General features: G+C 32.3%; 16 protein-coding genes across 24 annotated transcripts; 7 read left to right on the top strand and 9 right to left on the bottom strand.

Annotated features, from left to right (window-relative positions):
* Nucleotides 1-6193: 6193 nt before the first annotated feature.
* Nucleotides 6194-7516, bottom strand: LOC115874694 (26S proteasome non-ATPase regulatory subunit 8-like). The gene is made up of 5 exons (XM_030889929.1): nucleotides 7291-7516; nucleotides 7100-7236; nucleotides 6811-7042; nucleotides 6571-6756; nucleotides 6194-6478 (listed from the first exon to the last, which is right to left on the bottom strand). Exons 1-5 carry the CDS (start codon nucleotides 7396-7398, stop codon nucleotides 6344-6346), a joined length of 798 nt encoding a protein of 265 aa, XP_030745789.1. The 5' UTR covers nucleotides 7399-7516; the 3' UTR covers nucleotides 6194-6343.
* Nucleotides 7517-8022: 506 nt separating this feature from the next.
* LOC115874696 lies at nucleotides 8023-9440 on the top strand. Its single transcript, XM_030889932.1, has 2 exons — nucleotides 8023-8480; nucleotides 8538-9440. The coding sequence occupies exons 1-2, from the start codon at nucleotides 8293-8295 to the stop codon at nucleotides 8713-8715; spliced, it is 366 nt and encodes a 121-aa protein (XP_030745792.1). The 5' UTR covers nucleotides 8023-8292; the 3' UTR covers nucleotides 8716-9440.
* LOC115874695 (Golgi resident protein GCP60) lies at nucleotides 8909-12191 on the bottom strand. The gene is made up of 7 exons (XM_030889930.1): nucleotides 11993-12191; nucleotides 11159-11306; nucleotides 10965-11105; nucleotides 10600-10915; nucleotides 10255-10379; nucleotides 9896-10167; nucleotides 8909-9835 (listed from the first exon to the last, which is right to left on the bottom strand). The coding sequence occupies exons 1-7, from the start codon at nucleotides 12147-12149 to the stop codon at nucleotides 9642-9644; spliced, it is 1353 nt and encodes a 450-aa protein (XP_030745790.1). The 5' UTR covers nucleotides 12150-12191; the 3' UTR covers nucleotides 8909-9641.
* Nucleotides 12192-12520: 329 nt separating this feature from the next.
* On the top strand, nucleotides 12521-14611 carry LOC115874697 (periodic tryptophan protein 1 homolog). Its single transcript, XM_030889933.1, has 11 exons — nucleotides 12521-12685; nucleotides 12739-12797; nucleotides 12869-12963; nucleotides 13031-13210; nucleotides 13270-13415; nucleotides 13468-13582; nucleotides 13639-13803; nucleotides 13858-14025; nucleotides 14091-14229; nucleotides 14286-14425; nucleotides 14480-14611. Exons 1-11 carry the CDS (start codon nucleotides 12593-12595, stop codon nucleotides 14545-14547), a joined length of 1368 nt encoding a protein of 455 aa, XP_030745793.1. The 5' UTR covers nucleotides 12521-12592; the 3' UTR covers nucleotides 14548-14611.
* LOC115874698 (thioredoxin-like protein 4A) lies at nucleotides 14525-15898 on the bottom strand. Its single transcript, XM_030889934.1, has 3 exons — nucleotides 15695-15898; nucleotides 15005-15141; nucleotides 14525-14833 (listed from the first exon to the last, which is right to left on the bottom strand). Exons 1-3 carry the CDS (start codon nucleotides 15770-15772, stop codon nucleotides 14620-14622), a joined length of 429 nt encoding a protein of 142 aa, XP_030745794.1. The 5' UTR covers nucleotides 15773-15898; the 3' UTR covers nucleotides 14525-14619.
* A 2714-nt stretch (nucleotides 15899-18612) lies between these two features.
* Nucleotides 18613-19657, top strand: LOC115874700 (alpha- and gamma-adaptin-binding protein p34-like). The gene is made up of 5 exons (XM_030889936.1): nucleotides 18613-18780; nucleotides 18848-19023; nucleotides 19073-19252; nucleotides 19307-19415; nucleotides 19466-19657. The coding sequence occupies exons 1-5, from the start codon at nucleotides 18651-18653 to the stop codon at nucleotides 19633-19635; spliced, it is 765 nt and encodes a 254-aa protein (XP_030745796.1). The 5' UTR covers nucleotides 18613-18650; the 3' UTR covers nucleotides 19636-19657.
* LOC115874699 (CWF19-like protein 2 homolog) lies at nucleotides 19648-21872 on the bottom strand. Its single transcript, XM_030889935.1, has 2 exons — nucleotides 21602-21872; nucleotides 19648-21538 (listed from the first exon to the last, which is right to left on the bottom strand). The coding sequence occupies exons 1-2, from the start codon at nucleotides 21602-21604 to the stop codon at nucleotides 19676-19678; spliced, it is 1866 nt and encodes a 621-aa protein (XP_030745795.1). The 5' UTR covers nucleotides 21605-21872; the 3' UTR covers nucleotides 19648-19675.
* A 301-nt stretch (nucleotides 21873-22173) lies between these two features.
* Nucleotides 22174-45029, top strand: LOC115874701 (histone-lysine N-methyltransferase E(z)). Its single transcript, XM_030889937.1, has 15 exons — nucleotides 22174-22372; nucleotides 22449-22687; nucleotides 22740-22831; nucleotides 22897-23052; nucleotides 27299-27466; nucleotides 27528-27651; nucleotides 29423-29583; nucleotides 29846-29946; nucleotides 33294-33525; nucleotides 33584-33765; nucleotides 38603-38864; nucleotides 38919-39089; nucleotides 44104-44286; nucleotides 44678-44843; nucleotides 44906-45029. The coding sequence occupies exons 2-15, from the start codon at nucleotides 22524-22526 to the stop codon at nucleotides 44964-44966; spliced, it is 2223 nt and encodes a 740-aa protein (XP_030745797.1). The 5' UTR covers nucleotides 22174-22372; nucleotides 22449-22523; the 3' UTR covers nucleotides 44967-45029.
* A 504-nt stretch (nucleotides 45030-45533) lies between these two features.
* LOC115874702 (calcium-transporting ATPase type 2C member 1) lies at nucleotides 45534-102035 on the top strand. Of its 3 annotated transcripts, none has more exons than XM_030889939.1 (18): nucleotides 45534-45683; nucleotides 74491-74630; nucleotides 77077-77322; nucleotides 80160-80324; nucleotides 80379-80475; nucleotides 80532-80769; nucleotides 80931-81029; nucleotides 81858-82051; nucleotides 83196-83320; nucleotides 85227-85372; nucleotides 85428-85526; nucleotides 85590-85742; nucleotides 88059-88218; nucleotides 89430-89585; nucleotides 89646-89787; nucleotides 90439-90630; nucleotides 91010-91247; nucleotides 95545-102035. In XM_030889939.1, exons 1-18 carry the CDS (start codon nucleotides 45615-45617, stop codon nucleotides 95664-95666), a joined length of 2781 nt encoding a protein of 926 aa, XP_030745799.1. In that variant the 5' UTR covers nucleotides 45534-45614; the 3' UTR covers nucleotides 95667-102035. The 3 variants fall into 3 exon arrangements, with proteins under 3 accessions (XP_030745799.1, XP_030745798.1, XP_030745800.1); XM_030889938.1 differs by lacking the exon at nucleotides 45534-45683 and adding an exon at nucleotides 46044-46258; XM_030889940.1 differs by lacking the exon at nucleotides 45534-45683 and adding an exon at nucleotides 65348-65689.
* Nucleotides 102036-102860: 825 nt separating this feature from the next.
* On the bottom strand, nucleotides 102861-110899 carry LOC115874705 (probable phospholipid hydroperoxide glutathione peroxidase). 3 transcript variants are annotated; one of them, XM_030889941.1, is made up of 5 exons: nucleotides 110815-110899; nucleotides 108746-108829; nucleotides 104472-104749; nucleotides 103853-104082; nucleotides 102861-103012 (listed from the first exon to the last, which is right to left on the bottom strand). In XM_030889941.1, the coding sequence occupies exons 3-5, from the start codon at nucleotides 104737-104739 to the stop codon at nucleotides 102944-102946; spliced, it is 567 nt and encodes a 188-aa protein (XP_030745801.1). In that variant the 5' UTR covers nucleotides 104740-104749; nucleotides 108746-108829; nucleotides 110815-110899; the 3' UTR covers nucleotides 102861-102943. The 3 variants fall into 3 exon arrangements, with proteins under 3 accessions (XP_030745801.1, XP_030745804.1, XP_030745802.1); XM_030889944.1 differs by lacking the exon at nucleotides 110815-110899 and having other exon boundaries at nucleotides 108746-108970; XM_030889942.1 differs by lacking the exons at nucleotides 108746-108829; nucleotides 110815-110899 and adding an exon at nucleotides 104948-105096.
* A 3543-nt stretch (nucleotides 110900-114442) lies between these two features.
* LOC115874706 (phospholipid hydroperoxide glutathione peroxidase-like) lies at nucleotides 114443-120980 on the bottom strand. Its single transcript, XM_030889945.1, has 4 exons — nucleotides 120800-120980; nucleotides 118402-118680; nucleotides 118088-118317; nucleotides 114443-114577 (listed from the first exon to the last, which is right to left on the bottom strand). Exons 2-4 carry the CDS (start codon nucleotides 118661-118663, stop codon nucleotides 114509-114511), a joined length of 561 nt encoding a protein of 186 aa, XP_030745805.1. The 5' UTR covers nucleotides 118664-118680; nucleotides 120800-120980; the 3' UTR covers nucleotides 114443-114508.
* Nucleotides 120981-123551: 2571 nt separating this feature from the next.
* On the bottom strand, nucleotides 123552-136210 carry LOC115874707 (glycerol-3-phosphate acyltransferase 3-like). Its single transcript, XM_030889946.1, has 9 exons — nucleotides 135923-136210; nucleotides 132375-132514; nucleotides 131722-131800; nucleotides 130883-131134; nucleotides 129648-129884; nucleotides 129472-129587; nucleotides 127253-127405; nucleotides 126997-127194; nucleotides 123552-123736 (listed from the first exon to the last, which is right to left on the bottom strand). Exons 1-9 carry the CDS (start codon nucleotides 136061-136063, stop codon nucleotides 123649-123651), a joined length of 1404 nt encoding a protein of 467 aa, XP_030745806.1. The 5' UTR covers nucleotides 136064-136210; the 3' UTR covers nucleotides 123552-123648.
* A 1051-nt stretch (nucleotides 136211-137261) lies between these two features.
* Nucleotides 137262-138243, top strand: LOC115874708 (translation initiation factor IF-3). The gene is made up of 2 exons (XM_030889947.1): nucleotides 137262-137910; nucleotides 137973-138243. Exons 1-2 carry the CDS (start codon nucleotides 137356-137358, stop codon nucleotides 138138-138140), a joined length of 723 nt encoding a protein of 240 aa, XP_030745807.1. The 5' UTR covers nucleotides 137262-137355; the 3' UTR covers nucleotides 138141-138243.
* A 2970-nt stretch (nucleotides 138244-141213) lies between these two features.
* LOC115874709 (spondin-1-like) lies at nucleotides 141214-155059 on the bottom strand. Of its 2 annotated transcripts, none has more exons than XM_030889948.1 (8): nucleotides 154925-155059; nucleotides 154528-154812; nucleotides 154262-154467; nucleotides 148455-148710; nucleotides 148235-148393; nucleotides 146772-146924; nucleotides 146436-146712; nucleotides 141214-141830 (listed from the first exon to the last, which is right to left on the bottom strand). In XM_030889948.1, the coding sequence occupies exons 2-8, from the start codon at nucleotides 154724-154726 to the stop codon at nucleotides 141425-141427; spliced, it is 1656 nt and encodes a 551-aa protein (XP_030745808.1). In that variant the 5' UTR covers nucleotides 154727-154812; nucleotides 154925-155059; the 3' UTR covers nucleotides 141214-141424. The 2 variants fall into 2 exon arrangements, with proteins under 2 accessions (XP_030745808.1, XP_030745809.1); XM_030889949.1 differs by having other exon boundaries at nucleotides 148455-148729.
* A 114-nt stretch (nucleotides 155060-155173) lies between these two features.
* LOC115874710 (spondin-1) lies at nucleotides 155174-230563 on the bottom strand. Its single transcript, XM_030889950.1, is given in 14 exon segments — nucleotides 155174-155524; nucleotides 157945-158078; nucleotides 162726-162821; nucleotides 162877-163050; nucleotides 169975-170082; nucleotides 170137-170284; nucleotides 170596-170777; nucleotides 174562-174753; nucleotides 174807-175020; nucleotides 177391-177906; nucleotides 180009-180200; nucleotides 180257-180465; nucleotides 228904-229081; nucleotides 230420-230563. Coding segments are annotated over 14 exon segments (2475 nt in total). The 5' UTR covers nucleotides 230471-230563; the 3' UTR covers nucleotides 155174-155443.
* Nucleotides 230564-234321: 3758 nt separating this feature from the next.
* LOC115874711 (myosin-10-like) lies at nucleotides 234322-272428 on the top strand. Of its 4 annotated transcripts, XM_030889955.1 has the most exons (15): nucleotides 234878-235061; nucleotides 235224-235279; nucleotides 237658-237935; nucleotides 239235-239481; nucleotides 239539-239733; nucleotides 239832-240125; nucleotides 252017-252183; nucleotides 254935-255066; nucleotides 263267-263496; nucleotides 264365-264504; nucleotides 266237-266349; nucleotides 266400-266564; nucleotides 267991-268189; nucleotides 268248-268477; nucleotides 272272-272428. In XM_030889955.1, the coding sequence occupies exons 1-15, from the start codon at nucleotides 235031-235033 to the stop codon at nucleotides 272303-272305; spliced, it is 2511 nt and encodes an 836-aa protein (XP_030745815.1). In that variant the 5' UTR covers nucleotides 234878-235030; the 3' UTR covers nucleotides 272306-272428. The 4 variants fall into 4 exon arrangements, with proteins under 4 accessions (XP_030745813.1, XP_030745815.1, XP_030745812.1 ...); XM_030889953.1 differs by lacking the exons at nucleotides 234878-235061; nucleotides 272272-272428 and adding an exon at nucleotides 234322-234459 and having other exon boundaries at nucleotides 268248-268970; XM_030889952.1 differs by lacking the exon at nucleotides 272272-272428 and having other exon boundaries at nucleotides 268248-268970.
* Nucleotides 272429-280144: the final 7716 nt, after the last annotated feature.

A 280144-nucleotide genomic window follows, 5' to 3' on the forward strand; every position in this document is an offset into this window, starting at 1 on the left:
TTAAATTGTAGCTCCAATAGTCCTTCAACGAACCCAAAACTTACAATTTGTAAAAATCTAATCGTTTAGCTACAATACTCCGTGTTGTATGTGGTGAACAACCCTGTATATGCTCGGAAGTTATTTCTCGAGATTTCGACACGCAATCTCTCAATTATTCTAGATACCATCTTAAAATACTAGAATATTCGGCCGCATATTAACGCATATGTCCGTCACCTATCAACTTCTTCATCGACTATATGTATAGAGGGCTTGTTTCTCTCTACAATTTCCTCTCTCACAATGTACCGTTTGTGTCCAGGAAGGGTTCATAGTGTCATAGATGTCGATTTTAGAAAGAAATCAGTACATGTATATATTATTTCGTATATTTTTCATTTTATTGATTTTATGGAAAGCACTGTTCATTAAAATGTTGTATCCTATGTTATAGGGCTTGTTTCTCATTACAATTTCCTGTCTCACAATGTACCGTTTGTGTCCAGGAAAGGTTCATAGTTTCATAGATGTCGATTTTCGAAAGAAATCAGTACATGTATATTATTTAGTATAATTTTCATTTTAGTGATTATATGGAAAGCACTGTTCATTAAAATGTTGTATCCTATGTTATAGGGCTTGTTTCTCTCTACAATTTCCTGTCTCACAATGTACCGTTTGTGTCCAGGAAGGGTTCATAGTTTCATAGATATCGATTTTCGAAAGAAGCATGTAATCATGTAAATAAGCAAGTACATGTATATTATTCCGTATATTTTTCATTTTATTGATTTTATGGAAAGCACTGTTCATTAAAATGTTGTATCCTATGTTATAGGTCTTGTTTCTCTCTACAATTTCCTGTCTCACAATGTACCGTTTGTGTCCAGGAAGGGTTCATAGTGTCATAGATGTCGATTTTAGAAAGAAATCAGTACATGTATATTATTTCGTATATATTTCATTTTATTGATTTTATGGAAAGCACTATTCATTAAAATGTTGTATCCTATGTTATAGGGCTTGTTTCTCTTTACAATTTCCTATCTCACAATGTACCGTTTGTGTCCAAGAAGGGTTCATAGTTTCATAGTTGTCGATTTTCGAAGGAAATCTGTACATGTATATTATTTCGTATAAGTATTTTTCATTTTAGTGATTATATGGAAAGCACTGTTCATTAAAATGTTGTATCCTATGTTATAGGGCTTGTTTCTCTCTACAATTTCCTGTCTCACAATGTACCGTTTGTGTCCAGGAAGGGTTCATAGTTTCATAGATATCGATTTTCGAAAGAAGCATGTAATCATGTAAATAAGCAAGTACATGTATATTATTCCGTATATTTTTCATTTTATTGATTTTATGGAAAGCACTGTTCATTAAAATGTTGTATCCTATGTTATATAGGGCTTGTTTCTCTCTACAATTTCCTGTCTCACAATGTACCGTTTGTGTCCAGGAAGGGTTCATAGTGTCATAGATGTCGATTTTAGAAAGAAATCAGTACATGTATATTATTTCGTATATTTTTCATTTTATTGATTTTATGGAAAGCACTGTTCATTAAAATGTTGTATCCTATGTTATAGGGCTTGTTTCTCTTTACAATTTCCTATCTCACAATGTACCGTTTGTGTCCAAGAAGGGTTCATAGTTTCATAGTTGTCGATTTTCGAAAGAAATCTGCACATGTATATTATTTCGTATATTTTTCATTTTATTGATTTTATGGAAAGCACTGTTCGTTAAAATGTTGTATCCTATGTTATAGGGCTTGTTTCTCTCTACAATTTCCTGTCTCACAATGTACCGTTTGTGTCGGGGAAGGGATCATAGTTTCATAGTTGTCGATTTTCGAAAGAAATCAGTACATTTATATTATTTCGTATATTTTTCATTTTATTGATTTTATGGAAAGCACTGCTCGTTAAAATGTTGTATCCTATGTTATAGGGCTTGTTTCCCTCTACAATTTCCTGTCTCACAATGTACCGTTTGTATCGGGGAAGGGATCATAGTTTCATACTGGTCAATTTTCGAAAAAAATCAGTACATTTATATTATTTCGTATATTTTTCATTTTATTAATTTTATGGAAAGCACTGTTCGTTAAAATCTTGTATCCTATGTTATAGGGCTTGTTTCTCTCTACAATTTCCTGTCTCATAATGTACCGTTTGTGTCGGGGAAGGGATCATAGTTTCATAGATGTCGATTTTCGAAAGAAATCTGTACATGTATATTATTTCGTATATTTTTCATTTTATTGATTTTATGGAAAGCACTGTTCGTTAAAATGTTGTATTCTATGTTATAGGGCTTGTTTCTCTCTAGAATTTCCTATCTCACAATGTACCGTTTGTGTCGGGGAAGGGATCATAGTTTCGTACATGTCGATTTTCGAAAAAAATCAGTACATGTATATTATTTTGTATAATTTTCATTTTATTGATTATATGGAAAGCACTGTTCATTAAAATGTTGTTTTCTATATTATAGGCAGCGTTACGTGGGTTAGGGGCGCCCGGGGCGGAAAGCCTCTAGGAGAGAGGTTTGCCGCCCCTACAGAATCTGTCCGCCGCCCTTTATAACAATTTTTTCTCGCCCCGTAGATACTTGGAGGGTCGTCGACAGGGGCGGCCCGCCCCCTCAGCCCCCGCCTTGCTACGCCACTGACTATATTTTTCTTATGAAATCTGCCAATACATATAGTGCTCACAATAAGAACCCCTTTTTCGTTAGGGTTGGTCTATGGAGTGTAGAGATGTAAATACCTCTAGCTAGACAAGCGATTCTTGACAGCAAAATTAATTAAGTTAGTTCCTTATCTACAGGCTTATTGGTGCATTCTTCGCCGGTGCTGCCACCATCGGAGAATATCGTAAACAATCGGTATATACAAATACACAGGTTTAAATAGTGAGTATATGAAAAAATGTTTATATAATTATTTTAAAAGTTGAGGAAGTATAATTTGTGAACATTCTAAAAAAATAAAAAAAGTAAATATTTTGCAAAGATATTTTGATATATTCTTGGCTTGGGGCTTGTTTCTCTCTACAATTTCCTGTCTCATAATGTACCGTTTGTGTCGGGGAAGGGATCATAGTTTCATAGATGTCGATTTTCGAAAGAAATATGTACATGTATATTATTTCGTATATTTTTCATTTTAGTGATTATATGGAAAGCACTGTTCATTAAAATGTTGTATCCTATGTTATAGGGCTTGTTTCTCTCTACAATTTCCTGTCTCACAATGTACCGTTTGTGTCCAGGAAGGGTTCATAGTTTCATAGATATCGATTTTCGAAAGAAGCATGTAATCATGTAAATAAGCAAGTAGGTACATGTATATTATTCCGTATATTTTTCATTTTATTGATTTTATGGAAAGCACTGTTCATTAAAATGTTGTATCCTATGTTATATAGGGCTTGTTTCTCTCTGCAATTTCCTGTCTCACAATGTACCGTTTGTGTCCAGGAAGGGTTCATAGTGTCATAGATGTCGATTTTAGAAAGAAATCAGTACATGTATATTATTTCGTATATTTTTCATTTTATTGATTTTATGGAAAGCACTGTTCATTAAAATGTTGTATCCTATGTTATAGGGCTTGTTTCTCTTTACAATTTCCTATCTCACAATGTACCGTTTGTGTCCAAGAAGGGTTCATAGTTTCATAGTTGTCGATTTTCGAAAGAAATCTGTACATGTATATTATTTCGTATATTTTTCATTTTATTGATTTTATGGAAAGCACTGTTCGTTAAAATGTTGTATCCTGTGTTATAGGGCTTGTTTCTCTCTACAATTTCCTGTCTCACAATGTACCGTTTGTGTCGGGGAAGGGATCATAGTTTCATAGTTGTCGATTTTCGAAAGAAATCAGTACATTTATATTATTTCGTATATTTTTCATTTTATTGATTTTATGGAAAGCACTGCTCGTTAAAATGTTGTATCCTATGTTATAGGGCTTGTTTCCCTCTACAATTTCCTGTCTCACAATGTACCGTTTGTATCGGGGAAGGGATCATAGTTTCATACTGGTCAATTTTCGAAAAAAATCAGTACATTTATATTATTTCGTATATTTTTCATTTTATTAATTTTATGGAAAGCACTGTTCGTTAAAATCTTGTATCCTATGTTATAGGGCTTGTTTCTCTCTACAATTTCCTGTCTCATAATGTACCGTTTGTGTCGGGGAAGGGATCATAGTTTCATAGATGTCGATTTTCGAAAGAAATCTGTACATGTATATTATTTCGTATATTTTTCATTTTATTGATTTTATGGAAAGCACTGTTCGTTAAAATGTTGTATTCTATGTTATAGGGCTTGTTTCTCTCTAGAATTTCCTATCTCACAATGTACCGTTTGTGTCGGGGAAGGGATCATAGTTTCGTACATGTCGATTTTCGAAAAAAATCAGTACATGTATATTATTTTGTATAATTTTCATTTTATTGATTATATGGAAAGCACTGTTCATTAAAATGTTGTTTTCTATATTATAGGCAGCGTTACGTGGGTTAGGGGCGCCCGGGGCGGAAAGCCTCTAGGAGAGAGGTTTTGCCGCCCCTACAGAATCTGTCCGCCGCCCTTTAACAACAATTTTTCTCGCCCCGTAGATACTTGGAGGGTCGTCGACAGGGGCGGCCCGCCCCTCAGCCCCCGCCTTGCTACGCCACTGACTATATTTTTCTTATGAAATCTGCCAATACATATAGTGCTCACAATAAGAACCCCTTTTTCGTTAGGGTTGGTCTATGGAGTGTAGAGATGTAAATACCTCTAGCTAGACAAGCGATTCTTGACAGCAAAATTAATTAAGTTAGTTCCTTATCTACAGGCTTATTGGTGCATTCTTCGCCGGTGCTGCCACCATCGGAGAATATCGTAAACAATCGGTATATACAAATACACGGGTTTAAATAGTGAGTATACGAAAAAATGTTTATATAATTATTTTAAAAGTTGAGGAAGTATAATTTGTGAACATTCTAAAAAAATAAAAAAAGTAAATATTTTGCAAAGATATTTTGATATATTCAGAGGGTTTAACTTGTATTATAATTTATTATTTACGCATCCGTTTTGCTAGTGGGGTCACAACGAAATTTTTTGAAGCTACATCATTATAATTTTAGAAGATATTCATAAAAAAATTAAGGACTAGTTGATAAAAAAGGCTATAGTAAAAAAGGGTATAGGTACCATTAATTAAATTATATTTTATCACATACGGTATGTCTATTTAATTTTTTGATGATATAATGGACACACTCGCACTTGTTTCCGCGAACTACATGAATTCATTTTTGCTTTTGATCAAATTCGTTTGAGAAGCTGTGAAGCTATAAAATGTTGATTCGGAAGAGTTGAATATTCCGGAAAGTTGAGTTATTGAATGATATTGTACCAAACAACCACGTAATTACGCTCTCCTTTACGCGTTAACTTTTTTTCGGCAATTTTATTAACATTTGAAATTGTCAGAACACAACGCGACGCCCAGTTGAGTTTTTCACTTAATTTTTACTACCACAAACAACGTTACACCACACAAACCTCGTACCTGATAGTTTTATAGTTTCAATAACTGCACTAACAAAAAACTAAAATACTTAAATATTATTTAAAGGCCACGATTTCAATATTATTTTAATGCGATAAACATGAACTGTAACAGGGACGGCGTGAAATCCATAGCGAACATTTCTGATTTCTGCCGCAGAGAGCGCTGCGGTAGGAATATTTTGAAATCAACTGAAATGCACCAAGCCTATAGCAGTCTATAGGTCCCAACCTTTATTATTTGATGATCCCATCTATAGTTAGTCCATTTTTAAATGGTTTTTACTTAACACTATATTCTGTGTTTAATGGTATTTAATACGTTTTTCATATTTTATGCGTTCCTCTTTTCCTTACTTTTTGACAAAAAAATACAGTAGAAATAATCCAAATTCTTATTATTTCAATCTATATTTCAATTTCTACTCAATATAAAAATAAATATAATGAAGAAATATAATAAAATGAATGATTTTTTGAAAAAAAAAAACATTAAAAAAGATTCTTAACTACTTGTTATATAAGACATAAAAGAGTTTTGCTATCCTCAAAAAAAGCGGTGGGCCCAATTTTATACACAAACATAACAATCGGACAATGTAAAAAAAAAATTTTATCTTACTGTTTTTTAAATACTCTGATTTTATTCTGTTGAAATTCTTGCCAATACAAGAAATTTAGAGATATGACAGCATAGGGTATTATTTTATTTACATATTTGGTAAAAAAATAATAAAGAATTAAAATATTTATTAATTGAAATTAAATAAACTTATACTATCATCTCTAGCTCTCTAGCATATTCAATGGCTTGCTCTGCCAATTCTACTGAAGGAATAGGTTCGTGAGTCTTTTTCACCTCAGGTGTAAAGTAAAAAAATCTATCTACACCAAGTTTCCAATTTTTCTGAAACAACACAAGTTTTAATAATTAGAATTTTCAAAATATCATTAACAGTGACTTATTTTACAAGAATTTTGAAAATTGCAGTTAAATACCTTGGCAGCTAAGTTTTTTAGAGATTCTTCACTCTGCAAATATAACATGCGAGCCGCATCTTTGGCCGAAATTTTTTCAAAAGCACTTTCTAAACATGCTGCGATCTCTCCACGTATTGTATCCAACAAAATATCCATAAATAGGTTGTAACTTTTAGCTGGTACATTTCCTTTCGCTAAGAATATCTAAAATACCAAATAATTAAAGACATAAAGAACTTAAGAGAATATAGCTTTTACCTTATTGTAACTTCCTTCCATCAGATATTGCTCAATGCTTAGCGGATGTCTAATGTAAACATCATTTTGAATATGTTCTGTAGGTAACAGTTCTAATTCAGTGTGAAATTCAGCCACGCGGTTTTGTGATAACAAAAATAGAAGATTTAGACCCAAAAGTTGATATTTATACGTAGATTCTTCAAGCTGATTTTGGTAATCAAAATAATAACACTTTAGTTGTGCCATATACCTTCAAAAGACCAGATCAATTCAATACAAATACTTATTAAAAACTCATATTTTGAACCTCTCAAATGCAGGTATATTATTGGCTTCTATTGCCCACTGTACACCAATCTCTAGCACATCTCTTGCCAACAGTAACTCTTGCTTAGAGGCAGTTATATTTGATGTTGGTAAAAATATGAGATTTGTAAGTTGAAGCTAGAAAAATGATAAAATAGTTTTTACAGCTTTTAAAAAAGTATAAAAAAATACCTTTAAATCTGTCAACAATTTCTCACATTTACTCAAATTCCTGTGAGACGAATTCCATTCGGACTTTAACTGTTTACTAAGAGCAGCTACCTCACTTATTTTAGACATCTTCGGTTGGCTTTTTATTACTGAAAAACTGTTAGAAACCTTTAATAGAAAACTTTTGTGTAGCCCTAAGGATGATTTGTGTTTTTAATACAACTGTCAAAAATTAATTAGCATAACCTTATTAATTCTTCTTCTTTAAAATCTGATTTTTTTATTGATTTAAAGGCCTAAGCTACTAGGACTATCCGGCTTTTAAAATCTGGTATTGTGCGCGTTCAGAGACGACCAGTGGCTGAGTAAGCGATTTCCCAAAACGGTCTCTTTTTATTGCTTTTTACACACAAAAACAGTAAGCCGCTGAGGAAAATTCTCAGTGGTCGGTCAGCCGTTGTGTTCCCTAATGCGCACATTGTTTAAATAAAGGTTTGAATTCAAGTCTTCAAGTCATAGATTTAAGGGTATAATATATTATTCTGCTCAATGGCTACAATTTATCTACAGACAGACAAATCTGTCCACCTCGTTGGCATTAAAAGAAATTATATTTTTTATTTCGCTTTAATTCCCCTTCAATTAAAGGACAGACTCGTCATTTCACCATCTGTTGCGTGCACTTCGCCCTATATCTATGCTCTACAGGTCTCTTGCTATCTCTGTCTGTGTCTCTTCCGGTCTCTTCCCTCTCTACCAAAATCCAAAATACTACATTTAAATATGATGTAAACAAACTGCCATAGGTTGCCAAAAGTTCTTTTCTGATTATAAAAATAGCGGGAAAACGTTACCTAGTTTCATTACCAATTTCTGCATTATAGTGTATGATTATTAACGAAAATTTCCAAATAACTAACTTCGATACTTCGAAATTATCCTAGTGAATCGAGACCCTAAGATCTTCAACCCTTCTAACGGATTTTAAGGGTTGAACGTTCTTCATGTGAAGCCATTATTATTATGGAGGAGGAAGTTGAAAACGATCAAAATCTACCTCGTAGATCTTTAAGACTGGCTTTAAGTGAAATAAACGAGACTTCTCCAGATCAAAATACTCCAAATAAAAACAGCAATGTTGAAGAATTATTGGTGATACAGAGAGGTCCAAGAAAGAAACCTATAACTTGGTCCCCTGTTGAATATGATAGGTATTTATAAAAATAATATTATTTGCCATAAAGATTTTTGTAAAATAATTCCTATAGGTTGAAGTTATTGGGTCCACCAAGAGAAAAGACTCCGGAACCAGTTGTGGTTCGAAAATCTGATATAAATCCAAGACTTAGAAGAAGACTGATTATGACTCCAGAAAAGAATCCATCTCAGGAATTAGGATATTTTATTGCCAAGAAACTGAAGTCTTTAAGCCAGCCAAAATATTAAAGGTTATTAATTAGGTCTTTTATATTATTATTTTCGAAATTATAATGATAAGTTTTACTTTTATTTATAACTAAGAATTCATATACAAGTGTTTTTTAGTAATTCTCTATATTAGTTGAAATGTCAGAGAGTTTATGTCAATTATATTTTATCAGTAAATATTTTTATGAGGCTCGAGAAAGAAAATATTAAATTTCAACTACTTAAATATTTATTGAAATGCAGAGGTGTAATAATACAAATTAAAATACTAATTGTTTTCGTTAGATAATTTTACTTAGACTTTTTTCTTCTGGAGTAGTTGTAACTGGTATATTAAGCATTTGCCTGAACAGTTCTAAATATTTATGCCATAAATGTTATTTACATATTAAAAAGAAATGTTTAATGTATATTTTATGAAGTGATAAAATGTTTTTATTCAATATGTATATCCGAATGTGCCTTTTAGAATATCAAATTATACAAATAATAAATACAAATTGCTTCATTATAAATCTATTTTATTTATTATATATTTATTATTGCACAAACAGAAAAAAAAACAATGTCACAAAATTTATCACTGAGACAAATTTATGGATACAGTAACATTACCATTTAGGGTTGTTTTTTTTATTATGTACTGTAATCAGCAACAAGTTACATTTATTTTAACTGATGGGAAAATATTAATTTACTTCCATCTAGTAATATGGCTTGGCCAATAAATAAAATTTATAGGGTAATAAGCTTTTCTTCAGTCTTAAAGAAAACATGACTGCCCAAAATTTAGATTCTTCAAAGAAGTTCCTACTGAATTTTTGAATATTGAACTTTTTCTAAATCATTCTTTGATAATAAATAATCCAAATATATTAAGTAAATAGTTTTTAAGCAGGAATTTGTGGATAACCTAACAATAATTTAAAATAATTAATAATAATTTAATGTGTATAATATACCCTATAATAAAGAGTTTTGGATCTCCACAACGAATAAGAATTATCAAACTTAAGTAAATAGACACCTCTTCCAGGATAGCAGTGCGAACCAGCATACACTTCTGTCTGACAGTCGCGTCTATACACTGGTATTATTTCAACAACAGTTGGCTTTGCAATCGATGGCAAGTCTAATCCTAAAAATACAAATAATTTGCAATTTTTTTATAATCCACACAAAAGGAAAAGTCTATTACCTCCTGCTTCAAGATCGCGTCTTAGGGTTTCATCTGCATAAAGCTCTTCTTCGTCAATTTCAGCATCTTCATCGTCGCTTTCAGAAACATGAACAGATACCTCTTCTGTCATAGGGGTGCCAAATTCAAAATATACGCCAAATCCAATGTCGTAGTGATCTGTGGCAAATTCCCAGAATAGCCGCGACCCTTCTGGATGTGTAGGAACTCTGACAGTAATTGTCTCACCATGGCCCACCCTGACAACACCGTCACCTTCAGTTTGAGAAACCCTAAAAAATTATTAGTTATAAGATATTTTGTTTGATCAAAAATCTTCATTTGTATAGTATATTAAAAATAAACAGACTATTTCTTACTTCTGTTTAAATGTGTCAATATCTGGAAGGGTCCACATACTGGCAGCTGATATAGGACATTCTTCTTCATCATCATCTTCATGTAAACTTTCATTTGTTTCAGTCTCTTCTTTAGTTTTTGTATTCTGATAAAATATATAATTAATACAGTATAATTTTACAAAGCAAATTTTTACAAGGTGTTCATTTTTCAACTGATTTTCTTTCACAGTAGATAACAAAAATTTTATCTACTATTGCCCACATTTTATAAGAATTATTGTATTGAGAATCTCAAATAGGCTCAAATAGGAAACCCATCTGTTTTGAAACTCTGAATCACCTACTATATAAAGTGACACTTACATCACCATCATTACTGGCTACTTCACTCTTCTCGTTTATCTGATCAGCTCTTTGTGAGAGTTCTAACTGCTGTATATATTGAATGTAATGTTGTTCCTGCAACTGCCTTATTAGTGTCCCTTGTTTTTCTGGATCTCCTGGATATTGTTGTTCGGCATATTTTCTGAACTGATCATAAGTTTGTTCATTCAAAGCTTGTTGAATTTGTCGTTTAATCGCTTCTTGTTGCTGCATTTGTTCCAAAGCCAATTGGTGTTCTTCCTCTTTTCTCTTTCGAATTGCCTCTTCTTCACTTCTTTTAGACATATCTTCTTTTCTAAAAAAGTGCTCATAACTATAGTTAACTTTAGACTTTAATGACTTACTGCTTTCGTTTCTGTTCATCGCGCTCTCTCCTGTGAGCTTCAACAAATGTAGAAAAAAGGGGACATCTCCTACTTAACAATTCAACAAAACCGGTCCTAGCTTGATCTTTTGATAGTTGACCAAGCTTTAACCAAGCCTCACTGTAACAATATATTTTAGTAAATTATAAGTAGTGTCTCAGCATATGTATTACCGCCTATCCTTGCCAACTACATCCAAAGTACCTAAAGGAGGTAGTTTATTTATTACATCTGTCAATGGACCATGAACAACTTGTTGAGAAAAAGCAACTAATTGCAAATTATCTTCATAAGTGAAATGACAAGCTTTACCACTTTTTTCTAAAAATAGAATTATATTGTATACCAGTAGTAAGCAAAAGCTAAATATTGATATAATTTAGTTAAAATGGCCAATAATGGCCAATCTACAAACACCTAACTGTAAAATAATTAAAGAAAATAATATTTAAAGATTATTTGATCAGTAATTTATTTAAATGTACATCTCTGAATATGTTATGACGCCTTTAAAGATTACTAATTAGATGGATGGTACCAAAATGTTTTTAGATACATGGAAATTGATTAATTTTATATTTCACTCCACTTCTTAACATTTTGGAAATACACCCTTACGAACAATAGATAGGTTGTACCCTTGATTAATAGACAATGGTTGTACATAAGTGCTTATGTGTCACAGAAATTTGTTAGATAGGTGTTAATTATAACTAGGATTTTTATTATTTATTTAAGTTAATTATAACTAGATTTTGTGGCACTTTTTTAGAAAAATAAACTATAAATATGCTGTAAAAAAATAATTGCTAAATTTTTTTATATATATCTATAAGTATTTTAGATTATAATAGATTTAAGAATATTTAAATACTTAATAAAGGTACACTTATGTGATTATTAAAACTGTATTCACTTATAGTACATTGATTTTTTACAAATAGTTATTAAATTATCGTAAATTTATCCTAAAAACTGATATTCAAGGCTGTAAGACAAAATTTTACCTTTATAAAAACTAAGCGCTAATCTATAAACATCATCAAGGGGTAAACCTGATTCGATAATATCACTTGATTGAGTACCATTTAAATCAAAGCCGTTTTTGTCACTTATACTAAGATTTTCTAATTTTATCGTAGTTTCCGAGTTTTCCCCGGCCATTTCGATGACGTTTTGTTTACCTTTAAAAACTCGTCAACGTTGTCAACGTCAGACCAAGACGTCACATTTGACATTTTCATCTTTTGCGTTTAATGGCCATTAGCTGCCACAAGCGGATAACAAAAAATGGACAAGGGTTGGCTGGCTCGTGGCCGGAGGAGATCGACTATCTTGTGAGTAGAGTCGATTTTTAAACATTCTCCAAATCGGTAGTATTGACCACTTTACCATAATATGGCCGAGGACCGCTGTTCGGATTCCGCATAAACAAAGTCGACCCTGTCCAGAGCTTTAGCACGGCTTTAGCAGCAAAATACAGAGAGTTTTTTGAACCTAACTCAGACCTAACTTTACCAAAGATGAAGAATTATACTTAACCTGTATTTGTCACCAGAGTTTGTCACGTTGCGCTGCACGTTAAAAAAATAAAATCTAGTATAAATATGGAAATGGAAAATAATTCCGAAACAAACATTAATTTTGTTCCCTGTTTAAAATGGATAAAAAAAGGAGCTGCTAATACACATCCTGTTAATGTAAAAGATATTGTTAAGCAAGATATATACCAAATTAACTTGTTTTATTTTAGATTCAATTATCAAAAAATGAGTTGGTGCAGATAATAAATGATGCAAAAGAGAAACTGAGGTAAAAAAATTACTTATTGCAAGCTTTTTTAGTTTTTTTTTTATAAAAAGGATGCATTGATTTTGTTATAGCAATGTTGATAATCAAGGAAATCAGAATGGAGATGTTGAAATGAAAAGTGAAAACAGTTTAGATGAATTTAATTTAGAGGGGTATGATCAAGATGGTAGGTAAAGTTATTTAAATAAGTATATTTTACAATATATACATACCTATACCTAATATATTTCTAGATGAAACTCAAACTGCCCAAGCGCTAGGAATTCATTCACTTGCTGAATTGCCTACAGAAGCTGAAGACCATTTTTCAGAATCTGATGATTCTGAAAAGGAAGACGATCTTATCAAAGAAACGGATAATCTTATTTTAGTTGGACATGTCGAGGGAGATGCTAGTATGCTGGAGGTATATGGTGAGTTTATATATACTACGTAGAAAAAAATAATATTAAGCAAATGATCTTAAATACAGTGTACAATGAAGAGGAGGAATCATTCTATGTACATCATGATATTTTGTTGCCTGCGTTTCCTTTATGTATAGAATGGCTAAATTATGAACCGCAACAGCCAAAAGGCAATTATTGTGCTATAGGGACAATGTCTCCAATAATTGGGGTGAAGTCTATTTATCAAAATTTAATCTATATATCATCTAGTATGTTTATAGATTTGGGATATAGATATTATGAACTGTATTGAACCTGCATTTAAATTGGGAAAATCAGCAAGTGTTAGAAAAAGAAAAGATGCTATAGGCCATAAGGATGCTGTTTTAGCTTTGGGTAAAATTTATTAAGCTATTAATTTATTTACAATTTTAAATCTTTCATTTTTGTAGCTTGGAATAAGGTCTATGAACACGTAATAGCCAGTGGATCTGTAGATCAGACAATTTTATTGTGGGATATGGAGACACAGACACCAAGTACCACAATTAATGCATTTGAGGAAAAAGTGCAGTGTTTAGAGTGGCATAAGTTTGAAGGACAAACACTGTTGGCAGGTGAAATCATTTTATTTAAAGCCAATTAAGTGGTTTTAAAGATTTAATTTTCAGGTGGTTGTGATAGTACAGCGCGAGTATTTGACTGCAGAACTCCTGAAAATCATCAAACTTGGTCATTAAGTGGAGAAGCGGAAAGGCTATTATGGAACCCTCTACAGCCCTTTATGTTTCTGGCAGGTACAAGTACTGGTCAGGTGGAGTGTTTCGATTGTAGAAAAGGTAAATAAGTGATGGAATATACTAATATGTAATTGTGTTTTCTAACAAATATACTATTTTATTAGGTAAATTGTGGTCTCTAGAGGCTCATCAAAATGAAGTTACTGGTTTGGCAATTAGCTCTCAATGTCCTGGACTATTAGTAACAGCATCTCCCGATGAAACAGTAAAAACATGGGATTTTAATGATGATAACATTCCTAGGTAATATATTCCTTCTTTAAGTTTACCTATTAATAAAAATATAACATATAATTCAGGTTAATTAATGAAAAGGAATTTGGAATTGGCAGTATACACTGTTTAGAACTTTGCCCTGATTCACCTTTTGTAATTAGCATGGGTGGTGACAAAAAGTCTAACAATTTCACAGTATTTGATTTGCAGAATATTGATCCTGGTAAATAAAGTTTAATTTATATACTAGTATACTAAAAACACTATTTTGTTTTAGTTAAACATACTTTTGGTTCGAAAGATTTAATTCAGCTAGTTCCTGAAGAATCTACAAATGACATGTAAATTTTATGTACAAATTTTTTAAATATATCATTTTAATGTTAATAAATAAAATTTAGTAGAAAAATATACACTTTAATATCGGTATTTTGTCGAATAGTCCTTTGGTGAAACCACTAAACCTCTTCCTTTTCTTGCTCCTCTGTAAACAGTCTCTATAATATCTATCATTTCCTGTTTATCTTCGAGAGGCCAATTTATTTTGTTGTTATTACCAGTACCCAAATCAATCATTATATGTTTGTTTCTAAAGAAAAACATTACTGTGCATGGATCGTATAATTCATACCTAAAATTTATTTAAAACTAGAATATTTGAAATCTATGTCTTATGCATAATTTTAAATTACATCAAAGTTAAGTATTTTTTAGTCTGTGGTATTTCTTTTAATTATACAGGTCACAGTTTGTAAACATACGCAATACATAGTAACATATCAATATATTTATATTTACTTACATTTTGTTGAAGTCTGGTACTTCTGTGATATCAACTAAATAAATAACAGCAAAATTTTTTACTTTTTCGGCTATGCTGTATAAGACTTCATCCATTTTCATACAAGAAGGATCCCAATCATGCCCAAAACGAATTACCTACATTAGGAAAGAACACTCAGAATTCAATATAATCAACATTATAATATTTAGTTTAAAGCATATGCAATAGTAGCATTACAAAATTTAGAACTAAAAAAATAATGTAGTAGATATTTTTATAAGAAAAATAGAACAAAATAGTTTATGTAATCGACTGCATAAGTATTTTATATAACTTTTATCAGTGGGCGCGTTCAGAGGCTACAGCAGCTAACTTCCAGCAAATATTCTCCCTGTCTTTGCTTTATGAAATCTCAGGGTATTTGCTAAAATTTCACAGATGGTAAATATTAGTTTAAAAAAATATTACGATAGCTGATTATTTTTCTGATGGAAAATAATCATTTATTCTACATACAGTTGACTACAGTATAAACATAGAAAAGTAGAAAAATAAACATTGCTGCTTTGTCCAGCTTAAATATTTACTCCTGAGAATTTCGCTCAGCAGCTAACTATGGCTGTATATCAGAAAAGACAGTTCAGGAAAGTAGCTTTTTTAGCTACTCAGCCGCTGACCATCCCTGAACGTACTCAGTAATACAATTACCACAACTCGATCTTCCTCAGATAATATTGCTTGATCTACTTGCCACCCATTGTGCAAATGTGCTAACATATAAGACATTTTCGTATAGTATGAGTCAACCTTATTACAGAATTATTATTTCTTATAATTATAGAACAGAAGATGTAATGTGTAAAGCAGTGTAAAGCTTAAGGAACTTATGTTTTAATTTCTCAAAGCAACCTTGACTTTTACCCAGAGAAATAGAAGGGATAGAGAATGAGCGTCAACATGCGCAGAAGGTCTAATCAAGTTGGGCGCCATATTCCAGGTCTTCCTGTCATTTTGTATATAGGTGGTAATCTATAAGTAATCAAATATCAATTTGCTGTTTTCAACCATACGGGGGGCAATTTCAATTTAGTGAAATTCTATCATTTATTATGGTTAGTTAACATTAATATGATTTATTTAATTATCAGTTTCAAAACTGCGTACAATATTGGTATATAATACACTAAATATACGAATATTCTGACAAAAGACGCTACGGACAGATGACCTTTTCGTCGTAAAACACTCGAAATGATATTAAATAAGTATTTACAATATTTCATGTTTACTTGTACTGAATTACGCGTTTCAATTTAAAATTTTTGCAAATTTGGTAAAAATTGTTCTAAACAACTTTTTGTTCAAGTTGTATATTCATAAAAAACATTTGGTTCATAATTATTTTTGATGATTATCTACCTTGTATTTTTAATATAAACCTAGAAAAAATATGTTTTTGTTTTATTTTTTTTATTCGTCCCTTCAAATTATGTTTCAAAAACTGTTACATAACATGTCCTCTAACAAATATTTTCATAATACATAAACATCATTGATTTTATTAAGGGTATTATTATTAGTATTTATCCTGGTTTTTGTCGACAATAAAAACTCAATCTTGTAATAGAACATCAATTTTATATTTCGTAAAATTATTTTGATACAAATTCGATTTGTCAAAATTCAAGTCATTAATATATTGATAAACAACCCAAATTATTCCTAAATATTTTATTATAAACAAAAACTGTTACCGGTAAGTTTGTAAAACACATTATGGTTTGTCGTAATACTAGAAAAAATCATTTATTTTTTGCACAAAAGAAGCTTGTCGATCCTTATTTGTCCATAACAAAATTCTGTATGTACATATACCTAATTTATTATTAAGAAAATTAGATTATATGATCTCAGAATTTTAAGAAATTTTTTTTTAAGATAAAATAGTTTCTTCTCAACTGTAATATTGTCAACTTTGGCCTGTATTTTATCTATTTAAAAACATGGGATTGACAATCCCCTTACTAAAATACATACTGGAAGGTACCGATTAAGTTTCATTGCATCAAATACCTTTACTATAAATCCTGGCTCACAACTCACAATTTAAGGCCATTGCAAAATGCTTTTGAACTTCATCATAGATTTTACAAGAATAAAAGTGTAATATTGAAACAAAGTAACACTGTAAGCTTCATGACTAATAGTCTCATTTTTAACACTCTTTAAATATCATCTCGTTAACAATTATGAATATTATATGATTTTTCTCAGTGATTTGTGGCACAGATACAAATTAATATATGCCCCATAACAGTTTTTAAATAAGAAACTTCTGCCTACAGATTTAATTTTCTTATTGGCATAATACCCTTCTTCCTATATAAATCTTGCCATTTTTTCAGTCCAATGTTCCTTGTTTTTACAGTTGTAGGAATACTAAAAATGTTGACTATAGAACTTGATACTATGCATAAATCTAATTAACTGAATTCTCCTCCTCTTGACACTCTGAACACTGCTGCTGCTAATGTTAGAAATATTTAGCACAAAACTACAACTACCTACAACAAACTTTACAATAAAAATGTTAAATTTTCGCTGTTCAATTAAAATACCCTATCTTATGTTTTTTCCTCCAAATAATCTTCTTGTCAAGTAAGGACCAATCTTATTTGACATATTTCTGGTACACTTGAACTTGTGCTTTCATGGACACTATAAGAGTGCACTGTTTTACAGAAGCACGAACATTGATTCCAAGTATCTTCTTCCTCCACACGTAATAAAAACATCCTCTTTAAATGGCCACATCATACACTTATTTTTGACCATTCCCAATTACAATCACGATTTTTACAAATCGCCTTTAGGAAAACTAAAAATAAACAGTTTTGGATCATCTGTAAACACGATTATGTTGTATAAACTTACACATGAAAACTAATCATTTTTCCCGGCGTATTAGCTTTCTTAGAATGACTATGACAATATACAATAAGCCTGTTTGAATTAGTGTTTAGAATAATTGAGACTCTGATTGATATAATAATAAATTTTAACTAGATAACAACACGAACGAAAAAAAAAAACAAAACAAACAGATGTCAATTAAAGAGGGGAAGTGACAGCGAGACCTGGAAGATGTCTGCCATCTTGCCTTCGACAAAAATTTGGATGCGCATTCGTCGAAGCTCATTCTCCCACTTCCATATCTCTGCTTTTACCACTTTCAAAAATATTTACAATTATAAAGAAGACAATTACAATAAAATGACAAATGACATATAAACAAAATGCATATGACCACAGATTATTAATTATTATTTTATTATTAAAATTATATTAAAATAAAGATTAAAATAGTTCGGGCCGTATAGTCCAGGCAGCTAAAGGCCGTTAAACTGAAGGAAAAAAAAAATAGTTGATTCTTCTTCTTTTTAAGTTCAAAGTTTTTTTTTTCTAGGGAATAACCACTTCTTGCTTTAAATGCTGTAACTCTATTAACAGGCCGGATAGTTATAGTAGCCTACATCTCAGAGTTAATTAAAAAGGGGAAGAATTAATAAACTTAACCATCTTAGATTGTGATTTGTGATTATCTTTCAATTTTTAAGATGTATAAATAATTGATTTAGGATTTTCATTTGTCTGTTTCTTGAAAATGGATAAATTACCAAGTATTGTCATAGTAAGTAGTAGTAGCACAAAACCCAAATCTATAATACGTTTAATTACTAAAGAGAACCCAGAAGAACATTCAAATGGTATTGTTATTCAACCTTGGAAATTAGGTAAATACCTACTTTTATGATTAAAAATATGATTTAAAATATATCGCAATCAATTTTTAAATTATAGATACAAAGTATTACGCTGCAACAGTGAACATAATTGGTTTGAATGATTGTTATGAGAGAGATGAAGAATTTAATAATAATGTTGAAGCATTAATAATTCATTTAGATACTAATAAATCTTCAGGTTTAGAAGATTTAAAGAAGTTTGAAAGTTTACAAAATGAATGTGGACCAGAGGTAAAAATTGAGAACATGTATATGTTTAATAAAGCTATTAATTTTTAAGATTAAACTATTAATATCTAACTATTGTAACAATGAAACAAAAATTACTAAAGCTGATGCTATATCATGGTGCTTACAAAAGGGTTATGAGTTTATAGAACTGTATCCTTCAGATCCACAAAATTCAGGAGACATTATTCCAGAAAAATTTGGAGTACAGAGAGTCATAGAAGCATTGCAGGTAAATTTTAAAAATATTTACTATACCTAAGTATATATGATATTTTGTGTTTAGACACATACATGGCCCAACTTAATAATGAAAAATACAAGAAACGTTGGAACAAACAAACTTGAAAGCACCAAACAAGAATCAAGTAGGTTGACAGCGAGTTCTTTGCCAGGTAACATTTTGTTTTCGAGTAGGTAACCAATTTTATATACTCAATTGTAGATGAACTTATAAGTGAAGATGATTTTACTGAATTATTCTCTAAGCTGCATATGATGAAAGATAGTTTACAGTCAGTTCCAATGAACCAGAGAAAGCAGTATGCTGAGCAAATGGTTACTGCTTTTTGGAATGCAATAGGTGGTGATGAAGAGGAGTTATTAGATTTATAAGATTATATATAATTATATAATATAATAGTTTTAAATATATTTATTCTTTAATTGTACAGTCAAAAGATTTCCATTCTTTTGTAAATGACAACACCCTTTTGCTTTGATCACTAAATGACTGTTTTATTGGTTTTCTCCACTTACTGTGATGTAAATCCAACATTCCTCCAATAATTTCTTGTGCAAAATTTCTTGGAAACAACTGTTCATCTTCAACAACGTGGGCATATCCCTCCTCCATACCGAAACTGACTGAAAAATAGGGTAATCCTTTTGGTACTGCCTTTCTGACATTTCTTCCTTTTAATGAAACTAATTTTTTGTTTTGGGCCCACTCCATTTCAGATTCATCAATAGCCTTTTTAAAATAAATTGGCGCCATATCACCCTCTTCTTTCGGTAAAGGTATACATTCTAACAATGTGTGAGGATATTTATGAAATCCAAGAGCAGATTCAAAGAAGATTACATCTTGGTCTTTAGAGCAGAATAGTCTTACTAGTGCTTTCCTAAAATCTAAAATTTCACTCCACTCATTTTCATCTAAATGAGTTATTGAACACACATGTCTAATAGGTACTATTAAGCAGTGGCCATCAGTTAAAGGTTCATGTTCAGGTAATCCCAAATAGACATACTCACCCATTGATATTATCAAATTTTTTGGCATGTTTTTACTCTGGATACACCTAGAACAATTATCTAAACTATCTGATACTCTCTTATGTTCAATAATAGCTTTGTTTCTGTTATTTTCATCTAATGTAGAATCAGACTTTTTGCGCCTAACATTATCAGTAAAGAAATCATCCATATCATCGTTTTTATTAATTTTTGATGCAACTTTCAGGAACTCCTTATCCTGCTCATCAGCATTGTTGAATTTCTCATTTTCAAACATTTGTTGTAAAGAATATTTGTCATCGTCGGGGAAGTATCTACTCCTTTGTTTATCCTGATGAGTATCAACTGCTTTTTTTCGTTGTTTTTTGCCTGAACCACTTGCTCCATCATTAAGCATTATTACAGGTTTAGTTCTGCCCTGGCTATCTGTTTGAGTGAGTAATACTTCTTCCCTACTTGACAGTGCTTCTTTGGAGGACTTTCTAGCTATTTCAAGTCGTTTTTTAAGTTCTTCAACTAAGGTTTCATTACCCATTATTTCAGCTTTCAGAATTTTTCCAGCAAGTACATTTAAATCTTCAGTTTCTGAATTATAGGATGCTTTATTTTCAACAGATTTGCCAGTATCCTCTTTTCTTGGTTCATTATAGCTTTTGTTGTCAGTAGATGTACTGGCAACAGGAACTGTTTGATTTGTTTCTTTTCTCCAACTAGATTTATGTTGTTTATGTACTTTGGTTTTATAACTTCTTTCATCATCTGAAACACTGTCTTTAGGCATTAAAAATTTTGGAAGGCCATCTCCTCCATCTTTCCAATATGGATTTAATTCTCTTGAGCAACTTCTTGGGTCATATTGCTCTAATTTTTTTTGAAGCTTCTTGTCTTGTTCTCTTTTATTTCTACGATCTTCATTAGAAAGACTAGAGAAAGTGGTTGATAAACTCATCCACTCATCTCTTACCACTGATTTTTCATTTGTATCTGTATCATTATTTTGTTGTTTTACTTTTTTTTCACTCGTTCTTCCTTGATTGTACTCTTCATCACTACTGGTGCTACTATCATTTCTACTTTTTTTATAATCAGATTCAACAGAAGATTCACTTGAACTATGATATCTTTTCTTTTTCTTGGAAGATTTCTTCTTTGCTTTACAGTTTTTTACATTGTTAACTAGTTCTGCTTCTACCCATTCGTCTGAAGAAGATGTATCGCATTTCCTTTTGTGTTTTTTGTCTTTCTTATGTGATTTTGAACTTTTCTTCTTGTGCTTGCCCTAAAAAGCCCAATACATAAAGATAATTGCATTATACATAATAAAAATAAATAAAAAAGTTACCATCGCTAGTAATCGATTTTTGTCAGTTTGTCTTATCTATTTATAAATATTTTAGGCTTTAGGCGAAGAAATTCACCCATTTAGTACAAAGTAACCATCTGAAGTAACTGAACCAAATTTAGAATACTGTAAATGTCTGTAAACTATGGGCAACAATCATAGCAACAATATAAAACAAATACTATAAACAATGCTCGGTACAAGGCTCGGTAATCAAAAAATAAAAAGCAATTTACTTGTCATCGCAAAACTAGGTTAGTTGCACAAATGAATAGAGTAGTATTGGTCTCAGTTGTCAGGACTATCCGGCCGAAAGATACAAACCAGAGAAATACAAACACCAGCTTCTTTTAAATTTGTGGTAATTTGCTTTTTTTTTAATAAAAAAAGCCTAAGCTACTAGGACTATCCTGCCTAGTAATAGCGCTATCAAGTTACCAAAAGGTTGGTTGCAGCAACCTTTGAATAAGAAGACTAAGGAAGAAAAGGATAGATATTCTATCACCCGGCCGGATAGTCCTGGCAGAGAAGAACTGTTCTTCTCTGGTCCTGGAGCTGTTGCGGCTGTGGCCGTAGAACTAAATTGAAATGATCCAAGGCATCCAAGGATCCAAGCCAAAAGCTTTCTTTGATTTTTGATCATATTTTTGATTCCAAGATGATTCCAAGAAATAAATAATGTGTGTTCTGTAATCATAAAATACAAATTATGTGATACAAAATACATTGCAAAATACGAATGCGAAAGTGATTTGTCGTGTTTTCCACCCAGTAAGTTTGGATTTGCATTGTTTTTTAATACTTTCTGATACTTTATGTTGTCCTATAACCAGTGTGTTATTTCTAGTTTTGAAAATCAATTTTATAAATCTTGTGTTTAATAAATATATGTCTTTAAAATTGTTTGAATTAAGAAGCAAACATGTCGAAAAACAATAAGAACTTGCTAGATTGGAAGAAACGTGTAAAACAAGAATATTTGCGTTTAAGACAACAAAAAAGATATAAAAGAGCCGACGATGTAAAAGTAGCATGGAATAAGAACAGGGATAAAATGTCTGAAACCTTAATTTCTGAACAGAAAAGGTATTTCTTTCTATTTTTAACTTTTCCCGATAAAAAACAGAAATATTTATAGGTGGTCTGAAAGTAGAGCGTTTTGGGTTCCAAGTCCCGATCTACCTGCCCATGCAACTTGCATGAAGAAGGCTGAAGTAATTGGAAATGAGGGTAATAATGTAGAATATAATAAGTTATTTTTTTAAGGATTTATATTAAAATCGGTCTGTTTATAGGAGAAATTCAAGTAACAGCAATAAAAATAATTAATGCTGTTACACCAATACCTACCATGTATACGTGGGCACCTATCCAGCAAAATTTTATGGTTGAAGATGAAACAGTACTTCATAATATTCCTTATATGGGAGATGAAATTTTGGATCAAGATGGTATATATACTTAGTGTTAGAAAATATTTAGTAATTTATTTTTGGAGAACAATCCCTGAAAATAAAAGTTGACAATTTATAATTTGCACAAAGAAGGTTGAAAATTTTTTTGCAAAAAGAAGGTTTCTCAATTTTTCTTGTTATTAAATGAGAATGTTTAGAACAAAAAAAATGAAGCAATTGAGAAAAAAAGTTATTCAGAACATGTTATCTTTCTTTATGAGCATATTTATGTTGGTTATCAAGATTACATACTGCAATTTGCAAATTAAAACAGCAAAACAGATAGATAAATTAATATAATAGTAGCATAATAATATTCCTCCAATTTTTAATATTGGCGACAAAGATGGGACTAAGTTTTCCTGTATTGTCACTTTGTTGCTTACTAAGGGTGTATTCCGTTGCTTACCTTGGTTATTGTTTTATGTTCCATTTCAATCGGTTTTCTGAAAGTTTTCTTATTACGGAACACGGTTCCTGAAAAATTCGGTTATAACTGTCACCAAACTAACCAGCGCACAGTGGTTCCCAGATAGGTCATTACTTAGAAATATTAATCTTAAAATTTTTGCATGAAACTGTTGCTAATACTTTTCTTATATTCCCCTGTAAACGATACATAATAAATAACAAAAACAACTAAGCCTAGTGTAGCGCTTTTTTTAATTAGAAATGTCACATTTTTGCTAGTGGTATCAAGCTGACATAAACAGTTTTCAGATAACGCCAATTAATTACTTATTTTATTAAAATTGATAAAAACTGTTGCCTTTTCTGTAATGGACGTTCGAAAAGAAGGTAAAAAGAACTGCTTTTTCTTTTTTGCACTTAATTAAAACTAAGTAATATTAGTTTATGGCAATTTATTTGAAGGTAACAAAATAGTATTTTTACATTTTTGCTTGTCACTCTTTAAGACTTTTAACTGCTTTCCCTTTCAAATTCTCTTAAACGGATGAAAATACTTGTTGCTTAAAGTATATTGCATATAAATTAATTGCCACTGGCTGCCGCGAATTGCCGCCGGATCTTATACCGGGTGGTTAAAGATTGAGTTTTTGCCTTAAAATAAAATAACTTATTTTTTCCTCTTCGTGTCAACTTATTTCGTGGACACACTGTATATCAATTGACAATAAAATTGTATTTATAAAATGAAACAACTGTCTCTTTTTCCACGTTTAAAATAAATTTGACCTCTTCAATATGAAAAAACATGTACATATACAGGGTGGTTCGAACTGTATTCTGGAAACTTCGGCAGCATATTTTGCAGATAAAAATAAGTAAAAAAGTTCGTATAAATGTATGTCCTAAAATGCTTAGTTTGAGAGATACAGGGTGTAGAAATTTCAATTTTATTTCGATTTTTTCCAAATAATTTCTGAAGTAACGTTAAGGATGAAAATTGGTGTCTGAGAGTTTTTTACATGAGAAATTTGATTTTGATGTCAATATGACTCCTATTTGTAGGGGGCGCCACGTACATGTGTTTTAGCTGTTTTGAAGAGTAATAACTTTTCGTCCGTACTTGTATATAGCTACTGAGTTAAAAAAATATACATTTTCGTGACTTTTTACGTAAAAAATGTCTCTTGGTAAAAATCGCTACGTGGAACCGTTCTCAAGATATTTCGAATGAAAATAGTCAATACATGTCATTATTGACAAAAAATTAAACACTTTGAGTAGATAGTTATTTGACTGAAATAATAAATTTGGGAAATTTTTTTCTTTTTAAATTAAATCATAATTTTTTCTGCGAAAACAGTTTCTGTTGAACTTTTGAACAAAAACATTTCAAATTTATGATTTCAGTCGAATAACTATTTAGTCAACATGTTTAATAATTTATGTCAATGATCACAGGAATTGATAATTTTGATTCCAAATATCTCGAGAACTATTACTCTCTCTGTTTTACGTCAAAAACTTCGTAAATGTATATTTTTTTACTCAGTAGTTTTATACAGGTACGGACGAAAAGTTATTACTCCTCAAAACAGTTAAGACACATATAGTTGGCGCCCCCTACAAATAGGAGTCATATTGACATCAAAATCAAATTTCTCATATCAAAAAACTCGCAGATACTAATTTTCACCCAAATATTGACGTTACTTCGGAAATTATTTCTACACCCTGTATCTCCGAAACTACGCATTTTAGGACATACATTTATACAAACTTTTTTACTTATTTTTATATGCAGAACATGCTGCCGAAGTTTCCGGAATACAGTTCGGACCACCCTGTGTATGTGCAAACATAATCTGTATACATTTCCGAATAGTTAGAACTTAAAATGCACATCACACGAACTGGGCCCAATTTTTTCAATACATATTACCACAGATTATACAGATTATAATCTTTGTTTTTTCTTTATTGTTTTTCGTGGTTCCAATTTTCGGAATCGGGTAATAGTTAGGTGATTAGTTTGCGCACATAGCACGCCCACTTTATGGCCTCTAAAATTGTGCACAGCGCCTGACCGGCACAGTTATTAGAGAGATATCGGAAAACCGAATAGCGTCATCCAGTATTTACGCGTACCATATCATGGTTACGATATGCGCGAGTCAACGCAACACCCGCTAATAACGTTACCGCCTGACGTAATTTGCGGATCAATTACACCAAGCGCTCTTTCTAAATAACCTCTGATAACGTTTAAAAATTGCTTAAATGGGCATGTGCGGGTATTTGACAACCGGACCCGGCCGGCGAGATCTTTTATTTTAGGTTATGTTTGAATTGTTTTGAATTATTGCATTAGTTTTATTAGGTAATTTGATATTTAATTAGCTGGGATTAGTTTTAATTAAATAAATATGGCCCAAAATATGGATTCCACCTCTTCCAATACTAAAGAACCTATAAAGAGTCTTAGGTTTACAGCAGATGACGACTTAGCCCTTCTAAGAAAATTTGTTGCTTGTTGCCCTAAACCCATTGGCAGACGTTGAACAATAAAGCACTGGAAATAAGCACTTTAGCCCTTTAGTTTTAAAATACCTAGTAAACAAAACAATTTCAAAGTTTTAAATTCAAAGTTAGGTTAAGTTTAAATAGCGGACGCAACGCGATCAGAATTCTTTGAAATTTGATAACTATAAATGAAGAGAGTTAATACCACCTCACGTATAGGAAATAACACATGGCCTTATAACGTCCATGCACGCTATTCGGTTTAGCGATATCTCTCTATTACGCTGTTTATTGTTATTTTACGCGAGTTTATTTTTGCGCACAGGAAATTTGACTCGTTTGCACATCGTCATAAAAAACAATTTTCGTACCACGAATTAGGGACAAGATTTTTATCTGTATACTTATAGGATACCTAATCTGTGGTATTACATTAAGTTTTTTATATACATTTATTTACCATTTGTTATCAATTTCTATTAAAGTCAAGCTATATCTTGATATATAACAGTTATGAGCGTGCAGCTAATTAAGGGGAACCACTGTGCAGCGCGAGAAGGCTGGTTTTTCTGGTTTTGTAAAGGGTTTTGTTTGTCAATCAATGTCATTTATGTGACAGAAAGCAAGCAAATATTGGAAGTTCAAGCGAAATTCTCATTTAATTTCTAAAATTTGTAATAATATTTTTATCCAAAAGCAATGGAGGTAGGCAGTAGAGGTAAAGAAATTTCATTAAATAAATAGAATGAATTTTTAGGACCATTTTTTTTTATCATGCAGCCATTGTTTCTTAAAGTCAGGAACATTTAAAGAAAACATGAAAAACAAGACAAGTAATCGTGAATGTTTTGTAAGCTATAAAAATATAAATATTGTTTAAATTTGTTTATTTATTATTGATCTGTTTTAATATTAGACCTACAAATCTTCTACTTAAGCTGTCTAACGAGTTTAACAGTTTATTAAAAAAGTGCTTTTCAATATTAAACCCCATTGAAAAGAAGAAGCAAACGTAAAAGCAGAGAATAGGTACATTAAAAATGCATAAAAGATAAATTTTATAATAGAGGTATTGAAATTTAGAAAACGTCAACATTTGACGTTTCCAGTATTTTACCAAACCGTTCCATATCAAACCGATGTTTTTCAGGAACCGCTCTTTACCGTAATTTACTGGTCTGTTTCGCCTGGTTTTGCAACGGAATACAGCCTTGTCTGTATGTATAATGTGGTGCATTATTAATACTATAGAAAAAATACTATTTTTCTAAAAAGCTTTATTCATTTTAATGCAAAGTGTGTTTTATTTTAGGAACATTTATTGAAGAACTGATTAAAAACTATGATGGAAAAGTACACGGCGATCAAGAATCAGGCTTTATTGATGATGAACTCTTTGTGGAATTAGTACACGCTTTAATGCAGTTTCAAGATAAATCTGATAAAATAGAAGACAAAAAACCAGATAAGAAGAAAGACGGTGTGTTTTACCAAGTGAGCAAATATGTTTTATATAAAATAATGATTTTATTGTATTTTAGATACAGAAAAGAAGGAATCGGATTGGGATAATAAAGAGGAATTGGAATTTCCATCCTTTGTGATTTTTCAAACCATTTCAGCACAATTTCCAGATAAAGGTGGTCCGGAGGAGCTTAGAGATAAGTTAGTCATACATAACAATACAGGGTGGCGCCGCTATGTAGGTTAACTGAAAGCATTTTATAAAAATATATAGAATTATACAGGGTGTCCTCAAAAAAAGTTACACATCAAAGTTTTGTTTTTTCTAATGGAATACCCCGTATATTAATTGATTTTCGGATTCTAGGAAAAAAATAAAGGTGAGTTTTATTAAAGAAGCATATACCTAAAATCTAAGGATTTTGACATATTTCATATTTTGTGAAAATGAAGAGTAAATTTTAAATTTCGATAATGGCTACCTAAATTTTAGTTTACCTTGTATAGCCTGATATTTAATTACAGTAACCATTGTATGTTAAATCAAATTGAAATTTGACCCGTAAAGTTATACAGGGTGAGACAAAATTAAAATGGAACATTAATCACTTTTAAAAGCAACTTACTCATTTATTTTAAATGGAACACCCAGTATATTTCTCCCGTGTTCAATGGGGAATTAATATATCTTCAACATATTGTTAAGGTTGTCTACCCCTCAGACAAAGATTTTTCTAGATATTTTAATTTTTATGATTTTGCATCAGTATACATATCTTTATTATTTGAAAAAATCTAGGTGGCTGTGTGTTATACCTTTTGTTAATTTAACAAAAATTAAAAATTATAGAGTAAAATACTCAATGGTAATAAAAAGAAACACGTTTAAAACATATTTTAATTATTACATAATTAAAACTAGATATAAACCTACAATAATGTGACAAAAATTAGCTAGATTAAATCAAATGCTCAAAATGCTTCCTTTCCTGTTAACTGCATAAAATGATTGTCTTTTCAAAAGGATCTTTTCATTTTAAAAGGCATATGTGGAGTTTTACCTCGAAAAGCAGCTACAATAATTTCTCTCATGTTGCTGACAATAGTTGGTCGATTTTTTAAACACTGTCTTTGACATATCCTTATAAAGAAACAGACTAGATAAAATCAGGAGTATTTAAGTATTCTACTAATTGGTGAATGCACACTGCATTCACCAACTAATAGAATCATATCAATTCTCTCTGATGTAGAATAAGTTTGCATTTTCGCCAAATTTCGAGATTTTTTTTGTTTTGACACAAAATGATAACTAGTTGTTAAAATTGGACTGGAAATGTAAATGAAAATATCGAGAAAAATCTTTGTTGAGGGGTAGGCAACCCTAATAGTATTTTTAAGAGACATTAATTCTCCATTGAATATCAGAAAAATAAACTGGGTGTTCCATTTAAAATAAAAGAGTAATATGCTTTTAAAGGTGACCCATGTTCAATATTAATTTTGTCTCACCCTGTATAACTTTTTGGATCAAGTTTTAATTTGATTTAAAGTACAATAGTTAATTTAACTACATATTAGGCTATACCGGGTAAATTCCAATTTAGGTAGCTTTTATTGTAATTTAAAAATTGTTCTTTATTTCTAGAAAATGTTAAATATGTCAAAAACCTCACATTTTAGTCATATACTTCTCTTATAAAACTCACCTTTATTTTTCTCCCAGAATCCGAAAATCAATTAATATATAGGGTGTTCCATTACAAAAAGCACCACTTCGATATGTAACTTTTTTTGGGGACACCCTGTAGAACTGTCTATATTTTTAAAAAGTGCTCTGAATTAACCTACATACGCATACAAAATTTCTTTTCAATACAAATTGTCGTTCTCCTTGGAGCCTCCGCGGCGTATGAGAGGCCCCACCCTGTATGCTTCTATTTCTAAATGTATCACAATTTTTTTTTGTTAGATATATTGAATTAACTGAGAGAACTGATCCAAACGCTCCTCCTGAATGTACTCCAAATATAGATGGACCAAATGCTGCATCAGTTCCTAGGGAACAGACTATGCACTCCTTTCATACTCTGTTTTGTAGAAGGTGTTTTAAATACGATTGTTTTTTACACAGTAAGTTTCTATATAGTTTCTCTAATATAAGTCTTAAGACATTTTTTATAACAATACTGAACAATATCAATTCTGATATTTTTAAATATTAATTTGCTATACTGTCATATTTTATATGTGTTAAATGTCTGCACATCTTTTAAGGACAACAAGGTAAATTCTGTTGCATTTTTTTTTAAATATGTAATTAAGATAAAATTCTGCTAATTGCACTAAATTTGCAATAAAAGACTTTATTTATTCTTAATTTTATTACAAACAGGGTTGCAGGCATGTCATCCAGGACCAAATCTACAAAAACGACGTGGTCCAGATTTAAAGCCTTTTAGTGAACCTTGTGGTGCTGAGTGTTACATGCTGTTGGTGAGTTTACTCAAAAGGGTATTTTATAATAAACTTGTATAAAACATAAGAACCCTGTTAAGAACCAGGGTTGTTATGTTTTATATGAGTTTTATACATTTTATTATCGTTATAAATATCATATTACATATTATTATCATTATAACTTCTTAATTTTGAATGCCATCTACACTACTACTATGTAGTTTAAAACAGAGTTTATATATAAGACAGCAAAATAAAGCTCACCCCTATAACTTTTTATTTTTTTAGATAAAAAAAATTGGTATGTTAGTATGTGACATAACTTAGGATTGATTGACGCACTCAATTGTTTTTGGTCACCTCTTGTTTCACCGGAAATGACTACAATTTTTATTTTTTAAATGACACCTTCACTATTTTTTTACTTTATTATTAATTTATTTTTTTATGTCAACTTTTGACATTTTCACATATGATTTATTTGAAATTGCGGTTCATAATGACAATTTGACTCGAAATACCAAGTGTGTGGTACCAAATTATTAATAAAAAATGCTTTTTTAGAAATATGTTAATGAGCCACCCTTGTTCCATTTGAAAAAATTGAGATAAGATTAAAAATACAATTTGGATATCTTTTAACTGGCTAAGACAAGACAAAAACATTAAACTATCATATCTATTTTTCCAAGGCTCCTTGATTAAAAATTAGTGTTTTTAATACGGTCATGGCACTCTAGATTGAAATTTAAAATACGTTTTTTAAGCGAAAATCTCAAAAGTTGATATATGATATGTCATTCTATTCAGAGTGTCATTTTCTATAAAAAAAATACCGAGGGTGTCATTTAAAAATCAAGAGTTTTAGTCATTTTCGATGAAACAGGAAGTGACCAATAGCAATTGAATACGTCAATCAATTCTAATTTATGTCATATACTAACATTCGAAATATTGTTTTTTAAGGGAAAAAATAAAAAATTAAAAAGGGGTAAGCCACTTTTAAGACACACCCGGTATAAAACAAGTATTTTAAAGAAGTTTTAAACTTGAACATAAGTTAAAATATTGTGTTTGACAATCATAATCAAAACTGTTTAAACCATAAAAATATATGTTTTGTTTAAATATTAAAATATATTTTTTAACCCTGTTTTCACTATACAAGATGATCCAATCATAGTTTGTTTAGGTTTTTATCTTGATAAATAATTCTATATCCAAAATTGAAATTTACTCAGTAATTGTCTATCTTACACAATAAAAACTTTCTTAATTTGCCTGGTAAAAATTCATTATAAAATTAAGACGTCTTCAAATAATCTCCAATTTAAAAAAGGAAAGACAAAAATGTCAAGTGCGTGTTTTATTTTCAAAAAATTGAAAATGTAATATTGTTAATTTTGGGTATAGGCTTGGTGTATTCTCCGCCGGTGCTGCCACCGCCCGAGAATATCGTAAATAGCGAACACATACAAATACACGGGTTTAAATGGCGAGTAAACGAAAAAAATGGTATATAATTATTCTAAAAGTGTTAGAAAGACTAATTTGTGGAAATTCTAAACAAAAAAAAAATAAAAAGGTAAATATTTTGATATCTTCAGAAGGTCTAACTTGCATTATAATTTATTATTCCAGTTAAACATTTTTTTTAGATGAGTTTAAATACGGTAGCGAGCATAGTTTTATTACCGGTTTTGCTAGTGGGGCATAATTGGAGCTATTTCGGCTATAACGACATTTAAGGTACATAGTTATAATTTTAGATGTTCATAAAACATTTAATAACTAGTTGATTAAAAAAGTATACCATTAATATTGCACACACACACACAAATTATGTTTCATCCTCTCATAGTATATGTCTATTTATTTTTTTGATTAAGTAACGAGCGCTTTGTTTACTCACTTGTTTCGTCGAACTGCTTGAATCCATTTTTGCTATTGATTATTGATCAAATCGGTATAAGAAATTATGAAGCTATAAAATGTTGTTTCAGGAGAGTCGAATATCCGGGAAAGTTGAGTTATTGAATGTTATTGCACCCAACAACACCCTAATTACGCTCTCCTTTACGTGTTAACATTTTGTTGGCCAATTTTATTAACATTTGAAATTGTCACAACACAAGAAGACGCCTAGTTCGAATTCTTTTTCACTTATTTTTTACTACCCGAAACAGCGTTACAGCACACAAATCTCGTACCTGAATGTTTTATAGTCTCAATAACTGCACTAGCAAAAAACTAAAATACTTAAATATTACGACAAAACCCCGATTTCAATATAATTTTAATGCGATTGACATGGCGGCGGCGGCGGCGTGAACTGTTTATTGATAATTTCTGATTTCTGCCGTAGAGTGCGCTACGGTCGGAATTTGTTGAAATCAACTGAAATGCACCAAGCCTATAGAAAGTCCTTAACAATAGGTTGATTAGTAATATAAAATACAGGATGTTTTATTTGAAACAGTGAAGAAAATTATATTTGAAGGCTCCAGGGGAAAACATGATAAGCGCCATTTTACTAATTTTATAGGAGAGCACTGGACGGCTGGTGGTTATCAGGTTGTCTCCGTGTATTCTAGATTTTTACTACTTATTACCATAGATTAGATTGGAATGCCCGTCAAAATTTTAGGTCGCGAAATTGTTTTGGGTCGCGACCGTTGTACGCGATCTTATAGCGGTTGCTCAGAACAACCGCAAACAAAAACAGAAATAATTTTCTCTAGTCAAAGTCAGAATCTTAAAAAAATTATAAAATCTTAAAATCTAAACCGCTCTCATTGGACAAATTCTGAAAAGTGTTTAAAGCGTCCATATTCTCTGGCGTCCATTTTCAAAGTAATTATTGCTATCTTGTGAGTTTAATTTAAGTTTTATTTACTCAAACCCGTGATAGTTGTGAAAAAGTGGCATTAAAAACTTAAAAAGCTGTGCTGTGAACTGCAAAAACCATCGTGGAACGTGGCATAACGTCAGTTTCCAATGTTTCATAGGTATTTTATACATGTCCTTATATAAAATAAAGTTTCTTGTATACAACACACTGTATTTTATTTATAAAATTAAAAGAAAATAATAATAAATTTGAATAAACAATATTTGGCGATATAATTCCGGAAAATGCCAAACCGCTCCGAAATTTTTAAAAGCTTTGGGTCGCGACCGTTGCAAGAATAGCTCCAAATAGTGTTTACATTGTCCTTTTGGGCACTTTCCAATCTAAACTTGTTTCATTTATCTATGCTTATTACTACTTATTGCCCTGCCGAGTTTATACATTTTGTAGGGACCTTATAGACCTACTATTTGGCGCTTAACAAGTTTTTCCCCTGGTCCCTTCATTTATCATATTTTTAAATACCAATAAGGAAGCTGTAAAAGAGAAAATGGCGGCGAAAGCCAAGCAGGAAGAGGATTTCGAAAAGGCAGAAAAGGAAAAGGAACAAGAGAGAGACAAGAAAAGAAAATCGTTAGGCGAGGGAAGCGACACGCGAAATAGTTCCGGGTCCAGTAGCTTAAATCCCAGAAAAATTTGCAAACAAACTAGTTTAGATTCGGGCAACGAGGCTAGTTCTGAAGACAGCAACGATAGCAATAAGGGTGAGAAAGACATATTAAAATACATATAGATTGTTTTAAATTGAAATTAAATATGCAGACTGCGAGAACGGAGATCCAGTGTCGACCACCACGTCCTTTAGCTTACTAGGTTTGATGGGGTCCAATGATCATAATGAATGGACTGGTGCAGACGAGAGTTTATTTAGAGCATTGCATAAAGTGTTTGTCAATAATTATTGTGCCATTGCACAAATAATGTTGACGAAGACATGTCAGCAGGTAAGATTTTTCTTATTTATTTTTAGTTCTTCATTATAGAAAGTAAAGTACCGATTTCAGTTAACGTCTCCTTTTTGCTGCCAGGGCTAATCTGGACGGGGCCTACTTTGTTTACGCGCCTGTAAGTTTTCGTGGAAAATGTCCTTGTACCTTTTGAGTTGTCCACCCGGCCTCCTCTTACCGTCTACAAGCGCACCGTAAACCCGAGATTTTGTATGCGGTTTCTTGCATTCTGCATACGTGACCAGCCCATCTTAAGCGGGACTTTGTAATCATGACTTCAATACTCTCGCAGTTAGCTTTTTCAATGACCGATACGTTTGAGACATGATGGAACCATTTTATTCTTAAGAGTTGTCTAAGATGTCTCTGTTGCAACTTGTTTAATGCGTTCATGTGTCGGCGGTACGGCACCCCCAGGTTTCGCTTCCATATAACATGGTGGGAATTATTATCGTTCGTGCACCGCAAGTTTCGTTTTTGTGCTCAAGTCATGATTGTAGAAAACCCTGTCTTTTAATTTCCAGAATGCTCTTGAGGCGCTGCTAATCCTGTGCTGAATTTTAGAGTCGATATTGGCCTTTTCCGAAATCAAACTGCCGAGGTAATTGAATTCCGCTACATATTCCAACAGCTCATCTCCGATTTATATAGCATTGTTGTGATCTTCCGGGGGAGTGCACATGATTTTAGTTTTATCGATGTTCAGCTTAAGTCCCGAGGCCTCGTATGCCCATGTATATGTGTTCAACATTTCTTGCAACTGCTGTAACGTATTTGCAACTAGAGCACAGTCATCAGCGTATTGAAGTTCTGTGATGAATTTTGTACGTGTTTTTGCCCTGAGTCTTTTTATGTTGAACAGACCGCCGTCGCATCTGAATCTAATGCCCAAACCTCTCTCCTGCAGTTTGCTGTCCACTATAATTGAGAGCGCTGCCATGTATATATTGAATAGGAGAGGCGCCAAGACACATCCTTGCCTAACGCCTGTGTTTGTTAGGAAGGGATCGCTCAGTGATCCATGATATGACACTCTTGATTTGTTGTTGTTATGGAGGCTTTTACACACTGTAAGAAATTTGATGGGTACTCCGAACTTTTTTATAATTACCCAAAGTGCATCTCTGTTCACAGAGTCGAAGGCTTTTGTTAGATCGATGAATGCAACGTAAAGTTTAGACTGCTGCTCTTTCCGCGGAATCCGAACCGCGGTCCTCGGCCATATCATGGTCAGTGGCCTACCGATTTAGGGAGTGTCTAAATTAACTCTTACTCACTAGATATCCGATCTCATCCGGCCTCGAACCGGCGTGAATGAGCAGTGTGTATCAATTGATTTTACACTTTTCCCTTGGACAACAGCACGATACAGAGTTTCGAACCGGTCACCCGTCCATCCACCAGTATCGCCTTACGTCGCTTAACTTCGGTGTTCTAATGGGAACCGGTGTTTCAACGTAGCTAGGCCGTTGCCCTCTTCATTATAGAAATATGTTTATTATTTTATATTGATTGGCAGTGCTAAGCAGTTTAGAGAAATAAGTTAACTTATAGAAGTTCAAGAATATATAATGATATACAATTATTTTTTTTTTGTGCGCACTATATTAATATTTTGCGATGTTATATTTAACTGGAATATCAATAGAAATGTTCACAAAAAAATTAAAACGAGCCTACTTCTCATAAAATCGTTCATTATGACATTAAAACTCAGTATGCAAAGTTTCATAACATTCCGTAAAAGGCTTATGCCTCAAAAATCCGTGCGAAATTATGGTAATCGTTTGAATCCGCTAAACGCTCACCTACGTCACTGCTTCGATCGGTATTTCCGCGCCAGTAAACGGTGCTGTCTGCACACTGTGGAATTTCTAACAGAACAAGCTAGAGTACGACATATATCGCGTTGTGCTCGGATGTAGTTTGTATATTAAATTTGTGATTAATATTTGGAGTTTATTACTAGTTTGAAAACAAAGCTACTTAGTGAGATGGAGGACGGGTTTACTTGAAAGCTATAACAAACAACACTTGGTTTTTAACAATACAAAATTATTGAGTTTTTGAGCTGTCAGAGGCCGTATTTAGGAGGAGGGGGCCAAATTTGAAATTTTAATTATCATATTAAACTCAAAATTTGCATGCGTATATAGAAGCTAAGACAATGTAAAATTATCGTATTGTTGATCTGATACAGGGCCGAATTAAGAAGAAGGAGCCAACTCTTAAATTTTAATTGTATTGACCTGAAAATTCGCACACGTATACAGGGTGTCCACTTAAAATGAGGTACCTACATGGGGAATAATGGAGATCTTGAATACCGTTAAAGTTACAATATCGGTTAAATAGAAGAAAAGTTGCGTTTTTGTGTGTCCAAAAATAATCTAGGTCTATTTTATTTAATATTCATATACCGTTACGTAAATACAGGGATAAAAAGAAAAATGTGCATTTTCTAAACACCACCATATTTTCTTTATTATTGGAGCTAAGGTCATCAAAATTTTAACATAGGGGTAAGGCAATATGGAAATTTTAAAAATGATGTCCAAAAAAGTCTATGCGTACTACGTTGCGCATGGCCGAAGTGCACTTTTGCTCTTCCTATGGTCGCCATATTGAAATACATGGTAGAAAACATTTTTAATAAGGATTTTTAAAATGCCAAATTTAAATATGGCTCTCATAAGAAAAATAAAAGCTGACCTCGGCCGTGCGCAACATAGAAGGCCTAGGTTTTTTTTGATATAATTTTTAAAATTGCCATGTTGCCTTGCCCATATATTGAAATTTGGATTACCTTAGCTCCAATAATAAAGAAAATATGGTGGTTTTTCGAAAATGTTCATTTTTTCTTTTTCACCTTGTATCGACGTAACGGTATGGATTTAAAATAAAATAGACGTAGATTATTTTTGGGCACACAAATACGCAATTTTGCTTCCATTTAACCGACTTTGTATCTTCAACGGTTTCCAAGATCCCCATGTACCTCATTTTAAATTGGACACCCTATAGGACCCATATTAAGCGAAAAATTTACAAGTGAAAAAATTGATAAAAAAAACTTTTTAAAAACAAGCTAAACAATGCACTTAAAAGTAGAAAATAAGAATTAAAAGCAAGGGGCGCAAAGTAACGACTTAAACTTCTGTAGATTATCTTTTGAAGTATTAATACACGTAGGGACAAAACACCACTTATTTGAACTCATTTTACTTCTTCAAAACACCAAAACAATGAAAATAAACAATACACCTTCGCGAACGTCTGCAAAAACAATGCGGCAATTGCACGATCGTACGGACGCCATCGATCGATCAAAGCAGTGACGTCAAAAACAGGTAGCCTCGAGCCGAGTACGTTTTCTAGCCTTGCTGCATTTCTCAATTTTGTTTTACGTTTATGTGAGAAAATTATAATTTTTAAGAAAAATTTTGAGTGCCATGTTTTTTTACTCATATGTAGCTATCGAAATTCATTGAAATTAGAAATTAGTGAACATGTCTATTGATCATAAATTTCACAATAATTTAAGATCAAACTTTTTATTCACAATCTACAGAAATATAATACCAGGAACATAATACAAGATAATACATACACTTAACTATTATAATAAGCTACTAAAAACTACAATAAAGGGTGTCTCAATATTCCGTGGACATAGAAGTACTACATCTGTATGAAATCAAAATAAGTTCATTGGACATAATTTACCTCTATACAAAAGTGCTTCGTTTGTCCGCTAGAAGGCATCAAACTTAAAAAAAAATCACCTTTTTTTCAGATATTTTAAGAATCGTTATTCCTATTTGAATGAGATTTTGGATGTCTATGTTTTGCTATTTGCTTTAACATTTGACTTTCACAAAAATCAAGAAAAAGCACGGTAACCTCTACATAAATTTTAGTATAAATATTTTCCAACTCCACCTACGACAGATTTTCTTTCCGGAAAATAGTCCCTCTAGTAGTTACTACATTTTTTGTCTCTCATAAAAAAACGCCATATCGCATAGTTTTTGAGAAAAAAATTTTTGGAGAATTATTTTTTTCAAAGCAGACCTTCAGAATGTACAGGAAGTTCTAATGTTCCTTGGACATAATACAATTACGTATTTTTTGAATCAAAATGAGTTAATTGCACATAATTTACCTTTATACAAAAGTGCTTCGTTTGCCCGTTAGAGGGCATCAATCAAAAATAAACCCGAACATTAATTAATTTAAAATCTATTAATTTTTTTAAGTTTTTTTTGAAGCTTACTGTCAAATATAATTTATGATACTAACATAAAATGCCATATTTTCGCCAGCTTTATTATTAAAGGATAATAGATTTTATGCGCCTTATGTGACTAAAAACATTTTCAGTCTAAAACAAGTGAGCTTTGGAAAAATAATGTTTTTCCTGAAAGAGTATGCGCGAAGGCGTTTTTTTTTACAACAGACAAAAAATGTAATAAATACAAGATGTTCTTCTTCATCATCAACTATCATCCACTTATAAAAATCTTCTCTTAGTAAATGGGTCGTTTTGTACGTGATCGAGAGATGTCACTAGCTATTTTGTTAAAAAAAAGTATTGGTGGCGCCCCCTACAAGCAGGAGTCACTCATATCGAAACCGAATTTCTCGTGTCAAAAACACCAAAACAAATAATTTTCATCTACATATCGACGTTAGTTCAGAAATTATGTGGAAAAAATCGTATTTTAAGACATACATTTATACAAACTTTTTTACTTATTTTTATCTACAATTCGAACCACCCTGTATAGTATAGCGACTATTTTGTTGTCACTCAGTATGTCTTTTACTCCAGATATACGATTTCGCACAGAAGGAAGCTGCCGACATTCCGGCCGAAGAAGCCATGCGAGATTACACGCCACCTCGCAAGAAGAAGAAGAAGCACCGTTTGTGGTCGATGCATTGCCGCAAAATTCAACTGAAGAAAGACTCCAGCAGCAACCACGTGTACAACTTCACCCCCTGCGACCATCCCGGTCAGAACTGCGATAACAATTGCCCCTGCATCGGAGCACAGAATTTCTGTGAGAAGTTCTGCCAGTGTAGTTCTGATTGTATATTAATTCCTTTTTTTATTGGTATGTTAAATAACCCAAAGAATTTTCCAGGTCAGAATAGGTTTCCCGGGTGCCGATGCAAGGCCCAGTGCAACACTAAACAGTGTCCCTGTTATCTGGCCGTCAGGGAATGTGACCCGGACCTGTGTCAGACTTGTGGCGCTGACCAATTTGATGCCACCAAAATCACCTGCAAAAATGTTAGCGTACAGAGGGGCCTACGTAAGTTATCAGTAAATCAATGGGAATCATTTAAAAAAATAGAATGTTCAACCATCGTTCACCGTTACGTCATCATTATTTGTCAAAATGGGTTTTAGGGTTTGTCTGAGATCATTTCATATTGTTTAGAAAATTTTAAGTACGTTCCTATATAGAAACGTACAGTCATATGATTGATTGAGCGAGTTTCGTTTTTTTCGACTTTTATTCATTTTTACTTGAACTCTTCATTGTATTGTATTGACTAAGAGTGGGTCCCATGGGGGGACCCTCCACTGAGGCCGCGAGGGCCTATTGTGGCTCAGTTTCTACACGCTCTAATTTACAAGAGCGTCAAAGTTCACCCTCAAGACCCAGCCTCCTAATATAGGCCGTTATGTCTGAGGGCGATATGTCTCCTAGGTCTGATAGGTCTAGCATGGGTTTGCCAAACATCTCAAACCTGGTCCTGCTCCCAGCGGGGCAGGTACACATAACGTGCTTCATTCTTTCGTCATCTTCCATACAGAGTCGGCATTCGGCGTCTTCCACCAGTCCTGTCCTCTGTAGGTGAGATCTCAGCCGGCAGTGGCCCGTGTACACTGCAGTGAGCACACGCGTTCCATTCCTACCGGCCTTTAGGAGTTCTCCTGTTCTATGTTTGGATGGCCCTGCTAGGATTTTCTTGGCATGTTCCATTCCGGGACTGTCATTCCAGTCCCGGAACGTCGCACTCCTAACCCATTCACAGAGCCTGTCTCTTGCGAGATTTTAAGGAACGCGTGTCGGTTCTCGAATCAGCACGTTCATTTCCCTCTAGGCCGACATGTCCCGGTATCCATATTAGCGACACTTTGTTCCTATCTCCCAGTATATTGAGTAGTTTCTTACATTGAAGAATCGTCATAGACGTGCTTTTCGTTGCCTCAAGTGCTTTCAGCGCGGCTTGACTATCCGAAAATATGCATATTGTTTTCCCGGTGTATTGCTGTTCTACCAGCAGTTGCAAACAGGTTTCAATAGCATATAGCTCAGCTTGGAAGATCGTGGTGTGTTTTCCAAGACTGTAGTTGGTCTAGTAAATTCCTGCTCCAGATCCTTTTTCGTTTTTGGATCCGTCCGTGTACCAACACATTTCCGCATGTAGTAAACCGTTTCCCGGCTTATCCCACTCGTCCCTATTCGGAAACAGGACGTTGTAGGTGCGCGTCAGGAGTTGGACTGGTGGTGTAAGATCCGAGATCATTCCCAGAATCTCATCCGACTGTAGTTCTTCTACTAGCCAGTTTTGTATGAACATAATTGTTCCTTGGCTTCCTCGTGCTATATTTAGAAACCTATATGTAGCCCATCTCGCCTCTCTTTCCAAAAGAATTTGAAGAGGATGTAGGTCGAGTAGGGTTTCCATAGCTTTTGACGGCGTGGAATGGAAGGCACCAGTCACCGCTAAGCATGCTTGTCGTTGTAGTTTCGACAATTTATTCTTTGCCGTTGTTTGGTTGGCTTTCTGCCACCAGGCAACTGCACCATACGTGATAATAGGTCTGATGGCCGTCACGTATAGCCAGTACATATTTTTGGGGTTTAATCCCCAGTTTCTACCACAAATTCGGCGGCATGCAACTCTTCATTAGTTACTATTAGTGATGGGATAACTCGAGCGAAAATTCGCTCGAGTACTCGATTATTGAAATAACCGACATCGCTCGATTATGAACGTCCGATGCAAGGGACGAGTTATGAGCGACGAACGCAAACGATCCTAGAATGAAATAAATTGAAATCCGATTTTAATATGACATACTTAATAAAAAGCCAAGCGAATTTTCTACATACATTGGTAGCAAATTTATATGACGTTATCCGTTGCGTATCTGAGTGATAACATTTTACGACCTACATCGACAATGCCTTGAAATAAATTAAATCAAGCAAGCGATCAAACGAATCGGTCTTCACTTGCTACTTGGCATTCATGACCGAAAGAATATGTGCTCTGCGCACGCAACTTACTGCTTGGCGTTACGAGTACAACAAGCGACGGGCGAAAAACCGTATTTTTAAATACGAGCGATGTTTCGCTCGATTCAATAATCGAGTACTCGATTATTGAAATTAATCGGTTTTTCCCATCACTAGTTACGATCCTTTTAATTCCAATCCTTTGGACTGTTGAAATTATTATTTCTAAAGCATCAGTATCAATTTGTCTTTTACATAGGAATATTACACCTTTGCATTGTACTTATTTTATATACGACCTCCATGGGCAAGAGTGTTCTACCAGCGTCTCTTTCTCGAGAAAAATAATTTATAAACTTAGCAATGAACTCTTGTTTGAAATCTTTGAGGCATTTTTGCAAAAAAAAATGATGGGAAGTGATTGAGCGAGCTCGACAATGTATGACGTAACATTGAACGATGGCTGTACGTTCTATATTTTCCGATACACAAAATAACAATATAACAACACCAAAATACTTTTTTGATACCCTGGTCTGATTTTTTTCCTATCCATATTAATATAGGGCTTCAGTGTTAAGTATTATTCGGGTAAGAGAGTACCTAAACAGTTGATACATACATGGTCGGCCATAGCTGGTTTTGTGTGCCGATTTTCATTCGTAACAAGTGTTGAACAAAGAGAGAAGAGCAAGTATTTTCCCAAGCAACACTTTACGTTTTGCTCTCTCGCAGCTTACTAGATTACCATAGCGATTTACTCCTAAACATGTGAATTCCTTTGAATAAGAAGACTAAGGAAGGAGCTTAATGCTATCCATGTATTCATGCATGGTGGGCGGAAAAGGCACCATAAAAGCTCTCTAGGGTGGGGATCCTTGACAGTTCTGTTTGACGATTCATTTGACACATTTGAATTTGATTTGAAATTTTGTGGATTTGTCAGTCTTTACGGAGCTTATTTTATGTTACTTATTATTTATTCTACTACTGATAGTTGTATAAAGGTAGTAAATGTAGATGGAAATTGTGGCAGAACTTAAATTAACAGTGACATTATCGCGATTTATCGAAAAAAACTCTAAAATAGTTGGTTGTGTAGCGTGCGGTAGATCTCGGAAAAAATTGAGTGAAATAATGGAACAACTTTTCGCTAGTAAGTGACTATATAATATACATACATGTAGTAAACCGATCATTTATGAAATTCACTTAAATTAACTAAATTATATATTTTCTTGCATTTTAGCTTTTATTCACTACTTGTCAAAGATCAGATGTCAAAGAATTTTGATACGTTAATTTGACTTACCTGCTTCAGTAGCGTATCGGATGTTTGTGTTAATAAATACTTATTATAACTTATCTATTTTATTAGAATTATATATTTTTATAACAATTTTAATAACTACCAACATTTATTCACAATGTAAAATAAAACAACAAATTATTGAGTCTACCCCACGTCTACCCTACATCATAGTTTTACATTTTTTAAATAAAATTAGAACGACACTGATAAACCGGAATTTAAGTCGGCCATATTTGAGGCCCATCGCGGTGTACCTAAGATTTTTGATATGCTCCTTCCTTAGTCTTCTTATTCAAAGGTGAATTCCAACCCAAGACTTTCTGTGGCCGAGAGATCTGTGCTAGACGCTGCTTTACAATCTGTATGAAAAATACTCTTTTAAGTAGCATCAATATTATATTACTTGCTCTATTTTATACTTTAACTTTTTCTGTAAATCTAGGACTCTTTTTAAAGTTATTTTAGCAGCATTAAAAAAAACAGGACAAATAAATTGTGCAAATAATTAAAATATTCATATGAATTTGGTGTGTCTCGGTCTTTATTAAAATTTATTAAAAAAAAACAATTTTGAATGTTTTGATGTATTACATATTATTTTCCACCAAATACACACTATACAGGGTGGTCCTAACTGTATTCCGGAAACTTCGGCAGCATATTCTGCAGATAAAAATAAGCAAAAAAGTTCGTATAAATGTATGTTCTAAAATGCTTAGTTTCGGAGATACAGGGTGTAGAAATTTCACTTTTATTTCGATTTTTTCCAAATAATTTGGAGGAACGTCAATATTTGGATGTATATTGGTGTCTGGGAGTTTTTTGACATGAGAAATTTGATTTTGACTAATAAAAATAATAAAAAGACTAATACCTTTTCGTTCGTACCTGTATAAAACTACCGAGTAAAAAAAAATTCATTTACGACATTTTTTACGTAAAAAAAAGTCTCTTGGTAAAAATCGTTACGAATAATGGTTCTCGAGATATTTGGAATCTAAATTATCAATACCTACGATAATTGACATAATTAAACATGTTGACTAAATAGTTATTAGACTGAAATCATAAATTTGAAATATTTTTGTGCCAAAAGTTCAAGAGAAACTGTTTTATCAACATTTTTTTGCAGAAAAATTTATGAATATTTTAAATAAACAAAAATTTCCCAAATTTATTATTTCAGTGAAATAACTATCTATTCAACGTGTTTATTTTTTGTCAATAATGACATGTATTGACTATTTCCATTCAGAATATCTTGAGAACGGTTGCTTGTAGCTATTTTTACCAAAAGATATTTTTTACGTAAAAAGTCACGAAAATGTATATTTTTCCAGTCAGTAGTTTACTATAGACGAAAAGTTATTACTCTTCAAAACAGTTAAAACACATATAGGTGGCGCCCCCTACAAATAGGGGTCATATTGACATGAAAATCAAATTTATAATGTCAAAAAACTCCCAGACACCAATTTTCTTCTAAATATTGGCGTTACTTCAGAAATTATTTGAAAAAAATCGAAATAAAAATGAAAATTCTACACCCTGTATCTCTGAAACTATGCATTTTAAGACATACATTTATACGAACTTTTTTAATTATTTCTATCTGCAGAATATGCTACCGAAGTTTCCGGAATACAGTTCAGACCATCCTGTATACACAATTACATACATTTTTCACCAAATCGTAAAAAAGGGAATAGTCACAGACAGGGCTTAGATTATAATAAACAAGCGATATTTTTTCGATTTCAGACAAACATTTGTTAATGGCACCCTCCGATGTTGCCGGCTGGGGCATTTTTCTGAAGGACAGCGCACAGAAAAACGAGTTTATCTCTGAATATTGCGGCGAGATCATATCTCAGGACGAGGCAGACCGCAGGGGAAAGGTTTATGATAAATATATGTGCAGTTTCCTGTTTAATTTAAATAATGGTGAGTCTTCATTTGCTGTCCTCCATTCGCGAAATTCAAGTTCCACAGCTTTACGCCCTGGGCTACTCAGAACGGTTCTGAAAGGAGCTGTGCGCGATAGCCCGATGTCTCCATATGGCGCGGAACAGTTCTGAACTTTATAACTCAATTGAATGGATTGAGAGTATGAGTATCGCGTTCTTGAACAGTTCAGAGCTGCACAACTGTGAATGGAGGACAGTAATAGTTGGGCGGAAATCTGATATATTGTGTAGTAGTTTTGTTAAAACAATTAATTTTAGTAAAGTAATTAAAATTGTACAATTTAAGTTTAAGGCGAAATAAAGCCACAAAAAATTTTTCTATAGACTTTTCTCATTTTAGATATTTTTTACCTCTCATTGCTTTTTAGATTTTGTGGTGGACGCTACCAGAAAAGGAAACAAGATTCGTTTCGCCAATCATTCCATTAATCCGAATTGTTACGCAAAAGTGATGATGGTGAACGGTGACCACAGAATCGGAATTTTTGCCAAACGAGCTATCCAGCCTGGAGAGGAACTCTTTTTCGACTACAGGTGAGTAAAATTGTAGAATTTTGATCAATAAGAATTGTTTAACGCTTTTTTCCTTGTTATAGATATGGACCTACCGAGCAACTAAAATTTGTCGGTATTGAGCGAGAAATGGAGTTTTTGTAGATATTGTAGGATTTAATTTAGTTTTATATGGATTTTTAAAATATATACTCTTATAAATAAAACGTATTTCATTGAAAAACTATTCCTAAGTCAATGTGCGCGGGTGCGCGTTCAGGGAACACAGCAGCTGACCGACCGCTGAGTATTTTGCTTAGCGGCTGAATGTTTTTGCCTGTAAAAAGAGACCGTTTAAGGAAACCGCTTACTCAGCCGCTGACCGTCCCTGAACGCGTCCAATATGAGCGTATTCTTCTGAGCAGTTTCCTGCTTCACAATGATACAAAACATTTTTTGTATTTAACCTGCACAGATTTTGCAAACATAGTAACTTTTGGATTATTCTTTGTATATCAGTACGCGACTGAATCTTTCAGGCCGTTTATCAAACCTTCAAGAAATGTGCTAACAAATTGCACAGATTTAGTAGCACGAATATTGCCGTAAACATGGTGAGATGGGAGAGTTTTCATACTCTCCCTGTATATGAGGACGCTCAGAGTTTATGGCTCAGAGGACGCTACTGTGTTTAACAGACAGTATATTGTCAATTGTCAAACGAAAACATCAAAATCAGTATTTCTGTCAGAATGGCATATTCAAAATTAATTGTTTTATTCTCCTTTTCAAAATCTTATTAAAAGTGTGTTGATGACGAACGCATATTTTAGTTCTGGAAAATTACCGTCTATTTCCAATAATCAAAGAAAAACTATTGGAGTAAGTAATATTTTAAATCGTTATACTAAAACCCAGCGTTTTTTTGCGCAAAATTATTATATTTATCTAAAATTCGCATGCGTTTTGGTTTAGATCCTAAAGCCATTTTTAAAACGTTAGTATTTCGACATCAGATTCAAAATGTTTTATGAATTTGAGACGGGAATATTTTAGTTGCTTCCTATTGAAATTAAATATTTTCTTTTAGAAATTAATTATTGTAGTTTTTAACTAGCTAAAAGTCGATATCCAGCAGAAAAATTTTAAAACGTTTTGCATAAATTAAGATTTCGTTCAAATAAACCGTTTTATGGATCGTCGCCATATCGTCGCTAACTTCATGTTGAACTGTCAAAAACAGCTGTACGATGCCGTCACTTGACAAGTCGACAACTAGCGCGTTGATAGGTAAATGTTTTTTCGAAAATATGTAAAAAAAATTACACAGAACTACTCGCTGTTCATCTTCAAAATTTCTGGCAACGATGAAGAAAACATTCTCCAACGCAAAGTACCAAAAATTGCCTCTCTATTCATACAAGGATGTGCATCACTTGACCATTCATCGGAATTCGGTATGAAAATTGTTACTTTTTCTTTTGCTACTATTTTGGAAACAAACATTTCTCTAATGTTTGTTTTCGAAAATAGATCGCCGTTGTGCTTGAAGCATGCAACTATATATTTAATAGTTAGTTTTACAGACAGTTCCTTTGTTGATAAATTGGTCAGGCAGAAATCAATTAAATTGTTCTGATCAATAATTATTGAATGTTACGTGTGTATTTGTTTTATATTGTATACTATTATTTTAGGTATTTGCAACTAAATAATGGTCATACTCTATTATTTGTATATTAAAAGATCTGTACGTATTAACATTCCTAGTAATATGTAATAATTATAATCCTATTATTTTCTTAATTACAAATACTTAATAGTAAATCCTTTTATATTACATTAAACACTTTTATGTTTCTTAGATTCGCGTTGTTAGAGATAACATAATGTAAATATTAGAAATTTGAGTGCTTTAATACTTTTAATTTAACTACTACCTATACCTACTTAATTTATAATTTAAATAGTTAATTTTTTCCGTGTTTAACTTGAATTTATTTTATTTAGCGATATCCACGAACAAAACATTATTTTTTTTGAATATTATTATTTTAATAGACCAACCTACCTCTACTTATACAATTCTTAATTTATAATCAGGTTCTTTTGCATACCTACCTGCTGTTCCGTTTTATAAATAAGTTCTATCAAGGTCACAGAACAGCTTTTGTAAATTCGCGTTATTAGAACTTGCTTCAAATATTATACTACCCTTGATGGTTAATTTGTTAATAAGCGTTAAAACATCTTTATATTTATTGTGTTTTCTGTGCAGAGTTAAGCATAGACTTAATTAGAATATTTTATTTTTTTAATGTAGATACATACATAGGTAATATATATATTTTAGACAGTTTAACAATTACAATTATTAAAAAAATTAATTACAATTATTAAAAAAATTAATTACAATTATTAAAAAAAATTGTGTGTGCACTATGTGCGCATATTTGAAGTGAATCATCTTACTAACAGCTATTAAATTGAAGGATTTGAAGGACATGTTTGAAAAACTGTAGTTTGAAATGTTGAAAAAGTATTAAAAATTAATAAATAATTCACTTTCACAAAATTCGTATTAAAATGACCGTCTGTTCGTTTGAGGGCTCCATGCGGGTACCTCTACCGAGTTTAGTTCCAATCGACGCAAAATTAAGAAAAATCCTGATTATTTCGTCTCTTTAGAGAACCCCACCCCTAATAAAGATGTAAACGAAACGTCGTATCCAACTTTGCAGGGTGGGATCGTGTGCTCCGTCGCTCACATAGTCTACCCACCAAATTTGGTCGCGATCGGACGACATCAACTTTTGACGTTTCTTACGTCAAAGCTAACTGTCACAGTGACACGTGTCGTACACGGTCAAGTTGGCCTTAGTCCAATCTATCGACATACCAATATCATGAAAAGATCTACATTCCCAAAGTTCAGACCCCTAGCTCACATATGGCCCTGGTTATGAGTTCCTCATTGGCGTACCACTTTTTCGACCGTTACCACTAGCTCGTGTGTCAGGGCCTTGATTTTTAGGGTTCCGTACCCAAAGGGTAAAAACGGGAACCCTATTACTAAGACTTCGCTGTCCGTTCATCCGTCTGTCACAAAGGTCTATCTTATGAACCGTTATAGCTAGACAGTTGACATTTTTACAGCTAATGTATCTATGTTGCCGCTATAAGAACAAATACTATGTTTATAAATAAAAAAGTATTTTCACTAAACATTATCTTTTAAGTAAGAATTTTACATAGAATCTTTCAAGTCCTCGGTGGCCGCGTGGTTTAAAGCTTGATTTTTATGCATCCGTTGTCCGACGATACGATATTAATTTAATTGGTTGAATTTAAAAACTTCGATTGGTTAACCGTTTCTAACCAATCGAAGTCTTTAAATTCAGCCAATAAAATTAATATCGTATCAACGTATCGTCGGATAACGGATGCATGAAAATCAAGCTTAAAGCGTTAGGACTTTACGCTGCTATGACGTTGGAGTCGTATACAAAGAATGTCGTATAGTAAACGCCACGAATGTTTGGGAGTGATTTATTGGTCGCTACAAGGTCGCTACCATATGAGTACGTTCCACTAAGCACTCATAACGTTCACGCTCAAGATCGCGATTTTTCCCGTTCCACCTGCTTGCGAGCGTTACAATCATAAACTCAAGAGGAATGGGTTATGGGGCGTTTTAAGCGTCAATCCTGTCAATGTATCCCCCCCATGTATGTGTCCCATAAATAGTAAATAATAGTCAAAATCACAGAAGAGAATTCAAAAAATCTGTCTAAAAAAAAGAAATCAAAATGTCTTTGGCGACAGTTGGATATTTGGTGCATCGGAATGTGTCTGAAACTTCTTCATCTAGTTCAGTTCAGACGAATTAATAGTGGAATGCAATTTTACAAAATCGCGACGTAAAAAGCGAACACTTAGGCCACGTATTATTGGCTATGAGAATCTATGAAAATTTTTATCCTAAGTCGATAATCTTTTGTCTAAGTTTTAAAAATTGCGCCAAAATTCCTCAACGTCCACTTCGATCCTAATATTCAGATGGGTCGTTGTGAGCTCGACGTGAGCGAAAATAATGACGTCATTAGTGACGTTTACGCCGCGACCACAACGTCCGCGATCGTCATGTGGAACGACCGAAGGCATATTTTTAGCATTATGAGCGCTTAGTGGAACGCACACCATGTGAACTAATCTGTTCAAGGTCACATAAAACTTAATTCCAGTGCCGTGGTGTTTCAAGTCATATAATAATCAATATATAATCTGTTGTAATTTGTTGTTTTAACTGTCAAAGTCTTGTCAAAACATATATTTGGTTTATGGAGTCTAAAAGGAGGAGGCGAATCGAACGCAAAAATTTTGGGCCCAGATTTCATGATCTAAATGAAGTTAGAAAATCGCCTTTAGGGGCGCATGTGATCAAAGAGATTGAAAAATATACAGCTTCTTGTGGCAAGAATTACTATTTTGTTATAAATTATAGAGTTCAGTTAATATTTGGGCATATTAGGGAGTTTCGTTGCTTACAAATTGGAATTCCGGTTAACGCTAATTGACAATTTTGACATTTAAATTTCGATTATCGTATATCGTAACCGCTAACTGCCGATATTTTACGGATGTTAGCCAAAGCCGTTAACATAGCGGTACGCATGCGCACTAGCGCAGTAGAACACAACATTGAAAAATACAGATCTAACCTAACCTCGTTCTATTTTGTTTATGTTTTGATTACTTATTTTATCTGTGTTAAACTCGTTGGGAATTTTTATTGCTTCAACTAATCGAGGAATGTCTTTTTTTTCAAAGCGGAAATTAGCTTTGCACTCTTGGTCAGATAATATTTCTAGGTTAAACTCTGCTCGATATTCGATGTTGTTTTCAAATCCTTCCAACAACATAGCATCCTCCAAATCCGATTCATCACTAGAGCCCAATAAAATTAAATTGTCCATCCTATATAGCGATACCCAATAAAGTCATATAAAGCACTTTCAAATCAAAAAACAATACAAAAACCAAAAATCAAAACACTACGCTACGGGCTGTGCTCTCAGTCAGCTCTCAGTTTTCGGTTATCGTATCGTATGTCGGCTCCGAACCGATGAACCGAAAGTCCGAAAACTGTTTTTTATCTGTCAAAATAGCGGTTATGGTTACGTATCCGTTAACCGTACCGTTGAATTTTTTTAAAGCAACGAAAACTCCCTATTTTTACCAGATTTAGCTTTTAGAAACGTGTTTTTTTTCTAATTGAACAATGTGCGTGGCTAAAATTGTGAATACAAAACCTTAAATTTGAGTTTGAAAAGTAAGTTAGAAGTTAGGTTATATCAGATGCCGGTTTTAGATATTCTTTTTCTAAGTGGTTATTATAAAATTGTTTCATTATATGGTTCTTTTTAGTGCACACACGGCCGAAGAAAAATATAAGCTGCTAAAATAAATCTTCCCAAGAACTGTTGTACAAAAAAGATAGAAGTTCCAGCAACAAATATCACCAGTTCAACCTTTGATTTGATGTAAACAGTAATTGTTTCCAGAGTTGTTTCTTGATGACAAATGCGAATTAAATAGTTTATGGTGTGTTTGTGTTAGTGATTTATTAATAGTTTTTCATAAAAACATTTAAAATTGATATGTTTACATGCAGTTCAGTGTGATACCATTTTAAAAACATTAAAAACTTTCGTAACAAACTAGTAGTGGTTTTACGGCAATTGACAGAAACTGAATCACGAAAATTAAAAGTATTTTATCAGGAATAACTTCAATGTAAATTGAAGATGAACACTACTGTTGCACCCTTTGATCAGTGTTATCTATCCCATAACTTTTTATAGCTGAAACCAGAGAATATGCACATTAAGCTGAAATGTTTCCTGTGTCCAATAGTGTTTTTTCTTTAGATTTTCTGAATTTAAGTTTTAATGTCATTAGCAAAGTTTTGCAAATTGTCACTGTTTCGTAGACAATTAAATTCAAGATGTATTATATTCAATGTCATCTAATAATTGTAGAGGTAACTTTTCGTAAATAAAATATTAATGAATAAATAGTGAACTCAATTTATTTCAAAAGAGTTAAGTTAAAATTAATCTGTGCACTGACAGTATACAGGGTTGTTCACCACATACGACACGGAGTATTGTAGCTACACGATTAGATTTTTACAAATTGTAAGTTTTGAGTTCGTTGAAGGACTATTAGAGCTACAATTTAAAAATATTTTTACAAGATACAGAGTGTCCCAAATAAATAAAAAATATCAAAGTTGTATTTTTTTAAATGGAACACCCTGTATATTATTACATTTTTAGTTTCTACGATTAAAATAAAGGTAAATTTAATTAAGGTTTATTGCACTTAAACCTTACCGTTTTTGAAATATTTGCAATTTTGTGAAATTGCAGTATAAATTTTAAGGCTTCATTTCTCCGAGGGTATCAAAGTTTATAATACTAAATATTTACTGAAGTTTATTTATTGATCAGTTATTGTGTTGCATTAATAAAAATTATACTACCTTATACAGAGTGTCTAAAAATTTATTTTAAATAATTACTAGCTTTAAACGGCAATAACTTGTTTAATCTAAATGGAACACCTTGTATATTTTATGAGAATCAGATGCACAATTTAATGGTCTATCAAATTGCATTATACCATTTTTTACCTATCCCTTCAAGTTTTCATAGAAAATGCATTTTCTTATAATTTAGAACTCATTTATCAATATACCCATGGAATATTGACATTTTAGATTGTTTTTAAAACAACAAATCTACAAAATGTACAGGCTAGTCATATTATCGTTTTTAGTAAAACGATAATATTACTAGCCCATTTGTATGCAAAAAGAAAACTATTTAAACTTTATAAAAGTGTATACCTTTAATTAAATATACCACCAGTATTTCTGCCCAAATACTAATTAATTACATACTTAATTGTGTTCGTTAATAAATTATTCTAAATAAATGTGGATTTGAATCAGAAATCAATATAATAATAAGTTATGAAAATGAACGTCTCTGTTGTTATAAATAAGCATTTGTCAAAAAGTGAAATAACATTTTTAAGATGTTAGTTTTTTTACCACACTATCTAATACACATACATAATTCAGTTTTTTAGTATTTGAAGCAATTATTATTAATCAACGCAAACAGTCAATTAATGTAGTTTGAATACTGGAAACATATTAATTGGTCCTCTTTAATAAACATTTAAACAGTTTTTTTTATTTTTTAATGAAATAAACGAACTATATCCACAATATCAGTATCTGTACTCTTTAAAAATTAGGTACATCTTTAAAAATAATTTAAAATGTCAGTATTCCATGGGTATATTGATAAATACGTTCTAAATTACAATAAAATGTATTTTCTACGGAAACTTGAAGAGAAGGTAAAAATGGTATAATACAATTTGATAGTCAGTTAAATTGTGCATCTGATTCTTATAAAATATACAGGGTGTTCCATTTAAATTAAACAAGTTATTGCCGTTTAAAGCTAATAATTATTTAAAATAAATATTTAGACACTCTGTATAAGGTAGTAAAATTTTTATTATTGCAACACAATAACTGATCAATAAATAAACTTCAGTAAATATTTAGTATTATAAACTTTGATACCCTCGGAGAAATGAAGCCTTAAAATTTATACTGCAATTTCACAAAATTGCAAATATTTCAAAAACGGTAAGGTTTAAGTGCAATAAACCTTAATTAAATTTACCTTTATTTTAATCGTAGAAACTAAAAATGTAATAATATACAGGGTGTTCCATTTAAAAAAATACAACTTTGATATTTTTTATATATTTGGGACACTCTGTATCTTGTAAAAATATTTTTAAATTGTAGCTCTAGTAGTCCTTCAACGAACCCAAAACTTACAATTTGTAAAAATCTAATCGTTTAGCTACAATATTCCGTGTCGTATGTGGTGAACAACCCTGTATAATTTGAATGTTTTTCTTAACATCTATCCATATTTTTTTAATTAATTACGTATACCACTTACATTAGGACCTTTGAAAAGGCTTGGGTTTCTTTCACCCCGTTCTTTATTTGTCTTTTTTCCACTGTAAGTTCCACTTATACAGCCAGGTACGAAGCAAGATCTATCGTTTAGGATTTTTTTAATAATACTCATTGGTACATTGCTAATAGTTCAATAAATTAACTCTAAATTAAAAAAAAATAGTAAAAACACAGAAAATGATCAATCTCACACGCTTACAGTGCCTCTGGTGTCAAACCGAGAAACTTGCTTTAAGGTAGGGACAGAAATTTCAAATATGCCCCTTGTCGATAAATCTCCTTTTTAAAACCCTCCATAATTTGGTTATAAATATAAAATGGAATGCCCCATTGGTCGCATTGCAAACACACCAATGGACTGACGTACAAAAACGAATCAATCAAAGAAACGCGATATAATATCGTCTTTGTCAATCACGCTAACATTTTAGAATAAGTAGGAGGAGCGTAGGCAGATGATTAGACCGGGCTTTTAAAAACCTACGTCTGCGGTAAACATTTACATTTTTAATGTAAAAATGATAGCGCGCGTGTCGATTCTAACTTCATCAAGCGATGAATCACTCCCAAACATTCGTGGCGTTTACTATAGTAAGGCAGGTTCGAATCCTAGTCAAGGCGACTTTTTTTTAATCGTTTTTTTAAAATTTTTACATATTTATTTTTACTTTTTACATATTTATTATTGATTAATACAATTTTTAATAATGTGTTTCTTATAATAATATAGTTGTCTAATGTTGCATAGATAATGACCGGAACTCTTCGTGCGCGAGTCCGACTCGCACTTGACCAATTCTCTACTCCCGCAGCGCGCGTAGAGAAATTTCACTTCAAAAAACTGTATTGGAAGGCAACTAATTTATGTATTAAAACCCTATAACCTTGTTTTGTTATATTATTATTTGTATAAGTACGTTGATAGATAAAATGTTGTATGCATATACATACATACCTAAACCTAAAAAATTATTTATTTTATTTCATTACTATAAAGTTAAGTACCTTTTTAATGATTAGTTTATCTATACCCGTGTAACAAGCACGTTACCAAGTTCATGGTTTTATTTACAGTAATTATTGTACACCACAAAAACATTTAAACACAAAACATAGTAATACATTTAAGAATAAATGAAGGCGACACTATAAATATAATAACTTTTATTAACAGAAACAAGAATAATTGGTTAATTTTTGTAATATTTCCGGAATTTTTTCTATCTGATTCAGATAATCGAAAGAGAAATTACGATCATCAAAAATACCGTTGACATTTTTTAATTATTTACTAAACTATTACATTAGTAGAAAAGTTTTTGCAAGGCTTTTCATATTTCCATCCTTTTTTCTTCAAGGAAATACCAAAAAGTTTACGTTTAGTAGCGTTAGAATTTAATTATTACTCTTTTTTGTGCAGGGTAAAATTTTGAAAAATTGTATTCGTGAATAATTTTTTTCGAGGTGAAATAAACTGTAAAAGAAACGCAAAAAAGAGCGCAGAAATTATAAATAATTAGGAATATAATTATGAGGACAGTAGATTACTAAATGGAAGAGTTTTTTTAAATAAGAAATGGGTTTGGGTTTACTGCATGGCTGAACACAAACTAACTGTCCATGTCGAATTTACTAGACTATCAATAGAATTGTTTTTTGCAAAGAAATTGTTAATTATATGTATAGGAGGTATTTTTGTTTCTGCAAATTTCGAAAAATATTTCCACTGTACCAAAAAACTTAAATCATAATATTTGTTTTAGATTATGATGTTTAAATCCATTGTTTTAATGTTTTTAGAGTCAAATAAAATATTTCGTTTATTCGTATTTTCGGTATTCGGATTGGTTTAAAAATATAATTATCTATCCAACAAATTTTAGTTTCTACTGTTCTCAAAAAGGGAGGTCTAAATCAAAGTTTTCTCACTTGCGTCTGCACTGGTAACTAAATAATATTTTAAATTCTAGGTTCAGTTTTTCGCAAATATCTGGCAAAATATGCAATTTACAAACTTTTTCTCGAAATAAAAAATGAAACTTGGTCATTGTCTACAAAAAAGGTCCTGACACTTTTTTTCGTAAAGTCCCAGAAAAACGGTTAAAAACGGCCCTAAAGGGTCAAATAACGTGTTTTCCGCCAATATTTACCAAAATATATCATGTAGATGATTTTCATGATCGCCAAATGGAAGATTGGATGGCTTAGCTAAAAATATGATTCTGGCACTTTTTTTCGCAAACTTATTCGTAAAAAGACACAATTCGACTACTCGTAATAATGCAATTTTCTGTTGTTTACGACACTTTCCGGAAATACCAAAAAAGCGGAAAAAGTCACTCACAAATAATTGTTTTTTTTTATTAAAATGTGATTAAAGAAATACTTCAAAATTTCTGAGTAGCTTAACGATACTCTAGGAACAAGTACTGTTAAAAAAATATTGACAAATAAGCTATTATTAGTGAAAATATGAATAAGTTAACAATAAAATCTGAAAATTTTTTGGCCAAGGAATGTGCCCGGTTTTTTTATTATTATCATAAAATATGACAAAGTTCCAAAACGTGGTAGCTGTTGATTCTACCTTTTAAATGAACTTTGAATCATCAAAAAAATATTAAATTTTAATCGAGTTATTAAGCAATTTGTCTTATCAGTCAATGATACGCTTATGAAATCTTCTCTCTACAATTTCCTGTTTCACACTGTACCGTTTGTGTCGAGGAAGGGATCATAGTTTCATAGTTGTCGATTTTCGAAAGAAATCTGTGCATTTATATTATTTCGTATATTTTTCATTTTATTGATTTTAAGGAAAGCACTGTTCGTTATAATGTTGTATCCTATGTTATAAGGCTTGTTTCTCTCTACAATTTTCTGTCTCACAATGTACCGTTTGTGTCGGGGAAGGGATCATAGTTTCATAGTTGTCGATTTTCGAAAGAAATCTGTACATGTATATTATTTCGTATATTTTTCATTTTATTGATTTTATGGGAAGCACTGTTCGTTAAAATGTTGGATCCTATGTTATAGGGCTTGTTTCTCTTTACGATTTCCTGTCTCACAATGTACCGTTTGTGTCGGGGAAGGGATCATAGTTTCATAGTTGTCGATTTTCGAAAGAAATCAGTCCATTTATATTATTTCGTATATGTTTCCTTTTATTGATTTTATGGAAAGGACTGTTTGTTAAACAGTTGTATCCTATGTTATAGGGCTTGTTTCTCTTTACAATTTCCTATCTCACAATGTACCGTTTGTGTCCAAGAAGGGTTCATAGTTTCATAGTTGTCGATTTTCGAAAGAAATCTGTGCATTTATATTATTTCGTATATTTTTCATTTTATTGATTTTATGGAAAGCACTGTTCGTTATAATGTTGTATCCTATGTTATAAGGCTTGTTTCTCTCTACAATTTTCTGTCTCACAATGTACCGTTTGTGTCGGGGAAGGGATCATAGTTTCATAGTTGTCGATTTTCGAAAGAAATCTGTACATGTATATTATTTCGTATATTTTTCATTTTATTGATTTTATGGGAAGCACTGTTCGTTAAAATGTTGTATCCTATGTTATAGGGCTTGTTTCTCTCTACGATTTCCTGTCTCACAATGTACCGTTTGTGTCGGGGAAGGGATCATAGTTTCATAGTTGTCGATTTTCGAAAGAAATCAGTCCATTTATATTATTTCGTATATGTTTCCTTTTATTGATTTTATGGAAAGGACTGTTTGTTAAACAGTTGTATCCTATGTTATAGGGCTTGTTTCTCTCTACAATTTCCTGTCTCACAATGTACCGTTTGTGTCGGGGAAGGGACTTGTGTCGCGGGTTCTACAAGGAATGTGCTCAGTTCTTTTATTATCATAAAATATGACAAAGTTCCAACACGTGGTAGCTGTTGATTCTACTTTTTAAATGAACTTTGAATCATCAAAAGAATATTAAATTTTAACCGAGTTGTTAAGCAATTTGTCCTATCAGTCTATATTGTTATATTGTTACGCTTATGAAATCTATCTTCGGAGCTTTAAGACTTTAAGAGAAAATTTAGGGATCTTCGAGGCGAAATATCTCGAAAACTACTAATTCTGCGTAAAAAAGGACTATTTTTGTAGAAAATTAAGTACCTAAGCATTATTTTTTATTTACTTTGTAAATAATAAATAAAAATTTTGTAAATTGCATATTTTGGCAGATATTTGCAAAAAAACAAAAATTAGTTTTTTTGGTGTTATTTGGGGCCATTTTTTCGGTCAAAGCTGCCCGAGCACGGTGTTACAATTTTTTCTCCTAAAACTACTCCCCAAAAGGTACGCAATCCGCCTGAATAGTCCCAGTCGACGAATTTAGGCGTGGTTTCAACCTTCGTTTACTGGAGTATTCGTATAAAAAATCTTATCGATATGTAATTACTACTTGAAATACAATTTATCGATTACTTACATCTACAGATAATCTTATAAGTTTTGATGTAACACCAGATTTTGTTTTTAATAGTATTTTTTTAATGCAGAAAAAGGTAGTTAAATAGCATTTGGGTACTAAAAAACAGAGAGTTAAAAAAAATAAATATAAAAATTTTAAAGAACTTGAAATAATTTTAAAGATAATAAAGCCCGCGATGCAGCGTCTACAACAGAACACAGTTATTAATATCAAAGCGTTGGACAAGTAACGTGAGAAGAACTATGTCAAGTATCTACCTATAGTTCATATCAAATAAACTTTTAGTCAGGTGATTAAGCTTGACCGGCAGAGTTTTACATATATTTTTTTAATCAAAATATTTTAGGAAACAAAAATAAATTAATTATAAATATATAAACAGTTATTATTTACATCAACAAAACTAACCTTCTTAACAGCACTTACGGAACATAAAGGGCCATTACTACCACTTTCCCGTTCAAAATATTCTGATAAAGTTGCGATGAGTTTTTACGGCTATTAAGCTATCTTGGTGCACTTCGCCCTAAAAGAAGTTCTAAAAAGAACAATGTTCAACTGCAAGGTCTAGGCCTGTTCCAAACACCGGAACACCGTTATAACACCGGTGTTGGGCTGACACCGGTGGCCAAATATAGGCTATCCGGTGTTCCGGTGTCGACACCGACACATTATTAGTACGTTATTTTTAATTAGACATTCAAAAAAGTCTAATGTTGATAAAAAAAATATTTTCGTATTTTTACGAAGAAATTTATATTTTTTCTTAGTTTTCACGCATTACCAATCGAGCTAGAGTGGTTGCAAATGTGTTATTTTGGAAGATGTCAATTTATGTCTTAATATTTTATTATCTATTGTGTTCTCTAATCTTCCTTGCAATGTTGATCTGCACGTACATTGACAATGTCAAATCTGCCATAAATATAGAATAGAATATACACAACGTTCTTTTTTTTTTTAAATGAGGCATAGTTCCTTCGCAAACTTATCAATCTGTGCGCAAAATGATTCAAAAGTCAGTGTGCAACATATTTACATATTTTTCTGCTTTTGAGTACTTTTCACACGTTTCTGTTTAATTATTAATGATATTAATAATTATTATTACACATGCCATCTACGTCAATAATTTTCGTATAAACGATAGCTTGGTACAATAGAGGAATAAGGTCCAATTAAATACAGGGTGAGTTTCCTACGATGTTCTCTATGGGTATCTCGGAAACTACTGGAGATTGAGAGTCGGTTAAAAGGGGAAAGAATTGCAGTTTTGTGGGGTCATAATTATGCGCCTTTGAGATTTTTGAAAAAGTTACAATCAAACAATACATATATATATATATATATAACAAATTTTGGCTGTTAAAAATTGCCCCTAATTCCATTATAATCTATTTTAGACAAAAAGTTTTCAGATAAAAGTTGTAGATAATCATACCCCTAATGAGTTTGTGTTCTCCGTTTTTTTCTAAAGCTTTTAATTTTTGACATATGACACAAACTAGGCCATCTAAATAGAAACTATAGGTGGCCATGACTTCATAAAAAGCGCCATTTTTTAAGCTTACCAGCGATTTAAACTATACTATGTTTTTTTTTTCACAAAATTACTGAAGCTTTTACAAAATTACTTAGCCAATTCTTATATTTCTTGACTAATTTCACTTAGTTGGCATGGTGTTCTTATTTTGTTATGATTTATAACTTATAAAAAGTCAAAATATATTATTAAACGGCTCTTTACAATTTACATTACTGTGAATTATTAATACATTGAAAATGTTTAAAAAATCAACCATTGTTTTGAGTAGGTACATAAATGCATCTTTTTAAATTTCATTTGATAATTCATATTTACAATTTTTGTTTATTTTAATTTACAAAGTTTGGATGTGACAGTTTTATATTTCTGAGAGCAACGACGAACGATTGAACTTACTTGTTTCCATGGCTAACTAAGTAAGGTAAGAATTGATTATAACTCAGTAATTTTGTAAAAAAATCATATTAGAGCTTATATCGCTGAAAAGCTTAAAAAATGGCGCTTTTTATGAAGGCATGGCCAACTACGGTTTCCATTTAGAAAAACATATGTTTGTGTCATATGTCAAAAATGACAGGCTTTAGAAAAAATCGGAGAACACAAACTCGTTAGGGATGTGATTATCTACAACTTTTATCTGAAAACTTTTTGTCTAAAATAGATTATAATGGAGTTTGGACAATTTTTAAAATAATCAAAATTTGTTTTTCTTTCGAAATATTTAATAAGCCATGAACTTTTTCAAAAATCTGAAAGGCGCATATTTATGACTCCACAAAACTGCAATTCTTTCGCCATTTAACCGACTCTCTATCTCCAGTAACTACTCCGAGATACCCATAGAGAACATCGTAGGAAACTCATCCTGTATACTCATACTTGATTTGTTGAAATAACTTTGCAAGCATTTGATACAAAAAATTTATTAAATTTTTAGGAGTTTCCTAATTTTTTGCATGTTTCTTGGGTACTATTACGGTTTCCAAATCGGGATGCCGGTGTATATTTTATTCCCGAAATTCCGATATTAAATCCCGTGATTCCGAAAATCCCGAAAAATTTAAATACCCAATCTAAGATAATTCGACTTTATACAGGGTCCGGCAATAATGCGTCGGACATCTGTAGCTCCTAGAATAAAAAACTTGGAAATTTTGTTTAAGTGCAAATCTAAAGTATGTTCTAGAATGTATTTAAGGAAAATATTTTAACTTCTATAGGGCGGCTCAAAAAAGTAGTAGATCGGGATGATTTTTTTTACTGGAACACTCTGTATATTATTGCGTTTTGGGCTTCTTTTCAGATCACTTTACATAATCCTAAGATATGACTAAATATATTTTGATAGTTTCAGAGATATTGATAAATAAATAAAAAATATATTTTTTTCATCCTTCCTCAAAAAAATATAAATATACAAGCACTGTCCTGAAATCAAAACTATATTAGATATTTACTTTAGATCGTCTATACTTATTTTCTATATATATACAGGATGTTCAAAATTTTACGCCAAACTTTCTAAAATTAAAAATAATTTTTCTTCGTTTTTTTAAAAGGAACACTTTGTATATTATTTTTTCAACAGATGGAGAATTAAAAAATGAACATTTTTTGTATTTAGAGTATTTGAAAATTTCTAACGGTTTCGCAGATATTCGCGGTTTTATATTTCATATGGCATTTTCCATAGTAAATTTTTATCAAAGCCACCAAATGATTTTTCTTTCGTATTTTACCGTTGAGAGAGCCATATGAAATAATACTGCGCGTATCTGCTAAACCATTAAAAATTTTGAAATACTTTAAATACAAAAATCTTTATTTTTTAATTCTCCATCTAATAAAAAATAATTTACAAAGTGTTCCATTAAAAAAAAACAAAGAAAAATTATTTTATATTTTAGAAAGTTTTGTGTAAAATTTTGAACATCCTCTATGATTTAAGATTACGATATTTATAAAGTTATAGACCATCTAAAGTAAATACCTAATATAGTTTCGATTTCAGGACAGTTCTTGTATTTCTAATATTTTTTTTAAGGCAGCTTGAAAAAAAATATATTTTTTATTTATTTATTAATATCTTTGAAATTACTACTTTGAATAAATACATTTTTGAGCCACCCTGTAAAAGTTAAAATATTTTACTGAAATAGATCCTAGTATACACTTTTTTCCTTTGTTTGCACAACAAAATTCCCAAGTTTTTTATTCTCGGAGTGACAGGTGTTCGACGCACATTTGCCGGACCCTGTACACTTTCTTACTAGAACTACTTTCTTCTTTTTTAACTAGTCTTTCAAAGATCGTACTTTATTTATACTAAGCAGAACATCAATATTTAAAAGTTATATTTACGTGTTAGCTGTATTTAATTTTTTTTTGCAACAAGAATAATTGTATTTTTTTTCCTCCCGTCTTTTGATATGTATTTTTCCAATATCTATTGTGAACATCCAATAAATACACATTTTTATTTTTTTTCGCCAAACGTTTTTTAATTACTGTCGATAGCGATTAAAACATATGTTTTTCACAGTTAAGCGAATATTTAAAAAATATGTAATGCGTGTATTATGTATTTTTTGTTGATTGTCCAATGAACGCTACTGAATTTTGCAACAATTGCCTTTTGTATTTCAACTAACGCGTTCCATAGTCGCCAACACAATGATGGCCATATTTATTATTTAATTGAGAAAATTGTAACATAATTGATAGACCGCAATTTAGCTTTGACCGACTACGTATAGTGGTACTGAAGATATCGTGTCTGCGAATGGTACCTATATCATGTTGGAATTTAAAATTTTATTTTTTTTTTCTTAGTTACAACTATTTAAATTTAAAAGTATTTCTTCTATAAAAGGCATTTGATGGTAACGAAATTATTTTAAAGGTAAAATATATCAAAAGTCGTCATCATCATTTTCAGTTTATTCAACCATTTCCAGTTATGGTATGTATAGTCTCCCTCACATACTCTCTTTGTGTTTGGGCCCATTGTTGTCTATTGTTGGCTGTGCAGGTCCAAGTTATCTCTGCTAATTTCTTAATATTATAGTCCGATCTCAGGTTTGGTCTTCTTCTAGGTCTCTTAATTCCTCGTGGGTATCATGCTGTAATTTTTGTGGTCCATCTGAGGCGCGATTGTGTATTTTTAAATAATTAATATCATTATAGGCGGCTTTGCTATAAACGTCACAAATGTCGCAAACTGTTTACTTCAGCATTGACAGCTTGTAAGTGACTCGATACTTTGAGTAGTGAGATTTACTGTAAGTAATTTTAATTTTTTTAATTTTCAATTTTGTTAATTATTTAATTCAAAGTAATGGTCCGTGGAAAAGCTACAAATCAAAAACTACGGGAAATTATCATTCGTCAATACAGTACGGGAAAAACAATTCGAAAAATTTCTGATGATTTAAGTATTCCAAAAACCACGGTCTTTAATATAATAAAAAAATACGGCGAATCTGCCAATGTAGACGTTAGAGGTAAAAGTTCGGGAAGGCCAAAAGTTTGTATCTCAAAGAGATTTACGAAACTTAGTAAAAATTTGCAAGTCTGCGAGAAGAAGTACTCTTCGCAAAGTAACAGTTAAATGGAATACTGTAACTGGTTTAAATATATCAAGAGAATGTTGCCGAAAATATATCCATAAATGCGGTCTGGGGTTTTACAAGGTAAACTTTATTTTGTGTGGATAATCAATTACCTGAAGATTATTGGTACAAATTTTTATTTAGACCAAAGAAAAACCGCTACTGACAGAAATGCAAAAGAAAAATCGCTACAATTGAGCAAAATCTAAATTATCGTGGACACACAATGATTGGAAAAAGGTCATATTTAGCGATGAGTCTAAATTTGATGTTTGCGTTGGAGATCATCGAAAACGAATAATACGAAATAAAGCAGAAGCCTTTCATAAAGATTGCTTAAAGAGGGTTGTTAAATTTCCTAAGGGGATTATGGTTTGGGGTTGCATGTCAGTAAGAGGTTTGGGCAAATTAAATTTTATACATGGCACTGTTAACGCCCAAAAACATCAACATATACTTGGGACCTCACTTTTGCCTAGTGCTCAAGAATTGTTTCCAAACGAAAACTATATTTTCCAACAAGATGGAGCATTGTGCCATTCAGCAAAATCAACTAAAGATTGGTTCAGTAATAATAATATAAAAGTTCTATCCCATCCTGCAAGTAGTCCGGACCTCAATGTTATAGAAACCGAGTGGCATAAAATGAAGCAATATTTAAGAAACCACCCTCAACGAACAATTTTTGATTCGTGGGCAAAACTGCAGGAAATTTGGGATAATTTTTCTCCTCAAATGTGCCAATCTGTGGTAAATACAATGCCATTAAGAGTTCAGGCAGTTGTTAAGGCGAAAGGTGACGTAACTCCGTATTAAACAAATTTCTTGTTGTGCTGTCCCAATATATAGTTGTCAGCAAATTTGGGTTGATTTTGGAAAAATAAGCTATTATCAAAAGTGATTTGTTTGCAAAGTTATAAAAATGTAGTAAAATTGTCTAGATCATATTGTAATGTTTGAATTTAGAATAATAAACAAAATAAATTGAGTTGTTTTAACAAATTACTATTTTCATTGCAAAAAAGACCTTGTCCCAACATATAGTTGTTAGGGCTCGTAGTACAAATGATTAGGACAACGGCCCAGTTACGTCGAAATACCGGTTCCCATTAGAACACCGAAGTTAAGCGACGTAAGGCGATACTAGTGGATGGACGCGTGACCGGTTCGAAACTCTGTATCGGGCTGTTGTACAAAAAAGGCAAAAGGGTAAAATCTATTGACACACACTGCTCATTCTCGCCGGTTCGAGGCCGGATGAGAATGAGATCGGATATCTCGTGAGTAAAAGTCGATTTAGACACTTGCCAAGTCGGTAGGCCATTGACCATGCTATGGCCGAGGACCGCGGTTCGGATTCCGCAAACAAAGTAGTCCCCGTCCAAGATTAGCCCTGGCAGCAAAAAGGAGACGTTAACTTCAAATCTTTACTTTCTTTACTTTACAAATGATTAGAAGATTAGGTTACACCACTTACGACCTATCTTATAAGTTGTTCAAAATGGTGTCCATTTTCCTGTAAACAATTAACCGGCATTCTGCTGTAATTCGCCTTTTAAGATTACCTACCAATAGGTTGTGTTTTATAAACAATGGATTTAAGATGTCCCCAAACGAAGAAGTTTAAGAGAGTTATATCCGGTGAACTTGGAGGCTATTCAATTGATCCCCTTCTGCCAATTCATGTACCCAGAAATCTCTGGTTTAGCCACTGGCGGACCGGAAGAAAATAATGAGGTGGAGGAACTACCGTCCTTCTGGAATGTTAACAAATCCTTCTGTAAAACTGTATTACCCTCTGCATCAATTTGAGTTTCTAGCTCTTGAGAGATAAAAAGGAACAATAGTATCTTGAAGCATATTAAGATATAGATCACCTGTAAGGTTTCCTTCAATAAATTAAGGACCAGTAATGGAATTTCCAAGAACACCTGCCCAAACATTAACTTTTTGGGGCTTTTAACATTAACATATTGTGTATGTCCTTCTCGAAAAATATGCGCGTTTTCGTCACTCCAATAATCGAATTTGAGAAAAGAAACGTTAATGTTTATGATGTTTTCTGTTTATTAATATTTCGACCCCCCTAGAAAAATGTAATGGCTACGTCCATGTTGCCATCTAATCTTCTAATCATTTGTACCACAAGGAGACGCATTGCAATAATTTTTGTGTAAACACTAGCCTGAAAACCAAAATCTCAATGCAGGCATGTTTAATTGTTTCTGCAACTTTGAAACGCGATTATTCGGAAACTTCTGGACTAAAAACAAGAAAGTAGGATACCACTGAAAAGAAAATTAAACGCCCTTTAAAACGATGTGCCACTTGTCCCCCATTGCCATTTAAGATGGTAAGGGTGACATCTACCCCTCCTAGGGGATTCAAAAAAAGGATAAAACTATTCATTTCAAGTGTCCCCCTTACAAATAAAATTGACGTGTCTTTCCGATTTCTCATATTTTTAACTGCAAGAAAGATATTAAGGGTGGGAAGTTTTAAAATTGACACAATGTATGTAATACTGTTGTACTACTATTGTAACAAATTAAAAAATAGGTAAATTAATTCAACCGTTGCGTTGTAAAGTTATGCGCTAACCAACAAACAATATTTAATTTTTGTATTGTTGCATGAAAAAACAGTTCAACATTGAACATTTTAAAGTGAATGAATTATTTTCTTCTGAAATTACATTGCTACTGTAAAGCTACCTATACATTCGGCGACACTATACTATACCACCCCCACCCAAAAAAAAAACAGGAGGCTGTAGTCACAGCATCAGTGGTTTTTGTTTAATTATCTTAAACCATTCTCAAACAAATTGTTAAGGCGATATGATCGCGAAGAACCGCCAGATATAAATAAATGTCGCCCGAAAAGCGAATTTTATTAGTTTAGAGTTTTTATTGTAACAAAATCATCTGTTTTACAACGACAAACAAGGAATGTGCCTTTCCGTTTTTACTACTAGCCTATCGCACTACTTAAATTAATCGATTTTTGGTCAATTTGTAAAACGGCACGTTTTCTGCAGTCGATTGAAGTCAAAGCCGGTTGTTTCATTTATTCAAGAGAGTTTTCCTTAAGTTTTTTTTCGAAAATATCGTTTAGTGTAGTTTTTTTAAGTCTTTTGTGGCTTTTTGGTGATTCGATATGGGGAAATGTTGGCCATTTTTCAAAAACAACAAAAAGGTGAGAAATATTTAAATCTTATTTTTTAAGCCGATTTATATTTGTTTATTTTTTTTTAACACTGACTGTGATGACATTATATTTTCAGAATATAAACAAATTTTACTGCGTGATTTATTTTGTTTTTTAATTTGATTTAAGTTTGATGCATTGATTATGATCACACAGATCACAGCTTCACAATGTAAACAAATTATATTGTACGATCACAATGTTTTTTGATCAATAGGACTTTCACAGTTACAAATATTCTAATGTCATTTCCTATAATTTGAATTATTTTGTTTCTTATCATTAAAACGCAGGTTTAGTTATAAAAGAAATAAATTTGACTAAAAAGTAGTCTTATGTGAAGTCGTATTTAATTCATGAGTTATAAGTACGATGTTATTAGACTTATCTTTGTCTGATGACGGTAAACAGTTGAGGAGCAGACTTACTAAATGCAATTTGTCATTAATATACCGGGTGTGTCTCAAAAGTGGCTCACTCCTATAACTTTTTTATTTTTTTAGTTAAAAAAAACGAGATTTGGTATGTTAGTATATGACATAAATTAGAATTGATTGACGTATTCAATTGTTTTTAGTCACTTCCTCTTTCACCGGAAATGACTACAACTTTTGATTTTTAAATGGTACCCTCGGTATTTCTTTTCTTTATTCGATAGAAAATGTCACTCTGAATAGAATGACATATCATATGTCAACTTTTGACATTTTCGCGTATGGTTTATTTGAAAGTATAACTTGCGGTTCGTAACGAAAATTTTACTTGAAATACCAAGTGTGTGGTATCAAATTATTCGTAAAAAAATGCTTTTTCTAAATATGCTAATGAGCCACCCTCGTTCCATTTGAAAAAATTGAGATATGATTAAAAATACGATTTGAGCATTTTCTAACTGGCCAGGACAAGGCACTAAAAACATTAGACCTTTCCAAGGCTCCTTGATGAAGAGTTAGTGTTTTTAACATAGCCATGGCACTCTAGATTGAATTTTAAAATACAATTTTTTATTAAGCGAGAATGTCAAAAGTTGACATATGATATGACATTCTATTCAGAATGTCATTTTCTATCGAATAAAAAAAAGAAATACCGAGGGTACCTTTTAAAAATCAAAAGTTGTAGTCATCTCTGGTTAAACAGGAAGTGACTACAAACAATTGAATACACCAATCAGTCCTAATTTATGTCATATACTAACATACCAAATCTCGTTTTTTTATCTGAAAAAATAAACAAGTTATAGGGGTGAGCCACTTTTGAGACGCACCCGGTATTGTACTTTTGTGCTTAGACGTGAAAGTGCTTTATTTTTATGCTTAGGCGTTAACATGACTTTTTTATATAGCAATCACGTTGCAGAAATTAATACTCTTGTGATGTTTGAAAAAAAACACTTAGTTCTAAGTTTTATACCATGTCTAATTAAATTTGGATGAAAGGAATATTTCTTGTTGCTGTAGATAATTTTCTCAGGAAAAATACGTAAATAAAAAGGACTTAAGCGAAAAAAAGTCAAAAGGACAATTTGTTCCAAAAAAAGGACTCCTTTTCAAAAAAGGACAAGTAGCAACCCTACATCTAAAGGACAATCAACAGTTTTTTTCAATTTTTTCAGATGTAATCAAAACTAGATTTTTCACATGTATGTGTACTATTTTTATGATTTTTTTTCCATTTTTCAAGTATACTAGTTTTTCGGTAAGTTTCTTTCAAACTAGATATAATCAAAACTAGATTTTTCACATGTCTGTGTACTATTTTTATGATTTTTCATCCATTTTTCAAGTATACTAGTTTTTCGGTAAGTTCCTTGCAAAATGCGTGGCAGTTTTTTTTTGTTTCCAGAATTCGAAAAAATGGACAAAATTCATCTAGATAGTCTGCTCCTCAGTTGTTATGGGGAATTACTGAATTAAATACGTATAATATAATTTTTTCACAATTTTCATAATTTTTTGAAAAAAAAATGAACTGATAATTTTTACTCTTTTGTTTCCAGACCATAAATTAAAGTAGTTAATTGAATTTAGATTTAATTGTTTTATTTTTTTTTGAGAGTTTTTTTGACAGTAATAAGGACAAAACGGTATAGATTAATAAAAATAAAATAATAGCATCAGTGCTAAAAGCCTTAAGAAGAAAATAACACCTAATAATAACAACAGCAACGTCGAATTAAGCTGAATTGAAGCAAGTTACATAAATTTGAAGCCGCATTTCCTGCTATAATAAGAGGTATCATTATCTCTAATAGGTGTAATATTATTTTCTTGTTAAGATGGAATTAAACGTTCAGTCTCATGGAACAGAATATTTATACAAGGCGACTCTGTGAATCTTGCGAAACATTCTAAAAACAGATTTTTAGTTATAAATAAACAAATTAACCGGGTGGTGCATTGTAGCTAACATGTATTTATACCGTACGCAAACCCTTAAAAAATATATTAAGAACTCAAGTAGTAAAATCAACAGGGTAGCCAATATTTGGACAGTTGAAAATTCGTATGAATTATTTTTTTTTCAACAATGCACCACCCGGTATCTATAAACGTTTTGTTACCGATATATCGAATGTTGGTTTTTATTTATTTAGTTAATAATAGGTAATATATATACAGGGTGGCCCATCGAAAAGGTAATTTTTTTTTCAGAAAATTCAAAATCACGTCAATTTTGTTTATGAGGGGGACAACGTTTGCCCCAAAAATGATTGCAAAATCTTCAACCCTCTAAGCGGGGGGTGTCATCCCCCAATTTTTTTGAAATGGGAAGGGGGGTCAAGTGGTACCGCAATGAAAAGGGCTTTCTATTCTCTATACTTTCCGGCTTCGTTTTTGAAAATCGGTCAAGTCATTGAGAAAATATGAAAGATTGAAATTTGAAAAGTTTATTTAAACATTTATCAGAGTAAATGATAAGGATAAATTCCTTCGACCAATTTGCTGTTTTTTCCTTATTATTTCTAGATGTTTACGCATTTTTTCACGTGCCACAAGGTTGAACGATCAGGTGCGGTAGTTGCTAGATAGCTGTTCAGTGACTTATGCGTTGAAGTTCTTCTCAATATCGTTAAACTTTTTAATAATTATGGTGTACTCACTTGTAGAAACAGTGGAAATAATCGAACTTTATTTTAAAAATAATGAATGTGGCAATCGGGTTGCGCAGATATTCAACGAACGCCATCCTGACAAACACTTTATGGCAAAATTGTTCGCGAGTTAGCAAAATTTAGCGAAACTGGTTCCGTTATGAATAAAAAGAGGCAGAGGGAAAATCCTGTAATAAATGAAGCTATGGAGGTATTCGTATTGCAAATTGCCATGGATCCATGGCAATTTTGTGAAACTATGAGTGAACGAGTGGCGAATGATAATAATTTCCTATTTAATGTGTGTATTTCAGATGAGTGTATTTTCTTTTTGAACGGTGTAGTTAATCAGCACAACCGTCGGTACTCGGCTGAGGACAACTCCAGGGGTTTTCACGAGGTGCACACACAAAACCCTCAGAAATTGAACGTGTGGGCTGTTATTTTTGAAAATTCTATTGTGGGTGAGTTTAACGATATTGAGAAGAACTTCAACGCACAAGTCACAGAACAGCTATCTAGCAACTACCGCACCTGATCGTTCAACCTTGTGGCAAGTGAAAAAATGCGTAAACACCTAGAAATAATAAGAAAAAACCTCAAATTAGTCGAAGGAATTTATCCTTATCATTTACTCTGATAAATGTTTAAATAAACTTTTCAAATTTCAATCCTTACTATTTTCTCAATGACTCGACCGATTTTCAAAAACGAGGCGGAGAAATATAGAGAATAGAAAGCTCTTTTCATTGCGGCGCCACTTGACCCCTCTTCCCATTTGAAAAAGTTGGGGGATGACACCCCCGCTTAGAGGGTTGATGATTTTGCAATCATTTTTGGGGCAAAAGTTGTCCCCCTTATAAACAAAATTGACGTGTTTTTGAATTTTTTGAAAAAAAGAATACCTTAGCCGTTATGCCTTGTGGAACGTTTTCGATGGGCCACCCTGTATGTATTGTTTTATTAGGAGTAAAAATGATACTTTTCGTGGCGGCGAGGCTTTCGGTTTGACGTTACAGGCGAGACAAAAAGTACAAAAAGTAAAGATTTCAGTTAACGTCTCCTTTTTGCCGCCAGGGCTAATCTGGACAGATACAACAAAAAGTACATTTTTACTCCGAATAGTGTGTTCTTTTTTTTCAAACGTCTCGCGACCTAAATAATACATACAGTGTGTCAAAAAATAGTGTATTTATTACATAAAAAAAGTCCTGGCTTTAATTTTCATTTATTGAAATTACTGTATCTACAAGGACAAAAGAAGTACCATCAGTAGTACTCTCTACCCTAAAGGAAAGTACCCTTTCGAGGCTGTTACTTCATAATCGCCATTCGCTTTGGGATTAAAATGTGTGTAAAGCTTCATTCAGAACCTCCCAATTAGTGGAATAAATTAGTCGTTTCAATTACACTTTATACTTTTTAGTTTACGATCATTCACAATGTCTAAAAAACACAATTAAAATTAATAAAATATCCTAACAACAGCTTGCGGTATCCATAGAGAAAGCATAATATTTAGCTTATAAAACAATAAACTTTTGATTTCTAACCAAAATTTTTCTTGACGGGTGATAATCAAAGGCCAAAATGACATTCCTCACAAATTTTGAAATTATAATTAGTGGAAAAGTCAAAAGTTTGTTAACTTCTTCCACTAATTGAAAATGACTACCACTAATTATGACGTTCTGAATGCTTACATTAAAATTAGGCGAACAAACTTCTATATACGACTAATTGAAACTACTAATTTATTCCACTGATTTCGAGGTTCTGAATGAAGCTCCAGAGTACCAAATTTCAGGATAAAACGGTTTACCAATGTTCTTAAAAGTAAACAAAATATATTATTTTTATTTAACCTTTTGAGGGCTGTAATTTCTTCAGGAACTTTTTGTTTTATTTTGATCTGTAGAATCACCCACCAAAATTAGATAAAAACTATTTTTTGACACCCTGTATACAGAGGGATTCATTTAACCATTTGGTTCTAGCGATATAGAGAAATATATAGCAGCGAAAAATACTGACACTTCGCATCCATCCATATGTATAGTATATAGTTATCGATAATTTAAATAATTTGCTTTTATTGAAACCGGAAGTGCTGTAATTCAAATGAGCTTTTCCAAGGATTTTTATTTTTTTAGATTACGCATTCATGCTAAACGATTTAATGACACGTGCAGTTTTTAGACTATATTAAAAATAAATTTATCAAACTTAACTAATTAAGTAATTATTTATTAGGTTAAAATCTGGATAAATAACTTTTTAGTCGATTCTCGTTTTATCTAGAAACCATTTTAAATGACACACGGATTACTTACTTTCGAATTTTAATATACCCGGTGCGTCTCAAAAGCTCATCCCTATAACTTTTTTATTTTTTCGGATAAAAAACGAGATTTGGTGTGTTAATATATAACAGAAATTAGGATTGATTGACGTATTCAATTGTTTTTGGTCACTTTCTGTTTCACCGGAAATGACTACAACTTTTGATTTTTAAATGACACCCTCCATATTTTTTACTTTATTGAATAGCAAATGATACTCCGAATAGAATGACATATCATATGTCAACTTTTGACATTTTGCTTATAAAAAATTCATATTTTAAATTTCTTGTTGTTTGGCAAATCCATGCTAGACCTATCAGACCTAGGAGACATATTACCCTCGGACATAACGGCCTACATAGGCCGTTATGTCCACCAGCCCTTTAACAATAAAAGACAAAGCCTTTTAACATTAACCAGCCTTTTAACGTTAACCACCAGCCTTTTAGCATTAAAAGGCTGGGTCTTGAGGGTGAACTTTAACGCTTTTTTATATTAAAGAGCTTAAACTGAGCCACAATAGGCCCTCGCGGCCGCAGTGGAGGGTCCCATGGGACCCACTCTTAGTCAATACAATACAATACATTTAAAGAACAAGTTGTGGTTATTTTCGGTGAAACAGGGAGTAACCAAAAACAATAATTTTTGCTGATTGATGAAGAGCAACCTCTAAAATGGCTACAGGATATCTAGCCAAAATCAGTTACAGTAACTGACTCCTTGATTGACAACCAGAACTGGGCAGTTTTAAAGATATTTTAAATCAGAAATGTTAATAAATTGTCAGATCGAATAATTGTGATTTTTGAAAATAAACAATTATTTTTATGATAAATAATACATATACAAGGGTGCTTTTATGTGTAAGTACTTTCTTAAAGGACTGTGTGAGATAAAGCAGTTTTCGTGCTAGTATAAATTTAAATTTGGAATAGAAAACAAATTTATTGCAGTATAGGTATATAATAAAATTATATAAGGATTCTTGCCACTTAACTGCTTATATAGAAATTTAATTCTACGCTGTGTTTGTCATAATGTGGATCAACCTGCTCTCACTACCGGTTTCGGAGCCCTACTCCATCATCAGGTGAGCTTGGGCAGATCCACAAAATGACAACCACAGCGCAGAGATAGTTAATTCCGACTTGTTGGAAACTGTCGGTTAGATATAAGTCCCGAGCGGAAGATAGCGGCCTGCGTGCAATGGTAGTACTTTCGTACCACCGGGGCGCAACTATCGATAGTAAAAGGATGGTAAAAGGCTTTTTTTCAGGCAAGTCAAATTATAAAATATTTACATTTTGTGGATCTGCTCAAGCTCACCTGATGATGGAGTAGGGCTCCGAAACCGGTAGTCAGAGCAGGTTGATCCACATTATGACAAACACAGCGTAGAATTAAATTTCTATATAAGCAGTTACGTGGCAAGAATCCTTATATAATTTTATTATATACCTATACTGCAAGAAATTTGTTTTCTATTTTATAATTTGGCTTGCCTGAAAAAAAGCCTTTTACCGTCCTTTCACTATCGATAGTTGCGCCCCGGTGGTACGAAAGTACTACCATTGCACGCAGGCCGCTATCTTCCGTTCGGGACTTAATATCTAACCGACACTTTCCGACAAGTCGGAATTAACTATCTCTGCGCTGTGGTTGTCATTTTGTGGATCTGCCCAAGCTCCTGATGATGGAGTAGGGCTCCGAAACCGGTAGTGAGAGCAGGTTGATCCACATTATAACAAACACAGCGTAGAATTAAATTTCTATATAAGCAGTTAAGTGGCAAGAATCCTTATATAATTTTATTTAAATTTGGAGTAACATGTGTATCAACATATCATCCAATCGGCCTTGGTCTATACATTTAAGCTTACGTGCTAAAAATAATAGAACTAATAGACCTATTATTCTATAATCCTGCCCAATCACCATTTCTTTCCACCATATAAATGTATAGTAAATATAATCCATGTTTGGTGAAATAATCAAATACACACGATTTACAAAAAGGATTAAAATTGATAAATTCTTGCGAATAAGATAAGAAACAAATAAACGTGATAACTCTGAAACTCAAATTTTTGTAGTAATATTAATAGTTAAAAACTATTTTATTACATGCTATTACAGCCTCTTCATCTCTGCCTGCCATAATTTGTATGAAAATCTTACCAAGTGTACGAAAACAGTTGTAGAATAGGCGCAGCAGATGAAATACAGAAAAACAAGCGAAGTTGACGAGCTGGTAGTGAATAAACTGTGATACTACTATACATATAATACACATATTTCCACTATACATGCTGATATATCAGTAAAATTGGGCAGATTTTCTACATAATTTGGAGAGAAATAGTTATGCATAAACTTTAGTCTGTCCAACGACAAAATCATTCACAGTGATAGATGTGTCTGTCATTATAATTTCAAAGTAGTTTATTTTATTTTGCTAATAAATAAGTTGGTACGGTTGGAACGCATAGTAGGAAATTAATATATCTAAAATTTTAGGGACAAGTGGTTAACTTCAAAATATTATGCACAAAATGTACAAAATAAATTAAATAAATAACACAAAACATAAATAAAACAAAATAATTTATTAAAAATAACACTTACTTAATTTTAGACCTTACAAGTTAATCAATTAACTTTAATCTTAATTTGTTAAATGCTGTAGTACCTGTAAATACCTGCAGGACCTACTAAAATATATTATTTACCTATCGTGTGATGTTATTTTACTCCTACTCTTTTAGGTATACAAACTTTATTGGTGGCTAATATAACTTTCTAAATATATCTCTGGCAAACTGTGTTTCTGGCCACCGAATATTAATTATAAACTGTGTTCTGGGTCTACACTTAGTTTTCCCTTAATTTTTCCTCCATTTAACTTTAAAACCACAAAACATATGTAATAACACAGTCTAAAATTCAAAATATTTATCATTTCTGTTTGATATAATTTGATTTGAAATTTAACCTATAATTTGGCAAGAGCTTGACAAGTCTCAAAAGTCTTAAGTCGAATTCATACGCATCTGTGTTCGTGCGTCGTTCATCGTTCCGTCACTCCAATAATATTGAAATATAATGTGGTCATTTTTGAAATAAACCAATAAAATTGGTTAAAATCAACAAGAGGCGACGCATAACGGATTTATATAAACTCATTTATAGTTAACTTAAAAATATTAGAAACGTTTTTTAGTGAAATAAATGGATTGGTATGGGCGGATAACTATTTTTTATATACTAACATATTAAGAGAGTACCAAACATTATTTGAACTTTGTATTCTTCTTATAGTCTTCTTTATACTTATATGTGCATTTTTTCAGGACGATAATCAATCGCCGAATTGGTTGACTGCCAGCGAGGCGAGTAGTTTGGAATTCAAAGCAGTCGCCGAAAGGTTAGAGGTAGATGTCAGCAAAGGAATTAGCTGGCAAGATGCCACACAAAGAAGAGTGTTGTGCGGGTAAGATTTGTACATTAAAATTATATATTATTGAAATCACAAAGAACCCCAAATATTTTTAGTAAGTAAAATAAGATCCTATTGTGGCTCAGTTCTATAAACTTTAAAATTCACCCTCAAGACCCAACCTACTAAGACTACTTGCATTAGTGTATTTAAAATTGGTCAAACTGACAAAAATCGCATGCGTTTTTCAATCTCAATTTTTCAGTTTTTCCATTCCAATCTCAGATTTTTCTCAGTCTGCTAGTCATCATCACCTTATTTATCAAGACCTTATACGAGATTAATTATTTGCCAGATAAAAATTAAATTTTAATAGCGTTGTTATGATTGTAATTAAAACATATTTTTTGTTTTCATTATTAAACAGTGTGTGAATGTCTCTTATAATAATAATAATAATTACATACGTATAAATATATAAGTATGTATACCGGGTGCATCTCAAAATTGGATCAAACCTATAACTTTTTTATTTTTTCAGATAAAAAAACGAGATTTGGTGTGTTAGTATATGACATAAATTAGGATTGATTGACGTATTGAATTGTTTTTGATCACTTCATGTTTCACCGGAAATTTTCACTCGGTATATTTTTACTTTATTTGATAGAAAATGGTACTCTGAATAGAATGACATATCATATGTCAACTTTTGATCTCGCTTACAAAAATTGTTTTTTAACGTTAGCAACAGATGGTTTTGTTAATAAAGTTCCTATAAGTATATGTATAAAACCACAGGAAACTGTAGGCAATAAATTGAAAAGTATTAAAAAAATATGAGCATTATCTTTTCTAATTTTTTATTAGTGTCCGAAAACTCTGTTACTTGGCAAACTATTAAATTTAGTAGTTTTTATTTCAAAATAAGCTAAAAATTGGTCCTGGCAGGGTGCCGTTACATATTTACTTCTTTCTAAAAGTTTATGAACATCACACGCTATGGTAACATAACATTATATGTGTATAATTATAATATTTCAAGGATGTCAGAATATATTTCGTGTTAAAAGTTATTATATACAGATACGAAATACAAAAGTTTATTTTTACTTACGATTGCTTGTTGTTTAATAAATTTGATGTCAAGTAACTAAAGTATTATTAAATAAATATTTTAGTTACCTTTATACTCACATTAAATCGATGTCTCCTAAACTTGCTTATTATATATTATTTTGTTACCTGTGTTAAAAATATATTCCAAACCAAATCACTAGTACAGATAAGTGTTTATATGGCACTGACGTACCAGCAAATCGGCCTTAAAGCGTTGCGGCGATGAATTGTTGTGGCTATTGACAGTTTATTCTTAAGTTATCTGTGAGTTGCTACTTTGATTTCACTGTTAAAATATCACAGTATCTGGCAGCACTACATGACTAAAGAATATTTTATATACAGGGTGGTCCGAACTGTATTCCGGAAACTTCGGCAGCATATTCTGCAGATAAAAATAAATAAAAAAGTTCGTATTAATGTATGTCCTAAAATGCTTAGTTTCGGAGATACACGGTGTAGAAGTTTCATTTTTATTTCCATTTTTTCTAAATAATTTCTGAAGTAACGTCAATATTTTGATGAAAAGTGGTGTCTGGGAGTTTTATGACATGAGAAATTTGATTTTGATGTCAATATGACTCCTATTTCTAGGGGGCGCCACCTACATGCGTTTTGACTGTTTTGAAGAGTAATAACTTTTCGACGGTACCTGTATAAAAGTTCTAATCGTAAATTTTTCTTCAAAAAATGATGATAAAACATTGTCTGTTGAACTTTTGGCACAAAAAAGTTTCAAATTTATGATTTCAGTCTAAAAACTATCTAGTCAACATGTTTAATTTATGTCAATGACAGGTATTAATAATTTCAGTTCCAAATATCACGAGAATCATTACTCATAGTGATTTTTACTAAGAGACATTTTTTATGTAAAAAACTTCGTAAATGTATATTTTTTTACCCAGTAGTTTTATACAGGTACGGACGAAAAGTTATTTCCCTTCAAACCAATTAAAAATATGTAGGTGGCCCACTCTACAAGTAGGAGTCATATTGACATCTAAATCAAATTTTTCGTGGCAAAAAAACTTCCAGAGAACAATTTGCATTCAAATATTGACGTTACTCCAGAAATTATTTGAAAAAATCGAAACTTCTACACCCTGTAACTCCGAAACTAAGCATTTTAGGACATACATTATACAAACTTTTTTACATATTTTCATATGCAGAATATGTTGCCGAAGTTTCCGGAATACAGTTCGGACCACCCTGTAGATAACAATGAAAATCTGTCATTGTTCCGTAATTCTCCATAAAAGTAAAATCTGTAATATTGGTATATTTTTGGCCCTGTATCTAAACGAGTATTATTTTATTGAAACTGTCTCTTTTATTTATGTGTACTTAATCGAATATATGTTTTTTGATTTCCTAGATACAACGAATTCACCGTATCGGTGGAGGATCCTCCATGGAAGAAGTACTTGGAGCAGTTCAAAAATCCCCTCATCCTGCTACTGTTGGCTTCGGCAGTCGTGTCGGGAGCCATGCAGCAGCTGGACGACGCCATCAGTATTACGGTCGCCATTATTATTGTCGTCACCGTAGCTTTCGTGCAGGAATACCGATCGGAGAAGAGCTTGCAGGAGCTGACGAAGCTGGTGCCGCCATCTTGCCATTGGTAGGTATCATCCCTAGGTAGCTTTGGTATCTACAGATGTGTAAGTGGAACCTGGATGCAGGTCCATAAAGCTTGATGTAACTCCCGATTCGACTCTTAAAATACCAGATCTACCTTAGATTTAGCCTTAGATTGACGATTTGATAGCCCAAAAAGAGTCATTTTTGAGGGTGGTCAAGGTTGTGTATCCCCAAATTTACATATACCTTAAAAAATGTCTATACCTATGTGGCGGATTTATCTCTCCAAAAAATCCTATATGGGTATTTCGCCACTGCAAGAAAATCATAAAATAAAATAGTTATTTTATGTAAACACTTCTGCGTTAATCCCAAACGGAAACTACTTGTCAGAAGTTAGGTTTAAAGATATACGAACAAAAAAATACTTAACGTTTCGGAAAGTTTATCTTTTTCCGTCGTCGGAAGCAAAAAATATAAAAAATAAAGAAAAAAACTATTTAAAATATTTAAATTCAACTATTCGAGAACACTTTAGTTTTTTTTAAAACAGATACGTCTACAAAAACCGACGTTCTGTTTGTGATGAGTGAAATGACATTATATCGTTGAGTGAAATGACATTATATCAAGTTAAACTTCAAAATTAACAATTACTACCTGATAACAATTACTTAATAAGGTAAAACCAAAAAGGCCCAAACTTTCTGTATGATTATTTTTAATTTTTACTTATGTTATGTTTTTTAAAATCAAAAAATCGATTGCCATACATTACTAACATCTACAGTTGCATGAGCAATACATTTATTTTTATTAGATTGTATTAAAAAAACCTCTTTTATTTTTCTTTTAGAGGCTATCGCTTCTTTCATTATAATTTTGGCGTTATTAAAATGTGTTCTGTGCCCTGTGTCCCATGAATGCTGACAAATCTTAGATTTGTGAAAATCTCCCTTTCTTAAATAATCTTTATGTTCTTTAATTCGAACATTTAAGGGTCTAGATGTTTCATCAATGTAAAATTTACCGCATTCACATGGTTTTTGGTACATTACATTTTTTGTTTGTCGTTCTGTATTCATTGGTTTAGTATTTGATAAAATGGAGCTAAGTGTATTAAACTAATTTCTGACAAGTAGTTTCCGTTTGGGATTAACGCAGAAGTGTTTGTTTCGCATAAAATAACTATTTTATATTGTAGATTTTCTTGCAGTGGCGAAATACCCATATAGGATTTTTTGGACACATATACCTTACAATCTCGATTGCTTGTTCCACGTAGTTTGCGCAGATTAATCTAATGTGAATAAGGCTATTGCGGCGTAGTTTGTGAAAAATATTTTATTGTTTTTTATTAAATAAATCTCTCTTTAATATCGTCTAAAAGCATTATTTAATATCGTCTAATATTTTTCGTGCTTTATTATATTATGCCTTATCAATATTAACTGAAAATACTTTTTGTATATTTATATTGTAATGGCAATAAACAAATACGGCCAATACGTTTAACCGTGTGCTGTATAATTTTAACATAATATATATAATTATTCTTTTTCAAACGTCACAAAAGTATTCATGTTTGCGACAAGAATGACAATATAAAAACGTCATTTTAATACGTAGGCATAAAAGTAAAGCACTTTTACGCCTAAGCAGAAAAGTGCGAAAGTATATTATTAACCTGGCATTAAGTGTCAAATACAACGAGCTTAACCAAAAAGGTGAGTTTATATGCATTCGTAATGCGTCGTCCGTCGTCCCGTTAGTCCAATCATATTCAAGTATGAGCTGTCATTTTTGAAAAATACCAATAAAATTACATAAAATCAACTGATGACGCATTACGGATGCATGTAAACCCACACTAAGCCAATTTCAAGCGAATAACCGTTGGTTATGGTTAACAGATTAACAAAGTTTTAAACGTCAGTTGTCTAGCAGTTGATTGACAACTGACGTTTAAAGCTTTGTTTATCTGTCAACTTTAACCAACGGTTATTCGCTTGAAATTTGACACTTGATGTCAGTTTATTTATTTATTTATTAAAATCACAGCATCAACAGCCTAAGCCAATTACTGACACCGATTAACCTATATTAATATACGAAAATCTTAAAACTGTTTAATAATACTTTTTCGCACTTTTGAAATAGAAACTTTAAACGTCAGCTGTCAGCTGTGTAGCAACTGATTGACAATTGACGTTTAAAGCATTGTTTATCTGTCAACCATAACCAACGATTATTCGTTTGAAATCAGCTATAGTTTCTCGATATACAGATTTGGTCATCGAAAGTGTGCGGTCTGGATTCTAACATGTAAGACAGTGATGTAGACAGATTAATGGAAAATCAAATGTTGTAAAAAGATAAAAATTGGGTCGACATATTTCTTGTAAGCGGTATTGCCGGATTTTGCATCAAAATTTCAAACCACACAAGTAGATGTTTACGAAAAATGTTGTATCTAGGGTTGAAACTTTATTTTTCGCTATTAGTTACTCATTTTACAACAGCTGTAATATATTATATTTAGTTTAGACATATTATCATTATTTCAGTAGTATACATGAAAGTTTTTAAAATAGCTTATATTAAGGTTTTGATTTTGTTTCTCTGTCTGTCAACCGGCCATTTATATTATTCTCTGTCACAGGCATTAAAATCCAGACCACATAAATTGGATGACCAGCAGGGTATAATTACTTACAAGGTATTAATTTTAAATATTCTTATATTATTTGCAATGTTTGCAATCGTTTAATGAATTATTTGTCATCATATTATCATTGTTATTATCATCAAAACGGAAGTTATATTATCAAAACGAGTGCATTGTAGACAATCTAATTTTATATTTGTTCTTTTTAGTTTACGCGAAGGAACCCCTGACACGTTTTTGGCTCGGGAATTGGTTCCTGGAGACATTGTTCTCCTAAATGTAGGTGACCGTGTCCCTGCAGATCTCAGATTGTTTGACGCAGTCGATTTACTTATCGACGAAAGTAGTTTCACCGGTGAAACAGAGCCCTCTAGGTTGGTATTACAACCATTTTTAATTACTTTATATTAAGTTTGTCATCGTTTCAGGAAAAATACTAACTCCGTTTTGAGACCAAACGGAGCACACGCATCCAACACCAATATAGCTTTTATGGGTACTTTGGTTAGAGCAGGAAATGGAAAGGTAGTGTTATTCATAGCTTTGTAGGACTATGTTCTAGCTTAAATTCATTTACGTAGGGTATCGTGGTTAGTACTGGAACAAACAGCGAGTTCGGTACGGTTTTCAAGATGATGATGGAAGAAAAGGCGCCTAAAACTCCACTTCAAAAGTCGATGGATTCGCTTGGAACGCAGTTGTCGCTATACTCATTCGCTATCATTGCTGTCATTATGCTTATCGGCTGGTGGCAGGGCAAGGTGCTTTTGGAAATGTTCCAAATAGGAGTCAGTTTAGCTGTAGCTGCCATACCTGAAGGTAAGCTGTAGATATTAAGGCTCCAAAAAAGATCATTCTTTTTTGTCGGATTTATCTGTTGTAAATGATTATATGACACAAAGAAATAAAACTACAAAAAAGAAACATCTGTGGTTCTTTATTATAAAGACTACTATTATATATTTTTTTTCTTCAAATAGGTTTACCTATCGTTGTAACGGTAACGTTAGCGTTGGGCGTGATGAGAATGGCTAAACGGAAAGCTATAGTAAAGAAACTGCCAACAGTTGAAACACTCGGTAAGTACGGTATTTTCTTAAATCTTATAAACTTCGTGGATAAGTAAATTTGTTTCATTTTTGTTGAAGATACATTAGCGAAATTCGACTATATGATTGTCTTTGACTGAACCAATCGTCTGTCTTTCTTTTGTATATATATCATTTTTACGAAATTACTTATCATTACACCGATTTTTTCTCATTTCACCGAATAAAAGTTGGTTTAAGAACGGAACATAGTTTAGATGTTTTCATACTTTTCGTGTTGTGGAGTTCTTTTAAGGATAAGACTGTTTTCCTATTGTGGTCAGCTTCACATATAACACATTTTATAATAATGTCTAGCCATTCACTAAATTAAACACAATAAGAAACTTTCAAAAAGAACATAAATTTAAAATCTAAAATATACATGGAAATCGAAATGATATCTTTTAATACCACGATTTAATACTACCAAGTGACATTATTTAAAATTGACTGTTACTCTGACTTTTGTCTGCCTCTGATGTTTGCCTTGGTTCCTTATTCTGTGGGTTTAAGATACCATTATATGATTTTGTTTTCATTTTAAAATTATATAAAAGTATGTTCAAACTAGCTTAAAACTACTATACCATATGTTCAAATATACCTTTATACTTTGAAAATCATATAATTTCCAAATTATAATTTTAATATTTCTTAAATACACAATCAGTTTTGTTACTGTCATTATCAAAGAACTTTACTGATACAATAAATTGTTATTTCAACGCCTACTATGACTTTTTCTTTCCACCACGTGATATAATTCTTCAGTTTAATTAACAAAATCTAAACAAATGAAACGCGTTTTTATTACAGGTTGCGTAAATGTTATTTGTAGCGACAAAACAGGAACGATTACTAGAAATGAAATGACCGCTACTGTTTTGGTTACTTCGGATGGATACATCGCAGAATTGACAGGTGCTGGATATAACGATCATGGTCAGATACTACTGCACAAGTGTGACTATCCGGAGAAGGCTAGAGAAAGCGTCGCCAGCTTGCTCGAGGTATTTATTTTTTACTTTAAGTTTTACAGTTTTTGGAGAACAACTTTTTCTCAAATAAAATATATTTGAGGACATTACTAAATAATAATAATTTTTAAAAGACTTTTTTTTGAAAACATAACTAGATAAAATCATTAGATATGTTTCGGAGCATCTGAAATGGAATTATAAGGATATTATTAGGGTGTCCTTTTTTTATAACGAGAAAACGTCAGTAATCGGGATAATATAAAAACTCAACTTTTTAACACATAACACGCTATAACTTAAGAACCGCTTAAACTAATATTGAAACTTTTTTTTTATTTTGAAGATCGGATCTTTTACAATACGTTTAAATAAGAAAAATTCCCCCCAAAAGGTTGTTTTTTTCCATTCAAAAATTCTAAACAACCCATCCATTTACTTTTAGTGCATAGCAATTTTCAGCATTCGTGTAAATTTTTAAGTTATTTTTATGATTTTCACATACTGTCTGCGAAGAAAATATAGCAGAAATGTTAAGAAAGTTTTTGAAGAAACTACAATCAATAATTATTTCTAATAGATTTCGAGATATCGATTTTTGAATTCAGAGTTCTAATAGCGCAACCACTGTCGAACACCAACTCAATTTACACTTACATTTAATTCCACTTATTTTTACCAAAAATGTAAGTGTTTCTAACTTGCACTTAAAATTTTTCAAGCTATAGAGAAAATTACAACGACTCTTTAATAAATGAACAAATAAAGTATCACGAGACGTAATTAAATCATGAAGCTGAACGTATGATGTACACCTTTCCCTAGAACTTTAAGTACTGACAGAGGTACTGATTGGGTCGACGGGTCGACCAAAGCTGCTATATTCCCTTCCACGTTTCTTAAGCGATGTGCACAGATTCTCGGTTTATTTCATAAGTTTGGCAACATGTTTACTGTTCTCTCTTTGTTCAGTACATTATAAACGCATTGTACTCTTACATACGGAAATCTCGACCCAAGGCTAATCTTTGCCAGCCCTAAGTATAGCAATTTAATTAACTGTTTCTTCCTTAGTTGCCTTCTCAATGCACGCTTAAAATAATTAAGTTTAATATAGTAAAATACTGTATTTGTGTTGTAGCAAATTTGCGTTAGTGTATAAAGAAACTATTTTCAGGTAGGGGCTGTAGCTAATAACGCAATAATAAACAACGAGGTTTTGATGGGACAACCTACTGAAGGTGCTCTGCTAGCCGCTGCAATGAAACACGGCATGTATAACGTGGCAGATAGATATATTAGGTAAACAAAACAAAATCATTATGTATAGTTCATACCAATTAAACTTTTAATCACATGATTAAGCTTGGCTGGCACAGCGTTGTCCACTTTTACATATTTTCTTTTAATCAAAGTATTTTAGGTAACAAAAGTAAATTAATTATAAATATGTATTTAAACAGTTATTATTTACATCAAGGTGACTTTTCCTTCTTAACAACACTTAAGGGAGATAAAAGGCCATTACTGCTTTTCCGTTCAAAATATTCTAATAAAGTTGCGATTAATTTTTTGCTATAAAGCTATCTTGTACACTTCGTACTAAAATAGGTTCGAAAAAAGAACAATATTCGACTGCAAGGTCTGCTAGTAAACTTTTCACCTTTTGCGGTTTAAGCTTAAAGTATCACAACACAAGCAGAATGTCCATTGGAGAAACAGACAGGGGCACAGGCACAGCAAGGCTTTTATCCAAGGACCTAGCTGTAAAACCGCAAAAGAACTGCTAATGCTTAGTAGGAATAAATTGCGGATTACAACAGGCCTCTTGACAGGACACATGGCTGCCAAGTGTTACCTGAACAAGCTCAACCTGTGTCAAGGAAGTATTTGCTGCAGACTCTGCGATAAAGATTCTGAAACAGTGGAGCACATAATATGTCACTGCGAGGCTCTGAATCTCAAGCGACACTTTTTATTTGGGAAAGCTAGGCTAGAACCGGAGGAACTATGCTCCCATCCTATTAAGGACCTGCATAAGTTAATGCAGGGCACAGGGATAGGAGAATGGGTGCAGATATAGAAAGGAGACAAACACAATAGGTCCACAGGTCGCAGTGTTTCCGGCAGAGGACGACCCCTTGTGAAAAAAAAATCACAACACAATTCATTTAAAGCAAAAACTCGTAATATAAATCTAAAGTATCAAAATCAAATGGCAATGTCAGGAAATAAATAAATAAATGTGACAGATTAGTCAGCTCGGCGCCGAATATGTCCATGGTTGGCAATATTGAATGTAAAAATCGCGCCCTCGATTATGTAACTAAAAGTTTAATTGGTATTGAATATACCCTGCTGGTCATCGAAACTGTGTACTCTGGATTTTACTGCGTGTAACAAAGAATAATATAAATGACTAGAAAAATATAAGCTAGAAAAATATAAGCAATTTTAAAAACATTCATGTATACTACTGAAATGAAGGTAATTTGGTAATATAATCTACTACCAGCTGTAGTAAAATGAGTAACTAATAGTGAAGAATAAAGTTCCAACTCTAGATGCAAGATTTTTCGTAAACGCCTACTTGTGCGGTTTGAAATTTTGGTGCAAAATTCGGCAATACAGCATAGAAGAAATGTATTGACCCATTTTTTATCTCTTTTTAATACATTTGATTTTCCATTAAGTTGTCTACATCACTCTCTTAAGCTTGATTTTCATGCATCTGTTGTCCGACGATACGTTGATACGATATTAATTTTATTGGTAGAATTTAAAGACTTTCATTGGTTAGAAAATAACGCAGTTTTTAAATTTATTGCATTTTCATGCCTCCGTTTATCGGATATAAGTTGGTATCATTTTATAGTTTCCATAACGATTTTGCTATTTTACTTATATTTTTATTAAGGTTAAATTAAGTTTATCAAAAAAGTGTCAAAACGTCAGTTATCGTATGAACGGGTCCGTTGACGGGCTGAAGTAAAACATTTACGGATGAAAAGTGGCGCGAAAACGATATGACCAATCAGAGCACCGTCGGACGAACGTATCAACGTATAACGGATGCATGAAAATCAAGCTTTACACGTTAAAATCCGGACCGTTCAGTTTTGATGACCAAATCGGTATATACTATATTTAAAAATATTACACAGTGTTTTTGACGATAGAGGTGTAACTTTTACTTATCCATTTTTAGGCTGCAGGAATATCCATTTTCATCCGAACAGAAAATGATGGCGGTTCAGTGTGTGGGCAAGTACGATGCCGACAAAAAAGATATATTTTTCGCTAAAGGCGCACTGGAGAAAATTTTACCGAAATGTACTGGATATAGCGTGAACGGTAAAGCCCTAATTTATATTTCCTGAAGATTTTTTTAGTTTAATTCTGTTAACAGGGGCAATTCAACCAATGACTGAAAAGAAAAAGGCGGACTTTCAAGCCGAATGTCACGAAATTGGAAAGAAAGGACTAAGAGTGATAGCTTTAGCAAAAGGTGAAAAATTATATAAGAAATCAACTCTACTTGGTTTTAATCCACGATGATATTTTTGTATAGGTAATACATTAAATGAAATGATTTACATGGGAATTGTGGGTATCTGTGACCCTCCAAGACCGATGGTTAGGGAAGCTATTAACCTACTCAGTGAGGCAGGTGTTCAGGTTAAAATGGTGACGGGTGATGCTATGGATACCGCTGTAGCCATCGGTAAGTTATTTTTATATCTTTATAGTATGTCCATCCGTGGCTTGTATATAATGTAGGCAAAAAGGCAATGCCTACCCCTGACAATATCATAAAATCTTTTTTTTATATAATCGTCCTTTTAAAAACATAAACTCTTTTTTTATATCATTACACTTTACACAATAATTTATTAATATAATAATAATAATAGCTCCCGTAGAGAATAATATAGAAATATAGCAAGCTGTACCAGAGTACGTAGATCGCCGAGTAGCGACAGAAACCGTCGGCTCTTTTGATGTGGTGGGACCAAATTTTCTTTCTCTCTCTTTTGACGTGTTTGACAGATAGACTACATATTGAACTGCTCAACTTATGAAGTGGTCCTATAAACATGGTATACACTGCTCACAATTTGAAGTGGAATTAATTATAAAGTTTTATACATATCTTTTTTGTTTTGTTTTATCCTTATTTCTAAATTTGAATGTATAAAATATCTTACTGCTAATAAATAATTAAAAAAACGATTCGTTGCCTGAGGTATACTTGAAATAAAGTATATAGAGATATTTGATAAATGGCAACAGTGGCAACTTCGTTTCTTCGTATGACAGATAACCTACTTATTTCGCGCAGCCGCAAAGAAAATTGAAAACGGGACTGTCGCTACTCGTCGGTTTAGGTACTCTGGCTGTACCTTGCTACTCCCAAGGCGTTAAACGCTATATAACGCCTTGTGAGTAGCAAGGTACAGCTTGCTATACTAGAGCCGTTGGGTATACAAGGAAGGTAATGTGGCTAGCACTACGCTTCAACCGCCTATTATTACCTCAGGATTGTGAATCCCAAGTACTCATTTAAGGCTGAGTCGACCTAGGTACCCAAACTATTTTTATTTTAATAAAAATAGTCGGGTGATGAAATGCCGGGTGTGGGATTCGAACCCACACCTTGAGATTGGTAGACGAGAGCCTGTACCTCTACGCCACCGGGCACCATAATCTATTAATAATCTAACAAATATTCGCATTAACTATTTTGTATCTTATTTTTTATTCAAGACATTACTTAAACATATGATTTATGCGAAGGCAGTTTGATTTTTTTATATTGTCTCTAATGGAATGATAAAGGTTGCGCTTTTGCGAATCTTCCGCGTACTCTACAGACCGCAATGACTGGAAGGCCATTGTGTAAGAATGAGATAGAATAAGAAAGTAACGCGTCTTTTGGTTTGGTGTTCTCTTTAAATAAAAAGATTAAGGAAGGAGCTTATAAAAAATCTTAGATCGACCGCTACGGGCTCCTAAAATGGCCGACTTAAATTCCTATTCTTCAGTGCCGTTCTAATTTTATTCAAAACGTGTAAAAATATGATGTAGGGTAGACAATTGTTTTATTTTACGCTGTGAATAAATGTTAGTAGTTATTAAAATTGTTATAAAAATATACAATTCTAATAAAAATACATAAGTTATAATAATTATTTATTAACACAAACATCCGATACGCTACTGAAGCAGGTAAGTCAAATTGATGTAGCTAAATTCTTTAACCTACTATTTACCTAATATTATTCCTTTATTATTATTTATTACTCTCTTTGACAAGTAGTAAATAAAAGCAAAAATGCAAGAAAAAATATATAATTAGTTAATTTTAAGTGAATTTCATAAATGATTGGTTTACTACACGTATGGTATAATATAGTCACTTACTAGCGAAAAGTTATTCCATTATTTCCTTCGATTTTTGACGTAGATCTACCGCACGCTACACAACCAACTATTTTACAGTCTTTTTCTATAAATCGCAATAGTGTCACTGTTAATTTAAGTTCTGCTACAAAAAGTTTCTTCTAGATTTATTACCTTTAAACAACTGTCAGCAGTAGAGTATATAATAAATAACATAAAATAAGCTCATTCAAGACTGGCAAATCCACAAAACTTCAAATCAAATTCAAATGTGTCAAATGAATCGTCAAACAGAACTGTCGGTCCCACCCTAGGGCCCTTTGTCCGTCTACCTGCATGAATACATGGATAGCATTATACTCCTTCCATCCATCTTTTTATTAAAAGTGTGTCCTGTGCAGTGAGGTCAAGCCTGAAAAAATTTTCCGTAATTTATGTAAAAAAAAATATTTTGATTACTTAATTACTTATGCTATTCTTATTTTGTCCATTTTGCCTACCCGGCTTTGATTTGCACTGCAATGCCACTAATGTCCAGCGAGATAATTAATATGTTATGTAATACAACTGTATTTATCATATGTTTATGGATAGCCTGTACATTACTAACAATGTATTTTTTCCATTTATTTGATAGCACAATCTATTGGTCTTCAAACACTTTCCGGCAACATTTTGTCCGGCGAACAACTAGATAGCTTTACAGAAACAGAACTTGATGCTGCCGTTCCGGCAGCTACAGTTTTCTACAGGGTGTCCCCCAAGAACAAATTATCTATTGTCAAGTCACTTCAGCGGTACGTATATCATTTATTTAGTTAAACATTTTCATGGGGATTCAGATTTTACTTTAACAGTAGATAAAATTAGTTCATATGTCTTTATTAAGTATAATGGACAATAAATTTCTTGCAGTTTTTAGGTATATAATAAAATTATATAAGAGTTTCTTGCCTTGAACTGCTAATATAGAAATTAATTCCACGCTGTGCTCGTCATAATGTGGATCAACCTGCTCTCACTACCGGTTTCGGGGCCCTACCCCATCATCAGGTGAGCTTGGGTATTTCCACAAAACGACGAGCACAGCGCAAATATATATATACGACTTGTCGTAAAGTAGCGGTAAGATATTAAGTCCCGCATCGCGAGATAGCGGCCTGTGTGCAATGGTAGTACTTTCGTACCACCGAGGCACAACTATCGATAGTAAATAGAGGCTTTTTTCGGCTAGCCCAAAATATATAATGGAAAATAAATTTCTTGCAGTTTTTAGGTATATAATAAAATTATAGAGGTTTATTTAGGTATAAGAGTTTCTTGCCTTGAACTGCTAATATAGAAATTAATTCCACGCTGTGCTCCACATTATGACGAGCACAGCGTGGAATTAATTTCTATATTAGCAGTTCAAGGCAAGAAACTCTTATATAATTTTATTCTAAAAACTGCAAGAAATTTATTTTCCATTATATATTTTGGGCTAGCCGAAAAAAGCCTTTATTTACTATCGATAGTTGTGCCTCGGTGGTACGAAAGTACTACCATTGCACACAGGCCGCTATCTCGCGATGCGGGACTTAATATCTTACCGCTACTTTACGACAAGTCGTATATATATATACTCTGCGCTGTGCTCGTCGTTTTGTGGAAATACCCAAGCTCACCTGATGATGGGGTAGGGCCCCGAAACCGGTAGTGAGAGCAGGTTGATCCACATTATGTGGGGCACAGCGTGGAATTAATTTCTATATTAGCAGTTCAAGGCAAGAAACTCTTATATAATTTTATTTTATTAAGTATGTGTCTCAATTTTTTTGAGTTTGAAGTAATATCACATATTTTTCCAATTAAACTTATTTGTATACGAAAAATTCGCCCATGTCTCTTCTATATGGTTAGGTAATTCTGTGACGTGTTAGGTAATTCTATAAAAACCTGTATAAGTTTGGGGCTATAAATAAAATTATAAGTTACTTAGTTATATTAAAAATACTTTTTTTTGCAGATCCGGATTTATAGTAGGAATGACTGGCGATGGTGTGAATGATGGTGTAGCTTTGAAGAAAGCCGACATTGGTATTGCCATGGGTAAAAATGGCACTGATGTGTGTAAAGAAGCTGCCGATATGATATTAGTCGACGACGATTTTTACACGATTATGTAGGTTTTATAACTGTTCTTCTAAAAAGAACTGATCCCTAAATTCTTTTTACTCTTCAGTGCTGCCATTGAGGAAGGAAAAAGCATTTTCCACAACATTAGAAACTTCGTAGGTTTCCAGTTGTCTACTTCAATAGCAGCTCTTGCCCTGGTAGCGTTGGCTACTATTATGGACATTCCAAATCCTCTTAATGCCATGCAGGTAAGGCTTTTTAAGATTTATTTTACTATTTTTGACCATTTCTGCGAACTTGATTCTGTATGTCTGAAATATAACTTTGTTAAATAAGTATTTTTGAGTGTTAAGAGCTATCCATGGTGTATGGTGTCTCTTAAATGATTGCAAGTATTTTAACTGACACTGAAACACGTCCATAAGAAGTATTTTTGCCAAAAAAATTGACTAAGTTTTTTCTTTTTTTGCGTTTTCTATGAAATTAAGCACATTAAAATCCTGCACATTCGTTCTCATGATCGAGAAAACCATTTTAAATTAATATACAATTTTTATAATACACACTACTATATTTTTACAATATTTTCAACTAAATGGTCAGAATAAATCTTAAGAATTTACAAACAAGTTAAGTATATACTCTTTTGTCCATGTGGCAACGCAGAGTGACAAATAAGCTGAGGTTGACAAACAGCAGGCTGGTTGCCGGTTGATGTCAGTTTTTCTTGAATTATTAGTATCATTATTTTAAATGTTCAAATGTAAATAACTCGGTTATTCTTAATTTATTTTAAAAATGGCAAATAGTAAAAATGTTTCTCTTATCCTTACACTCATTTAAGGTATATTTTTGTGTAATCGGATTTTATAGTAAAATTGTATTATCACTTTTCTAAGATATTATGGATCAATATTATTATGGATGGTCCACCAGCTCAGAGTTTGGGAGTAGAGCCTGTTACCGATGACGTAGTCAAGCAGAAATCCAGAGACACCAAAGAGCCGATGATCACTAAAAAGCTGATCGTTAACGTTCTGTTGTCGGCCATTTTTATTGTGGCAGGTACCTTGTGGGTCTTTAACAAAGAGGTAAGTTTATGCTATCAAAATCTAACTGACCTAACTGAGTGAATTTGTGATTTTATGAATTGAAATCTAACTGAGTGAATTCTTAGTTTTTCAGTTTTCAAGATATTTGTTGCACAGTATTATAAATTTGTAATTATAAATAAATACTATATGAAGGGTCCAAGGGAAAAACATGATAAGCCCTTATCTCTGCAGAGTTTATACATTTTGTAGGAACCAGTTAGACCTACTATAATATTGTAAAATCCTAAAATTAAGAAATTGGCGCGTATCAAGTTTTTCTTCTGAACCCTTCATTTCCTAATGTAAGATTTTAAAAATAGGATTTGACCTTTTTTTGATTCAATGAACTTCTTTACAATTGACACTTTTATTTCAGATGACAGAAGACGGAGTAACAGCCAGAGACACAACAATGACCTTTACCTGTTTTGTGCTGTTCGATATGTGGAACGCGTTGTCATATCGTTCCCAAACCAAGAGCGTTTTTCAGATTGGACTGTTCTCCAACACCTTTTTCCTCGTAGCCGTTGGTCTGTCGGTGCTTGGTCAACTGTTGGTCGTTTACGTTCCGCCTTTACAGGGAATTTTCCAGACGGAGGCACTTACAGCTTGGGGTAAGTCTTGGGATTTGTCTTATCCATGTAATTATTTTGGTTTAATAATTAAAATAACGCTTTGTCTGATTAAATAAAAAAACTTTAAATACCGAAAGATTAAAACGTACAAATATTAATAAATCATCCTCCTAGTTTATTAATTGTCATATAGTGTATAATTCAAGAACATAAATATCTTATGATAACAAAAACGGCGTCCACCAGGTGGCTTGGAAATGAGATCCATGACATTTCCCATATAATTTTACATATAAAATGGCAGCAATCTTCATTTCATAGCCATCGTTGACGCCATTTTTTTATCAAATTGTATATATACCATGCTGGCAACTCTTACTTTTGGGTCGGTATTTACATGTGTGGAAGTAAATCGCATAGGGATCTTATTAACTCGGAGTGAGAGGAATGTGCTATTGCGGTATTGCCACAGCTTTTCGGTACGCCTTTCCCTATTAAGTTAAGTAAAATCACGATCGCAAACCGCTTATTTTTAAAAGACTTTTTTTCGATAAGATAACTAGATAAAATGATTAGATATGTTTTTGATCTTCTGAAATGGAATTATAAGGATATCGTTAGGGAGCCTATTTTTTTATAACGAGAAAACGTCAGTAATCGCGATAATTTAAAAACTCAACTTTTTAACACATAACACGCGATAACTCAAGAACCATTTTAGATATTGAAACATTTTTATTTTGAAGTTCGGATGTTTTACAAGATGTTTAAATAAGAAAAATTCTTGTAAATAAATATAGGCTTGTTTTTTTATTCAAAAATTTTAAAAAGGCCATCCATTTACTTTTAGTGCATAGCAATTTTCAGCAATCGTGTAATTTTTTTATTTATAAAGATTTTCACATACTGTCTGCGAAAAAATATATCAGAAATATTAAGAAAGCTTTGACAAAAACTACAATCAATTATTTCTAATGGATATCGAGATATCGATTTTTCAATTCAGAGTTCTAATAGCGCGACTACTGTCGAACACCAACTCAATTCCGCTTATTTTTACTTCAAATGGTGTAAGTGTTTCTAACTTGCACTTAAAAATTTAGAAACTATAGGGAAAATTACAACGCCTTGTTAATAAATAAACAAATAAAGTATCACGAGATGTAATTAAATCGTGAAGCTGATATACACCCTTTCCTAGAATGTTAAGTACTGATTGGGTCGACCGGGTCGACCGCGACGAATTTGCTATATCCCCTTCCACGTCTCTTTGCAATGTGCACAGTTTCTCGGTTTATTTCATACGTTTGGCAACGTTTTTACTGTTCTCTCTTTGTTTAGTACATTATAAACGCATTGTACTCTTTTTACATACGGAAATCTCGACCCAAAACTAATCTTTGCCAGCCCTTAGTATATTCAATATATCCGGAATTCCATGTTGGCTAAGAGATTATTCAATTTATTTTAAAAATGACAAATAGAAATTTTTTACATCTTTTGTGAAGATCTCAATCTAAAATATTTTCACTTATTTAAGAAACACCAAGATACAACTGAAATGCACCTGTAGGCTTGGTGCATTTCAGTTGATTTCAACAAATTCCGACCGTAGCGCACTCAGAAATTATCAATAAACAGTTCACACCGCCCGCCGTCATGTCGATCGCATTAAAATAATATTGAAATCGGGGTTTTGTAATCGTGATATTTAAGTATTTTAGTTTTTTGCTAGTACAGTTATTGAGACTATAAAACATTCAGGTACGAGATTTGTGTGATGTAACGCAGTTTCGGGTAGTAAAAAATAAGTGAAAAAGAATTCGAAGTAGGCGTCTTGTTGTGTTGTGACAATTTCAAATGTTAATAACATTGTCCAAAAAAATGTTAACGCGTAAAGGAGAGCGTAATTAGGGCTTATTGGGTACAATAACATTCAATAACTCAACTTTCCCGGATATTCAACTCTCCCGAAACAACATTTTATAGCTTCATAATTTCTTACACCGATTTGATCAATAGTCAATAGCAAAAATTGATTCAAGCAGTTCGACAAAACAAGTGAATAAACAAAGTGCTCGTTACATAATCAAAAAATTAAATAGACATATACTTTGAGAGGATGAAATATAATTTGCAATATTAATGGTATACTTTTTTAATCAACTAGTGATCTTTTTTAATCATCTAGTGATTAAATGTTTTATGAACATCTAAAATTATAATTATATACCTTTAAAAAATGTTGTTATAGCCGAAATGCTCCAATTATGTCCCACTAGCAAAACCGGTGATAAAACTATGCTCGCTACCGTAGTTGAACTCATCTAAAAACATTTTTAACTGGAATAATAAATTATACTTTCTAAAACATTTAGAAAATTATATACTAATTTTTTCGTTTACTTGCCATTTAAACCCGTGTATTTGTATTTGTTCGTTACTTACGATATTCTCGGGCGGTGGCAGCACCGGCGCACAGTGATGCAGAAGTTTCCAAAAGCGGCAGAAAATCAAAATATCAAAAGTATTTTTTTTTAATTATAATTTCACTCGTATAGTTCCTAATAGACCATATTTTCAGAATCGTGAAGATTTTTGAATGAAAACGGGCCCATTATTAATCCCTGATAAGAAATGTTCGAGCTTATAAAATTATTAGCTGAAGCTAAAATATTTTGATTAAATTTTGATTAAATAAAATTAGTGCTTTAACGTTGGTGATAAATTAGTTAAAACTGATGGTACTCTGAGAAAGTACAATGTTTTCAACTGTTTTTCCTCATGGCAATTCTAGTTTTAACTTCCCTGGTACCATAAAAAATCAATAAAGACCTTGATGTAATTAAGAACTGCTTAATCTAAAATCACATTTTATGTAAGCTAATACAAAATGCTCCAAATTGCTCCAAAAAATATGATGTAGGTTACAATTATTAGCCTTTTTTCTTCATAACTACGAAGTTTCATGACCAACATTAGCCCACAAATACCCTTTAGGTTGCCTAACTCTCCCGAAAACCATGGTTTAGTTTCCCAAAATAAATTACGTATGACAGTATATTACTGGGTGTTTCTTAGGTGCTGTAAAATATTGTTGTTGGTTATTTTTAATTAGTTTTAGAAAGGAAACTGTAATATATTTTCTCTTATTCAATTTAATTTTCGACATACAAAGTATTCAAATTTAAAAATACTTTTTAATGTGTAATTTTAACTAGCTTTTCCCTGTTAAGCCTAAGTTTTTATTCGTTTTGTGCTTATATGACATTAAATTTAATATTATTAGAAATCTCATATAATTTTGAATAATTATTGTTAATATAAACTAAAAAGACGTATCAATGTGTCTATCATGCGTCAATATTCATTCAACAACTTTTATCAAGAATGTCATGCACCTTCTAGATACTAATTTTTTCGGATATAGTAAGAGATCACCAAGACTTCTCCTGTCAAGTAAAATAGAACAGCATCCTGAGGCTCCAAAACTTATTATAGATTAAATTATTCAATTTTTTATCCATTTGCTAAATCCATCTTAAATATATTATCCATCTTATCTAGAAGCTTTAGAATAATTTTTAGTTTCTTTTTCTTGCGTATTAAATTCTTGTAACTAAGTTCTAATTATCATCTAAGTATAATATTTTTACCACAGGTAATTACAGATATTTCTAAATTATGGAACATTTAAAAAATATAACTAAAATTAAAATTAATTTAGATGTTTTGGTGTTACCCCTAATCAAGGGTGTTACTTTCATTAATATCTAACTACATGAAATATACAGATGTATTTACTTTCTTTTTTTTTTCTTTTTTTTCTCATGGAAATGAATGTCAATATCTTGAATTTAAGTAATACTTATTGGTAACTAGTTCTGAAAAAAGGATTAATTATAGTAAAAACGAAATGCTAATTCTTTTGTAAGGGGCTGAAAATAAAACCCTGTATATTTATTAATTTGTTTACACAAACTTTTTTTGATTTTTTAAACTTTACAAAGAATAGAGTATTAAATTAATATGCTATTGAAGACAAAATAATATAATTACATTTTTACAACCCATTTTTTATTTTTTAAAGCCAATTTAAGTACACACTGTATACATAATTCAATTTTCTGAATTCCAAACATCACTTATACACTTAAAAACCACATTTAACAAAAATAATTTAAAAAAATGTAGCAGTAATTTGAGAAATTATTTTTTGCCACTTTGCGTTTTCGGCATCACTGTGCGGCGCGGCGAAGAATGCACCAAGCCTATAGTTGTTTTATAAATATTTTATTGGTTTTTTAGTTATATTTGCGTCATTTTATTTTCACAGATATGGCTTTCCTTACCGGTTTGACGTCAACGGTTTGGATATTTTCCGAGATCAAAAAACTAGTCGAACGATTTCTGGAGAACAAATGCCGGGGGAAAAAGTCGCCCCTGGAGTACGTATGACAGCGCAAAAAGCCTAAAAGGGGCTCCAAAACCAGGTATTGTTAAACCACTTCGTTACCTTCCATTCTTGGATCGCGAAACAAAAGTAACAAAATGTATTTTTAAGCTGAAACTGTTCTTTTTATACAAAACTCATTAAAAAATCTAATTTATATTTTTATATTTGTTGTTTGTTTATTATTTATTATGTAGCGTTCACGGCCACTAAGGTTTTTGTTGTGACGACAAGTATGCCGCTTTGAAGTTGTTTGTGTGTCGGGTGGTTTAGTGTGAATGCAGATTGTTTAGTTTGTGTTTCGGTATTACGTACATTAATATTACTTTATCTTTGAACGAAACTGTCTCACGCAGGGCATTTATTATATATATATTATTTCTACATATAAGGATTCTGATAAAACGTTGGTATGTACAGTTTTTACCATTTTCTTTTTAGTCGGCGTGTTCAGAACGGATAATAAAATATAGAGGTTATAAAAGAGTTATTACCGTAGCTTTTTATTACTTTAATTAATTTTTTCAATTGTTTCTATTTTTTCTTTTTCGTCAATCCCCTGGCAGGCCTCATCATCATACGTGGTCTGGGTTTTAACGTTTAAAAAAAAACAATAGTATATTGTTTTATTAGGAGTAAAAATGACACTTTTTGTGGTGAGGCTCTACGTTTCACATACAGGCGAACCACAAAAAGTAATTTTTACTCCGAATAGAACATGCTATTTTTTTTTCAAATGCCACAAATATTTTTTAAACAATTTCAAACGTTCAATTTGAATTTGACTTCTTGAAATGTCAGTTTAATAATATATTTTCGTTCTTTTGTGCTTAGGCATAAAAGTGCTTTACTTATACGCCTAGGCGTTAAAATGACGTTATCTACGACTAGTCTAGAAAATGCAGTTTGACACACGGAAAACTCGATCTGAAATTGGCGTTTTGCAAACTGTTGTGCGCTAAGGATTTAGCGTACGACATGTGTCATTTTGCACACGACCGACATGTGCCAATTTTAACGTTTTTAACCTCCAATGTTTAGCTGAAACGCCAAACCCAACGCAGCCGTCAGAAAAGTATCATTACATCGCAAATTATTTCACAAAACTGGTAAAAACTGAGTGAGACTGCTGCTAATTTCTAATCGTAGAAAAAATAGCGTAAAAAACTCGTTCGAAAACTTCTTTGTACACTCGTTCCACTTGTGGCTCTTGCCTGCGGCTCGAGCCAACAAACTGTCGAACTCGTGTGCAAAACGTCGTTTTTGAAACTCGTTGTTTAATATACTATTTTTATATTGTCAGTCACGTCGCACAGTGATAGAAAATGAAATTCTGAATCTCTGAAGTTCCAAAATTCAAATTTCTTGTTGACTTCAATCTTTTACAAAATGATATATTATCCTTCAAAGAAAGCTAATAAACAGTGCTACACAAATCCCAGTCGCCCTGGCTAAGAAACAATTGCTCCACGTTGACAACAAGTCGAAACAGTTAATACGCCGTTTAGAGAAATTCTGATCTCGGTTTCGATTGCAGTCTTAATCGTTTCGTTAAATTAATGTTCGTGTGTTTTGATTTCTCAAACACATGCTGCATATTTCTGGAGATATGTAATTTGTGTTTTACATAGAATTATGATCTTTAGTATGAAAGATACTTTAGGACGCTCAATTAAAGTGTACATTGTAAATTAACGAATAATGCGAAAACGTTGTTGCATAACAAGGTAGAACTTCTTTGTGCCTTGTTACGACTTCCAAATACTAACATCATTTTGTTCTCTACATTTTTTCCTTCTAAAAAAACAAAAAACTTATGCCACCAGGCGCCCCTTCTCATTTAATATACAGTGTCCACCATAATGTTGGCTACATATGGGAAATATTTTTATTTATGGGATTTCCAAAAATTTTGTTTGGTGGATCGCTCCTACATGTTTAATAACCTAAAAAGTCATTATGACATCAGTGACGTGATCACTATCATGGCGGCAAATTAAAAAAAACCGCTATGAAAACGCGAAAAGTGGGGTTAGATGGCAAAATATCGAAAAAAGTTATTTGAAAAAAATGTTTAGAATGATATTTTAAGGCTACCTGCAAAATTTGGAGCGGGAATAAGAAAAAGTAGAAAAAGGCATATTTTGAGTCCTGGCTCTTCTATAAAATATTTTTATACGGATTTTATTGCTGGATCAGCTCAAGTAACTTGATACTTAATGTGTAAAAGTAAAACAATTCAAAATTTCACATTGAAGTCATTTCCAGAGGATAAAGTCAGAAAAGTCGATTTCGAAACGGTAATTTTTTGTAGCCGTGCCGTGTTTCTTGACAGTTTGTCAGGTTTCCAATAATTCAGTGGTGCATGCTATACTTTGAATATCAAGTTACTTGGGCTAATCCAGTAATAAATTCCATATAAAAAATGTTCATATAAGAACCAGACTTGGAGCCAGGGCTAAAAATATGATTTTTCCACTTTTTATAATTGTCGCAAATTTTGTAGATAGCCTTAATTTTAAACACTTTTTTCGAATAACTTTTTTCGATATTTTGCCATCTAACCCCACTTTTCGGGTTTTCATAGCGGTTTTTTAATTTGCCGCCATGACAGTGATTACGTGACTGATGTCATAATGACTTTTAAAGTTACTAAACATGCAGAAGCGATCCCCCATACAAAATTTTTGCATATCCTATAAATTAAAAAAAAACATATTTAGCCAACATTATGGTAGACACTGTATAGGTAGACAAACAGGGTGAAATGTCGATTTTCGGTTATTTGCAGCTTAAAAACAGTTGAAGATAGGTATAAAACATAAAATATGTCTAGAATTTGACATAAAATCCACAAAAAAAATAACAAATATAGGTGTTTCCTTTAAAACCAAGAAGTTATCTGGCATAACTCAATTTTTGGGAAACCCTGTACACATTAAAATATCATCAAAAAATGGCTTCATGGCATCATTCAAAAATGGCATCAACAAAATCAATAATCGACGTGTCCGAGCGTTTTTTCGAAAAAAAGAACATTGATTTTTCTTAGATTCTCACTGAAAATAAATAAACAATAAAGGCACTCGTATCTATAGTTATTATTAAAAAAAACTTTTGCAACATCATTTGTAAGAGTTTATTAGCTTATACCTTGATTTATAAAGCCGAAAAAACACTTATATAACATAAATATTTTTTGAACCGTAGAATTGCATTTTCAATCACTGTGCGTCGCCAAAATTAATACTTTTGTGACGTTTGAAAAAACAAAATGTTTTTTGTTTTTTCAAACGTCAACTACACCTTGAACAGGATTTATGCCAGGAAATCGCCCATAAGGCTGCGCATTCTCTTGATTCTTTAATCAACGATAATACTATTATTATTGATGTTAACTTAAAATGTTTCTTATATAACCTCTTTATTTTAGACTGTATATTATTATTACTTTATTAGTTTTTTTATAAATATAAACCATTCTAAGGTACAGGCACAGCATAAGTACATATTAATTATTATTACTTTTTCTGAATATGTTTTCAGTATTGCTTGACTCTGTATATTTTATGGTAAATACTGTATATAACTTTTATATATTATGTAGTTAATTTATTGTATTTTTAAGTGTTGATTATAAAATATTTACCAAGTTCGTTCAAAACAAAACCTAATTACTAGGTATATAGGTAGCTAGATTATTGATTTTTTATATCCTATGTAGCTTTTAAATATATCTATAACATAAAGTCATTTTACAGGTTATGTTTTTTATAGTACTTACGTAAGGACATAATCATTGTTCACCCAGACGAGAGTTGTAGTCAGTCGTACTCGAAATATATTTAAACAAACCAGTGAAATGAATTTGTTTCAGTATAGTTCGTAGTTGTTTAATAATCGACGCTCAGATTATTTAATATTAGTCTTTTTTTATAAACATTTAAGTAGGTTAAGATCACTGAATCATGGCTGTTACATTATTGTAAACTTAGTTCTTGTATGTTTGCCATTTTATCTCTTCTCGTCATTAAAATAAAAAAACCATATCATAACAGTGGTTAAGAAAAACACCCTTAATGTTAAGGTAATATATTTAAAATACATACTAACACGTAGATGTCAGGTCTTACTCAATATAAACGTCAAGCTTTGTCTACTAGCTTGTAAGAAATAAATAACAAAATATTTTCTTCTGTAAATACTCACCTTTAAACGTATTGCCCAGGAGTTTACTAAGATTTTTTATTAATCATTTTTGTGAAAACGAGATATAAACAATTTGCTGAACGATTGAACTAACATTGAACTAAGTTCAATTAATAATGGTTTAAAATTACTGCACTATAGAGTGCTAAAATTATTTTAAAAGCTTTTTGTCAATTTATAGTGTAAAGATTGTTTATAGATTCTTTAAGTTATTTAAATAAATAAACAAATGTGGCAACTTGATATTTTCAACACCAAAGCTACCACCTGAATTATTGGCGGGAAATTTAAATTCTAGTTAGTCAGACCTGCGCCGAATTTGTCCATGGTTGGAAACAATGAATTTAAAAATCGCGCTCTGGATTACGTAATATATATGGTATTACGAGTAGAATCCTTCCTTTGTTCTTCTATGTTCACTGATTGTCATCTAACCTCACTATTTACATATTTTTGTAGAACATTTTTTAATTTGTTAGTTCATCCTACATTAGTTGTCACATGATACACGTAATTTTTTAATCTTACATAATTTTTCTTAATAATTAAATATCTTCCTATTTATTACTACTTTTTGTTGGCCACTGTAATCCAACATAATTCTCTCTTCTCAACAACTATATATTCTAATTAGTAAACAACTTGTTTTACCTTTCTTGTATTAATACATTTCCAGGTGTTACATTACTTCTTAATTTTCCGATTTATAAATGTATATAAAGTAATCGCAAAACAATTTCCGATGCACGCGATCAACTTTGAGTGACAAGCGCCAGTGCTGCCTGATTGTGATGGATTCATGAGCAGAAACATAATGTAAAATTGGGAAACAATATATTTATTGTATATCATTTTTTAAAGATTTTTACGTTCTTTTTATTTTAATAATTAATTTATTTATTAACAGTAGTCACTAACACTCACAGTAGAAATATTTAAATTTAAGGCAGCAGCTACTCGCTACCAATCGAAATAAGCAGAAATATCTTTGAAAGTGGTATAATGTGCTTACCAATCAACCTTACTTCTCTGACTGCAGTCAAGGGTAATTAAGGACCTTTATTGTCACATTCTCGTTCAAAATATTTTATCAGGAAATCTACAAGCGCTTTGCTTCGACTGTTTAAAGGTTTCGGCATATTTTCGACACACAATTTCAAGAAATGCATTACAAAAACTCGAAAATTTAGTTCTTAAAAGAACTGTTTGTGCTTAAAAGTACAATTTTTAAAAAAAGAATATGAAAATCTGCAAAAAACGAGAATTACTCCCAAAGATTCAACAACTACACGATATTATACAAAATAATGACTGACATTGTGACAATTGTCAAATAATAAACGACAACGTTGCTGGTCTCGGCGTAATGTGACCAACAAGGCGATAATAAAAATCGCTTTAAACTAATTTTTGCAGATTTAATCTAAATAAAATAATGTTACAATCTTTGATCTATGAAGTAAAATGAAATGCTGCTCGGTATTTTAAATTATACAACAAATTTAAACATTTTTGCCAAAATTTCATTTAGTCAGGTTTATAGGCTTTAGCACCAATTTCGATATGATTGATGACGTGCATCCGAAAACGTTTTACGATTACCGTATTTTTATTTCGTAGTAATTCATCACCATCTAGTAAATTCCTGTGGGCAACGCGGTAGAATACGAATTTAAAACCCAATAAGATGGTTGTTATTGAACGTATTTGTGAGCTTTTCTCTGTGATAGCTTTTGCCACTGCATCACGATCCCTCTTGTTAGACCGGCTCCCAGCTGTCCAATATATTCTTGCAATTATTTGTACCTCACAAATAATATATATACTGGGTGGTCAAGTCCAGAAGTCAGGGCTGCGTCCAGTTATTGAGGATAGTCGCACTCCGGACATAATATTTACGTCATTCAACTTTTAAAATAAAGGATATTCTTATAGAGGGAAGCATCCTAATCTAATGTTAATATAGTAAAATAAGAACAAAACACTCTAGGTTATTACGTCACGTCCAAACATTGTTGTCCTCAATACCTGAACGCAGCCCAGTAGTTAATTGAAACAAGGTAAAATATCGGAAGTACGCCACCCTCTAGTGCCCATTTCTGTATCTGTGTCACACCAAATCTGTTTGATATTGACTTTGTAATAAAATTAGTTTCTTCTATGTATTTATTGTTTTATTTATATTATTTTTCAACTATCGATCAAATTATCATTGACTTAAGTATTCTTATAAATGACTTTAAAGACCAAATTTTTATATATTTTTTTGAAAATTGAAATTGAAATTTTTTTTTTAACAGCGGCATTTGTTTTTAAATTAAAACTTCTAGGTGGCAAAATTGTTTTTTTTAATCACCAGAAGCCAATGACTAAAGAATAAAGGACATGTAACGCCCCTATACGGGCTGCAGCAGAATTTGTGACCGTAGACGCCTTTTCTTTTGGTGGCAAACAATGAGTCATCAGTTGGTCACCAGCGACAATTTTAGCAATTTTTAATAGTTCGTGTGTAGTGAACTTTGTATAAACTTTATTACAATGCTGATTAGTTGTTCAGCTTTCAAATGTAAAAGCAGCAGTGACAAGAAAGAGCCAGGAGTTACGTTTCATAGGTAAATGAACAGTCCGCTCCACCTTTTTAGCGTTTTCTTATGTTTTCTTATTGAATTCGATAATTATTTTTCTGATATTATATGTACTTGATGTGTGCTATACGTCGATACTAGTTTTGTACCTTTTGTTAACATTTTAATACGTTTTTTTCGTAATTAATTAGTATGATGCCACCGCCTACACCATAGGCGTAGTCAAAACATTTATCAAAAATATAAATATCCCTTCAACTAGCTAAGTTAAGAAAAAAATATGGCCACGGCACTGTTTGGTGCCATGGTAATAATTTGCTCTCGGGTGTTATCTGTCCTTGAATTCTTTAGTCATTGCCAGAAGCAGTAAGTTTAGTCAGCAGTAGATATTAGGAAAATAAAATATAAAGGATTCAGATATATTAAAACATATTTTATCAATTAATATAACTTACAATTAACTTTAATTTGATTTCAGCTGATAATACTTAAAAGTATTTTTCCAAAGATGGTATGAGGTCCAGTGGGTCTTTCTTGGGTATATGCCTTTCAACAACCTGAAAATATAAATATTTTTTTTTTGCATAAGCTACTCGTATGTCGTATTAACTGCATTCTCTGTTAAAGTTGTGTTTGATACAATTAGTGAAGTGAAACTTCTTTACGCGCGCTGGAAGTAAAAATTCAAGCCCGTGACACGACACGCGACACAACAGGCGAGAGGAAAAGTGGTAAGAACCTACGGCCTAGAAAAAATCGTCCGATTTAAATGAAATTTGGTATGTCGGTAGGTTGGACCAAGGCCATCTTGACCGTGTACGACACGTGTCACTGTGACAGTTAGTTTTGACGTAAGAAACGTCAAAAGTTTATGTTGTCCGATCGCGACCAAATTTGGTGGGTAGGCTATGTGAGGGACGGTGCACACGGCTCCCCCCCCCCCCTACAAAGTTGGATACGACGTTTCGTTTACATCTTCATCAGGGTGGGACTAAAGATTTGACATTGATGGAAAATGTGGGTCGATTTCGGCATAATTGGGGACGGGCTACAGGATGACGCCCTCGACGTTTCGAACTGATACCTCTAAATGGACGAAATCATCAGGATTTTTCTTAATTATGGATCGATTGGAACCAAACTCGGCACGTGGATAGAGGTACCCAAATGTCTTCAGACGGACAGACGGTCATTTTAATAAATTTTTGTGAACCAAATTATTTATTAATGTTTAATTTATTCCTTTTTCAACATTTCAAACTACACTTCTTCAAACATGTCCTTCAAATCCTTCAATTTAATAGTTGTTAGTAAGAAGTTTCACTTCAAATATGCGGACATAGTGCACACACAATTTTTTAATAGATATATAAAATTTAGGATAATTGTGTACTTACTTGTCCATCTTTGTCAACGATAAATTTAGCGAAGTTCCATTCAATGGAGTCATCATTTTCCACGTTACCAGGCTGTTTATATTTCAGATATTTGTAGAAAGGATCAGCATTTTCTCCGTTTACTTCGATTTTGGAGAACATATCGAACTTGACGTTGTGTTTTTTGGCAAATTCGGCAATTTCTTCATTAGTTCCTGGTTCTTGGTGGTTGAACTGGTCACTTGGGAAAGCTAGAAGTAATATGAAATATTTTAAATAATGTCTATACAGGGTGTGTTTCAAAAGTAGCTCACGCCTATAACTTTTTGAATTTTTCATACAAAAAAAAAACGATTTGGTATGTTAGTATATGACATAAATTAGGATTAATTGACGTATTCAATTGTTTGTGGTCACTTCCTGTTTCACCGAAAATGACTACAACTTTCGATTTTTAAATGATACCCTCGGTATTTTTTACTTTATTCGGTAGAAAATGGCACTCTAAATGGAACGACATATCACATGTCATCTTCTGACATTTTCGCATATAGTTTAATTGAAATGGTAACATGCAGTTCATAACGACAATTTGACTCGAAAGTTAGGTAATTTAAATCAGGTGTATTTCCATATTTACCTAAAATTCTTAATCCTTGACTTTCTCCATACTTTTCATAGAGCTGATTCAACTGTTCGTAGTTCTTCTCGGTCAAACCGCAGTTAGAGGCAACGTTGACAATCAGTAAGACATGTCCTTTGTACTTCGACAATGGTACTGAGTTTCCCTGGATGTCTTTTACGGTAAAATCATATACAGATTCACCTTTTCTATAATCTGCTACGTCATCAGCTAAACCAACCGTCACAATAGCCAGGAATACGCATATAGCTCTTACGGATATCATTTTGATTGTTCTGAAATAAAATATTTAATATATATTTTTTATTATAGGGTTTTGACAAGATATCTGTTAAATAAGTGTAATAATTTAAGAAATCGTAATTTTAATATTTATAAGATCCCTGTATTTGAGGTTTATATATTAAATTTGAGTGAAAGTATATTTTGCAGTACAATTTGCATTAAATGAGATATAAATATGAATATTTTACCAGTAATTTCCAAAGAGTTAAAAAATAAGCAAAAAATATAGCAACAATTACAACATTCAATGGTGAGAATAATATAGATTAATTTTTTTGTTGGTGACTTTTATATTTATTTAGGTGTACTAAATTCGTAACGTGTATGTTTTTGAATGTTTTATGTTAGTAATGAGAAGTAGAGAAAATGATTTGAAAAGTACAGAATTGTTTTTGCTTATGTGAAATCTAAAGCTGGGTCCTCACTGGTAAAAATTCGCGTCGAACAAACTATCGTCGCAAATATTGCGTGTTCGAAGTTAACATTTTGAACGCAAACAACATAGAGGTTCATGACCGAGAAAAATCAAAGAATTTCCTTGATTTAAGTAAGAACAATCTTCGTATTATCGCTGGGTTTTTAACAGGACACTGTCTCCTCAATAAACGCCTCAGTAGATTGAAGCTAAGAAACAAAGGCGAATGCAGATTCTGTGGGGAAAACAGGGAAACACCAGAACACCTCACCACTGAGTGCATCGAGACGAGTAACCTCTATAAAACCGTCTCAGATACTTGCTTCTGTCAAAGCCCTGAGACTGATGCGTTATAACTCAAGAAAGGGGGACCAAATAGACCTGTAAGGTCGCAGTAAGTAAGTAAGTAAGTAAGCAGTATAGACACTATCAGTTCAACAAATATGGAAAACCTAATTAATCAGACGAGTACAACGACTGTGCAAATGTTTGGTGGTCGAACAGTTACAAATTTGTGGCGATAATTCTTGCGACGAACGATTAAGAGTCCATTTCACTAGTCTGAAAAAGAGCAAAATAAGCCTTCGGCATTTAAGGTTTTATGTAAAACTGGCTAGGTATTTTTACATAAATAAAGAAGGATATTAAGGATAAAGGATTATACTCTATCCGTATTGTAGCACATTTTTAGACAAGTTCTTTATTTTTAAGAGTTTGATGGTCAAACATTAACAAAATATTCCTTATGTTTGGACTAAATATTCTCGAAAATAAAGACATAATTTAAAATTCCTTTACAACACGGAAATTGATTGAAGTTTTGTGATTACAGTGATATATAATTTATATGGTTTTGTAACAAATTGCTCACTATTTTATGGCAAATGCTGCAGCTCTACAAACCTTAATTAAAGCATGTGTGTTTGGAATTTTAGGTGTGGCTTAACACGACAAGATCGGGTTTAGCCTTAGGCAGATTTCTGAAATATAATATATATTTAAAAAATGTGTATACCTATGTGGCGGATTCATCTCTCCAAAAAAATCCTATATGGTTTTTTTGTCACTTTGTTGTTTTCAGTGGCTAAAAACCCATATATCAGATTTTTTTGGAGAGATAATATATATTTCCTCCGCCCACATACCCACTTCGACCCCTGAGAGCGACCCGAAAGTACAGCGTAATAGACTCTAAATGTTGTATTTCGTGCTGTTTCAGGGAGCCGTTTATGTATTTTTAAGGTTCGACGGGGTACTTTCACCTATGCTGTTAATCTGCGCATGCGAAACAATGTTTTTAATCATATAGCACGTCCGCGCGCAGATGATCCGTCGAAAATATTCATATGAACTTCTGATATATTATGTCCAACCAAGGCATTGACCGCGCCATGTGAAACAGCACTAATTCAAAACGCTATAGAAAATTTAACATTGATATCTTGGCTGAGCTTACTATTGTTAAAGGTGAGATCACTATTGTTACATTTTTTAATAAACATTAATGCTTTGTTAGAATAAATGAATGGGTATGTAAATTATTTGATACAAAGATTCATAAAAAAATAAACTGTGAAATAAAAATAGTGGCGTAATTTTTAATTTTAGAACACGTATTATTACTCAAACATTGATTTATTGACAGCCAGATTAGAATAATTCCACAGTACACAGTCTCAAAAATATTAGTGCAGATTTATTTTACAGTTGTGTGGGGTTGCCAACCGTCCTCTATTTCAGAGGATGATAGTCCTCTATTTGATCGTACTGTCCTCTTTTTCTCTCACGTATTGAAAAAGTCCTTTTTTTTACACACCAAACTCAAAATATAAAAAATATTTATCTATCGTCAAAATGCATAATAAAATTGTTAATTTGGAAGCAATGTGTTCTTCGCTACTCCCACTCGTTCGTGCAGAAAAAAATTGGTACCGGGAGAAAAAAAACGGACTACGGAAACACGGAATATCTCAAAAACTGCGACTTTGACTTATTTTGATGTTATTACAAATTTTGGTGCAAATATTATTCCTAATATTAAATTGAAAACCGCGTTTCGCTAGCTACTGTAATTTTGGAGTTACGATTTTTTAAAATGTTTAAGCCCCTCTCCTACCTCCTTACCAACCCCACCAAAAAGTAATGCCCAGATTCTCGGGTGCAATAATTTTTTTAAAATTAATAATTTAAGAGTTATCAACAGAAAAATTGATTTTTTATTTGGGACGCCCTGTATATTTTTAACTAAATGAAATGAATTTAAAATTACCTTTCCAAAAATATAGCACACTTGATATTTTGTTATAATCATCTTTGAAATACAGTTTGCCACTGTTAACTATAGTAGGCTTTGTGATAATCTGCCCCTAATGGAACTCGAAAACATATTTTTCCAGCAAGACGAGGCACCCCCTCAGAACGCTGAAGTTATCAGCTAACTTTTGCGACCAATTTCGAGAATAATTGATTAGTTAATCAAGATCCCAGCCGTTGGCCGTCGAAGCCACCGGACTTAGTGCCTATGGATTTTTATCTTTGTGAAAGAATACAGGTTCTTATTTTTAAATTGCCTATATAATCTAGACAAGAGTTATAACTACTTAGCGGTTATGCGATGCTATCTTTCACCCCCATTGAGTTAATGAGTTAATAAATTCTGCAAGAAATGTTCAAAAACGATCCCGTCTATCCATAACAGAAGACGGTCAACATGTTGAACACATGTAGCAAAATATCATGTCTTGGTTTGCTATTAATGTTTATTGTTATTAGATACCTATAGTTTAAACGTGTTGATGTTGTTAAATATAGTTTAAATTGTTATAAAATTTTAAATCTCTTATTGCAAATATTATTTTCATTTTAATTGCTGCTCACAGGTACAACTTTTTGCATTACAGCTGCGCGGTTCAAAGCCTACTTATTCAAAGTGGGCGAATTTTTAAAAACTCTATATCTCGAAGAGGAATCGAGCAAAATATCAAGTATGTTATATTTTTGAAAAGGTAATTTTAAATTCTTTTCAATGAATTAAAAATATACAGGGTGTCCCATATAAAAAATCAAATTTTCTGTTGATAATTCTTAAATTATTAATTTTAAAAAAATTATACTTAAACCATTAAATTCTACGTAAAAAGGTGCTTTGGAAATGTTTTCATAAAAATACAAAATTTTCCATAGCAAAAAAGTTACAGCGATTTGTTAAAAATGCACATTTTTTAAAAACACCCCGTAACTCATAAACGGTAAGGACGTGCGGTTTTCCATAATGTTTTTGATAAAAATTGAGCTCCAGACACCGATATTAGTTTTCGTCTATCTCCTGTAGAAAAGGGTGTTCCCTTTAAAAGCATCCAATTTGACCCACCCTGTACATATTAGTTGTTACTTGGTAACAACTGAGCTGTTGTCAATTCATTATCAGTTTTTTTCTAATAATCAAATGTTAGTAACAACTATAGCAATAGATTTCAAGAAATTCGCAAGTAATATTTAATAATGCTATTAGCCTTTATTAGTAAACAATATAATATAAAAATATATTTACGATTTGGAAACGATTACTGACCTGTAGTAAAAGGCTTCACTTCGGCTGACAGCTTCTTCAGCACTGATGGGATGCTCCTCACCTCCCAGGTAATATAGGGGGGACCTTGCCGGTGGAAAAATAAAACTAATGAGATAATCTTCGACAACGTTCGTCGGACAAACCGGTCTCGCATGAAAATGAGACAAACAGCATCGAATAATCACAAGCACATGATAGCCAAGCAACAAATTATACCACGCGGCGTTTCATTAATAAACAGACTCCTTAATGGTGTTTACACTATTAGCGCTAAAGAGGCATTTCCTCAGATAGAGCTTTTCGAGATTGTTTTTGTAGTGACGCACCTAGCTACCATGTATAGGTGGTACCACGTTTTTTTTGTAGTTCTGGTTATTAATGTCACTTAAATAAAATATCTACTAAAAATACAACAAAAATTGCTGCTGGACCTTAGTCATTCTTTATTGTTAAACAAATTGGTCTAACAAACAGAATCCCTTGGGGTTTCTAAAGGGGTGGGGAAATATATACAGGCGGTGGTCCGAATTCTATTCGGGAAACTTCGGTAGCTTAATCTTGAGATAAAAATAAGTAAATAAGTTCGTATAAACTATGTCCTAAAATGCTTCCTTCCGATATACAGGGTGTAGAAGTTTATTTTTTTTATTTCCGTTTTTTCCAAATAATCTCTAAAACTATAGCTGATATTTGGATAAAAAATTGGTGGATCTGTTTATAGGTGTGTTTTGACATGAGAAATTTGATTTTGATGCCAATATTAGTTCTACTTGTGGGGAGCGCCATCTACATGTTTTTTAACCGTTTTGAAGAGTAATACTTTTCGTCCGTACCTGTATAAACTATCAGGTAAAAAATATACATTTCCGTAATTTTTTATGTAAAATATGTTTCTTGGTAAAAATCGCTACAAGCAACAATTTTCAAGATATTTGGAATGGAAATAGCCAATACATGTTATTGACTAAAAATAACATGTTGACTAGATAGTTATTTGACTGAAATGATATATTTCGAAAATTTTTATTTTTTAAATTAACCATTAATTTTTCATTGGAAAAAACATGATAAAACAGCACCTATGGAACAAAAAATTTCAAATTTATTGGTTCAGTCTAATAACTATATCCAATCAACATGTTTAATTTATGTCAATGAGATTGCATGTATTGAATTTATTCGATTCCAAATATCCAAGAGATGTTTTTTTACGTAGAAAATGGCGGATATGTATATTTTTTACTCAGAAGTTTTTTTACACAGGAACGAACGAAAAGCTATTACTGTTCAAACCAGTTAAAAATATGTGGATGGCACCCTCTACACAATGAGAAGTCATATTGACATTAAAATAAAATTTCTCATGTCAAAGAACTGCCAGGCACCAACTTTCATCAAAATATCCACGATAGTTCAGAAATTATTTCGAAAAAATCGAAATAAAAATAAAATCTCTACACCCTGTATCTCCGAAACTAAGCATTTTAGGACATACTGTAATTATACGGACAGCCAGCCAGAGACAAAGAACCAAAAATTGATATGTATAACTATAAGTTATATCGAGAACACTAGATTTTCTAAACAGACAATGTGTACGTATTTTAAATCAATATAACTAAAAACGAATTATTTTCTAAAATATGAACTTTATTTTTTAATAGGTTCCTATTTCAGACTTCAATTGTAGGCCTTAATTGTGTAGCAAAATAAAACACTAAATCACCACAATACACCAAAACACTTTTACACTGGACGCGCGTTTCGCTAACCATGATCATCAGCAGATGATTACAACTTAGTGTTTTATTTTGCTGTGTAACACCAAAGGTTCCAACCCACAAATGTAATATTCTTATTTGAATTTTTATTAAATTAATAATAATTTACGGTGTTTTTAACTTGCCCATTTTTCTGTTTTTTACTGGTTCTAATCCTACAATATCGATATCTAAAACTCTTAGGGTGATGATACTATGCTTCGAAATTTTAATTTTAGGAATTGCTAGAAATACGTAACCCATATTTTTTCCAGATAATTTTATGTTTAATAAACTTTTAAAACTTACCAATATAAGGTACAGTTCTACTACTATTCACCACCAAATTTCTGTAGTTTCCCGATAAAGTTCTTAAGTTAGTCTATGGTTCTTATATTTGGCATTCAAAATGTCAATTATAAACTCTGATATGACATGGATATGACACAAACACCTGTTTATTGTCGCTATTAGAAATAGGTTTGGGTTTATCTTTGGTTTTATTATACCGTATGATCGAAAAAAAACAGCGTCCAGTTAGCTTGAAAGTGACGATCGATGACATTTCCCATATAAGATGCGCAACCTGCATCCTTATGGGTGATTTCGTGGCACCAAACATGTTCGAGATATAGCTGGCGTTACCGTCAGCCTGTCCGAGATTTAGTGCAACGCGCGTTGATAAAGAATACTGTACCGTAGTTCTGCATTTCGTCTACAGAGTGAGTGGTTGCGGGAGACAGTGATGCCAGAACTACTACGGATTAACATATACGTATTACTTTTTACAAATATACTCAGGGTTCCCTATTTAACCCCGTGTGCAATTTCTGTGCCGTAAGAAAAAGACAACATAACCCAGCTCCATATTAAAACTGCATAAGTCTATTTCACCCGGATATGGATTGAACTGCGATTGCGCCAAACTCCGATTGATTGTTGTTTTGTTCTGTTTGGATTACTTTTTATTTGTGCGCGTAAAAGAGTGATTTTGTTTAGTTTATTGTTTCCAACTATTTTTTGATATTTTTCCAACTCCATGATAATGTGTTATAAATAATAAAAATATAAATAAAATTGAAGGTTAGGGGAAATGTCAGTCAACCACTTCCCTTTAAAAACATCGACCAATGAAAACTTCTTCAGGTGAGGCATGCTCAGTTAAATGAATATCCGGGTGAAATAGACTTATGCAGAATTCCATATTGTTCTTTCACTGTTTGAGCTTCACTTTTTGGAGATTAGGCTGAGTATATTTGTAAAAAGTAATACGTATATGCGGATTAATCCGTAGATTTTCGGATATTGGCAAATACGTTTAAAATAAAGTATACGCAGGGTACCGCTTAAATTCCTGTCCCGATATTGAAGGATAGCTATAGAATTTCAATGCATCTCCTACATAAGTCTATCCTTGTGTTGTAGGAGGTTTGACTAAACAAGGATGAACCTATGTCTTGAAACCATTCGACTCGATTTTCTGTCCTCCTTCAATACTGGGACGTAAATCCTCTCATTGCTCTTATGGGGAGGCTGTCGTATATTTTATTTAAACGTATTTGGATATTGGGTATAGTACGTTAATAATACGGATTTTCTGTCATTAAACAATTTAATATAATATTATATGATTAAAGAAAAAAGGGCGTCAGTGTTGGCTTGGAAATGAAGATCGTTGTTATTTCATATGTAAAATATTATGGTAAATGTCAATAATCGTTATTTGCAAGCCAACTAAACGACTTTTTTCCATCATAAAGTATTAAAATTAGATATATTTTAAATAAAAATCGACCATTAAAAAATGTTTTATCATTAATAGGTACTTTGGCTTTTAGGTATGACTTTGACAAACGGACACTTGATTTGTTATTTATTTGCTTTAATTTAAAAATGTAAATTTACTTAAACAATTACCTATTATTTGCTTTTATATATGTTTATTTTCAAAGACTATTTATGTTGAACTGAACAGTTTAAACTCTTTTGAATAGGGCGTTTGCATGGGTAAAAACATCTCCATTAAAAATCTGGTTATTTTCCTTTTTTTTTCTTAAATTGAAATTCACGGTTGATATGCGATTTTTACCACGCACTTTATTACTTTTTTTATTTAGGGAAACAGCATAATGGTGTATAATGATTATTGATGTTTTGAAATAATCTGTGGAAAATTTTATTTGTCACAAAAGGATAGGTATTATTGGACTGTCCAGTCCAATACTATATAAAAAATGATCTTATTATAAAGAACTTAATAGCTTTTTTTCATTATGATAAAAAAGAATTTGATTCTGGTGTTTTGATTTTTAGTTATTCAAAAATTATATTTTTGGATTAGGTATTGGGCTATGTTTATAATATATACAGGATGGCCCATCGAAAACGTTCCGCAAGGCCTAACGGTCAGGGTATTTTTTTTTTTCAAAAAATCCAAAAACACGTCAATTTTGTTTGAGTGGGACAACTTTTGTCCCAAAAATGATTGCAAAATCTTCAACCCTCTAAGCGGGGGTGTCATCCCCAAGCGGGGGTGTCATCCCCAAGCGGGGGTGTCATCCCCCAATTTTTTTCAAATGGGAAGGAGGGTCAAGTGGTATTGTAATGAAAAGGGATTTCTTTTCTCTATACTTTCCCGCTTCGTTTTTGAAAATCGGTCGCGTCATTGATAAAATATGAAGGTTTGAAATTTGAAAAGTTTATTTAAACATTTCTCAGAGTAAATGATAAGGATAAATTCCTTCGACCAATTTGCTGTTTTTTCTTATTATTTCTAGATGCTTACGCATTTTTTCACTTGCCACAAGGTTGAAGATCAGGTGCGGTAGTTGCTAGATAGCTGTTCTGTGACTTGTGAGTTGAAGTTCTTCTCAATATCGTTAAACTTTTTAACAATTATGGTGTACTTACTTGCAGAAAAAGTGGAAATAATCGGACTTTATTTTAAAAATAAACTTTATTTTACTTTATTTTAAAACGTCTTCGTTGAGTTCTTATACCAACTGAATTTTGTACGGGTGGAACTTGTGTTTTTTTAATATCCTTTGGACGCTTGTATCATTGGCTAATTTTCTTGTACTCAGCGTACTATCATCCATGGCAACTTGGCCCAATACGAATACCTCCATAGCTTCATTTACTACAGGATTTTCCCTCTGCCTCTTTTTATTCATAACGGAACCAGTTTCGCGAAATTTAGCTACTAACTGGCAAACAATTTTGCCATAAAGGTGTTTGTCAGGATGGAGTCACATTCATTATTTTTAAAATAAAGTTCGATTATTTCCACTTTTTCTGCAAGTGAGTACACCATAATTGTTAAAAAGTTTAACGATACTGAGAAGAACTTCAACGCACAAGTCACAGAACAGCAACCAACCTTGTGGCAAGTGAAAAAATGCGTTAACATCTAGAAATAATAAGAAAAAGCAGCAAATTGGTCGAAGGAATTTATCCTTATTATTTACTCTGATAAATGTTTAAATAAACTTTTCAAACTTCAATCCTTCATATTTTCTCAATGACTCGACCGATTTTCAAAAACGAAGAGGGAAAATATAGAGAATAGAAAGCCCTTTTCATTGCGGTACCACTTGACCCCCCTTCCCATTTGAAAAAAATTGGGGGATGACACTCACGCTTAGAGGGTTGAAAATTTTGCAATCATTTTTGAGGCAAAAGTTGTCCCCTTGACAAACAAAATTGACGTGTTTTTGAATTTTCTGAAAAAAAAAAATACCCTGGCCGTTATGCCTTGCGGAATGTTTCCGATGGGCCACCCTGTATGTTCATGTTTTTAAACTTTAGCAGTTGGAACATCAAATGCCTACAACCGACAGATATTTTTCACGTTCCTTTATAATAATTACCTATAATTATTGTTGATACTAATTTCTAGTTATGCAGTTTACAGTAAATTATTTTAAAATTGCTTATCGTATATAAAACATTTATTTTTGACAAATATTTAAACAAGATATCTATTATTGAAAAATTACAATATTTAAAAATATTTTTCTAAAGATGGGATGAGATCCAATGGATTATCTTGAGGCACGTGTCTTTCCACAACCTTAAAAAATAAGAAGTAATTATTATATTTCAGATTAAGGCAACTACAAATATTTAAAAGTAACTATTTAATTCACTCATACATAGTCTGATTACGTATAGTTCAGCCAAAGAATGTCATTACTCTGTCATATTTAAAAAGTTGTAATTTTTCGGATGTGCTCCGTCGTAATCAAATATATTTACGCTGGATAAACTATACCTATTAATTGTCTCCTTAGTTGGAAGACAAGGTCAAGAGTATTTTATATAACAAGACGAGTTTAAAGACCTTTTTTGTGATTTTCTTAAGTCAATCATAGTGTTATTAATTTATTTCTTAATTAGCGTTTTTATGTTTCTTCTAAATATCCTCGGGCCATTTTTTAAAGTCAACTGCTTACACATACAGTGATTTAAATAAAGCGATACACTTATTAACTGTTTTTATATGGTTGTCTTCAAATAAAAAAGGTAACTAACTAGATTTTACGATCTTTATCGAATGTTAGAACAAGATTTAAAATTCGCGAAGATTTAAGATCGTTTTGAAAAAATAAAAGCTTAAACTGTTTTTTTTTCGATAGGTCGTTGAACTGGTAGTCATTGAAGAGCCAGAGAAAAATTCCGGTAGACAGATAACAGGCAAAAGCATCAAAACCTTGAAAGATAACAGGCAATAGGTTATTATAGCCTTACTAATGTTCTAAATAACTACTGGATGTGAAAGGACTTATTATTAGTATTACTTTGAATGTGGTAGACTGGTAGACTATACTCAGTATTCTGTTGTGGTAGACAATGTTCAGTATTGAAATTAAAATAATTTCGGACCTTCATTGTCTTTATTTATTTTGCTTATACAACGTTTCGGTCAGAAGTATCACTGACCGTTATCAAGTGTGAACTGATCAAAATCCTAAAACTAGTAGAGCCTAGCCGCTATTCACCCGTGAGGGTTCAAAACCGCGAAATCCCGGTACTTTTGGTACTTACTACTAATTAATAATACTCGAAATTATTAGTTCCCGGTTCTTTCAGTACTTTCGGGACTCGGTATTAAGAATTAAAAACAATTTTTGTTACTTGCGAAAGACTTTTGATACTTTCTAGCGGTCGAAATCAAACTCTTCTAAATAAGTAATGATGCTATCTCGTACTGTTCTTACTTCTGAAGTTATTTTGAAGTTTCTATAATGTTTATTAACAATTATTCAAGTTTAAATATGTTATTATATTATTTAGTATAATATTGCTGAATGTATTAGTTATATTTTTTTATGTTATGTTTTCATAGGCATGTGCATCTTTAATTGAAAATGTTAAGTTTTTTTTTCTAATTTAGTTGGTTGATGTTGTTTAATGTAATTTTTAAGCTACCTATGTGTTATCTTTTTTTTCGCTTGTGTTCATTATTTGTGTTCGTGTTTACTTTCTCATGACATTTGACACTCAATATTTTATCCAAATTTTATCGCTTTTACTTTTGAAAACCACCCCTTGCTTGCTAAATTCTAATTGACGAACTAAAACAATCGATAATTGAACGAAAATATTTTAGTATACGGTTTTGGAAACTCTAATTTAATACTACCAATTAAGGTTCAGATCTTTTTGGCCCTCATAGAACCGGGCCTCGGTAACAATAATTTAAAAAATATTTTTTTTTGTGAGAAAACCTTTGATACTTTCTAGGGGTCTTCTGAATAAGTAATGATGCTATTTCTTATTGTTCTTGCTTCTTTTCTCTTTTGAAGTTCCTATAATATTTATTATGTTACGTTTTAATAAATATTTGCATTTTTAATTAATAATTTAGGGCTTTTGTCTCAAATTCAGTTAAGTTGGTTTATGTCAGGTTTGTTCCAACCCGCCGCAGAACCGTGACCGAACGATCACGCTCGTGCGCAGTAATTCAAATGTGTTCCAACCGAGATTTGACGGTTATCGGACGATCCTATTTGCGGACCAACCTACCTTGGGATCGTTTAGTTACGATTTCAGAACGGTAATTTCAATTAAATTGAGAACTGTTTGGGTTGACTTGCGCATTAAAGCATATTGGCAGGGACTATCGATTTTTAACAGCTGATTCTAGTCCGGCGTCCGGCTGATGCTTCTGTCTACTTGTGTCTAGCCCCAACAGGCAACTATTAAGCACGACCAATCACGTTAGAATTTTTAACCAATCACAAATGAATGAACACCCTCCAAGCTTAATAGTTGCCTGCTGGGGCTAGACATTTCTCTTCTGTCTTTGTTATTTTTTACGAATTGTGCATTATACTTTTGCTTGTGATTTTTTGTGGAGTAAATGGTTCGGAAATTTGAATTAATTTTTTATTTATAAAATAATGTTCAAAAATTTTACCACTGCAATGAAATAACAGGAAACTGCGCATAACAGGATCTTAAAAGAGAGGATATTTAAGTGAGTTAGTGAGTATACAGTTGAAACAACACTTACCAACAATTACTGGATTCTGATTCTCCATTTCAAGAATAATAATTATTATTATTGCAAATTGCAAACAAAAATAATAAGGTTATGTTATGAAATTCTAAACAAAAACAAAAAATCGATCGATACACGCACGCTTGACACTTTTGACAGTCCCGAAAACAATCCACAAAGCGTTCCAACGCTGATACTTTTTGCACCGTCACAAAACTATTCGAAGTCCGCGCATGCTAACAAAGTGCATGAAAACCGATTCGAGTACGATTTCGAAACGATCCCGAAATGCTGGTTGGAACAAACCTGTTGTTCGATGTGAAATTTAAGTTACCTATACATTTTTCTTTACTTGTGTTCATGTTAATTTTTTCATGACTGATTACTTAATAATTTGATATTATTTTATTTATTACCATCCCTTGCTTTCTGATTGATGAACTGCACCACCATTGAACAAAAATTAGTCAGTACCGAAAAAACCAGGAAGAGGCGCGGTACCGAAATTCCCGATTCCGAAAAACATTATATTATTTCTATACATGAATACGGTCTCTTTAAATTTGCATTTATAATCTAGTTTATAAAAAAGCTCCTAGTCAGGTGCTAGGGGGAATCTCATCAGGCACTTTAGCTTGGTCTAAGGAGTATCTTATTGTCTTGTCCCTGGCTGTAGTGTCGTGGCCAGGGACAAGACAATGAGTTATTAAAAATATAAATGCGGTACGGAATACCGCTAAGCACCCGGTCGTTTGATTCTAAAGTACGCGCCTGCCCGAGGGTTAATAAAAAGGTCAAAATTAACTTTAAAAACTCTACATATTTTATTACAGTTGAGGGTTGGAACCTTTGGTGTTACACAGCAAAATAAAACACTAAATCACCACAATACACCAAAACACTTTTACTTTTACACTGGACGGGCGTTCGTTATAATCATCAGCAGCGTCCAGTGTAAAAGTAAAATTGTTTTGGTGTATTGTGGTGATTTAGTGTTTTATTCTACATATTTTAACTAATTTATAATTATTGAATATTTTCCCAATAATCAATACCTATAAAATTTTATTAACTAACCTGTCCATTTTTATCAATAATAAACTTAGCAAAATTCCATTCGATAGAGTCATCATTTTCCTTGGTACCAGGCTGTTTGAACTTTAGATATTTGTACAGAGGATGAGCTCCATCTCCGTTAACTTCAATTTTGGAAAACATGTCGAATTTAACGTTCATACTTTTTGCAAACGCGGCAATTTCTGCGTTGGTGCCTGGTTCTTGATTCATAAATTGATTGCAGGGAAATGCTGCAATCAATTAAAAAAATAATAAAAAAATGTATCTTTTAGTGCAAAACTTATGGAAATCACAGTGTTAAGTTCTTTGTTTACCTAAAATTCTTAACCCTTTGCTTTGTCCAAATTTGTCATAGATTTCATTAAGTTGTTTATAGTTTCTTTCGGTCATGGTGCAGTTAGTAGCCACGTTGATGATGACCAGGACATGTCCCTTGTACTTATCCAGAGATACTTCGTTTCCACTAATGTCCGTTGCGGTGAAGTCATACACTGACTCGGCTTTCTTGTAATCGTCTGGATTTTTGGATAGACTTAAGGCCGATATAGCCAGTAAGAAGCACAAGATCTTCAACATTTTGGTTGTTGAGTTGGCTGAAAATATGACATTGATAAATCAGTTTGAAGCATAGATAAATTAATTTCCTTTATCTATGGTTTGAAGTCATTTATTATACATCCCAAGACCAAGACCGAGTTTTGCATTTTTGTGATGTATTTTTTATTTCATTGCATAAAAAAAATTCAAACATATTAAGGCGTTCATTTTTTGAATCATTCAAATAAATATGATATAAAACAGTACTTATTTGTTTAAAATTATTGTTGTAATTTATCGCAATAATGTTTCCCTGATGACTTTTGTGTACAGGGTGGCTCGAATTCGACGCTCATCATTGGGATTTCGGAAACCGTAAAGGATGATTCATGGTACACCGTGAGGGGCCGGAACCGTGCGACGGTGAAGGCACGGCCAAACATTGTCAAATGTTATTTATACTTATACATTCATGCTAGGCCGAGCACGGCCCGAGCTTCGCCGGAACGCGTCCGTGCCCCGTCCAAGAAATGTCGGTGTACATTTTTCCTCGGATCCGTTACGGTCCGGCCCCGTTGCGGCAAACATAAATGAGCCGCCGCGGCTAAATACTTCGTTCGTCTACGGGCCTATAGCGACTGTTTTCTAGCAGTGTTGCCGCGCCCAACTTTTAGCGCGTACCACATTATAAACTAAAATGTACCACTTTGGTACAATTTTTTAAAGCACAACAATACATCTGCAAATGACTTTAACCGGTTTGGTCGTTGTGAATTTCTTCATAAATTTCTACATAAAAAAACTTCCTGGAGAAAGACACAAATCGAGACGAAAAACATGAAATAGAAATTCAGAAAACCAAATTATAAGTATGTATAGGTTGAAGAAATCTAAGTAATTCTAATACTGCACACAATACTTGGAAAACTTAAATTTTATTAAAAAAAACGCAAATATAGAAACATGTTAGAAACAGCAAATTTTCAAGTTTTTTCTTCGGGTTATTTAATATAGGCAACCCTATAGACATTACAACGTTTATAATACGTCGTTAATTAATGCGGATTGTCTCCGAATGGTATCGGTAAGCGCGTTTAATGCAATATCAACGACAATAATTATTAAATATCTATTCATTTTCGGTGCGCGTAGGAAATAATTATTGTACCAAATCATCTTGGATTTGAAAATGTAGTACCACTGTACCAAATAGAATTAAAAGTATTAAATTTGGTACAAATGTACCACTGCGGCAACACTGTTTTCTAGAATATAATCGGCACGGACATGATCCCCGTTGTCCACCCGGTGTTGCATATATTGAAAATTGAAGGCCCGGACGTGGCTCGGTGTCTACTTCACGGAACGTGCCCGGTTCGGGTACGGTCCGGTGTACCGTGAATCATCCTTAAGAGATGCAGGATCGGTTAAGACGGAGGCCAAGTTGCGCAATTTGATGCTCAATAAAATGCCGTATTGCATTATGAAAAATTCCGAATACTTCCGAATATATTCGAAAAAAAAACCGGAATTTTCAATTTTGTTTTCTATTATTTCCTGGCTGTATTTGTTAAGATAACTTAAAATGAAAAACACATTTTCATGGCCACTTTTTCTGCTCTATAACTCTGTGTGATTAAATATTGACTCTGACGTTTCGGCTTCTGGCGACCATCATCAACTTAATTTTTTTAAATACGGACCTGATTTTTTTTCAATTTAATTAAATCCTTTTATCACTCTTAAAGCACTATATATAGTCACTTTGTTATTTGCCGACGTTTCGTACAGAAAATTCCATTACCAGAATATTTTATGCAAAAAAAATAAATAAAAAATAAAAATGCAATACGCCAATTTATTGAGCTTGACAACTTTGCCTCCATTTAACCGATCCTGTATCTCTTACGGTTTCCCAAATCTCAATGATAAGCGTCGAATTCGAGCCACCCTGTACACCGATATTCCGATTTGAATGAGATTGTCTATGTTTTGCTAAGCGTTTTAACATTCGACTTTCACAAAAATCAAGAAAAAATATGGGAAGGGTAAAAATTACCCGCACCCCTACATAAATTTTAGTATAATTATTTTCCAATTTCACCGATGACCGATTTTATAAAGTAAAAATAAAGTGATAAAATATATCTATATTATAAACTAATAAGTACTTACATACAAAATCGTTCGTTTTCAGGTTTGAATCTTGTTACACACTGATAGGTAGCACAGCTACATAGGGATTAATATACCAGAACTTGTCCTTTGAAAAACAAAATAATAGGATGGTCGATAACGGTCATCAGGTAAACCGGTATGGCATGAAAATCATATATAAACAACGATGCTTAATAGAAATTAAGTGTCCAAACAGGCAATTAGCTTTAGTTCATATTGTTTACACTATAACAACCGCATTGTCATAAGTAGTACTTAACAAGTCAAATACGACGATTTAAAAAACGAATATTGTAAAAGACCTATCTCAGTTTGATGCAAGGTCTAATAGGTCAGGTTCTGGAACTTATTTGGATTGTAACTAGTGTTGTAAAATGTTCAAGCAAGAAAAATGTAACATGTTGAATTTTTTTGGAGAACGTTCTCCCAGATCGATCGATAATTAATGAGAATAAACGAGCAAAAGTGGGCAAATTTCGAGAATATACACATAATTAGTGCAAAGAAAATCGATTGGAAAATCAGTTACTTTTAAAATTCTATTCTCAATTTTCTCGTTTTTTATTGTTATTCTCGAATGAAAAAAAAATTGGCGCCGGGAGGCACGTATAGCGGCCTATACTAAAATATGTTAATAAAAAGTTGGTAGGCAGTTTCCTTAGTTTCAAAGTAATGGAATTTTTCCAATTTTGGTCCGCGGTTATTTCCCCTATCCGCCACCTGGGGCCGCGTCCGATGGGAGTCTGCAGTTCTCCACACGGATTATCTCAAAAACGGACTACGGAAACACGGAATATCTGAAAAACTGCGACTTTGACTGATTTTGAGGTTATTACAAATTTTGTTGCAAATATTATTTCTAATCTTAAATTGAAAACCGCGTTTCGCTAGCTACTGTAATTTTGGAGTTACGATTTTTTAAAATTTTTAACCCCTTGCCATACCCCCTTAACAACCCCCCATCCCCACCAAAACCTAATGGCCAGATTCTCGGGTGCCACAGTATTTTTGTGTCAAATTTGGTTAAAATCGGTTTAGCGGTTTTTAAGTTATCGTGTTACAGACGGACAGACGAACAGACAGACAGATACCTTGAAAATATTTTGTATTTAGGTTATTTATGATCCAAATAACTCATTTTGGTTTGGTTTGAAAAATTAAAAAAAACTTTTTTTTGCCGATCTTAATACCTGTTGGTATGGTCGGCTACAAATGCTCATTCGTGCTCATACTTGCTTATACTTTACAATAAGGGAACACAATAATTCAGGCACGATGAACATTTGTGAATGTTCCCTTGCTACGAATTGGAACGTTATTCGTTCGGACCTATGTTGATATGAAAAATAAATGTTATTTTACGTGAGAAATTTTTCCACAAGAGTTTTTTTACAATACCCTGTATAAACAGATAAATTTTAATAAATTATATTATTTTATTTAAAGGATGAATATAAAACACTTATTAAAAACAATAAACTATATTTATATTTTAAAAAACTCATATCGATAGGATATTTTTGAAAATGATTTTAATTAATTATAATAATACCACAAGTTATGTAAAATATCTTTTTAAAATGCAAAATACGACTTGTTTATCAACGATAAAATCGTGAATAAATATCAAAGTCTTAACATGTCACAAATATTCAAATCACAGTCTTTCATGGCTTAAAATAATACAAAATGCTTAACTTATTACATTTAAAAAAAGTCAAAAAAACTTAGTCATAAAACATTAAAGGTAAAAAATATATTTTTTTATTAAAAAAAAGAATTACCCAATGAACCCGATAAGAATAATAATATACATATGTTTAAAATTTCCCGAATAAATATACAGGGCGGTCCGAACGGTATTCCGGAAACTTCGGCAGCATATTCTGCAGATAAAAATAAGCAAAAAGGTTCTTATAAATTATGTTCATAAATGCTTAGTTTAGGTGATATGGGTGTAGAAGATTCATTTTTATTTCGATTTTTTTCCAAATAATTTCTGAAGCAACGTCAATATTTGGATGAAAATTGGTGTCTGGGATTAAATGTCATTATTGACACAAAATAAACACGTTGAGTAGATAGTTATTTGACTGAAATAATAAATTTGGGAAATTTTTATTTTTTAAAATTAATCATAAATTTTTCTTCAAAAAAATTATTATAAAACAGTTTCTGTTGAATTTTTGACACAAAAACATTTCACATTTATGATTTCAGTCTAAAAACTATTTATATCAAAGATGATAGTTATTGATAATTTCGATTCCAAATATCTCGATAACCATTACTCGTAGCGATTTTTACTAAGAGACCTTTGTTACGTAAAAAACGTTGTAAATGTATATTTTTTCACTCACTAGTTTTATACAGGTACCGAGGAAATGTTATTAGCCTTCAAAACAGTTAAAATAAATTGTAGTTGGCGTCCTCTACAAATAGGAGTCATATTGACATCAAAATAAAATTTTTCCTGTCAAAAAACTCTCAGTTTTCATAGACACCAATTTTCATTCAAATATTGAAGTTACTTCAGAAATTATTTGGAAAAAATCAAAGTAAAAATGAAACTTCTACACCCTGTATTAGTAAGCATTTTAGGGCATACATTTAAACAAACTTTTTTACATATTTTTATCTGCAGAATATGCTCCCGAAGTTTTCGGAATACAGTTCGGACCACCCTGTATAAACTACAACTTAAAATTCTTAGAGGTTTGGGAATTTCTTTTTATTAATTTTATTTTTAGTGGTAACAATGATTACGATTAGAATTTTCAATATTGTACTTAACTAGGAGCGTTTTAGTTTTCACATTTTTTTACTTTGTGTTAAGTTATTTTTTATTATTCTCCTTTAAACAATTTGCTCAAGTGTTCTTGTTGTCTCTCTTTCCATTCCTTTTTTGGTTTTGTTCGTTTTAATTGACCATCCCTGAAAGTTATTGTAATATGTTAAAAAATAGTTTAATCAAATTCAAATATAATTTCCGACTAAATTTTTTGAAATTCATTGATATGTTACCAAATTTAAAATTAATAATAGGCTTATGGTGCATTTCAGTTGATTTTAAAAATAGCGACCGCAGCGCTCGATACGACAGAAATTAGAAGTGTTCGACTAAAGTATTTCACGCAATCCTGTTACCATTCATGGAGATCACATTGAAATAATATTAAAATCGTTGCTTTCTCATATATTTAAGTATTTTAGATTTTACTAGGGCAGTTATTAAAACTATAAAATTTCTGAGGTACGAAGAATGTTATTAGATATCAGGACACTGAACTCAGCCGATGTAGGAAGCGATCACAGTCTGTTACTTGCAAAAATCAAATTAAAATTTAAACCTCATAAGAAACTAGGACAAGCAACTCAAGAAGTTAAGATAAACATCGAATCGCTATGGGACTTGTCTATTAAACAACTATATGAGAAAAGACTGACAGAGAAAATCCAAGTAAACCCAATAAAAGCAGAGGATAGCATAAATACCTCCTGGGAGAAACTAAAGAACAATATCAAAGAAGCCGCATGTGAAGCTTTAGGTACCCGGACTATAAAAAGAAATAATAGCACCAAAATAATAAAACTCCGTGGTTCCGCCCAGAAATTAAAGAAAAATGTAGATGAACAGCAAGGTTCAGTTCAAGGGGCAGATCATGCACAGACGCGGTTTTTGTCATAAGACAGATAACAGAAAAATTAATCGAATATAACAAACCAGCGTATATGTGTTTTATTGATTTAGAAAAAGCGTTCGACCGTGTGCAGCTAAGAGACGTTGTACACCTTCTTTACAATAGGCAAATCTCACACAACCTCGTTAAAACTATACAAAACATATATGAAGCGAACCAAATTCAAGCTAAAATTAACGGGGTCCTGACCGAACCATTAAATGTAGGCTGTGGTATCCGACAAAGTGACTCCCTGAGCCCTCTTCTTTTCAACATCATTATGGACGAAATAATAGGAAATGTACGTTTACTGAAGCGATACAGTATGGGCGACCAGGAAATTACTATTCTATGCTATGCCGACGACGCCGTATTGGTAGCTGAAAATGAGGACGATCTACAGCGCTTATTACATCGATTTAATTGTACTGCCAAATCATTTAATATGATAATATCGACCCAGAAAACTAAATGCATGACGACATCAAAAGTACCACTAAGATGCAAACTGGAAGTCGAGGGCAATGTTACTCAGCAAGAGATGAAGTTTAAGTATCTAGGCATAGAAATCTCAGGATATGGTGATGTAGAAGCGGAGGTGCGAGAACGGACAACGAAGGCAACCAGAATAGCAGGATGCCTGAATGATACAATATGGCGAAATAAAAACATTGAGGTGGAGACTAAAGCGAGAATTTACAAGGCAACGGTACGACCAATAATGACATACACTGAAGAAACTCGACCTGATACAGCGAAAACTAAACAACTACTAGAAACAACCGAAATGAGAGTCATAAGAAGAGCGTACAAGGTGGAAAATGTAAATGAGTGGGTACTCAGCAGAAAGGAAGAATGGAACGACCATATCAGCAGTATGGACAACAGAAGGATAGTGAGAGTTGCACGCGACAAATCACCACTAGGTCGCAGAAGCTTAGGACGTCCACGAAAACGATGGAGCGACAACTTGTCAGTCTGACCGGTAGAGACGCCGGAACCAAACAGACGATTCGCCTAGATGAAGAAGGAAGAAGAAGAATGTGTGAAGATTGTTGCTGTTTGTTGCTGTTTCGTGTAGTAAAATTTCAGTGAAAAAGAACCCAAACTGGTCGACGCGTTATATGTTGTGACAATTTCAAATGATAATAAAATTACCAAAAAAAAATCAACAAGAAAAGGATAGCATAATGCGTGGTTGTTATTAATACTTTTCAAATATTATTATAACAAATTTTTCATGAAGTCACCATTTAAAACCGTGTATTTTATTTTGTTTGGTCGGCTTTTTACGGTATTTTCCGATGGTGGCAGCACCGGCGAGAATGCAATGTGAAATGGACATTAAATAAATAAATAAGTTATTCTAAAAATGTTCATATTTCTAAAACCATTCCGTTTAGATTATGACACTACGGTATTTTTGGAACGGCTACTGCGTAAAAATAAATATAAATCGCCCTGTATATTTATAAAATTATGTTTAAAATGTGTATTGATTTTAGGCGTATAGTTTATTATAATTTTATCAATAAATACGGCCAAACAAAATTTTGAAGTTTTTACTACATTATGAAGTTATGTAGGAAACTGGGATACCCCGTTTGAGTAGAGGGCCATTCGTCTTGCAAAATATATATTTATTTTTTTCAAAATAATTTTTATCTGTTTGTTTTCACCGTAGAGACTAGAAACTATATCGGGTGCGTCTCAAAAGTGGTTCACCCGAGGGTTCACCCCTATAATTTTTTTTTTCAGATAAAGAAACGAGATTTGGTATGTTAATATATGACATACCATAAAAAGTTATAGGGGTGAGCCACTTTTGAGATGCATCCGGTATATATTGTAGAATATTACTCTGATGTAGTATCAAAAGTATCAGACACTTTCCATGGACCAGGACTTTTAACAGACGCTTATTTAAAGCTCCACAAAAAATAAATGAACTTTACTTATTTTTACATGTCTGATTTTTACATAATGTTATTAAGCTATTATAAAGTTATATTTAATAAGTCAGACAAATTGTAATGATCAAAATCCCCTAAGAAAATATTCAAGGGCACTAAGCGCATGCGATTGACATGTATGGTATCTAGGCATGCGTATAGTTCTCCCGCGCTCATAGTCACGGCTGAATAATTTTTGGGTTTAGTGGATGTTTGGTCATGACGATTCATGACAATCTATCTGACTGATTAAATATAACTTTATAATAGTTGTCTTAATAACATATGTCAGTGTTATTTACAGTCAAGCGCAGCTAAAGAAAACTACCCATCAATTTGAAAATGCGATAAAATCAAAATTATAGTTGGAATTACGGTGAATAGTTAATTTCAGTAAATTAGTGGAAATCCCTTATTATTATAAATCTATGATATCTTATTTAGAAAACTACAAAGTTATTCATGCATATAAAATAACAATTTACTCTGAGCTCCAAATAACAATTAATTGGTACGCATTTTCAAAACATCGAATGCGTTTAAATTATCAATAAGATCATACCAAACAAGATCAACCAATCCTCCTTGTTTAGCTATAATATGTTTGACCCTATTGGCATAATCTATGGAACTTTCCCCTTCTTGTTTTTGCGTGGGAGGTAAGTACCAAACGTCACACACGAGCGCCCAACTGGTCATCATCATTAGAACATACTGACCCATTCCGTACTTACTGCTGTTCCAAAAAGCATCTCCAAACCTGTAATTGATAATTGTTGAAAGAAATTATGTAGTTTAATAATTTTATTTGGGATTACCTGGGATCGTATTTTATTGCTACTGGATATATAGGACATCCCACTTCAAAGCTGCCTTTCTTGAACTGCATAACAGATGTGTTGTTGATGCAAGTACCTTCTGGAAAAATTAGCATAGGAGGGTTCTTTCGATTTGAAGTATGGTCTTTTAGTCTGAAAGTACAAAATTATAATCTGTAAACTTCAAAAGTAAAATTTCTAGAAGTAAAGTCAGTAGGTACAATAAGTCAGGGAAGATCTAAGACACAAGACACACAAATTTTTTTAGAAAATAACAATTTACATGGCAGATAGAACTGTACACCTCTTTTTACTCCTCTATACATATGACTTGTATATAGCAATGTAATTTTAGTAGATTATTGAGGGGATGTCATGTTACATTAAGTAACACGTTTTTGTGGGTCTATTGTGGATTTATTAAAGATTCAGAAAACCACCCACCAAGGCCGCATTAAATGCAATTGAAGACGAATGGAGCATCACCGACGCTTGGTATCAGGAATGGACGTCGAAACAAAACAGTGACATGCCATGCATCAGCAACTCACCACCAGGTTTCAACTTACCAAGAAAAACCTGGTGCACGCTAAACAGAATTAGAACGCAGCATGGGAGATGCGCCTATACCTTACACAAATGGGGCAAGAGTCCAAGCCCCTCCTGCGAGTGCGGCAAAGATCAAACCGTCAATACATATCGTGGAGGAATGCCCTGAAACGGCTTATAACGGCAGACCAGAAGATTTCCTGTTAGCAACTCCATAATCAATAGATTATATAAATTTGTTAAATGTTCGTTTGTATTTTTTTTTCTTTTTTGTCATATACGTACTTTGTGTCTTAATGTGCCATACGCTAAATAATAAATAAAGACTCATTCTTGGTTAAAATTAAAAAAAAACATTTTAGAACGCCTTTTTATGACTACATCAATAAAAGTGAAATATACAGGATGTCAAAAAATAGTGTATCTGACTTTGGTGGGTGATTCTACAGATGATAAAAATAAAACAAAGTTCCTATGAACATTTACCCTAAAATGCTTTCCGAAGAAATTACAGCCCTCGAAAGGTTAGACAAAATATTAACACATCACTTCTCATCCGAAACAAAAATACCACTATTTTTGTGATATTATTTGGTGGTTTTGGATTATATTTGGTGATTACATCAACTTTCTGAAATAGCCATGGGGCAAATTAATCTATTTTCTTTATGGGGGAAACCATTACAGAGGAATACAGCCATATCTACAAAAAAAGAAAATTTTGTTTAACGAAGAAATGTACCATCTCACATCTTTGCTGTTATCAAGGTGAAAATTTACGAGTTACAGTTTAAACTGTTATCTACCCTCCATATTCTCCAGATTTAGCTCCTGGTACAAACATTTCTAATCTTCGCTAACAACTATTTTCCAATTAAGGACGCCAACTGCTATTTGGACAGGTTCATGGGTTTGCATCATTGGAAGAAATGTATGCTTCACAAAAAGAAAATTAAGAATTATATTTAAAAAAAAGTGTTTTGTATCATTGGGAGTGGCACACTTTTCAGACTTCTTCAGTTTACTTATTTCCTTCCTCTAGGAGGTGGGAAAGCTCCTGGTCAACTGCTAGGGGGAATTCCCTCTGGTACTTAGGCTGGGAATTACCAATACTTCTGGCAGAGAATTGCACCAAGACGTATAACGATGCCGGATGGGACTACCCTGGCCATCAGACTAGCCTCTACTGGCCTCAAATTTGGGACACCGGGGGGCAACCCATTGTATTTTCGTCTCCCTTACTTCTACATGCGGGGCTCTGTAGAAGAGGACCGACTAACCCTTGCGGTGTAATTGACCTCAAATTCAAGAAGGCAATGGAGAAAGAGGGATATATCCTCTATTATAAATTCAAGACAACACCGGTATCAGGTCTAAAAAAAGATCAAGATAAAGAGGTGTAGAAAATGGAGACAGATCCTCCAGCCTCCATCTCACGGTTGCCACAGCCCGAAACAATCTCCTCGACCTCAACATCTGTTGTAAGAGGAGGATGGGAGGAAATACCCTGTCCTCCCTACAACAGGAAGATCCCCATATATGATGAGTTACAGACTAGATGAGCTATAACTCAAGAAAGGGGGACACAATAGATCTTTAAGGTCGCGGTGATTAACCCCCCGCCCTCTTACTCATTCTAAATTCTACATACTTATTTCAAGATATAATACCTTTGAAGTACTAAATGACGATCTTTAACTTCCGATCTTTCAAACCATACATGAGGAGAAGCTCTGCTTAATGCTCTCTGAAGTATACCCAGTAGTCCCCCTTGTCTCTGACCAATCTAATGAATATTAATAATGTATTAAACAATTTTTTTTCTTAAATCTATCTTTATTCTTACCAGCGAATAACAGTTGTCGTTTGATAGTATAATACAGTCAATAGGACTAGTGTGGTTGGCTACACATATAGTGCCACCTGGTGGGCGCCATTGCTTGTTATGTACAGTAATGACAGCTGACAGAGATCGCGTGAGAATCCGGAATGCGATGACGTAGCAACGGTAGTTCAGCCACCGCTTAAAACCGCATTCGGGTAACTTTCCGATTGTTGTTGTAGTGATCAAAAGCCAGAGAAACTGAAATGTGTAAGAAAAATTAATACAGTATAGTATTAGGAAAATAAAACATGGATCAAAAAGGAAAAAACCCGTCCAGAAAGATCCAGACAGACATATACGGGTGTTAAAATATCATAATACCATCTTTTCTCAAAATCTCGTGCATATTGTATGAGCCACATCGCGTCCTCGTACCTAGACAGCAGACCATAAATCCCGTAATTATACAAGGAATCCCGTACGTTTGGTAACTCTGGGACTGACACACCCCGATCATGTGTGTCTGGACCTTAAGAATTGTCATCATCCAAAATTTGAAAAATCTGTTTAAATTTTAATATAGTCACAAATAAAGCTATGGATCGTCTAATGTTTCTACCTGCTCAGTATTATGTTTTAAGATTGATTCCCAATATACCTTCCGATTCTATTCCATATCCATTCCATATCCGTTCAGTATTTTTGATTGTATTCAAGCTATACGTAAGCTTCCGTTCCGTATCAGTTCTATACTTTTTATTGTACAATTTATATCATTACGAAAGTTTTATTTTAAAAATTTGTATCTTTTGAAAAAGGTAATAGATTTATTTGAGAGGAAACAATAAATAAATATCAGCAAAATATTAACAGAGCTGGTACAAATGTAAGAATTTGACAACGCTGTTTCCTATACGCTTCAGCCCCGTTCTCAGAACTGCGACTGTCGCCAGCGACACGACAAAAGAACCAATCAGATTTGTACAAAATTCAAACAGCTGTCAATTTTAAATTTAGTACAGCTCCCATTGGTTGTTTGAAATGTCAAACTGTGACGCCCGCGACACGACGTTGTTCTGAGAACGGGGCTTCAGTCCGTTTACCAAAAAAATGTATGGAAGAAAAGGATATGGAACGGAAGGGAAACGGAATGGATAGTGTGCATTATCCTATTCATTTACATGATATAATATTTTATACGTAAACGGAAGGGAGCTGATACGGAAGGTATATTGAGAATCAACCTTTATACTTACTCCGAAAATGAAGATTGATAGTCTGAGTGGCAACAACAAGAAATATCGTACGAAAAATCCGATTATCCAAAGGATTGTGACTTTCCACGAGATGAATTCATGACTACGATTGGTTCTGGTTAGAAGATTCCAGTTCTTGAGTTCTTCGGCTTCAAAACGCGAAGTGACCTGATCCTCGATGATGGCCTCTATGCCTATTTTCGAGTAGTCCAACACTTGGAGCCATGTTTTAATGTCAAAGTGGATTTGTTCCTTAGAATAAAATAAACAATATTTTATGGAAATCCTTATAATTTACATAGTAGCATAGAATAATCTAAATATTATATGGAGAAATTTTGGTTTGGTTGGGTTAGGTTAGGATGTGAAGTCCAACATAATAAAATTGTTTTTAGATCTTTGATTTTAAAATAACTATAATGGCTAACCTACAGCCGAATCGCGAGAGTATTTTTAAAATGTTAACCCTGTTTAATTTTTTACATTATTCAATATTCCCCACAATTTTATTATTTATATTTTTATTAGTTGATGAAAATAGTTATTTGCACTCACTATGCGTGTTTTTATTTTCTGAATCTTTTACTATAAGCTTTATTTTTGTTTTAAAGTTTAGCTTATATCCGAGCTTATATCTTTTCTTAAAGGATCATATAATAAAAAAACAAATTGCAAATTTGAAAAAAAAAGGTTTTATAAAAAAATTGTTATTTATTGAGTTGGTCCTGATTGAATCCTATTTCTTGCTACAAGTTTCTTATTTTTGAGATTTTTTATTATAAAAGCATCAAAATAATTCAAAAATTGATTCATAATAATAAAAAAAGATAAATACCTACTTCTATGTTGTGGTTATCGGTTGATGATTGACTGCCAGCTGGTGTCAACTCTGGTATTAAAATTGAATTTTCATCTCGGCTAAAAGTTTTGTATAAATATTATATTTATAGATATTAACAACATACACAGATTAAAGGTACATTCAGGCTGAGAGCGTCGCGTCCGCACCATTGAACTCGAACCCCGACGCTCAGCGGACGCTAACGCAACGCCAAACGCGACGCTGTCTGCCTGAACGGTCTAATTTAAGTTAAGTGAATTGATTCCATTTCGACACGCGGGCGGACGCGACGCTCTCAGCCTGAACGTACCTTAAAACAGTATGTATGTACATTTATACGTCCGTATACAGGGTGTCCCAGAAATAAGTGCAAGTATTTTAACTGGTAGTATAGTTCAACCCCAGAAACACGCCTATGAGGTTTTTCTCGCGAAAATTTTTTTTTGAAAATTCGAAATTTTTTGAATTTTTTTTAAAAATGTAGTAAAATAACTCCGTTATTTTAGACTTATTTGAAAAACGACGAAGAGAAAATATTTTTCTTTTATCGTGATCTACCACCCCTTAAAATACTTGCACTTATATCTGGGACACCTTGTATATACTTTTTGAAGTGAAACTTCTTGACGCTCGTCTTATTATTTTTTTTACCTAATGAGATGATTTCCGTTCCTACCAATAGATCGATTATCAGTTTTCAAATCGGGGTCTTCTTCGTATCCTTCGTCCTCAGAATCAACCTGAGAGGATCTTTTCACTTTAAGATTTTTTTCGATGTCTCTTCTTCCATACTAAAAATTGTACAGTATTGATAATTATCACAGATTGTATATGATTATCACTTGACTGGCGTTTTAATCAATTACATGAACAAAAAATTGGTGCCGGGAGGCACGTATAGCCGCCCATACTAAAATATATTAATAAAAAGTTGGTAGGCAGTTCTTTTAGTTTCAAAGTAAAGGAATTTTTCCAATTTTTTTTATCTCAAAAACTGCGACTTTGATTGATTTTCATGTTACAAATTTTATTTCAAATATTGAAAACCGTGTTTCGCTAGCTACTGTAATTTTGGAGTTACGATTTTTTAAAATTTTTAACCCCCTCCCATATCCCTTTACCAACCCCCCACCCCCGCCAAAAACCAATGGCCAGATTCTTGGGTGCCACAGTATTTTTGTGCCAAATTTGGTTAAAATCGGTTTAGCGGTTCTTGAGTTATGGTGTTACAGACAGACGGACAGACTGACAGACAGACAGACAGACACCCTGAAAATATTTTGTGTTTAGGTCATTTATGACCCAATTTACTCATTTTGAGTAAAATTAAAAAAAAATTGCCGATCCTAATAGCCTACCATACCCGTTGGTATGGTCGGCTAAAAATATTTGAAATCTTTAAATACTAGATATAAATAACTATTCAAGAATATTTTAGTTATTTTAGCAGTTACTTCTATTGTAAAATATGAACGTCAACGGTTTACAATAAAGGTATTTGTAAAAAAATAATTTCAGTGTTCTAGAATATTATATACAGGGTCCGGCAATAGTGAGTAGCCGTCGGGCGTCTGTAGCTCGCGGAATAAAAAAAAACTTGGGAACTTTGTTTAAGTCCAAACCCAAAGCTTTCCTAATGTATGTACGAGGATGTATTTCAGGAAAATATTTTAAGGCCTATAGCGTGGCTAAATACCCTGTATATTATTGCATTTTTCGCTTCCTTTCAGATCACTTTACATAATCCTAAGATGTGAGTAAATATATTTCGATAATTTCAATTTTCTTTTCAACCTTCCTTAAAAAAATATTACAAATACAAGAACCTGTCCTGAGATCAACACAATATTAGGTATTTACTTACTTTACTAAAAATATCGTAATCTTAAATCATAGATGGTGTTCAAAATTCTATGCCAAACTTTCTAAAACATAAAGTAATTTTTATTTGTTTTTTTTTAATGAAACACTCTGTATATTATTTTTTATTAGATGGAGAGTTAAAAAATGAACATTTTTGTATTTAAAGTACCTATTACAAAATGTTTAATAGTTTCGCAGATACACGGAGTATTATTTCATATACTCGTAGTTGTTTCAACAGTAAAATACGAGAGAAAAATCATTGGGTGGCTTTGATAAAAAATTTACTCTGGAAAATGTCATATGAAATATAAAACCGCGAACATCCGCAAGACCGTTAAAAAATTTGAAACACTCTAAATACAAAAAATGTTAATTTTTTAATTCTCCATCTATTGAAGAAATTATATACCGGGTGTTCCAATTAAAAAAACGAAGAAAAATGATTTTATGTTTTAGAAAGTTTGGCGTAGAATTTTGAATATTCTGTATGATTTACGAATACCGTATTTAAAGCATTGTTGTGACAGAGCTTCTAAAGTAAATACCTAATATATGTAGTTCTGATTTCAGAACAGCTCTTGTATTTTGAATATTTTTTATGAAAGGCTTAAAAATATATATTCTTTATTTTATTTATTAATATCTCATATCTTAGGATGTATTAGGTAAGTGACCTGAAAGGAAGCTAAAAATTCAATAACATACAGGGTGTTCCATAAAAAAATCATCCCGATCTACTCACAATTTTTGAGCCACCCTATAGAAGTTAAAATAGTTTTCTAAAATACCTATATGTTTTTTTTTATTCTAGGAGCTACAGATGCCCCCCTACAGGGCGAGTTTTAAATAGGTGCAAATATTTTTAGGGATTATTTAGATTCCTAAATATATTCTTTTTATTTGTTTTTTTTTGCATCTAACGACGGGAGGAGATTTTTGAAACGTTGGATTTTTTGATTGGTGAGACAAATTTATTTTACTAGTAAAATACCACTGACAAATTGATTTCTGTGTTGGATCAAGGCACTAGTGTTTACAAAAAATAGCTATTTTATTTTGTAGATTTCACCTTCTAGCGGCGAAAACTCTCGAAATCTGTTCAAGAAAAAAACCATCTAGCGCAAGATGAAAAAATACACTAGTCCGCCACTGATTTAGTGAGAGATGGTGGACTAAATCTATGAAAAGTATTTTTTCATTGCATTTATAGCGGTTTATTCAAGGATATGGTAGGCCAGAACTACTTAATTTTTTTTATCTTGCAGTCTAAAATTAATTCGTTTACTTCAACACGTCGGCCTTGTAGATATCTTGAATTATAACCAATAACTGAATTTCTTGGTTAATTCCATATGATTTATGATTTATTTCTTCCTCTGTACTTGAGACAGACTCCACGAAAACCAATATTTTTAGTACAATCGGTAACATTTTAATTTCTGTCAATTTTGGAAATGATTCATCATGTATACATATGTGGGATATTTCAAATAAAAATAATGAACTATTATTGTTTAAGGCATTTTTTAATTTTTACAGTGCAGGGCAAAAGGTCATTTCATTATAATCGGTAGATTCTCTAATTTCTAGTGTAAACAAGTGATATACCATTTTTAATCCAAATACCCACTTAAAATTGTCAAGTATGAATGCACCGATAACATTGTAATTTTATCGAAAAAATATAGCTAGGTAATAAATAACTTTTAGAAAATTATTTTTATTTCTAATTTTTAAACTTTTAACAATTTATTTGTCTGAATATAACAAGTTCAAGGAGTTCAAAGATCACAAATTATTAATAAAACAAAATCTAGTTATTTGTGTTTGTTATGAATAACAAAATGACATACATTTATTTATGTTGCACAAATATAACGTATGATAGAAAAAAAACGGCGTCTTGTTGGCTTGAAAATACGACGATCGATGACATTTTCCATATACATAAATTTACATATAAAATGACAGCGACGTTCATTTCATAGCCATGCTAACGCCGTTTTTTTCGATAATACGGTACCTATTTTGAAATTTGCCTAACCGACAAAAAGTAGGTAAGTATTATCTCCTCTCGTCGAAGCAAATAAAAAAATAGAATTTTTTTTTTAATTTCTTGTTCTTGAATAGTTGTTTAGTTTTATGTAGTTTAGGCAATTTTTTTAATAAATGCCACTGAACTGATTTTCTTCCAGTGACGAAAAACCCAGAATTATTTTGAAGATATAGTCTGATATAGTTATGAAAATGCCTATCGTGTGACAAATAATAAAATTGATCCTTTAAAAACAAATTTTTGTTTTAATATATAAATAGATATTTATATAACTTACCTCAAAAATTTTCAATAATATTTGAACGTACAATTTTCTTACACCTACAGATTTTCCTATGCTCGCAGCTAGGATAATTGTCAGCAAGAGCGTGATCCAAGAGACCCATAATGCCCAACCCAAAAGACTGAGTATCTCCATCGCAACTATTACTCTGAATTTATCGTTCAGCTGTTAGTAGGAGTCGATTTATTTTTATCAAACCTGTGCTTCGAGTTGTTTATACTGTGTGTTTATAGCTTATTCATACATGCGCTGATTCGCGCGACACCTTTCAATTATGTACCTTGTTTTTATATAGATAGTGATAATAATAAAAGTGAATAATAAAATTTTATTTATTGCGTTTTAAAATGTATTTTCATGGAACACATTATAATTGTCAATTTTATAATTTAGTAATTTAGCATAAATTATCTGAAGAAAATATTATAGAGAGATTTTGAGAATAGTACATTATATAATATTTTTACGGAAAATTCAATGTTAATTATTTAATTTAAATTAAAGCCCGCCATTTATTTTTCCCTCTTGTTATCTACCAGAGATATGGAGATTTCTCCTACCCAATCATGCTAAAGTCCAAAGGTTTTGATAAGAAGAATGAATTAGTATTGGGAGATCCTTAGAAAATATCGATGTTCATTATCGATGTTAACATATAAAATCTTCACACCTATTTAAAATTTGAAAATTGAGTCTTACCTTCGTTAAAACAAAATTTTATCAAACTTCACATTTGCGTTGATTGTCGGCTCATTACATTTTCGTATGTGTCAGTTTATGGCAAATATAACAAATTATGCATTGAATTTAATTACAATATTATATATTCCTATCCCTATATTGTTTCTTTGATGCAACCGTTGCATAATTATATATTAACAAGGATGCAACATAATCTTGAAGTCTTGAGATTTTCTTCAGAACTCAGTTTAAGAATTTATATTAAAATTAAACGCTTCCATAGAAGAAAAAAAAACAATAGATTACCAAATAAAATTCACTCTGTATTTTGTGCAAGGAAATAAAAATGTAAAGTTCTATAAAAAACAGTGTGTGCACTATGTGCGCATATTTGAAGTGAAATTTTTCTTTCTAACAGTTATCAAATTAAACGATTTGAAGGATTGTGAAAACACTTGCTTTACAAGAAAACGTTTAAAATATTATGGTTTAAACTCTTGGTTTAAACTAAAGAAAAAGTCATTTAACTTTGGTGTTACCACTGGTTACCACTTACCAGAAGAATCACATTAGACATCAAGAATCAAGAATCACTAACGAGACATGGATATTTTTAGAACATCGATAAGTAGGGTTCAGCATTAGTTTTGACAGGAAGAAACGATAAACATAACCAAGCAAATAAATAAGGTTAGAAGTTGGAAAATTTCCTTAATGTTGATCAATTTCAATGGTTTTATTTAATAATGTCTGTGGGTTTAATAACACGATCCATTAATATCTTTAAATTTACAAATATTGGCATTCCATCCCAAAGTTTCCGCTCAATATGTAGCTGCTATAACAATGTACACTATTCAAACAAACCAGTCAGGAACATTGTTGCTGAACGGGATCCCGAGACGGGCCAAATAAAAAAGAAAAAGCTTCCAATTATACCAAAAGTTACCCTTTTACACGGCGAGGATATCACTATCACTACTTTAGAGGAAGCCCAGAAAATAGCTAAACGAAGAGATTTAAAGCTGGTGAGAATTATCGATTTGGATACAAAGACACAAAGACCAGTTTACAAACTTATGACTGGTGCGGAATATTTTCAAGAGGATTTAAAACAACGCGAGCGAAAGAAGGCAGAAAAAGAAAAAACTGGTTTTAAAGGTGAAAAAGTACTGATGATAAGCCAGAATATTTCGGAACACGATTTACAAACTCAAATTAATAAGGTCATCAAATGGTTGGACAAGAAATACGAAATACGCGTCGTTATTAATGGAGATAAAGATAATTCTAGAAAAGCTGTAAGGAGAATTAATGTGCATTAAATTTCATTAGATTTTTATTTTGATATTATGATTTTTAGGAAAATATATATTCACAAATTGAAAATAACTTGAAACAATATGGTAAAATTCTTCAAACTCGTCAAAAAGGATCAGATATAAAGTTTCAGATTATTCCTCCAAAACAGACTAATGAATCAAAGAACAGTGGTGGGAATAGTGATGGTACTAATGATAAATCTTCATGACTAATTTTATCCATAGCAATGTGTGGCTTATGTTCTTTTTTAATTGTCAAATATTCTCTATATTATACATTATTTAAAAGAAATAAAACAAAGTAATAGTTAAGTATGAATTAAATTAATTTTCCATCAATATATTTTTTTACAAATTCTGAATCTTACAGACAGTAAACACAACTAACAGCATATTTTATGTTTCTTGTTAGATAGAATATAATATCTTGTGATCGAAAAAACGTCGTTAGGGCAGTTTTTGAAGTGACGATCCATAATATCTTTGTTTTGCTTCACAACTTATAAAAAAATAAATTATTAAAGTTGCCAAAAATTGACAATTAAGAAATGTAAATACATTTCATACACATTTATATTTTTTGACATATTTTGTCGTCATAAATGAGAAATTTGAAATTTTGTGACGCTTTTTTCGATCCATAGTTTATGGATTTTTGGACAACCTTATTACAAACAGTTTTTACTACTATTATTTTTTAAAATATCTTTGGTTTCTGTTTCGTGGCACCTTCAGGTTAATGAATAATACCTTTAACGTGCCCTAGCTACTAATTTTTGTTTATTTAAAATAAAACTAATTATACAGGGTGAGTCATACATAAGTGCAAATATTTTAGGGTTAGTATATTTCGACTCCAGAAACACGTCTATGTTTTTTTTTTCAAAAATTTGAAAAAATAGCCTGGATTTTTTTTATTATTAGTTAAAATTCATATCTTGATAATGTGGCACATATAGCATAGGTAGATGGTAGATGATAGTAGATTAAATTTACAATAAAATCCAGAAAAGATTGAGTGGTTCTCAAAAGTTTAAGCAGAAATAATTGTTTTAAGTTTCCATAGTAAAAATCTGTTGTAAAGCCTTAACTCTCTTATTTTGGACTTATTTGAACAACGGCAAAGAGAAAATATGTTTCTTCTAGCGAAACCAGCCCTGGAATTGTTTTCACTTATTTAACACTCATCCTCTATATTTTGTTTTGGATTCTACATTAAATTCTAAACACACTTGTACCTATAATATTCTTTACTTAAGTTTAACCGATTTTGAAATACTTTCATTTTAAAGAATAAAATACCTGAATTAATGAGAAAACGGCCTCAGCGATGGCTACGAAATGAAGATCGCTATCATTTTATATGTAAAATTATATGGGGAAAGTGTGTCATCGATGTTCATTTCCAAGACAATTGGACGCCGTTTTTTTTCGATCATACGGTACAAGTAGGTATTTAGGTACATCTTTCGGCCTTTTGTAGATATTTATTATTGAATTTGCTTTTAGTTAGATGCTTTATAAAATACAAAAATGTAGGTTTTTTTGGAGAAGTCAGAATTTTTTTAAATGGTATTATTTTATCATAGGCACTCATAGGCATAATATTTATTCGACAGGTGATTAAACATTTATGCCCACTTGCACCGTTTGTATAAACTTTGTTTAAAGGCTAAACAGTGATTAACTACAATAAAATATGTATAGTATGGCCTTTAAACAAAGTTTATACAAACGGTGCAAGTGGGCATTAGAATTTAATGTATAATGGAAAATACATTACTTATATACAGGGTGGTCCGAACTGTATTCCGGAAACTCCGGCAGCATATTCTGCAGATAAATATAAGTACAAAAGTTCATATAAATATATGTGCAAAAATGCTTAGTTTCGGAGATACAGGGTGTAGAAATTTCATTTTTATTTCGATTTTTCCAAATAATTTCTGAAATAACGTCAATATTTTGACGAAAATTGTTGTCTGGGAGTTTTTTGATATGAGAAATTTGATTTTGATGTCAACATGACTCTTATTTGTATGGGGCGCCACCTACATGTGTTTTAACTGTTTTGAAGGGTAATAACTTTTCGTACGTATAACTTATAAAACTACTGAGTTGAAAGCGGAACTGAAGAATCTGGAAGACTCCATCCGTAAGTTGGAATGGGTATCCTCCAATGATCTAAGATACTCGAAAAAGTTCCTCAGAACTTATGACCGAGAAAAATCAAAGGTTTTCCTTGATTTAACTAAAAACAATCTTCGGATTGTCACGGGGTTTCTAACAGGACACTATCTTCTCAACGAACACCTCAGTAGGAACAACGTCGAATGCAGATTTTGTGGTGAAAATGGGGAAACACCAAAACACCTTATCACTGAGTGCGCCGAGACGACTACCATTTCGTGCCATGAACTTTGGTACGTCTGATGTCGAGGATGGAGAGCTGGCCTCTGTGGAGCCGTCTCAGATACGGGCTTTTGTTAAAGCCCTGAGACTGTATGATGAGTTATAACTCGTTATAACTCAAGAAAGGGGAACACACAATAGATCTATAAGGTCGCGCTGATTAACTCCCCTCCTAAACATTCTACATTCTAAAACTACTGAGTGAAAAAATATACATTCCGTGACTTTTTACGTAAAAAAGGTCTCTTGGGAAAAATCTCTACGGGTAATGGTACTCGAGATATTTGGAATCAAAATTATCAATACCTGTCATCATTGACATAAATTAAACATGTTGACTAAATAGTTATTAGACTGAAATTATTAATTTGAAATGTTTTTGTGCCAAAAGTTCAACAGAAACTGTTGTATCATTTCTTCGCAGAAAAATTTATTATTAATTTAAATAAATCAAAATTTCCCGAATTTATTATTTCTGTCAAATAACTATCTCAACGTATTTATTTTTTGTCAATAATGACATGTATTGACTATTTCTATTCTAAATATCTTGAGAACGGTTATTCGTAGCGAGTTTTACCAAGAGACATTTTTTACGTAAAACATGCCGTAAATGTATATTTTTTTACTTAGTAGTTTTATACAGGTAAGCACGAAAGTTATTACTCTTCAAAATACCTAGTTGAAACACACGTAGGTGGCGCCCTCTACAAATGGAAGTCATATTGACATCAAAATCAAATTTTTCATGTCAAAAAACTATCAGACACAAATTCTCATCCAAATATTGACGTTACTGGAAAAAATCGAAATAAAGCATTTTAGGACATACATTTATACGAACTTTTTTACTTATTTTTATCTGCAGAATATGCTGCTGAAGTTTCCGGAATGCAGTTCGGACCACTCTGTCTAGTTTTATCTAAAATAAGCAAATTATAGGTAGTACTTCCGGTTTAATCGGAAGTAGTTACGAAATAGAAAATATTAAAAATAGGACAAATTTAAAACCTAAAAATATATTGAACACGTTATGTAAAAAAATCCTGCATACATTTTGTTTTATTTTTGCTTTAATAATTTAACAGTCAGGTTCATAGCATTCTACTTCTTCTTTATTGGGACATTCTTTATCAATCTCATCTTCGTCATCATCGTCACTGGGTACTCTATACCTTTGCTTCCAGCCTTTACCGCAAGCTACACTGCAGGGAGACCAAGCACCCCAAATAATATTTGGACATATTCTTCCAACTTCTTCTCCGCTTTGACAGGAAGCGTTGCACTCCACCGTCTCTTCCTTTTTTATTTGAGTGCAGTCGTTTGGGCCAGGACTGTGCTTGAAACGTACGTTTCTAGTCATATGGCCCCGTCCACATGGAACACTACAACTGGACCATTGACTCCATCCAGTTGTTTCACAACCGGATCTCACCGAGGGCATGGCTTCGTCTTCTTCTACTTCAGTCTCTTCTGATGGTGGGGTTCTAAATATTATTATTAATTTAAAGTATTTTAGTTTCAACATCTCAACAACGTCTCAAAAGTGGCTCATCCCCTATAACTTTTTTATTTTTTCAGATAAAAAAACGAGATTTGGTATGTTGGTATATGACATAAATTAGGATTGGTTGACGTATTCAATTATTTTTCGTCATTTTTTGTTTCACCGGAAATGACAACAACTTTTGATTTTTAAATAGCACCATCGATATTTTTTTACTTTATTTGATAGAAAATGACATTCTGAATAGGCTGACATATCATATGTCAACTTTTGACATTCTCGCTTAATAAAAAATCGTATTTTAAAATTCAATCTAGGGTGCCATGGCTATGTTAAAAACACTAATTCTTAATCAAGGAGCCATGGAAAAATAGATTTGATCGTCTAATGTTTTTAGTGTCTTATCCTGGCCAGTTAGAAAATGCTCAAATCGTATTTTTAATCATATCCGCATTTTTTCAAATGGAAAGAGGGGTGGCTCATTAGCATATTTAGAAAAAGCATTTTTTTACGAATAATTTGATACCACACACTTGTATTTCAAGTAAAATTTTCGTTACGAACCGCAAGTTATAATTTGAAATAAACCATATGCGAAAATGTCAAAAGTTGACATATGATATGTCATTCTATTCAGAGTGTTATTTTGTATCGAATAAAGTAAAAAATATACCGAGGGTGAAACAGGAAGTGACCGAAAACAATTGAATACGTCAGTCAATCCTAATTTATGTCATATACTAACAGCAAATATCGTTCTTTTAACTGAAAAAATAAAAAAGTTATAGGGGTAAGCCACTTTTGAGACGCACCCGGTATATGAACTCATAGCGTTAAAAGTAGGTATAGCTTCAGTCGCCAACTATATTTTCATAGGATTGCAAGGGTTGCTGAAATTCCAAGAATTAATTGCTGAGTTTTTTTGAAAAGAAATTTTTTGATAATCAATTTTAGTTTTTCCTGTCCTTACTTTTTAGAAAATCAAAGAACTAGTTGTACATTCTCATAGCCACTTTATTAGGACTATATGATAGTAGGTATTTTTAGATTCTCAAATTAGCTGATAATTTGTGAGATACAGAGGCCAACTTAATTTTTTTAAATACGGACCTGCATTTTTATGATACAATAAAAATGTCTTGTTTTAATGACACACCCTGTATCAATATTTATCAAAATTAGAACTTAAGTATCTTGAGTAAGGAGGGTTCAATATAATTTATCAGATTTGAAATAAATACTGTCCTAAGCAAAGACATTATAAAGATAGACCGTACATCTCATTCATAAATACTCGTTGGTAGTGTATCAAACATTCCAATGTGTCAAACAAGGACAGAAGAGACAGAGAAGTCTAAAATTTCCAACCCCGGCAACTAGGCGCATTTGAATTGTTCTAATGGCCAGCGGCGTATCGTTTTTTGGAACGAATTTAATTAGTAAAGTAAAAGTAAAGTAATTAGTAAAATTTTTACTCCATATTAATATACTTCATTAACACTTTTTACGTTAGATGAGTTTTGTTATAAGGTCTAATATAATAATATAATTAATCTCCCACATATACTTATATTGAAACGTTAATAGGTAGTTTTCGAAAATCGCTCCAACGTCGATATTCAATTTAAACTTTCAGTTACTTCTATATAAACTTTCAGTTACTTTTGAATATTTACAGGGTGACTTAGGCTTCCGAAACAGTTCTATATTAGATTTGTGGTTGGTGACTTTTCTTTCAATTTTTTTTTAGAATATGGAGGCAATGGTAAAGCACCTTTTAGACATTTTTGTAATCATAGGTGGCCGGAACATATTTTCAAACTAAAGTTGTAGATTTGCCATTAAATTTTCATTCCAGAAATACCTAGGGTTGCCACCTGTTTTTTTTTGAAAAGGACAGTCCTTTTTTGGAATAACTTGTCCTTTTGACTTTTTTTGACTTAAAAAGTCATTTTTATTTACGTATTTTCCCTGACAAAATTACCTACAGCAAACAGAAATATTATTTTCGTCCAAATTTTATTAGAGATGTTATAAAACTTATAAATAAATTTTTCTTGTTTAGAATAGGCAACATTATTTAGGACTTCCCGTTTAATCTCAAATGATAGTTTAGGTTTTAGTTTTACCTTTTTTGATCTTAAAAAGAACTTTTCAAAATTAGTAATTAGTAACGATTTAGTTAGTTCGCAATCAATAGCTTCCTGTGAAGTACTGTGTAATAGTTGTTTAATCTTGTATTATTAATAGCTTCCTATACCTAAAATCAATATTTATTTTAATAAGAAAATTGTGTTTTTTTGAAAATATACGACAAGATTTGACTTTCGGTCTTCTTCTCGTATTATGATGGCTCTGATACGAGGCAATTACCTTTTAGTCTCTCAATAGAGGACATTTATCATTAAAAGTATCAAATCTGTGTGCTACAGTATGGGATCTCTGTCGCATAATAATGAATATTACGTTTATTTACAAATCCATTACTTAGGTAGCTTAATCAAACAATCAAATTTTAGTTAAACGTCCCAATCTTCATGAACTGTATTAAGCATATGTATTGCGTTTTGAATCACCCTGTATGTTGGCAAAATATTTTGAAATGTGCGTTACAATGGCCCCGATCTTATGTAAAGATTGAAATAAAAATCACAAACCAAAAACGTAATAGGTAAAAAGCTTTTTTGGAGGCCTGGGTCACTCTGTATATAGGTATGTATAAAACTAGTAGCCCAAGAATTATTTACAGTTCGTCCCATTCTAAACAAGGTAAACACATCGTACAAATAACTCTAGGAAGAGGTATTTGTATTGTACGGTGGTAAAAATTTGTCTAAACAAGACCGAAGGGGCAGATATAAGATATAATGAAGCAATAAAATGTAAAAAAGGTCGGCTAAACACCTTTGTTTATTTGTTGAGCAAAATTCCTTTAGAATATCGTATATAATGACCAAAATATGACGCAATTTTAAAAAAATGTCACTTTCTGGCTTATAATAAAGTTTCAAATGCAACGTTTATATTCAAATTCGTTATGATCTACAACAGTTAGGTAGTAATTGAGAGGAATTATAATTCAATTACCGGCTGCTACGTTCTTGTTTAAATAGATCAAAATTCAATAAATATAATTAGAAATTATTTTAATTGTGAGAGGCTCCCTTGTGAGACGCCTATGTACGATGACAGCGGAAACAATACCTACCTGTGAAAAGACAAATTCGGGTAATTTGAGCTTATTTTTCGGGTAATTTGACATTTGACACTGTCCTACCATATTGAAAATTCGCAGATTCAAAAGTACGTTAAACAAAAACAAAAACTACTGAAAAACACTGAAAAGTTCTCTTCGGACTTGATTCCGACTTCAAACACACCGTAAGCTAAATGTAGTACGCTATAACGGACCAAGGGCCGTCGCGAGGGGTGGTGGGACGGACGGCTCATTTCATTCTGGAAGACTAGCAGCGACGTTGCCAATAGTTCTAAACGTTTCAGCACATTAAACAGTAAACATGTCCTTTAATAGTAACGCATATATCCTCTGGTTAATAACATATTATTACGCATGCTTCTTTAAAAATAAACTATTAATTTAATAAGAAATTGAGATTTATTGATATCCGGTGAAGGTTTTAAAGTCACCTTTTCTGCAAATCAAACTAAGTAGATAGGCGCAAATTTGAGATGTGGTAATGTCGCCTTTTCTATCTCAGTTGGTTTTTACAGTACGTAGTCAACCTCCGATTGTTTGATCGGGTTAAAATGCACAATGTGATATCTGTTCTTACTAAATCTATGGTCCTAAGGGTAGTTTACTCTTGACTCGAAAAATATCAAACCCCATTAAAACGAACGTCTATGAGGTATCGCATTTATTACCCTGGGCAAAATGTAGGTCTTATAGCCATATAGCCTCCTGCCAAAAATGAAAAAGATCGCTCAACAAACAAGATATTGGTTTGTATCCATCTTAAGTGGGACACCCTGTATAAACTATTTTATAAAAAAAACTATTTTATAAAAATTCTCTCATACTGTATTTTGTAATTACTAGTGGGTTACTAGGTTTGCTATACATTTTGTTGATTTCGGGGCTATTATTTGCGCCCTATAAAAATTCATAAATAAATTTGTAGTTTCTTTTTTGCGACGCGACTGACGCGACGCGGCGACGGCGATGTCCAGATTTTATCCGGATTTCAAAGTTCATTTGTCCGGATTTCTCAGTTCACTTGTCCGGAATTTCCCAAAACCTTTATGGAAATCCTAGTAATTACCATAAATATAAAAGAGAAATTAAAATAACTTTGTTTGCACATTATAATACGACCACCAGCAAACTCCATAAAGCCTTGTGAATTACGAAATACGTTCTGTTTGCCTTGCAATTGGTCGCTTTCAAGGTCTTGAATAAGTGCATAAACTAGGCTTAAGACGACGCATGGTGTCATTGATGACGTGCACCCAAAGTTGTTTTAATTTTCCATGTACCTACTAGTTCTTAAATTATTTATTAAAGAGACACTCTGTATATTTAAATCTTATTCCCTGGTTTATTTTACTTATGAAAGATACTGACCTGTTGGGATCGCATTCTTTTTTAATAACTTTTTCCAGCTTGAAATGAATCGTTGCAATAGGATTCATCTTGTTTCCATTTTCGTCGTAGAATGGAGACTTGGGATCCGCAGGGTTGGACGAAGTAATTTTGGTAATCACTGACTGGGGGTTGGTAGATGGCTGACTTTCCGTATATTCCAGAGCATCGTCAGTTCCTACATCCCAGGGATACAAGTTTACTGATCTCGACTGTCTCCATGAGCAGTTGGATAGGCATAATTCCATATTGGATAGTCCTGAAGGGACAGAATATTACACAGTTGTTTTATTCGATGCTTTATATAGTATTCCTGACCAACAATCCAATCTGGTGAGGGTATCATCTTGGTTACTAAAGAAACTAAATGGTTTTCACTATCTACTTTAAATATTGCGTATGAGGACGATGTAATGTCTGGATAGGCAACTCCTCTTGCTTTTATTACTGTTCTCAAGTTAGCAATATTTGCTAAAATGTTATTTAATAATTATTAGTGTTAAATTACTGTGGTTCGTTCTCGATCGCAGAACTTTCTATACTAGTACCTATACAAGGTGTCCCAATATTTCGTGGACATAGAGCTACTACGTATTTTTGGAATCGAAATAAGTTCATTGGACCTCTATATAAAAGTGCTTCGTTTTTCCGCTAGAGGGCATCAAACTTTCAACAAATAACATATTTTTTTAGATATTTTAAGAACCGTTATTCCGATTTGAATGAGATTTTGGGTGTCTATGTTTTGCTAAGTGCTTTAACATTTGATTTTCATAAAAATCATAAAAAGTATGGGAAGAGTATAAACTACCCCACCCATACATACATTTTAGTATAAATAATTTTTTACTCAATAAACGGCCGATTTTTTTTCGTAAAATGATCATACTAGTATTTACTACATTTTTTATTTTTTTGTGAAAAAAACGCCTCCGCGCATACTTTCTGAAGAAAAAAAAAATTTTTTCGAAGCTGGCTAAAAAATGCCAAAAATGTATTTTGTCACATCAAGCAATGGAGGCGTATAAAATCGCGCATTGTGCTCTAATAATATTGGATATATTATAATAATTGGCTATGATCTAATAATATCACGCAATATTGGAACGCTCTGTATATTTTGTAGGTCTGCTTTGGAAAAATAAATTCTCCAAAAATTTTTTTTTCTCAAAAACTATTCGATATACTTTTTACGCGTTTTTACAAGAGACAAAAAATGTAGTATATACTAAAGGGACCATTTTACAAAAAGAAAAAAAATGTCGTCGGTGGAGTTGGAAAATATTTATAATAATAATAATTTATGTAGAGGTAGGGGTAGTTTTTACCCTTCCCTTACGTTTTCTTGATTGTGAAAGTCAAATGTTAAAGTACTTAACAAGACATAGACACCCAAAATCTCATTCAAATCGGAATAACGATTCTTAAAATATCTAAAAAAAATGTGTATATTTTTTTCAAACTTTGATGCCCTGCTTGCAAACAAAGCACTTTTGAGGTAAATTGTGTCCAATAAACTTATTATATACCTTATCAATAGGTATATGTCCACGGAATATTAGGACAACCTCTGTATAGGTATCATAAAAACTCGTACCTATAATTTTTGCATTTGGATGTTATTTAATCTTGTTTTCTTATTATTGTACAATAAAAACCAGTACAAAAGTATATAAAATGTGTTAAATACATCAAATTGTCATAAAGAACAATGGATGAAAATGATACTAGTAGCATAGAAAATTATGAAATAGAGAAAGAACGCGATAAACCCAGTTTACCCATTAATTCTGATTCAAGTTTTTTTGTGCTTCCATTAAAAGCTAGCTCCTTCAAACCTTCGCTAGCTTCAGAATCTTCCTTCCAGAATTCATGGTTAATTTTGTGGGACGCACCCACTATATTTCCAAATCTAGTGGTCCAAATATCTTCAGGGAAACCTACAGTTTTATTAAACACAAAAGTAACATGTTTTATTAATAATTCTGACGATTTTTGTACCTTTTGGATGCATATTTCGTACCCATTTCCCTTCGAAAGCTAGCTCATACTTAGCTTCGTCGCAAGAACAGCAGATCTTTTCAATTTCAGGAAGGACGTCTTCGTTTTCGTTGAAATCTTCGCAAATGGTTTTCACTAGAGGACCGTTGAAAAGGAACTCGTCTGTTTCGTACCATTTTTCTCTAGATTCCATTACTAGAGCCCTAAGAGATACGCACCCACTGTTGGAAGGCGGAGCTTTCCATATTAAGGTCACCTGAGATTTTTGAACGGACCTGTATATTTGATTTCTTTCTTAAATGCATGTAATATTTGTAATATTTTTCAGTGCATATTTTAAACATATTTCGACAATATTTTTATTAAATTTTTGATTTTAACTATGGACTCTATTGTTCAAGATGAACTGACACTAATTATTAATTTTAGGATTGTCGCGAAAATTTCCGAAATAAGTCCACAAACACCATATTATTAATCATGTATTTTACTTGAATAACGCCGTTAATAAAAATTAACAATTAATTATCAAACTAAACATAAAACTAAATATACGCCCCGGCAGGCAAAAAATTTCGCCATCCTAAAAATTTGACGGGCATGAAATGAGACGGGCATATTAGATAAAAAAACATTTTCCTGTAATCTTAGGTGTATTCCTAACATTTTATTTTTTGAATTATCCCATTATCTGTATTCTTTTTAGTACGTTGATATTAGCATATTTAGAAAAAAAAAATTATAAAGTTTGATATGTTGAGGTTATACGTACTAAAAGGAGACTTTTTAAAATCAAAAGAGTTCCTAACTGTAAAGTGTGAGCTTCACCCCCCAAAACCACCCCCAATACGCACTGCGGTGGTTTTTCTCGTTTCTCTCGAAAACAAATAGTCGCACAGAAAATTTTATTCTTATCAAAAATATTCCTTATAAAATTTGTTACAAAAAAGGTTCTATTCATTTATATTTATCCAATGTATTTCGAGCAATAACCGTTTGAAAAATGGAGTACAAAAAAAATACAGGTCGCCTTTCAAATTATAGTCTTCCAAAGTATTTTAACGTGTTAAATATACACGCAACAGATATAATACTGTATAATATAAACAAAAACATTGCCTATTCCACTAAACTAACATTCATACTTTCATCTACATATTGTCATCGTCTATAGTTTCTAGAATGTGCTCAGTATTCGAACAACTTTGCCCACGACAGGTTCCGCACACAGTTGTACATTTCATGGCGGCTTTAATGCAACTGCATCTTTTTACACAATCTTGTTTGCTGATGTTCAAATTATTCGTACTGCCATCCAAATATCTGAGAAAAATGAACAAGTTCTAGTCGTTGGACAAGATGTCGATCTTGTTGTTTTATTAGCAGCACTTTCCCCCGATGAAAAAGACATTCTTTTTCTGAAAGAAGGTAATGTGAAACAACGAATGTATAGTTCGAGAGACTTGCAATCATCCAGTATTATACGTAATTTAAAAAAATCAATTTTATTTATTCACGCTATTAGCGGGTGTGACACAACACCAGGATTTTTTGGAAAAGGAAAACAACAACACGTACAAATATTTAATAAAGAAAAAGACCAAGGTCTTTTATCGTCGATATTTTTAACAACGCAAAGTCAACACCTGAAGAAATTGAAAAAAGCTGGAGAGACGTTTATACTGAAACCATACAAACTTCAATCATCTGAAGGGAGCCTTAGTAAGCAATGATACGCTTGTTGAAACTAAGATACGCTTGTTAACTAACTTATTGAAAGTTAGTTGGTCAAGCAAACAGCACGGTACTTTTATCAAAATTGCCTCCCACATCTACTGCAGTTAGGCAACATTCCCGCAGAACATATCTTTAAGTACAAATATGGCAAGAACAACCTATAAAACTCGACCAGTGGGGCTGGAAGAAAATCAACAACACCCTGTCACCTTTATATACAAGAGAATCGCCCGCCCCTGCTTCAATTATGTCATTAATAACGCGCAACTGCAAACAAGATTGTGTAAAAAGATGCAGTTGCAATAAAGCCAGCATGAAATGTTATACAGTATTATATCTGTTGCGTGTATATTTAGCACGTTAAAACACCTTGGAAGACTATAATTTGAAAGGCGACCTGTATTTTTTTGTACTCTATTTTTCAAACGGTTATTGTTCGAAATGCATTGGATAAATATAAATAATGAATAGAACCTTTTTTGTAGCAAATTATAAGGAATATTTTTGGTAAGTATAACATTTTTTGTGGGACTGAGAAAAAAGCGAAAAAACATCGAAGGGCGTATTGGGGGTGTTTTTTTGGGGTGAAGCTCACACTTTAGAGTTAAGAACTCTTTTGATTTTGAAAAGTCTCCTTTTGGTGCGTCTAATCTCAACATATCAAAACTTTATAATTTTTTTCATCTATTCGGCTATTTTAGGTCTAATATAAATATACTATTTATGAGCTACACACTTTTAAGTATTGATTTCGGAGATTCTTTTATTGACAAAAACAGTAATTTCATAATAATTTTAATAGCGTGTATATCCCTCTCGCAGCAATAACAGCTCGAGGCCTTCGCCTTATCAAATGAATAAGGGTAGTTATTCTTTCTTGATCTATAGCTTAATGAATATCAAGCTATATATCAAGAAAACCCTTCACAGGAGCTAAGGAACATTAACTTAGGAATCCCCTTTAATGCTAGTCATAGCTCTTGTAAAGTTTGTGGTGGAATAGACGACGACGAACAGCTCTTTTAAGTAGACCTATTCGGTGTTGAGATTTGAACACCATTGTTAGGTGTTGATGACCACCGGTGATTCAGTTGGTGTACCGGTGTCAACATCGACACCGGTGTTTATCTCAACACCGGTGTTCATTACAGCACCGGTGTTCATCTACAACACCGGTGTTCATCTACAACACCGGTGTTCATCTACAACAGCGGTGTTCATCGCGATACCGGTGTTGAGATAAACAACACCGTCGATGTCGATGGTGCCGTTTGTTTGTTTTTTTTTAGTTTTTTTAATGTAATATTTTTTAGTTTATTTTACAGCTACGAATTTTTGTTTCTTTATGTTTTGTTTTGTTTTCTGTTTGTTTTTGATTAAACAATTTTTTACTTTATAGTTGTTTATCTGACGCTTCCACTTTATTTTAGTGATTAGTCTGGCAAATAAAATATATTTAAATTTGAAAGTATTAAGTTATGTCGGTGCGCTTTAATAAACGATAAAAATAAGCATCGATACGACATTATTATTATCAGGTTTATTTTGAACTTATTAATTAACATTATTTCTTCTTTAACCCGTTTACCAAACACTGGTGTCCATATCAATACCGGTGTCGTAATCAAAATCGGTATCGAGATGAACACCGGTGTCCAGACCAACACCGGTGTCGAGATAAACACCGGTGTTGTGAATGAATACCGGTCGGTGCCAACACCGTTGTCGGTGTCGACACCGGAACATCGGATAGCCCATATTTGGCCACCGGTGTCAGCCCAACACCGGTGTTAGAACGGTATTCCGGTGTTTGGAACAGGCCTACTTTTAAGTGTATCGCACAACTGTTCGATTGGATTGAGGTCGGGACTACAAGGAGGCCATTCCAATCTTCGTAGTCCAACCTCATTCAGGTACTCGTTCACTACTCGTACTCCTAACTCTTTACCCCGAGCAACGTGGGGACTGGCTAATGCCATGATAATCATGCATCAGTATAAACTGATTTCCAATGAAAAGAGCAAATGGAACGACAATTTCTTCGACGAAGACATCCTCAATATAACGGTGGGCATTGAGAGCTCCATTTTCAACAAATTCAAGATTGTAAAAATATCAGTATTTTATTTGAAAATCTGTAGCTCATAAAAGAATAGAGATAATAGGATAATTCAAAAAACGAAATGTTAGGTTTGGATTGGTTTGGTAGCAAGAAACGATATTTTGATTTACCCCGGTATAAGCCCACACAACCGAAATATATAAGCCATTAAAACAATAAAAAATAATGCCAACACATTTATCTACAAACTAATATCATTAAAAAGTTATGAAATATTAAACTTAGTCAAAATTTTAGGGTGGCGGAATTTTGTGTCGGGTAGTTTATATTAACCAAGTCCGTAAAAATAAAAAAAAAACAAATACTATAATGATAATGAGACTCATGCGCTTGTTTTTTTTCAGGACTAGTCTTTGAAATGTAGACTGTGTATTTAAGATATACGATATAATTATTATATCGTTTTCCAGTAGGCATAAGACAATTTCTCACTTGGGTTGTAATGCATTAAAAGCATTAAGGGTCCATTACATTGTACTTTCGGGTTGCTCTCAGGGGTGGGGTAAAGCGGGTGTGTGGCCGAAGGAAATATATTATATAATATTTCAAAAATCTGCCTAAGGCTTAGCCCGATACTGTCGTGTTAAGCCACACCCAAAATTCCAAACACACGTGCTTTGATTAAGGCTTGATTACATTTTGTAGAGCTTCAGAATTTGCCATAAAATAGCGAGCAATTTCTTACAAAACCATATATATTATACAGGGTTGTTCACCACATACGACACGGAATATTGTAACTAAACGATTAGATTTTTGCAAATTGTAAGGTTTGGGTTCGTTGAAGGACTATTAGAGCTACAATTTAAAAATCCCAAATAAATAAAAAATCGTTTTGGTATTATCGTTTTACTAAAAACGATAATATTACTAGACTGTACATTTTGTACATTTGTTGTTTTAAAAACAATCTAAAATGTCAACATTCCATGGGTATATTGATAAATGAGGTCTAAATTATAAGAAAATGCATTTTCTATGAAAACTTGAAGGAATAGGTAAAAAGTGGTATAATATAATTTGATAGACAATTAAATTGTGCATCTGATTCTCATAAAATATACAGGGTGTTCCATTTAGATTAAACAAGTTATTGCCGTTTAAAGCTAGTAATTATTTAAAATAAATTTTTAGACACTCTGTATAAGGTAGTATAATTTTTATTAATGCAACACAATAACTGATCAATAAATAAACTTCAGTAAATATTTAGTATTAAAAACTTTCTTACCCTCGGGGAAATGAAGCCTTAAAATTTATACTGCAATTTCACGAAATTGAAAATATTTCAAAAACGGTAAGGTTTAAGTGTAATAAACCTTAATCAAATTTACCTTTATTTTAATCGTAGAAACTAAAAATGCAATAATATACAGGCTGTTTCATTTAAAAAAATACAACTTTGATATTTTTTATTTATTTGGGACACTAAAAATATTTTTAAATTGTAGCTCTAATAGTCCTTCAACGAACTCAAAACTTACAATTTGTAAAAATCTAATCGTTTGGCTACAATACTCCGTGTCGTATGTGGTGAACAACCCTGTATATCACTGTAATCACAAAACTTCAATCTATTTCCGTATTGTAACGGAATTTTAAATTATGTCTTTATTTTCCAGAAAATTTAGTCCAAACATAAGGAATATTTTGTTGATGCTTGACCATCAAAATTTTAAAAATAAAGCTGTTGTCTTAAAATGAGCTACAATACGGATATAGTATAATCCTTTATCTTTAATTTCCTTCTTCATTTGTGTAAAAATACCTAGCCAGTTTTACATAAAACGTCAAATGCCGAACGCTTATTTTGCTACTCTTTTTCGGACTAATGAAATGGACTCTTAATGCATTAAAGTGCGGAAAAATATAAGTTTAATATAAGTTTTAATATAAGAAAAAAAAACTATTAATGAACAAGTTATCTAAAAACTATGAGCTAAATTACCTGACTTTTCGGTTGCGTATTTGCCTCCAATACAGTATCCTTACATTTATCACTAAACCTAGATAAACCATCTTCTCCCAGCACAAATTTGCCAGTCTGATACGTTACGCTATCGTCATCATCAGGGTTTGCTTTTGACTCTAAAGTAATCATAAACCTCTTGAATTTTGGGTTCGTATACACAAACATATCTCCCTTAAGTGTTACTGTAAAGAACATGCAATTAATATTTAAACTTATTAAATGCTCAACACTTTTGGACTTACCCTCGTAACGTTCTTCTGGAACATACCTCTCCGGTTTATCCACAATATCCAAGTAGTATTTCGCGGTATGTGGTTTGGTTTGCTCTGTCATGACCAGATCTGATTTGAGTAAGTCGCATTTGTGACAAAAGGATTCTAATATCATTAACGAAAAAATAAAGAAATTTTTTAGAAAACTTTTGGTTTTTACTTTCATCATCTTTTTTCTTGAGTACGTTTGTGGTCAGGTTTGTGTTCGTTAATATTTTTACAAGATAAGATTTTCAGTGGCGACTTAGTATTAACCTAGAAAAATATTGGGTCAATGTGAATAAAAATGGACTATAAACAAAATGTTATCAACAAATATCGAAATATAAATAATTTATTAGTATTTTAGCATTGATTTCTTACTTACCTATCTTTAAAACTTAAGTTATTTAAAATTGTTAAAGGGGTCTGGGACTCATTGCTCACTTGAACAGTTATTTAGATACTCGTGATCATCGTCAGACTTGTTATTATCAAATTGCGATTATTGCAAAGAGATAAATGTTAATCAATGTGACTATTTCTGGAATTTTCTGCCATTTTGCTGTTTCGAAATTCCTAGCGCAACCTATATGAAATTTTACGCTAGTTTATATCATTTTAGGTCTATAATAATTATTTTTGAGAAGCTGGAACTTAAATTATACGTTTAATTCTCTTATACCATTTTATTGTCCATTTAGTTTGATATTTTTATATAATAACATCAGTTTTTTTTGGTATGTATGCGTTAGACTAAGTCCAGTTAACACAGACTGATAATTGATTATTTAAAATCAAATTTCAAATTATTTTTCGTAGTAACATATTCTTAATGCTAACGCATATTAACATCGGTTAATAATAATAATGATGATATGACATTTAGGTAAGTATATTTTTTAGTTTATTTTTTGCATAGTATACTGCATTTCTTCTTTTTAATCATTTTCTTTGAGCATTGTTTGCCTCCATTCAATGGGTAGATCTAAAATTAAAAAAAGAACAATTCGAAGAGAGAAACTCAAATAAACATTATAGTAATTGAAAATCGAATGATCATACAAAATGAGGTATACAGGGTTTTTTTCAAAATTGGCGCACCCCTATAACATTTTTATTTTTTCAACTAAAAAAAACGAGATTTGTACTTTTTTATATGACCTAAATCAGGGCAATTCAAATGTTTTTGGTTACTTCCTGTTTCACCGGAAATGGCTACAACTTTTGATTTTTAAATGAAACATTCTGTATTTTTTTACCTTATTCGATAGAATATAACACTCTGGTTTGGTTTGGTTTGTACCAAATGGTTTATTTGAAATTGTAATATGCGGTTCATAATGACAATTTAACTCAAGGTATCAAGTGTGTGGTATGCCAAGTTATTTGTAAAAAAAATCATTTTCCAAATAATATGCTATTGAGTCACCCTCGTTCCATTTGAGAAAAATGAGATATGATTAAAAATACGATTTGGGCATCTTTTAACCGGCCAGGATAAGACACGAAAAACATTAGACGATCAAATCTATTTTTCTAACTCTCCTTGATTAAAAATTAAGTGTTTAATTTTTACTCTAGATTGAACCTTAAGTAAAATACGTTTTTTTAAGCGAAAATCAAAAGTTGACATATGATGTCATTCTATGACATATATTCTATTCATTTTCTATCGAATAAAGTAACAAAATACCAAGGGTGCCATTTAAAAATCATAAACTTGTAGTCATTTCCTGTGAAACAAGAAGTGACCGAAAACAATTTATTACCTCAATTTATGTCATATGCTAACATACCATATCTCGTTTTTTTTATCCGAAAAAATAAAAAAGTTGTAGGGGCAAGCCATTTTTGAGAAACACTCAGTAAATGGTTGGTGTCTGGAGCTCAATTTTCATCAAAAACAAGATGGTGAAAACCGCACATCAATATCTGTTACCGTTTCGGAGGTACGGGGTGTTTTTCAAAAATGTGCATTTTTAACAAATCGCTGTAACTTTTTTGCTATGGAAAATTTTGTATTTCTATGAAAACATTTCCAAAGCACCTTTTTACGTAGAATTTAATGGTTTAAGTATAATTTTTTTAAAATTAATAATTTAAGAGTTATCAACAGAAAAATTGATTTTTTATTTGGGACACCCTCTATATTTTTAATTAACTGAAAAGGTTTTAAAATTACCTTTCCAAAAATATAGCACACTTGATATTTTGTTATAATCCCCTTTGAAATACAGAATTTTTAAAAGTTCGCCACTTTTAACTAGTAGGCTTTGGACCCCTTATTGATGATATACTCTTAATGGAACTCCAAAAAAACATATTTTTCCAGCAAGACCACGCACCGCCTCTGAACGCTGAAGTTATCAGCAAATTTTTGCAGCCAATTTCAAAAATAATTGAATAGCTAACTAAGATCCCAGCCGTTGACCGTCGAGGCCGCCTGACTTAGTGCCTATGGATCTAATCCTATGGATATATTTGCGGAAGAATAAAGGTTCCGTATTCTTCTGTATAATCTAGACAAGAATTAGAAATAATTAGCAGTAATGAGAGGGTATTTTTCACTCCCACTGAGTTAATGAATTCCGCGAGAAATGTTCAAACACTGCCCCGTCTGTCCATAACAGAAGACGGTCGATATGTCGAACACCTGTAGAAAAATCTCATGTCTTGGTTTACTATTTATTTTTATTGTTATTAGATATAGTTTAAATGTGTTGATGTAGGTTAAATATATTTTAAATTGTTATAAAATTCTGCATCTCTCATAGCAAATATTATTTTCGTTTTAATTGATGCTCACAGCTAGATTTTTTTTTGGATTACAGCCGGTGCCGTTCAAAGCCTATTTATTTAAAGCGGGGGAATTTTTATATACTCTATATCTCGAAGGGGAGCAAAATATCAAGTGTGTTATATTTTCGAAAGGTAATTTTAAATTCTATTCAATAAATTAAAAATATACAGGGTGTCCCATATAAAAAATCAAATTTTATGTTGATAATTCTTAAATTATTAATTTTAAAAAAATTATACTTAAACCACTAAATTCTACATAAAAAGGTGCTTTGGAAATGTTTTCATAAAAATACATTTCCATAGCAAAAAAATTACAGCGATTTGTTAAAAATGCATATTTTTGAAAAACACCCCGTAACTCCGAAACGGTAGCAGATATCGATATGCGGTTTTCACCATCATGTTTTTGACAAAAATTGAGCTCCAGACACCAATATTAGTTTTTGTCTATCTCCTATAGAAAAGGGCGTTTCCATTTAAAAGGGTCGAATTTGACCCACCCTGTACAGTAAAATTAGTACCTTATGCTTAATTGATTCTAAAATTCCACTAAGGCAAAGTTTTCAATTTTATTTAATTAAATTTAGCCAAATCATTAAGTACCTCCACGTGTCTATATTTCATCTTGTGTCCATGACCGCAATCTCCATCTAGTGCTACACATTTAGACCATTCTGTCCATTTAGACAGACGACAATCTAATTTCCCCAAATTTGTTGATAGCTCATTTACAGGTACTAGAAAGAAGAACAAATACATTATATGATAAAAGATCTTTTTACTTTACTCTGATGAGAATATAAAGGGTGGTCCGAACTGTATTCCGGAAACTTCGGTAGCATATTCTGCAGATAAAAAGAAGTAAAAAAGTTCTTATAAATGTATGTCCTAAAATGCTTAGTTTCGGAGATACAGGGTGCAGAAGTTACATTTTTATTTCCATTTTTTCCAAATTATTTCTGAAGTAACGTCAATATTTGGATGAAAATTGGTGTCTGGTAGTTTTTTGACATGATAACTTTGATTTTGATGTCATTATGACTCCTATTTGTAGAGGGCGCCACCTACATGTGTTTTAACTGTTTTGAAGAGTAATAACTTTTTGTTCGGACCTGTATAGAACTACTGAATAAAAAAATATACATTTTCGTAATTTTTTACGTAAAAAATGTCTCTTGGTAAAAATCATTACGAGCAACCCTTCTCGAGATATTTAGAATGGAAATAGTCAATACATGTCATTATTGACAAAAAATAAACATGTTTAGTAGATAGTTATTTGACTGAAATGATTATTTTAGGAAATTTTTATTGTTTTAAATTAATCAAAATTTTCTTCGAAAAAAATGATGATTGATGATGATTTGGCACAAAAACGTTTCAAATTTTTGATTTCAGTCTGTTAACTATTTAGTCAACATGTTTAATTTATGTCAATGGTGACAGGTATTGATAATTCGGATTTCAAATATCTCGAGAACTGTTACTAGTAGCGATTTTTATTAAGAGACCTTTTTTACGTTAAAAACGTCGTAAATTTATATTTTTTTTACTGAGTAGTTTTATACAGGTACGGACGAAAAGTTATGACTCTTCAAACCACTTAAAAATATGTAGGTGGCGCCCTATACAAGTAGGAGTCATATTGACATCAAAATCAAATTTCTCATATCAAATATTTCTCTCCCAGATACCAAGTTTCATCCAAATATTGACGTTACTTCAGAAGTTATTTGGAAAAAATCGAAATAAAAATGAAACTTCTACACTCTGTATCTCCGAAACTAAGCATTTTAGGACATTCATTTGTACGAACTTTTTTACTTATTCTTATCAGCAGAATATGCTGTCGAAGTTTCCGGAATACAGTTCGAACCACCCTGTATATTACTTATTTAATGCTCATAGGTCTTTTGCTTCATTAGGATACGAACTTTTATATAATACCTTCTAGAATTACTGCCTATGTCTGTATGACAATGATATTTTAAGGTGGACGATCTCAAATTGATAAATATATAATGATGTTTAAATCAAATACTAGTAAGTTCAATGGTCTTTATTACAATATTTTTGTTACTTCAACAATATATTGTTTTATAAATGCATTTTACATATAATCTTAATGTGTAATATAGAAGCATAGACACATATTTTTGGCTACACGGACGTATTTATGAATTCTAAGATTGACAAATCCGTATTCAGCAAATCTAAAGGTACATTCAGGCTGAGAGCGTCGAGCGTCGCGTCGCGTTTGCGTCGCGTCCGCGTGTCGAAATGGAATCAATTCACTTAACTTAAATTAGACCGTTCAGGCAGACAGCGTCACGTTTGGCGTTGCGCTAGCGTCCGCTGAGCGTCGGGGTGCGAGTTCAAGGGGGCGGACGCGACGCAAACGCGACGCGACGCTCGACGCTCTCAGACTGAATGTACCTTAAGGCATTAATCCGGCGTTTTAGCATAATAATAATATTATTATTACGAATAGTTCATTCTTCATACAATTTTATGTTATCTTTGTTTATATTTTTTTTCAATTTTATTAAATTGACTATTTATTGCTCTAAATAAAAACATTAAAGAAGGACCATAATGCTATTATATATTATATTCAGATTTTCATTTTATTCAACGAAAAATATAAACGGAATTAACCATTTTAGAACATGCGAACATTTTTATGAAGAATGTATTTTTTTCAAAATGTCAATAATAAAAAAGTGTTTTCTTTTGTAAAGATAATCCGGGGGTACTGTAGATATTTCGAAAAAACAAATTTCCGCTATTTTAAGTATGCTGACAAAAAGTATATGAAAAAAAGTTTTCAGATAAAAGTTGTAGTTGATCGCATCCTAGGTGGCGTTCTCCGTTTTTTTTAAGCCTGTCATTTTTAACATATGACACAAACATATATTTTTTTAAATGGAAATCATAGTTATAGTTGGCCATGACTTCATAAAAAGTGCCCCCTTTTAAGTTTTTTAGCGATATAAGCTGTAATATATATTTTTCGAAAAATTACTGATTAATAGCCAATTCTTATGTTTTTTAAACAATTTTTAACCGACCATACCAACAGGTACGGTAGGCTATTAAGATCGGCAAAAAAAGTTTTTCTAATGTCACTCAAAATGAGTTATTTGGGTTATAAATGACCTATATACAAGATATTTTCATGGTATCTGTCTGTCTGTCTGTCCGTCTGTCTGTAACACGATAACTCTAAAACCGCTAAACCATTAACCGATTTTAACCAAATTTGGTGGTACCCGAGAATAATATAAAAATACTGTAGTACCCGAGAATCTGGCCATTAGTTTTTGGTGGGGGTGGGTGATTGGTAAGGGGGTATGGGAGGGGTTAAACATTTTAAAAATCGTAACTCCAAAATTACAGTAGCTGGCGAAACGCGATTTTCAATTTAAGATTAGGAATAATATTTGCAACAAAATTTGTAATAACATCAAAATCAGTCAAAGTCGTAGTTATGAGATAAAAAAAATTGGAAAATTCCTTTACTTTGAAACTAAAAAAACTGCCTACCAACTTTTTATTAAGATATTTTAGTATGGGCGGCTATACGTGCCTCCCGGCGCTATTTTTTTTTTTTCATTTTTTTATATGGTCTATCCTTAATCATTTTATTCAAAGATTTATTCCTTAATCGTACACTCATAGGTGAATACTTTTTTATACTTTGTTTACGATAATTAAATTTCACAATAAAAATAAATAAGTTTAAATAAAGTAAAACACCGGATTTGGTTTGGTGATACAGGAGAAAATCATACATTACTATGAAGAATTTGCTGCAATACTAATCTCTAGAAATCTAGCGAAAAATGAAAGAAAGTATAAGGTAAAACTAAAACAAGAATATTTGAACGTGCCATATAAGGAAACTTATTTCTACATGATATGATCATCAGGGCGGTGCGGCGTTTTCAATCAATAATACCAGCACTCCTTATAAAGTAAGATATTGCAGAATAGCCGCCTAATAATAGCATGAAGCATCCGAAGACATACAATATATCGGCTACAAAATTAAAAAAAAAAAACTGGTAAAAAGTAGCAAGAAATAATCTAAAACTAATATATAATCCGTCTAGAAAGTATCCGGAAAAAAGAAAGCAAAATTACAATTATCGATATATATTTTTAGGACTTAAGTTAAAAAAAATATAACAAATTATTAATATTATTTATTTATACAACCTCCATTTAACTCCAAACACTTAACTAAACGTCCAAATACACCCGAAACTAGGTCCACACCATAATGTTCAGTGGCGGTAGTCCAGGCCTGTAAAACTGAGCGAATCAAATCTTGTTTATTTCGTGGAGCTGCTCATTCCGCTTCAATCTTCATTAGTCCCCATATATTTTCAATGGGACTAAAGTCTGGTGAAGCTGCTGGTTATGAAATTGTTGCCAAATGGTGTTCTTGCATCCAAGCTTGAGTATAGGCAGACGTATATGGCATCTTGCATTATCCTGCTGAAAACGCCACCCCTCTGGATATAAAACATGAGCCGTTTCAACAAGAAAACCATTTAAAGCATCACAATATTTTGCACTATTAACAGTTTTATCAACTATACACAGACGTGTAGCACCACGCTGAGATATTGCTCCTCAAACAATTATTTTAGTGGGAAATTTGGAAACTTGAACGGTAACATTTTATTTTGATAGGATTTTTAGGTAGTTTCCACCAAGCTGGAAACAACTTTCGTCAGAAAAGAAATAAAAACATTATTCAAATTATCTTCTTGAAAACGTTGACAAAACTCCATTCTTCGCTGCCTTTGTAGAGGTGTTATTGCAGGTATTTTTTTTGTTTCCTTGATGTAGCCTTGTCTTTTCAGTGACATGCGGACGGTTTCTGGACACAATTTTAATTTTCGCTGACTTACAAATCTGTTAGCCAATTTGCGAAACCCTAGGCGCGGATTATGTCGTCCTAATGCCACTAAAGCGTTTAAATTGTTTTCGCGAATCTTACGCGGTCTTCCTGAAACTGGTCCATGCATCATATCTGTGCCATTTTTTATCCTCTTCATTGTCTCATATACTGCACTTTTTCCGAGTTCTGTCAATTGCACTAATTTTTTAACGTTTCGAACACCTTTTCTATACAAATATTCCACAATTTCTCTTTTTTTTTACTTGCGACATTATTTCTCAAATCTTAAGCCGGTTTACAATCAACAATATTTTGACAGATGGTGTTGCCATGCGATTCTGGTCATAGCCTACTATCCGCACAACTTACGTGACGGATTACTGTTGTCTTAGAGTGTTACAGAAAAAAATGCATTAAAATTATACTTTCTAGCCGGACTATAATATATTACATTAAAGTCTTTTCTATTTACCCGTAGTAGCATCATTTTGAATATTATGCGAAACAACCCTTGATATAGATCCATTCAATTGATTTCTTTTAGCAGTTAAATTAGCTATAAATTCTCCTAAAAACTGCTACGTTAGTTACTGTATTTAGCATAAAAACTATTGAAAACTTACTGTGATATGATATACACAATGTTTGACAAATTTCTAGGGTGTTGAAATTGTTTTGATTGCCCTCACAGCCGCTGTAGCTAAAGATTTCGCACTGGCCTTTGATTGGGTCAAAATACCAACGGTCTACGTTGCTTTTACATGCTCCAATATCTTTTGGCAGACTGCAAACAGCAGCTAGAAAAACAGTAATTAAAAAAAAAACTATTTATGTAAAAATAAAAATTTGGACGTTATTGCAATTAATATGTAATAACAACAATATAATATATTATTAAGCAATGTACTCATTGAAAAAAAAGGATGAGAGGAGTATAACATCTAGCTATTCAAGAAAAAAATCAAAATATGGCTTATTTAAAAAAAATGGTTGAGAGAAAGCAAGCAAAAGCCACTTTCTTTATAGAATGGAAAATCTGTTAGTAGTAGGGATCTTAATTTACAAATAGAAACCAAACCAAGACTACTTAAGTGTTATATTTGGTCTATGCTTCTGTCTGGTGCCGAGTTCTGGACATTGACAGAAGCGTCCACAAAAAAACTTGAACCTTTGAGAAGTGGCTATAGGCTTGGTCCATTTCAGTTGATTTCAACAAATTCCGACCGCAGCGCTTCAACGGCAAAAAACAGAAATTATCAGTAGCTATTTCACGCCGCCCGCCGGACATTGGTTCAGATTCAATAAAATCGACGCATAGGGATCAAGAAAAAAATTTCAACAATGATATTATTTTCAACAGATGATGGGTCCATTTATTCAAATTTATCACGATCCACTTTTTAATCGTAATAAAAAAGCGTACAGGAATGTTGTTTTCGTTAGATTTTGTAGTTTAAATATATCAGTTATTTGCTGATAATGGTTTAGTGTTGCTAATATATTTTGGTTCTTAGTTCAGAGACTTGGAAATAAATTAAATTATAATGGATTTTGAAGATCAAGGTAAGTACTTTTTAAGAGAATTTTATTAACTTAAATATTTTTTTATGAAGCTAGTAGTTACCACAAACATAGCAGAGCGTTCTTTTGAAAAAAATTAAACTTTGAAATTGCGTATCTTTAGAACTCCGCAGATCTCCGCTTCTGTATTTTATAATTTTTAAACGGTAGTATACCAAGTTTAATTTAACACAAGTATCTTACCCCAAGAGACCCCGAGGTAGATAATATATAAATTAAAATTTTAAATTGACCAGTAGTCTGATTTTTGTTCCATGGATACTTTCTTAAATTATTATACTAATATTTTTTGAGTAACTCTGGAGTGGTAAAAGTGTAACTACAGAGACTCACATGTTCCTCCCGTACTCTATTCCTTTTATTATAGAACAATAAGCCGCAGATCAATATGTGAGCGGTTTTTGAAAATGGGTTTTAATAATAGGTCAGAAGCGGATATTATTGATGAAATTATTTCATTTTTGTGTGATAATAATATTAATAACATATTATCGAAAAATAAGCAAATTGAATTTTTTTTTATAAATGGCCAGAAAAGTGGAGGAAATGTAGTTATACTTGGAGCAGTTTTATTTCCAACAATTGTCTCTGGCTGAATAAAAATTTACTTCAAATGGAAGAGAATCAATCTTTTGATGACCCTGGCCCTTCAAGAAGAATTTTTTTTTCAGAATTGTCCAAGTCCCAAAAAATAAAGAGACCAAAGGTATATATTGCCAAGGAATTAATTTATAATGTCTTACAGAAAAAAACATGTTTTTTTATCTACATAATGCTGCAAATATTGCATTAATGCTTTTAATTAATGGCAAAGATTAAAAATCCATTTATTTCTAGAAATTAGAGATTCTTACACCTCGGAATCTCGTTTCTAATTTAAGGAAGGAACATAACAATAAGACAGGAAAAGCAGTCCAACTAGGGTTTGAATTTCCAGAGAAAGTAGTCGCCACTAAAAATAGGTGAAGATTTACCCGCAAATGACATTCATATGGCAACAGAATATTATTGTCAATCAGATAGTGAAGAAGAACTAGAAGAAAGTGGTGGTGAATCATGTCATGAAGAAAATGAGTTTGAAGACTCCATTTAACGCATATTGCAATTTATGTTTTTTTCTTTAATTTAGACCAGATAACCTAATGGGTATTCTTTTATTGACTAGGTTCGAAGCATTTTTCAAACCTTTTTAAAAACTATAATTTTTGAATAAAATTCATAGAAAATCCCTCTTTTTTAATATTTTTAAACCTAATAAGTCTAGAATTTGTAATAAAATTAAAAATATCCTATGCGCCACTTTTTGGCAATCTGAACCACTGTGCGCCGTATGTTGATCGCATTAAAATAATATTCAAATCGTGGTTTTGTCATAATATTTAAGTATTTTAGTTTTCTGCTAATAGACCGAGAGCTGGCTACATAAAAAAAACTTATCATCGTTACATGGCTAATTTTTTGTGTGAAGTATCCTTTTGTGTAGCCATTGTGAAATAGTCATGTCTGCCAGCGCGATCCCGGGGCTTAAAGCGGGGGCGGCCAATCGAAAGGGTGAAATTTTGACACTAAAAATATTATAAGGTATACGAGTTATAATTGCCAAATAGCTTTTATTTATTATTAGGAAACGTGTAAAATTGTTGACAGACATTTTTCTCGTGGCTGAAATGCCGGCAGACAACGCGAAAGAGGCATAGAATTTTAATAAAAGAAAATCATCGCATACATGCATGTCGGTTGGTGGAATGTCATGTTTATTGTTAATTAATTTAAAAAGCCGTATGCAAAAGGCCAGACAAAAAAATCGTTATTAAAATAATAAAAAAACATATTTATAATATAATCGTATATTATATGATTTATCTATACTTAAATGGATGAGGCGGCCAGCGTTCCATGAATAAAGCGCTAGAGTAATATCGCGCTTTTGATAACTGCCTGCAGCTGATTGAGCCACGATCTTTTTGTCTGCCCATTTGCATACGGCTTTTAAAATAAATAAATATGACATTTCACCAATCGGCATGCAAATATGCCATAATTTTTTTCATTTTTCAAATTTCATTTTTTAATAATTTTTAAAATGTCATGCCTCTTTCGCGTTGTCTGTCGGCATTTTAGCCACTAGAAAAATGTCTGCCAACAATTTTCCACGTTTCTTAATAATAAATAAAAGCTATTTTCGCAATTATAACTCATGTATCTTATAATGTTTTTAGTGTCAAAATTTCACCCTTTCGATTGGCCGCTCCCGCTTTAAGCCCCGGGATCGCGCTGGCAGACATGACTATTTCATAATGGCTACACAAAAGGATACTTCACACAAAAAATTAGCCATGTAACGATGATAAGGTTTTTTATGTAGCCAGCTCTTAGACTATAATGCAATTATTGACACTATAAAACACTCAGGTACGAGGTTTGTGTGATGTAACGTTCGCTATTTGAAGTAGTAAAAAATAAGTGAAAAAGTATTCGAACTAGGCGCATCGTGTTGTGTTGTGACAATTTCAAATGTTAATAAAATCGCCGAAAAAATGTTAACGCGTAAATGAGAGCGTAATTAGAGCGTTGTTTGGTTGCAATAACATTCAATAATTCAACTTTCCTGGATATTCAACTCTCCCGAAACAACATTTTATAGATTCATAGTTTCCCACACCGATTTAATTAAAAGTAAAAATGGATTCAAGTAGTTCGGCGAAACAAGTGTGTAAACAAAGTGCTCGTTACATCATAATCAAAAAATTAAATAGACATATACTATGAGAGGATAAAATATAATTTGTAATATTAATGGTATACTTTTTTTAATCAACTAGATTAAATGCTTTATGAGCATCTTCTAAAATTATAATTATGTACCTTTAAAAAAATTGGTCCAAAAAGGGTTCCGTACCATTCATTATCTAAACGACATTAGACACTATACTAGGTATTATAAACTTTTTTTTCCGATTTAGCTGAAATTTTGAATGCGCGTATAAGTAATTTAAAAAATAAATGAAGAAACGCATTACTAAAAATTGTATTAATCAATAATAAATATGTAAAAAGTAAAAATAAATATGTAAAAATTAAAAAAAAACGATTAAAAAAAGTCGCCTTGACTAGGATTCGAACCTGCCTTACTACAGCTCCAACGTCATAGCAGCGTAAAGTCCTAACGCTTTAACCACGCGGCCACCGAGGACTCGAAAGATTCTACAGGGTGGCCTATCGAAAACGTTCCGCAAGGCATAACGGCCAGGGTAATTTTTTTTTCAGAAAATTCAAAAACACGTCAATTTTGTTTGTGAGGGGGACAACTTTTGCCCCAAAAATGATTGCAAAATCTTCAACCCTCTAAGCGGGGGTGTCATCCCCCAATTTTTTTCAAATGGAAAGAGGGGTCAAGTGGTACCGCAATGAAAAGGGCTTTCTATTCTTTATACTTTCCCGCTTCGTTTTTGAAAATCGGTCGAGTCATTGAGAAAATATGAAGGATTGAAATTTGAAAAGTTTATTTAAACATTTGTCAGAGTAAATGATAAGGATAAATTCCTTCGACCAATTTGCTGTTTTTTCTTATTATTTCTAGATGTTTACGCATTTTTTCACTTGCCACAAGGTTGAACGATCAGGTGGGGTAGTTGCTAGATAGCTGTTCTGTGACATGTGCGTTGAAGTTCTTCTCAATATCGTTAAACTTTTTAACAATTATGGTGTACTCACTTGCAGAGAAAGTGGAAATAATCGAACTAAATTTTAAAAATAATGAATGTGGCAATCGGGTTGGGCAGATATTCAATGAACGCCATCCTGACAAACAGGTTTATGGCAAAATTGTTCGCGAGTTAGTAGCAAAAAACTGGTTTCGTTATGAATAAAAAGAGGCAGAGGGAAAATCCTGTAGTAAATGAAGCTATGGAGGTATTCGTATTGGGCCAAGTTACCATAGATAGTACGCTGAGTACAAGAAAATTAGTCAATGAGACCGGCGTGAATCGTACAAGTGTCCAAAGGATATTAAAAAACACAACTTCCATCCGTACAAAATTCAGTTGGTACAAGAACTCAACGAAGACGATTTTGATCGCCGCATGCAATTTTGTGAAACTATGAGTGAACGAATGGCCAATGATAATAATTCCCTATTTAATGTGTGTTTTTTCGATGAGTGTACTTTCTTTTTGAACGGTGTAGTTAATCGGCACAACTAATAATAAATGTCGGTACTGGGCTGAGGACAACCCCAGAGTTTTTCACGAGGTGCACACACAAAACCCTCAGAAATTGAACGTGTGGATTGGTATTTTTGGAAATTCTATTGTGGGTCCTTTTTTTCTTCCTGGAAATCCAACAGATGATATGTACTTGGATTTACTGGAAAATACCATCGACCCAGCCCTAACTGACATCATAGAGAACAATCCTGGATACGTTGAAGCGGAACTAATATTTCAACAACAAGACGGTGCACCTCCACATTGCTCTCAAAATGTGCGTAATTTTTGAACAATAACTTTCCCGGTCGGTGGATAGGACGAAGGGGTGCAATTGAGTAGCCTCCCCGGTTACCCGACTTGACTTCTTTAGACTTTTTTCTATGGGGAGACACAAAAAGTAAAGTATATAGCACTCCACCCGTCTCATTAGAAGACCTGCGAAGACGAATTATTGACGTTTGTCGCCCCCGCAAGATCTTCAGAATGTTCCAGAACGGTTTGAAAATAATTGTATTACTGTATGGAGGTTGACGAGCAACATTTTCAGCATTTGCTTCATTAATAAGTTAAGTTTTTGTTAGTTAATTCAATTTATGCGTTTTTTCTGCAAAAAGTACTTTTCAAATTTCAATCCTTCATATTTTCAAAAACACTCGACCGATTTTTAAAAACGAAGCGGGTAAATATAGAGAATAGAAAGCCCTTTTCATTGCGGCGCCACTTGACCCCCCTTCCCATTTGAAAAAAGTTGGGGGATGACACCCCCGCTTAGAGGGTTGAAGATTTTGCAATCATTTTTGGGTCAAAAGTTGTCCCCCTCACAAACAAAATTGACGTGTTTTTGGATTTTTTGAAAAAAAAATACCCTGGCTGTTATGCCTTGAGGAACGTTTTCGATGGGCCACCCTGTATGTAAAATTCTTACAAAAGATAATGTTTAGTGAAAGTACTTTTTTATTTATAAACATTTATTTAATTCTGTTTTCAGTATTTGTTATTATAGCGGCAACATAGATACATTATCTGTGAAAATTTTAACTGCTTCGCTATAACGGTTGATAAGATAGACCTTTAATTGTGACAGACGGACGGATAGAGAAGTCTTAGTAATAGGGTTCCCGTGTTTACCCTTTGGGTACGGAACCCTAAAAATTTCGTTATAGCCAAAATAACCCCAATTCTGCCCCATTAGCTAAACCAGTGATTAAAACTATGCTCGCTACCGTAGTTGAACTCATCTAAAAAGTGTTTTTAATTGGAATAATAAATTATAATACAAGTTAGCCCTTCTGAAGATATCAAAATATTTACTTTTTTATTTTTATTTTTAGAATTTTCACAAATTATACCGTATGATCGAATAAAAACGGCGTCAACGATGGCTATGAAATGAAGATCGCTGTTATTTTATATGTAAAATTATATGGGAAATGTCATCGAGCGTCATTTCCAAGCCAACTGGACGCCGTTTTTTTTCGATCATACGGTACTTCCTAACACTTTTAGAACAATTAAATAATAAATTTTTGGTATTCTCGCTATTTAAACCGGTGCATTTGTAAGTATTAGGTGTTTACGATATATACTCCGAAGCCTATACAGAGACGACTTCTTAGAATCTCCTCGGTAGACCACGTATCCAACAAGACCGTTTTGGAAATATACTTCAAAAGGAGAACGAACTAGTGGACATTATCAAACAACGAAAATTAGAATATCTGGGACTCATAATGTGTAACCAAAAGAGATATGGTCCACTTCAGTTAATACTCCAGGGAAATGTCTTAGACAAAAAGGGACCTAGAGGGCGCAGAATCTCATGGTTGAAAAACTTTAGAACTTGGTTTTCCCTGCCTACAGGAGAATTATTTCGAGCAACAGCCAGTAGAAGCAGAAGAAAGAAAAATATGAGACATAAAAATCTGGACGTACCATTCAAAATTTTATGTTCTTTTTCGCAATGTTTTTCAAAACATTCAACGGTTTCTCTAACTTTTCTCGCACAAGGATCGTCAATATCCTTCTCTTCGTCCTGCAGTTCTACAAAAAACATATTTTTTTAAATTTCAAAGACAATTTTTTAAAATATTGAACCTCTTAGACTTTTGACAGACCAGATATATCCTTGTTTTCTATTGGGAGCTAACTGCAGTTTGTATCGTTCCTTGATTCCTTTTCCGCAAGTTGCAGAGCACGGAGACCAATCAGTCCATGGACGTTCGTTACAATTTTCGTCTATAATCTACGATTTTATATTATACAGGGTGTTTCAAAAAACATGTGCCATCTCTCGTGGGGAGAAAAATAAGATAAACCTAATCCTCACGTAAAAATAAGATTTATTTTTCATATCAACATAGGTCCGATTCTGCTTTGTTTCGTAGCTACAGGGTGAAGACTTTAACAATAAAACAAAGCAGAATCGGACCTATCTATGTTGATATGAAAAATAAGTCTTATTTTTACGTGAGGAATCTCCCCACGAGAGATGGCACATGTTCTTTGAAACATCCTATATAAACGGCTAAAGAATTTTAAGTAAACTCTGCTGACCTCGTCGTCATAATCTGGACAGTTTGTTTCAGCCCAACATTCCAGATTTTGCTGGAGAATAGGTGGTCGTCCAGGAGCAACGTTACAACGTTTAGCCGCATACCTGTTTTTATATTTCCTGTTTCTGGTTTGAGTTCCTTTACCGCATGTGACACTGCAACTTGACCATGGTGACCATGGACCTAAAATACAAAAAATAAGATAGTTTCATAATTTTATAATTTATGCTTTAACATATTTTCAACAGGCAAAGTTTTACATATAGGTATTTTAAGATTTATTTTAATATACACTCAGAAGGCAAAAAAAACGACGGAGAAATTTTTAGTCAAATTTAACGTGTTATATATTAGCCCTATTTTCATGATTTTTCTTAAAAAGCTGTATATAATTATATCAACTTTTATTCCTAAATTCAGTTTGTTATAAACTTTAGTATTTGGCATATTATACAGGGTTAATCGAGGGGTTGTTTTTTACCCTTCAAACTAAACTTTAACACTTTTTTTAATTTTAACACACTTTTACACCCCGTGCTTTCCCTGTGGAATAATTTCGTTTGTAAAATTTTCTAAATATAATTTTACAGTCAGAACCCTGACTATATACCCTGAGCATTTTGTTTATGGATTCATGTCAATACATGCTGTGATTAATTTTTAAGAGCGAAATGAACTGATCACAATCAGCTTGCAATTTTTTCAATTATTATTACTTTTTGATGTAATTTTTTAATATAACAAGATGGTTTTGGTGAGTATTGTCGTAACGTCATATTACGCTGCATTGGATACTCTATAGCTTACTTCGGGTTTCTCTTATTACCGATTCTGAACCGTCCTAAAACTGTGATGCGTATGCGCAGAAGGAAATATGAAGACATTATTTCATTTACGCATGGGCTGCAGAGTTCTAAGACGGTTCAGAATCGGTAATAACAAGAACCCGAACAAAGCTTACACTAAATTAAAAAAAAAACGTTAAAGACTAAAGATACAGTCCTGGTTTAAATAAACAATAATAACGATAACAGAACAAACGATATTAAAGAAAACATCTGTAATACTCAAGTATACAAACAGAAAAAAAAGTTGTAAAAAATACCCTAATACTTTATATTGCCTCTCTTGGATGCTATAACTGCCTGTATATGTCCGTTCATACTGTCACTGAGGCTGTATATCATATTGCGTTATGTTATCGTTGCGTTATATTCTTCTTTAAGGACCAAGCGCAGTTTATTTAACGAAGCTAGTACCGCTTCGCGACCTCTAACCCTCCTGCCAAGCATTTCCCAAACGTCGAACATGATGGGCAGTTGATAGTAGGTGATAGTAGTATATAGTTCACAATAATCACCAAAGCCGTCTTGTCATATTAAAAAATAACTTCAAAAAGAAATGATAATTGAAAAAATTACAATGTGTTGGTTTGGTTCATTTTGCTCTTAAAATGTAACTATAAAATGTGTACTATATGTATTGACATGATCCAAAAAAAAATGCTCAGGAGACATGGTTCTGCATGTAAAATTATATTTTAGGAAAATTTACACATGCAATTATTGCACAGGATGTTTTAAAGTTAAGGTAAAAAACAATCCCTCGATTAACCCTGTATAATAGAGTTTACGAATTAAAGTTGACATATTTATATATACAACTTGCTAAAAAATTTATGAAAATAGGGCTAAAAATACAAAAAAATATAACACTTTTTTAATTTGACCAAAAATTTCTCCGTTACGTTTTTTTGCATCTGAGTGTATACAGGGTGGCGCACCTCATTCGCCTCGGTTGATTATACGAAAACGGAAAGATGTAGAAACAAAATATTTTAGTGGAGTGACAATGTGCACAATTTAAAATTATTTTGATATATACAGGGTGTTTCAGAACCAAGGTCCATACCAAAGTTATATTTTTTCTTATGGAACACCCGGTATTTTATTTCATTTTTGGATTCTTGGGCTCAAAAAAAGGTATTTATTATAAGGGTTCAATATGTTTAAAATCTTTAGTTTTTGAGATATTTAGCGATATTTAAATTTGCATGCTACAATAGAATAGACTATTAGCACCCTGTACATTACTTTTCAGAATTAATTCTTATGCTGAGTTTAAAGGTAAAGAAATAACTTTACTTAAAAATGGTATTGGATCCTTAAATTTATACAGGGCTATCAAAAGTTGCTGATCAATTTTAAGGATATATTTTATATAAAAACTTCGTTATTTCAAATACAACACCCTGTATTTTTTTAACTAGATCGAAGCAGATTCAAATGCTCTTTCAAACTATATTAGGGTTTCCTATTTTTAAATAAAATTGGAATCAAGATGGCTGGTGTCACCACCGGTAATTTTCTAGTAACAGTTAGTAACTGTTTTCAAAGTCGACATTAGTTTATGGATTTATAATAGTTTACAGTATGTCTGTCCGTTCTGTAGCTACGGGGTATCCGTGAGAGGGGAAACGATATTCTCTCGATGATTTTCGTAAAAAATTAGACGACGCGTCCCATCAATAAAAATTCAACAAATTTGCAAGTAGCCAATAAAATGAGTGGGCGGAGCGATTTGCGGTGACGCACTCGTCAAATCGACGTATAAAATATATTGCTGTTTATTTAAATGTTTTTTGTCCGCATTCCTTTCATAGACACAGATCCAGCAGATGTACTGTACATTATTATTTATAATTTATAATAGTTTACTGAAATTTACCTATTATAGTTTAATAAGTAAATATTCATTATTTTATCAAGAAAAATAAAACAGTATCTGCTGGTGGAACGAATAGATATGTTACTAGTGATATCATTTTGTGAGGAAATTGCTTCTTGGCCTCAAGGGCTTATGCTCAAAGATATTCAAATAGCAATCTTCCTGATAAGCGTTTCTTTCAAAAACATCTTGTCCTATTTATTTCGCAGAGCTAGTAGTGTGGTTTATAAAAAACCTATTAGGCAGAAACCTGTCGTTGGAAGTGAATAAAATGAATTTGCCGTAATTGGCTATTTTATAGAAAATCCACATATCTACATGTCATCGTAAAATAATTCAAAGAACTACTTCGTTTTTCTTGATAGAATAATGTACACATATTTACTAAATATTATTTATTAAACTATTGTAGGTAAGTTAAATAAAAGTAAACTGGTATAAATTTAAATAAGTCCATAAACTAATTTAGATTTTGAAAATAGCTACTAACTGTCACTAGAAACTTGCCATGACAACACTAGCCACCTTGATTACAATTTTATTGAAAAATCGCTTTTTATTCAAAATCTGAGCCAGATAGGTATAGGAAACCCTAATATAGTTTGAAAGAGCAATTAAATCTGCTTCGATTTATTTAAAAAAATACATAGTGTTGCATTTGAAATAACGAAGTTTTTATGTAAAATAAATATTTAAAATAGACCAGCAATTTTTGAGACCCCTGTAGACATTTAAGGAAGGAATAACGTTTTTCTGTAAAGTTTATTTCTCTACCTTTAAACTCAGCACAAGAACTAATTCTGATATGTAATGTACAGGGTGTTAATAATCTATTCTATTGTACAATGCAAATTTAAATATCTTTAAATATCTCAAAAATCAAAGATTTTAAACATATTTAACCCTTATAATAAATACCTTTTTTTGGGCCGAAGAATCCAAAAATGAAATAAAATACCGGGTGTTCCATAAGAAAAAATATAACTTTGGTATGGATCTTAGTTCTGAAACATCCTGTATATTTCAAAATAATTTTAAATTGTGCACATTACCTCCCCACATACACCCATAAAATATTTTGTTTCTACATCTCTCCGTTTTCGCATAATCAACCGAGGCGAATGAGGTGCGCCACCCTGTATAAGTATTTTTAAAATTCTTGGAGGTAGGTATGATAATATCATCTCTTAAAATATTTTTGATTTCAGCGGTCCAAAGTTTGACCAGTTTCAATACGTACCTAACTCACAAAGAGGATCTTGTCGTTCTTTCTGCCTAATTTGTGGGCAATATTTCGGGATAGCTTCACATGTAGCCCTTTCCGTGAGTTTCTTGTGGCAAATGTATTTACTCTCCTCGTTTATGTATCTTCTTTGTTTATATTTAACGCCTCTTCCACAGGTAGCCGAGCAAGGTGACCAATCTGACCAATCTACAAGCCATATACAAACTTATTTTTAATATTTTATAGATTGTACCTGTTACCTGAAGTTTCGCAATTTAAATTCACATCTTCTAATTCATCCTGTCCGGCAGAATCACAACTTTTTTCGTATAACCTCTGACGAGACAGTGTCAATTTAGCGAAGGGCTTCATTGGTGCTCCCGAGGGATCATAAAATGGCGATTTTGGATCGTCTGGATAGTCCCATTTCAGTCTCCTGATTGGTTGTTTGGTTAGAGCAGGTTGGTTTGTAGACTAAATGCATTGTGATATTATAGGTGAGTTATTAAAAAAAATATTGTGTGTGTACTACGTGCGCATATTTTAAGTGAAACTTGCTACTAACAACTATTAAATTGAAGGACATGTTTGAAAAATTGTAATTTGAAAATAGACCTAGAGAATTAAATGTTCGAATTAAAGAACATAAAGATTATTTAAGAAAGAGAGATTTTCACAAATCTAAGATTTATCAGCATTCATGGGACACAGGGCACAGAATAAATTTTAATAACGCCAAAATTATAATGAAAGAAGTGATAAGGAATTTTATTTTTCTTCTAGGAATGAAACTGGATGGGTCTGGGATCATTTCGAAGCTTCACCCCAAATGTCTACATACTTGGTAGCGTTTACCATAAGCGATTTTGAGTACTTATCCGCCAAGTCCAGTACAGGCACTGTTTTCAAAGTCTAGGCACCAAAAGACGACCTACCCAAGGCACAATACGCCTTGGAATCTGCCCAGGAAATTTTACCATTCTTCGAAAAATATTCTGGTATTAAATACCCTTTATCCAAGTTGGATTTAGTGGCTATACCAAGTTTTGGTATGGATGCCATGGAGAATTGGGGCTTAATTCTTTTTAGGTAAAATATATTTTAGTATCTAGTATACAGGGTAGTCCGAACTGTATTCCGGAAACTTTAGCAGCATATTCTGCAGATAAAAATAAGTAAAACAGTTCGTATAAATGTATGTCAATAGAAGTTTAATTTTTATTTCGATTTTTTCCAAATAATTTCTGAAGTAAAGTCAATATTTGGGTGAAAATTGGTATATGAGAGCTTTTTGACATGAGAAATTTGATTTTCATATCAATATGACTCCTATTTGTAAGGGGCTACATGTGTTTTAACTGTTTTGAAACGTTATAACTTTTCGTCCGTACTTGTATAAAAGTACTGAGTGACTACTGATTTCTCTAAAAGTACTGATTTCTCTAACGGAGAAATAAAAGAGGCTTTTTTAATACAATTTAATAAAAATAAATGTATTGCTCATGCATCTGTAGATGTTAGTAATGCATGGCAATTGGCAATCGCTTCTTTGATTTTAAAGAACATAACATAAATAAACATAACATACGTAAAAATTAAAAATAATCATACAGTCAGTTTGGGGCTTTTTGGTTTTACCTTATTAAGTAATTGTTATCAGGTAGTAATTGCTAATTTTGAAGTTTAACTTGATATAATGTCATTTTAACAGAACGTCAACGGTTTTTGTAAACGTATCAGTTTTAAAAACTAAAGTGCGTTCTCGAATAGTTATATTCTTTGTATGTTTTGCGCTTCCGACGACGGAAAGCGATAAACTTTCCGAAACGTTAAGTATTTTTTTGTTCGTTAGGCAAATTTGTATATCTGATCAAATCCATAGTCCCCCCATGATAATAAACGAAAGTCATATCCAACTTTGCAGGGTGGGACTGTGTACGCCGTCGCTACCCACCAAATTTGGTTGCGATCGGTCGACATCAACTTCTGATATCTCTTACGCCAAAACTAACTATCACAGTGACACGTGTCGTACACGGTTAAGTTGGCCTGGTTCAATCTATGGACCTACCAAATTTTATTTAAATCGGACGATTTTTTCTAACTTTTCTCGCGTGTCGTGTCACAGCCTTGAATCAGCTACTCTCTGCGCGTGTAAAGAAGTTTAACTTCAAAAAACTTTCGGCGCTATAAGTATACTTTTTATATAATAGCAGAACACAACTTATTTTAAAGAGGGACATGTCGAAAAGTCATAACACAGTATTTTCTAATGAACAACACTTATTTAACACAGCCTATTTATTAGACAGTCAGTCGATTTGATAATCCGTTTTGTTACATCAGACATGGGAATACCTCGGGAGCTATGCAGAGTTCCATAAAAATGACTGGCTGTCTAATACAATAAATAGGCTATGGATTCACCAAGACAAATCTACCGACATATTGCTACATTTAGAAGTTTTACACAAATGTTTGATATTTGCTTCAAAAGTTTTTCTATACTTTACTTCTGAACTAATTTCGTAAATAATGTCTAGAACATAATTCGCAAAATATATCTGGGACACATAATGAGAAACCAAAAGAGATATGGTCTGCTTCAGTTGATACTCCAGAGAAAGGTCTTAGGCAAAAGAGGACTTGGAAGGCGCAGAATATCCTGGTTGAAAAACCTCAGAAGTTGGTTTTCCTTTTCTAGAGGAGGATTATTTAGAGCAGCAGCCAGTAAAGGTCGAATCCCAATCAGAAATTTTCTGGTGCGAAGAGTGTTGTGCAGATTTTTTTAAAATGAACAGCATATCATTAGGTGTTTTTTAGTGTTTAAGAGAAATATTTTACCAAATAAGTGATTCCATCATCGGTCCCGACATCCCATGGATATAGATTAAGAACTTTTGCTTCAATCCATGTACAGTTTCGTAGACAAAGTTCTAAACCGGATACCCCGACAATCCAGTCTGGCGAAGGATCAATCATGGATACTATAGACATAAGATGATGCTTGTTATCCACCCTGAAAACAGCGAATGTCTTTGCAGTGATATTCGGATAACTCACTCCTCTAGCCTTGATAATAGTCCTGATATGGTCACTCTAAAAAACAAACAAAAGTTTAAAAGAATTTGAAGGAGTTAATAGAGGATTTACTTTAGCTTTTAGTTCGCTTTCAAGCATGCGAGTGTTTCCATACTCTGCTAACTGCTGAAGACCTTCGCTGGCTAGATCTCCGTACGACCAGAAGCTGTAATTGACAGTATGAGAAGCTCCAATAATGTCGCTAAATCTTGTTAGTCATCCATTGGTGGGAAAATCCTTAGGATGGGTGTTTCTTGACCATAAACCCTCAAAAGTTACCTGTATTATGGTAAATTTAGATATTAACTGCATTGTGACACTATGCAGTAAAATCATAAGGATAGTGAGGCTTTATTATTATAACATATATGTACAGGGTGGCGCCTCTCATACGCCGCGGAAGCTCCAAAGAGAACGGTAGTTTATATTGAAATGAAATTTTGGCAGCATATGTAGGTTAACTAATAATAAGGAATTATACAGGGTGTCCCAAAAAAAAGTTACACATCAAAGTTGTGTTTTTTCTAGTGTAACACCCTATATATTAATTGATTTACGGATTTTAGGAATAAAATAAAAGTGATTTTTATTAAAGAAGTATATACCTAAAATCTAAGGATTTTGACATATTTTACATTATGTGAAAATGAAGAGTAAATTTTAAAATTCGATAACAGCTACCTAAATTTTAGTTGGCCTTGTATAGCCTGATATTTAATTGCAGTAACCACTGTATGAAATTTGATCAAATTGACCAAATTGAAATTTGACCCGAAAAGTTAAACAGGGTGAGACAAAATTAATATAGAACATTGTCACTTTTAAAAGCAAGTTACTCTTTTATTTTAAATGGAACACCCACTATATTATTCCGGTGTTCAATGGAGAATTTATATTTCTTCACAATATTATTAAGGTTGCCTACACCTCGGACAAAGATTTTCCTAGATATTTTAATTTTTATGATTTTGCGTCAGTTGATCTTTATTATTTGAAAAAATCTAGGGTGGCTGTGATATACCTTTTGTTAATTTAACAAAAATTAAAGAATGCAGAGTAAAATACTCAACGTTAATAAAAATATACAGGTTTAAAACATATTTTAATTATTACAGAATTAAAACTAGATATAACCCTATAATTATGTGACAAAAATTAGTTAGATGAAATCAAATGCTGAAAATGCTTCCTTTTTTGTTAACTCCATAAAATGATTGTCTTTTCAAAAGGATCTTTTTATTTTAAAAGACATATGTGGAGTTCTACCTCGAAAAGCAGTTACAATAATTTCTCTCATGTTGTCGACAATAGATGGTCGAGTCTTGTAAACACTGTCTTAAACATATCCCCATAAAAAATCCAGACTAGATAAAATCAGGAGCATTTAAGTATTCTATTAATTGGTGAATGCACATTGCATTCACCATAACTAATAGAATCATATCAATTCTCTCTGATGTAGGATAAGTTTGCATTTTGGGCAAATTTCTAAGATTTTTTGTTTGTTTTAAATGACACAAAATAATAACTAGTTATTAAAGTTGGACTAATTAGACAGCTATGTTGAAGTAACGTCAGACATATCACAGCCACCTAAATTTTATCAAATAATAAAGGTCTACTCAGATCAAATCATGTAAATGAAAATATCTAGGAAACTTTTTGTTTGAGCGGTAGGCAACCTTAATAGTATTTTGAAGAGACATGAATTCTCCATTGAATATCGGAATAATATACTGGGTGTTTCATTTAAAATAAAAGACATAAACATGCTTTTAAAGGTGACCAATGTTCAATATTAATTTGGTCTCACCCTGTATAACGTTTTGGACCCAGTTTTAATTTGATTTAAAGTACAATAGTTAATTTAACTATATATTAGAATATACCGGGTAAATTCCAGATTTAGGTAGCTTTTATTGTATTGTAAAAATTGTTCTATATTTTTAGAAAATGTTAAATATGTCAAAAACCTTACATTTTAGTCATATACTTCTCTTATAAAACTCATCCGAAAATCAATTAATATATAGGGTGTTCCATTACAAAAAATTCAACTTTAATATGTAACTTTTTTTGGGGACACCCTGTAGAACTCTATATTTTTAAAAAGTGCTCTGAATTAACCTACATATGCTCCCAAAATTTCATTCCAATACAAACTGTAGTTCTCCTTGGAGCCTCCGCGGCGTATGAGAGGCGCCACCCTGTATTTTATTATATCATCGAATAAAACAACAAAAAGGGGAGTCAAATACTATTTTTATCTTCATAAATTAAAAATGGATGCTACGTCATTATATTACTATTGAATTTTAAAACAATTTTTTATTAAAATTTAAACTTCTTAATCGACTTTTTTTTAAAAAATGTGAGCTTACCTCATATTTTGCTTCATCGCATGTGCAGCATTGCTTGAGGATATGCGGTTGAGTGTCATCAGTATCAGGTGCTTCTTCACAAACGATTTTAGTCAAATCTGCGTCTTCGCTATACCAAGTGTTTACAGACTCAACCACAGTAGCTTTGAATTTGATGCATCCGCTTCCTTTGACAGGAGCAAGCCATAGAAACTAAAAGATAATATGTTGTTATTCGAAATTTGTATAATATATTTTCGAACTTTTACTTGTATCTCGCTTTTGGGTTGGCTATCGGTTTCGATCACGGCATTTTGACATCGATCGCTAAACTTGATGGATGCGTCTCCGTAAAGTTGAAGAGTACCAATGGAACCATCGCCGGCGATATTTTTTTCCGGATTTTCATTGCTCACTGATAGGATAAAATGCGAGAAACGGCTTTCAGTTTGGGTGGGATTTGATACTCGTAGAAATACTGTAAAGAGAATTATTTGGTTAAGACAAAATTTTTTAAGAATTAAGAACTTATTTAAAAACTTATTTTGATTAAAAAAATACGTAGCTGCTGTAAAAAAATACGTAGACCACGGAATATTGGAACTCCCTGTATATTTTGTATTCGTATATTCGTCTCGAAAGTCTCGAAAGACAACAAAACTTTTGATTTTTAAATGGCACCCTCGGTTTCTACTTTATTCGATAGAAAATGACACTCTGAGTAGAATGTCAATTATTAATCCTAATTTATGTCGTACATACTAAATCTCGTTTTTTCACCTGAAAAAAGTTTTAGGGGTGAGCCACTTTTGAGACCCACCCGGTATATAAAGCTATAAGAAATAGAATTCCAACTTCGGCAGTTGTTCTGGTATAAGCGATCTTTGAAAACATTAGTATTTAGTTGCAAGCAGTTGCATTATTTTTCTATAAGAATTTAAGAACATTTTCTTTTCTTTTTCACAATCAATTATTTCGTGCAGAATCAGTTTATGATCAGACACAGTTTTGTCGGCTTCAAAATGGGGATCAGCCAATGTTTGAGATGCACTCCTTTGTCTTGCTCTGATGAAAAAATTCTACGATTCTGCTATTTTCCGTGTATTTCTACATATTCAATCCGGAACAACCAAAACCACCAAAAGATTGATATCTTTTCCCACTACTGTTAATAAATTAATTTAATTAATGAGGCAAACCTATAAGCTTTTTTTTGGTAATAAGGGTATCGGGATCCTCTTCAGCTTCTTGCGAATGAATATTAGCCTCATATAATTTTGGGGAATATCATCCATTAATAACAAATAAAGGCTGTGGGTAGTAGAAAAAGTGCGATTTTGAGCAGTTAGTCTAAAACTGTCAATTTTGCTGGCTCTTGACCCAAAACGTTTGTTTAGAGAAAATTTATAAAAACAAGAAATATAGAAAGAAGGGTTATTTACAAAAAGTTGATAGCTTTTGAGTTATAAGTAAAATATCACGAACAAATCAGATTTATATTTTTTTATTATATTTTGTTTAAGATTTATCAATGACGTTGAGGATCCCTATGGACAACTCGGCCTTACCGACGATTTTATGATATACAGGTCGTTAATTTGTTTATTACTCGCGGCAAGAGCTTTATGCTTGAAATATGGCAATAATAATTCCCCTATAAGTAATTGTCCAGTTAACAACCTGTATATGTATGTTGTTTGGACACACATGGTGTACAATGCTTCAGTGTTTCATATTTTTGCGTATATTTTTTAAGCTTTTAAAAATTTTTGTTTAATTAAACATTTAGGATTAAGTTACGTACAAATTCAATTTAAATTAACACTGACAAAAGAGTTAACACTTTGCAGCCCTTATAGGTACAAATCAACGTTGTATTAAGTGTGTGAAATTAGTTTTTCTGAGTGGGACACATACGGTGTTTTTATCAAACATTTAATCGCAATTTAATTTGGCACTAGAAATACGAATAATTTGTGAACAACTGTAATTACTGATAATACAACTTTAATTTGGGTATTTCATTGCCTTTATGATTAATAGTGAAAAAAGTATCGATTATATCAGTTATTTTTTCTCCTTGCGAAGAGAATTCTGGATTTTTTGCCCCTGGAAGTAAATTTCAAAATTAAAAAAATGGATTTTTGTAAATGCCACTGCATCGAATCCAAATTGAAACCAGCTTAGTGATTTTTACTAGTAAATCAAATTCAAGGCGAAACTGAAAAAAAATGCTTAACATTTCAGGAGGGAAAAAAGGACAAAGAAAAGGACAATTTAAAATATCTAAATACAACTACCCAAAAACACCCATTTTTAAACCATTAAAATGACAACTTTTGGTAGAAATAAGTGGAATTAAGTTGGTGTTCCACAGTGGTCGCCCTATTTGAACTAGAATTCAAAAATCGATATCTCGAAATCCATTAGAAACAATAGATTGTAGTTTTTTTAAACTTTCTTAATATTTCTGCTATATTTTCTTCGCCGACAGTATGTGAAAATCTTTGTAAATAAAAAAGTTACATGATTGCCGAAAATTGCTAAGCACTAAAAGTAAATGGATGGGTTTTTAAAAAATTTTGAATGAAAAAAAAACAAAAAACAGGACCTACCTAACCTAATCAAATTTTTCTTTATTTAAACATCTTGTAAAAGATCCGAACTTCAAAATAAAAACAAGTTTCAATATCTAAAGTGGTTCTTGATTTGGTGTTCTTGAGAAAAATGGATATCCTAACGATATCCTTATAATTCCATTTCAGATGCTCAGAAACATATCTAATGATTCACATCTAGTTATTTTTTCTAAAAAAGTCTTTTAAAAATAAGCGGTTTGCGATCGTGATTTTACTTTACTTGATAGGGAAAGGCGTACCGGCAACGCCGCAACAGCACACCGTCGTATTTCTCTCACTTCGCGACTTAATAAGATCCCTATGCGATTCATTTCCACACAGGTAAATACCGACCCAAAAGTAAGAGTTGCCAGCACGGTATATTTGAATCGACTGAATATCTATGAAAATATATTGTTTAATGTGAAATGTGTCCTTATTTGATATAGAGCTTGAAAATAATTCTGTAAAGGTGGACTCTGACAACTCGTGTAATTGGCAAACAATAAATAACTTAGAAATTTTGAATAGATGCCCGATGCACTTATGCTGAACCCTGTATGCCAATCTCAATAAAGCCGGGACCCCATTAGCCAACACTCAACGCGATGCCACGCTATCCCACGTATTGCGACGTGGGAATGGGTGTACACACTATGTAACACGTGTTAACACGCCTGAAATTTTTATTAGAGTACGTTATCAGTAGGTTTACGAAAATACTAGAAGTATCGATACACATGTCGACATTATGCCGGATCCATACCAAGCAGACAAAACAGTGACAAGACAGAAACATTCATGTTTTACGACAAAGTTGTGACAAATCTAATACATTTCTGCGACATTTTTGTCTCATTTTAGTTTTGTTTCAAAAATCGGAGACTTTTCAATGTCCCGTCTCCAGTCAGTAAAGATCAACGTGTCTATGTTTTGTTCGTATGTTTTGCGACAACTTGTCGTCGTAGTGTGGATGGCGTGTGCTGCCAACAGTAGGAGACCAGTGAAATCACACATGGTTAATAAAACTCATTCGCAACAACTAAACTTTTGACTTTTTTGTACTTTTGTCATTGCGGTGTGGACAATTTATCTCAAGTTTGTTTTGTCAGAAGTCTCCATTTTTTGTGACAAGTTTGTCTTGTTTTTGACTCAAAATCCTGTTTATTTTTTGTCGCCTTGGTCTGGACCCGGCATTAGATTATAATCATAATACCAGTACACCAGTATATTCAGAATCGAATATCGATATTATTAAATCAATCTTTTGGGAATCAATCTTTTGTCGCCGATTTTTTCTGGATCTATCTTGTTACATATATCCGATGTTGAATCGATTCAAAATATTGATTTTTTATTTTTGGGACATCGCTATATCAATTACAAAAGTAGATAGCTGCAGGACTAGAGAGACAAGCGGGGAACAGCACGCCGTAACAATCAGATGGATGACACTTCTTATGGGAGAACTGGCAATGGTTCAAAACTTGACTACAAGCGATTTTCTAGGAATCTTCCTTACCGATAAATTATTGACAAGAGTGACAGATAAAACCTTGACGTTCTTTCAGTATTACACTTCATCTCTTTTTCTTTCTAAAGTGTGCGTTGAAAGGAGACAAAAACAATTTTTGGTGACCCATAATTTGTTATTCGAACACCACTTTTCTCTTTGTCGGGTCGTTGACGTTGACTTGTCGCCATTTTATTTCTTTTGTTTACACGCTGCAGTTTGCTTTGCAAATTTAATACATAAATTATTTAGGTAAATATAGGTTTTTGATAAAAACTCCTCGGACTAACGTGTAGGTAAGTGTTGCTCTACTAACGTGCTTGTAAGTGTTAACATGCTCATTGTCATTCTCCTCATTTAGGTGACAGAAAAGGATCATCAACTCAAATTGAATTTTATATTTTCTCATCCCAGGACCGATAGTAAAATATATATTTTATGGATATCTTCCTAAATATCAATGAGATGAGCCATCGGAAGAAAGGGACCATATTACAAAACAGAAAGGTGATCTTTTTTCTTTCCACTTAGGATATTGAAATTATTATATACTGTAGTCGTGTTCGGCATTATGCTCTGAGAAATATAGATAAACAAAGAACAAGAGATATAAAGCATCCCAGAGGAAAAGAGAGGCAATACCTGTACTCTCTCTGATATTTGTGAAAGTTACGGCAAGGTATTGTTGTAAATGTCATCTTTTTGATCGACCTGAAAACTTTGAGCAAAAAGATGACACTTTCAACAATACCCTGACAGATATCAGAGAAGATACAGGTTCTTCCTCTCTTTTCCCCTGGAATACTTTTAATTTATTCTAGATTTCTCAGAGCACTATGAACGAACTTAGCTTGTATGTTTGAAATAATCGTCCAGTTGGCTTAAAAATGATGATCGATGACATTTCCCATATAATTTTACTTTCAAAATTATGATATATATCTTTATTTCTAAGCCATCTATGACGCCATTTTTTTCAGTTTTGTTATAATTAATTTTGTCTCTTGATCTACTTGTAACATTATTCTTTTAATTTTATTAATTTAATGTGGTGAAATTAATTTCTATTGTATATTTGATATTGATATTAAACATATTTTTAAAAAATGGTGTATTTTTTGTGTTTTTATGTGTGTCATAATTAAAAATAAATGAAGAATTTTTTTTAATTTTTTTAAACTTCCCGCTATGCGTGACAATCTAGTCCGTAGTTCCTACACGCGGTATTGGGGGCGCTAGTCGCTAGTAGCAGTAGACTTGTCAACAGTGTCAAATTTAAACGTCAATTTCACTTTCCAATATTTAGCAAGGCGCTAGCACTTCTCCTTGTGTATATGTTTTGTGGTAACACACGTCGCGCGTCGGTGAGATCTGGGACCGACGAATCGACAATCACATGTGTCATAGCGTGTTATAGCATCGGATGACGTGGCGTGTTGCCTAGTGTGTATGTAATTAAATGGAAAAACATACGCACTGATCTACATGACGTGGGGTAACATGGCATCGCGTGGCGTAGCGTGTTGGCTAATGGGGTCCGGGCTTAATTGTTTGCCAAGTACACGAGCCGTCTGAGCACGCCATAACGTTACTGCACTAGTAAGAAGTGGCACAAAGCAGCGTTGATTTCTTTTGTCTTAAGATTATTTAAATTAGTTCCCAGACGAGCGAAGTTTTAACGGCAAGCGACTCAACTATAAAATTAAAGAAGGAATTTCTTTTTTATACCTTCTTCTATTAAATGTTGGTTCTAAAACCAGACTTTAAAAGGAATTTTATCGAAAATCTTTTTCAGTTATTGCATTAGACGGTATTATTTCTTTCCTTAATTTCCGTCCTCTCCTGGATAATCTTTCGTCCTTTTGAAATACCTAAATCCGACCAATTATGTTTTTTATACTTTTTTAAAACTATTAAGGATTTAAGTCGGTTTGACGATCTGAATTTTAAATTAGGGTTTCCAACTTTTAAAATAAAAAAAATAAAGGATGAGAGGGTAGAAACCTCGCCCGAATGCTGTCAAAAATTTACCCAAAAGTTATGTAAACGATGTGCGGATGATGCAGTGGCGGTTCATCAGGGTAGGCCTCTGGGCCGCGCCTCACCTTAAAATGGAGGAACGATTTATTTTTTGTATCTGGCTTTTTATTTAATCCCAGTATAACTTATAACAATTCCACAATATATTCAAAATAATAAAACTAAAAAACATACATTATTTAAATACATCCAGGTGGCGCAACAAGCGGCGTAAACCTATTCCAAAAAGAACGCGACTCGACAGAGGCGAAATAATTCTAGCTTGGAAGGTTCGAATTGCCTACCTATTAGCAGAGACGATTTAAGATCATGTGACGCCGGTAACGCGACGACCGACGACGGGGTACGCCACAAAACACATACACAAGAAGAAGTGCGAGCGCCTTGCTAAATATTGGAAAGTGAAATTGACGTTTAAATTTGACATTGTTGACAAGTCTACTGCTACTGCGCCCCCAATATCGCTTGTAGGAACTACGGACTAGATTGTCACGCATGGCGGGGAGTTCAAAAAAATAAAAAAAATTAATTCTTCATTTATTTTTAATTATGACATACATAAAAACACAAAAAATACACCATTTTTTAAAAATATGTTTAATATCAATATCAAATATACAACAGAAATTTTAATTTCACCACAATAAATTAATAAAATTAAAAGAATAATGTTACAAGTAGATCAATAGACAAAATTAATTAAAACAAAACTGAAAAAAATGGCGTTAGTTCATTCATAGTGCTCTGAGAAATCTAGATAAACAAAGAATAATAAATTAAAAGTATTCCAGGGAAAAAGAGAGGAAAAACCTGTATCGTCTCTGATATCTCTCAGGGTATTGTTGAAAGTGTCATCTTTTTCCTCGAAGTTTTCAGGTCGATCAAAAAGATGACATTTACAACAATACCTTGCCGTAACTTTCACAAATATCAGAGAGAGTACAGGTATTGCCTCTCTTTTCCTCTGGGATGCTTTATATCTGTTGTTCTTTGTTTATCTATATTTCTCAGAGCATAATGCCGAACACGACTACAGTATATAATAATTTCAATATCCTAAGTGGAAAGAAAAAAGATCACCTTACTGTTTTGTACTATGGTCCCTTTCTTCCGATGGCTCATCTCGTTGATATTTAGGAAGGTATCCATAAAATATATATTTTACTATCGGTCCTTCAATTTGATTTGATGATCCTTTTCTGTCACCTAAATCAGGAGAATGACAATGAGCATGTTAAGATGAAAAAAAATTATTTATTAACACTTACCTACATGTTAGTCCGAGGAGTTTTATCAAAAACCTATATTTGCCTAAATAATTTATTCTTTGCAAAGGAAACTGCAGCGTGTAAACAAAATAAATAAAATGGCCCCAAGTCAACGTCAACGACCCGACAAGGAGAAAAGTGGTGTTCGAAATAACAAATTATGGGTCACCAAAAGTTGATTTTGTATCCTTTCAACGCACACTTTAGAAAGAGATGAACTGTAATACTGAAAGAACGTCAAGGTTTTATCTGTCACTCTTGTCAATAATTTATCGGTAAGGAAGATTCCTAGAAAATCGCTTGTAGTCCAGTTTTGAACCATTGCCAGTTCTCCCATAAGAAGTGTCATCCACCTGGGGTACGCATTTTCTATCGCAGGGTTGAGGCGAGATATTTGACGCTTCGGTGTGTTTTCATTGGTACTTTAAATCATCTGACTATTCAGGGGCGGATACAGGAATTTATTTTAGGGGGGGCCCAAATAAAAGTAATGTAGAATATGCTTTTTAGGGCGCCATTTTTAACCCAAAAGGCTAATATTTAAACCAATCTATAGATTTTAGGCCCCCCCCCTCTGTATCCGCCACTGTGACTAATGACTATCGAAAAGTGCGACTACGAACGTCTCGATCTTGTATGTGTTACGGTTAAAGTCCAACACCCGGTTAATGTCGACATTACCCGGTTAATCTCGAGAATGACACAAAACAACCAAAAACAAAACCAAACCCAAACATTAACCGGATATCGGACTTTAACCGTAACATATGCATGACTCATGAATTTAAAGTGCCGGTGGCTGGCTGGTGGTGGTGAGAACAGCGTGGGTGAATTAACTAGGGCATGTTTTTATTTTTATTTGGATATTTAGGGCGAGAATTATTTAGATTGTTTGTCTTTCTAAATTTAAACGATTTGATGGCTATTAGATATAGTATTTTTAACTCGATTACAAACAGGGTAAGGTAGAATTTTAGCAGTTATTAAAATTCAGCGCAACAAATAATGTTGAAATGTGAAGGTTAGGTTTTTTTGCTGGTAAAATTTATTTTAATTATTTTAAAGTAACTAAGAAGAGTTGAATTTTAGTGTTTCCTTTAAAATGAATCTTATTGATATCGTTATTCTTTCGGTACTTGAAACTCTTTTTCTAAGACGAAATGAAACTGAAAAAAGACAGATTAAGGAATCAAAGGTCGCGTTCATCAGGACGTAGCGCTACCGCAGCGATTACTAATTTTCTGCTGAACGCGCCGATTAGTTGTGAGCACTCTGGGATCAGTCGCCTTTTTTCCATCAGATTTAAAATACGCTACGCTACCGATGCATATGGATTAAACGTCACATACGCCAAATGTCACAAAATGTTTTGGAAAACGAAAACAAAGCATTTTGTTTATTGTTCTCGGTTGACTAATCCCCTCGATTTGTGCCAAAAATGGGTGAAAACAATTTAATATGCATTACTTATGATTTTGATCTAAAAAGCACGTTCAGCAGGACAACCAATCGATGGTACATCGCTCACTGATCAACTTGTCCTGATGAACGCGACCAAACATTTCCGCAATATTTAACGATAAGAGGCAAGGTAGGTAATAGGTATTTAATAATTTTTCAAATATCTTCGTTCTAATCATAATAGGTTTTGTATTATTAAAAAAAAAGGATAACGCGTCGCAGAATAATACTTCATAGGTGAGAAAATGTATTCGTATTTAAACAAAATTATTAACCTCATATAACTGGACTCTTTCTTGCTATTTATACTCAAACTTGGTAAAATAAAACAAACCATTTTTTAAACACAAGCAAACAGTAAATATAAACAAAAAATGCAAAACATATTTATCGTATCCACAAATATTTTCCACACGTAAATATTTCTTTTCTGTACGAACGCGTGGGATTCCCCTTCCCATACCTGAAAGTTTTAGCCTGCGGATTTAGTCCGCGGATTTGACCTATCTTATTGTAGGTACCAAAACTCTCGTATTTTGATCTACGGACTTGGTTTGCCGATTAGATTTTTGTCCGATTAAATATTCTTGTTTGGGATAAAATTCGACGTTTTATAGAAATTGTATGATTATTTATTAATTTGTTTTTAATTTTTACTTATGCTATGTTTATTTTTGTTATGTTCATTAAAATCAAAGAAACAATAGCCATACATTACCAACCTCTATAGATGAGGTATTTTCCCTATGGAAGAAATTTTTTGTGAAAAATTAAGGTAAACTAGACACTCGTAAGAATGTAATAGTGCTTGTTGTTCATTTTTACAATATAATGAAGTCGTAGCAAAAGTTAAGCGTGCAAGAGAAAAATATATTAAAGAACCTAGTGACTATGACTTTATTAAACGTTTTGATATTCTTGAAGTAGCGGGTTTGATTACTATGTTTTCCCTTTTAATATTTAGAAGGTTATGTCGTTATTTTCTATAATTTTTAATAAATATACCAAAGAAGTAAATTGTAATTTTAAGATATGTATGTATGGTATGATATCAGCTTGAATATTGAGGTGATCCAATATTCTTAAAAGTTTTATTTGTTCTAACTTCCACCAACACTCTTCCTCACCACACTCACCCTGTACAATAGAATAACTTTTACTGGCAACCTTTAGTAAATGTTACTTTCACTAGTGAATGTTGAAATTACTAGGAAAAGTAGACAAATCTTTTTAAAATACCACATTGACTGGTCAATTGCTAGAATTTCATAGTGAATATAGTTAACAATCACTGAATTTCCAACTTTCACTGTAACATTTACAAAAAATAACTATTTTATTTTGTTAGTTTTTCTTGCAGTAAAAGTGGCCAAATACATGGAATTTCCTTTTCTATAACCCCTTTATATTTATTTTTTTTAAATAAATTGTTCTATTGATTCTTAAATTCTGTCATTCAAGTTGGTTTTAAAATATGTTTATCAAAAGCTATTTATATCGTACTCGTAGTAAGAATTTTCTGTTTAACAAAAAATATAGATCTTTCCGAGTTTAAAATGGCTATTAAATGTATCTTTTTCTTTTGATGTGATGAGTTAATTCCAGTTTGGAATTTAAAGGTGGATTTCCACCAAACGGCCAAAACTGCGACAAAACAGAGATTTTGTCGATTTCAACAAAACGGCAGCTTTCAAAACGAGAAGCGTTTTGAATATTTCGACTCTTTTGTCAACAACGAAAAGTCCCGTCGCTAGGTGGAAGGATCAAAGGGTTTCTGTGTTTTGTCAGTGTAAACAACAGAATTCGTCTGATGGAAACGGCTATCAATTATTCAGTGGATTTCTTTCTGTTATCCGTCCATGCATCTAATCAATTAGAATAATTAAAACAAGTTTCCAAATTCGTTAGCGAATGTTCTTTTTAGGATTATGAACGGATTATCTCAGTTCTCCATTAATTTTTACGTAATTCAGCACAAGATTCCCATTATAAATGCAATAGGCGTTTTCTTGTGCCAAAGATGAGACCAATTTCATTTTAAGGATATACGTTTGTAGATAGACACATCCGGTACGTTAACATTATGGCAATAAAAATAAAAATCGTCGTATAACAATAGAGCAATAAAGATATCCATAGTTAAATGAGCTACCTCAGAATGTGCTGACCGTACCAGTTTGGGGCGTTAGGGTTTTAAGATACAAGACATGTTATGTTAAAGTATATATTGGTTTAGCCGAAAAAAGCCTTTATTTACTATCGAAAGTTGTGCCTCGGTGGTACGAAAGTACTACCATTGCACGCAGGCCGTTATCTCGCGATGCGGGACTTAATATCTCACCGCTACTTTACGACAAGTCGTAATTTTATTTATATACTCTGCGCTGTGCTCGACATATTGTGGAAATACCCAAGCTCACCTGATGATGGGGTAGGGCCCCGAAACCGGTAGTGAGAGCAGGTTGATCCACATTATGTCGAACAGAGCGTGGAATTAATTTCTATATTAGCAGTTCAAGGCAAGAAACTCTTATATAATTTTATTATATACCTAAAAACTGCAAGAAATTTATTTTCCATAGTATATTTGGTTATACAACGTAAAATAATATGATAATGGCAATACATATTTTGGTATATTTATCTTTTTTCCCTTTTTTTTCAGTAATATTAGATTATAATAATAGGAATTTTCAGTAATATTAGATTATACGAGTACACTCAATTATCGTACATACAGGGTGAGTTTCCTACGATGTTCTCTATGGGTATCTCGGAAACTACTGGAGATAGATAGTTAGTTAAATGGGGAAAGAATTGCAGTTTTGTGGGGTCATAAATATGCGCCTTTCAGATTTTTGAACAAGTTCATGGCTTACTAGATATTTCGAAAAAAACAAATTTCGGCTATTTTGAAAATTGTCCCTATTCCATTATAATCTATTTTAGACAAAAAATTTTCAGATAAAAGTTGTAGATAATCACATCCTTAATGAGATTGTGTCCTCCGTTTTTTTCTAAAGCCTGTTATTTTTGACATATGACACAAACATATGTTTGAAACCATAGTTGGCCATGACTTCATAAAAAGCGCCATTTTTTAAGCTTTTCAACGATATAAGTATAATACATTCTTTTCACAAAATTACTGAGTTACAGCTAATCCTTATCTTTCTTGACTAATTTCACCTAGTTAGCCATGGAAACAAGTTCAATTGTCGTTGCTCTCAGAAATGTGAAGCTGTCACATCCAAACTTTGTAAATTAAAATAAACAAAAATTGTAAATTTGAATTTTTCAAATAAACAACTAAGTGAAATTGTTTAAAAATTATAAGAATTGGCTATAACCGCTCAATAATTTTTAGAAAAAAACATATTTAGTTTATATCGCCGAAAAGCTTAAAAAATGGCGCTTTTTATGAAGTCATGGCCAACTATGGTTTCCATTTAAAAAAACAAATGTTTGTGTTATATGTCAAAAATGACAGGCTTTAGAGAAAAACGGAGGACACAATCTCGTTAAGGATGTGATTATCTACAACTTTTATCTGAAAACTTTTTGTCTAAAATAGTCTGTAATGGAATTAGGGACAATTTTGAAAATAGCCGAAATTTGTTTTTTCGAAATATCGAGTAAGCGATTTTTTTAAGCGAACTTTCTCAAAAATGTGAAAGGCGCATATTTATGACCCCACAAAACTGCAATTCTTTTCCCATTTAACTGACTCTCTATCTCTAGTAGTTTCCGAGATACCCATAGAGAACATCGTAGTACTGTGCTCACCCTGTTTTAGTGAAGCAATCTAAAGTTCTTATTGTTAAATGAATGAAACAGGTTACAAACCATAAATAGCATAACTAAAAAAATATAATGTGACACGTTTAAAACACTTTAAATTGATGTTAAGTATTTACAATAATTAAAATACATAGTACATAATTATAAATCATCCTTACTGAAGTCAGAGTCTACTGTCTCGATTTTGTTTTCCAAGTTGAAAATATGTTTCTGTTTTGTAAACAATTGAGTCCGTTTGTGATGGAAAACCGGCTTAAAGTTATACAGTGTGAGTCTTAAATAACTGCAAATATTTGTAGGGGTAGTATATTTCGACCCCAGCGATTTTTGGAAAAAAAATTTGGAAATTTTTTCATTTTTAGTTAAAAAAGCTAATATCTTCATAATGTGACAACATAGGTAGTAGATTAAATTTTCAAAAAAGAAAACCCAGAAAAAATCCAGAGGTTCTCAAAATTTTAAGCGAAAAATATATTTTTTTTTAATTTTGAAACTAACATATCTCGGTTACTTTGGACTTATTTGAAAAACGGTAAAGTACAGCTTATATTTATTTTTACTCTATTATATAACTCTATTATGATAATTAAAAATGTTTATTGTAATAATGAGCAGTAGCGTAGCGTAGGCCCCGCTGCACGCGCAACGGCGGGGGGGCCTCGTGATTTTGGGGGCCCCGCATTATTTGTTCCTTTTTTACATTTTATTTGTTCCTATTAATTTATTTTAATTTGAATCATAATTTTATTAGAAATATTCTATTTATGTTTATTTATTTTTATTATTTAGTTTTCTTTTAGTACCTAAGTTTTGTTGTATGTTGATTTATTTTGTAATGTTTTATTTTTTATGTTCCTTTATTATTATTTTTTCTTATGTGGAATAAGTTAATTTCTTGTTTTTATATATTAAATGACTTGATATACCTACATAAAGCTATATTATGTTTTTAGGGTGTTTTTTTTTATTTTAATAAAAGGGCCCCAAAAAATCTTGCGGGGGGGCCTCACATTTGAAGTTACTGATGATGAGCAGACGCTACTGATAATGAGCAGACCTAGCATACCATAATGTCATATTCCAAACCGAGAGGTTTTTAAAATATGACTATTGTTGTGTTAATTTTTCTACAAATTTAAAACGTTTTAACTATAACTATTTTGTTATTATAATAATAATAGTGTTTTAATTTTAACCAAATCGTACTAGAATAGCTTGGTATACACAAGACAAGGGTAAAGCAAAACTAGATACAATGTTTTTTTTACTATTTGGAACCATTTATTTGGTTCCTATTTCGATCTTTACTTTTTTTAGTAGTTTCAACTTTTTGTTAAACACTCTATCTATTATTTATTATCAATTATTATTTATTGCAAACTTTTTCGCATACCCTGTAAATTACATCGATCATCTCTGCTAAATAACTATAGAAGCCGTTGTCAGTCGATGCACCGAGTATATTAATCACCTATTCACAGGCCGTTTTCCATTAAAGAACGATTTTTCACTTTGAGGGCGTTTTATAGTCCTCCAATGTCCGCACGAAGGACAAGAATGGGCTAAAATTACTCTCTCCTTTACTGAGTTTATACGAAGAAAAATATTCAAGCCCTGGACAGCTCTCGAAGAAGGTCTTTGACGGAAAAAGACGCCTTTTTAAGGTTTCTTTTTTTAAAGGGAAAATAGTACATGGTGGCGCCTCTCATAAGCCGCGGAGGCTCCAAGGAGAACGACAGTTTGTATTGAAATGAAATTTTGGGAGCATATGTAGGTTAATTCAGAGCACTTTTAAAAAATATAGAGAATTCTACAGGGTGTCCCCAGAAAAAGTTAAAAAAAGAACACCCAGTATATTATTCCGATATTCAATGGAGAATTGATGTCTCTTCAAAATACTATTGAGGTTGCTTACCCCTCAAACAAAGATTTTCCTAGATATTTTCATTTACGTTATTTGATCTGAGTAGATCTTTATTATTTCATAAAATCTAGGTGGCTGTGATATGTCTGACGTTACTTCAACATACCTGTCTAATTAGTCCAATTTTAACAACTAGTTATCATTTTGTGTCAGTTAAAACTAAAAAAATTCTCAGAAATTTGCCGAAAATGCAAACTTATCCTACATCAGAAAGAATTGATATGATTCTATTAGTTGGTAAATGCAGGGTGCATTTACCAATTAACAGAATACTTAAATGCTCCTGATTTTATCTAGTCTGGTTTTTTTATGGGGATATGTTAAAGACACTCGACCAACTATTGTCGACAACATGATAGCTGCTTTTCGAGGTAGAACTCCACATATGCCTTTTAAAATGAAAAGATTCATCCGAAAAGACAATCATTTTATGCAGTTAACAGGAAAGGAAGCATTTTGAGCATTTGATTTCATCTAGCTAATTTTTGTCACATAATTATAGGTTTATATCTAGTTTTAATTCTGTAATAATTAAAATATGTTTTAAACATATATCTTTTTATTACCGTTGAGTATTTTACTCTACAATTTTTAATTTTTGTTAAGTTAACAAAAGGTTAGGTTAGGTTGTAATTACAGCAAATAATAAAGATCTACTGACGCAAAATCATAAAAATTTAAATATCTAGAAAAATCTTTGTCCGAGGTGTAGGCAACCTTAATAATGTTTTGAAGAAATATAAATTCTCCATTGAACACCGGAATAATATACTGGGTGTTCCATTTAAAATAAAGGAGTAACTTGCTTTTAAAAATGACTAATGTTCCATATTAATTTTGTCGCACCCTGTATAACTTTTTTAACAAATTTCAATTTGGTTTAACATACAAAGGTTACTGTAATTAAATATCAGGCTATACAAGATCAATTAAAATTTAGGTAGCTGTTATCAAAATTTACTCTTCATTTTCACAAAATGTGAAATATGTTATAATCCTTACATTTTAGGTATATGCTTCTTTAATAAAACTCACATTTATTTTTTTCCTAGAATCCGAAAATCAATTAATATATAGGGTGTTCTATTAGAAAAAAACACAACTTTGATGTGTAACTTTTTTTGCGGACACCCTGTATAATTCTATATATTTTTATTCTTGCTCTATATGCTTTCAGTTAACCTACATATGCTGCCAAAATTTCATTTCGATTAAACTACCGCTCTCCTTGGAGCTTCCGCGGCGTATGAGAAAGCGCCACCCTGTATATAAGCATCTTTTTTCTTATGCTTAGACATGTTCTTGGGGTATATATATATATATATATATATATATATATATATATATATATATTTATTGACCTATATATATATATATATATATATATATATATATATATATATATATATATATATATATATATATATATATATATATATATATATATATATATATATATATATATATATATATATATATATATATATAGCAGCAGCAGCAGCATATATATATATATGTATATATATATATGCTGCTATATAGCAATAACTGCTATAATATATATATAACTATATATATATGCTCATATATATATATATATATGGGTCAATATATATATATATATATATATATATATATATATATATATATATATATATATATATATATATATATATATATATATATATATATATATATTGACCCCAAGAACATGTCTAAGCATAAGAAAAAGATGCTTATATACAGGGTGGCGCTTTCTCATACGCCGCGGAAGCTCCAAGGAGAGCGGTAGTTTAATCGAAATGAAATTTTGGCAGCATATGTAGGTTAACTGAAAGCATATAGAGCAAGAATAAAAATATAGAATTATACAGGGTGTCCGCAAAAAAGTTACACATCAAAGTTGTGTTTTTTTCTAATAGAACACCCTATATATTAATTGATTTTCGGATTCTAGGAAAAAATAAATGTGAGTTTTATTAAAAGAAGCATATACCTAAAATGTAAGGATTATAACATATTTCACATTTTGTGAAAATGATAACAGCTACCTAAATTTTAATTGATCTTGTATAGCCTGATATTTAATTACAGTAACCTTTGTATGTTAAACCAAATTGAAATTTGTTAAAAAAGTTATACAGGGTGCGACAAAATTAATATGGAACATTAGTCATTTTTAAAAGCAGAGTTACTCACTTATTTAAATGGAACACCCAGTATATTATTCCGGTGTTCAATGGAGTATTTATATTTCTTCAAAACATTATTAAGGTTGCCTACACCTCGGACAAAGATTTTTCTAGATATTTAAATTTTTATGATTTTGCGTCAGTAGATCTTTATTATTTGCTGTAATTACAACCTAACCTAACCTTTTGTTAACTTAACAAAATTAAAATTGTAGAGTAAAATACTCAACGGTAATAAAAGATATATGTTTAAAACATATTTTAATTATTACAGAATAAAACTAGATATAAACCTATAATATGTGACAAAAAATGTGATGAAATCAAATGCTCAAAATGCTTCCTTTCCTGTTAACTGCATAAAATGATTGTCTTTCGGATGAATCTTTTCATTTTAAAAAGGCATATGTGGAGTTCTCCTCGAAAAGCAGCATCATGTTGTCGACAATAGTTGGTCGAGTGTCTTTAACATATCCCCATAAAAACCAGACTAGATAAAATCAGGAGCATTTAAGAGTTCTGTTAATTGGTAAATGCACCCTGCATTTACAACTAATAGAATCATATCAATTCTCTGATGTAGGATAAGTTTGCATTTTCGGCAAATTTCTGAGAATTTTTTTTAGTTTTAACTGACACAAAATGATAACTAGTTGTTAAAATTGGACTAATTAGACGTCAGACATATCACAGCCACCTAGATTTTATGAAATAATAAAGATCTACTCAGATCAAATAACGTAAATGAAAATATCTAGGAAAATCTTTGTTTGAGGGGTAAGCAACCTCAATAGTATTTTGAAGAGACATCAATCCTTGAATATCGGAATAATATACTGGGTGTTCTTTTTTTAACTTTCTGGGGACACTATATATTCTGGGGACTATATATATATATATATATATATATATATATATATATATATATATATATATATATATATATATATATATATATATATATATATATATATATATAATAGAACCAGAATTTTTCGGCCAGAACCAGAATCAGTCGGCCAAGACTACCCTATATATATATATATATATATATATATATATATATATATATATATATATATATATATATATATATATATATATATATATATATATATATATATATATATATATATATATATATATATATATATATATATATATATATATATATATATATATATATATATATATATATATATATATATATATATATATTCTGGTTCTAATGAAAATTCTGGTTCTATTATATATATATATATATATATATATATATATATATATATATATATATATATATATATATATATATATATATTCACCCCAAGAACATGTCTAAGCATAAGAAAAAGATGCTTATATACAGGGTGGCGCTTTCTCATACGCCGCGGAAGCTCCAAGGAGAGCGGTAGTTTAATCGAAATGAAATTTTGGCAGCATATGTAGGTTAACTGAAAGCATATAGAGCAAGAATAAAAATATATAGAATTATACAGGGTGTCCGCAAAAAAAGTTACACATCAAAGTTGTGTTTTTTTCTAATAGAACACCCTATATATTAATTGATTTTCGGATTCTAGGAAAAAAATAAATGTGAGTTTTATTAAAGAAGCATATACATATAAAGTAGAGAGAAACATATATATATATATATATTTGTGCGTGTGTGTTGTATATATATATATATATATATATATATATATATATATATATATATATATATATATATATATATATATATATATATATATATATATATATATATATATATATATATATATATATATATATATATATATATATATATATATATATATATATATATATATATATATATATATATATATATATATACTAAAAATATAAATATTTGCACTTATTTAAGTTCCTCCTTTTTTTTATACCCAAAAACAACCTATAAGATCTTTTTTCAATGTTGAATATTTTGCTTTTTTATAATTATTCTGTAATATTTTAGAAAAATCTATTATAAAAAAATCGAACTATAATAACGACATAAATTTGAGAGCGTTCACAGTATTTTTTTTTCTTTTTTTATAGTTGAAATATCTTTTAAGACCTTTGGGTAACATAATTTTTTACAAGTGTACGCGGTAGTAATGCAGGAACTGCTATGGCTTTATTAGAGGCTTATAAAACGTATTTCCTACCTTTTAAAGGTTAGTTCATAATGCTTCGGGATGTAATTAGTTCCTTTCCTCTACTGACATCGAAAACTAGAGCATTTTTGCCCGTATTTTCTCTATGCAATAAAACGAACTGGAGCAATTGCGTTTTCGTAGAACGAACCGAGACAATTTTATTAGAAAGGTGTGCGATAGAAAGAGAGAGACATAAAGAGTAATGGAAAGTTGATATTTTCCACTTTGAAATGTGAATGAAATGTTCCGTTTCTTGATCATTAATAAAAGAACGCTCTTATAGTGAGTTCTGCAAAGGGCTGCATCTCAAAGGATTTCATTTATTTAATAACTTCATATCATATTGGTTTTATTATGCCTAGAGTGCAATAGCGTACCACTCGCTGATATTAATAAATCAAGGAAAATATAAAATTGATTTTATATGCACAAGACTCTTTTAATGATGTGATGTATATTTAGATCTTATTATCAAAGGAGATATAAACATGGATTTATTTGCACTAGACCTTATAAAATCTACTGCGATTTTTATTGAGAACTTTGTTATTTGAAGTTTAGAATTTGTTTAAAAATAAGTCTCGCTATATATAGAAGTAAGTTGGATAATACAAACTTCCAAATCATAGATAGAATACACACAATGACAACAATACACAATTTATACAACTTACAATTCCATACATACGAGGCGTTTTGGAAAATATAAGAAGCATAGGATAACAATATATCATGTAGAATGTAGAGTGAGTAAGAGGGGGGGGGAGGTTAATCACTGCGACCAGATCTATTGTACCCTCCTCCCTTGAGTCATCACACAATCTATAACCCATCATATCCCTGTTGTAGAGGGGACAGGGTATTTTCCATCCTCCTCTGACAACAGTTCTTCCTCCGAGGGTACACAACCTTCGGTTGGAGTTTGGCCCTCCGTGCCGCTCTTCACAGTCGAGGAGCTTGCCTCCGGCTGAGGAACCCGTGAGGTGGAGGCTGGAGGATCTGTCTCCATTTTCTCCACCTCTTTAACTTGGTCTCTCCTTAGACCTGATACCGGTGTTGTCCCGTATCTCTAATAGGGGATATGTCCCTCTTTCTCTATTGCCTCTTTGGATTTGAGGTCAATTCCTATTGTGAAGACCTGACCATGACCCTCCTACCTCGAGTTGATGACTCGCCAACTCGATGTCCTTACATTGAAGTTCTGACCTTGGATAAGGTTCAGCAGGTAGGTGGTGTCTTTTCCCTTGCTCCTCGGCATAAAGACCGTTATGGCCGCCCCTTTAGAGATGTTTTGTCCCTTCACTGCAACCAGTTCCGGCCCTTGCAAATTTTTAAGTTTAGGTGCGATTTCCCCAACACATTCGCCGATTCTTGAGATACACAATCTATGAGGATCATGCCCACCCGAAAGTGTATCCCCGCAAAACGCAGACGACCCATATTTTATAGATCGTTGTGTTGCGATCCGATCGCCACTACTTCGTCCAGTATAGCCTCTTCTAGAGACGTTTGCTGGTCGGTGGTCAGAGCAACCTCTGGGAAATCCTTTGGCAGCACCGCCATTTTCACTTGTCCCGTAATAGCGGCAAAGCTGGTGATATGTCCCTGCTTTCCTCCCGGTGTTGGACGGCTTTCCATCCTGGCTTTTTTCTCTCCATGCCGGTGCAGAGGTGAGAGGTTCTCGCTCCCTCTCTTGCCCTTTGATGGAGATGAGTCAGGTTGTTCCTTGGTTTCTTTACTCTCCCCTCTTCGGAGGAGTCGTGTTTTCAGAGAAGTCCTTCGTGGAGCAGTCGGAGGTATCTCCGTGCTTCTGCTCCGCTAAGACCTACACTCAAAGGATCGTCTAGCCCGCCTGGATGATCCAGGCCGGGTAGACAAAACGGTAGCTTATGTCGCATAGAGGTAGGCTCCCGACCCTTGCTGGAGAATGTGGTAGCTTGTGTGCCACTTGTGGAGGATGATCCCAAGCAACTGTCAGCCGCCCCTCCTGTATATAGTTTCCTTTGGATTTGGTCCCTTGGAACTTTCATTTGTAATGTTCCCAGTGTCGCTAGGGGCTACCCCATAGCTTCACCGGCGTGTTTTTAATACTAATAATTTTTTGAACAATTTCAAACATTCCAAATAATATAAAAAGGTTTCAAAATCATACCTTGTATTTAATTATATATCGAGAAATTATGATTACGGCTCGTTGAATTTGATACTTCATGTCAGTTTAATAATATATTTCGTACTTTAATGCATAGGCGTAAAAGTGCTTTACCTTTATGCCTAGGCGTTAAAATGACTTTCTTATATTGTCAATCGCGTCGCAAAAATTAATGCTTTTGAAAAGAGGTAAATTGTGTCCAATGAACTTATTTTGATTCCAAAAATACGTAGCAGTTTTCTGTACACGGAATATTGGAACACCCTGTACATGCAATAAAGCGAATTGAAAGAATTGAGATTTCTTAAAAAGAACTAAAGCAATTTTATTAGAAGTCATTTGTTGAGAGAGAACAAAGGGGAAAAGGTGTGAGAGACAGAGAGAGGTGAGGAGGAATGAACGGTTTCAAATGGATATTTCGACTTGGAAAAGTGCAGTTTCTTTTTTGTTGTTAAGAGATCCCGCTTTCAGTAATTTCTGCTACAAAAAAATCACTTTAAAATAGTTTAAAAAATTTTAAGTTAGACTTAAGGAATATTTGCTGTTCTAGTATTTTATAGACAATATCCTGTAAGGAATGAAACTGTAATGAATCCATTAGGAGAAAATATTTTAACTTTGTTTTCTGTCAATAATAAGTAAGACTCAAAAACCATTTTAGAGAAGGTCTGAAAAGTTATTTCCGCCTCTTAATAGTGCAATAAAGCGTCAGGATGTAATAAGCCATCTCCTTACATCCTTTTGCTTTCAAACTTTCAATAAAAAACTATATTTTCTCTATTGAACAGAACCAATTGAACGTATTGCAGCTTCATAAAATGTACCGAGACATTTTGATTGATTAAAAATGTACACAGGATGTTTCAATATTCCGTGTACATGAAACAACCACGTATTTTTAGAATGAAAATAAGTTCAGACGACACAATTTACCTCTATACAAAAGTGCCTCGTTTGTCCGTTAGACGACCATTATACTATTTATTTACTTACTAAAAATAAACACAATTTTTAGGATGTTTTAAGGACAAATATTTCGATTTAAATGAAAGGGTATAGCCGGATTAATATGGGAAATCTGTCCCGCGCAGTGGCGGACTAAGCCTGTCGGGGGCCCGGGGCACATATTCGGAATTCGCCGACACATTAGCCGTTCGGGTTAGTTCGGGTGCTGCGTAAAGTACTGACGTATTAGACTAATACGTCGGCGATTTACGATGCGCTCAAAATATTGTTCTTTCTTTGCAAGTTTGTAAATCGGATTCATTTGTTCTGCGTCTGTAATGGGTATTTGTATTTTTTATGATCAATCAGTAGTTGTCTGTAGTTGGTTTTCATCGTTTTCCAGTGATTAGCAGATTTCGAGCAGATTGCTAATTCAAAAATATCGATTTTAAGACTTTACCAGCTGTACCTGATAAAGAGATAGCCTCTAATAAATTGAGATTGCAGATCACTGATAAAAACAATTTTTAGGTATGTTGATTTTTGCACAGAAATTAAATAATAACAATAATGTTATACGTATACCTATGTATATCATTAATACAAAATAAATAGAAACAGCACAAGTTGTGATAGTGTGGTAATAGTAATAAAACAAAATTGGGGAATGAAATTATATACCTGTTTCAAAATAATTTAAAACAATTTTTTTTTTAGTTTCAATATTTTATTGTTGAAGTAGAATATATCCACAAATTTTATGCTTTTGTATTTTTTTGCGCCAAAGTCTTGTGCGGTTTCATGTGAATGCAAAACATACCATACGATCCAAAAAATAGCGTCAGAGCTGGCTTGGAAATAAAGATACTTGCCATCAAAGTTATCCAGGGTTGTCATTTTGTATGAACAATTATATGGGGAATGAGGAATGTCATCGAGCGTCATTTCCAAACCAACTGGACGGCGGTTTTTTTTTATCACACGGTCACAAGTCTAAGTCACAATGGCTAACTGCCTTGGAAAGTGTTAGAAGAAAAATATTTCAACGAGTTTCAAAAACGTTTTAAGATTGGTTCTGTGAAACTAGGTCTAATATTTAAGAGATATATTACTGTCATTTTAACGCCAAAGAAAAACAGCCAAGCTAGCCGAAAAGGAACTTTTCTTTCAGACACGAAATTAAAAAAAAATATGGGATTAGGAGGGAACAATTAACTCTCAGGAATAATAGTCTTAATTTTTTTTATTCACATATTTTTTTTGATAATAAACTTTGATTAGACTTAAGTTGTTTAATAATTTTTATATACAGGGTAATAGCATATTTTCGCCATTAATAAGTTATCTAACAGAAAGTAAAATTTTTAAGTTACCCTAAAAAAAATTTAGTTAGAATTTTATAATAAAAATGACAAATAGAAAATTGCACGTGAAATTTTTAATAATCATTCTGCTTATTTTAAGTGGAATACATCGAATATAGATTACCTTCAGTATTAAAGATACTTTCTGTTCAAGTCTGCTTTGATTTTCCAACAGTTCTCGATAAATGCAATATAATATAAAATAACACCTATGCAATATGCAGTCAACGGTTATTTCGTTTTCGTAAATCGCCGACGCATAAGGGTTGGGACTAGTCTAATACGTCGGTACTCTATCAGCCGTCCGTCGCAGTAGCCGACGTAATCCTAGCGGCTAATGCGTCGGCGAATTCCGAATATGCGCCCGGGGCGGCGAAGCTAAATGTGGCGCCCTGTCTGTTTAGATAATGATATACTTCTAATGCACATTTTGTAAAAATTGAATGACGTATGTGTAATGGTTGACAAAATTCAAGTATTTATAAGAAGTTTCTAGAGAACTACAATATCTAGATATGAGATTTTGTGCACATCATTGTTTCACAATGAGATCTATCGATTAAAAATATTTTCAATATGGCGGCACTTTCGGAAGTACCGGAAGTTGACAGCAAGTTTCTTATTTTAAATGGGTGACCCCATTTTTTATTACATACTTAAATTCTCTGTAAAATTTTATGAACTTTGATATTAAACACTCTATACCTAACGTTAACCGTTTTTGAGAAAAAAAAAAGATTTATAATTTTTGGAGGAAAAAAACTGCCTGTCAAAAATATGTATATAGCCCATAGATAAATGAAACAAGTTTAGATTGGAAAGTGCCCATAAGGACAATGTAAACACTATTTGGCGCTATTCTTGCAACGGTCGCGACCCAAAGCTTTTGAAAATTTTGGAGCGGTTCGGCTTTTTCCGGAATTATATCGCAAACTATTGTTTATTCACATTTATTATTATTTTCGTTTAATTTTATAAATAAAAGACATTGTATTGCATGCAAGAAACTTTATTTTATATAAGGACGCATGTATGAAATACCTATGAAACATTGGAAACCGACGTTATGCCACGATCCACGATGGTTTTTGCAGTTCACAGTTCACAGCACAGCTTTTTAAGTTTTTAATGCCACTTTTTCACAATTATCACCGGTTGGAGTAAATAAAACTTGAATTAAACTCACAAGATAGCAATTATTACTTTGAAAATGAACGCTATAAACTCTTTTCCGAATTTCTTTAATGAGAGCGGTTTAGATTTTGAAAGATTATTATGATTTTTGAAGATTCTGACTTTGACAAGAGAAAATTATTTCTGTTTTTGTTTGCCGTTGTTCTTAGCGGCCGCTATAGCAGCGCCAGATCGCGTATAACGGTCGCGACCCAAAATAATTTCGCGACCCAAAATTTTTACTGGCTTTCCAATCTAAACTTGTTACATTTATCTATGATATAGCCTAAACGTCAAATTAAGTGATTGCCACATTGCCCGGGTCTTTAAGTGAATAAAGAGAAGACATGTGGCTATCTATGTCAAAAATTAAATTGTCCGATTGTCATAATGGCCGCAGCTGTCATGGAATTAAAAAATTATCAAACATTATCATAAATCATTTTTTTTTCAAATGGAAATCCACTTTTTTTATTTCACTCGTGAAAAGGCTTTCGTTACTTTCGTTTTTAAAATTTGTAACTTTTTGACTATACATGTTCCTATACCTAAAATAAATCGTTTTTAAGTTATTTAAGATTTAACTTTAAAGCCTATATTTTTCTTGATTTTAACCAGTAACAAGTTAACTTCGCGCTGTTTTGTTTTCGATCGTACGGTATATTATTAAAATATCAACTATTAGATATCCCTAAAGAACGAAAATACGAGATATATTTATAATAAATACACTTTTTAAACTTTTAAGCAGCAGTACTTATAATATAGGAAATTCAAATAATTCATTTTCTGACAGACGGAAATAAATTGTCTGAGTGTTTGACACTTAATGTCAAAAGAAGCTAGATAAAATCAAGAAAAATATACGTTTTCAAACTAACTCTTAAATAACTTAAAAACGATTTATTTTAGGTATAGGAATATGTCTAGTTAAAACGTAACGAATTGGAAAACCTTTTCACTAGTGAAATAAAAAACGTGGGTTTCCATTTGAAAAAAAATATTTATGATAATTTTTTAATCGCTCAATTCCATGACAGCTACCGCCATTATTATATGACATTTGAACAATTTAATTTTTGAAATAGATAGCCACATGTGTTTTCTTTATGTTACAGGGGCTGTGATAATCACTAAATTTGACTTTTAGGCTGTACAAATTTTTTTGACAGGTAGTTATTTCGTCCAAAAATTTTACATATTTTTTTCTTAAAAATGCTTCCAAGGAAATACCGCGACAAAATATCGCGATTTTGTTAAGTCCTCCAAGATCCGAGGGGTCCCTTCGCTGTCTCAGACCCGTGGCCCCCGTTATACTAAAGACTTCACTGGTCTCGCATATTGGCCTTATTTGTTAAGATTCATAGACCCCCTGAAAGATTTCCGATTTTTAGCGGAGGAAAGAAAATTAAAGTCTTCATTTTTTCAAACTTTGTGAAATGTGTCACTCACTAAAAATCGTCAGAAAATGTCTTTTATACTTCTTTACACTCACGAGTTTTTAGATTTTTTTGAAGTGGTGGAACAATATGAAAAAAATTAAAAACTCATTTTTTTCTAAAATCTTCTGTGGTAACTAACTTATATTTTTGTTTAGTTTAAAAAATTGCGTTAGAAAATATTTTTTCATTAAAAATACATCGTTGCCAGAGATAAACATAAAGAATATTATAAAAAATGAGTCCGAGAAGATTTTAGAAAAAAAAATGAGTTTTTAATTTTTTTCATATTGTTCCACCACTCACAAAAAATTATAAAAAGTTCCTGAGTGTAAAGAAGTATAAAAGACATTTTCTGACGATTTTTAGTGAGTGACATATTTCACAAAGGTTGAAAAAATGAAGATTTTAATTTTCTTTCCTCCGTTAAAAATCGGCTGATCGTTTAAGAATCATAATCATATTATTTTTTCATGTCCCAAACTTCTAAGAATTAGAAAAAAATCATCATTAATTAATTTTGAATTTTACTATAAAAATAAAAATAAAATTGAAAAAGCAGATTTTTTTGAAAATCTCTGAGTGTGAGTTAAAAAGCCGCGGGGGAGATTTCCCATATTAATCCGGCTATACCCTTTGGTTTGCCTAAAGTATGCCCTGGATTGTGTTTACAAGAGGAAAAACTTTTTTATTATTGACATTTTAAGAAAAATGCATTCCTCAGAAAAAATTTTGCTTGTTCTAAAATAGTTAATTTCGTTTATACTTTTCCCATTTTCCATGCCGTTTTAGAGAAAATTTTAAAAATCATGAAAATATGGTTGATTTTTTTCCTAAAGTTCTAAAAATCATAACGCTTTTGTATGGTAATATAATTTAGTTTTCTTGTTTGATAGATTGTTGTTGATAAACAGTTTTTCCTCTTGTAAACTGTCTTTACAGTTGTTCGGGGACATACTGTATATTTTGCTAATAGTTTTAACATTTGACTTTTACAAAACACCAGAAAAGGTAAGGGAAGAATAAAAACTACAAAAAATGCCTGTACCTCTGTGGCAGATTTATTTAGTTATTTATTTAGATATTTTAAATAGTTTTTTCTATACTAAACGTTCTCCACCACGCAAAGAACAAAGAAAAAGTTTTTTTTGTTCTTTGTGGTTTTTTGCTTCCAACGACGGGAAGAGATATTATACTTTCCGTTAAACGTTAAGCATTTTTTGACCTTAACTGGGGCTATTTGGGCTATAACGAAATTTTTGAAAGGTATATAATTATAATTTTAAAATATATTTTTAGAATTAACCTATTTAATTTTTTGATTATGGTAACGGGCACTTTGTTTACTCATCTGTTTCATTGAAATGTTTGAATCCATTTTTGCTTTAGATCAAATCGGTGTGAGAAGCTTTCAAGCTAATTTTATAGCTCGTACGTTTATCGCTTGTTTCGTTAGAGTTGGGTATCCGGAAGAGTTGACTTATCGCAACCACGTAATTACACTCTCCTTTACGTGTTAACATTTTTCGGCAATTTTATTCTCATTTGAATTTGGGGGTTTTCACTTGGTTTTTACTAAGCTTGGAACTGCGTGAAATACAGAGCGAAAATTTCTAATTCCTGCCGTATCGAGCGCTGCGGTCGGAATTTTTAAAATCAACTGAAATGCACTAAGCCTCTTGTGTAATAATGAACTTATGTTGAACAATACAATGAACCCTGTGTATTTTTCAACAGCGGATAAATATGAAAAGATGTGATACTCAAAAAGAAACATATTATTACATAGTTTAATTTCTGTTAAGAACAACCTGCGACGTAGAAATACTTTAGCTCTGGCAAAAAGTTATTTTCTATATTTTAACAGAGTACTGATAGTTCAATATTGTGGCAGGATGTAATAATGCTCTATCTATCTCCTTAAATCCTTTCGCTTGCAATTGAAAACTGGGCTATTACCACTCGTATTTTCTCTACTGAATAAAAACCTATTTGAAGAAGTTCCGTTTTCTTACACCAAACCGAGACATTTTTATTAGAATTCGTTTACTGAAAAACGACTGAGGAGGTGTGATATGGACAGAAAGACGTGAGGAGTAATAGAAAATAGAGATTTTCTACCTGGAAAAATTTTGTTTCATTTAATTTTAGGAGAGCACCATTTCAGTTTTTTTTGCAAATACCTGCTGCAAAATGAATGCGATTTATGTTAAAATAATTGTATTTCCTATAATAGCTAAAAGAATAATAAACTTTTTGGGCATTAAAAATTAAATTTGGAAGACTTATAAACAGAAACATTACGACATATGATAATTCATTCTATTCGGAGTGTTATTTTCTGCCGAATAAAGTAAAAATATGAGTATACCGAGAGTGAAATTTAAAAATCAAAAGTTGTAGTCATTTCTGGTGAAACAGGAAGCACAAATTAACTACAACAGATGCGAAAGAACACCGAATTACGCGTTCAGGTTTCTGTGACCTTCAGAAAGAGTTCATAGACAATCCGCATCAATGTATAGTTTGGGTTATTATTTGTTTGGGTGAAAATAATCTGCACCAATATGTTATCGAGGCATATAATCTCACAGTAATTTAATAGATTGCTCGTCATATTATATCAGTTCGTAGGAGATTAGAAAAAAAAAGATATTTATAGTATAAAAAATTAATTTATTTAACAAAATTTAATTAAAGATGTGACAAAATAGTTACTTTTCTATTGGTTCTATCGGACTTTTTTCGACTATATAAATCTTTATTTTTTTGTAAACTTTAATGCATAAAATATTTTCAATCTAATTTAATGATGTAAATAAGAGGAAATTTCTCACATGGGTGGTCAAATTCTATAGTTTTCATTATATCAAACAGCCTCTGAATGTTTTCTTCAGTGCAAAACTCATCAAAATTTAATATAAATAATTTTTCAATTTCCAGTAAATAAAATGAACAAATTTTTCCACTTTCATGATCAAAGGCTTTTAAATGGATAAATAATTTCGAGTTATCCAGAGATTCGGATTCTTTTGCAAATTTTAGACAAATATCACATTGATGTATTTGAAGACCCTTTTAATTGATGTAGTCAAACATAATTAAAGGCATTTTGAGTTGAAAACATTTCTCAGAGGCTGTTTGATATAATGAAAACTATAGAATTTGACCACCCATGTGAGAAATTTCCTCTTATTTACATCATTAAATGATTTATTAGATTGAAAATATTATTATGTATATTTGAAGTTTACAAATAAAGATTTATATAGTCGAAAAAAGTCCGATAGAACCAATAGAAAGGTACTATTTTGTCACATTTTTAATTAAATTTTGTTAAATAAATTAATTTTTTATACTATAAATATCTTTTTTTTCCTTATAAATAAACACATTTGTATCCCATTTTAAATAAGATATACAAATTACCAAAACTTAGAAATAACAGTTCAAAAGTTCAACAAAAATCCTACACCCGTTTTTAAAAAGAAACATATAACTACGCACTATGTCATTCCAGCAAGCGAATACGACACAGCATAGGTTTCCGGACTAAACGACTGGTGTATTTACACCACTCAATAGGCGTGTGGGGTTTGCCGAGCGGTTTCCGATGCAGTCGCTTTCTTTCGCATCTGTTATAGGTAATTTGTGCAGGAAGTGACCAAAAACAGTTGAACACGTCAATCAATCCTAATTTATGTCATATACAACATACCAAATCTCGTTTTTTTATTTGAAAAAATAAAAAAGGTATAAGGGTGAGCCATTTTGATATGGATAGTGACGAAAAGACTGTTTGAGTTTATTGTATTTATAAAAGCTGTAAGAATGCTTTCCCAAAATGTCGGGGCAGCGTTTTCGAGTGCAAAAGGACGAAACAATGTAAGTCTCTACTTGACTACATTTTTATGATTCGTGGACGTTGGCTTTCTACAAATTTTCTGCTTGCTGAATACTATAGAAAGCAAAAAATGCATTTGTAATTTTTTGCTAAGTTGTATAATGATATAACTTCCATTTATTTTGCTCCTGTATCAGAAATGGTTACTACAGGCTGATTTATTTACATATATTACCTCCTGTATTTTTCTCATAAAATTTACCGATTTAAATTATAAAAATCTTACTAAAACTTTACCGGACAATGGCTTTTTAAGATAATATACTCAAGTTTTTGTAATAAAACTTAATATACTAAATTATTATTAAGACTTGGCAAAAATCTGGCTTTTAATAATAAAAAGACTATTATCTGATCAGTTAGTTGTTTTTTTAGTATTCATAAAAACTATTTATTCATCAAGAATTTTTATCATCAGCAATCTGACTTTTATAATTTTTAAACTACCTGTTCTGTCCCTTGATGTTTACGCTCTTACCAAGTGACAATATTAAGAAATATTGCTCTACGAATTGGTACTCCCTTGTAAGAACTTAAATCATGACAAAAATCTAAAAAAATGCATTCCCAATTTCAATTGAGAATACATTTTTTTTTCAAAAGGCAAAAATGCCTTCGAGAAAAAAAACGAAGTCTGACAACCCCATAAGTAATCTGTGATTTAGGTCTCCTTATGGGAATATTCCTGACCAAATTGTAATTTTTGCATACATTTTTAACAGCACCTTTTTAAATTCCTTTTTTGTGGTTAAATAAAAAAAAACTCGAGTAAAGCTCAAAATGATCCTTTTTTAAAAATGAGAGTGTTCTGAAAAGAGAAGCGAGACATTATTAACATAAAATAGTCCTCTTTATTACAAGCTTCAGTACTTTTATGAAATTTTCTTGCAATAGCAGAGCCATTTTATAAAACGATGCTCTACGTTTCTTAAACAATGCCCATTTTAAAATGGTTGTCAGAATTTTAGAGTCTAAATAGATCATTTATTATTAAATTTTCTCTCTCTTTTTGAACCTGGCGCGTTTGAAATATTTAATAGGTTTAATTTTAATTAAAAAAAAATAATTTGAAAAGCTTTTAAATACATGTTTTTAATAATGCATACGTTTAGAATATATTATGATATTCCTTACATTAAAAGTTTTATTTATTTTAGAATAATGGTTGGATGTTTTGTCAAGTTTTGTAATAAGATTTTTATTTCCGAAGTTCTTGAGAACATAAAAAGTACAACAAATTATACTTTCAAATTTTATTTACTACACAATTTTTTGCTCTGCCTTTGGAAGCAAATTAGAATGTTGAACATAATAAGGTCAAAGGAATTTTTATTAAAAAATTTCTAAGAATTTTATATAAAAATTTCCTTTCGTATTACATTACACGTATTTAAATTTATATCACTATTTGATCGAATATTTATAATATATATTATAATAAATAAGTTAATAGTTTTTACTATACGGGGTGTGTAAAATACACTTTTATTTTAATTCCTTTTTCCATAGCAACTGTTAAAATTGCCTTGTATCTATCAAAAATTGTAGATAAAATAGTACTTTAACGGCAATGGTAGATTAAATGATACTTTAACAGCGAGGATAGGTTAAAAATTTTATTTCTTCTCGCACGTTTTTTAATTGGTTCCATTTTTGAAAATTTTTGTATTCCTTTTCATAAGTTATTCGGGATTTAAATGGAAGTAGTTTGGGTATGGCGTTTGTCGCCTCAGCCTGAATATCTGTTGGCAATTTACTTATTACGTTTTGAGCCATTTCTGGCTCCAATTCAATCAGCAATCGACACGAAAGAGAATGAAAAAATATTGACTCAAAACTGACAACTAAAGAGACAGCTTTATTTATTTGTCAAATTACATAGAAACCAACTTCAACCCAGCAGAATATTTTTTCTACTCGTAATAAATTCCTTGAAATAATAATTTCTGAATATTTTTTAAAACGTAATTAATTCATGGGAATTTCGGGAATGAATTAATTCATTCCCGAAAAAAGCCTCATAGGGGTGTTTCTGAGGTCGAAATAACAAACGCCTAAAAATATTTGCACTTATTTAAGACCCACCCTGTATAGTAAATATCATGTACATTTTTTATGAGATACTTGTTAATTTATAGACCAGTCTAAAATCTATTATAAATATATTTTTAAATTTTTTAATAATATAATTTTAATTTAAGTAATTTTAAGATTTTTTAAATTAAAATTTTTATGAATAGTAGTAACACAAATGACTGCATAAATTTTATATTATTAAACTTGATCTATTATCACACTTTAAAAAATTAGAAAGAAATGACATTCATACATAGTAAAATTATGCAGCATTCACACGGGGATATAAAAACTTATTACTGTTTACAGAATAGCAAAGTATAGGCTTGGTGTATTTCAGTGGATTTCAAAAAATTCCTACCACAGCGCTATATATACCGTCGAAATCAGGAACTTTCGTTATGTATTTCATGTTGGTTACAGTTCGTGATGATCGCATTAAAATAAAATTGAAATAGTGGTTTTGTCATAATATTTTACTTTCTAGTGCAGCTTTTGAAACTATAAAACACTCGGATATGAGGTGTGTGTGTAATAAAAGGGTAGTAAAAAATAAGTGAAAAAGAATCCGAATTAGGCGTCGTGTTGTGTTGTGACAATTTCAAATGATAACAAAATTGACGGAAAAATGTCAACGCGTAAAGGAGAGCGTAATCAAGGCGTTGTTGGGTGCAATAACATTCAATAACTCAACTTTCCTGGATATTCAACTCTCCCGAAATAACATTTTATAGCTTTATAGTTTCTCACACGGACTTGATCAAAAACAAAATATACGGTATACTGAAAATTACGAATTTTAAAATATTGCATTTTTCAACTCCCTTCGTATTTTGGTTATCTTATAACTTATCGAAAAGGCATAAATCGAGTATTTCACGTAGAATTCAGTGGCGTAACTAGTTTTTCGCTGGGAGCTTTAATTTTTGAAATATGAGTAAATTTTTTTTATGTGGAACTCCCATTTATATTATTTTTTTATTAACACACTCTATACTTATTTTCATAAATAAAGTAAAAAATGCATTATTTAAGTTTTTAACATAAATCAACCATAGTTATTATTTAATTTCATTTAATTAAACCAGATAAATTTGCTTTCCATCGTGTTATCCTAATAAACTGACTGAAAATTAACTTGTCCAGCTTTTAGATAACACGCTGTCGATCAGAGTTATTAATATTTTGAATGCACTGTTGCAATAATTCCAGGCACAGACACGAGAATTTAATAACTAATAACTGAAATTTGACAGTCGAATAAATTATTTCATTGTTTTAAGTACCTAATTTAAATGGGTCGCCTGCCAAAGAGTTAAATAATGTTCTTTTTTGCTTGTTTATCAAAACAAGTATACAGGGTGGTCCGAATTGTATTCCGGAAACTTCGGCAGCATATTCTGCAGATAAAAATGAGTAAAAAAAAATCGTATAAATGTACGTCCTAAAATACTTAGTTTCGGAGATACAGGGTGTAGAAGTTTCATTTTTATTTCGATTTTTTCCAAATCATTTCTGAAGTAACGTCAATATTTGAATGAAAGTTGGTGTCTGGGAGTTTTTTGATATGAGAAATTTGATTTTGATGTCAATACTGATGACTCCTACTTATAAAGGGCGCCACCTACATATTTTGGTTATTATACAGGGTGTCCCAGAAATGTGTGCAGGTATTTTAAGGGGTGGTAGATCTGGTCAAAATAAACATATTTTCTTTTTACCATTTTTAAAATAAATTGAAAATAACCGAGTTATTTAACTTTGAAAATTTAAAAAAATAATCGCAACATTTTGATCGCCGGCAGATACCGCCAATACCCGGATACATCCAATTACCCGGATCAAGCCCGGATTTCAGTTAATTCGACGTACTGTGTTGCCATATAGACAAGAAAGTATATGTTTAAAAGTAAGTCATAAAATCACAACACCTGAGGTGTTTGCAGAGATGCATTACATTTTTAAGATTGTGATATTATTACATAAAATAAATTAAAAGTTAAATGTTTAAAAGTTAAAAAAGTTAAATTAAAAAACTTACCCAACATTAAAAAAGATACTTATGACAGATTGATGTAACTGTGACAGTTCTCTTTTTCGATACACACTTAACTAAAATACACTTCACTGTGCTGCTTTCCTTGTACATGCTATTATAAATAACTGCTAAAATAACAGTCCCCATTTTTAACACATTATCTTCATATAGGCCTCATCACAATTTGAACCACTGATTTACAAAACACCTTGACAAGCACACATTACTTTGAATACCTTTCTGAATGAATAAATGTTAAGAATTATTGTCTCTTACCACCACTTTACGAACTACTTTCAATCTAAGAAAATAAATGTTTTACTCAACAATTTTAAATACGTATTTTGTTTCTTCGCTATTTTTTCGATGTATTTCGACAATTCCATCGACAGCCCAACCGTCGCGTCGGCCAAGAGAGCCGCGCATCGCTGCTCCTGAGTGCAAACAGAGAAACATGAAAGAAAACAAACAAAACAAAAATGAATCGATTATTCGTTGGGCTGTTTTACATTTTAGGAATTTCTTTTTTGTGACCTGTGAATAATATGATGAATCATTTTATTAAATGTATTCCAAAATAAAGTTATTTTGCAGCATAACAAAGATTTTCGTAAACCTCATAAACGTAATGTTTTAGTTAATTTTCGGTGGTTTTTGTTAAGTTTCATTGAAATGGTAAGTACTAAAAATAATTAATGTATTTTTTTTTAATTATTAATAATAAGCACTGATAAAAGATTAAATTTAACATTCCTAATTTTTTGAGTAGAAATATGTCTATGAATTTATAAATGTAGAACTATGTAGAATGTGGATAACATAGGAGGTTGCAACACTGCAAGGTTTAGATACACGGTAGAGAAATCTCAGGTGAATTAACAAGTGGCACTAAAAGTTTTTTCAAATTACCCGGAAAATGTCAAGAAAAATTTTAAATTTTCAACATTTTTTTTTCGCAAAAAAAATCTCAGAGGCGTGTTTCTGAGGTTGAACTATACTACCAGTTAAAATATTTGCACTAATTTCTGGGACACCCTGTATATACTGGTTTGAATAGTAATAATTTTTAGTCCGTACCTGTATAACACTACTGAGTAAAAAATATTCATTTACGACGTTTTTACGTAAAAAAGGTCTCTTGGTAAAAATTGCTACGAGTAATGGTTCTCGAGATATTTGGAATCGAAATTATCAATACCTGTCAACATTGTCATAAATTAAACATGTTGACTAAATAGTTATTAGACTGAAATCATAAATTTGAAATGATTTTGTGCCAAAAGTTCAACAGAAACTGTTTTATCTTCAATTTTTTCGATGAAAAATTTATGATTAATTTAAAAAAATAAAATGTTACCAAATTTATCATTTCAGTCAAATAACTATCACGTATGTTCAACATGTTTATTTTTGGTCAATAATGACATGTATTGACTGTTTCCATTCTAAATATCTTGAGAAAGGTTGCTTGTAGTGATTTTTACCAAAAGACAATTTTTTCGTAAAAAATCACGGAAATTTATATTTTTTCACTCAGTAGTTTTATAAAAGTTACTCTTCAAACCAGTTAAAACACATGTAGGTGACGCCCCCTAAAAATAGGAGCCATATTGACATCAAAATCAAATTTCTCATGTCAAAAACTCCCAGACACCAATTTTCATCGAAACATTGACGATACTTCAGAAATTATTTGCAAAAAATCGAATAAAATATGAAACTTCTACACCCTGTATCTCCGAAATTAAGCATTTGAGGACATACATTTATACGAACTTTTTTACTTATTTTTATCTGCAGAATATGCTGCCAAATTTCTCATAACAAATCAAATAAAATATAAAATAATATACAGTCCCATTTAAAAAACATTGCCAACAAGTTTTGCCCGTTTTTAAAAAATTCCGCCACTGGATTCTATGGGTCTAGGTTTCACCTTTTCGATAAGACATATAAGATTACCGAGATACGAGGTAATTCAAAAAATGCAACAATTTAAAATTTGCCCGGTATTTCAGGAACTAAGAGGACTAGGATAAATCTGTGTGTAGCAAGCTTAGTTTCATAAAAAAGTAGCATTGTATTGTGAAAACCGCATGTTTATATCTCTAAGCAGTAGTAAGTGCAAAACTCTGTAAACACGAAAATAAATAGGGTACCTTGTACCGGGTGTCCCACTAAGAATAGCTCTCGGCTGTATCTCGGAAAGTATTAGCCGTAGGGCTTACGGAAAAAAAATATTTATAACTAAAGGGGCTATGAGAAATTGCTGGAAATTATTTTCAAGTTTGTAAAATGGCCGCTAGGTGGCGCAACTGCTATGGAAAATAAGAAAATAATTTTTTTACAGAATTTTGCCTAGATAATGGGTACTATAAATAATAGCTTCATAATCTTGAGTAAATTTTGGATTTTTTTTGTTAGAACCATTTTCCCCTATCTGCTAAAATAAAGTGGGTGGTTTTCCCTATCTGCTAAAGTAAAGTGGGGTTAGATCTATCTTTATTTAAATGTTAATAACTCTGGACTGGATGATCAGAATCCAACAAAGGACGGCTTATTTAAAAGAGCGTTTCTTAGTCTATATTATACCATAATAATAATAATAATAAGCTTTTGAACGTAGACGCTAGGGGGCGCTTTCTTACAATTTAACGAACATAGAGCGTTTTTTCAAAAAAATTAAATACGATAGTATGTGTTATTTTAGCTGATAGCAAAGAGTAGTAAAAGCTTAAAAAGTCAGCGAAAACCGCATCTTGATATCTTCTTTCAAACCGAAGATATTAGCAAAATTATAATAAATACCAAAAAATAAGCCCTTAATTATCTTATTTTTACAATACAGTATCAGTAGCCCTCTTGATTAGGCCCATTCTAACAAAAAATAAGATAGAAACGTAGTAGTTAGTTTATTTTAAAATCGACGAAATACCAGAATACTATAATACCAGATACTAATATCTAATAATTAAGATATTAATAATAGTGAACAAGAAACGATGATTCAGTATAAATGTCAAATTGTTATTAAAATGCCTTTATTATTTGAAATAGTTGAACTTGTTGGCATTTTGAAAAAGCAATCAAAAGGTAAAAAACGCTGCTAAGACTATCAAAATGTTGATCTAATAACAATTTGAAGTTTATACTATTACGTCAAAAGCAACTTTTTTCCAAAGCCTACCATGACTTCACTGAATCATTGTTTCTTGTTCACTATGATTAATATCTTAATTAAGTATTATATATTAATACATCTGATAATATTATGATATTCTGGTATATCGTCGATTTTAAAATAAACTAACTGTTTCTATCTTATTTTTAGGTTAGAATGGGCACAATCAAGATGGCTACTGATACCGAGTTGTAAAGATAAGGTAATCAAGGGCTTATTTTTTGGCATTTATTATAATTTTTCTAATATCTTCGGTTTGAAAGAAGATATCAAGATGCGGTTTTTGCTGACTTTTTCAGCTTTTGCTACTCTTTACTATCACCTAAAATTACATATACTATTGCATTTATTTTTTTTGAAAAAACGCGCAATGTTTGTTAAATTGTAAGACAACGCCCCCTAGCGTCTACGTTCAAATGCTTATTATTATTGTTTATATGGTTCAATATAGAGTAAGAAACGCTCTTTTAAACGAGCCCTCGCTTGTTGGATTCCGATCATCCAGTCCAGAGTTATTAATATTTATATAAAAACAGATCTAACCTTCCCTCACCACTTTATTTTGGTAGATAGGGGAAAATGGTTCTAACAAAAAATATTCATAATTTACTGAAGATTATGAAACTGTTACTTATAATACACCTTATCTAGGCAAAATTCTGTAAAAACTCCATTTTCTTATTTTTTGTTGCAGTTGCGCCCCCTAGGGGTCGTTCTACAAACTTGAAAATAATTTCAAGCTATTTCCTATAGCCTCTTTAGTTATAAATATTTTTTTTCCGCAGCCGCTACGGCTAATACTTTCCGAGATACAGCCGAGAGCTATTCTTAGTGGGACACCCTGTACTCATTTTTGGAAAAATATTAAAAATTAAAAGCATTCTACGAAATGTTTAAACAAACAATTTTTAGCAAAAAATTGTAATGGAACACCAACACTATAGTTTTCAGATATATCAAGTTTCATATCCATGTGTGATTAAATTGATCGATAAATCAGACATGCCAATTCATCATCGGTTAAGCGGAATATCCATTTCAAAACCCATTTTCCGATAGTCAGAGGAAATGTATAGAATCGTACGGTTAGCGTAATTTCGTGTTAGTTTTATTTAAAATAGAAAAAATGGTAATAATGCAAAGATCTCATTAACATTAAATTATAATACACAGGAATATGTCTTTAGTACACAGGGTGGCGGACCTCATTCGCCTCGGTTGATTATACGAAAACGGAAAGATGTAGAAACAAAATATTTATGAGTATATGTGGGAAGGCAATGTGCATAATTTAAAATTATTTTGAAATGTACAGGGTATGTCAGAACTAAGATTCATACCAAAGTTAAATTTTTTCTTATGGAACACCCGGTATTTTATTTAATTATTGGATTCTTGGACATAAAATATGGCATTTATTATAAGGGTTTAATATGTTTAAATGCTTTGGTTTTTGAGATATTTAAAGATATTTAAATATGCATCCTACAATAGAATAGATTATTAACACCCTGTACAGGGTGGCGCATCTCATACGCGGCGTAAGCTCCAAGGAAAACGGTAGTTTATATCGAAATGAAATTTTGGCAGCATATGTAGGTTAACTGAAGGCATTTTATAAAAATATATCGAATTATACAGGATGTCCCCAAAAAAAGTTACACATCAAAGTTGTGTTTTTTCTAATGGAACACCCTATATATTAATTGATTTTCGGATTCTAGGAAATAAATAAATGTGAGTTTTATTAAAGAAGCATATGCCTAAATTCTAAGAATTTTGACATATTTCACATTTTGTGAAAATGAAGAGTAAATTTTAAATTTCGATAACAGCTACCTAAATTTTAGTTGACCTTATATAGCCTGATATTTAATTACAGTAACCATTGTGTGTTAAACTAAATTGAAATTTGACCCGAAAAGTTATACAGGGTGAGACAAAATTATTATGGAACATTAGTCACTTTTAAAAGCAAGTTACTCCTTTATTTTAAATGGAACACCCAGTATATTATTCCGGTGTTCAATGAGGAATTTATATATCTTTAAAATATTATTAAGGTTGCCTATACCCCTCAGACAAATAATTTCCTAGATATTTTAATTTTTATGATTTTTGCGTCAGTAGCTCTTTATTATTTGAAAAAATCTAGGTGGCTGTGATATACCTTTTGTTAATTTAACAAAAATTAAAGATTGTAGAGTATAATACTTAACGGTAATAAAAATATACACGTTTAAAACATATTTTAATTATTACAGAATTAAAACTAGATATAAACCTATAATTATGTCACAAAAATTATCTAGATGAAATCAAATGCTCAAAATGCTTCCTTCCCTGTTAACTGCATAAAATGATTGTCTTTTCAAAAGGATCTTTTCATTTTAAAAGGCATATGTGGATTTCTACCTCCAAAAGCGGCTACAATAATAATTTCTCTCATGTTGTCGACAATAGTTGGTCGAGTTTTGTAAACACTGTCTTTAACATATCCCCATAAAAAACCCAGACTAGATAAAATCAGGAGCATTTAAGTATTCTATTAATTGGTGAATGCACAGTGCATTCGTCAACTAATAGAATCATATCAATTCTCTCTGATGTAGGATAAGTTTGCATTTTCGGCAAATTTCTGAGAATTTTTTTTTTAACTGACACAAAATGATGAAACTAGTTGTTGAAAAAATGAAACTAGTTGTTAAAGTTGGACTAATTAGACAGCTATGTTGAAGTAAAGTCAGACATATTACAGCCACCTAGATTTTATCAAATAATAAAGATCTACTCAGATTAAGTAATGTAAATGAAAAAATCTAGGAAAATCTTTGTTTGAGGGGTAGGCAACCTTAATAGTATTTTGAAGAGACATGAATTCTCCATTGAATATCGGAATAATATACTGGGTGTTCCATTTAAAATAAAATAGTAAAATACTTTTGAAGGTGACCAATGTTCAATATTAATTTTGTCTCACCCTGTATAACTTTTTGGATCAAGTTTTAATTTGATTTAAAGTACAATAGTTAATTTAACTACATATTAGGTTATACCGGGTAAATTCCAATATTAATAATTCTAAAATTAAAAATTAATAATTCCAGGTAGCTTTTATTGCAATTTAAAAATTGTTCTTTATTTCTAGAAAATGTTAAATATGTCAAAAACCTTACATTTTAGTAATATACTTCTCTTATAAAACTCACCTTTATTTTTCTCCCAGAATCCGAAAATCAATTAATATATAGGGTGTTCCATTACAAAAAACATAACTTTGATATGTAACTTTTTTTGGGGACACTCTGTAGAACTCTCTATATTTTCAAAAAGTGCTCTCAATTAATCTACATATGCTCACAAAATTTCATTTCAATACAATCTGTCGTTCTCCATGGAGCCTCCGCGGCGTATGAGAGGCGCCACCCTGTACATTACTTCTCAGAATTAATTCTTGCGCTGAGTTTAAAGGTAGAGGAATAAATAAACTCTACTGAAAAATGTTATTGCTTTCTTAAATTTATACAGTGGTGCCAAAAATTGCTGATCTATTTTAAGGATTTATTTTACATAAAAACTTCCTTATTTCAATTACAACACCCTGTATTTTTTAAAATAAATCGAAGCAGATTCAAATGCTTTTTCAAACTCTATTAGGGTTTCATATACCTATCTGATTAATCCATATTTTTTTCAAATTTCCATACCGTTTTAGAGAAAATTAAAAAAAACATGAATGGTTATAAAGTCCTAAAAATAAAAAGGCGTTTCTGTGGTAATATGATTTCGATTTCATTCTATAATAGAGGGTTATTATCAAATTTGATTAACGTCATATTTTTTGCTGTTGTTAAAGTATCAGATTCTCCTATAACTACTACCACCCTTTCCGAAGCATTGAACTGAATAAATATGGTGGTTCTTTAACATTATAAAACAGCAAAAAATATGACGTTAATTAAAATTCCATCAACAACAGTCTATGAAAGAATGAAAACAAAATTATACATGGTAAGTTTTAAATAAGTGCAAATATTTTCAGGGCTGGTAGACCTCAATATAAGAAATATATTTTCTCTTTACTATTTTTCAAGTCAGTGTAAAATAACGAGTTATTTTACTTTAAAAGTTTCAAAAAAAAATGATTTTTTGTTTAAATTTTGAGAACCACTGGATTATTTCTGAGTTTTCTTTGTTGTAAATTTAATACATCTATCTTGCCATATTATCAAAAAATTATGTTTTTTAACTAAAAACAAAAAAAAAATCCAAAAAATTTCAAATTTAAAAAAAAATTGCGAGAAAACTTCATAATCGTGTTTCTGAGTTCAGAACCCAAGTAGCATTTGGACGTTATCTAACGTTGGGTATACGTCGCGTTCAATAAACCCGACGTCGGGTACCAACGTCGGTTCGACCGCCTGACGACCCTTATTTGCACCTAAATGGGGAATACAGATTCCGGTCGCCTCGACGTCGGTATCTGACCTAATAGGGAATGTAATTCTACCAATTACCTACTTAAAATTCGTCGCTAAAAATACTTAAAATTCGTCGCTAAGCACTTACGTTACGTTTGGTTTCATATTCGCTACCAAGAATACATAAAAACCTAACCAAACTACCTAATTACAAATGGATTCATAATCACTCCTCGAATATAACTATAAGTGCCTATCTAATTTCATATTATAATAATTCTGAATCATTAATCCAGACATCAGTTTTTTCAACGGAAGTCCCTTGTTTGATATATCTGATTAAAATACTCCGGAAAACAACGAGCGCCTTCAAAATTAGGTAGATTTATGAAATAAAAATATCTATAAAAAAGTAACTCGCAAAATATTTTTTAAATTTTCTAGCTGGTATAATCATAAAACTGTACTGTGGTTCCCCCTAAACTCAACCTTATCAATATTATTCTACTAGAAATCGAAATGTGAATATAAATTTTAAAACAAAAACGATTTTAAAATGGCTGACAATCGGATACTTGTTAAGAATGGCGGATTTCTGTGTCCGACTTAATATGAACTACCAATATACCAATTCCGACCGGGTCTCCAACATTAGTCGACTCACACGACCGAAGTCATCAAACCGGACGACCGGCAATCGTATTATGACGTATATAATTCCAACGTACGCCACGTAACCTCACTTTGCGTATCAGTGATTTGTGCAACTATATTTTAGTTCTTGTTTTCTCCTTAAAAAAATGGACAGCCACTTTTTTAAGCCTAACCTCACATGTGGGAGGAGGATGGGGTCTGCTGGTTTCCTAAGCTAAAAAATGAAATTAAGATGCACCAGTGTAATGCAGCATCTCTTCCGGATAAAAAGCATTTATGGGTGGAGACAAGACATCACTACTACTATTATTATTTTGCAAAAGCCTCGACCTCTTTCTGTAAGATGTAGATGAATGTCTAAATGCATTTTTAGTGTTTTTTAGGCATAATAAAAAAATTAAGTTACGCAAATGCTACTTAATGGGTTGTATTTACGGACGTAAATATAGATACGTAAATTAGGTTATAAATATGAACATAAAATACAACAAAATATAATTGGACGTTACTTTAGGGATTATCAGTGAGACGTATCCTATTCGGGACAACGGGTAGACGTCGGGCTAGTTCAAGTATATGTACGTCGTGCAAGCCAACGTGGGAACGACGTTGGGAAATTAATGTAATGGTACGTTGTTATTTTGTACGTCGACAGATCGTTGGATTTACCGACTCGGATCCAACGACGTCGCTTTTAATAGGAAAGTGACGTCACCGGTCGTATCACCAGCACCTGACCTAAATTTGCACAAAGTCTGACGTCGCTTCAGGTCAGATTTAGTTCGAAGTCAGATAGATGCTACTTGGGAATATACTACCCCTTAAATATCTCCACTTATTTAAGACTCACCCTGTATTATAATAGAAGCACGTTTTGATTTACCATTAGGACCTAAAATTCACTATAATTTCAGTTTTTCCTCTTGTAAAGATAATCCGGGGGCATACTGTGTAAGAAAATGACTTTCATATCATGTAAAATTATGATAAATAGTATAATAAAATACTAACAAAAAATTAAATAAAATTAGGTACCACCAATGTGTATGTAATTAGTATAGCTATCGTTTTAAACTCGTATTACATGGAAATTATTGTTAGTATTTAAGTGCTTTATATAATAATAAATACTAAACATCATGTATATTATAGACCTAAAAACACATTAACCAAAGAAATCTTTTTATTCTATTCTAGTTTACTGGAAAAATAGTATCAGTGGATTTTACTACCAGTGCTGTTTAAACATATATAAGGTAAAAATTTTAATTTTTAATAATTTGTCTTAATTAGGGCAGTTTCAGAAAATTTAAACTACAGTACCACCATCTACAAATTATATTAAAATATTAAAATTCCTAAATTTTTTCTTTCCGGTTTTCTTTCTTAAAATTACTGAAATTCTTTTAATATTCGTTAGTTTAATAAAGACTTTATAGCTTGGGAAGAATATTTTATCATTCACTTTCAAAAAATAGCCTAAAAAAGAATATCAAATTAAATGCTTCATTCTTTTCTCTTGTTTGTAAAGTTAATTACAAATGCTTTGAAATTAAAATTAAATATTAGAAATGTTTCTGTTCCAGTTAGAAAACGTGGAAAAACAAATTAGAAAATAAAAGAAAAGTTAGTGAAATTAAAATGGGATGTCTTAGCAACGAGTTGCTGTTTTTGTTTTGTGTTACATTCTAGACGTTAGATTTTATAGATGTCAAGTACAAAACAAACCGGTTTTATAATTTTGTCGTTTATTTTACTGCGACTTAATTAAGAAAATAAATTAAACCTGTATTTGCTATAATACATTCTTGATAAAAAATAATTTTGCGATAATAAGAAATATTTATATTGAAATACATTAGTATTAAAGAGTAATATTATTAGTATTAAAAAATATAAAGTATTTTTTACAATACACTATATTTTGGAATAGTCTTTCCAAAGTTTATTTGGTTTTAAATCACATTACCTTTGTCTACTATTACATACTCTAATAAAATTACATTAAAATGACTTTCAGACCATAAAAAATTATGAGATAGACTGAATACACGACAGAATAGGAAATTGATACAATATTACAAAATAGTAAAATTGGTTCACTAATACGGATTAGCAAAAAGTTATAATCAATCTTGGTATATGTTTGTTGAACAGTATACCCTACTGGCAAGCGAACCTTTAGGTCGGCCTTTACATGTATAGGAGTAAGTCGTTATGGCAATCTAGTAAGTCGGAGTGAGCAAAAATACGAAGTATTTATTACATAACTACTTAATTTGACGCTAGATTCCATGCGCTTGGGAAAACACTCGCCTTCTGTCTTTATTCAGTACATCTTATTTTACTAAGCGTGTTGACCGTACTCTTCGTACACATGAAAACAGACACCCAAGACCAGAAATGAACAGACACCCAAGACCCTTAGTATGTTTTTAATAATGCTTTGTAAAAGACTGGCTAGCTTGTTTTCTTTAATTAAGGTTTCTTAACTGGTAGGTATGTGAAAATATCTGATGTAATGTACCTATTTACTATTTATGTTTACTGTTACATTTGATATCATTCTAATAATATCACATAAAAATGACTTTCATATCATGAAAGATTATGAAATATGACCCAGAACAAAATTAAAGATTATATCAATTCTATTATACAGGGCGAGTCTGAAATAAGTGCTGAATAATATCTTCATGGCTGGTAGATCCCGATAAAAGACACATATTTTCTCTTTTCTGTTTTTCAAATAAGGCCAAAATAACAGAGATGTTTTATTTTGAAAATTAAAAAAATTATTTCTTGATTATATTATGAGAACCACTTGATTTTTCTGTGTTTTCTTTCTTATAATTTTTTATCTATTACCTATGTTGCCATATTATGAAGATATTACGTTATTAAAATAAAAATTAAAACTTCCAAATTTTTTTTCAAAATTTACAAATTTTCAAAAAAAAATCGCGAAAAAATACCCTCTACTATTATTTAGTTAAATTATGTGAATGAAAACAAATTGAATTTTAATATTAATAAGTGAAGTAATTTTATGTTAATATAATTGCTTCTTGTTATAAATAAATTAGAATTAAAAAATACTATTTTATAAAATAAAAAAAAACTCTCTACTCTTAATTTGGATAAATATTAAAATGAAAAAACATTATATCAAATAAATAAATGAAACTTGTATAGTAATATAGTAAGTATTAATACTATACTTAAACATACTGAAAAAATAGAAATTAAAGTTGTGTAATAATAATTTGTCTTCTTTTTAGAACAGAATTGTATAACGAACTGGCATCGATAAGTTGCTAACTTATCATAAAAATATCCAAATGTGCTACCTACCGGGTGCGGCTCACCCCCTATAAATTTTTTATTTTTTCAGGTAAAACAACGAGATGTGGTATGTTAGTAAATAACATAAATTAGGATTGATTGACATATTCAACTCTTTTCGGTCACTTCCGGTTTCACCGGAAATGACTACAATTTTTGATTTTTAAATGGCACCATCGGTAATTTTTTACTTTATTCGATAGAAAATGACCCTCTGAATAGAATGACATATCACATGTCAACTTTTGACATTTTCGCATATGGTTTATTTGAAATTGTAACATGCGGTTCATAACGACAATTTGACTCGAAATACCAAGTGTGTGGTATCAAATTATTCGTAAAAAAATGCTTTTTCAAAATATGCTAATCAGCCACCCTCGTTCTATTTGAAAAAATTGAGATATGATCCAAAAAACGATTTGGGCATCTTTTAACCGGCCAGGACAAGGCACTAAAAACATTAGACGATCAAATCTATTTTGTCAAGGCTCCTTGATTAAAAATTAGTGTTTTTTTACACAGCCATGGCACTCTAGATTGAAATTTAAAATACAATTTGTTTTTGGAGGAATATGTCAAAAGTTGACATATGATACGTCATTCTATTTAGAATGTCATTTTCGATCGAATAAAGTAAAAAAAAAATACAGAGGGTGCCATTTAAAAATCAAAAGTTGTAGTCATTTCCGGTGAAATAGGAAATCAATCATCCAGACGGAGCATACGCGACCCATGTGAAATTGTTCATATAAACTCATGGTACTTGCTCGAAGTCGCGGACGCTCCACTACATCTGAAAGCTCTGTGAGACCCTCCACTGCGGCCGCGAGGGCTTATTGTGGCTTGCAGAAACTAGTAGTAAAATTGAAATGCAGTTTCGTGAGCTTGGGTATTATAAGGTAGATCAAAAAATAACTGCTAATGCAATAAGTATAATAATATCAAAAGAAAAAGACACATATTTTTCTAGTTGACACACACATGTATACGCATTATGTATATAAAAATAAAAAAAAAACATTCCTATAAAATGATTTGCTGCTTTGTATACCGCAATCACCAACATTATACATAAATTTACCCCTCAAACTCATCAAGAAGAAGAATTGTACTCTAAGCTTCAATTCAATATTTTTTCTTAAAACAGAAACTTGTATAACTAACGAGAGATGGTAAATTGCACTGCTCAAAATAAGAAGCTTTAAGAGCTTTCACTTTCAGCCATCTGACTAGTCCGAAAAAGTAGCAAAATAAGCGTTCAAAAATTTAACTTTTTATGTAAAACTGGCTAGGTATTTTTACACAAATGAAGAAGGAAATTAAAGATAAAGAATAATTATACTATATCCGTATTGTAGCACATTTTTAGACAACTTCTTTATTTTTAAGATTTTGATGGTCAAACATCAACAAAATATTCCTTATGTTTGGACTAAATTTTCTCGAAAATAAAGACATAATTTAAAACTCCGTTACAATACGGAAATAGACTGAAATATTGCGATTACAGTAATATATAATTTATATGGTTTTGTAACAAATTGCTCGCTATTTTATGGCAAATGCTGAAGTTCTGCAAACCTTAATCAAGCCTTAATCAAAGCACGTGTGTTTGGAATTTTGGGTGTGGCTTAACACGACAGGATCGAGCTAAGCCTTAGTCAAATTTCTGAAATATAATATATATTTCCTTCTGAGACCCCTGAGAGCGACCCGAAAGTACAGCGTAATAGACTCTTAACAGAAACTCTAAGAACATGAAAATAAACGCTACGAGTTTAAACGACTATGATATTATACGTATTACTGTGTTATTGTATCGGTAAATCTAACTTATTCATGATGTACTGGTCATGCTGATCCAATAAACGAAGCTAATAAACTGACTCAATACACAAATGTTTAATACACCAACCTAACATTCCAATAAAGAGCCCTAGGCTAGTTGATTTGAACCAAGCAAATATGTTAGCCATTTTGGCAAGGCTAATAGTTGTATGTTCGTATGTTTGACGGGAACTAAACCGTATCGAGAACAGTTTATCACGCTCCCTGATCTAAACTTAGAATCCAAACAATGACAGGGTCCTTCCACGTGAATGTACGCTACACCCTATATTAGCATTCAACTATTATCCGGTTAGCGAGTCACTATATTAAATGTCGGAACGGAGCAGTGAGACCGCAGACCTTCAAGTAAGCTAAGCTTTGAAGATATAATTAACAATTAAATGGTGGTCAAGCCGTTCCCTCTTGTTTAAGCTTCCGTTGGCTCGTGAATGTGACATGTAGATGGCTTGATTACAAATTAATTTCTCGGAAGTAAAACAGTAGACGGGTTTTGCAACCGCTTTGTATAAGGAATGCATTGTTTACCATTATTGGGTAAGGTGTTGTGTGCAATAATTTTGGAAATATGTATTTATTTCGCGTAGTCTACGTCCTGTCAAACTCCAAATAAACTAGTCATACTTTTTACGCTATTCTTTTTTGAAATACCGTATGATCAAAAAAAAACGACTGGGGAATTAGAATCGATGATTTTATTCATCTATTAAAAGATACGTATTGTTAAATACGTATTTAAAATTGTTGTTTATGTTTTTTTCGCTATTTTTTCGATGTATTTCGACAATGCCATCAACAGCCAACCGTACGCAACCAAGAGTGCCGTATGTCAACTGGTTCTTTGAGACGTCGCGCCGCCGTGGCGGGCTTGCGTCATGCGACTATATTAAGCGATGTTGCCGTAGTTACAACAATTTCAAATTCAAGACATTCGAAACATGGACCAATGCCATTCCTCAACATCTTCTGGACAACTTAATTGAGAGCATGTCACGTCGTCTCACAGCTTGCATTGTGGCTCGAGGACGCAATACAGACTAACTATTAGTTGTGAGAAATAACTAAAATTGTTGTCAAAATTTTCTGTTTAAATTGAAATTTGTTTTTGTTGATTTTCACTCAATATGAAATAAAATTATAATAACACTTGCACTTAGTTTTTTAAATTTATATTAGTTAGTCGTGTAGTAAGCCAATATGTCCAAAAATATAAAAACAATCATATTAGGTCCAAAATAAAATAAAAATATCGTTATATGCAATAATTTTGGCCATGTGATGTGCAAGACTGTGCCTGCCAAATAGAACCTAACTGGGTCAAAATACCTACCCTCTAAATTTTTACTGAAAAACTTTAAGTGATTGGGCTATAGTATCTATCTGTTATTACTTACCTGAATACTGCTCTCCGGGTACATACGATTCCGGGTTTCCAGATATTTCTATCTTATATTTGTCGGTACTTTCCCGGCTCTTTGGAGCGCTCACTCCCTCGGGAATCATGTCGCATCGCAGACCTATTCCAGCTCGACAGGGTTGTGGATTAATTAGGCTCAGGACGATGAAGGACGCCTGAATATGGGACAAATTGACTGTGTAATTGAAGAGTAATTTCTTGTGGATACTGATTCGTTTAAAGTAAAACGTTTAAAATATATAGGTTATTTTTGTGTTAATTCGACAGATTAGTAATTATTATAAAATTAATTAATTAATAATTTCTAAATTAAAAAAAAACACTATACAGGGTGTCCCAGAAATAAGTGCAAGTATTTTAACTGGTAGTATATTTCGGCTTCAAAAACACGCCTATGAGGTATTTTTAGCGAAAATTTTTTTTTCAAAATTTGGAATTTTCTCTAACTTTTTTCTAAGTAAAATAACTCGTTATTTTGGACTTTTTGGACTCACTATTTTGGAAGAAAAAAAATGTTTCTTTTGATCAGATCTACCACCCCTTAAAATACTTGCACTTATTTCTGGGACACCCTGTATAGGGTGGTTTCCATCTGTATTCCGGAAACTTCGGCAGCATATTCTGCAGATAAAAATAAGTAAAAAAGTTCGTATTAATGTATGTCCGAAAATACTTAATTTGGAGATACAGGGTGGAGAAATTTCATTTTTATTTCGATTTTTTTCAAATAATTTCTGAAGTAACGTCAATATTTGGATGAAATTTGGTGTCGAAATTTTTTCACATTAGAAATTATTAGAATTAAAGTCTCTTGATAAACTCCATCCGAACAAACTATTATACAGGATGAGTGTTAAATAAGTGCAAATAATTTCTCTTTACCGTTTTTCAAATAAGTCCAAAATAACTGAGTTATTTTACTTTAAAAATTTCTAAAAAATGATTTTTTGCTTTTGAGAACCGCTGGATCTTCTCTGGATTTTCTTTCGTGTAAAATTAATCTACTATCTATGTTGCCATATTATCAAGAAATTATAATTTTTAACTAAAAACTAAAAAACAATTCCACATTAAAAAAAAATGCGAAAAAAACTCATAATCGTGTTTCTGTATTCGAAATATACTACCCCTAAAAATATTTCCACTTATTTAAGACTCACCTTGTATATTTATACACTGGAAAAATAAGTACAAAAAAAACACTGCCTCCTGGACTATAAATTTAAGTAACTTTGGTTTAATTGTACCTACACACAACGCCAATTAATAGAAATGCCTTAACTAGTTGTAATTTGTTTTAAAAAATTCCTTTACTAAATACAAAAATTACAATCTTAATATTGTTTAAAAAATTATTGCAAATCAAAAATTAAGCTGGAAAAAATATTCATATCTGCTAATCTCAAATATTAATTAAGAAATCCATAGCAAAGTAAAAAAGTATTATTTTAAGAAAAAATGCCAATTTATATATAAAATTATTGCAAACTAACCTCAAACACTGCGAAATAAAGACGAAACTTTACAGAGCGTGATGGCAACATTGTAACACACTCTTGCTCCTGCTATGCTATCTGTGACGCGTTCGCCTGTAGACTGAAGCGCTTGGAAACGCTGAAACGGATTCCTGAAACCTGTCAGAGGGATCGTGGCAGAGTGAAAGGGCTAGAGTGGAGGGGTAGGCCTTGTTGACCGCTTACCCCCTGCCAGAGATGACCGATAGGACAGAGTGCTGTCTCAAACATCGCCCTGATGGCCATAATTTCCATTATCGATGTCATGTTCGTAAGTAAGGTTGGACGGAAGTAAAGGCGCTCTTAGGGGGGGTGTAGGGGAGTAATTATCCTCTATATACAGGGCGATCGAGGGTTTCTAAAGATTCATAACAAGTTTTCAATTTTGTATGTTATTCTTTACTGCAATTCTTTACTTCATTATTATGTAAATATATTATTTAAAACTTTATTATATGATGTATATCGCTAAAGCTTAGTTCAGGCACGGTTTAGTCCAGGAGACAGTGATTTTTATTTGTACTTATTTTTCCTGGTGATTATACCTGGTGCGTCTCGAAAGTGGCTCTATAACTAAAAAGAAAGTGGCTCTACCCCTATAACTTTTTTATTTTTTTAGATAAAAATACGAGATTTGGTATGTTCAAATACGTTTAAATAAAATATACGACGGCCTCCCCATAAGAGCAATGAGAGGATTTACGTCCCAGTATTGAATGAGGACAGAAAATCGAGTCGAATGGTTTCAAGACATAGGTTCATCCTTGTTTAGTCAAACCTCCTACAAACCAAGGATAGACTTATGTAGGAAATGCATTGAAATTCTATAGCCATCCTTCAATATCGGGACAGGAATTTAAGCGGTACCCTCCGTATACTTTATTTTAAACGTATTTGGGTATGTATGACATAAATTAGGATTGATTGACGTATTCAATTGTTTTTGGTCACTTCCTGTTTCACCGGAAATGACTACAACTTTTAATTTTATATGACACCCTCGGTATATTTCTACTTTATTCGATAGAAGATGACATTCTGAGTGGAATGACATGTTGTATGTCAACTTTTGACAATTTCACTTAAAAAAAATGGTATTTTTAGTTTTAAGAGTTCTAGAATGCCATCGCTGTGTTAAAAACACTCACTTTTAACCAAGGAGCTTTGAAAAAATATATTTGATCGTCTAATCTTTTTAGTGTCTTGTCCTGGCCAGTTAAAAGATGCCCAAATCGTATTTTTAATCATATCTCATTTTTTTCAAATGGAACAAGGGTGGCTCATTAGCATATTTTGAAAAAAACATTTTTTTACGAATTGTTTGATACCATACACTTGGTATTTCGAGTCAAACATATGATATGTCATTTTCTATCCAGTAAAGTAGAAATATACTGAGGGTGCCATTTAAAAATCAAAAGTTGTATTTCCAGTGAAACAGGAAGAGACAAAAAACAATTGAATACGTCAATTAATCGTTTTTTTATCTGAAAAAAATAAAAAGTTATAGGTGTAAGCCACTTTTGAGACGCACCCGGTATAATAGTATGTTCGGGGTGACATTAAATGACAATTTGTGAGTCTGGAATGGTCTGGATAAAATTTTCGGATGGTTTAGAAAAATAATGGTTCACTAAATAAAAATAAAAAATATACTTATTTTCTTAGCCATAAATATTTGACATTTAGTAAAGTGAATCCTTTCATTAATGGAAATAACAGTCTGGCATATCCCAAGTGGAAGAAAGTCAGTCTGGCTGAAAATTTACATTTTATTATTTAATTTACAATTTTTTTAAAAATTTGATAGATTTTTGAAATCCATAACTCTTATTTTCCAACGCTTAAAATTTAAAGTATCATTAATTTGATACTATCATAAACTATAATCAAAAGCAAGTCTGGCTGATTTACGAAATTGGCAATTGAGTCTGGCGGCATCTTAAAAATTTCAAAAATTATAAAATTTTTGATCTTATTTTCCCAGATTTGAAAATTTGTCACATGGTAATAATAGTATAATTTCATAAAAAAAAACGTCTGGCTGTCATTTACAGTCACAAAAGCACCGCCAGACTAACAAGTCAGGTAGTTAAATGAGATGAGGTGGCACGTACGTATTTAAATAAAGCAATTTCGTAATTTTCAATTCATCAAAATCGAGTAACTTTTTATTTCAAAATTCGCTCTTAAGGGAGATACAAAATAAAGTCAAGAAATCGATTTTAGTAGAGAATTAAATTTCCTACAATAAACAATTATAGAACTTTCTCGTATCTCTGATAGTTACAAAGTTATTTTTGATGAGGAACGGATGGACTATCGTTTTTTAAAATCATAATTGGAAACCTGGGGTCTCAAAACATTGAGAAAATTGTTTTTAGCCATAGTCAAATTTTGCTATATACCAATTTTCTTCTTCTTCTTTCTTCTCAAACTCTCCTTTTCAGGAGGGAGTTGCGTTGCGCCATTCTGACAAAGAACTTTTCTGCTTTTCTTTTTTCTGGGTGGTCACGTTTTATGGACCTTCACTGATTTATCTTTCTTAACGACTATTTTAGACTAATTAATTAACGACTATTAATTATTGAGGCTATTAATCAGGTTGCTTTAAGCTCTGCGACTATTCAGTTATACATGCATTCTACGAGTACTAAGCAGCTCTAAGTCCCAATAGTTACTGTGCATTTCAAGAAAATGTGATTATGACATGTCAAATTTGCTGCTAGTTTTTTTTTTCATGGTTATAATATGATTAATGTTAGGCTTGTTATTAGTAAATATGGGCAACGGCCCAGCTACGTCGAAACACCGGTTCCCATTAGAACACCGAAGTTAAGCGACGCAAGGCGATGCTAGTGGATGGACGGGTGACCGGTTCGAAACTTTCCATCGTGCTGTTGTCCAAAAGGGAAAAGTGTAAAATCTATTGATACACACTGCTCATTCACGCCGGTTCAAGGCCGGATGAGATCGGATATCTCGTGAGTAAGAGTTAATTTAGACACTTCCTAAGTCGGTAGGCCATTGACCATGATATGGCCGATGACCGCGGTTCGGATTCCACGTAAACAAGTAGGTCCCGTCCAGTTTAGCCATTGCAGCAGAAAGGAGCCGTTAACTTGAACCTCACACACATTAGTAAATATTTATAGTTTTAAGATACTAACATTCAAAAACAAAGCGATTTGTTTTTTGTTTTATGTGTTCTGTCTTGTTAAATTTGAAAAGGATATCATGCAGGGAAATCTGTTTTTGCTCTATCTCATTGTCGAAATAGGAGTATAAGATTTTTTGGTGATTTTAATTGTGTGGACAAGCAATTATCAAATGAAAGACATCAGCAACCTCTCCACTCTCCACACGGACACAAATTGTCTCTGTTGATTCTTATTTTATAGAGATGTGACGGGGATAAGCAATGGTTTGATCTGAGTCGGTACATGGTGGTTATTTGTTGCTTTGTTAAGGATTTGTATTGTTTTTAACCAATTTTCTTGTTTTAAATTATGAAAAGTAAAAACATATGTAAAGGTGACAACTATGTTATCACCTGTACCAGAATTTAGCATGCCTGACGAGCGTTAGACGAATCTGGCAAGACTTTTGGGATGTTCCAAGGATGTTCAACATTAGCCAAATTATATTTGCAGCTTTAATTATAATATAAATCATCTGACAAATTTTTAGGACTGTATGAAAATAAGGGCAATGGTTTCAATAATTCTTTCCCAATTCTCACAGATTAGCCAGACTATTTTTTCTGATCTCTACACCATCTCTCGACTTTTTCAATTACATTCTTCTTGAAATTGTATAAATGATCACATAATTTAAGTTTAAAAAAACATGGTATATAGTTATTTGACATTAAACGTCAAATTTTTTATTTCAATCAGTATTCGTATTTTTTTGGATCTGGTCAAAGACAATTTTTTGCCAAAAAACTATAAAAACTATACAAATTTATTTTCTGAAATAGATAAACTAATATCAAATGGAAGTGTCTCTTAAGAAAGGTATGTACCTAAATAATTTACTGTGTAATTCATTTAAAATTCCAACTAACAATTTACAAAAATAATATATTTAAATTATTTATTATTTACACTAACGATCAACATAGAAATTTAGGATAGTACTATTATGTATATTTTTTATAATTGAGCCCATATTTAGTTGATACCAAGTTGATACCTCTGTAATAAGACGACACAAACCTGAGTTATTTTAAACCGAAATTACCTTTGTCATTTCTGACATTTTTCATAAATTATAAGAATTTGTTTAGGTTCAAAAAAAATACATTTTATTTAATTTTGATCTAGAACAGAAATTAATTGAGATAAATGCACTTAAACAAAAAATAGCTAACTTAACTAAAACTACTTTAAAAAATTTAACATATATTTGAAATGCCAAAGTATATAAATATGGATCAAATCATCACCTGTCACAGTGATTAACGTGTTGATTAAATCATTTGTTTGTGTCATATTTTTGTTCCCCATTTTTTCATTTGATCTAAAATTTACGTGTGAGTATTCATACGAATGATGATGTAAAACCTTTCTCGGAGTTGGAACAGCCATGACTTCAACAAGACGCGCTATATCTTCAGGTATGAGTAAAATTACAAGTCTAACATTTCTGTCAATGTTTTGAACAAGTTCCATCCAAAACTAGCCAGAAATCTAATTATTTTTAAGCGTAGGGCGTATTATTTCATGAAACTTCTATTCTTCAAAATTTTGACAACGACTTTGACGTATTTTCTTTTTAGATTTTGAAACTACACCTCCCGACGAAGAATTTTGTTCTACCAGTGCCCTTGACATGGTAAGTAATACTTAAAAATGTGTTTAACAATATATTTGTAATTACAGTATTAAGTGTGATAATTACGGCCAGTTTTTATAATGTATTGGTTTTGCTAGTAACCCATATTATGTATGCCTTAAGATAATACAGGATACTTGTAGGAAATATTCTTAATAATACTTATGTATTTTCGTATTGTGGTGTTTTTTAAGAAACGCAATCCCTTCGTAAAATAAGGGACTCCTGTATACATAATCCTAAAATACATGCGGAATTTGGCATAGTAAAAATCACAGCTTATTCACTAGATAGCTAGTCAACTCACAACGATTTACCATAGATAAATGAAACAAGTTTAGATTGGAAAGTGCCCATAAGGACAATGTAAACACTATTTGGCGCTATTCTTGCAACGGTCGCGACCCAAAACTTTTGAAAATTTCGGAGCGATTCGGCTTTTTCCGGAATTATATCGCCAAATATTGTTTATTCAAATTTATTATTATTTGCGTTTAATTTTATAAATAAAATACAGTATGTTGCATACAAGAAACTTTATTTTATATAAGGACGCATGTATGTAATACCTATGAAACATTGGAAACCGATGTTATGCCACGATCCACGATGGTTTTTGCAGTTCACAGTTCACAGCACAGCTTTTTAAGTTTTTAATGCGACTTTTTCACAATTATCACCGGTTGGAGTAAATAAAACTTGAATTAAACTTACAAGATAGCAATAATTACTTTGAAAATGGACGCTATAAACACTTTTCGGGATTTCTTTAATGAGAGCGGTTTAGATTTTGAAAGATTATTACGATTTTTAAAGATTCTGACTTTGACAAGAGAAAATTATTTCTGTTTTTGTTTGCCGTTGTTCTTAGCGACCGCTATAGCAGCGCCAGATCGCGTATAACGGTCGCGACCCAAAATAATTTCGCGATCCAAAATTTATACGGGCTTTCCAATCTAAACTTGTTGCATTTATCTATGCGATTTACCATGGAACGGGTATCGAAGTAGGTACGAAGTCTATAGTAAACGCCACGAATGTTTGGGAGTGATTCATCTGTCGCTACCATGTGAACTAATCTGTTCAAGATCACATAAAACTTAATTCCAGTACCGTGGTGTTTCAAGTCATATAATAATCAATATAAAATCTGTTGTAATTTGTTGTTTTAACTGTCAAAGTCATGTCAAAACATATATTTGGTTATAAATCTAAAATGGAATGCCCCATTGGTCGCACTGCAAGCACACCAATGGACTGACGCACAAAAACGAATCAATCAAAGAATTCATAAGCCGATATTGATAGTGAATTCGGGAAAGGGGAGGTTAGATACAAAACTTTACTCAAAGTACATACTCCGGAGTCGTTTCTGACATAATAAATTAATAATAGCGTATTACATGATTGAACCTAAGGGGGGGGGGGGGAGCTTGAGGAGCTCCATGGATCCGCCAATGATTACCGGTATATATTTTGCTAACGAGTCTATATACAACACCTTATAATTCTATTTCCTTTTCATTTTTCTCAAAATATTCTTCAAATTAATCCAAATTTTCAATTTTTTTTTGCGTAAAAAACCCTCAGAGGCGTGTTTCTGGGGTCGAAATATACTACCCCTAAAATATTTGCATTTATTTAATACTCGCCCTGTATAATACATATTTATTTATTGCTTTTAACTGCCCTAACAGCGTTACAATAATATAAATTTAATGTAATATATATGCTTTAATTTTTGATTATAAAGTAAAATATGTGTTTCAATTAGTATATAATCAACAAAATCGCATTAATTAATTTTATAAACATTAATTAAAGTTTTTTAACAATACATATGTCATTCATCGATTTCCTATAATTACATAAAATATACAAAAAAGTGTAAATAGGAAAGCGTGTTAGATTTAAGTCATTTTATTTATATGTATTTCGTAGTTTTGCTTCTAAAATTACTAAAATACGCTTTTGACTAGTCACTTACATAAACGAAAATAATAATTTCGTTACTTCCTGCAAAGCGACAATAATTAAATTGATTTGAATCCGACCCTGTGAACTATCGCTCAGTCGATGGATCTCAACTGCTGCTCTGACTGCAAAGAGACCGGCGCGGCAGGTCATGCGCGGGTACCGAAAATTAGCAGAGTTAACTAGCTGGCTAGTGAGTAAACTGTGGTAAAAACACTAAAGCAAAACATCATTGGATAGAAAAAAGCGTCATATAGATTTGGAAATGAAGATGTTATTTTGTATTTGTTATCGTTAAATTTGAAAAAAATGTTTTGCATTATTATACGAATGGAATCAATCGAATTATCAAAACTGCCTTATAAACTTACTGAAAATGATTCTTTAAGATAATAATTTTGTAGGATGGAACTCAACTAGAAAAACTGGACACGGATTATCAGAATACCAACGAAACGGTAAAGAGCACTCCGAGATCGGGCCGCAGCAATGCTTCTTCTAGTGAAGTATTCACTACCTCTACACCCCGCTCTGTTCGACGTCAACAATCGTCCAGAACGCCACTGTTAAAATCGTCGATCACCAGACCATCTCCTGTGTGCAGCAGTATTCCATTGCCTGTCAAAAATTCAGGACCTATCAAAATACCAGTTCTGTTAAAAAATGCCAGATCAACTAGCAAGTAAGTGGGTATTTTAGTGACAAGCGATATGCCACGAACTGTGATTTAATCATTGATATCGAAAAAACACGGAACTTAACTGTTACCAAAATACCTAGTATAGTTTTGATTACAGAACATTTCTTGAATTTTAATTAAAAAGAAGCCAAAAAAACATGTTTTTATTTATTTAATAATATCTCTGAAACTATCAAAACATATTTAATAATATTTTAGGATTATGTAAAGTGATCAGAAAGGAAGCCAAAAATGCAATAATATACCTATAGGGTGATCCATTTAAAAAAATCATCCCGATCCTCTCACACTTTTTTTAGCCGCCCTCTAGGAGTTAAAATATTTTTCTGAAATACATTCTAATACATACAGTTCATACCAAATAAAATTTTAGTTACGTAATTAAGACGCAGCTTAATTAACTTGACCAGCACAAAGTTGCCCACTTTTATATATTTTCTTTTAATCAAAATATTTTAGGAAACAAAAGTTAATTAATTATAATTATATAAACAGTTATCCATTTACATTTATATAAATATATAAATAGTTATCCATTACAAACCAAACTCATCTTCTTAACAGCACTTAAGGGACATAAAGGGCCATTACTACCGCTTTCCCGTTCAAAATATTTTAATAAAGTTGCCGATGATTTTTTTACGGCTATCTTGTACACTTCGCACTAAAAGAGGTTCTAAAAAGAACAATGTTCGACTGCAAGGTATGGTAATAAACATTTTCCAGCTTAAAGTATCACAACACTATTTATTTAAACCAAAAACTCGTTATATACAAAACTAAAGTGTCAAAACGAATGTCAGTGTCAGGAAATAAATAAATAAATGCGGCAACTTGACATTTCTTACAGCAAAGGTACCACCTGAATCCCCAGCGCGAAATTTAAATTCCAGTTAGGCAGTCATGACCATGGTTGGCAACAATGAATTTAAAAATGGCACCCCCGATTACGTAACTAAAAGTTTAATTGATATGAAATATAGTTTAGGTTTTCCTAAGTTTTTTATGGAAGTTACAGATGCCCGACTCACTATTACCGGACCCTGTATAGAAAAAAACATCGTCAATACTAAAAAATACTTTTATCTGTATGTTATTAAAACCTTTGAAATATTATTATTTATTTATTTTCAATTTTTGTTTGTAATCGATAAGTTTATAACTTTATATAATTAAGTTTCTAACACAAAAACTTGGCATTTCAATTCGCGTCTATATGATCCCACCTTGACGCTGAAAGTCCTGCTAAAAAGAACATAATTTAAGATTGTGGTATTGTAGGACCAGTTCCATGTCGATCAACCGCACTAATACCGTAGCTAATAAACACACTCTGGAAATTCAGTTCATCAACAAAAACAAACGATACGTTCAAATGAAGAAAGAGCTAGTGGAAAAACAGAAACCCGTGGTTGATTTATATCAGAATTTGATTCAAATCAAAAAGAGATTGGAAGAATTGGGAAAAAATGTCAAATTGGACGACTTAAGACTGGTGCCATTGGATGAATTTAACAAACCATCTGCAGTAATTTAAACACGGCAATTTAATATTGAAAAAAGTTAAAATTAAAATATTTCCTAGCGTGGAGGTGGAGAACAAGTTTCCGTGGAAGTTGTGGGTGGCATGAAGAAGTCCATCGAGGAAATTCCAAAAACTCTCATGGATATTTGCAGGAATTTGCTGAGTCGTCGGGCACTTATAGTGGAACTGTTGGAAAGCGTTACTAGATCAGAAATCGATGTAGGCGAAGTGTCCGACAAGATAGAATCACTCAAGGTATGTTTTAATTTGGATATTATGTGATTACAAATTAACCCTTTATAGGGCAGTACCAATCTCTCCATATCTTAATAACATTATTTGATTTTATTTAGAATGAAGGTCAGCAGCTGCAGCATTCACTGGACGGTATTATCGCAGAACATCAGGATAAGATCGACCAACTGGTAACCAACTGGCAGAAATTGTTGAGCGAACAGAAATCGTCGGGTGAGGATAGTCGCGTTGCCGAATTGGAGGATCAGTTGAAGGAGCAGCAAAGGCTGGCCAATGAATCGACGCTTGTTATTCACGATCTTCAGAGGAAGATGGAGGACAAACGAGGCGCCTACGAAAAATCGGTGGCGGAACTGAATGGAGTTATTAGTACATTGAAGGACCAAATAAAAGTAAGTTTTTTTCTATACAAATGACATGTTTGGCGTTTTGCATTTATTGTACGGCGTGGAACAGTTTTTTGTCTCTCATTAAAGCTTCATTCAGAACCTCCCAATTAGTGGTTTCAATTACACTTTATACTTTTTAGTTTACGATCATTCACAATGTCTAAAAAACACAATTAAAATTAATAAAATATCCTAGCAACAGCTTTCAGTAATCTGTTGTATCCATAGAGAAAGAATAATATTTAGCTTATATAACACAATAAACTTTTGATTTTTAACCAACATTTTTCTTAACGGGTGATAATCAAAGGCCAAAATGACATTCCTCGCAAATTTTGAAGCACAAAACATCCCCCTTTAGAACTTTTTCTTTAATGGCCACAAGTGGGAGTAAAAGACCAACTGCCAGAACAAACACTAGAGGCGCCACCGGTCATCAAATGGTGTAAAAATTGCAAAAATTTAATCATCTAATTTTGACACAAGGGGTCGCGCTTAACTTTTTCAATTTTATTTCAATGTTCATTGTTTTCAAACTAGATTATTAGACTTTGTTGTATTTTGTGAGTGTATAAATGTTTTCTTAGTATAATGTTGCATTATAGGTATTAATTTAAATTACATTACATACATATCAGCGGTACATATTTAAAATTCAAATATTATGACGTATATGTCAGTTGCCGTCTAAAATGTCATCTTGATAACAAAAAGTTAGTTATTGTCAGAAATAGTTAAAATCATGTTAAAATATTAAAATTTACAAGTAATAATTAGATATTTTCATAATGGTACAGCGTAATGTTGATATGCAGGTCCAAAACAAAAAGTGCCGTTATATTTTTCAGTTTTCGTTGTCAGGCGCGGAAGTTTCAGTGATTTTAGTGTTGTCGGATATTTTTATTTGTAAAATAGAAATATTGCGTTTGGATTGCAAAACTAAAAGTGGAAGTTTTATTGCAATGTAAGTAAGCGTTTGTCCCCCCATTTTATATTTTATTTTTTCATACCTACGACAAATATACATATATTGAAATTTAACAATTCGTTTTATTTAAAAAATGTTAGAAAACAAGCCTGTAATCCTGTAATTGACATAATTGTAATTTAATATATTCCATTTAAATGTAATATATTACTTTACAATTAAAAAAATGTAAATTTAAAAAATATATTAAAAATATATACAGGCATTAGTTGAAATTTTTAGAGTGCGAACAAACACGAGAGGCGCTTTATTATTTACTTTCATTTCTTAACTTTATTAAAACACAAAACGTCCCCCTTTAGAACTTATGACAGATGAAGTTCTAAAGGGGGATGTTTTGTGTTTTGAAGTATAATTAGTGAAAAAGTCAAAAGTTTGTTAACTTTTTCCACTAATTGAAGCTTCATTCAGAACCTCGCAATCAGTGGAATAAATTAGTAGTTTCAATTAGTCGTAGAAGTTTGTTCACCTAATTTTAATGTAAGCTTTCAGAACGTCATAATTAGTGGTAGTAATTTTCAATTAGTGGAAAAAGTTAACAAACGTTTGACTTTTCCACTAATTGTACTTCAAAATTTGCGATGAATGTCATTTTGGTCTTTGATTATCACCCGAGATACGTGACGCAGTCCGTCCCAATCATAGTTCATGAACCGACCTAGTTATTATTTTACTATTATATATTGCAAACAATTAATTTGCTGACATTACATTTCATGTTATTGAATATTAGATATACCTATTCACTTTATGATTAACTTTCGTACAGTACGCAGTTACTTTATATTGTCAAATTATTAAATTGTAATTTTCTTGAATAAAATAAATTTTTTAAAAACAAGTTAGTTACAATAAAATACATAACTGGCGCGTCAATCGTGTAGGTGTCTCAGAGATTCCTGGTTTTGCAAGCAGTCCCACAAAAAGACGTTGCCGAAGTCCAGAAAATCGTCAGTTTTAACTGTTTGTTGAGGCACAGAATCTAAGGCAGGAAGACCACAGTTAAGAAGAAATTAATCTATCGTAAGTGAGTTTTCCTTTCCACTCCCATATAATTGTGTGTATAATTTACATTATTTCATAATATAATTTTAATTTAAAAGTTTTTAAGTTTTAGTATAGAACGATAATTTGCTTACATTTAATTTTTAAAAAAAAAAGTGCAATAATTTAGTTAATTTAGTTTTTACATTTTAATGTCCGAGAGTGAAATTGAAAGTATAACTCAAAGCCTTTTAAATATTTCTCTTTCAAACATGACCACCCTTACAGCCGCAAAAGAGATTGCTCATACACTTAAAACTTTTACAGGCAAAAGTGAACATTTAGAGTTTTTTATTTCAAGCATAGATAAATTTTACAATAGATATTTTATAGGTACTGCTGATGAATCTCTTAAAGAATTCGTTTTTGCGTCAATTTGCAGTAAAATAACCGAGGAAGCAGGCGACTTTTTACTTTGTAGACCAGATTTAACGACCTGGCCCAAAATAAAGGACGCGTTAAGACAAAGATTTGGTGACCGAATTAACCGACAAGTACTTGCTCAACAGCTAAATTTTTTGACCCGATCTAAAAGAGAATCCATTTTAGACTTTATTGAACGATTAAAATTGTTAAAATCACGTATTTCTCTAAAAATTGCCGCTGATGATTCTTTGGAACAAGGCACAAAAGAAGCTCTATTAGAGCAAACAGAATTAACAGCCGTTACTGTCTTAATGTCAAACTCTCCTAGCGAGCTTCGAACAATTTTAATGCTAAATAATCCAAAAAATATTGATGACGCAAGTTCAATTGTCCTAAACCACTCCCTTATCGAACAACAGATAAACGCACGTACATTTTTTCCTCGACAAGACCTCTATAATATGACTCAAAATAGAGCACCTTCTCAAGTAAATAATCGCCAAAATTTCAACTTTATGCCTCCACCCAGCCAACAATCTTTTGTTAACCCCTTTCCAATGACACAAAACAACGTTCAACCCCAACAATCTTTTGTGAGTCCCTTTCCAATGACACAAAACAACGTTCAACCCCAACAATCTTTTGTAAGTCCCTTTCCAATGACACAAAATAACGCTCAATTTTCAAGCAGCACAGGTGCTATACCTAAACAACCATTTCCAAGCCAACCAATAAAAATTCCACAACCACAAATGGTACGACAAAATTTTCCGACTAACGAACAAGTTTTTGGCAAGCCAAAAAATGTTTTCTCTAGAGAAAACTCTAATAAATTGACTAGCCCCCCAACACCAATGTCTACAACCAGTAGAATGCCGTCGACAGTAAGTAGAAATTCAGACGTTCACATGCGCTCAATCCAAACCCAAAGACAATTTCCCCGAAATCGAAATTCATTCGCCCAAAACCGACACCCATTCACTGATTTAAGCTATCTAGCAGATATGCCAGACCAATATCAACAAGACTTTGAATATTTGCCTGAAGAACAAGAATATCAAAACTATATCGAACCTCCCGAATATCAAGATATAGAATATTTCCAAAATCACGAAATTCCGCAAGATTCACAGGAAGAAAATTTTCTCAACAGCCCTCTAAACGAAAATCCGTCCTAAATTTAAACAGCTTTCAAGTCAACTCTCTTCCCTACATTCAACTTCAAAATCCCCAGCTAAACTTCTTATCGACACGGGTAGCACACATCCTTAATCAGACCATCTATAGCGGAAGAATATTTTCCACAATTAATTTACCCTTGTAAACACACCCTAGTAACTTGTACCGGCAATACCAATACCCAAAATAAAACAAAAATTTCCTTATTAAAAGAATTCAATATAAATAACGAACTCGAACTAATTTTATACAGCTTTCATGACTATTTTGATGGAATAATAGGAATCAGAGATTTACGTAAATTAGGTCTTAATATCGATATAACAAATAAGCTTTTAAAAAACGATACGATTGAAATACCTATCTATTACAGAGACAATTTTGATTTGCAAAAAATAGAAATACCACCCTTATCTATAATAATGAAAAACATAAACACTGACATACCTGACGAAACCGAAATATATATTCCCCATTTACGTACTGCTCAAAAAATCGAAATTCCAGGTTCACTTTTAAAAGTTCAAAATGGTACGATCCCTTTAGAATTTCGAAATCAAACTAATGAATACATCGTTCTAGATTTTTATCCGGATTCAATTAGGGAAGTAGCCCAATTTTTGATTCCCAAAATTTCGAGATATTTAATATCGAGCAAATAACATCCAACTTTCAAACACATGACAATTCCGATCACAACCAAGATTTTTCGCTTCTCCGTACAGATCATCTAAATAACGAAGAAAAAGCAGCCCTTAAAAAAGTCATCAATCAATTTCCAGAAGTTTTACATAGACCAAACGAGAAACTATCTTGTACAAATATTGTTACGCACGAAATTAAAACCACAGACAATAATCCAGTGTACACTAAATCATACAGGTACCCTTTTATACATAAAAAAGAGGTACAAAAACAAATTTCTGAGATGTTGGAAAATGGTATTATTCGTTCCTCTTCAAGCCCTTGGTCCAGTCCCGTCTGGGTCGTTCCCAAAAAGTCCGATTCTTCTATGAAACAAAAATGGAGGATAGTTTTAGACTATCGTAAAACTAACGAAAAAACAATAGCAGATCGTTACGTCATCCCAAACATTTCCGATATTCTCGACAAACTTGGCCGCAGCCAATATTTTACCACTCTGGATTTAGCCTCTGGGTTTCATCAAATAGCCATGCACCCTGATTCAATTGAGAAAACCGCCTTCAGTGTCGAAAACGGACACTATGAGTTCCTCCGAATGCCCTTTGGTCTCAAAAACGCCCCTGCCACCTTCCAAAGGCTCATGGATAACGTCCTTAAAGATCTTCAAGGTAAAATCTGTCTGGTATACATGGACGATATAATCGTCTTTTCCACGTCTTTGCAGGAACATATTTCTAATTTAAAATCCGTCTTTCAAAAACTCAAAGAGAGCCACCTAAAAATCCAACTTGACAAATGCGAATTTCTTTGTAAAACTGTAGAATTCTTAGGGCACATCATTACACCGGAAGGCGTAAAACCCAACCCAAAAAAAATAGCCGCCATTCAAAAATTTCCAGTACCAAAAACATCTCGAGACATTAAATCATTTTTAGGTCTAATCGGCTATTACAGAAAATTTATAAAAAATTTCGCACACTTGACAAAACCATTAACAAACTGCCTGAAAAAGAACAAAAAAGTAGAACACACCACCCGATTTCTTCAAAGTTTCGAAAGCTGCAAAACCTTGCTAATGAATGACCCTGTACTTATACATCCAGATTTCACAAAACCCTTCATTCTGACCACGGACGCTTCAAAACGTCGCTATCAGTGGAATTTTGTCTCAAGGCCCTATTGGCAATGATTTGCCTATTGCGTATGCTTCTCGCACCCTCAATCCAGCAGAAACAAACTATAGCACCATTGAACGCGAACTTTTAGCTATAGTATGGGCCACCAAATATTTTCGCCCCTATCTATATGGGACCCGATTCAAAATCGTTACGGATCACAAACCCTTGCAATGGTTGTTTTCCGTTAAGGAGCCGAATTCCAAACTTATTCGTTGGCGATTGAAACTCCAAGAATATGACTACGAAATCATATACAAAAAAGGGAAACAAAATTCCAATGCCGATTGCCTATCCCGCATACAGATTAATCCAATCGAAGACGATCAAATGTCAATTTTTCCTAATTTCGACCCTGAGGAAATTCCCCAATTACCGCCAGAAGAACTGGACGAAATTCTTAACACTATTTCCGAAAAACCAAAGAATGATAAAATCAACATAATTTCTGACATAATACTACGACCAGCCCAACCCTCTACCGACCTAGAAACTAAACACTCAAGCTCTGAAAACCCTGTTATTGGTGCTCCATACGTTCAAAAAGCACTAAATATCTATAAAAATCAAATTATATTCAGATATTCTAACAATAATAAAATCAAAGTCCAAAAAGAATCTATTTTTGACAAACAAAGAATTATCATATTTTTAAAAAACGATCCATCCGAAGAAGATCTCTGTAAAATTATTAAAGAACATTTTATACCCAAAACTACATACTGCTTGCACTTTTTAAATAAATCTCTTGAGCCGTTTATATTAGGCATTTTTCAAAAATATTTCAAAAATAATTCCTTTAATCTTTACATATCTAATACTCTCTTAGAAGACATAACAGACGTAGAAGAACAACAACTGAAAGTACAATACTATCACGAAACGAAAACGTCTCACAGAGGTATTCAAGAAAATATTATATCACTTAAGAAAAACTTTTACTGGCCGAATTTAGAAAACGATGTCAAAACGTATGTAAATCTTTGCGAAATATGCCAAAAGACCAAGTACGAAAGGCACCCCAATAAAATAATTTTTAAGCCCACCCCTATTGGTTACGAACCTTTCGACCACATTTATATAGATATCTATAAAACACATAATACTTCCTTTCTAACCGTGATCGACAGTTTTTCTAAACTAGGACAAGCATACCCCCTTGTGACACCCACAGGAGTTGAGGTAGCAAACAAACTTATTACGTATTTTAACCACTATGGACTCCCACGGAAAATCACTACAGATAATGGCACCTCGTTCAAAAACGAAATTATCCAAAACCTTTGTTCCCTTCACAAAATTGAAATCCATTATTGCACCCCCCACAACCCCAACTCAAACAGTCCAATAGAACGTCTTCATTCTACCTTAAGTGAAATTATTCTTACCCTTAAGCATCAAAAGCCAAAAGAAAATATAATAATTCTAATGAATTATGCTGTACTTTCTTATAATAATTCTACGCATAGTGCATCAAAGTATACCCCTTTTCAAATTGTCAGAGGGAAATTAGACTATAAAAACCCTTTAGAACTCTCAAATGATCAAACCCTTTCTCAATACATGCAAGAACACGCAGAAAATATAAAATTAATTAGCCAAGAACTTCATCAAAAATTAACCTCACAACAACAATCTTCTTTAGATAAAATGAATAAAAATAGGAATGTAGTAAACATTGATCCCAATAAACCACTTTATGCAAAAACTTTCCCTCAGAAATCAAAAGTTAAAGAATTAGATAAATATAAAAAAATTGACAAACCTATTGTAGAAAAAAGTAATGTCATAACTACACAAAAAAGACAACTTCACAAAAAAGAATTAAAACCGCAACGTAAAATTGTTTCAGATGAGGCAGATCATCCCCTTCCTGCTCCTTCTACCCATCGCTATGAACTTAGAAGTAAAAAGCATTAGCAATCCCATACTACCAATGGCCATAGGAAAAACCTATATATCTGCCACGAAACACACATCCAATTTTCACATAAACCTTACAGAAATCGAAAATTCCTTATTTAATATAAAAAATATTTTAATTCAATTGGACAAAGATATTTTAAATAAAAAACAAAACGAAAGTTTTTCGATTCTTACGTTTTACAAATTTAATCAAACCTCTGAATATCTTCAAACAATTTTGAGAAATACCAAAATTTTTCACAAGTTTAATCGACAAAAAAGGGGACTACTTAACGTAGTAGGTCAGGTCGACAAATGGCTCTTTGGCACTCTAGACTCAGACGACGAAACCCGCTACAATAATTATTTCAATACACTGACAAAAAATCAAGACATTTTAAATAAAAATTTTTATAAAGAACAATCAATTCTATCCACAGTTACCCAGGAATATACTAAAAATTTAGATAAAATCAACAATAATCAATTACTTATATTAGAAAAAATTAATTTACTTGACAAAAATCAGCTAAACCTATCTAGTGCCTTATATATTTCCTTAATTTTGGACAACGTAATGTTACAATTAAATACATTAAATTCAATAATTAATAATATCGAAAATGCAATCTCATTTGCCCATGTAAATAAAATGCACAACTCTATACTTAATCCAAACCAACTCTTAACATTAATAGAAAATATAAAAACAATATACGGTCCAAACCGAATACCCGAATTCAAAGAATTAATAAATTTTTATAATTATCTATCTGTTCAAGTCATTATTAAAAATAATTCAATACTCTTTTCAATACACACACCAATTATATTACCCACCCACTACATCCTTCACAAAATATTCCCAATACCTATTGTAAACAAAACTATCCTTCTATCTAACCCTTACATCCTACTCACAAAAGAAGATTACTGGACCACAGAAGAAGAATGTCCACAACTAGAAGACCTTTTCATCTGTAAACAAACCGCCTTATCAAAAGACGAACACTGCCTCTTCGAGCTTTTAAAAACATCAAATAATATGTGTCCAATGATCAACGTTAAGTATACAAAAAGTACCATTCAACGCCTATATGGTAACGAAATTTTGGTAATTCCTGTAAACGAGACAATTGCCCGAGACAAATGTCAACGAGGACTATACAAATTCTCTGAACCAAGCATCGTCAGCATATCTTCATGCCCTGTTGAGATAGGAAACTTAACTTTTGAAATCGAAACAAAAACAGAATTTCAATATGTTTTAGAACTGCCAAAATTCTCCTATTCCCAAGATAGTAACAACATCTCCAAACTAACCCTCGAAGAAATAAACTTAGACGAGATGAAGAAAGCACAGAAAATACTGTCAACACTCCAGCTACAGCCTCTGGACAATCCCGGATCTTCATTGAACCTTGCGACAGCTTCAATTTTCACCAGTGCCGCCCTTGTATGCGGAGTCCTTCTATATATTGGATGGAAAAAATGGAAGAAACCCGTTTCATCCCAAAACAACCACCAATACAAGAATGCCCCTATGGACAACCCCTTAGAGGAGATTCGAAAAAACGACCAGCCATTGCAGCCCTTATTTTCCGAACTTGAGGAGGGAGGAGATACGTGACGCAGTCCGTCCCAATCATAGTTCATGAACCGACCTAGTTATTATTTTACTATTATATATTGCAAACAATTAATTTGCTGACATTACATTTCATGTTATTGAATATTAGATATACCTATTCACTTTATGATTAACTTTCGTACAGTACGCAGTTACTTTATATTGTCAAATTATTAAATTGTAATTTTCTTGAATAAAATAAATTTTTTAAAAACAAGTTAGTTACAATAAAATACATAACTCCCGTCAAGAAAAATTTTGGTTAGAAATCAAAAGTTTATTGTTTTATAAGCTAAATATTATGCTTTCTCTATGGATACAACCTTTGAATAAGAAGACTAAGGAAGGAGTATATTAAAAATCTTAGGTACACCGCGATGGGCATCAAATATGGCCGACTTAAATTCCGGTTTATCAGTGTCGTTCTAATTTTATTTAAAAAATGTAAAACTATGATGTAGGGTAGACGTGGGGTAGACTCAATAATTTGTTGTTTTATTTTACGTTGTGAATAAATGTTGGTAGTTATTAAAATTGTTATAAAAATATATAATTCTAATAAAAATAGATAAGTTATAATAAGTATTTATTAACACAAACATCCGATACGCTACTGAAGCAGGTAAGTCAAATTAACGTATTTAAATTCTTTGACATCTAATCTTTGACAAGTAATAAATAAAAGCTAAAATGCAAGAAAAATATATAATTTAGTTAATTTAAGTGAATTTCAGAAATGATCGGTTTACTACACGTATGTATATTATATAGTCACTTACTAGCGAAAAGTTGTTTCATTATTTCACTCGATTTTTGCCGAGATCTACCGCACGATACACATCCAACTATTTTAGAGTCTTTTTCAATAAATCGCGATAGTGTCACTGTTAATTTAAGTTCTGCCACAATTTCCATCTAGATTTACTACCTTTATACAACTATTAGTAGTAGAATAAATAATAAATAACATAAAATAAGCTCCGTAAAGACTGACAAATCCATAAAATTTCAAATCAAATTCAAATGTGTCAAATGAATCGTCAAACAGAACTGTCAAGGATCCCCACCCTAGAGTGCTTTTTCCGCCCACCATGCATGAATACATGGATAGCATTATGCTCCTTCCTTAGGCTTCTTATTCAAAGGATACAACAGACTACCGCAAGCTGTTGCTAGGATATTTTATTAATTTTAATTGTGTTTTTTAGACATTGTGAATGATCGTAAACTAAAAAGTATAAAGTGTAATTGAAACTACTAATTTATTCCACTAATTGGGAGGTTCTGAATGAATCTTGAGAGGTATAACCACTAATTATGACGTTCTGAATGCTTACATTAAAATTAGGTGAACAAACTTCTACGCTAATTCAAACTACTAATTTATTCCACTGATTTTGAGGTTCTGAATGAAGCTTAACAGGTTCTACCATTTTTAGTTTTTCACCTCTAGAAAAAAAAACGGCAAAGGGTTTTTAATTTTTCACCTATTTAAGCAGAAAAAAACATGTTATACAATATGACCTAAATCTTTGTATTATGGCGCGTTCTCACGACTCGTGTACTTGGCAAGTATTTTTTATTGGCCTACAGGGTCTGGCGGGAGTGCGGCGCAGTTCCTATAATAAATAACTTAGATATTCTGTATAGATGCCCAACGCACCATGTATACCCTGTATACCAATTACAAATATTTGTCAAGTAGACGAGTCGTGAGAATACAGAACACACAGAAATCAACCGAAGAATTAAGTTAACATTGAATGAAACTCAATCATATTCAAATCTAGAATGCCACTTTATCTAAAGAAGAAAACATTCGACCGATGTGTACTACCAGTCATGACCTATGCATGCGAAACATGGACTCTTAAAACGGACATTACAAGGAAACTGCAGGTCGCACTATGTTCAATGGAACAAAATATGCTGGGCATAACCAAAAGAGACCGTAAAAGAATAGAGTGAATACGACAAAAGACCCAAGTAATAGATATCATCCACAGAATCAAATCCCTCAAGTGGCAATGGACAGGACACCTGGCAAGAAGGACGGAGAACAGAAAACAAAAATTATAGCATGGTATAGTAAACGCCACGAATGTTTGGGAGTGATTCATCGGTCGCTACCATGCCAACTCATGTGTTCAAGGTCACATAAAACTTAATTCCAGTGCCGTGGTGTTTCAAGTCATATAATAACCAATATATAATCTGTTGTAATTTGTTGTTTTAACTGTCAAAGTCTTGTCAAAACATATATTTGGTTATAAATATAAAATGGAATGCCCCATTGGTCGCACTGCAAGCACACCAATGGACTGACGCACAAAAACGAATCAATCAAAGACACGCGATATAGTATCGTCTTTGTCAATCACTCTAACATTTTAGAATAAGTAGAAGGAGCGCAGGCAGATGATTAGACCGGGCCTTTAAAAACCTACGTCTGCGGTAAAAATTTACGTTTTTAATGTAAAAATGATAGCGCGCGTGTCGATTCTAACTTCATCAAGCGATAAATCACTCCCAAACATTCGTGGCGTTTACTATACCCACGAGGAATTGAGTCCTCGAGGAAAACCAAACCTTAGATGGGATCGTGATATTAGAAAATTAGCAAAGGGATAACTTGGGCCCGCATAGCCAACAATAGACAGCAATGGACCCAGCTATAAAGAGAGTATCTGTGATGGGGAGCTACATCATAATTAGAAATGGTTGAATAAGCTGAGAATGATGATGATGATGATCGAAAATCTGCGATGGCTATGAAATGAAGATTGCTGTCATTTTGTATGTAAAATTATATAGGGAATGTGCTCGATGTTTATTTCCAAGCCAACTGGAACAATAACAACCACGTTGCAATTGCACTTACTTTTTTAGCTATGATTTCGGTTGATTGAACAGCATGATTTGAAAATTTGTTTAATTTAAATCGTTTTTTTTTTCATTATAGAAACTAGAGCAAGATTTAGAAAATGAAAGAAAATCTAGTGTGGACTTTAAAAGTAGGAGCAACGCCAACGCGCAAAATTTGAAGAACATGAGAGCGAAAATCGCCGAGCTGGAAGGTGACAAAAAGGCGTCTGAAACTACTAACACTGAGTTGCAGAGAAAAATCAGGTAATGACCAAACTATCCATTGAAATCTATTGCTAAGAATGCCACTTTCGTCTGCTTCAATTAAACCGTATAAAACGCATTGTTGTTGTTTCTCATTATTAGGAGATAGATTACTGTGCCTTGTTATTTTGAAAGCTAACATTTGCTTGACTTGTTTTTTTTAGTAGGCCTTCGTTATTTCATTCTTTTACAATTTATTCTGCTGTCTTAATTGAAATTGAAAGTTTTTTTATCGATGGTCACAGTATACCATATCATTATGGTATACTGTGATAAATATCGAAAAAAAAACGCATCAGAGACGGCTGGGGAATGACAATCAATGATAATTTTGGCGAGTTCAATCTCAAGACTTCATTCACATACTAAAAATTTTGACCTAAAAGTTGTCACAAATTAACACTAATTATACAGAGAGAGCCCAATTAAAACATTATGTCATAGAGTTCAACTTTACTAATTCACGGGTGCATGCACGGCTCTAATATACAGGGTGTTTCAAAAAACATGTGCCATCTCTCGTGGGAAAATTCCTGACGTGAAAATAAGATTTATTTTTCATATCAACATAGGTCCGATTCTGCTTTGTTTTGTAGCTACAGGGTGTTAAATTCTTATAAATTCGATTGATTGTAATTTTCTTCCAAGTACTTTTAGTGTTTCGAATGATAAATCCGACATATTTTAATGTTAAAAATTTTTCGCCATATTCACCAGTGACGTGCATATGGGTTATCATTGGAATATTTTTCTACAAAAAGCATATACGCCACTGACTTTTTTTTATCTTGATAGCGAAATAGTGTAAGCAGTTTAATGCCGATTAAAAGTTGTGTCTTGGTATTTTGTCAAGTTCAGCCTCATTGATAAGATAAACGCAATTTTATTAATTTTTCTTGATCCAAGTCTAATAGCATCCTTTAAAAAATTAATATCATTAACTTGCGAAAGTTTTAAATAAGTACTCATTGATTCTTCATCAAAAAAATATAAAAACAGTTCCTATAAACATGGGTATTGAAATGCATAGTTTTAGAGTTACAGGATGTTAAAACTTTCAAAATTTAGTTTTTTTGAAATAATTATCTTAAATACTATTATTTTTTTATTCGAAATTGCTGTAGGTAAGATTAATAGTAATAATAACTAAAAATGAAATTATTTAATAATAAATTAGCTAAAATATATGGTTTAATAATTTTATTTTAATTTTAATTTTATTAAATATCATTAATAAAATAGCGTTTATCTCATCAAGAAGGCCGGATTCGACAAAATATCAAGACATAGCTTTTAATTGGCATTAAACGGCCTGCAGAATTTTGATATCAAAAGAAAAAAGTCAGTGGCGCACATGCTTTTTTTTTAAATATTCCAGTAATAACCCATATGCACATCCCTGGTGAATTTATCTCCACTTTTTTAGTATTAAAATATATAGCACTTATAGTAACTTTTACCTCCAAAATTTCATTCGAATCACTAAAACTAGAAGAAAATTATAATAAATCGAAAGAATATTAAGATTTTAACACCCTGTAGCTACGAAACAAAGCAGAATCGGACCAATGTTGAAATGACAAATAAATCTTATTTTTACGTGAGGAATATCCCCACGAAAGATTGCACATGTTTCTTGAAACACCCTGTATAAGCTCACTAGTTTTAGGATTTAGTTTAGTTCACACTTAATCAGTGATACTTCTAACTGAAACGTGTAAGCAAAATAAATAAAGACAATGGGAGTCCGAAATTCGTTTTAGGTAGTATCAGACATAGCTACTTTCGTTGCGCAGCACATTAAAAAACTGCGCAACTTGATCTGCAAGTGTGAATACCTAGGCAACCTGCACTACGTTGCGATCGCAGCTTGGGTGCGTAGGCTACTTATTTGTTGCGCGCAGTTTAAGACATAGCCGTGTGTGAACAGTTGTTGAGGAAGGTTGCAAGTACAGCAAAAGATTACTAATCAGTTAAACCTTTTACTGCGGACATCGGTGCAGTATTCTGTTGGTATGCCCGAAATGTATACACTTTTTTCAGTTAACTCCAGGATTTATATGTATGTATTTAGTAAAGAATTAACCGACAAATTGCGATGTCGTCGAAGTCAAAACAAGCGATTTGGAACAGAGAACAAGTAAAATGTTTAATAGAAACGGTAGAAGCAAGGGAGTGTTTATGGAACGTAAAAAGTCCATTCTATCACAACCAAAAGAAAAGACGAGTCACTATTTCGGAAATTTCTTCTGAATTACATATTATGCCCAAATGATGAAGACAAAAAAGAAAATTCGCCTCCAAAGTCACATATAAATATGCCGCTGCTAACACTGTCTCGTAATCCATTTAAAAAAAAACGCAACCGTCTCCCAAAAGGTACACACACGATACTTCGAGCTGTGGGTGGTGTACTGTTGAATGTTGCCCCTACAAGGCTGCGGCTACCAAAATATGTTGCAAAAGTAGCACTTTGGTGTGAACATATGAAAAGCATGTAGTGTTGGCCTGCAATTTTTTTAGGCGGTCGCTGCATAAAAACTGCGCGTTTTGGGCTACTTTCTGCTGGTGTATAAACACTGTATGCAACTTTTGCAGCGGCTGTAAAAAAATGCGCAACAAAAGTAGCTGTGTCTGATACTACCTTTTTTAGTTTTAGTGCTGAATCATTGTCTATCACATTCAAAGATACCAAAAGTTTTAACCCGGACTGTATTCAGTAATTATTTTTAAATAATGAATTCGTTTCAGACATCTCCAAGACCAGATGAAACAGAAAGAAAGCCAGTGGATCAAGGAAAAGGAAGATCTGACCAAGAACATCAAACACCAGGAGAATCTGTTGCAGAAACTCACCGCGGACAAAAATCAGTTCGAAACTAGGTTAATATTAGACATAACGTTACGAGCGTTTGCGGAATTACTGTTCCCCTTCCAATTGCTTTATTACTGATGCATATGTATATAACTTGCGCCCACAATATATTGCTAACGGGGAAATATATATTGTTCTACCGAGACTGACTATTGTATAAATCAATTTGCAAAAAGATATATTGTCTCTTGTCTCGTTCGTGTAGTATGTAGTCGATCGATAAATCGGTGTGTATCTTTGTACATTTTTATTTAACTTTGTTTTGCTTAAAATATACGTATATTTTTCTATATTTAAATATTGTCTATACATCTGTGGATTATTGTAAAGGACAATATTCTTCTTGTAAAGGACAAAATCTTATTTATTTTTTAAATTAGGCACACTAGGTTGAAAATTCGTGGAGACAAATTACTCTACATTTATTGTAATCGCAAAACATTTTCCGATGCACATGTCATCAATCATATCGACATTGACACTAAAGTCTATAAACCTGACTAAATGAAATAAATGTTCAAATTTAAGATACCGAGCAGCTCTTCATTTTACTTTATAGAGCAAATGATTGTAACAGATATTTTATTTAGATTAAAGCTGCAAAAATTAGTTTAAACCGCATTTTATTATCGCTATGTTGGTCACACTGCGCCGTGTTCAGCAATGTTGTCCTTTATTACTTGACAATTATCCTAGTGTCAGTCATTATTTTGTATAATATCGTGTTGTTGTTGAATCTTTGTGAGTAATTCTCGTTTTTTTATCTATTTTCATAGTCTTTTTGTAAAAAATTGCAATTTTAAGCACAAACAGTTCTTTTAAGAACTAAATTTTCGAGTTTTTGTATTGCATTTCTTGAATGTGTGTGATCAAAATATGCCGAAGCATTTAAACAGTCGAAGCAAAGAACTTGTAGCTTCCCTGTTTTTTTTAACTATTTTGAATGAGAACGTGACAAAGGTCCTTTATTACCCTTGACTGCAGTCAGAAAAGTAAGTTTGATTGATAAGCACATACCACTTTCAAAGTTAGTTTTGATTAAATTCTGTGATTATTAGTTTGTGCATTAATAGCACCCTCTTGTTATTACCACTTATGGCGTTGTAAGATGTACATCAATAAATAAATAACCCATAATAACGCTTATAATAATCATATATTCATAATAGACTAGTTTTTGCCAATATGTAATAAGTAAAATAAGCTATAAAACAAATAAATCAATTAATCACTAAAATATTAGAGATATTAAATTAAAAATAAAACGTACACTATTTAAAAATGATATAATAAATATGTTGTTTGTCAATTTTAAATTAAGATTCATCTCATAAATCCATCACAATCTGGCACCGCTGTCACCATCGCTTGTCACTCAAAGTTGATCACGTGCATCGGAAATTGTTTTGCGATTACCATACATATAGTACGTCTGCTGGATCTGTGTCTACGAAAGGAATGCGGACAAAAAACATTTAAATAAACAACACTATATTTTAAGCGGCACGATCAATAATATTGTCAATATTTTTGATTATTGACAATATTATTGAGCGTTTGAGCGTACATATTGATGTACTTTCAATATATTGATGGATTTTCGGGATCCTGAAAATACTCGACAATATTAAAGGCGGAGCTAGTCGTATTGACAATATATTGATCGTTAGGTCGCATGATTGACAAAATTTGACTAGTTTATTCGTAACCATGGCGGAAGACGGAACATCGCCATCGTTGTTTTCACCAGTTTTAGATCGCAATCATCAGGCTCCCGTTTCTTAACGTACTCTAGAAGATTTAGTTGGCCGAACCTTTTTCTTTTTGGATATCCATTTTTTATATAGCGTTTTTTCTTAAATTTTTTCCTCTATTTTTTCTCACTGACTGACACTCACTGCCAAAATGACACGCTTTTTTTATCTTTAATTTTTTGGCATAGGGTATAATTCACACTTAATATCTGCACAAAACTTAATATTGATATATGTATTAACCGTGTCAGGCCAACTTTCAAATATTGATAAAATATTGACATTATAAAACATTGACAATATTATTGATCGTGTGAGGGCCGCTTTATACGTCGACTTGACGAGTACGTCACCGCAAATCGCTCCGCCCACTCATTTTATTGGCTACTTGCAAATTTGTCGAATTTTTATTGATGGGACGCGTCGTCTTATTTTTTACGAAAAACATTGAGAGAATATCGTTTCCCCTCTCACGGATACCCCGTAGCTACAGAACGGACAGATGTACTGTATGTATTTTTATACAAAAACAGAAGGAAAAAACTAGTCGGCAAGCCCTCAATAACTCGCAACCGTATACACCAGTGTACACCAGTGCGAGTTGTTGAGGATTGCATACCTTTTGGGGGAGTAGTTTTAGGAAAAAACGGTTAACACCGTGCTCGGCCAGCTTTAGCCGAAAAAATGGCCCCAAATAACCGAAAAATAAGTTTTTTGCAAATATCTGACAAAATATGCAATTTACAGAATTTCTAGGAATAAAAAATTATGCTTAGTTAATTACCTATAAAAATGGTTCTTATCATATTTTACGCAGAATTAGTAGTTTTCGAGATATTCCGCCTCGAAGATTCCTGAATTTTCTGTGTCTTAATAACGCTCCAAAGATAGATTTCAAAGCGTATCATTGATTGATAGGACAAATTGTTTAATAACTCGGCTAAAATTTAATATTTTTTTATGATTCCAAGTTCATTTAAAAGTTAGAATCAATAGCTATCACATTTTGGACCTTGATTGAATTTTGTCATAATTTATGATAATAAAAAAAGCCCGGGAAACATATTTCTTGGCCCAAAAATTTTTAGATTTTTACAAACTTATTCATATTTTCACTAATAATAGCTAGTTCGTCAACATTCTTTTTGTGCGAGTGCCAGAGATATCACAAGCATTGTCGTACAAAATTTAGTAAGTCATGTTCAACAGCCCCTAGACCATCAAGGATAGGACTTCCCTCGGAAGCTGATATTTCAGACCAAATGGTGAAGGTAGTTTATTACATCACATACATGTATGTATACGGGAAAATGGACATACATTCTCTGAAAGAGTTGCAAGACATTGCATATAATTTTGAACTTTTATCATTGATTTTCAACTCCTCATTGATGTTTGTTACTTAAAAAGATATTATGCAATTTTCTTTGGTTTACGACACTTTTTGAAAATCCCAAAAAAGCGGAAAAAGCCATTCACGAATAGTTGTTTTTTATTAAAATGTGAATACACAAATACTTCAATCTGTCTGGGTTGCTTAAAGAGACTCTAAGAACAAATAAATGTTAAAACAATCTTGAGAAATTAGCTCTTATTAGTCAAAATATGAATAAGTTAATAATAAAATCTGAAAATTTTTGGGCCAAGGAATGGTTTGCCCGGCTTTTTTATTATCGTAAAATATGACAAAATTCAAATAAGTTTCAAAATGTGATAGCTGTTGATTGTACCTTTTAAATGAACTTTGAATCTAAGTCGCCAACTTGGGTCTTTTCGTGTCCTTATTTAGGTTGATTCTCAATATACCTTCCATATCAGCTCCCTTCCGTTTACATAAAATATTATATCATGTAAATTGAATAGGACAATGCACACTATCCTTCGGTTTCCCTTCCGTACCGTATCCTTTCCTTCCATCTCTACTTCCATACATTCTTTTGGCGGACGAACTGAAGCGTATCGGAAATAGCGTTGCCAAGTTCTTACATTTGTACCAGCTCTGTGAATATTTTGATCATATTTATTTATTCTTTCACCTCTTAATTAAATCTATTACCTTTTTCAAAAGATACAAATTTTTAAAATAAAACTTTCGTAATATAAATTGTACAATAAAAAGTATGGAATTGATACGGAACGGAAGCTTACGTATAGCGTCAATACAATAAAAATACGTAACCGATATGGAATGGATATGGAGTGAAAGCGGAAGGTATAGTGAGAATCAACCTTTAATTGGACTACATTCAGTTTTTTTAAACACATATCTTGATTGAAGTTTAAGAGTTGAAGATAAAAATAATCTAAAAAGTTATTTCAATATTCGCATTTTTACCAAACGAATTCTTTTAAATGGTATCTGTAAAATAAATTTACGTTATTTGTGAATTACACTATTTATCTTCATTATATCTATAATTATAACAAAGGGACACATCAGATTATTGCATGTTTTTTCTATAATATAATAATACTTTTAGTTCACCATTTTGTCAAGTAACAGTGCTTTGGTAACAAAGGCATTTTAAAATAATGTCTCGTCTTGATCTTTAACTTTTTATTCAAAGATCTTTAACCGAGCGTTACCACGGTTTTAGATAGTTGTGACATTTGTTGGGTAACATTTAACGTCACAATTTCTTTATCGAAAGTGTATTTAATTGTTAGGTGAGTTTTTTGAGATATTTTAATATTATATTGGTTTATAAATATAAATACCTACTGGTTGTCATAGATAAATGCGCCACAACATCACATAACATCCCCCTTTAGAACTTTTTCTTTAATGGCCATAAACATAAAATCATAGACAAACTAATAAAAAGAGACTGACAAATCTCATGATAAAGAGTGGGACCGCGTTCCCGTAGCGCAACTCAGAATAACAATTTTGAAACGAATTAGCAGGACCATGGCAGGACGTACGTCTTTATTGCTATCTTCCTTTATTATGTGTGCTTTATATGAAAAAGAAAGAGATAGGTATAAAACGTATCGTAAGACATTATCGCACATTCTGGCTGGCGGAAAATTTAAATTAGTATTCTTTCATTCTGAAACTGAAAATTTTCACTCAAACTGATTTATTCCCTATACCACGTAAAGGGAACAGTTTAAGTGAAAATTTGCAGTTTCTTTCAGAACGAAAGAATACTACTATTATAAGGGAAATTATAAAAGAAAGCAAAAATTGTATTGTTTTATAAACATATTTATTTATACATAAAAATAAATAAACTTTTTATAATATAATAACAAAAAATAACGGTGTTTATTCCACCCACCTACTAATTTTAAATGCAGAAGAACTGACTGTTGCAGGAAACGATCGGCCAATTTTTTTAAAGATCATTAAAAATCTCATTTTCGAAAAAACTACCTAATTGCAATAACAAAGTGAATATCAAAGCAAAGAAGACTTTACGAGAATCATGATCCTGAACCATGTTCAAGTCCAGTTTTAATCCTAAAACAAAAGTAAAATAAGTACCTAGTTTCTGGTTACTATAAACCCGCTATAAACTACCTACCCAAAAAATGAAAAAAAATAATTGTATTAATTTGTTATGTTAAGGGAGGTTCGAAATATTTTTGACACTACTGCTTCTACTTTTTTCTTAATAAGATGATAAATATAACTACTTACTTTTATTTTACCGGGTGTCTTTAACATATCTATCAGAGAAAGGGGGCACCAATACATATAGAAAATAGATGATACTGGCTCCTGCAGCAAATAAAATAACAAATAGTATAACCTGAAATTATAAGTAACAAAATATAAATACCTATATGGAACAAAGAAATTTGTTCCCTATCCATATTCATAAGCCAATAAAATGGAGAGTTTAGAAGAAAAGATAAATCACCAAAAGAAAAATTAACAAACATGACGAATTGTCATGATGTTGTCATCTTGGCTGTCATGATGACGAAAGGCGATTGTTCTAATTTCTATTTAGAAATTACGTTTTATATGGCTGCTTCTTTCTCTCTTGTTATATTAGAATGAGATAGTGGGCCCAATAGACGCAATGCGCAGATCAACATTAATAGAACGAAATTTTGCGGTCTGAGTTGCGCTACGGGAACGTTGTCCCTCTCTTTGCCATTTAATTTGCCAGTCTCTTTTTATTTGTTTGTCTATGCATAAAATTTTCATTGTTTTCAAACTATATTATTAGATTTTCGTGTATTTTGTGAATGTATAAATGTTTTCTTAGTATAAAGTTGCATAATATTAATTTAAATTATATTGTATACATATTTAAAATTAAAATATTATAACATATATGTCAGTTGTCGTCTAAAATGTCATCTTGATAACGAAAAGTTAGTTATTGTCAGAGATAGTTAAAATATTAAAATTCACAAGTTATATTGTGTTATATTTTATATTATTTCAAAAACAAAAACATAATGGTATACAGCGTAATTTTGATATGCAGGTTCAAAACAAAAAGTGCTGTTATATTTTTCAATTTTCGTTGTCAGCCGCGGAAGTTTCAGTGATTTTAGTGTTGTCGGATATTTTTACTTGCGAAGTAGAAATATTCCGTTTGGATTGCAAAACTAAAAGTGGCAGTTTTATTACAATGTGAGTAAGCGTTTGTCCAGTTTATATTTTACTTTTTTCATACTTACGATAAATATACATACAGGTTGTTAATTTGTTTATTACTCGCGGCAAGAGCTTTATGGTTGAAATATGGCAACCTCGGCCCGCTTGTCGATAGACGACGCGACGCGACGGGACGAGTCGGCAGAAAACCCTATAAGCGCATGCGTTCTCAATAGGCAGTGTTGCTATTCTGTTCCCCTATAAGAAACTGTGCAGTTAACAACCTCTATATTGAAATGTTATAATTCGTTTAATTTAAAAAATGTTAGAAAACAAACCAAAACTGTTATGTAATATATTCCATTTAAATGTAATATATTACTTTACGGTTAAAAATGTAAATTTAAAAAATATATTATAAATATACACAGGAATTAAATGAAATTTTTAGTATGCTAACAAACACGAGAGGCGCTTTTTATTTACTTTCATTAGGGACTTTAACTTTCATTTCTTAACATGACAAATGAAGTGCCAAAAGGGGATGTTTTATGCACACCAATTATTAATGATGGGATTATTAATCAATTATTAATGATGGGAGGAAACTCGAGCGAAAATTCGCTCGAGTACTAGATTATTGGAATAACCGACATCGCTCGATTATGAACGAGCGATGCAAGTGACGAGTACCAAGCGACGAACGCAAGCGATCCTAGAATGAAATAAATTGAAATCCGATTTTAATGTAACATGCTCGATAAAAAGTTAAAGTAGCAAATTTATACGACGCCGTATATATATTTATCCGTTGCGTATCTGAGGGACAAAATTTTAGTACCTACATCGACAATGCTTTGAAATAAGCTAAATCAAGCGATGAAGCGAATCGCTCGCCAATCGCTCGCCAATTCATCACCGCGCACGCTACTTACTGCTTGGCGCTTGCCATTAACGAGTACTTACAACAAGCGACGGGTGAAAAACCGTATTTTTAAATACGAGTGATATTTCGCTCGAGCGATCACTCGGTTACTGCAATCGATTAAAACTCGATTAATTGAAATTAATCGGTTTTCCCATCACTAGCAATTATCTGTGACTAACAGAAGGTATTTATAAACAAATATAATATTAAAATATTCAGTATATAGGGAAATTAAAATATCTTTGGTTGCACATACTAATGGTTGATTCTCACTATACCTTCCATATCAGCTTCCTTCCGTTTACATAAAATATTATAATATCATGTAAATGAATAGGATAATGCACACTATCCGTTCCGTTTCCCTTCCGTTCCATATCCTTTCCTTCCATACATTTTTTTGGCGGACGGACTGAAGCGTATCGGAAACAGCGTTGTCAAGTTCTTAGATTTGTACCAGCTCTGTTAAAATTTTGCTGATATTTATTCATGCTTTTAGCTCTTTATTAAATCTATTACCTTTTTCAAAAGATACAAATTTTTAAAATAAAACTTTCGTAATGATATAAATTGTAGAATAAAAAGTATGGAACTGATACGGAACGGAAGCTTACATATAGCGTCAATACAATAAAAATACGGAACGAATATCGAATGGATATGGAATGGAAACGGAAGGTATAGTGAGAATAAGCCTTAATACGTCCACCAGCAATCACCATAAGACGACGCATGGTGTCATTGATGACGTGCAACGAAAGTTGTTTTAATTTCTCTTTACTAAATATCTCAGACATTGATTGTATAATTGACAAATAATATCGTTACGAACGGTCCACGGTCCAGATATTTTCCATGGTTGTTACCTCTTTTTTCTCCCGCACTCGGACGCTGAACATCGAATACCAGGTGAGAACAAAGAGTCAGGTGGTGGCGAACTGACGTGATAACCTTCTCCGTTTTAGGTTGGGCGCGATCGAGGACCAGAAGGTTAGCACCGAGGAGGAATTGAGAAATGCCATCGAGCACATGGACACTGAGCTGGTCCAGACCAAGACTGAGCTGGCCGAGGTGACGGTTCAGAGGAACGAGGCCCTGGAGAAATGCTCCGAGTTTGAGGGTTACATCGCCCGAATGGGCATAGAGTGCAAGGAGACCATGAATAAAGTCAGCTGCAGTATAAATTGGGGAAAAGGTATATCTAAAGCACGTTCAGCTATCGTCATCGTTGATTCAGACAAAATAGGCATTCTAGTTTGCATTGATTACCAGCTTAAAAATAATAATATACAGGGATTTTAAAAATACAGCTTTATTATTTCGTATTTATCTGAAACACCTAAATTAATGTTTCAAACCCGTTTTTAGATATAGTTCATACCAAATAAACTTTTAGTCACGTGTTTAAGGTTGACCGGCACAGCGTTGCCCACTTTTACATATTTTCTTTTAATCAAAATATTTTAGGTAACAAAAATAAATTAATTATAAATATATAAACAGTTATTATTTACATTAACAAAACTCACCTCCTTAACAGCAATTAAGGGTCATATACCACTTTCCCGTTCAAAATATTCTAATAAAATTGGAATGAATATTTTATGGCTATTAATCCATCTTGTACCACTTCGTACTGAAAGAGATTCTAAAAAGATCAATGTTCGACTGCAAGGTCTGCTAGTAAACATTTTTAAGCTTAAATTATCACAACACTATTTATGTAAACCAAAAACTCGATATATACAAAACTAAAGTGTCAAAACGAATGACAATGTCAAGAAATAAATAAATAAATGTGGCAACTTGACATTTTTACAGCAGAGCTACCACCTGAATCCTCAGCGGGAAATTTGAATTCCAGTTAATCGGCCCGGCGCCGAATATGTCCATGGTTGGTATCAATGAATTTAAAAATTGCACCCTCAATTACGTAACTAAAAGTTTAATTGGTATCAAATATATTAGTCTGTTTATAAGACGTTTATCTCATTGCTATCGGAATAAAAACATGTAGCTAATTAGTATTTGAAAAATGCTTTAATTTCTCGATTTATTTTAAGGTAAAGAAAATAATGATAGTGTGGCGGAAGACTACATCCAAGACATTGCAAAAGATTTACGAATTCGCGAGTTGGAAGACAAAATAGGAAGTTTGGAACGAGAAAGGATATTGCATTTTGAAGAAAAGCGACAATTTGAGGTCTCGATATATAACGTGAAATAGCCACAGCATTCTTACAAAATTATACCAACACATCAAACCCACACACAATTTCTACTATACATTAACTGCCACAATACCCTAAACATTTATATTAACTCTGGAGCTTTACTAAAGTCTGTCCAACAAGAGAATACTGACAGTGACAGTTAGGGCCTGTTATTTTAATTTTTCAGGTAAATTGTGTTTTCTGTAATTTTTTGAATGTCGTCTATAGAAATCTTTGGACAGACTTTCCTGTTAGATCATTAATTAGCTCCCCCATTCAAACAAAATGTCGAAAACTAAATACAACGAATCAATGGGCACCTACCGCAATAATACCTACCGTCCACAATAACCATTTTATTCGATAGTCAAGCAACAATAACAGCGATCAACTCAGTAACCATCGATTCAAAGTTGGTCAAAGAATCCCTAGAGAAGCTGAATAAATTATGCAAACAAAATAAACTCCTCCTACTGTAGATGCCAGCCCACCAATGGTAATGAAAAAGCAAATGATCTAGCTAGAAAAGGAGCGAACTAACTGGACCAGAACCGTTCTGCTTCCCACGTGGGAATCAAAATCTGAACTGAAGAATCTGGAAGACGATCAAATATTTTTCTTTATTTAAGTAAGAACAATCTTGGAATTGTCAAGAGGTTTTATGACAGGACACTGCCTTCTCAATGAACACTTCAGTAGATTGTAGAAATTAAGAAATAGCAGCGAATGCAGATTCTGTGGGAAAAATGGGGAAACCAGAATACCTCATCACTGAGCTCGCCGAGACGACAACCATTCGTGCCATAAATTTTGGTACGATTGATATTTTAAATGGAGAACTAACCTCTGTACTGTCTCAAATACTGGCTTTTATCAAAGCCCTGATACTATATAATGAGTTATATCTTTAGAAAGGGGGACAAAATAGATCCATAAGGTCGCGGTGACCTTTAATCCCCCTCCCCAATACAATCTACATTTACAAATCTACGTTATTTCCTACATATGGCATATGGCCGAGAGCCTAGTATGTCAACTAAATCCGGACTTAATCGGTATAACATACGCTCTTAGTGTATAATGTTGTATAATATAATAATGTATATGTTAATTGACAGATAAAAACTGTCAGTAAGGTTAGCAAAAACCTATGCCCAGGCCGGTCCAGAGTTTAAAAATTGTTTTAGGGTATTGTTGTGGATTTGTGTGTGTTTTTTAAGCTTCATTTTTTTACAACCTCGCAACCTCGTTTTACAACCTCGCAATTAGTGGAATAAATTAATGGTTTCAATTACACTTTATACTTTTTAGTTTACGATCATTCACAATGTCTAAAAAAATACAATTAAGATTAATAGTATATCCTACCAACTGCTTGCGGTAATCCTGATAGAAAAGTAGTAGTATTAGTAGTTGTATCCATAGAGAAAGCCTAATATTTTGCTTATAAAACAATAAACTTTTGATTTCTAACCAAAATTTCTTTTGACAGATGAAAATCAAAGGCCATAATGACATTCCTCGCAAATTTTGAAGTATAATTAGTGGAAAAGTTAAAAGTTTGTTAACTTTTTGCACTAATTGAAGATTACTACCACTAATTTTGACGTTGTGAATGCTTACATTGAACAAACTTTTACGCTAATTGAAACCATTGATTTATTTCACTAATTTGGACGTTCTGAATAGAGCTTTACCTCCTAAATTAAAAATTTATTTTAGGAAGATTTAAGCCACGAACCTACAGAAACGGAAAGGCAATTGGGGAAGCAACAAGAGTACATCGCCAGGTACCAACTGTTGTTAGAGGAAAGCGAAAACAAACTGCGAGAAAAGTAAGCACTGAAAACCGTTTGACAATTATTTGGCAAAGACTTATGTTTAGATTTGACGTTTTAAGGTCGACGGAAGTGGCCAACCTCAGATCCGAGATCCGGCAGCTCAAGGTGAGGCAGGAGGCTTTGGAAGAACAAAATTTCAATTGTCCTACGGAAGAGTTGCAGAAGATGGTGGAGGAAGGCCGATACAAACTTAACGAGTTGATGAAAAAGTAAGTTTTTGATTTGGTGCGCATTTGAGGTGCGCCACCCTGTATGTTTTGAAACAATTTTTAATGTGGAATTACATGGGCTAAAGATTTTTTGATGGCTGTGTTGAAATTAAAATACTGTTATAACGAGTCTACTACTTTTTGCCTCTGAGAAAATGTTCAGTAGTCTTTGAACATAAAGGATTTCGATTCTCAATGGTTTTGACATGTTTCCAACAACATTACCAGTTTGCAGTCAAAATATTCAACTTCGTACTGCAAATTAAAATAAAATTAGATTGTAAAAAATACCTAATAATGATTACGTACAATTTTTTATATACCTTTTCAGTTTCTTCCTTCTTAACCAATGTTTATATTATTATAACCGTAACAAGCATTAAATCATAAGAGATGACAATATTATAATCTAAAAACTCAAAATTTGGAGCAAATATTCGCAAAAATTAAATCAATGTCAATATTTCCGCCCCCAGATTTTAAATTACACGAATTCGCAAAATATGAAAAACAACTTTCTGTCAATTTTGCCGCCGCTGTATTTTTTTTAAATCGACCAGTAACAACAATATTCGCTATTCGTGTGTACGGTAATCGCAAAACATTTTCCGATGTACGTCATCAATCATATCGAAATTGACACTAAAGCCTGACTAAATGAAATTTTGGCAAAAATTTTTAAATTTATTGTATAATTTATGATACCCAGCAGCTTTTCATTTTACTTTATAGAGCAAATGATTGTAACAGATATTTTATTTAGATTAAAGCTGCAAAAATTAGTTTAAAGCAATGATTATTATCGCCATGTTGGTCACATTGTGCCGCGATCATCGACGTCGTTTATTATTTAACAATTATCATAATGTCAGTCATTATTTTGTATAATATCGTGTTTTTGTTGAATCAATGGGAGTAATTCTGTTTTTTTTTTGCCGATTTTCATAGACTTTTTTATAAATTTGTACTTTTAAGCACATACAGTTCTTTTAAGAACTAAATCTTCGAGTTTTTGTATTGCATTTCTTGAAATTGTGTGTCGAAAATATGCCGAAGCATGTAAACAGTCGAAGCAAAGAGCTTGTAGCTTTCCTGATGAACTATTTTGAACGAGAACGTGACAATAAAGGTCGTTACCGATATAGTAAATACATTGTTTCTCAATTTTACATTATTCATCTCATAAATCCATCACAATCTGGCAGCGCTGTCGCCATCGCTTATCAATCAAAATTGTTCACGTGCATCGGAAAAAATATTGCGATTACTTTATATCAATAACCTACCTTAACATACCAAATTTCGTTTTTATCTGAAAAAAATATAAATATTGTAGGGGTGAGAACCACCTGAAAACCACCCGATATAGCTATAAAAACACTTAATTGATTCGATTAGTTGATTTATTTTATTATTTTCTTCTCAGGTCTATAGAAAGTGAACAAAAACTTGAGCACTATTCTAGCGTGATCGAAAAGCAAACTCAACAAATGAGCGAAATGGAAAATCTACTGCGTTACAGAGAAAATATGGCCGGTGTTTTGAAAGCTTCCAGAGATGAACTGGTGCTGGAAAAAGAAAGTTTGACGCGATATTCACAGGAAATGAGGACAGTCTTGGCGGAGGTAATTTGTAGAATTATTGATTTAAAATATATATTATTAAAAATATATGTTCATTTAGGTTACAAAAGAAGGTAAAATCAAGGATCGACTGATAAAAGAACTGCAAGAAAAAATTGATCTACGCGAGCGCCAGATCAACAAGCTGGAGAAAGAGGTACGCGAATTGGAGGCCAATTTGATGATGACCAACGAGAAACGGTTCAAACTTCAAGAAACCATCGGAGCGATGGAGAAAGAACTGCAGAGCACGAAAGCTCACGTCAATCAGCTGGCCGACATCAACACTCGGTACGAAACTCAATTTCGGTACTTAAACAACGTCAACGCTCCCCAGCGTTATAGTCCTCGCACTTCCGTCATGTGTCTTCACATGAAGCGTTGCCAAAGCTTCAGTACCAACACTGAAGCTCTTCCTTTAGACCTACCTCACCCTAGACCCTCGGTAACTCGACACAATCAATATAATTCTCGATCTCTGATCGGTCTCTCTTTGCAAACTGTCGATTTCCTGAAAAACCGGTTGAACTATTTGAATGCGATGAACGCGGTACCGGAAGTTCCATTAAAGGAAGGACCGGAACAGCGAGGTCATGGTCTGGATAAAGTGCTGGAATTGACGGCTAAGAGGTACCAGTACTTGCAGCATCAAGCCAACGAGTCGTACGCGGATTTGACGAGTTTGGTGAAGTTTGCCGTTACTCGTGATGCTGGTGACGAGTAGTGGCTCCATTTGTCTATATTTGTGATCATTTTGTTGATTATGTCTAGGAAAATAAATGTGGTATCTATCCAGAATTAGGCTTCTAAAATTATTTTGGCTTCCAGGATTTTGTCGAATGCTCTTGTGTGATCTGTTATGCTTTGTTGAAGTCGAAGGATTTTGAATGTTTGTTCTATTCACTGTGTATTGTTTGCATTTGAAGCGATCTTTGAATAGAAGGTTAAGGAAGGAGTAAAATGCTATCCATGTATTCATGCATGGTCGACGGAACGGGGACCCTCGGGTGTGGATTATTGATAGTTCTGTTTGACGATTCATTGACACATTTGAATCTGATTTGAAATTTTGTGGATTTGTCAGTCTTTACTGAGGTTATTTCATGTTATTTATTATTTATTCTACTTCTGATAGTTGTATAAAGGTAGTAAATCTAGCAGGAAATAGTGGCAGAACTTAAATTAACAGTGAAACTATTGCTATTTATCGAAAAAGACTGTAAAATAGTTGGTTGCGTAGCGTGCGGTAGATCTCGGTCAAAAATCGAGTGAAAAAATGGAATATATTTTCGCTGGTAAGTGACTATATAGGGTGAGTCTTAAATAAGTGCAAATATTTTCAGGGGTGGTATATACTCTGTTTTTTTTCTCAGGTTAGCCAGTTTTATTGGTTTACTTAAAAAATGACAGATCGTATTTCGATATTATTGGTTTGACGGAACGACAAACGACAAACGAATGACAATGCATATGAACCCGACTTAAGATTTTTTAGAGTTGTCAAATTCTTGCCAAATTATAGGTTATAATTTTGTGTCAAATTATGACAAATAGAAATGATAAATATTTTGCTTTTTGCGTTTTGGACTGTGTTATTACGTGTGTTTCGTGTTTTTTTTTCAAATTAAGTGGAGGAAAACTCGAGGGAAAATTAAGTTGTTGATCCAGACCATAGTTTACAGTTAATATTCGCTGCCCACAGATCGTCAGAGACACAATTTGCCAGGGAGTTGTGTATTAGCCACAAATAAAGTTTGTATACCATCTCATATATGGTACCAAAAACTGGAATATCTGTAAAATAACATCATACGATAGGTAAATCATAAATTTTAGTACTGCAGAAAGATAATATCAAAAGGTACTGTCTATTTAATAAAATAACTCGATTAGACTTTTTCCGTTTTAAGCTTGATTTTCATGCATGCGTTGTCCGACGATACGATATTAATTTTATTGGTTGAATTTAACATCGTATTATCGTAGCGTCAGATAACGGATGCATGAAAATCAAGTTTTACACAGTTTTTTTCACAACATTTTGAAGTAATCGCTTGTCACTCAGATTTCAAATATAATATGCTATTTGTTCCAATTATACCAACTTATTTCTTTGTAAAATAAAATAAACTACTTTGAAATTATTATGACAGATACATCTATCACTGTCAAGGAGCTTGTCGTTGGACAGACTATAATTCGACCCCAGGGGCGCTATTCTGTAGAATCGTCGGTATCGGTAAGTTACCGACAACTATCGGTACATACGGCCAATGAGCGTCGTGTTGATTGTTGTTGTCATAGTTACCGATCGGCCCTATGGCAGATATCGCAATTTTGTACCGAAGACTCTCGGTATCTCTACCGTGAAGTTAACAAGGGCACGGTAGAGATACCGATTTTCGTCGGTACAAATTTGCGATATATGCCATAGGACCGATCGGTAACTATGACAACAACATTTTTACTATATACAAATACGTATCGAGAGCTCTACCGACGATCATCGGTATCTCTACCGTGCCCTTGTTAACCTCACGGTAGAGATACCGAGAGTCGTCGGTACAAATTTGCTATATGTCCTATTAATGACAGCTAAAACTATGACAACAACAATCGACACGACGCTCATTGGCCGTACGTACCGATAGCTGTCGGTAACTTGCCGATACCGATGATAGTACAGAATAGCGCCCCAGGGGCGCTATTCTGTACACGGCATCGACATTCGTCGGTATCGACAGCTCTCGATACGTATTTGTATATAGTAAAAATGTGTTAATTGTTGTTGTCATAGTTACCGATCGGCCCTATGGCAGATATCGCAAATTTGTACCGACGAAAATCGGTATCTCTACCATCCCCTTGTTAACCTCACGGTAGAGATACCGAGGGTCGTCGGTACAAATTTGCGATATCTGCCATAGGGCCGATCGGTAACTATAACAACAACAATCAACACATGTTTACTATATACAAATACGTACCGATAGCTGTCGGTAACTTACCGATACCGACGATTGTACAGAATAGCGCCCCAGGAACTCGTCTATGAGGTTTTTTTCGATAAAAAAAAGATGTTGAAAGTCGTGCATTTTCTTTTAAATTTCCCTGTATATTTTTTGAACTCCCTGTTCACCGCAAATTTACCTACGGTATAATTCCTTAATCTCAGATATTACCATAATTACGGCTTTATGGTTACAGCAATAAAAGGGATGCAAATACAGAAAAAATCCGGTGGCTCTCAAATTTTTTTCAAAAAAAAATCATTTTTTTTTTAATTTTCAAACTTAAATAACTCGGTTATTTTGGACTTATCTGAAGAATGGTAAAGAGAAAATATGTTTCTTTTATCGAGATCTACCAGCCCTGAAAATATTTGCACCTATTTAAGACTCACCCTGTATAATATACATACGTAAACCGATCATTTATGAAATTCACTTAGAATTAACTAATTATGTATTTTTTTCTGGAATTTCTGCTTTTATTTACTACTTGTCAAAGAATTTAGATACGTCAATTTGACTTACCTGCTTCAGTAGCATATCGGATGTTTATGTTAATAAATAATTATTATAACTTATTTATTTTTATTAGAATCCCCATATATTTTTATAACAATTTTAATAACTAGCAACATTTATTCACAACGTAAGATAAAACAACAAATTATTGAGTCTACCCTACATCTTACATCATACTTTTACACGTTTTGAATAAAATTATATAGAACGGCACTGATAAACGCGGTCGATCTAAGATTTTTGATATGCTCCTTTCTTAATCTTTTTATTCAAAGGGAGCGATGATGGGACCTCAAAGTAAGAGACTTTTGTAACAATATTTAATAATTTTCTTAAAAAAAAAATAAGCTAGGGAGCGTCAGAAGGGCTTCTGTCACAATACAAATAAAGAAAATTGTAACTAATTTAAGTTACGTATCAACATTAAATTGGTAATAATTTATCTAGCTATAACAAATATTTTCTCTAATGTCTCTCATGAAAATGTATGATATGCTTAGTAAGCCCTTTAAACGTAACAAAGACATATTAATTTAACATCCTTTTTTGTTTCAGTAACATGAGACCAAAATTGGTGAAGCCCTTCTGAAGCCCGTCACCGTATCATTTAACAAAGTCGCCAGTTCCGTACATAAGACAGAAAATAAGTTTTCTTCTAATTTGTGAAAATTATATGCCAGTTTATAATCTGAATAAAATGTTTTTTCCTAGTGTCTATGTGTTTTATTTTATTTCGCTCTCCAGGCACGAAACATGAAACTGTTGTTTTTTTCTGATAAACATTTCTTGATGTATTTTTATAACTAAATAATGAAATCTTAGTTTGTATTATTGAATAATTTTTATAAACTCCCCTGCACCAAATTCCGCCACCCTAAAATTTTGACTAAGATTGATGTTTCATAACTTTTTAATTTGTAATTCGATTTTTATGATTATGGTATTAGTTTGTAGATAAATTTATTGGCATTATTTTTTATTATTTTAATGGTTTATATATTTCGGTTAGGTGGGCTGATTGAATGGTGATTAAAACGTTTTTGCTGCAACATTACAACAAAGATTCAAATGAAAGATCCGCGCTTAAGTTAATATTAATTAATAATATAATAAATATACCATAGGATCGAAAAAAACGGCGTCTAGTTGGCTTGGAAATGAATATAGATGACATTCCCCACATAAAATGACAGCGATTTTCTTTTCATAGCCATCGCTGACGTCTTTTTTTTCGATCATACGGTATAAGAAGTTAGGTTGGGTTAACTGGTTAACGCACTTGTCTTTTTACGTTTTTGGTATCACATTTTATGCTTTTCGAATGAGAATTTAATGAATGTAAATGTAAGTATAATTTTATTATTATGTGTATTTTAATAATACTTAGCCATGAATAAGTATAACAATTTTGTTTAGTTTAGTTTGTTTTTAAGCTAAATTTTATGTTTTAGGTTCGCTTTTAGCCAACTGAAAATTGGAGTAGATAAAATCAGGATACGAGTATATCAATCTAACGATAAAATCACAAATAATATTCAGTATTAATTATTCTCAATAATATTTTTTTAATGATGTTATAATCATTTGAAATTTTAAAATAAGGACATAAAGGGGCCTCAAATATTACTGTCACAAGAGGTAAGTTTCTCATTGCTTTTTTATTTATTACAACTGATTGTTTTTATTTTTACTACTTTAGAAATGATTGGATATAGATTTCAAAACTTTGCCGAAGAGGAATTTGAAACCATGAATAAGACAATTCAACATGCGAAGACAAAATATGAAAGATCCAAAAAATCAATTAAAATATAAGTTTGCTTTTCCTTCTACATACATTTAATGTTATACTTTCCTTTTGTATTTTTGAATAAAAATATAAAATAATGTTTATACTGTACCTATATATTTTGTATTATTTCAGACATTCAACTTTAAGATTTTTTTTTTAGAAATTCGACTCGGAGGTCAGAGTTGAGTAATTCCTTATTTAATGAGCAGCCGAAAAGATCAGTAGGTTCTCAGTACTTGACAGTATTTTTGATATTTTTGAAACAATTAAGTGATAAATTTCTAATTTTTATTTGTTTTTTTTTTCAATTTGTTTGACAAATTCGACTTTCTTGGTAGGGATATATTTACCCACCATTTTTAATTTTTCTATGTCAATTGATATAGAGATATACCTAAATATTTTTATGAATATTGTTTATGTTTTTCGTCAATACAATATTAGTAAAAGTATCTGAAAATCTACAATTTAATACCCATGAATGTTTCTGTTGATTATAACCTATTACTGATGTATTATTGTTAACATAAAATTACTAATTTTCGCAAGAAAAAACTGTTTCATTAATTGATAAGTAAATATTAAAAAATAATTTTTATATTTTCCCTCTGATGAATGAAATGGTATTTTAATGCAAACATTATCTATTTTTTGCTATATTATTTTAGCAATAAGTCAGTTAATTATAATTAATAATATAATTTTACCAATAGTGTATTGACGTAAAATTAACAATATTGCTAATACATCCCAAATTAGTACTTTCTTGAACGTTACATTAGCAACGTTTCAATAATATTGTGAAATGCAATCTTGCACTACAATGTTATTTGGCTAGTCCGAAGCTACCCTGAAACCTTGCATAAACCTCCCTACAATGAAAAAAGCAATGTTACACCTTCCTTTGCGAAGTTTTGGCAATGTTCCAGCAATAAATTTTGCTTGTTGGTTTAGCTCTTGTAAATAGTATTGCACAAGAGTCTTGAAAAAGCCTTGCAAGACTAAGACTCTTACACGAAATTCAAGACAAGACTTTCAAAATGTCTTGTTTTGAATTTCAAGACAAGACAAGACTTTAATATGCAAGAAATTTCAAGAGTCTTGCAAGATTTCTTGAAAGTTGGAAATGACACATTTTTTAAGTGATAATTTTATCTTTGCTCATTTAAGTTACCGGTTTATACAACATTTACATAGTCGTAATCACAATCATAGTCATAATCATAAAAGTTAAACTATCCACTTCTATAAACCTGTTGACATCTACCATGAACTTAGCCTTTGTTATGTTACCCAACTTCACTGATATAAAAATTATGATTATGAAAATGTTCTATAAACGCACATTAAAATTGCATTCTGATTGACGATGATTAAGACTGTGATTATGATTACGACTTATACAAATATTGTATAAACCCGGCATTCATATTGACCAGTGTTCATTTTTTTTTTCTATCATAGCCAGTGTTTTAGAGTTGAGAATGAAATAAAATAAAATCGAGGCAACAAACCGTATATTGGTGATTGGCATTATACACAAAATGATATTGTTATAATAGTATTATAAAAAAAACTAACGGTAGTTGAAAGTAATGGTGGGTTCGTGGAGTACGCTATTTTCGCTATTTGGTACTACTTTTCATGCACGAAATTGCTCCGCGAACAAAAAGTAGTATCAAATAGCGCATATAGTACACTCTAGCATGACCTTTCCGTACACCCATGTCCAAACTTTTCCGACCAATCTTCCATAATAAAAAAATAAAATAAATATACCATAAAAAATAAAAGTAACAAACGGGTGACCAAAATAGAATATATTATATACTTTACGACGATAAACGACGTTTTCTATGAAATAAAATATAGAAATATTATTAACTTTTTGTTACTAACAAAAATTTTACATTCTAACAAATTGTTAGAATGTAAAATTTTCAAGACAAGAAATTTCAAGAGTCTTGCAAGACAAGACAAGACTTTGCCATTCAAGAAATCTGCAAGACAAGACTTTGAAAATGCCTTGTCTTGAATTTTGAATTTCAAAACAAGACAAGAAATTGATTTTCAAGACAAGAATTCTTGTCTTGTGCAACGTATACTTGCAACACTACTTGTAAAAGGTTTTCTTGATCTATAGCTTGATTGAAATGAAGAATAACTCCCCTTATTCATTTGATACGACGAAGACCTCGAGCTGTTATTGCTGCGAGAGGTGGGCATACACGTTATTAAAATTATTATAAAATTGCTGTTTTAGTCAATAAAAGAATCTCTGAAATCAATACTTTAGTTAAAAATGTGTAACTCATAAAAGAATAAAGATAATGGGGTAATTAAAAAAACGAAATGTTAGGAATACATCTTGTAGGACAGTGATTTTTATCCAAAATGTCCGTCTCATTTTTTCCATAGGGTGTTTAAAATTACGATGTACTTAAACAGCCGTTAAACCGTAGCCTACTAAAATGCCGTTAAAAGATATTGTGACGTCGTTCATGTCGGCGGAAAATAATGCCTAGCCTTAAGCATTCTGCAAGAGCACCTGTGGGTCAGTGGCTGAGGCTATCGCTTCGTAAGCGAATGGTCCGTGGTTCAAATCTCACGCCGACCAAGATTTTTTTATATTATTTTTGCTTATAGCGTGATCTTATTGCATTGGTTTCACTCTTTTTAGTTGGATTGGTTTAGTTATTTAGCGGGTTGGTTAGCGTGGTTATTTGGAGGGTGTTAATTCATAGGTTAGTTGGTTATTTGGTGGGGTTGGTTGATTTTTACTAATTTATATTTGTTTTTTATATTTTTTACCAGTGTCGAGGTTAGTTGCGTTGGTTAAGTTGGTTATTTGGTGGGGTGGATAGCGTTGGTTAGTCCTTATAAAATTTCTATATTTTATAAAACCGTCAAGTGCGTCACATCAGCGACATCATACCTATTAATGGCATTTTAGTAAGCTACCGTTTAACGGCAGTTTAAGTACAGCCTTAAAATTATTGCAAAAACAACGTTTTGATTTACACCGGTATAAACCCACCCAGCCCAAGAATATAAACCATTTAAATACCGTAATCATAAAAATAGGATTACAAAATAAAAAACTATGAAACCTCAAACTTTTTTGATTTAAGTAAATACAAACACCGGAAAAGTCTAGGGATATTACAATTTTATCCAGCCATCGTCAGTAATTTTATTATTTGCATTTCTGATATAATAAAATTAAAATAAACAAATAGTTTACAGGACGTATTGGAAATAAAAATGCGAAATTTACCGAATTTTTCAAATTTACCTTGATTTTAATTGAACTCAAAAAAATACGCACATTTTTTTTATTCTAAACTGTGAATTAAAAAAAAAAGATAAAACCATTTTTACTTAATAAAGGGTATGGCCTCCTCTACTGTTCATTGCAGCCCTATATCGTCTCTCCATGCTCCTGATCAGGTTGTCGATCTCTTCTTGAGGTACAGCCTGCCATGCTGCATTCACGGCCCGAACCAGATCGTTACGAATTTCACGAGGCATACCCATTCTCAAAATTCTTCTTTGGACCGCGTCCCATACGTGCTCGATGGGGTTGAGGTCAGGAGATTGTGCCAGCCAGGGTAAGATGTTTAATTGATGAGCATTGATAAACTCACTTACCACTCTGTCTGTATGAGGCCGTGCATTGTCATGCATGAGAACGAAGTTTCTCCCAAAATCATTGGCATATGGTAACACGACAGGCTCAAGAATTAAATCACGATATGTGATTCCTGTTAGAAACCTTTAAAGAAAAACGAGATCGGTTTTTCGGCCTAACTGGACTCCTCCCCAGACCATAACTGTTCCACCTTGATAAGGGTGCACTTCCTGAACATGATACAACCGAATAAGATTTCCCGGTTCTCTTCATACCCTAAGCCTTCTCGAATCCGGATGAATTCCAAAGCGTGACTCATCCGTGAAGAGAACATTGGCCCATTGTTCATTCGACCACTGAACATGATCTTGAGCCCACAAATATCGTACCTCTCGATTTCCTCTCGTTAAGGGTTGAGCTCTCCAGGGGCGTCTGCTTCTTAAGTTGACCTCTCTTAATCTATTGCGAACAGTGTCAGGACTAACGGTTACATTATGTGTTTCCTGGAGAACTAAACTAAGCTCTGGTGCTGTAAGAGTGGGTCGGCGTCGAGCATTTAATTGTAAAAAATGATCTAGCTGAGGGGTAGTAATGCGATGTCGCTGCTGTGTGCCTTTCAGCAACATCACCACTTTCACGGTAGCGTGCACTTAATCGCGATATTACACTTTGCGTTGTATTTAATGCTCTAGCTACGTCGATTTGGCGCATTCCAGCTTCGAGCATACCCATGGCCCTTAGCATTTCGTCTCTGTTAAGATGTCTACGCTCCATAATGTCGTTTAATACTAAACAGAGTTATTTGAATGAATTTTGGCCAGTTATCATAAAAACATAGCCAGCACAGGTTAAATTCGAACAATTGATGCTAGGTGCTTTTTATACATTTGACAAAAAATGCAAAAACACTTCTGCAAATATCCCAAATTTAGAAATAACTAGTGTGACTACTTCGTTTCAATCGAAGTAGAAAGAATCGGTCTACAAATATGTGGTTGTTTATTCAAAACATTTATTTTTAACTTTAATAAAATGATATCCCTAGATTTTCCGGTGTGTGTAGTTAATGCATGGTTAATGTTTCAGGTGAAGAATATTTTGGGGCCAATGCCAAAACATATTTTTTGGCTTTTGGCTTTATATAATGATGTAATTCCCTGTGAAACATATCTTGTAGAGCATATAGAAGTCGTTCAATCTTTAATAGAGTCAGTTAGATTTTAAAGTTTATAAATATATTCAAATTGCATCTAGTAACCTTATATTTCAAGCTTAATACGAAAATACGACTAATTCATCTCTACTATTAAAACCTTTAAGCATTTTTAATGGCCTAAGCTGTCAGAGCTATCCGGTCATTTGATAGGGGCTCGTATAACGCTTAATATCTTTCTTAATAAATCTTTAGCAATAAAGAGAATTATTGCGAGAATTTTCAGACCTGTTTTGTTAATTATATGCCTATCCTCTAGCCTACGTTATACAGGGTGCTACGAATTCGAGGTACGAGCATTGGTATCTCGGAAACAGTAATAGATACGAAGATGGTTAAATTGGGGCAAAGTTGCGCCTTGGGCTGTTCACCAAGATGCCATCAAAAAAGTTTTAAAAATTTCAAGGATTGCTTAGTTTTTGAAAAAAAAACTGATTTTTTTGAAAATCAATTTTAATTTTTCCTGTAGTTACTTTTTAGAAAATCAAAAAACTAATTGCACATTCTCATAGCCACTTTATTAGGGCTATCTGATAGTATTTTTAGATTCTCAAATTAGCTGATAATTTGTGAGATACAGAGACCAAATTATTATTTTTTTAAATACGGATCTGCATTTTTTATTTCAGTTTTGGAAAGAACTCGTTCTCCTGAGTACAATGATATGCCAAACTTTATACTTTTTTTTGTTTCAGACATTGGAACACAATTGATTTAAACTAATTTCAAGTCCGGCTCTGTTTTTTTTTAAATATTAAATCTTTTCATCGTTACAATATTGATAAGCCTTCAAACTTAACAAAGACATGGGGAAATATTGAATACGGAAAATCAAATGTAATAAAAAAATAATATAAATATAATATGGAAGAATAATAGAAATGGTAGAGTAGTATAATGGCCAGCGAGATTACTGGACCTGCGGCAAAGGAGGGAGGGGGGTGTATTACTTGACGTTATTTGTAAAAGTGAAGTCAATATTTTTTATCATTTACAATAAAGAGTACAAAATGCATTCGGAAGTACAAGAAGAAGATATGTTCACAGAGCTATAAATAAAATTGTATGAATAATAAATTTGTGCAATAGGAAGGGTGGTAACCATTTCTAACATGTAGAGTATAAGCAACTAGTTTGTAGAAGTTGATTTATTTATAATAACTACCAAATATTATGCATATTGTTAGATCGTACACTGAGATTTCAAATTCACAAAAAAAAAAGTTAAAAATAATATCTTTAAATTGCTGACCTAGATATTATTTATTTGAATCTTTCAATTGGCTCGATTTCCTTATTCAATATTAATTGGTTTAAATATAATCAGATTAAATAATTTAAAAAAACAGAGTCGGACTTGAAATTATTTTAAATAATAATTAAATAGTTTTGTTGTTGTTAAGGTACTCAAAACAAAAAAAAAGTATACAGTGTGGCACATCATTGTACTCAGGAGACAGAGTTCTTTTAAAAACTGAAATAAAAAATGCAGGTCCGTATTTAAAAATATTAAGTTGGTCTCTGTATCTCTAAAATTATCCGCTAATTTGAAAATCTAAAAATATTATCAGATAGCCCTAATAAAGTGGCTATGAGGATGTGCAATTAGTTTTTTGATTTTCTAAAAAGTAACGACATGAAAAAATAAGATTGATTTTCAAAAAAATCAGTTTTTTCCAAAAAACTCAGCAATCCTTGAAATTTTTAAAACTTTTTTGATGGCATCTTGGTGAACATGCCAAGGTGCAACATTGCCCCAATTTAACCATCTTTGTATCTAGTACGGTTTCCG

Source organism: Sitophilus oryzae, unplaced genomic scaffold (assembly GCF_002938485.1).
Source record: "Sitophilus oryzae breed Bouriz unplaced genomic scaffold, Soryzae_2.0 scaffold_1297_pilon_pilon, whole genome shotgun sequence".
Lineage (NCBI taxonomy): Eukaryota > Metazoa > Arthropoda > Insecta > Coleoptera > Curculionidae > Sitophilus > Sitophilus oryzae.

Bases quoted from the DNA above. Each gene is read 5' to 3' on its own strand.
- LOC115874702 (XM_030889938.1), top strand. From the start codon at position 46,169: ATGAAGAAAACATTCTCCAACGCAAAGTACCAAAAATTGCCTCTCTAT. The intron at 85,373-85,427 runs GTAAAGCCCTAA...TTCTGTTAACAG, and splicing joins TACTGGATATAGCGTGAACG to GGGCAATTCAACCAATGACT. The intron at 88,219-89,429 runs GTACGTATATCA...TTTTTTTTGCAG, and splicing joins ATTGTCAAGTCACTTCAGCG to ATCCGGATTTATAGTAGGAA.
- LOC115874705 (XM_030889941.1), bottom strand. From the start codon at position 104,739: ATGATATCCGTAAGAGCTATATGCGTATTCCTGGCTATTGTGACGGTT. The intron at 104,083-104,471 runs GTAAATATGGAA...TATTACTTCTAG, and splicing joins TCAAGGATTAAGAATTTTAG to CTTTCCCAAGTGACCAGTTC. The intron at 103,013-103,852 runs GTAAGTACACAA...TTATATTTTCAG, and splicing joins TCGTTGACAAAGATGGACAA to GTTGTTGAAAGGCATATACC.
- LOC115874701 (XM_030889937.1), top strand. From the start codon at position 22,524: ATGTCGAAAAACAATAAGAACTTGCTAGATTGGAAGAAACGTGTAAAA. The intron at 22,688-22,739 runs GTATTTCTTTCT...AAATATTTATAG, and splicing joins TTAATTTCTGAACAGAAAAG to GTGGTCTGAAAGTAGAGCGT. The intron at 33,526-33,583 runs GTGAGAAAGACA...TTAAATATGCAG, and splicing joins CAGCAACGATAGCAATAAGG to ACTGCGAGAACGGAGATCCA.
- LOC115874706 (XM_030889945.1), bottom strand. From the start codon at position 118,663: ATGTTGAAGATCTTGTGCTTCTTACTGGCTATATCGGCCTTAAGTCTA. The intron at 118,318-118,401 runs GTAAACAAAGAA...AATTGATTGCAG, and splicing joins CAAAGGGTTAAGAATTTTAG to CATTTCCCTGCAATCAATTT. The intron at 114,578-118,087 runs GTTAGTTAATAA...TTATTTTTTAAG, and splicing joins TTATTGATAAAAATGGACAG to GTTGTGGAAAGACACGTGCC.
- LOC115874711 (XM_030889952.1), top strand. From the start codon at position 235,031: ATGACTTCAACAAGACGCGCTATATCTTCAG. The intron at 263,497-264,364 runs GTATATCTAAAG...ATTTATTTTAAG, and splicing joins CAGTATAAATTGGGGAAAAG to GTAAAGAAAATAATGATAGT. The intron at 266,350-266,399 runs GTAAGCACTGAA...ACTTATGTTTAG, and splicing joins GAAAACAAACTGCGAGAAAA to ATTTGACGTTTTAAGGTCGA.
- LOC115874696 (XM_030889932.1), top strand. From the start codon at position 8,293: ATGGAGGAGGAAGTTGAAAACGATCAAAATCTACCTCGTAGATCTTTA. The intron at 8,481-8,537 runs GTATTTATAAAA...TAATTCCTATAG, and splicing joins TCCCCTGTTGAATATGATAG to GTTGAAGTTATTGGGTCCAC.
- LOC115874694 (XM_030889929.1), bottom strand. From the start codon at position 7,398: ATGTCTAAAATAAGTGAGGTAGCTGCTCTTAGTAAACAGTTAAAGTCC. The intron at 7,043-7,099 runs GTTCAAAATATG...GGTCTTTTGAAG, and splicing joins AATATACCTGCATTTGAGAG to GTATATGGCACAACTAAAGT. The intron at 6,479-6,570 runs GTATTTAACTGC...GTGTTGTTTCAG, and splicing joins TAAAAAACTTAGCTGCCAAG to AAAAATTGGAAACTTGGTGT.
- LOC115874707 (XM_030889946.1), bottom strand. From the start codon at position 136,063: ATGGAGATACTCAGTCTTTTGGGTTGGGCATTATGGGTCTCTTGGATC. The intron at 127,406-129,471 runs GTATTATATCTT...TTGTACTTTCAG, and splicing joins CGTCATTTAGTACTTCAAAG to ACTAAAAGACCATACTTCAA. The intron at 127,195-127,252 runs GTAATCCCAAAT...TATCAATTACAG, and splicing joins GCAATAAAATACGATCCCAG to GTTTGGAGATGCTTTTTGGA.
- LOC115874695 (XM_030889930.1), bottom strand. From the start codon at position 12,149: ATGGCCGGGGAAAACTCGGAAACTACGATAAAATTAGAAAATCTTAGT. The intron at 10,916-10,964 runs GTAAGTCATTAA...GCACTTTTTTAG, and splicing joins GATGAACAGAAACGAAAGCA to AAAAGAAGATATGTCTAAAA. The intron at 10,168-10,254 runs GTAAGAAATAGT...ATAATTTTTTAG, and splicing joins ATTGACACATTTAAACAGAA to GGTTTCTCAAACTGAAGGTG.
- LOC115874697 (XM_030889933.1), top strand. From the start codon at position 12,593: ATGGAAATGGAAAATAATTCCGAAACAAACATTAATTTTGTTCCCTGT. The intron at 13,211-13,269 runs GTGAGTTTATAT...TCTTAAATACAG, and splicing joins TAGTATGCTGGAGGTATATG to TGTACAATGAAGAGGAGGAA. The intron at 14,026-14,090 runs GTAAATAAGTGA...CTATTTTATTAG, and splicing joins GTGTTTCGATTGTAGAAAAG to GTAAATTGTGGTCTCTAGAG.
- LOC115874700 (XM_030889936.1), top strand. From the start codon at position 18,651: ATGGATAAATTACCAAGTATTGTCATAGTAAGTAGTAGTAGCACAAAA. The intron at 19,253-19,306 runs GTAAATTTTAAA...TTTTGTGTTTAG, and splicing joins GAGTCATAGAAGCATTGCAG to ACACATACATGGCCCAACTT. The intron at 19,416-19,465 runs GTAACATTTTGT...ACTCAATTGTAG, and splicing joins GACAGCGAGTTCTTTGCCAG to ATGAACTTATAAGTGAAGAT.
- LOC115874698 (XM_030889934.1), bottom strand. From the start codon at position 15,772: ATGTCTTATATGTTAGCACATTTGCACAATGGGTGGCAAGTAGATCAA. The intron at 15,142-15,694 runs GTAATTGTATTA...TTCCTAATGTAG, and splicing joins CTGAGGAAGATCGAGTTGTG to GTAATTCGTTTTGGGCATGA. The intron at 14,834-15,004 runs GTAAGTAAATAT...AATAAATTTTAG, and splicing joins GTACCAGACTTCAACAAAAT to GTATGAATTATACGATCCAT.
- LOC115874709 (XM_030889948.1), bottom strand. From the start codon at position 154,726: ATGATGAAAGTAAAAACCAAAAGTTTTCTAAAAAATTTCTTTATTTTT. The intron at 154,468-154,527 runs GTAAGTCCAAAA...TGTTCTTTACAG, and splicing joins TCCAGAAGAACGTTACGAGG to TAACACTTAAGGGAGATATG. The intron at 148,394-148,454 runs GTACAAAAATCG...ATAAAACTGTAG, and splicing joins ACGAAATATGCATCCAAAAG to GTTTCCCTGAAGATATTTGG.
- LOC115874708 (XM_030889947.1), top strand. From the start codon at position 137,356: ATGTCTGTGGGTTTAATAACACGATCCATTAATATCTTTAAATTTACA. The intron at 137,911-137,972 runs GTAAGGAGAATT...TATGATTTTTAG, and splicing joins AAGATAATTCTAGAAAAGCT to GAAAATATATATTCACAAAT.